General features: G+C 42.7%; 3 protein-coding genes across 12 annotated transcripts; 1 reads left to right on the forward strand and 2 right to left on the reverse strand.

Moving 5' to 3' along the window:
• Nucleotides 1–48021: 48021 nt before the first annotated feature.
• Nucleotides 48022–174317, reverse strand: LOC109902215 (NADP-dependent malic enzyme-like). 2 transcript variants are annotated; one of them, XR_004202448.1, is made up of 14 exons: nucleotides 174094–174317; nucleotides 134855–134988; nucleotides 127734–127883; nucleotides 99240–99315; nucleotides 86400–86561; nucleotides 75915–76018; nucleotides 55574–55683; nucleotides 54634–54731; nucleotides 53810–53923; nucleotides 52567–52672; nucleotides 51652–51794; nucleotides 50673–50846; nucleotides 48899–49011; nucleotides 48022–48397 (listed from the first exon to the last, which is right to left on the reverse strand). XR_004202448.1 is itself a non-coding variant. In XM_020498378.2 (14 exons), exons 1-14 carry the CDS (start codon nucleotides 174220–174222, stop codon nucleotides 48230–48232), a joined length of 1767 nt encoding a protein of 588 aa, XP_020353967.1. In that variant the 5' UTR covers nucleotides 174223–174316; the 3' UTR covers nucleotides 48022–48229. The 2 variants fall into 2 exon arrangements, 1 of the variants encoding a protein (XP_020353967.1); XM_020498378.2 differs by having other exon boundaries at nucleotides 48899–48997; nucleotides 174094–174316.
• Nucleotides 174318–199625: 25308 nt separating this feature from the next.
• LOC109902214 (inactive serine protease 35-like) lies at nucleotides 199626–207628 on the forward strand. Its single transcript, XM_020498377.2, has 2 exons — nucleotides 199626–200026; nucleotides 203270–207628. The coding sequence occupies exon 2, from the start codon at nucleotides 203289–203291 to the stop codon at nucleotides 204573–204575; it is 1287 nt and encodes a 428-aa protein (XP_020353966.1). The 5' UTR covers nucleotides 199626–200026; nucleotides 203270–203288; the 3' UTR covers nucleotides 204576–207628.
• LOC109902923 (clathrin coat assembly protein AP180) lies at nucleotides 207101–276879 on the reverse strand. Of its 9 annotated transcripts, none has more exons than XM_031786520.1 (30): nucleotides 276596–276879; nucleotides 275930–276157; nucleotides 246626–246768; nucleotides 241840–241915; nucleotides 241501–241603; nucleotides 238393–238486; nucleotides 237425–237536; nucleotides 237131–237237; nucleotides 236977–237018; nucleotides 225239–225300; nucleotides 224401–224424; nucleotides 223416–223428; nucleotides 223079–223227; nucleotides 222728–222804; nucleotides 222185–222199; nucleotides 221356–221544; nucleotides 220398–220469; nucleotides 218992–219225; nucleotides 217635–217724; nucleotides 217099–217179; nucleotides 214552–214695; nucleotides 212151–212225; nucleotides 211135–211359; nucleotides 209889–210086; nucleotides 209771–209789; nucleotides 209517–209610; nucleotides 208859–208927; nucleotides 208617–208730; nucleotides 208134–208227; nucleotides 207101–207919 (listed from the first exon to the last, which is right to left on the reverse strand). In XM_031786520.1, exons 2-29 carry the CDS (start codon nucleotides 276057–276059, stop codon nucleotides 208147–208149), a joined length of 2832 nt encoding a protein of 943 aa, XP_031642380.1. In that variant the 5' UTR covers nucleotides 276060–276157; nucleotides 276596–276879; the 3' UTR covers nucleotides 207101–207919; nucleotides 208134–208146. The 9 variants fall into 9 exon arrangements, with proteins under 9 accessions (XP_031642380.1, XP_031642381.1, XP_031642382.1 ...); XM_031786521.1 differs by having other exon boundaries at nucleotides 209889–210071; nucleotides 276596–276817; XM_031786522.1 differs by lacking the exon at nucleotides 224401–224424 and having other exon boundaries at nucleotides 276596–276817.
• Nucleotides 276880–284960: the final 8081 nt, after the last annotated feature.

The following is a 284960-nucleotide window of genomic DNA, read 5'->3' on the forward strand; positions in this document are numbered from 1 at the left end:
GAGAAACAACTCATTGTATGTTCTGAACAGTCAGTCCCCTTTTTTTGTAGCTTTTCTCCTTACATCTTCCTTCCAAATCCTAGGAAATCTGGAAATCATTTATTTACATTTGGCATCTGCATAATGAACTGGGGAACCAATGGCGGCCCTGGCTGGCCCGAGACAGGGTGGCATGCCTTCAGTTTTAATGGGCACGCTGAGGAAACTTCCAATCCTTCTTGACATTTCTCATAGCGAAATAAACGTGCTCTGGGTCAGAGTGTCTATTAGGAAAATAAGAGACGAACAAGTCAATTATACTTCAATGACTGCATTGCCAGGGGACCTCATTATCATGATCAGGGAGGTCCATGCTGCAGCAGCCCGCTCCTGTGTGTAGCTCCTGATTAAGTTGTGGAAGAATGACATGGCCCTTTTCCCCCTCTTTTTTACACAGAGGAAGAGGCAAACACACACACACACACACACACAGAAATTGTTGACACGTTCAAAAAAGTGAGAGGCGCACTCCATCAGGGGAATGCAGGCGGGGAGGTTTTTGAGCTGCTGATAGGGTCACGGAAGTGGATGCAACGGGAAAACAGTTGTGGCAGGGGATGTTGTGAGCTGTCATGCACAGCCTGGATGCATGGCCTTGGGTTGGGATTGGAGGGTTGGGTCGGGGGGGGGGGGGGGGGGGGGGGCGCAGGCTGAGGCGGAGGCGTGGGTTAAAAAAAGCAGAGCCTGGGGTTTGGTGGGCGGAGTGGTGCATGTTTTTTTTCCTTCTCTATATCTGCTGCGCTGTTCTCCACTGCGAGGACACTGCGATCTGTTGACGTTGATGGGATGAGTGCAGACAGGGTACAGGGAGCCTGGCTTGTCTTTCCTAGTGCTTGTATAGTGTGCATCACATAGCCAGTGTTTCAGCTAAGGCTCTAATTAATTCATCTAAGTGCAGATCTGGACCACTGGGAATTGATCAGCAGCCAGTCGCCTTATCTGGGACAATACTGTTCACACTTCTGACTAGAGAAAGGAGACGTAGTAATCTCATATTTACAGTTATATGAATGTTGTATAACCCTCTTTACATTTTCCTTCTCTGTAATGTGGTGTTTTTATTACAGACAATATTGATATTTTGACAAATACAGAAATAGTATGACAGGAAACAAACAGATGAAAGTAAATCCGGAAATAGACTGATGTTGGCTAGGTGAAGAAAAAAACGGACCAAAAATCTGACTATATGAACAACATGGCCATTTTACTGTGCTTTTGATAGCAGGGTTAATCTGGAATGTCCATCCTTCTGGAATTGATGAATTCATCTCACACACCACTGACTTGTAAGAAATGATATGCCTTGTTTCAAATTAAAATAGGAAATAAACCCACCAAACTGTTTCAGATTAATTGTTGAATTTCGGATCAAAACGTAACTTTTTGTTAACGTTCAAAATTCTCCTATGTGAATCACATTTGTTGACCACAATTTACAAATTGCAACAGTAAGTAGGTTGCGTTTGTCCACACGCAGACCAAGCACAAAGGAACCACACAAGGAAGGGTCCCGGCCATATCTGCTTGCCTACCTCAGTTATTGCTCTCTGAAACATGACTGATTTGATTATTTGATGACAGCTTATTTCCAAAATGTGTTTCGGCACCATATGTCTCTAATATGCAATTCCCTTTTATAAAAATGCTTCGCCCTGGGGTCTGTGAAAGGCCACGCACTTCTCATACCTGGAGGGAGATTGGCATGCGAGTTCAGACATGCATACTCCACTGGAAAAAGCTCAACGAACCGCAATCTAGTGCATGTTCAAGAAACCCCTTTTTTTTTATTGCGTCTCACTTTTTTATGATGAATTAATAACACAGTTTGAGGCTACAAGTGCAGTTTTTAAATATCTTGGCCTCAACAAACCTACCAAATCAAGCAGAATAAGGGGATAAAAAGCACTTCTTTCATTATTTCCCAAATCTTCTGACAGTAGCATCCTTATTATAATTGGTTGCCCAGTCTTGTTTTCCTGAGTAATCTTAAAATATGAGCAAGCTCTTCAATTCAAAACAAACTTTAAACCAGCTTTACAACCTGTGTTGATTTGACCGCATGACAGTGATGACCAAATAATAAATCCCGGCAGATTCTGTCCAAAATACAGTGATTGGAAGAATAATAATGGCATTAGACCCAAGAGGGATATTCTTCATTATTCTATTGATATTAAAGATCCATAATCATGATATATAAAAAAACATTCAAAATAAAGTAAAAAAACTATTACATGAATTTAACATGTGCCTTGATTACATTCTGACATGTTCAATAAAATCTATACAAAGAGTTCACTTCCATAGTAAATACTATAATTGAGATGAACATGATTACATTATAATCCTATTTCTTGTCTTATATTAGTAGTCTATGACTGACATCTGTATATAGTAGATAACAATGCAAGTATTATATAGCAATACTACTCATTTCAAAAGGGATTTATAAACCACACCATATGATCCTCCTCTAGTCGAGCGCAAATATTTTCAGATGAATTTCAAAATAATTGTATTTGTTCAGTGGACAAATAATTGCTAATATTTTGCTATTGAAATAATTTCATAATATTCGATTACCTTTATCATTATCATGTGTATTCTTCTGACTTTTATTATTATTATTACATTATAATTTTTTATGAACAAAATCATCCTCGTCCTATTTGGATAATCTAACCAAATACGATATCCTATATACATGTTTAAGCAATATCCTGGGCTGGGCTTCTGGGGTCATGGGTGAGCATCAGTAGACAGTAGGGCATGTTAGGGATTAATGACTGAAGTTTCTCCATGCAGACTGCAGAGCAGGGCATTTGTATTTGTAGTTATTATGGATCCCCAAAAGCTGCTGCCAAGGCAGCTAGGTAAATCAATTAAACCTTTATTAATGCAATTGCAGACAGAAGTTGAAAATGGAAACACAGCTTATATGTTTCTGAGTAAGTTCTGCACACCACCTAAGGGCGCAGTTGATTTTATGTGATCACTCCCTAGTGGTATGATCACCTACGTCAATGTATGTATACAGCAATATGCTGAGGTAACCTAGTACAGTAGCTTCTCTGAATTCATTAGCATTGTCCACTGTCACACAAGATCAAAATGTTAAAACCAGACAGTGGTTACTTCTCTTTATCTAGTTTTGGTCTGACTCAGACCTAGCCTGCAAGCACACTCTTGCAACAGCTAGGGCTTAATCACAAAGACTAATACAGATGGCTTGTGCAATATAGTGGCAGAGTTTTTAGACACACAGCAACAGTATCTATTATAAGGCCTCCAGCAAAACATATGAATCTTAAGGTCCCCTTAATCAATAATGGGGAGGGTCTTTGGGACCCTAACCCCTTCACAGGTATACCATTTTAAAAACATTACAATACATTCACAAATTTCACAACACACTATGGGCCCACAGGCCCCTACTCCACCACCACATATCTACAATACAAAATCCATGTGTATGTGTGTGTATAGTGCGTAATGTTATCGTGTGTGTATGTATGTTTCTGTGCCCTTGTTTGTGTTGCTTCACAGTCCCCGCTGTCCCATAAGGTGTATTTGTATCTGTTTTTTAAATCTAATTTTACTACGTACATCAGTTACTTGAATAGAGTTCCATGTAGTCATGGCTCTATGTAGTACTGTACGCCTTCCATAGTCTGTTCTGGACTTGGGGACTGTGAAGAGACCTCTTGTGGCATGTCTTGTGGGGTATGCATGGGTGTCTGAGCTGTGCGCTAGTAGTTCAAACAGACAGCTCGGTGCATTCAATATGTCAATACCTCTCATAAATACAAGTAGTTATGAAGTCAATCTCTCCTCCACTTTGAGCCAGGAGAGATTGACATGCATATTTAAATGTTAGCTTTCTGTGTACATCCAAGCGCTAACTGTGGTGCTCTGTTCTGAGCCAATTGCAATTTTCCTAAGTCCCTTTTTGTGGAACCTGACCACACGACTGAACAGTAGTCCAGGTGTGACAAAACTAGGGCAGTGATGAGGTCACTAATGAGGGCTAGGAGTGCACTGTGTCTACTAAACAGTCTCCTACACATCTCATTTACACCTAACACATGGAGAAACCTGGCCAGCCAAAGTTCATAATCGTACAAAACATATAGCTATCGATGGCAATCGAACACACAACATTTGGTTCTGGAAGCCGACATTAAGAAATGTCAAACGACGTGTCAAGTAGTGGCAACGTGTCATTCAGGGTAGGTCGGGCAAAAATGGGGGCTCACCTGTTTTGCATTATTTTGTTATTAATACGTGTCACATATCAGTTTGCAAACAATGTAAAGAAAAAATGTATCATTGAGTTGATAAAGCTGCATACAAACATGGTCTCTTTTTAGTTTTCTTGAGTAAGGCAGCAACAAAATGCAGGTGTTTCAGCCTAGCTCAGTGCAAAGGGTAGATCTTGAAAATTCTAGCCTTATCACGTTTCAGGTATGACCCAGATGCAGACAGTGTCGAAGATAAAAGTGTATTTCTCATACAGGGGCAGGCAAACAACAGGTCAAAGGCAGACAGAGGTCAGTAATCCAGAGAGGGTGCAAAGGGTCCAGAACGGCAGGCAGTCTCAGGGTCAGGGCAGGCAGGGGTCAATAATTCAGTGAGGTGGGGCAAGGTATAGAATGGCAGGCAGGCTCAGGGTCATGGCAGGCAGAAGGGTCAAAACAATGAAGGACTACGAGACAGGAGAAAGATACAGACAGGAGCAGGGGAACAAACGCTGGTAAGTTTCACGAACCAAACGAACTGGCAACAGACAAACAGAAAACACAGGTATAAATACACAGGGGATAATTGGGAAGATGGGCAACACCTAGAGGGGGGTGGAGACAAGCACAAAGACAGGTGAAACAGATCAGGGTGTGACAAGCCCTTTGGGTGCTGCCATAGATTTACGTTAAGAAGGCTCATCAAAGAAGGCTCAAGGTCATTGGCCACAGTTACAATGACGTCAAGTCACGTTATATGTACAGTAGCTTTGATTGAACTGATTATGTCAACATCATACTTTCAAAATCTTAGCTAGCAGTCATCATCATGAATCCAGTCGACAATCTACTTTTTAATCCTTGTCATATGAAAATAAATTATAGATCAAATGTATTGGTGCTCATCGGCCATAAACATTACACAACAAGTTGGAAATCGCAAATTCAACAATGAGTGGTGGGAAGGAATCAGTGACAGTGGTTGTTTGCTCCCAAATCTGGGATTAAGGGGCTCTTTTTTTAAAATGATAAACATTCAACATTGGCCATGCTGTCAATGAAGCATGATTTGTGCCGCGCTCAAAACAACTTAACTCGGAACTGCAAAAACTTGAGAATAAACAAGCTTCGACTGGGAAAATACATTTTGAACGGTCATCCAACTCGGAATTGTAAATCCGGCCTCTTTCTAGAGCTACGACCTGAAGATCAATGCCGTAATCATGATTCGATCTTGTTTTTTTCTGAGTTCCCAGTTGTTTTGAAAGCACCATACATCCAGAGAATGCCAGACTTTGATTACAACGTTTGTCCATGAAGGACTGCCGCGCCACCTTCCTGTTCAAGTGAGCACAGCACAACAAGGCGAGTCCAAAAATGTATTGCATGCTGCTTCATAAATGATGTAATATGTGACCTGATTCAGGAAACTAGGCATATGTCGCAAGTCACGACTTCACAGGAGAGCCATTTGAACGTAAAAAATATATTTGAATCAAAATGCGTTTTTAGGCAGAAATGCCATCTCGAAACATGTGAACGTTCATGTGCCTTAATAACAAACCTGCATACCATCTGTAAATACGAATAAAATAGTTCATTTACGAGCCTAGTTGGTTCAGCCACAGAAAAAGCCAGCAACCTTCCCGCTAGCCATGATTGGCTGTGATAATGAGAGGGCTGGACATGCCGAGAGATGAGCTTGGATTAGTCTGCGGTTTAGCATCTTGTGTCTATAAAATTAGCTGCTCATTATGCTTAGATAATCCTTTCTAGTGATTTTTTTTCGTAAGATCTAACGTTAGCCATGGAGAACAGCAAATATGTTGCTACTGCTCTCAATAACATTGCTGCCCTGAATTATCAGGCGCTATCGACAAAGGTCAGTGGGAATAAGTTGAGATGGACTACTTTCTGGAGGACGATCGTTCCATGCTGGTTCTCTCTGACTATGAACATTTAATTAAAGGGGTTGCAGTCTGCCGTGAAGCTTTCATCCATTTACACGGGTAAGGATCTAGCTACAGTTTTAGATATCATACGTTTTAATTTTGTTAGAAAGTTGTTTTCATTGCAAGTTAAAGCTATGACTATCGATTTGTATTGCTAGTAATGCCATTTCGCATCGTGTATTGTATAATAATGCTTAAATATTATGCCACATATGCCAGGGAGATATGTATACTATAGACGTATACTAAGAAAGTAAGTGTGTTAGTAGCCCATGTGCCTCACCCTAATAATTTGGTCTCTTTACCCCTCTTAATTTCACTTACTGCTCTGACTTGGTGGTGCACATGTAGCCTATAACCTGTTTTAGAGAAATGTAATCATTGAATATTGTAAGAGCTTTCATTGTCTGCTTATTTATCCTATGGTTCTGACTTGGTGTACATGGAGAACACTGTAAGAATGGCCCATGTTCTGAATTCGCTAAACAAATAGTTATATTGACTACGCCCATTCTAGCTCGCTCATTAATGTCTTCATCGAAATTACGGTTTGCCTCTTATCCGCTTGTCGTCCCCTTATGCCATAGTTTGTACATCTCAATTGTCATTAGAAACCACATTTGTTTAAACAAGTCAGCCACATATCAGACATGTTCTTTTAAAAAGGCAGTAAATGATGCTGAATTAACTGTTTCGCTGCCAGACAAGGCATGTAGGCCCTAACAGTTTGTGGGCTCCGTGTGTCACCATTATAGTGCAATTCCTGTATTGTTTAATGTTATGTTGTGTAGTGTTACCACATTTACATGCTAAAATCACCACTGGTGTCAAGAGAGAAAAAATGATATGTCTAATGCCTGGCTTTGACCACACTCCCACCAGTGAGAAGGGCCAAGCGGGAGACGGACTATTCATGACCAACCATCACAGGCAGAAAGTGCCTCACTACTGTAGCAAGCACAACACTTGAAAGGAGGGTCGAGGGGAGGCGGGAGGTACTCTACACCACAATACAATAAACTGAAACAGCTTCTTTACTACATGTATGCACTTTTGGACTGAGACATTTCTATACTTTTTTTTGCAGAAATAATTTCCCCTTTGAACCAGTGATCCAGCCGGTGAATGATGATGGCTTTTCTGATTCTTCATTTCAATGAAATCAATTTAGGAGGTGCCTGAAAAATGGGAAAGGGCAGCGGGGACTGCTCCTGGAAGTGTTCCTTTGGTGACCAGAAAATGTTTAATTGAAGTCTAAAAGCACCGAACACCTTCAAGGTCTATAAGGTCTGCACATATTACTCAGTACCTCAAAGAGTTAAAAATGTCACTATTTCAATTAGCTTAATAATGGAACTAGGTTCTGTAGGACATTCCCTACTATATTCTCAAGTTGTCAGAAGACGACTTGACTATATACAGTCTCTTGACTACATTGACTGTGAGTATGTGCGAGTGCGCATGTATACAGTATATGTATGCAGTGCTGGAAAAAGTACCCAAAAGCAATACTTGATTAAAATTACTCAAGTAAAAGTGAATGTCACCGATTGGAATACTACTTGAGTAAGTCTTGAAGCACCTGATATTAAACATACTTAAGTATCAAAAGTAATAGCTGTAAGGTAAATGTACTTAATTTCTTTGGGATAGGGGGTGGTGTTTTGACATCCGGATGAAAAAGCGTGCTCAAAGTAAACTGATAGATTTGGATAGCAAACACTCTAAATTTTCTAAAACTGTTAAAATAATGTCTGTGAGTATAGCAGAACTGAAATGGCAGGCAAAACCCTGAGGACAAACCATCCCCCCCAAAATCATTTTCATCCTACCACAGATTTCAATGGCTGGCACTTTTATAATAGGGCGCAATCATACCTGATTGCAGTTCCTAGGGCTTCCACTAGATGTCAACAATCTTTGAAAATAGTTTCAGGCTGTTTTTTTTAAGTGAGCCAGAAATTGTAGTTTTTCTAGGTGGCTTCCATTTTGGCTGTAGTGTTTCCAAGCGCATGAATGAGAGCACGTTCTTTGGTATTTTTATCCTGTAAAGACAATAACGATTCTCCGACTTAAATTTGATAGTTTATTAGCATATTAGGGTACCTAAGGTTTGATTATAAACGTTGATTGACTTGTTTGGATAAGTTTATTGGTAACGTTTGGGATTCATTTTGTATGCATTTAGAAGGAGGGAAACCGAGTGGATTTTTGACTAAAGTGAGCCAGCTAAACTGAGTTTTTATAGATATAAAGAAGGACTTGATCGAACAAAAGGACAATTTTTAATGTAACTGGGACCTTTTGGAATGCCAACAGAATAAGATCTTCAAAAGGTAAGGCATATATTATTATGCTATTTCTGACTTTCGTGTCGCAACTCCCTGGTTGAAAATGATTTGTTATGCATTTGTGTGCTGGTGCTGTCCTCAGATAATCGCATAGTTTGCTTTCGCCGTAAAGCCTTTTTGAAATCTGACACAGCGGCTGGATTAACAACAAGTTAAGATTTATTTTGATGTATTGCACTTGTGATTTAATGAAAGTTTAATATTTATAGTAATTTAATTTGAATTTGGCGCTCTGCAATTTCACGCGAAGTTGTCGCTAGTGTCCCACTGATCCGCAAGAAGTTTTAAGAGTCATCCATTGGAAAACCCTGAGTTTATCTTATACACAGATTGTTCAAGCGTTGTGGAGGGGGGGGGGGGGTGAGGAATGCAGGCTGGGCAGTTACTACAATGGACAATGTGATAGTGACAGACACGTTACCGGCAGGAACATCAGCACAGGTGGCGGAATTGGTGGCTTTGACAGAAGCATACAAACAGGCTGAAGGAAAAACAGCTAATATCCACACAGACTCAAGGTATGCTTTTGGTGTTACCCATGATTTTGGAAAAATATGGAAAAACAGAGGATTCATGACATCTCTGGGAGCTCCTGTGACGAATGGACCAGAGGTGATGGCTCTACTGAATGCTCTCTAGTTACCTGGACAGGTTGCAATTTTGAAAATGAAAGCACATAAAAAATCTTTACAGGCGAGAGTAAAGGTAATGATTTGGCTGACTTCGCTGCCAAGGCAGCTGCCAAGAGAACACCTCTGTCACCTAAACTGATTAGGAAATACACCTTGTATACATTGCAACACATTAGAGACATGCAAAGCAGTGCACCAAAAGATGAAGTGTGGGAATGGATGGCTGCAGGATGCAAACTCAATCAGGTGTGTGGAAATACAACCTGAGATGTGTAGCGCCAAATGCACTCTTACCCTACTTGGTGACACAGATCCACTCTTTGGGACACATTGGTGTGGACAATATATTTTATCGCTTTTGTGGGCAAATGGTGGAATCCTGGTGTGCGGAAAGAGGCTGAGGCTGTTGTGGCGAATTGCAACATTTGTATGGAAAACAACACCAAGGGACGAGTGAAAGTATAGACATGACGAGCACCTGGCCCACCAGGAACCTTCAGACATCTACAGCTTGATTACCTCACGCTGCCCAAATGTAAAGGACACGAAGATGTGCTGGTCATTCTTGATTGTTTCTCACGATGGGTTGAAGCCTACCCTACAAAGAAAGGAACTGCACAACACACAGCTAAAATTCTGATTTGAGAAATCATTCCCAGATGGGGATTTCTGGAACAATTAGATTCAAACCAAGGCACTCATTTCACAGGAAAGTGTGTCAGGAGGTAGCTTGTCTTCTGAACATAGACTGGCAATTCCACTGCCCTTATCATCCTCAATCGAGTGGACAGGTCGAACACACAAATTGAGTTTTGAAAGAGAGACTTTCAAAGACGCATCAAAAAGGGATGGCATGGCCGGATGCATTGCCTACGGTATTATGTAGTATATGGGCAACGCATAACAAAACCACTGGGTTGAGTCCATTTGAGGTCGTAACAGGTCGACCCATGTCACTACCAGGCACGTTAGATTTGAGAAAAGCAGACGTTCACTTTATGAGTGACACAATGCTTAACTATTGCATGCATCTCTCTAATGCAGTAGGGGAAGCAGACAGACAAGTAAAAGAGGCGTGGGGAATAACTCCCGAGGGGGAACATGACGTAATACCAAGACAGTGGGTGATGGTAAAAAAAATGTAACAGAGACATTAGAGCCTAAATGGGAAGGTCCTTATCATGTTTTTCTCATAACGACGTCAGCAGTAAAAGTCCAGGGAAAATCACGATGGATACATGTCACTATTTGCAAGGTTGTCCATTTTGATAACAAAGTGGAGCCTGGAGAATAAAGAACTGATTGATTAGCAATCAGGAGCCAATCTCGGGTGAAGAAGCATAGTAAGATGATCAGAACCTGATAAGCTTATATGTTGTACACCGCAGTCAACATATTAGGGATATCTAGGTGAAATGACCAACTTTTTCCTTAAAATCCAGACATGCTGACTTAGGGAAATCTGCATGAAATATCAATTTCTCTTGAAATCAGGACATGTTACTTTCACTTTTTTGTTTCCTTCGTTACAGGTTATGAGAATCTACCATCTGAAGCTGAAGCAATATTCCTTGACTCAAGGACTGTACTTGACATGATACAAGATCAACGGTGAAGTGTTCATTAGTGAAGTCCTTATCAACCAGTGGAACAGAAGAATAATTCCTTACTACCGGCAGACTGTCAGAGTATAATTTCTAATAGTTATCTATGTGGGACTGATACCAGTGTGGAAGAGCTGGTCACTTATAAAGGACTTGGTGAATGATTACCTTGCCAATAGGACGACTAAATATTATTGTCCTGTAGACAAAAACATTTTTGGTGAGTTTCCACCTAATAAAGGATGTGGTAGGAATCATAAGGGACATCATTACACCTGTTAATACTTATTTTATTCAACTTTGTTTGAAATCAATTTCTTATTGTAACAGCAAGTAAAATATGCTATTTTTGGTGTTTAATGTGAATGATTTTATGCTTACTGCTAATGTTTTTTATACTGTTTATTTTTTCATGTTTTTTATATATTTTTTTATATTTATGAAGATAAATACATAACACAGAGGACGAGAGGTTAATAGAGTACTAACTCTCAAGAGGACTAAAAGTCAATAAAGTACTTACGATCAATGGAAATAGTGTTTTTTTCTGTAATAGGGGATTAATGATCAATGGGTCAGAGACATGGGAGGAATTTGTCTATATATTGAGCCTGAAATAGGATACAGGTTATTTGGCCATTGGCCCAGGTTTATTGCAAGGAATTCTAATTGGTCAACCACAGGCTAGGGCTGGGTTATTTGTTCTGTGGAGAGAATCACTGAGAACAGGGGAGAATGAACATCTACCGCTCAGAATAACATCTCCTCTTTGAATAAACCTATTTTTCTCCCCTGGATTTGCTTTGGGATCTGTGTTATTGAAGAGTGACGTCAACTGCCAACATATGCACAATGTATTGGATGGAAACTGGACAGATATAGGGGATATACTGTAGTTTCCCAGTATTACCATTTTTAATGACATCACTAAATAAAAACCAACATGACATTTGTTTTCTATAGCTCCCCACTGACCATTCCCCACATTCTTATGTTAGAATTATTGTTCCAGTATCCCATTTTAGTGTTAGAGTTTCGGTGGGAAACAGTCTGTTAACAAATGACATTCCTTTCGCCAATACTGGAGGGGAAAAGAGAATCCTCTTCTACTTAAATTTACGACAGGGCGTGAGGTGTCAAAACCCCCACACCAATTCCCTCCTTCCCGCTCCTGTTGGTGAGAGAAGGTCTGGTTACTGTCAGCCATCGCCAAGCTGATCTGACCCATTCTGATCCTCACAGGACAGTCATGACACCACTGATGGAACTGTATTAGAAATCAGTGTGTCAGGTCATGCCTTTGTAACAAGGACACCTATAACCTGTGAATTTTAAACGTAAATTAACAAAATGAATAAGGCATCTCTGTCCTTGGGCTTGCTAGCATTAAAGTTGAAGAATTTTCAAAGTTTCTGGAATCCAGCCTTGTTCTCCTGGGGGTGAAAACAAGTCCTGCAATGCTGAACAGCCTTTCACAGTCAACTGAGGCAGGTAAGGGTGTGGTTAGCCTCAGAGACAGGGACGGACTTGAGCGACTCCATATGATCAGCTGAACAGGCCAGGTATCCATCCAGCTGTTTGGAGCTTTCTTGTGCTTGAGAAGTCTTCATGGCAGAGAAGAAGTCCACCTCATCTGAAGAACTGGTGCCATCACCTAGCTGCAGCAAGGGTTCTTCCATGTGGTCCTTGATGGAGTCCATTCTTGAAATACAAGGGAGATGACAATAGAAATCACGCAGTTATGTTTTTTTGTGAGCCTACATTAGTCCATCCACACCCCCCATCTATATAAAAAGCAACAGGGCCAAGTAGGCTACCCATTGGACTGAACCACAAAGTCAGGATAGTAGTTTAAATGAGTGGTTATCAAATCTGTCAAAATGTACACTATACACAGTTGTTTATGAATAATAAAATATTGCTAATGTCTTACCCATTCTGATGGTGGCGTCATCCTTTGTCCACGTTGTTGTGAATTTTGGGAGAAGGATTGCAGCTGCGATCTGCTCAGAGTCTTGAAATGTGGCTGAAGCGCTTCTTCAGTCCCAGTTGTAGCTCATCCACCAGAGGCTTACAGTATTTCATCGACAACTTGATTCGGTCAAGTTTAGTGATCAGCAGGTTGATAGTTGGAAGAAGCCAGCCCATCTGGACATTGGTTTCAGCCTGCAGGATGTTGATGGCCTTTGCGACTGGGCTCATGGTGCCAGCATACTCAGTGAGGAAGAAGAGTTCCGCAGGATTGAATGTGTGAAAAAAACTAAACAATAATACTGTGTTTCCTAACCCAATACAAAGGGGACCACTAACTAGTTCACCTGATTTAACTAAAGTAATCAATGGCTGGATAAGTAGTTGACTAAATGGATCAATGATAGTGTATGGCTACAATATGTGAAACAGTTATTAGTCCCCAAACAAAGGGTCAGGAAATACTGCAACAGATTTAGACATTCAAGACCTTAAATTATGATAAAAGAATACATCCTTACTTACATTCAAAGCTAGATGTCTTTGCAGAGAACTCTGACAGCCACCTCTTTTTGTCTTTGACGATCCTCAAGAGTCTTTCTACAGCCATGAACCAGGAGTTTGTAGCATTCGGGCGCAGCAACTGGAGGTCCCAAGCATCTTCAACCGTTTCAACTGCAAGTGTGGATCTTCTTCATTTGTTCCAAAGTGCTTGGCACTTGCCAAAAGTTGAACGGGACACTTTCAGGGCATCGACTGTAAATACTAAGTTGAGTACGTGGCAAGCACAGCGCTTGTGCTTCGGCAGCTGGTACTCAAAACCATCATCTTCATTCAGGATCGTTGCCACATAAACTCCACTTCTTCACTCTTCTCTTGTTCCTCCTCTTCACCATCTTCCTGTTCTTGCTGAGCTGCTTCACCACAACCACCCGCTGCATCGACTGCCTCGTTATTTTCAACTTCTCCAACAACTTGGAAAGCTTTCAAGAAGTTAAAGCCATTGTCTGTTGTTCTCACAATCTTACCCCGGACTTTGAACTCAGAATATATGTAATTTAGGGTGCCTGCCAACAAAGCTGTGTGAGCCTCTCAACCGTTTACAGGCCAGGGCTGCAGAGCATCTGTTGAGACTTTCAGGGTCTATCCAATGGACTGTAACACCAATAAAGCTCCATCTTCTTGCAGATCAGCAGTCGGTGGTGGTGACGATGTGGTAAACTCATCATGGCCTCAGTCACCTTCTTCTCAATTTCCTTGGAGGCTTCATAAATCCTGGAGTGCAGTGATGGCCTTGATATAATCTTTGAGTTAGGCTGCAGATCCTGGACAAACTCTCTGAACGGTTCTTGTTCTAAACAGAGGATGGTTGGAGCCCTTTGACGACATACTTCACCACGACTTCACCACAATACTTAAGGTATAGAATCCTAATTTTAAAGCTATTAATAACATTAGTTACATGAGAGTTTGTGACCACCATTTAATATTACAATGAATAAAAACAATGTTAATTGATCTAGTAGTAGGTTATGTCAATACTTTCAGTCTACTGTAATTAGCTAGGTAAGAAGAACAACTTTATCAACTAACACAAATAATAAAATGACTAGCTAACTAGCTAAGCTAGTGGGTGTTAACTAAAATTTGAATGTTAATATGTTAGCTAGCTAGCTTGACCAGGGGTGTTCAGAAAAAAGGTATTTGGCTAGACTAACGTTAGCTGACTAAAATGTTCCCAGATTCGGAAACTACTACGCTAGCTAGTTAGTTTATTTAGATTGCATTAGCTAACAAAGCTTCCGAATCTGGGCACATTTTAGCCAGCTAAAGTAGGTAGCTACTAGCTAGTGAACTATATAGGTTTAGTATGAACTAACACTGCTTGTTGTGTTAGCAAACGTGGGCTAGCTAGGTTAGCTAGCATGCTAACATCATTCTAGCTAGCTGGAAAGCTAACAGTAGGCTTACCTCAATGTGTTGTTTAAAAAAAAATTGATGGCGAGTTCTTGAACGCTAGTATTTCCTGAACTTTTAGTAAACATAATAGACATTTCATCATGTAGGATGAATCCTTCATCCCGAGAAAATAAAGCATTTATTTTTGATACGGCCAAGGTTGTTCGTCCTCATCAGGAGGTGGTGGTGGTAAAGCGATGTCGGACATGATTGTGCTATTTCGGACATGCTTTGACAAAGTACTTGCTGAGTGGATGACTATTTTACAAGTGACAGGCTCCCGGTGGGTGCATGTCGTCGAGTACTGCCTTGCAAAACAAGTTCACCCATGGGTGCGCCGTTGCTTGCTTCTTTTTTCAAACATGATTCATGTTTTTCTTCCAGCTTCAGGATTGATTAAATTTCGTAGTTAGTAACGAAGGTGTCAGGGGAAATGTATCAGAGTAAAAGTATATAAACTCTGCAAAAACAACAATTTTTCAGGACCCTGTCTTTCAAAGATAATTTGTAAAAATCCAAATAACTTCACAGATCTTCATTGTAAAAGGGTTTAATGTCTTAATGACCGTTCCACAGCTGTATGTTCATGAATTGTTTATGGTTCATTGAACAAGCATGGGAAACCGTGTTTAACAGCTTACAGATGGTAGGCAATTAAGGTCACAGTTAAGAAAACCTTAGGACACTTAAGAGGCCTTTCTACTGACTCTGAAAATCACAAAAAGAAAGATGCCCAGGGTCCCTGCTCATCTGCGTGATCGTGCCTTACGCATGCTGCAAGGAGGCACGAGGACTGCAGATGTGGCCAAGGCAATAAATTGCAATGTTGGTACTGTAAGACGCCTAAGACAGCGCTACAGGGAGACAGGACGGACAGCTGATCGTCCTCACAGTGCAGACCACGTGTAACAACACCTGCACAGGATCGGTACATCCGAACATCACACCTGCAGGACAGGATAGCAACAACAACTGCCCGAGTTACACCAGTAACGCACAATCCCTCTATCAGTGCTCAGACTGTCCGCAATAGGCTGAGAGAGGCTGGACTGAGGGCTTGTAGGCCTGTTGTAAGGCAGGTCCTCACCAGACATCACCGGCAACAACGTTGCCTATGGGCACAAACCCACTGTCGCTGGACCAGACAGGACTGGCAAAAAGTGCTCTTCACTGACGAGTCGCAGTTTAGTCTCACCAGGGGTAATGGTCGGATTTGCGTTTATCGTCGAAGGAATGAGTGTTACACCGAGGCCTGTACTCTGGAGCGGGATCGATTTGGAGGTGGAGGGTCTGTCATGGTCTGGGGCAGTGTGTCACAGCATCATCGGAGTGAGCTTGTTGTCATTGCAGGCAATCTCAACACTGTGCGTTACAAGGAAGACATCCTCCTCCCTCATGTGGTACCCATTCTGCAGGCTCATCCTGAAATGACCCTCAAGCATGACAATGCCACCAGCCATACTGCTCGTTCTGTGCGTGATTTCCTGCAAGACAGAATGTCAGTGTTCTGCCATGTCCAGCGAAGAGCCCGGATCTCAAATCCATTGAGCACATCTGGGACCTGTTGGATCCAAGACCATTCCCCCCAGAAATGTCCGGGAACTTGCAGGTGTCTTGGTGGAAGAGTGCGGTAACATCTCACAGCAAGAACGGGAACATCTGGTGCAGTCCATGAGGAGGAGATGCACTGCAGTACTTAATGCAGCTGGTGGCCACACCAGATACTGACTGTTACTTTTGATTTTGACCCCCCCTTTGTTCAGGGACACAATATTCCATTTTTGTTAGTCACATGTCTATGGAACTTGTTCAGTTTATGTCTCAGTTGTTGAATATTGTTATGTTCATACAAATATTTACACATGTTAAGTTTGCTGAAAATAAACGCAGTTGACAGTGAGAGGACGTTTATATATATATATATATATATTTTGTAGTTAAGTAAAAGTTGACGGGAATATAAATAGTAAAGATAAAGATACCCTAAAACAATACTTAAGTACAGTAACAAAGTATTTCTACTTCCTTACTTTACACAACTGTGTGTATGTGATGTATGTGTGTATGCACATGCATTGGAGTGTGCATACATGTGCATGCTTGCATGAGTGTGTATGCTTGTATGTGTGTGTGTGTGTGTGTGTGTGTGTGTGTGTGTGTGTGTGCATGTATATGTGTTTGGCCAGCCCGGCTCTGTGTGCTACGGTCTACTGGCCCTGTGAGTAAACCTGTCTGGTCCAGATTCTTTCTGGCCATTTAGCTTGGCTAATGGCCACTCTGCCATGGCAAATGGCCCATCTCTCCGCTCTGCCAGTCAGCCGTCACCCTGATAGGCCCTAATGTAAATATTTGGACCAGTACTACCTCCCCCCTAGGGGACAAAACAAGCTCTTTAATTGATATACTGTGCGTCCCCAACATCCTCTCTGTAAGCCCCACCACGCCCCCCTTTGAGTTTTGGGAAGGAACTGGTGTAAGGAGTGGAACAAAAGAACTACAGCAGTGTAGGAGGGATAATGGATTAGTCTTATTCTGTGAAGAAGCTGGTGTCACACTGAGTGTCCCTGGACCTTCAGATCTCAGCGGTGTGCATCTCTGGATCTGTCCTGACAAGAAGTGGAGTTTCGCTTGAGTTAATTCCTTTCAAGTCTTTTCACAAGGGTGAATGTACAGACGTGAAAAAAGTGAACCATTACAAAAATGAACTTTAAACGAAAGATAAAATACACAGCACTTTCAAAGTCTACACAGTTGTTCCTTTTAGTTCAGACAAAGTTGCAGAACAAATCTGTTCATGTGGGAACTGAAAATGAAATCACCAGCAGTGAAATCATTTGCCGCCAATTCTGACACTGAATATCATTTGGATGATCAGATTGTCTGTTGAGTATCTCACAGTGCTTATTACTCTGGGGAAATGAAGCATACAACATTCATCTCTTCGATAACCTCTGAGCCATACACAAGCCGTTATGCCAGAAACAGAACATGGCACTATGGGGCCACTATCCAGGCTCACGGCAGGTCTTTATATCAAGTCCCTCTGAAAACTTCATTAGCTATATAGAGTTTTTTTTTAAATCTCACTTTCTCCTCAAACAAAAAAAGAGGGAGCATTGCATAGCCCAAGGGGCATATGTACAAAATCACAGAGTCCTCCTGAAAGCTTAAGTAGGTCACAGTGTCAGGAGACTCATGTGGGACACGTGGCTTGGGCTGGGATCACTTTACACTTCCCCACGTGCTTGCTAATTGACCGTAATTGCCAAATTTACTGGTCAGTAATCTACTTTTAATTTGTAGCTTTTTTACTCCCCACCTCCTCCTCCTTCCCTCTCTTCACTCCATAGAGTTAAAGAAGAGGGCCAGCCCTGTCCTGAGTGTCATGTTCAATAACGCAGCTCAGGACGGGACCCAATTAGCATTGTGAGCTGAACTCTCAAAAAAGGCAACCTAACGGCGACATATCCTGGGGACATAATTGAACGTGACACCAGCTATAATTTGAATTTCTACTGCCTACGGGCTGGGCTATGAAATAAGTTTGTCTTAAAGGTCATGTAAACTACGGGAGCTCAGATTGCACTGTTTGTCCAATGAGTAGGTAGATTAATGTGAGTAATAATTAGGATCTAATTACTTCGCTGTTGTTTCTGTAAAGAACACTAACAATAAGGTTTACGTTTTTATGTGCTCGCCACAACATTCAATGTTTTAATTATGTCATCTATACACATTTTGAAATTGTATTCTATTGTATTTCTTCTGGTAGGTCCATCAATGTCAGAATGTATCTTTATATAATGTAATGGTCTATTTCGTCCTTACCATTGTCTGATTACAAATATATGTGCTTTTTGTCTGATACGTATACTACCTCAATGCACAGTATACTTTCTCTGTAACTCGGCTGTAATTTAAATGATAAAAGATCTAGTGTTCTCAAGCTACATTAATATTAGACAAAAGTTGACACACAAAATAGAAAACAGTTCAATAATGTTTAAACACTGAAACAATGAATATGCATGTCTGTGGTACAGTTGTGCATCCGTCTTAATCTGTCACGGCCGTTGAAAGAACTGGACCAAGGTGCAGCGTGGTGAGGGTACATATTATTTTTATTAGAAAAGACACCGAACAAAACAATAAACACTACAAAACAAACCGTGAAGCTAAAGGCTATGTGCCATAAACAAAGTCAACTTTCCATAAAGACAGGTGGGAAAAGGGCTACCTAAGTATGGTTCTCAATCAGAGACAACTATAGACAGCTGTCCCTGATTGAGAACCCTACCCGGCCAAAACATAGAAATACAAATAATAGAACATAGAATACCCACCCCAAATCACACCTTGACCAAACCAAATAGAGACATAGAAAGGATGTCTAAGGTCATGGCGTGACATAGTCACAGATCAAAGGGAAATAGACATACAGGTAAAGAGAAGCCTTACTTCTAGAGCCATAAAGTGTCTAAAGAACGTCAAGGTTTATTCCATAAGTAATTATCTCAGACAATGAGGGAAAACACTGGTTTTCAAAGACTGTAATAAAAAAACATTAAACTTGTGGGCATCGAGATGCAACAAGAGGAACTGTATCACCCCAGCTCTTCAAATACACAGAGGATATCACTGAGGGACAGGAGAGAATGAGGAGAGGCCTTGGTGGGTGGGTACTGTTGGGGTAAGGAAGAAAGACTCAAGTCTAGATCGAAGATCATGAAGTGATTCCAGAGATGAGATGAAGGATTGGTGTCGACTCTCGATTAGGTGGTCAGGGCCTGTGGTTAGGGTCTCTCATGACCTGCCACACCAAAGATCTGTCACAGGTCACGCCAATGACCTGTGCTGTATCCGCTCTTGGGAGATGCAGACTGAAGAGTGTCTCCTCTTCGTGTATCTCTCTCTATTTCTCCCTCCGCCTCTTCGTACTCTCCTCTCTCTCTACTAATCGCCTCTGTCTTTAATAGCATCTCTGATGGTAGTGATAGGAAGACTCAGTGCGGACCTTCAGATCGCATTACCCCAGGCCAGTCCAGATTTGAGTGGCTGAACTTGTAACCTTATGATCCTCGAGGCCAAACTTAAATGGGGCACCAGAGTCCCAACCCGCCTCAACCAGCCCATCGCATTAGTACCACTCGGGGCCCTTCAGACGGACTGGCCGCAAATGTGAGGCAGCACCGCGGACCAGAGACCTGCCTGAGTTTACCATGGCCCCAGGTCATGTGTCCGTGACATCACTGGCCAGCCTTGTCGCCCGGGTCACCATCATCAGATAGGGAGGCCGACCCAGAATGGGCATGAGTGGCCGGAAAGTCTGATGATTATGACATCATCCCGCCCATACAACTCCATGATGGAGCTCGCCCTTACAGAACAGCTGCCGGGCATCGCCCTGGACAGAGAGGGGTGGAGTCTCTGGTAGTGGAGCTGCTCAGCTCAGTGGAGAGAGAGACCACTATGAGAGAGATTGTGAGAGAGACAGACGTTTGTTTAGAAAACGCATGTTTTGGTGCCCAAGGAAGCCAACCACCATATTCACTGCCAACTGATTCAACAAGCACTAGGGTCACTGGGATGCACAGAGATAACAAGAAACAGAACTTGCAAGGTTTAATAGACTTTCACCACACTAAACACCCAATCTCAAAGGTACTCTGACTATGTTGATTGGCTACATACAGGTTGGACAACAGAAAAGTATTGTAGGATCACAACACCTCCTGATAGAGGATCATTCACTCTCTCCCCCATCCCAAACAGAGAGCAGGGGCTTGTAGCCTGTGTCTTTATCCTCCGTGAGGGGAAACAGAGGTGTGTCTGTTAGCCTAATCGCTAAGCACACTTATGGAACAGCAGTCAAGTGAATTAGGGACACAACATTACGGTTCAGCATAATGGAAGCCAACAAGTTGATGGGATACTAGTGAATTTATGGTGCTCGCTCAGCAGCTGAAAAAAATGGCAAAACTAATAGGTTGACTAGTCTTTAATCTGATTTGATTACTGTTACTCAGACCATACACAGTCAAGAATTAATAACTCAAACCTCTCTCTCGGTGGGTGGGAGAGGAGATGGACTGGAGATGACCTGACCTAATTGGAGAACATATCCAAACTGATTTATATCTATATGATAAACCTCCTATCTTAAATACTGTATATAGTATGTTTGTGAATGTAGAAGAATAAGCAACTTGCTTCTGTGCCTAAGAGTAGGCCTGGCTGAGACTGGAGCATCATGGACTGGATGACGGACACATCCGAAAGATCACTAAGTATATGTATACTATGCATTAAATAGCATGATTCCTATAAGCACAATACACCAGCAGAGCAAACCCATATCATCGGCCAAAGGACGATTGGAGTTTGAGTGAAAATATACGGGTTGCACTTTTAATAATTAATGATATTGCATTTTAGTTAATAAATGGTTTATAACCACAGAATAGAATCCACCTTGAAAAGCAAACTTTGTCACTAAAAGAAAACAACAACCTGCAAAATCCACCTGTTGAACAAGACACAGAAGAACCAAGCCAGAAGACAGACAACATGGCTAAAGGGATGTTTCATGCTCATGCCAAACCGAATGAGTGTACTCGCATAATCTTCTTGAGAAACTTCACTTGAGAAACAAGAAAAAAGCGGCAATGGTACTGTTTGTCCATTTTGAGACGCCGTAGTCAGTATACACTTCCTCAAAATAGTCAGAATGAATCTAAAATAACTCAAGAAATCTGTCATTAATTTAGACGTTTTTGCCGAGGAGTTCTTAGTTGCACAATTTAACATCTGAATAAGATTTTTTTGTATGAAATGTACATGAAAAAGAGTCGTCTGGGTGTAGCTGGTGCAGAGGAGTCAGGCGTAGGACAGTAGAGATGAGCAACACAAGGAACTTTACTCAAAATACATGAAGTAATACCAAGCCCACAAACATTGGACTGAACTTACAATAAAACAATCACGCACAAAAACCATGGGGAAAACAGAGGGTTAAATAATGAACATGTAATTGGGGAATTGAAACCAGGTGTGGAAAACAAAGACAAAACAAATGGAAAATGAAAAGTGGATCGGCAGTGGCTAGAAGGCCAGTGAGACGTCGACCGCCGAACGCCGCCCGAACAAGAAGAGGGACCGATTTCGGCAGAAGTCGTGACATTGTCTCTCATTGAATGACAACAAAGACTTTATTGAAGAATCCCAATGTTGACCAATTACAGATGAAGGGGCGTAGACTTCGGCTCCGAACTCCGGCTTGCCCCCAGAAAAAAATGTATTGTGCCCGAACAGCCAAAGTCCGAAAGAGCGAAAACGTTGTCATAATATATGCATAAACTCTACCAAACTGTTTCGGTTTAGAAGCATGAGGATAGACTACACTCCCATCATTCATCAAAAAAAGATTTTCTTTAAAACCCATTATCCTATTCATCCCTGTCATTATTGTGATCCTGCTCTGTTTTCAATTAGGCCGCTGGTTGTTTACAAGTATTGTGCTGAGGTTGTTGGACCCATGTAGGCTGCCCTCGAGGCCATTGTGCCTGCCGACAATGGATAATGAGCTTTCTGCCCATGTGCGGCTTGCAGGGCAGAGCGGCAGACAGACAACGTGCTCGTCACCCCCCACCCAAACACACACACGCAAAAACAGGACAGACAATATAAATCTTTTTTTTTTTGTCCCCATAGGAGAACCTTTTTTGGTTCCAGATAGAACCTTTTGGTGGTGAAAGGGTTCTAAGTAGAATCTTGTATCAATGAAAGGGTTCCAATTGGAACCAAAAATAGCTATTTTCAGAGGGTTCTCCTATGGGTACAATTGAAGAACCCGTTATGGTTCTAGGTACTGCAGCACCTTTTTTTCTAAGAGTGTACTGACCCCCGACTCCTACTCAGATACTTCTCAACCAACCAAGTGTCCACTCTGATGTCTAATGAACAGCTATACTTTCCGCTATTTGAGATTCAGTTGGTCAGATATGGACATTGTTGCTGCCTGGACAATTAAACCTGAAGCACAAAATAATAATGTTCTCATGTTCAGACAGTGACACAAAAACCCACAATCGTAGACAACAATCAGCTTTGGAGAAGTTCTAAGAGGTCTGTTGGGTGGGCAAGTCTGTTGAATCACTGTATTGTTCAGCGGGGGGGGGGGGGGGGGGGGGGGGGTCTACGATATCACGTAGACCCTTGAGCAGGTAAGGAGATAAAATCCCAGCCGGATTTACATGCCACAAGTGATGCAGAGAAAGAGACACCTCATCCATTGCAGCCACATCAAAGGAGACCAGGTTATTAACGGGGGATGGAGAGCACTGGAGGCTGCATTACAATCACACGCTCTCCCACGCTCATTTAGAATCAACACACGCAAACACAATTACACACAGCCACACAACCACGTAAACACACAAGTATACCAACTATGTTCTATATCTTTCTCTATTATCGACATGATGACGAAACTACTCTATTGTCGGTGCCTCTCACAATTAGGCAACTTATTGAGCTCAAGATGCAATATGCATGTTAATTTAATGGGTTCTCTGGTTTGGGGGAAAATTTTAAATGCTTTGATGTTCACCAAACTTGGCAGTCAATCGTCAGTGGCAAACAATTGCAGACTTAATGAAGACAGCAAAAACAATGGCCAGGGCTATTGTTTCAAAATCATGCATGTTAATATGCCACAAATACATGCATGTAAATGTGATTTGAATCAATACCTTTTAATTGGCCAGTGTCTGTATTCTTGTCCTTGATATATAGCACTTACTTAATCCTCCTGAACGGAATAACCTTTATGATTTAATTGGTAATGAAATAAGAGCAGTTTTAAATGATGTTACCTTCATCAGCACCTCTCAGTTACAGGAACCAGACAGACTTGGATGGAACCTCGGGTAAGTCTGCAAAGGACAGTGTCAGCAACTGGTAGGCCTGCGGATCAAAATATTATTATGATTTTTTTTAAATGTGGGAACTCAACTTACTGTTGAGATTTAGAATAGTAAAATACACAATGTGTCATTTAGAAATGTGGTTGTGCATCAGCAGTTTTTTGATTGGCAAATGAGTCTAGCCAGCTCTCTAAACTTCTGAGTCCCTCTCACTCAGATATCATATTAAAAACGGCAAACACTTTCTCCACCTTATGGCAAAATGTGTAGAATTGCAGGAAATTAGCTGTAAAACCCAACAACATTTCGTCGCCGGTCAAGGAAGCCACTGAGGCCCCTCATGATGAGTTCAGATTTTTAAAAGTTGCCCATCCCTGGACTAGGCCTACTCTAGACCTACTCACTCACATGCACCATTTTACACTGAACAAAAATATAAACGCATCATGTAAAGTGTTGGTCCATGTTTCATGAGCTGAAATAAATGATCCCAGAAATTTTACACACACACATACTTTCAAATTCTGTGCAAACATTTGTTACATGCCTGTTAGTGAGCATTTCTCCTTTGACAGGATAATCCATTCACCTTTTATTTATTTTTTAAATTGTATTTAACCTTTATTTAACCAGGTAAGCTAGTTGAGAACAAGTTCTCATTTACAACTGCGACCTGGCCAAGATAAAGCAAAGCAGTGCAACAGAAACAACAACACAGAGTTACACATGGAATAAACAAGCCAATAACACAATAGAAAAAAAGAAAGTCTATATACAGTGTGTGCAAATGGCATGAGGTGGTAAGGCAATAAATAGGCCATAGTAGCAAAATCATGACAATTTAGCAGATTAACACTGGAGTGATAGATGAGCAGATGATGATGAGCAGAGGATGGTGTGCAAAACAGCAGCAAAGTAAATAAAAACAATATGAGGATGAGGTACGTAGATTGGGTGGGCTATTTACAGATGGACTTATGTACAGCTGCAGCGATCGGTTAGCTGATCAGATAGCTGATGTTTAAAGTTAGCGAGGGAAATGTAACTCTCCAGCTTCAGCGATTTTTGCAATTCGTTCCAGTCACTGGCAGCAGAGAACTGGAAGGAAAGGCGACCAAAGGAGGTGTTGGCTTTGGGAATGACCAGTGAGATATACCTGCTGGAGCGCGTGCTATGGGTGGGTGTTGTTATCGTGACCAGTGCGCTGAGATAAGGCAGAGCTTTACCTATATATACACCATACCTGACAGGTATGGTATATCAAGTAGTATGAACATTACACAGGTGCACCTTGTACTGAGGACAATAAAAGGCCACTCTAAAATATGCAGTTTTGTTACAACATAATGCCACAGATATCTCAACTTTTGAGGGAGCGTGAAACAAGGCAAGCTGACTGCAGGAATGTCCACTAGAGCGGTTGCCAGATAATTTAATGTTAATTTCTCTACCATAAGTCACCTCCAATGTCATTTTAGGGACTTTGGCAGTACGTCCAACTGGCCTCACAACCGCAGACCATCTGCGTGCTCGTCATCCACACCAGGGTCTTGACCTGATTGTAGTTCGGCATCATAACCGACTTCAGTGGGCAAATGCTCACCTTCAATGACCACTGGCACACTGGAGAAGTTCCCTCTTCACGGATGAATCCCGGGTTTCAACTGTACCGGGCAGATGGCAGGGAGCGTGTATGGCGTTCTGTGGGCGAGTGGTTTCCTGATGTCAACATTGTGAACAGAGTGCCCCATGGTGGCGGTGGGGTTATGGTATGGGCAGGCATAAGCTACGGACAACAAACACAGATACTGACTGGTTTTCTGGTCCACGCCTTAACAGATGCATATCTGTATTCCTAGTCATGTTAAATCCATATAGGGCCTAATTTATTTATTTCCATTGAAATTGTTGCATTTTGCATTTATATATATTTTTCCAGTATACTTGTCTAGCCCTGGATAGCTGAAGCACTTCATCTGGCTACTCCTTATGATTTAAAAATGAACAGTGTCAATGTAGCACATTAGGCCTATGTTAACATTTCTGTTCACATTTGAGGAAATGTCAGGTTGGCATAGTATAGGCGAATGCCTATGCTTCTGTATGCTGTAGCAAAGAAGTTTAATTCAAGGACCAAGGTCACCAAATATGTAAAATGCCTTGTCTGTACAGTGGAGCAGAAGTGAAGGATTGAGGTCAAATGTAAATCTGTATCTTACTTGTCATATGTCCAGCATGTGTTGATCCATCTGGAGCTGTAGCTAGAAGTGAATAATCAGCACAAGCTGCGCGAGCATGTTCCAAAATGGTAAGGGCGGGAAAAATAGCAAGCCTCTCCAAGCATTCATAGTTCACAGAAGCAAAATTATACAAAATAGGTCACTTATTCCTCAGCGTTCATTGCCAGAAAAATTATTTAAAAATGTGTATACAATAAAGACTATTTGGCCAATGTAACAAACTGAAGCTATTAGCCTATTGTGTTAACATGGGCCTGGCCTAGGCTACTCAAGGGCTATCAGGCTAATCATCATCAATCATAGGTTTTCCCTATAGTAGGGTGTCCAATCAAAACACATAATCAAAACACATATTTTGACCAATGGGTGAAATGATATGTTTATTGTGTAGACAATCCAGCAACTTCATTGGAAGTTGTGTGAATGTAAGTTTTTGATTTCCCATTGCTTCTGGGAAAAAAGCCATACGTTTTCTGACCGGTAAAAAAGTTTTGAGAACTGAAGTTAAAAAAAAACTTATTTTCTGGGAACATTAACTTTTAGGTTTTACTATGGTTCCCTGAAAGTTTCCCTGTGAGGTTTTATTAACGTTCTGAGAACATTCTGAGAACATTTCAATATGACTTTTAAAAACTTTGCTAGCTTAGGTTAACTGTTTTGAACCCCAAGCACAGATATTAATTTCCTTAACCATTAATCATGCAAACACATCTATATTATTTTATGGCACAACATCAGTGAGTTTTGAACCTACGATCTTCTGATCTCTATCCATGGAATTAGTCCAATGCCTCAACAGGATGAAGCTAGAATGCCATATTTTTTACCTCATACAATGCTGTTCATTTTAGTCTATTCATAACAGACCACATTTCAAAGAAAACAAGCACTCATTAAGATCAGGTGTGGTGAGTTAGTGGGCGCAGCCAACACACCTGAACACACTTAACAAGGTAGAGGATAGAGTTTTGTTGACGCTGAGAATGGAATGTATATGTTTCAATAACATTCTGTGAATGTTTTGTGGTTTTTAAGGAAAGTGTTATTAATGTTCTGAGAACATGACTTTAAATAGAACCATGTGGAAGCCTGATAAAAACATTATGCTGAAGTACTGAATTTCTTCCCAAAGAACATGGGAATTTTTAGAAAAAGTACATTAAATAGAACCACGCGAAACCCAGGAGGAAATGTTATGCTGAAGTACTGAAATTCCCACCTACGAAACACATCGTTCTCAGAACGTGATGGCTAGCTGGGTATCCTGCACCATTCCCAGAACATTGTGGGAAGGTCGTATGCAAAATATCTATTGGACAACCAAGCTCTAAGAAACATGTTTCTCAAACCGTTATGTACTAGCTGGAAATCTTCTAAAACCAAAGGTCCAAACCTCATGTCTACCATAATCCGTTACAAATGTATTGGAGTTTTTACTCTTGTAGGATGGCCAAAATTAGGGTGACTAAATCAATGGAGGCCAGATTTTAAAAAAGTTATAAAAAAGGAAAATTGCACAGCATCGCCTCAGCTAGGCAGGATGCTGAAGAAGAACGAAGGCTACCTGAGAGGCTCACTTCCCTGTTGAAGTGTTGAATTTTCAAATCGGCAGGATTCTCAATCCGCAGAGGATGCAGCGTTCAATGAATCGCCACTATTGGTTGATCGGTCTTCATATATTGCTTATTTGTTCGTTTTTTGTTTTGTTATGAAGGGCTTTGAGATTTCGGAAAAGTGCTATAGAATTCTAAATTAGGCCTATTATAAAACAGAAGATAAATCTCGATTGAGACATATGTAGTATTTTCATATTTTAGTAGCCTATACGCTTTTCAAATGAATGCGATATGTTTTTGTTTTTTTAAAGTTTCTCCGAAAACCAAACTCTCTATGTAATGTCAACGAAGCACTGAGTTTAACCAAGCGTCTTATTTTAAAATCCATTTACATTTAATTCAGCTCCTATCATGCTAATGTAGCTTTTTGCGACACTGAGCAGGTCGGATGGACACCCTACTAATAGTGTGATGTAGCAGGCTATATTTCGCTACAGTAGCCTAGGTCTAACACTTGCTGAGTTAAACTCAAAGTATGCTGGTCCTACCATGTCGGATAAGGTCAAAACCATCAACAACCATTTTTTTTGTGCCACAAAAAGGACTGGGAGGTTTTCAGTGGGGGCTTCGGGCAAGACTGTCTCCTTTAAATTGAAACACAAATTATTAAACGCGACTTTTAGTCGTGATCACACTTGTCATGTTCAATTCGTGGTAAAGTCACACGGGGGCGAGACGCCTCGTCTAATTATGTAAAAGTTGTCAAGTCTTTAGGATTTGCTTGCTATCTGCGCGTGGTACCCGCCCGAGAAACAACAGGCTGTCGGAAACCTGTGCCCACCATTGCCTCACAGGCGAAAACCTGTGCGAAGCGCGGTACGCATGAGCTATCTGGAGATCCGAGATGTCTTGATATATTATTCACAGAATCAGTCAAGTGAATCGCAAAACAGTCAGGGGTTTTATGCGTGCCATTTTCTCTCTTAAGGACTTGTAGTTTATCACGTGTGTGTCTGGGAGGTGAGGTGGTCCACCAGTTACCCTAATGTGATTAAAAATAAAAGTCGACTACACTTCTTGATTTGGCCAAAGATGATCTATTATATTGACAAGATAGCCGAGTTGACCGCTTTAACGATGGAAATACATGTCTTCAATTATTGAAGGCAGGCGAGATCAGGTGGGGGCATTCTAGCCAATGAGAGGGCAGATACGTGTTTGAACAAAAGAAACAACTAAATCGTTTTTCTCAAAGTTCATCCACTTAAAGCCCTATCAGTACATTTGTAAAAGCTTAAACATTACGAAACGTCAATTAAATGCGCCTCACGTAATTCGACACTTTCCTAGATCTGCATACAAAAAAAGCCTAATCTCATAGGGCATAGTAAATCCTCTCGCTTCTCCTCTTCCTCTCTGATTTGGTTCAGAAATTCTAGTGGCCATGACTGAATTTAGACCTGAGTTGGTTTCTGGGTGTGGTTTAATGTGTGCGTTTGCAGGTGGGAAAAGTTAGCCAAATAATTTAGCCAATCTTTTTTTTTAGCTTCAGCTGACTGGTGTGTGACCATGGAACAATTGGTTAACGTTGGATACCCTATCTCGGGGGATAGTTAGGGACCGTTAATAAATGACACAGTGTTAATAGGGCAATATTTTCAATGTTGTACACATTTTCTACGTCTCATTAAATGCGCTCAATATTTGTATATGAATTTCTACATTTTAAAGTTGGTTTGAGGTTTTTAAGTCATTGAAATTTGTAGCTTTTGACTTTTAAAAATATTGTTCAGTGACCATTGTGTAATTTACTGATGGTCCCTAACTAACCCCATATAGATATCGAATGTCAAACCAAATTGACCATGGACATTATAATTAATGATACATTGGGTGATGACAGCTGTGGGCATGTGGTCAGGATTAAAATAAACCCAACCCATAGAAAGCTGTTATAGTACCCTTCATTCTGTGACATACCATTTTTTCCTAGCATCTCCAGATCTCAGTTTTGGACGAGAGCGACTTTATGACCAAAATGATCCTGTTTTACACTTTGTAGTCAGTAAATGTTTCTGACTAATAAATGTTTCCGACTCATATTGAGGTGGCAGGTAGCCTAGTGGTTAGAGTGTTGGACCTGTAACCGAAAGGTTGCAAGATAAAAACCTCTGAGCTGACAAGGTAAAAATCTGTTGTTCTGAGCAAGACAGTTAACCCACTGTTCCTAGGCTGTCATTGAAAATTATAATTTGTTCTTAACTGACTTGTCAAGGTAAATAATATCAAAACACATATATATTGATGCCACATGCCATTTTAAACAAGAAGTACATTTTTTAGGGGCAGTTGCTCTTTAAAAATGTGTTAAAGCTAATTTCCTGCAATTCTACACATTTTGCCATGACTTATGCTATTGTTAATATGATATGAGTGACTAACACAATCAATGTTGCCCCCCTGGGGGTCAGGGTCCTGGGCAAGTGCCCTGAGTGCTCGTTAAGTATTCGGCCATGATTTCTACAAGTTTAGATAATTGGTTTAACTAACTACCAAACTAAACATTCTTAGCTGGCATGGCTTATTGAGTGACTGACATAAGAAAAAAAACTGCCAAAGGATGCATAACGATCTACTCTAGTGGCCATGACTTCAGCCACATAATTGAAGGGAACATGTATTATACCGTATCTCCACGGCTTCATCTGGAACATTTTCAGGTTACAGTAGCAATGTAAGGCAGTGGTCTTGACATCGGCATCACACCATTCAGGACCATAGGCTAGGGCAGTGGTCAGAGCTTGACAATGCTCCATTGGCATATGTGGCATCAATATATATAGATGTTGTTATTTACCTTGGCAGTTAAGAACAAATTCAAATTTTCACTAGGAACAGTGTTGTTCAGAACAACAGATTGTTTACCTGGTCACGGTACCACTCAGCTGTAGGTCAGGGGGAAGGGACTTCATGTTTTTGATTTAACTGACCTGGAAGACCAGGTGTGTTGAATTTAGGCAATCAATGAACTGATCCAATCAAAATAAAATGTTATTTGTCACATGCTTCGTAAACAACTGGTGTAGACTAACAGTGAAATGTTTACGGGACCCTCCCAATAATGCAGAGAAAAAGAGAAATAACACAAGGAATAAATACACAATGAGTAACGATAACTTGGCTATATAACACATTGGTCAGGTGTGGTACATAGTTGGAACAACATCTGGGTTGCCTATCCATGCTGTAGGTGGTCAATGAGGTGGTCCGTGGCGGCAAAACAAGTGACAACTAACACCACTGTGTTTTATCTATAGAGAACCTTAAAATTCACTTCAACTCAATTTGCTCTATTTCATGTTGTCATTGTACCATTCTCATTTGACTGATTCAAGTCAGTGTCTTCGTTTAATTGTATTACAGGCCTAATCCACTGGTCTTCGTTTAAGATGTGCGGGGAAGAATTAAATAAATAATCAAATTCTGATTAAATGTATGGTTTACTGTACAAAGAAATGTGTACACAAAAAAATATGATGTAACTTACAAGGCATCAAAATGTTAGTGATGCAAGTAGGCAGAACAAGTCAAACCAGTTGTGAGCTCCCAACAGTTGGGAAACACTGCAGTTTTGAGGAACATTGGAAAAGGGTGCCCTCTGCTGTTTATAATAATGCTAAAATCAAATAGTTTTAATAGGGATTCTGTCTTTCTCTTTCTATTTTTCCGTTTCTCTCTCACTAAAATACAAACATCAAGGTCACATGTTATTGATACATTATATATATATATATCTAAAAATAAGACAGCATATTTTCTATTTACAAACTGTAATTACACTTTTTCAAACGTCTTACCAAGAAAACAATAGCAGCTTTAAACAATGAAGTCAGACTCCTACAACATTATGGACTGTCTTGATACATTTTTATTTGTACACATTCTGAACACATTTTATTATCCAGACAACTGCAATACTATTTTTTCCTAAACCAAGTGAAAGAGCTCCAACTCTACATTCAGTTGTGCTGCTCTGTGGCTGACCCTGTTGCCTCTCAATGTGTGTTCTATTCTATTCAGATACATGAATAGTTACATGAATGCATGATTATCTGTGCTACCTTTTGGATGGTGGGGTAGACAGACACTAGACAGGGGCAGGGTGGGATGGGTTAGAGGAGAGGAGAGGGTGTCTGGGTTCCCTACGGCAGACAGTCTTGGGACAGACAGACGCTAGGCTGCAAGGCCTCAGGGATGCCAGTGCTACTGACAAGGTCCTGGTGTCACATGATGCCATGATGGGGAAAACAAGGTCAAACAAAGTCCGGTTACAGCTGTCTGTCTGTCTGTCTCCCCCAGACTGGCAGACTGACTGGAACCAGCAAGGTGACATGTCATTTCCAAAAGAAAGTAGAAAATAAAACAAGACGTAACTTAAATAATTATCTGGAGTGTGTCATCTCTTTTATATGTCGTCATCCACTTTGTGGACTAGCACCCCTTTAAATCACAGATACCCTCAATTCGACCAGCATGGTGCCTAGGCTAAGTGCAGAGAGCAAGGTGTATAGGGAGAGATGGAGAGAAGGTAATGGGGTTGAGGCATAGAGGGGAAAGAAGAGGGTTGAGGTGTACAAAGAGTTGGAGGATTTAAATAGGCAGTAGTATGGGAAGGACATATTTTGAAGTAACAGTTGAAGAGAGTATAGAGAGAGAGTAGGAAGACAATATAATGATATCACATTGGTATATTAGTCGATTTAATCATTTGATGTTATTGGAGGAGGTGTGAGCGGAGAGTTAATGTTAATAAATGAGGCACACTGGTACTGATAACATACAAATGAATCCATGGTCGACCAATAACACAATGGAATTTAATATGTTGAGCACAACCAATCCAATAAGAGACTAATTGGAAACCATGGTGACAACAGGAGTATGTTGACATTGAGACATATTGATCAATATGTCAAAGCACTCTATGCCTGAGGAAATTACGATAGAGAGAGAACAATATAGAAAGAGAGAGAGAGAGGAGGGGTTGCACTTTAGTCTCCCCTTAGCCTTGCCGGGGGTGTGATGCTGAGCCTATCTGTCTGATCTGGTTTGCTATAGGCTTTTTATTGATCACAGGCTGGGTGAGGGTAAGGATGAGTGGTTTGATTAGGTGCCCCTGGTGGTACTGTCCATCTGTGTGTCTGTGGCCAGTGGTCAGTCTGTTGACTGGTAACACCGTTACATCCTGGGGCCAGTTCCCAGTCCAGCCCAGTTAACACCAGACAATACCAAAACACCCTGGACCGATCCCAATGATTCCAGTCTAGTTCTTAGCATTCAGTCTATCTGTAATAAATGTTTATTCACTCAGGAGTCTCAGCACTGTTAGCAGTAGATACAGTTCAGTAGAACAGATGTTTCTGTGTGTTCAAAGTCCCACACGTCACAATCAATGCACCAATTAATGATATAGCAACACTAACTTTAGGTTGAAAACAAATGCCAAACTATGTGCTAATGGAAAACACCTCAAATGTGGGTTTTTTCTATTTTCTTTAGCTATACATTAAAATACACAGTGAAAGTAATATCAGCCACATTCAGGTGAATCCAAAATGATAGTGGATCAATCCTTGCAATATCCCAATCTACCTCTGGATGGAGCCTTGCCACCATGAGAAGTTTTAACCATATTCTGAACACAAGTACAGTATCTTTACAAGATGGCAACACAAAAATATCCTAACAGGCAATAACCCCTAGCGTGTTATGCTAACCACCCATGAGGCTGATCCATTAGCAATATATGTATTTTCTTTAACAGCAGGAACTACTCATGTGAACATAATTACTTTACAATTTAATAACTACAGTATTCTACCGTACAGTCCATTTGAAAACCATTATAGAAAATAAATGATAACACTCTGATCCTGTTGAGGATCAGTCAATCCACAATGTAAATTAAAGTACTCCTTGACCAAAAGGTAATTATCCTGCCATAGGTAATGCCCCAGGCAGTGTGCTGGGGATAGGCTGTAATGGTGGTGGTGTGTGTGTGTATGTGTGTGTGTGTGGGTGCGAGCGCATGTGGGGATGCGCTTGTATGCGTGCATGCATCCATGTGTGTGTGTGTGTATGTGTGTGTGCCTGCTTTGAGGACAGGATTGTCAGAAGCTGGAATGTGGTGTACGGACCTGGGGCCCACAAGGCTCCCTCTCAACATTAGGCCTGCTAGTCGGTAAGTGAGTCGGCGACGGAAGTGTCCGCTGAGCAGGATGTAGATGAAAGGGTTAATGCTGCTGGCGGCGTAGCTGAGGCACACTGACAGGTAGTATCAGGTGTAGTAGGCCAGCGTGGGCCGCCCCAGTGTTAAGTTGACCAAATGGCTCGGTCCCGGGACTGGTTGTTAGCACTGAAGCTGAGGAGGGGAGAGGAACCAGGGTTAGTGACAATAATGACCAGCATAGAAGCATGAATCAAGAAGTTCCCTCCTGCATCAGATAAGTCATACCCACTATCATTTTTTTCTATAATTTTGGTTTACTGAGTGGTTAACCTTGTCTTCAGGCTCAATTTCTACCCACAGAGAAATAGATGGCTAATGACTTGATTACTGAGTGGAGGTCATGGTTCCGTTAGATTTCTCCAGCATAGAACTGTTTTAATGTCTTTTTATTTTATTTTTTAGAACACCCACCAAAACCTGTAATTTCATACTTGTGGGCATCTCTATTTCTAGTGCCTCACATTTACTGTATCTAGTACCTCTGTGTGTGTGTATATAAGTAACTATGAGCCTCTGCCACGGTTGATGACCACGACTCCATTTGACCACGCTCTCTGCCACTAAAGATAACATACGATCTCGCCCTGCCCAGGGTATGACGTTATTCAGGCCTGCTCTATGCACGCCCATGTGTGCCCGCTGGGCAGCTGCCAGCGGGCATGACTCACCGCTGTTCTCTCTTGTTCTTCAGGGACATCCTCCAGGTATAGCACAGGATCAGCATGGAACAGGTGAGGATAAGGGGCAAGAAAATGTGGCAAAAGAAAGATGTGATGGTCTGATAGAGGGTATACCGGGGGGGGGGGGGGGGGGGGGGGGGGGGGGGGAGAGAACAAACATGTGTATCAGCTTGCAGTAGCTACAGTATCATCCCACGAGGCAAAAACTGTTTGAATCAATGTTGCTTCCATATAATTTCAATCGCAAAAATATGTTGAATCAACGTGGAAAACTAATTGGATCACCTTTTTTTCACCCAACTTTTAACCTAAATCCAATGACATGGTTACATTTTTCATTGATTTCACTTTAGTTGACTCAACCAAATGCCAATTAAAACTAGACATTGAACTGATGTCTGTGCCCAGTGGGATGTCCCACTGCTATGAATACGTTTGATCATTAGATAGAATGTAGGAACTGTAGCTAAACACATTTTCACACTGTTAAAAGTGTCCCCAGGATTACAGTAATTACAAATGAAGGGTCTGCGTAGCGAAGCACTCAAGTAGTAGGTGTTCATTTTTCTACCACTGATTAATACTATGCTCGAAAGCAACTCTTCTTCCGAGAACAGGTTTTTCTGCCTGATACCCTAAAAGGCCTCTTTACCAATTTAATTGACATTTGGATTTCTATGAACAGTTTCTGCAGGAGTCCAGTAATTTCCCCAGCCAATAACATGTGTATGGTTAGTCTTCTCATTATTATGGAAAGTGTTGGACTTCAATGGCTGACCTGATGTAGCCCATAGTCTGTGATTGCATTCCTAATTATAAAGCTAGTTGGGGGGAGTGGGGTTGAATATGGCATTGGAGTAGATCATGATATAGAGACCAGCATGACTCATCTGACCCCACCAGACATATATACATTAACTCCAAATTCTATTAACATCAGATTTCTGATTTCTTTCAGCATTGAACATTTATTTCAAGAGCAAACCAACAACATGATTTAATGTTGAAATCATGTTATTCAAGTCAATTCAATATCCACCTAAATTCAATGTTGATTTGATGTTATGTCAGGGTTGTGACCTTACCAGAGCACCTCTTCGGGTGTGACCAGGTTCATGGAGCAGCTCTCCAGTCCGTCAGGGAAGATAATTACTTTGGAGTGGACCCAGGCGGGAAGGACCATGACAAATGACACCACCCACACAAACAGGTTGATCCAGATGGTCTTAGAGAGGGTTCGGAGGTCATCAGACGGAACGGGTGCACCACCGCCAGGTACCTATGAGACAATTGATAGATCAGTGTGAGGAACTGACCAATTAAACCGACTATATGCCACAAACATACATCCCCATTAAATAACCTAATTTATATCCTTGCAGATATAGACTGACAACAGAACAATCTATAGAAGGGTTGGTTGTTTAGCAACAAAACCGATAAGGTTGGTTTTGGAATGTTGACTACATGTAAACAATATTTTGTCTCCAATGTTTGCAAAAAAAAACATAATACATTTGCACAATGAGCACTTGTTTGTCTCTCAAATGCATTGTTAAAGTTGTTGGTTAGCTAGCTAGCAAATTTGAGCCATATTAGGATTGACATTAAATCAATCAAACACCTCAAAACAAGACAGTGTCAAGAACGAGATGAAACTATAGTAGCTGAAACGAGACACTTATGATTTCCCGCATGGCAGTTTCTTGTCATTGTTACTAGCCATTTGGCCATCCAGAATCACAACAATTTACGGACTTCTGCCCCATTGAAGCATGCACATAGTTTTTTAGTGACATTGTCAGCTAACCCATCTACAAAAAGTCAGGTAAGGTCACTATGTTACTGTCTGTAATACAGTGCAGATGAGCCTGTAAAGTGAGCGTGAGAGTGTGTAGAGATTGCGGGCGAGACGATTGAGTTTTCATCTTATGCTGGCTTGGAACGAATGGAAAGGTAACTTGGATCATGAGCAGAACAGTTAGCTAGAGACGATTGTCAATGGGTTCCGCATCAAATCCAATTGATTTATAAAGCCCCTCTAACATCAGCTGATATCTCAAAGTGCTGTACAGAAACACAGCCTAAAACCCCAAACAGCAAGCAATGCAGGTGTAGAATCATCCAACTGTACACTGACATGGAGGCCGCTACGCTCTTCAATTATACAACTGAGATCATGACACCATCTGCATATCACTAGAAAGAGGGCATTCAGGGTAAAGAAAATCCATGAATTATTCAACTTCCACAAATCAGCTAATCTGTTAGTTGTTCCTAATCTGAGCCAGATATCACTTTTAAGAAGTTGAGGGAAATGGATTGTCCCTCCAAATTATGCAACATCCTTTGAAAAATCTTGCATTTTTTTTGTGGGACTCTGGCATTTTGTATGCAATTTGTACAAGAGTGAATTTAACAAAACCAGAGTAGAACATCCAGAAATGACCATGGATTGAATGGTAAATAAAGTATAGACAGTGTAACAGCAATTTGGAAAACTAAAGGACATTATTGATTACGTACTTCAGTTTTCTATGGAAGTATAAATAGAAATGCAATCACAGACATCATGGAATGTAGAGTGTGTGGTGAATGCACAATGTTAACATACAAAAAGTTTGTACCGCAACCCCTGTGAAAGGAAATGTTAGGAACAGTACTGTACTAAATGCACTACAGTCGAGCCTGGCTGATGGGTAAATCCATTTGAATGCAATCACATTTTGAGAGCATCCCTTTTGATTGGAACACAACCTTCCGTACATATTTGGCTATTGTTGAAGCGCTCAGAAAGTGACTTTTTGGACCTGAATGCAAAAACATTCAAGAGATAAAGGTGCTCAAGATACCCTAGATACCCTATTTTGCATACCCCACCATACCATGAGATATCCATGTCTTCATCTCTGGAAAAGATTAACAGTTGAGATTGATATCATTTAAAAGCTTACAAACAAGGTTGTCAAACTATTTTCAAATGTTTAAAAAGATAAAAAAAATACCCTGGAGAAGCCAACCCCCCTAAAAGCCATATTACATGTGTTGTGATAATTTTGTTGTTTTCCCTATGACCTGTTAGTTCATATGCCTTGCGACCGTGATATATAGGCCTATGTTACGTCTGTCGTTGAATGAAGACCAAGGTGCAGCGTGGTAGACGTACATTTTCTTTAATATAAATGTTCCACCAAAAAACAACAAACAACTCAACGAACGCAAAGCTAGGAGTGCAACACATGCAGCACAAAAAGACAAGATCACACAACAGAAGGTGGGAAAAAGGGCTGCCTAAGTATGATCCCCAAAATAGAGACAACGATAGACAGCTGCCTCTGATTGGGAACCATACTCGGCCAACAAAGAAATATAAACATAGATTTCCCACCCTAGTCACACCCTGACCTACCAAATAGAGAATTTAAAGGATCTCTAAGGTCAGGGCGTGACAGCCTAAGGCCGAGACAATAAGAAGACACAGTGGCACACCTTTGTTTCATCACAAAACAAGATAGCAACCTCTGCCCGGTGAAATCCACAAACCATATTGCATGTAACAAACAGCTACATGACCTACAGCATGTTCAAGCAAGTTAATGTTTCCAACATTTTCGGACTACTAAACAACTATTGATTTAGAACCACAGAGAGATACATGACCTACAGCAAGTCGCAATGAAAACAGGAGCTGCCTCCACTATTCCAGTACCATTTCAACATCATCAAATCACCTATGCTTAGTCTAATAACGTAACAACTAAAAGATACCAAAAACAATTTACCAATCAACGTAAGCTAAATATGATTTGGCTGTCCATGGTTCTGATTTCTGTGTGTGTGTGTGTGTGTGTGTGTGTGTGTGTGTGTGTGTGTGTGTGTGTGTGTGTGTGTGTGTGTGTGTGTGTGTGTGTGAGAGCGTGCGTGCGTGCATTCAAGTAGAAAAAACGCTGACTCACCCTACGCCAATGTCATCCTCCTCTCTTTCATGATGACAAACGGTCTATGAATCTGTCATCCAGTACGCTTATAGTTTTTGTTGTCATAGGCTACCTGGCTAAAATGCTTGCTCACTAGCCTAAGTTCCTTTCATGGGCAACAATGAGCCAGATAGTTAACATCAGCCTATTACAACTAGCTACATATTGATCTTCCATCCTCTCAGGCCTTGTATGAATTTAAAGGTTGGATAAGAATCACCGTTATAATCATTGGCCAGTACGGAGAATTAAGTAAAATCCCTATCTCCATCCATGGCTAATTTAGGAAAGGGACAAGTTTAGATAGCTAGCCACCCGAGGACAACAACACAACGAGATGTGCATTTTTTCTGCCAATTACATTTAGCTCTCGATGTGATGTGATTGGTGTGAAGCCAAATTGGCTTCCCTTGACACTTTTTTTTGATGCCCCAGGACCATTAACTGTTGAGCTCACTCAGTTTAGCTCAACGCTGATTGGCTATTATTTTATACTTTTTTTTTATCAAGGGAGGCCAAATGCTCACTGGCTTCCCTTGCATTCAATGCTACAGGGGGCAACAATGTCATATTCTTTTTGACCAGACAGCGTCAGATATATGGGGTACACATACATACAGAGGGACGCTGTTTCGCTGGCTCGGATGCTTTCTCCGGTGAGATACATTCAGCCTCTTGCGAATTGAAGGAAAATTATGAAACACAGAGAGATTAAAGATACTTTTTTAATGTTTTTTTTCTTGGTCAATGTTTTGGGGAAGCCTGACTTCCTTTGGCTCCATGACTACCAAAAAAAATTGTACTTTCAAATGGTACCACAAAGATGGTTGGAAGTCTGCTCATCAGAGAAAGTTAACTTGAATGGGAATATCTCTTGTTTTAAATTATACTTTCAATCTTCCATAGGAAATCTAAAGAAATCATAGAAGTATAGATAATAGAATAGACATGACTATTTCATTTTTTTTATTGCTTTGGTACTATGTGGTAAAATTTCACAACTCTTAGTATAAAAATCTAAACAGGTCATCAAAAGTGTCACGAACCCCGCTTCCTGAGTCTGTGTTTGCCTGTGTTTCTGTCCTGGAGTGTGTTTCCGGTGTCCTGGAACGCACCCTGTCTGGTTGCCGGGCAGATTAGCTTGTTGGGAGATCGATGTTCACCCGCACCTGTATCCCATCAGTAATCTGCACACCTGTCCTGATCATCACCTCTCCCCTTCAAAAGCTCTGACCTGACATCCATTCCCTGTCGGATCGTTAGCCATGAACAGTATGTTGTGCCATAGTATCAGCCTCAAGTTGGATAGAATTTGTTTTGTTGTTTTGTACGTCTTGCTTGCCTTCAACTTACCTCCGTTTGTTCTGTCTTCAGTTACTCACCCGGATCATTTACCCCATTCCCGCCTGGTCATCGGAGGATTCCGCTTCCCCATTGGATCCACCTATTTACTCCCATCAACTCACCACCGCTGCCCGCTACGCCACCTGGATGTATCTACCCACTCACATTCACTTGTAAATAAATACTCACCTTCTTCCTACTCTCCTTGTCCTGGTCTGCTTCTGGGTTCGATTTTGAAGAAACGTGACAAAAAGTTGTTTTTCCTTTTTTTTTTTACTTTAAGAACATTTTCAATTGATTAAGTACAACAATCAAAGTCACACAGTAACTTTTTCAACAAACCTCATCAGTGTTTCATCTAGAAATACCTTTCACAATGCAATGCTCATAATACTTTTCATCTTTCTTGAACTGCATTGTTGGTTAAGGGCTTGTAAGTAAGCATTTCATGGTAAGGTATTTCCTTTTGGGGGGGTGAGCTTTATTATTGCAAATATACTGAACATAAATATAAATGCAATATGCAACAATTTCAAAGATTTTACTGAGTTACAGTTCATATAAGGAAATCAGTCAATTGAAATCAATCAATGAGTTTTTCTCCCCACAATGGCTTATTACAGACAGAAATACGCCTCATGACCGCACATTTTAAAGTGACCTTTTATTGTCCCCAGCTCAAGGTGCATCTGTGCAATGATCATGCTGTTTGTTTAATCAGCTTTTTGATATGCCACACCTGTCAGGTGAATGGATTATCTTGGCAATGGAGAAATGCTCACTAACAGGGATGTAAACAAATGTGTGCACAACCTTTTTGAGAAATATGCTATTTGTGCATATGAAAAATTTCAGGGATTTTTTTATTTCAGCTAATTGAGTTTTATTGAGTTTATTTTTACAGGGACGGTGCACATTAATCAACGTTTCAGTAAAAGTGACGGTTTTAGCCAGCCGGCTAATTTTCAACCACAGTCCCTGGGCAGGTTATTAAAAACAATTACAATATAGACAATCATTGAGCAGTGAGCACACGCAGAGCAACATAGGACAAGCAAGACATAGCATACAGACAGAGCAAAATAGAACAAAAAGCAGCAAGACAAAATTCCTAAAAGCAACAAAGTGTTTCCACACCTCACAAGCTACAGACAACATGGAAAGCGGCAATACACAGCTAGGGATTATGTTCACAAATCTGATTGACCTTTAGCCATATGTTTGGGTTTTCTGTTTAACAAAAATACTGAGTGGAGGGGGAGCCAGGCCATTTAGGATCTTGAATACAAGACATGCGTCGGTGTATTGCACAAGATTTTCCCAACTCAGGAGCTCATGCTTTCTGAGGATGTAACAGTGATGATGGCTATTGGGCTTCCTATCAAGCACTTTGAGAGCCTGTTTGTAGAGACTGAATACGTTTTAATGTTGTACAGCAAGCTTGGGCCCAACTAGTCAAGCAGTATGTTAAGTGGGAGAGTATCATAGATTTGAAGTACAGTTTTGCTGCCTCTGTAGTCAAACCATTTCGTATAAATCGGAAATTAATTAATCTGAATGACCTTTTTCACATGCTTTTTAAAAGAGAGGTTAGAATCAAGTATGATGCCAATGTACTTAAAATCAGATACCACCTGGAGCTTCTCCCCTGACACATAGACATCTGGCTCAGTAGCATCTGTTGCCCTCTTTGTGAAGAACATGCAAACAGTTTTTTTCACATTGAGATGCAAACACGAGTCACTGATCCACTTTGTAACCTGGACCATTACAGTAGTGAGTTCTTGTGCAGCTTGTTGTTTGCATGCACATATATCACTGTATCATCTGCATACATTTGAACTTCAGACCCAGTACAGACAGAAGGCAGATCATTAATGTACAGGCTGAACAGGAGGGGCCCCAGTATTGACCCTTGGGGCACGCCCACATCATAGCTAAGAGTGGGCGACCGCTCATTGCTCACTCTGACACACTGAGTTCTGCCTTCAAGGTATGACTTCATCCATCTCAAGGCATCGAGGGAAAAGTTGAACTTGGACAATTTTGTGATGAGAATCTCATGGTTAACAGTATCAAAAGCCTTCCTTAGGTCCAGAAACACAGCCCCAAAAACGCCCCCTTTGTCCATCTTGGACTTCACATTTTCCAGAAGAAAGCAGTTGGCCGTTTCTGTGGAGTGTTTCGCTCTGAAGCCAAACTGCATGGAGTGTAATGTGAAGGGGCTGTTGTTGAGGTGGGCAATCAGTTGTTCTGCTACACCCTTTTCAACAACCTTTGACACCACAGGTAGTATACTAATGGGCCTGTAGTTACTCACATCAGCAGGGTCGCCTGATTTAAAGATGGCCGTTATTATGGCCGACTTCCATACCTTTGGAAACACCAAGAGACCAATAGATGTGTTGGTGACCTTAGTAATGGGGCCAATGAGTGACTCTTTGTAGTTTTTAAGAAAGGTAGAGTCCAGCCCTAACACATATTTGGCTTTAGAGTTCTTTAGTGAGCTAATCACCTTGTTCACCTTTGACTCAGAAACCTCCCTTATGATGAAAACAGGTTGAGTGTAATTTACTAGCACTGAGCCAAAGAAACCAGTGGAGGGGTTCTGTGTCAGTACCCTGACAGAGTCAATAAAGTAGGAATTGAAGGCTATTGCTATTTCGACTGCATCCTGTGTTAGATTGTTATTCACCATGATTTCTAGTCTTTTTGTTGTGTTACCATGGTCTTTTCCTGTTAACTTTTTTAGATTCTCCCAGATCAATTTAGAATTTCCCTTTGCTTCACCTATTATGTTAATAAAAGAGTTTGCCTTGGCCTGTATGATTTCTTTCATCACCTTATTTCTCAACATGGTAAACCTACTTCTGTCATGCTCTAATTTGGATCTTAGGGCTATTTTTAGAGCATAATCTCCTTCTTTCATCAATTTTCAGATTTCTCCATTTAGCCAAGGAAGAGGGCTCTTTTGGACAGGTTTGGATTTGATTTTCTTTAGGAAACCATTTATTGTAGTCTGGATTGTGGATAGAAAAACCTGACTATCAGCTTCCACGTCTGTATAGGACAAGAAATCATTCCAGTTAATTCCCTTAATTGCGTTTTCAAAATAGTTTAATTCACTCTTAGGTATTCTTAGTTGATCCGGCTTTCTAACAGTAGAGAGGTTAAACCTGCTCTTAGACAGCTTTCTGGCTCTAAGTGTCAGATTATGATCAGATAGCCCAGTACCCATATTGAATGATTTAGTCACTCTCTCTAGTTTATTACCGAACACCAAATCAATCTGTGTTTTAGAGCAACAAGTCACCCTGGTAGGCCTTTTAACTAGCTGTGTAAGGTCAGAGGTATTAGTGATCCGATTGAGGGTTTTCCTACAAGACTTGCCATCATAATTAATATTAAAATCTCCCATTAAGATGACCTCTTTCCCAAAATCACATTCCCTAAGCATGTTATTAAACTGATCAAAAAACACACTTTTGGTGGAAGGTGGCCTATACATTCCAATAAGGGTAAAATACATTTGGGGAGACAGTGTAACGTTCAGGCCAATACATTCTAGTTCATTATCACATGACCACTCAATTGGTTTACACCGGATATGTCCTGTAATGTAAATCATCACACCCCCTCCTCTTCCTTCAATCCGGTCTCTCCTGAAAACATTGTAGCCAATCACAATCAAAGCAGCATGTGGAGAGTTTTTATGGAGCCATGTCTCTGAGAGGCAGAGGAAGTCAAGGTTGGAGTCTGTGAGTAGATGTTGAATTTGATCACTTTTTGGAATGACACTACGAATGTTCAAGTGCCCCCCTAGTAGTCCCTTGGGCTTAGCTCGTGGGTCCCAGATGACTCGAGAGTGATTGACACATTGAAAAAAGTGACATTTTCTGTGTTTTCTGATGGCTGGGTATAGGCTGTTTTGTTTCGTTTAGGGGCAGTTTGGTAGCGCAATTATGAAACATGGATCAACACTTTACATGCTGCTTTTATATTTCTGTGGCTTCTATCAATGTAATTGTCTGCATCTGTCATGTATCAATATGCAGAGGTGAGGACACAGAACTGAGTAAAATAACGTACTTAAATCGAAAAATAATCAACCATAAATTCCACGCAGGGAAAACACACCATAACACTGAAGACTGATAACACTAGACAAGGAACAAACACACACAAAACATCATGGGAACCAGAGGGTTAAATAGGGAATTAATACCTCAAAACCAAATGGTAGGTCCAGGTAGTCACACAAATTGATGGGTGTTGGTTAAATTGTGATTTTAATGAATTAAATACCAAGAGAGTTCTCAACCATAATTATCATGCCTGTCTACATCAATTCTGACATTCAACAAACTGTATGGGGCCATAAACAAACAAGAAACAGCTCACCCAGAGGCAGTGTTTCTGGTGGGAGGCATAAAACCGTCCTACCTCCTCACTTTTACCAATACTAGGGGCGTTAAAACTCTAGACCACTTTTATTCTACCCACAGAAACGCATACAATGCCCCCCTTCTGCAAATCTGACCACAACTCCATTCTCGTGCTTCCTGTTTACAAACAAAGGCTCAAACAGGAAGTACCAGTGATACGCTCAATACGGAAGTGGTCGGATGAAGCAGATGTGAGGCTACAAGACTGTTTTGCTATGTTCCGAGATACATCCGATACCATTGAGGAGTTTACCACATCAGTCACAGGCTTCATCAATAAGTGCATAGACGATTTCGTCCCCACAGTGACTATATGAACATATCCAAACCAAAAACTATGGATTACAGGCAATATCCACCTAGGATAAATTCTAGAGATACCACTGACAAGGAACTGGACATAGATGCATACAAGAAAACCTGCTACGACCTCCAATGAGACATCAAACATGCAAAAGGACAAAATACTCAGATAAAAAGGGTTCCAAAGGGGTTCTTTGCGAAGGGATAAGGTTCTACCAAGAACTGTTTTGATCAGAAGAACCGTTTTTGGAAGAAAGGGTTCTTTGATTCTTTGGAAGGCAAAAATGGTTCTACAAAGAACCTTATATTTCCCAGCATGTTCTATTGCAGTGAGATTTTCAACATTGTTTGTTTTACTGTTATATCAGTTGTTTTTGCATTGATTGTGTAGCATAACATGTATCAACCAAAGAAATCTAACATGTCATTTTCTAAACTAATCTGTTAGCAATTGGTTGTTCCAGTTTTCAATCTTCACTACCCTGGCAGTCATTCTGAATGCAGGTTGTGGGTGATTAACAATTCTTCTTGTTGGATATCCCAACTCTAGCTGGATTCCAATAGGAATTACACATCACTTTGCAATCCAGCATAATGTGACTTGCAGGCCTGATGTGGCCAGGATATTCCTAACACCCCTGTGTGAGGGTATAACTAGGCCCTCAAAGAAATACCTTATATATGCAATGTATTGTCATAAATCACTATGTAAGAATGCTGTACATAGACTACAGCTCAGCGTTCAACACCATAGTCCCCCTCCATAGTCCCCCTCAAAGCTACGGAGCCCGAGATTGAACACCTCCAATTGCAACTGGATCCTGGACTTCCTGATGGGCCGGCCCCAGGTGGTGAGGGTAGGAAACAACACCTCCGCCACGCTGATCCTGAACATGGGGGTCCCTCAGGGGTGTGTACTTAGTCCCCTCCTGTACTCGCTGTTCACCCACGACTGCCTGGGAATGCACGACTCCAACACCATCAAGTTTTCTTATGACACAACAGTTGATCACCGACAGCAATGAGACAGCCTACAGGGAGGAAGTCAGAAGCTTAGCAATGTGGTGCCAGGACATCAACCTCTCCCTCAACGCCAGTAAAACTAAGGACCTGATCGTGGACTATAGGAGAAAGAGGGGAGAGACCCCACCCACAGGGCTGTAGTCCACACACACCCGCACTGTCGTGAAGAGGGCACGGCAACACCTCATCCCTCTCAGGAGGCGAAAAAGATTTGGCATAGGCCCTTGGATCCTCAAAATGTTATATAGTTGCACCATTGAAGGAATCTTGACTGACTGCATCACCTCTTGTTATGGCAAATGCACCGCCTTCGATCACAAAGAGCTACAGAGGGTGGTGCAGACAGCCCAGTATATCACTGGGGTTGAGCTCCCTGCCATCCAGGAACTCTATATCAGGCGGTGTCAGCTCTCGTATCAATAGGCTCCGAGACAGCTTCTACCCCCAAGCCATAAGACTGCTAAATAGCCATAATACTGCTAAATAGTTCAGATAACCATTAATTGGCTATCTTGCACTGACCTTGTGCACACTCACTAGACAATATATACACACATTAATACACACTCACTACATATGCACACACAACCACATAACACACACATGCGTACTGACACAACAAACACACATCATTTGCTGCTGATACTCTGTTCTTACTTTTATTCTTATTATTATCTATTATGATGCCTAGTCATTTTACCCTGCCTTGTACATACACTACATGACCAAAAGTATGTGGACACCTGCTCTTCAAACATCTCATTCCAAAATGATGTGCATTAATATAGAGTTGGTCCCCCATTTTCTGCTATAATAGCTTCCACTCTTCTGGGAAGGCTTTCCACTAGATGTTGGAACATTACTGCGGGGACTTGCTTCCATTCAGCCACAAGAACATTAGTGAGGTCGGGCACCGACTTGGGCGATTAGGTCTGGTTTCTCAGTTGGTGTTCCAATTCATCCTAAAGGTGTTCGACGGGGTTAAGGTCAAGGCCATGTGCAGACCAGTCAAGTTCTTTCACACAGATCGACAAACTATTTCTGTATGGACCTCGCTTTGTGCACGTGGGTATTGTCATGTGAAAACAGGAAAGGGCCTTCCCCAAACTGTTGCCACAAAGTTGGAAGCACAAAATTGTCTAGAATGTCACTGCATGGTGTAGAGTTAAGATTTCCCTTCACTGGAACTAAGGGGCTTAGCCTAAACCATGAAAAACAGTCCCAGACCATTATTACTCACCAAACTTTGCACTATGCATTGGGGCAGGTAGCGTTTTCCTGGCATCCGCCAATTCCAGATGGTGAAGAGTGATTCAGCACTCCAGAGAACGCGTGTTCACTGCTCCAGAGTCCAATGGCGGCGAGCTTTATACCCCTCCTGCAGACATTTGGCATTGCTCATGGCGATCTTGTGTGTGGCTGCTCAGTCTTGGAAACACAATTCATGAAGCTCCCGACGAACAGTTATTGTGCTGACATTTTTTCCAGAGGCAATTTGGAACTAGGTAGTGAGTGTTGCAACCGAGGACAGAGGATTTTTACGCGCTACGTGAGCTTGTGTGGCTTACCACTTCGTGCCTGAGCCATTGTTGCTCCTAGACGTTTCCATTTCACAATAACAGAACTTACAGTTCACTGGGGCAGCTCTAGCAGGGCAGAAATTTGACGAACTGACTTGTTGGAATGGTGTCATCCTACGATGGTCCGATGTTGAAAGTCACAGTTCTTCAGTAAGGCCATTGTACTGCCAATGTTTGTCTATGGAGATTGCATGGCTGTGTGCTCAATTTTATACACCTGTCAGCAACAGGTGTGGATGAAATAGCTGAATCAATCAATTTGAAGGGGTGTTAACATACATGACATATACAAAAGTATCTCCCTCAAATATCTCTGCACATTGATCTGGTACTGCTGCTCCCTGTACATAGCTTCATTCTTGTTTATTTGATTTGTTTTTGTCTTATGTTACTATTTTATTTGTATTATTTTATTATTTTTAAACTCTGTATTGTTGGAAAGGAATTGTAAGAAAGCATTTCACGGTTTTACTCTAATTTACTCTTAAGCCAACATCCGCCGAGTTGACAGTGAATGTGGTGCCCACGAACATTGTGAATATTGCCTTTAATAGGCACATTGTTGACAGAGCAACACGCTTCTCTATAACCGCGGCCTTTGTGTATGGATGACCGACTCTTACCAGTATATCCATGGGAAAAGAGTTAGTCATGCTACTTTGGGATGGCTGAGTGGAGACATCTAACATGTGACATCAAAGACCCACTCTCCTCTCACCCTGTGCATCACAGCGAACAGTCTTTCTCCTAGTTATATGTTTTATACACACATTTTCTGTTAGCTTTGAAGATTGGTTTTTCCCTCTTAGTATGACAGGGTCATGGGAGCAAACAATGGTAATGCCCAAACCTTACCCGAGAAACCCCTAAAAGTACTGTAGACACACAAACAAACACAATGACAGCAGATATGAAGTAAACAATCATTTAAACCATTTTATTTGATCATGTCTATTTCGGCTCGTATCTATCACATTCATTAAGATATTTTCTCTTTCACATTAAAATCACAATCACCATTGTCTTGATGATATTGCACTTTTGTAGTCTCCTTCACTCCCATCCTGGATCACTTCTCCTTTGTGCCCCATGTCCCTCGCCCTCAGTCTCTCCACCACATCACAGTTTGCATGACTGGATGGTCATGGCGTCCTCTGGCCAGCAGTAAGAGTCCACAGCAAACTCGTCATAGTCAGGGCTGTAGATCAGGGAGCGCACAAAAGCCTCCTTATCCTCAGGCTCCGGGTACAGCGTCGCCAACTTGTGCTCATAGGCAAACTCCACGATCTGTAAGTCACGCAAACAAACACACACACACACACACACACACACACACACACACACACACACACACACACACACACACACACACACACACACACACACACACACACACACACACACACACACACACACACACACACACACACACACACACACACACGATAGTTCATAGGTGTACACTGTATAGACTGAGTAGTATACAAAACATGAAGAAAACCTGCTCTTTCCATGACATAGACTGACCAGGTGAATCCTGGGCAAGGCTATGATCCCCGAACTTGTTAACTCCACTTCAAATCAGTGTAGATGAAGGGGATGAGACAGGTTAAAGAAGGATGTTGTATGTGTGCCATTCAGAGGGTGAATGGGCAAGACAACTCGATATTAGGAAGGTGTTCCTAATGTTTGGTATACTCAGTGTAAGTGTGAAGACCGATTGAGGGTGGGGGGGGGGGGGGGGGGGGGGGGGGCGATGTGTGTGTGTGTGTGTGTGTGTGCTCTCACCTTCACGGCCAGCTTGAGAGAGACATCTCTGATGGTGTTCAGGGGAGGGTACAGTCTTCCCTCTGACAGATCCTTCTCTGTCACCAGGTCAGCAATGGTCTGTCAGAGAGCAACTGAATGGATGAATTATGCACACACAGTCACAAGCAGATATTTGGCATACCTTAACAGACACACATTTTAGTAAAGAGTATTGAGACGTTGGAATGCATTTTAAATTTGATTAGATTTCTATATGACATACCGGTAGGGTGGATGGCAATGGGTGGCAATCAGTGTAGATAATGTAACTAAGACTTGACATTCATCCCACCCTCCCCCCCTGCTGTTGCGCAACCATCCTCCATCCTCAGTCTACCTGAGGCTGAGTGTAGGCTGATTGTGGCTCTCATATGCCTGAGGCCCATGATGACAGTATCAAATAAAATATGAAATTGTCATGGAGTAATGCACCTCCACTTATGCATCACCGTGAAGCTTTAATCGTCTCCCATGTCTGCAGAGCCAGGCAGCACAGAGCAAAGCGAGCTGATTGGCTTTCGCACAAGAACAGCCTATGAGAGGTTATCAGTTTGGGCATTTTTTCCCTGATGGTTTATTGACTGGGCTCACAGGGATATTATTATATTTGCCATGCCACTGAGCTGGGGACAGACATGAGGACATTCTTAAGTGATTTCCTTAATGATCTGTAAGCAGACTGAGTTTCACTGTAGTGTTTTTTTGCAGACTTTAGTGTAGTATTCAATGTAGTGTTTTTGTAGACTTCAGTGAATACTGAAGTATTTACAGTAGTATACTGTAGTATTTACAGTTAACTATAGTATAAATACTGTTGTAAAATAACTAGTATATACTATAGTAATTAATGTAGTGTTTTTGTGGACATTACTGTAGTATTTCCTATAGTATTTTATTATATTTGACATAGAAGTGGAGTCTTTCTCCTTCAGGAAACCTACTGGAGAAATGTAGTTTTCTCCAGTAGGTTGTACATAACCTGTAAGGAAATAGGACTGGGGTCTGAAAAGATAGTTCTGTATGTAGGTTTCTCACTCCTGGGTGGCACAAGGTATATGCACATGGGCAAGGTATATGCACATCGGATATTGTAGCATTTACTGTAGTTAAAAAGTGTTTTTGCAGACATTTCTGTAGCATTTACTACAGTGTTTTTTTTTGTGCGGATAATACTGTAGTGTTTACTGTAGTATTCTACAGTATACTACAATTTACTATAGAATGATATAGTAAGTATTGTAGTATTCTATAGTAAACTGTAGTAGTTTTCATGTAGGGTCTCCAGGAAGGAGTGAAGATGAAGAGGGAAGAAAAAAGAGGGTGAGACATGGGGGAAGATTTATAGCGAGATTGGGTTGAAAAAAATAGAGAAAGCAATATGGAAAGTGAAAGAGAGATATTGAGTTGGAGAAATACATGAATAGAGAAGGAGAAGAAGAAATATACAAAAGGAGAGTGATAGAGAGGGAGTTGAATTAGGAAGTGATAGAGAGAATGGAAGAGAGTGTGTTGAAAAAGAGAGGCCAGATATAGGAAGGAAGATACAGAGAGAGAGAGAGTCAGTTGAAGAAGTGAGAGTTGGAGGGTGTGTGTGTGTGTGTGTGTGTGTGTGTGTGTGTGTGTGTGTGTGTGTGTGTGTGTGTGTGTATTAAGATGATATTATAACGAGTGCTCTGTCACAAAGCTATTTGAAAGTAAATTAACTGATAATTGGATGGATGCATGTGTGTGTGTGTGTGTGTGTGTGGTTTACCTCTGCGGTGGTGAGGAAGATCTCATCTGTGATGTGTCGGATTGCACAGGCGGTGACGCCCAGGCCGACTCCAGGGAACACGTACGCATTGTTACCCTGGCCAGGGAAGAACGTCCGCCCATCAGGGAGGGTCACGGGGTCAAATGGACTGCCACTGGCAAAGATGCCCCGCCCCTGGACCAAACAAGTGTCGAGGGTGTCAACACAGGAAAATATATTACTGTGCATATACTGTACATACACACGGACTCAACCTCTCTCCTCTCTAAATTAACTTTCCCCCAGGGTCATTGTAGTAATACAATAGTACAATATGTGCTCTTAATCAATTTACGGAGTGGCTGCAGGGCCGAATTCTCTGGACCCCTCTTCCTGATCTCTAAACAACTGAACCTTCTGTAGCATGTGCGGGATTAGAAGCGACAGTACTCTGGCGAAAACGCAGGACGTTCGGCTGCCCAGAGGTGGAATACTGGCAAATTTAAATTGGCAAATTTTAATTCTGCTGTCAATCATATTGTGTGGTGTTGACCAATGAAAAGTGAAATAACAGTTTTGAGGTTAAAATGCAGACTGTTTTAGACTGTGTCCTGCTTATGTTTATGCTACGGCAATATCTTAAGTTACAACAGACAGAGAGGGTTGTAGCCTCCATCCTAAAACCTACAAAATATATATATTTCTGGAACGTTAGTTTAAATCGCCACAGGGTTTTTATTTCAGCTGTTCTGAAATATGCGGCAGAAGAAACCCAAGTAACACTTGAGCAGAACGTGATTCCTTTGTTTAGCTCTGGGGAAGAGTCGTCCAGGTGGGCGGGACAGGAAGTCAGTGGTTTGAGTCGTTCGCGCAGTCTCAGCCATCAATTTAACTAGTAAACACAATGCATTCACTTCTACTAACTTCAGTATACATACTGTTCAAGCACAGTGCTGTTTGAGTGTTGAAGTACACAGACACTTCAGACCCACTCCGGTACCTCTGTGATGGTGTAGCATTGCTCGGCAGTGCACTCTGCCTTGCTGGTGGGGTTGCTAAGGGCGAAGATGATCGGCCTCTCGTTAAACGAGGCCATGTCCCTGATGATTTCCTCCGTGAAAGCTCCAGAGATGGCTGCCACACCTAGAGAGCAGGATCGTATTCATTAGGCACCAAAAGGAAGAAAACAGACTGAAATAGGGAGGGACTACCTGAACTTAAATCCAATACGAAATGCGCACTTTCGTTTTCCATTGCAAAATGTTTTGCTACGGTGTATCCTAATGAATAAGACCCACGAGAGAACACATTAACCATGCAGACCACTTCAAACTCTAACCCAGGGGTGGTAAAACCTCTATCCACCTGGAGAGATATTGGGTAATTGGAATTTCAATTAATCTCAGTGATTTACTGGATTGTATTGAATTGTAACCTCTATACTGTTTTCTATACTATTCTACGGTCTCTGATTCACTTAATAATGTTTACATATCATTACTCATCTCATATGTATATACTGCTTTCTATACTATTCTAGTGTATCGCATTCACTTAATAATGTTTACATATCTTGCATTACTCATCTCATATGTATATACTGTTTTTTATACTATTCTACTGTATCTTAGTCCGTTCCACTCTGACATCACTCGTCCATATGTATATAGTCTTAATTCATTCCTACTTAGATTTGTGTGTATTGGTATATGTTGTGTAATTTGTTAGATTATTACTTGTTAGACATTACTGCACTGTCGGAGCTAGAAGCACAAGCATTTCGCTACACCCACAATAACATCTGCTAATCACGTGTATGTGACCAATAAAATTAGATTTGATTTATAAATAAAGATTCAATTAAAATCCAACTGACCCCCTCCCTGCCTCCTCAGTGAACTGATTGGTGTATTACCTATGATGGCTGTGGGTTTTAGCTCATGCACCACATCTACCAGGTTCCTCATCTGCTCGTGTTCGTGGGCAAACCTCTCCTTCTCATGGGTCAGGTGGTCTCTTCCCTGAGGGTGGAAGAGAGATAGTTGGAAGACAGATTATGATGGAGCTCGTTTCTACACATGCCAACAAGTGAATGTTCTCTTTGATCATCTCTGATAAATAAATAAATACATAGAGGAATTCAAACACAGACACAAAGACTATCTGCAAGAGCCAAGGATTCTGGACTTCTCCACCCTCACCCACTTAAGGCGAAATAAGCTTGATGGGGTTTCAGTGGAGTCAAGCGCTATGTGTTCTGGTCACTAGAGGGCAGTGTTGACTCAATGCTGGTCTACAGAGTTGGTGACAACCGTACATCCAGCTTGCCAAAGGCTCCATGGAGTTAGTGACTTTACCAGAACCCTATAAAGTGAATATCAACAGGCACCACCACTCTGCCTGCATGTCTGTCTTTCTTCCTGCATGAAAGCCTCATCATTTAGTTGATCAAATAAGGATTACTTCTATAAACAATTCCCTCTTCATCTTTTATTGCGTCAACCCTGTGGTCAGAATGACCTTTTCAAGACAGACAGTTCTGGAAAAGGTCATACAATGACAGAAGCATGGACACAATACCAGCTTCTGGTGTAATTGTGTGCGCACTGTGCAGAGTTATTCTTATCATTGATCAAACAGAATTGACTCCACAAACACGCCTCAGATGACAATCTCTGGGTAGTTCTTCAGTCGCCAACCACATGTGGACCATGACAGGGCTAAGACTGTGGAAGTTCTCTGTTGAAATACATGCAATACAGTAGCCTGTGTCAATACAACAACGGACTCAAAGGACTGGTAGACAACCAGGCTCAAACTCACCCACACCCTGGCAGCATCTGGTGAAACCCTTAATTAAATGCATAACATCTACAGTTGTTCATCCCATGACAGACTCTACCTGTCTTGTTGAACTATGAGAGCTATGACTCTCATTCAGACTCATGTCTATCTTTCAGTTCATGTATAATAAACAAGGGTTGGGATCAATTCAGTCAATTTACGAAGTAAACTGAGATTCGGTCAGTCATGTCATACATCATGAATATATGCATGCCTATAGGTCAGGACAGTGGGGATTCCAGACAGAGGTCTGTCTACTCTACAGGGGATGAGTGACCCTGGACGAGTGGCCAGAGCGGAGGTACTTGTATCACCTTGACGATGAGACCCTTGGAGTCAACCATCCAGATCTTCCTCAGAGCCTTGTCTTTGGAGAGTCCCTCCTTCTCCATCGCCATCGTGATGAGGTCAGCTATCCCCATCGCAGCCTGGGGACAAGAGGGAGAGAAAAGGGAGGGAGAGCGGGAGAGAGAAAGCAGATGTGATAGGAATGCCTCTGTGCCCCACCATTCACTTCCCTGACCAAACATGAAATAAGTCCCTAGCTTTCACCCCTAAACCCGCAAACAATTTACCCAGTTATCATTCGGACATATTAAAATCTTGACTCCAGTTATATTAATGCACACCTTTAAATTGTGTGATTTAATTCATTGTAGGTCTGTGAAATGCTTGAAAAGGCTTGTTTTTCTGTTCTCAGCACAATAACCCTTTACTGTAAATACACTCAAGTTCTACACATTACCATCTGCTTCTCTTTCAATACAAAGTGGTCATCCACCAACATGGAAAACATATGAAACAAGGCATTTTAAGGAAGATGGGGGTACTATGGTTCACAGTTAGGCCAAGAGCCACAGAGGCTGAAAATACATTCTAAATGTCTCCCCATTACAAATGATGTTGTGCTAATCACAGTTTTATTTCCATGTTCTCCTGTTTATTAGAGACATGGTCTGTTGAGCACAGCCTAGTGGTCTACTAGACCTAAATAAAAAGCTCAGTGATTGGGAATGAGAATTTGAAGCATTGGTCTGTGGTTATTTCTGATTATGTCATTAGGGGCAATCAGTCTGCCGCATTTCTGAGCAGAAAAAACAGGAGTGAATTTGCACATTGACAAGAGCTCTGCACCCACCTCCCCTGCACCCTGGAATACAATGGTATGGTCTGACATCTTGCTCTTGGTGACACGAAGGGCAGCGAGTAGGCCGGCCACCGCCACTGCAGCGGTACCTGAGGGGGGTTTGGGGGGACAGAGTGACATCTATGATTTAGACCTGCAAGTATGAGCTTTCCTCAAGTAAGTTACTACTGCAGTGAGAGAGAGTGTCAATTTGCCCTTTATGTTGCCTGCAGTAATAGCAAGCAGATTTACCGAGACACAGAATTAGAGAGAAAATATGGTTTAGATTAGCCTGCAGAAATCACAACGGCTACCAGGGCTAATTTCTGGGGAAAGTAGTTTTATTTGACAGACAAACTAATGGCTCCTCAAACATGGTGTGACTGATACTGTGGTCTCATTAAGGATACAAAAAGTGTGGCTGTGTCCCAAATGGCATTTGGGACACATAGTGCACACAGGGCCCATAAGGCTCTGGTCAAAAGTAGTACACTATAGAAGGAATAGCGGTGCCATTTGGGACACAGCCCTAGTCTGGAGTCTCTGGACTTACTGTTACATTACTGTTGTTTTCCACAGGACTCTATCAAACCCAACCCACTGGAGAGAGAGGGATCAGGGGCTCGGTGTGTGTGTTTGACATTTGAATTAGTGCTCTATGAACAAGCTCTCTGATTTAAACTGAGTGATTGGATGAATGGGTGGTTGGGTGTGTGTGAGGGAGGGAGGGAAGGAGGGAAGGAAGAAGAGAAAGTGGAAATAGAGAGGGAGAGATAAAGGGAAGGAGGATGATTGATCGAGAGGGAGTTTGAGTGCATGTGAAGTGTGGAGTGGTGTGTGTGTGCGCGCGTGTGTGTGTGTGTGTGGTGCATGTGTGTGGGTCTTGTGAGAGCACGTTATCGAGTCTCTGTGCAATTGATATTGGCATTTTGCAATCGAAGGATACTTGTACCTTGGATGTCATCGTTGAACGTGCAGTACTGGTCGCGGTACTTGCTCAGCAGACGGAAGGCATTGCTATTGGCAAAGTCCTCAAACTGGATGAGACAATCCATTCCATACCTGTGGATAAGACAGCCAAGTCAGATAAGACCACATTCACATTCCTACTCTTTTTCTAGTCATTCGCCACAGGGCCAAGAGAGTTCAAACAAAGGAGAGAGTCGAAAATCAGAGTAATCACGTCCAGGACTGTGATAATGTTGTGCATCGACAGTAGAGGAATGTTACACACACACACACACACACACACACACACACACACACACACACACACACACACACACACACACACACACACACACACACACACACACACACACACACACACACACACACACACACACACACACACACACACACACACACACACACTTCTGTGTAGCAAATAGTGCATTGCCTCTGCCTGTACCAAGTCCCTCTTCTACACCATAGGAATAAGAACCATCACAGTTCTGTCCTGGAGAGGGCACTCATTCACTGTTGAGGAGCTCGAGTTACATTTGAAACATGTGGAGTGGGATGCTGTACAAGCTTGGTGTGTTTATGCACACAATTCATTATGAGTGTAAATAAGCATGTTTCCATGTGCAGGCTATACCATCCAGCGATCCACTTTGTCTGTGACTTAGGCCACAAAAACACAGTAAGAAACATGGTGCTCGGGACTGATTCTATGACAGGCTATTTGCCTCTGCTTTAGTGACCAATCCTCAAACAGCTGTCCTCCAGGTTACTAGACAGGTTAAATGGCTGTCAAGAAGGGAGATCTGCTAGCTACCACAAAGGAACGGAAACACTATTAAAACCCAGTGTAATGGCAAGAATAGCAGGACCACCTAGTAAATCACTGAACTGCTTTACAAGCTAATCCCCAGTCCACCTGACACCCTGTTCACCAACATATATGACCTCATCATCCATTAATACAAAACCCTACAAAAACACGATACACAGAAAATAAGAAATGTATTATGAGCTGCTAAAATAGCCTTAGCAGAAAGTGACTCCTGGTTCACATGCGCTCTTCCACAGTGCTGTAAATCTGTGACAACAGAGTAACAGAAGCTCTCTCTATTCGCCAAGCCCAGTGTCACAAAGATACAATAGGGGTAGAGGAAGGGAGAGGGTGGGACATGCACTTCTAATGAAAACTCCAGGGCTCGCATTTCGACCGCATGGCGCGGGAGGAAAATGGGGACAGTTCGAGCAAACAGAGAGCGACAGCAGCCCAGAGTATGGACCTGTCAATCTTGAGGGCAAGGAGAGGGAGAGATGATGTGAGTTTCACCCCCTTGTTCTTTATGGATCTTTCTAGCTACAATATAACTTGGTTCTCTCCCCTCTCTCTCTCTTTCTGTCCCACTCCATTATTTCTCTCTCTACCTCTCTATTTCGCTCCCTCTCTCCATCTTTCTAGTGAGCCCCTCATACCCGGCATATGGAAAAGATTCACCCCGGCATTTCTGCAGCTTATTGTACAAATCACGAAAGCCGTTTCCCAGTTGGCCTTCTGCTGCTAAAATGCTTAAGCCTCCAGGGCAGGAGGAGGAAGAAGTGAGAGGGGGATGAGAATTGGAGAGGAAGGATAAGAGGATGAGAGCTGGGCTTCAGTGATAATAAAACTTGAGCTCCAGATCAGAGGTGGGTTCCGTCCCGGTGTCTGTCTGACCCTGTATTTCATCAGACTCAGCCATCTGTGATGCAGCGCATTCTGTGAGTGACGATTGACGCAGGGAGTCGACTGAACGAGTGCTCAAAACGAGCACAGCAGGACCGCGGAGAGAAAATGTGTTTTCTATCAGGCACAGAGGAAAGCAACGTACCAAAGCAGTGTAGCTATGGCTACGGGGAGGATGCGAGAAGCAGCCAAAAAAGGCACCATAAACTTTTCATTGTCTCAGGGCTGCGGGAGAGGCGCACAGCCAGAGAGGCGAGGATGCTGTCACCGCTACAGCACCACTACCGCCCCCTACCGTGCTTTATTGTGCATCGCTACGAGGTCACCCCAGTTCATCGAGAAAAACAGGCGCCCTCGCAGCTATTCAAAGAGGTGGTTTTGGAGGCAGAGTGTTGTGGCTCTGTAGCTCGGAGACAGACGACAGTCATGTAGCTCTCGTGTTGCGTGTGACAAAATCATATAGTAGGGAGTGGATAGCTTCGAGTTGAAGCACAGACTGATTTATCCTACTGATAGATAGTACATGATCTACGCAGCTCTGTATAGGAGTTCTAATGAGGAGGACTGAATGTCCACAAGCAATCAATCAAAACCAAAATGAGAATATTTGCGATGGAGGGAGAGACTGAAATCAGTCTTGGCTAGGGTCAAACCCCTGGTCATCAGGCCATACCAACAGAGAGAGGGAGAGGGGGAGATGGAGTGAAGGCTAGATGGGTGTACCTCCGACCAGAACGAAAACCCCTGGTATGTATTGACCCCCATTGTATTAACTATTTCCATTCTTCCCTAAAGCCTGTTGTCTTTCTCTGACGCCTGATGTCTGAATGGGCCCCTCACTCCCACAATGCACCTCCCCGCCTACCGTAAAACCCAAGACAAAGAGGCAGGATCTGTTTTAGGTGAGAAGCCTCTAGAAACTACTAATACGCCACACCCAGAGATGAGTAACATGCCTTGTAGAAATTCCTAAGTGAGGTTGAAGTGGAGAGAACACAGTCTCTCAGTGAGGAGGGAACAGAGAGAGAGCAAAAGAGAGAAACAGAGAGAGACGACAAGACCTAAAGGTGTTGAGAGGAGCTCCTCTGCCCAGTGCTAAAATCAGCCCATAACGCGATGATAGCCATGAGATATTGGGGAAGATTATGGAAAAAAGGAACAATCCAAATCAAATCAAATTGTATTGGTCACATACACATGGTTAGCAGTTATTGGGAGTGTATCGAAATGCTTGTGCTTCTAGTTCCGACAGTGCAGCAATATCTAACAACTCCACAACAACTACCTAATACACACAAATCTAAGTAAAGGAATGGAATACGAATATACAGTGTACACTACCGGTCAAAACTTTTAGAACACTTACTCATTCAATGGTTTTTCTTTATTTTCTACTTGAAGAATCACAAATATAAAATGTATTTGGATTTGTTTAACACTTTTTTGGTTTACTACATGATTCCATATGTGTTATTTCATAGTTTTGATGTCTTCACTATTATTCTACAATGTAGAAAATAGTACAAATTAAGAAAAACCCTTGAATAGGTAGGTGTGTCCAAACTTTTGACTGGTAGTGTACATATAAATATATGGATGAGCAATGACAGAGCGGCATCGGCAAGATGCAATAGATGGTATAAAATACAGTATCCATGTATCCAAATCCATGTACTCCGACTGTGATTTGGCATGGGGAATACGTTCTCTCTACCGTTCCCTCCAGCTCCACTCCTCAGCTCCTCAAATCAAAATCAAATCAAATGTATTTATAAAGCCCTTCTTACATCAGCTGATATCTCAAAGTGATGTACAGAAACCCAGCCTAAAACCCCAAACAGCAATCAATGCACGTGTAGAAGCATGGAGGCTATGAAAAACTCCCTATAAAGGCCAAAACCTAGCTTCTCTGCCAACTAGACTGTCCACTCAGACTCCTAGGAGACAGAGTTGCTGCAGAGAAAACTGGAAAACACTACATCACTGTGGATGAGAGGAACATAGTGGAACAATTCTTCCTCCTTGCACCTGCTTATGGAAGTGTTCACAAGACAGTTCATCTAGCCTGGTCCCAGATCTGTAGGTGATGAATAGCCAACTCATATGGTCGTACAACAACCATAAGAGTTGGCTTCAAAGCACAAACAGATCTAGGACCAGGATAACCTGGGTTGCTTACGCATTGGTTAAACTGTACCACATCAGTTGAAGAAACACACCCAGTAACGTAATGCAGATAAACAAATACACTCACGCACATGCTACACATGCTACACATGATGCACATGCTACACATGATGCACATGCTACACATGATGCACATGCTACTTCACAATATCATATTGGAACTTTAAAAATAACTAACCAAAATATATTTTTAGAGGGGGATGGTACTTGATGCTGCTGTGGACCATCACAAGTATATCTTTGTTGATGACGTGGTCTTCAACTTGGCCCTCATCAGCCAATGGGCGACCGTCCAGGTGCTTGGACAACGTGGGGGAAACATCTCCATGTGCGCAGCCCATCTCTGAAGACAGTGTTGTAGGATATAGGTCATTTCTTGGATCCAACAACGCTGCACACTTCATTGTGTTTCTCAATGAAATTGAGCTTGCCGGTCAAGGTGAAGGGATCATCTATGGCATTGTGAAAGACAATGTCAGGGTCCATGCAGAGGTGGTTCTTGCATTGGTTTTGGGCTCATCCCAGATTCGTGACCCTATTCCTGCCCCCATACTCTCTTTTCCTCAAACCTATTGAGGAATTATTTTCACCATGGAGGTGGAAGGTGTACGATCGCCATCCCCATGATTGTGCCAACCACCTTCTGGCCATGGATGACGCATGAAACAACATCAATGCAGACCAATGTCAAGCTTGGATTCGCCATGCCAAAAGGTTTTTCCCACGGTCCATGAACAATGAGGATATTCACTGATGTGGATGAGAATTTATGGCCAAATGCTCAAGACAAGCTTGATGCAAATGAATGCCTGCTAAATGTTACATTATATTTTCATTCATATCATTTGTTCCATTACATTTTATTACAGACAGTACACTTACATTTTTTTTTTTAACCTTTATTTAACTAGGCAAGTCAGTTAAGAACAAACTCATATTTTCAATGACAACCTAGGAACAGTGGGTCAACTGCCTGTTCAGGGGCAGAATGACAGATTTGTACCGTGTCAGCTCGGGGGTTTGAACTTGCAACTTTCCGGTTACTAGTCCAACGCTCTAACCAATAGGTTACCCAGGGCGGCATGTTGCAAATGTATCAGATTTGTTTTGTTGTTGTTGCATGAATGATTGCAGAGGTTGTCTTCTTTGATCACACATTGGATAGATATTATGGAAATTATAGATTTTCGGTCAATTTTGTTGGGTAATGTAAATGTATTGCCGAATGTGAAAAAGGTATAATCTACTGTAATTTACAGTACTGTAGCAAATGACTTTCAGCACTTCTAAGGGCGATTTGAAACGTTGCTATTGTTTGCCATTGGATTAAATGTTAGTTAAAACAACTACATTGAAAATATATCATTATGTTGTGTTTTGGTGATTAAACCAATGTTCTCATTACATTTCATAATAAACTTATATTTTGAATTAATGGTTGTGTGGTGAGAGATGTTTACAGTCCAAATGAATGCAGAATGGCAGGTTTTGAATGAAAAACTGGCTGCATTACAAGTGTGACCAGTTTGGAGTTGTGTACTAAGAGTTGTGAAAATGTACCACATACTTGTGAAAATAGTACCACATACTTGTGAAAATAGTACCACATACTTGTGAAAATAGTACCAAAGCCATTAAAAAAAACTGCAATAGGTGATATTCTAGAAGGTTGAGGTTTGTTTAAGATGCTCTATGCAGAAATCACTCTGCCATTTCCTAGTTGCAAATAATTCAGTTTGTGACAAAACAAACAAGTTTAGTGTAGAAAATCAGTGTACCATCTAAACCGCTGTGAAATATATTTTCCATAACCCAAAATATTGTATTTTCAGCTCTTTGAAGATGGTGTACAAAAACTAAAGGAAAAGAGCAAAAACAAAACTTAACAATGGGACACATAGAAATAACACACAAGAATAGATTTACTACCTCTTCTTAGACTTGTTTTCAATGAGAATGACCGATCTAACAATACTATGTGAATTTGGTCAGGTCACAAAAAGTGACATCTCTCAGCTTTAAGCGTTAGTGAAAGGACATTAAAGAGGCTAGGTGAGAGATATCTTTGGATGTTTCCATTAATATGCTTCATGTAGCTGGATATTTGATTACGTCTACTACTCTTTTTTTCCATCTTCCTATTCATTATATGGGTTAGAATCAAATGCAACTGTTAGAATTTTGTGATTTTTCCTTTGTCTTGTGTTTAGGCCTATGCTGTATGCCTATGTATGTTTTGTCACATTGTTATAGAATTTGCACTCCTTTGGTAGCAACACAGAAGTTTGCGTACAATCAAAACCTCTCCGCCTCTCCCTTAGAGAACATTCGAGAATGGAAAAAGAGGACATTTGCTATGGAGGAGGACGACTGGTGTTTCAGCGAGGAGATGGACCTGCTAGAGCAGCAGGAGCGAAACTTGAAAAGTTGAAGAGGGAGGAAGACATGTACCTAGAGAGGATAATGGTACAATGCACGGGGAAGCGGCCTGAAAAGAGAGCAAGAAGAGACACAGAAAACAACAATAAGACTAGTTAATCAGGAGAGAAAGAGAATGGATGAAAAGAGAGAGAGAGAGCAGAGGAGTACAAAGGGAGTGAAGGAGAAGTTATAGAGGAGGAGGAGAGAACAAGTGTGGAAGAGGTGATAAATGACAGAGAGAATAAACATATGTCAAATGGAAGGAAAGAGAAAGAGGAGAAAAATATAGCCGAGGAAGACATGGAAAGCGAGTGACGACAGGAGTGTGGAAATAAACCAAAAAGATTAAGTAAAAAAAAAAAGATGCCCTCCTGTGTGATTGGGAGACCGACCATGAGAATGGTGAATGGACTGATATTGATGATAAGTGAGAGTTTTTAAACAAATAAGATGAGGTAAGAGAAAGAGGGTGATGTGAGGAAAAGAACGTGGATTTCTAGACAGATGACGGTTGCACCAGGGGAGACAAAATCCACGAGACGACAGAAAGAGTGGGACGAGGAAAAGAAAGGAGACATAGTTTTTGGGAGAAAGAAGAGTGTAATGAAGAATGGACAAACAGTGGGGATAGTGAGACCAAGAAGAGAGCGATGGAAAGAAATGACCATAAAGCAGTGGTTCTCAGAACTCTCCATGGGGACCCTCAGCAGTTCCATGGATTTGAACTATCCCACAGATAGCAAACCTGATTCAACTTGTCAATGGATCATCCATTAGTCAATGAGGTGTGCTCATTCAGGGCTACAATAATATTGTTAAATGTCTGGGGTTCCCCGAGGAGTGGTTTGAGAAGAGAAACGATCAGGACCATCCAGTAATGAGTAAAAGTTTAAAAAAGAGGCTCTCGATGACCATATCACATTTTATTTGTCACATGCGCCGAATACAACAGGCGTCGTAGACCTTACAGTGAAATGCTTACTTACAAGCCCTTAACCAACAATGCTTTAAGAATTTTAAAAAAGTGTTAAGTAAAAAATAAATTTAAAAAAAGTAACAAGTCATCAAACAGCAGCAGTAAAATAACAAGCGAGGCTATATACAGGGGGTACCGGTACCGGTACAATGTGCGTGGGCACCGGTTAGTCGAGGTAATATGTACATGTAGGTAGAGTAAAAGTGACTATGCATAGATTATAAACACAGAGTAGCAGCAACGTAAAAGAGGGGTCTGGGTTGCCATTTGATTAGCTGCTCAGGAGTCTTATGGCTCTGGGGTAGAACCTGTTAGGAAGCCTTTTTGACCTCGAGTTGGCGCTCCGGTACCGCTTGCAGAGAGAACAGTCTATGTCTAGGGTGGCTGGAGTCTGACAATTTTTAGGGCCTTCCTCTGACACCGCCTGATATAGAGGTCCTGAATGGCAGGAAGCTTGGCCCCAGTGATGTACTTGGCTGTACCCACTACCCTCTGTTGTGCCTTAAGGTCAAAGGCCGAGCAGTTGTCATACCAGGCAGTGATGCAACCAGTCAGGATGCTCTCGATGGTGCAGCTGTAGAACCTTTTTAGGATCTGAGGACCCATGCCAAATCTTTTCAGTCTCCTGAGGGGGAATAGGTTTTGTCATGCCCTCTTCATGACTGTCTTAGTGTGTTTGGACCACGATTGTTTGTTGGTGATGTGGACATCAAGGAACTTGAAGCTCTCAGCCTGTTCCACTACAGCCCCGTCAATGAGCATAGGGCGTGCTCGGTCCTCCTTTTCCTGTAGTCATCTCCTTTGTCTTGATCACATTGAGGGAGAGGTTGTTGTCCTGGCACCACACGACCAGGTCTCTGACCTCCTCCCTAAAGGCCGTCTCATCGTTGTCGGTGATCAGGCTTACCACTGTTGTGTCATCTGCAAACTTGATGATGGTGTTGGAGTCGTGCCTGGCCATGCAATCATGAGTGAACAGGGAGTACAGGAGGGGACTGAGCACACACCCCTGAGGGTCCCCCGTGTTGAGGATCAGCGTGGTGGATGTGTTGTTCCCTACCCTTACCATCTGCGGGCGGCCCATCAGGAAGTCCAGGATCCAGTTGCAGAGGGAGGTGTTTAGTCCCAGGGTCCTTAGCTTAGTGATGAGCTTTGAGGGCACTATGGTGTTGAACGCTGAAATGTAGTCAAGGAATAACATTCTCAAATAGGTGTTCCTTTTGTCCAGGTGGGAAAGGGCAGTGTGGAGTGCAATAGCAATTGATTCATCTGTGGATCTGTTGGGGCGGTATGAACATTGGAGTGGGTCTAGGGTTTCTGGGATAGTGGTGTTGATGTGAGCCATGACCAGCCTTTCAAAGCACTTCATGGCTACAGACGTGAGTGCTACGGGTCGGTAGTCATTTAGGCAGGTTACCTTAGTGTTCTTGGACACATCTTTTGTCTTGCTTATTCACCCTGTGAATGGCACACATCCACACCGTATCTTAATTGTCTCAAGGTTTAAAAATCCTTCTTTAACCTGTCTCTTCGACTTCATCTACACTGATTTGAAGTGGATTTAACAAGTGACATCAATAAGGGATCATAGCTTTCACCTGGTCAGTCTATGCCATGGAAAGAGCAGTTCTTAATATTATGTACACTCAGTGTATATTTGCTGATGCTATCTGAACTGACAGAGGCTGCACTCCTCATTGCTCTTTTGGAATCAACGACACGTGGTTCACATTATAGGGGACTGAGGCTTACTGAGTTTTTTCCCCTCTGGTTGCACATTTAACATGCTGATTTAAGTTTCCCTGCATTAAAGTCCCCGTCCACTAGGAGCGCCGCCTCTGGATGAGTGTATTACTGTTTGCTTATGGCTGTATACAGCTCATTAAGTGCGGCCTTAATCTATTTTACTATCAATTGATTGTAAGTTGGCTAATAGAACCGATGGTAAAGGAAGATTACCCTCTCAGCAACAGATCCTTACAAGGCACCCGGACCGTCATCCACGATACCACCATATTTCCCTCTTGGAAATGATGGGGATGAGGGCCTTGTCGGGTGTCTAGGGTAAATCCTTCCCGTCCGACTCATTGAAGAAGAAGAATTCCTCCAGTACGGGGTGAGTAATCTCTGCCCTGATATCAAAAGGCTATTTTCGGTCATTAGACACAGTGGCAGAAATATTATGTACAGATAATGCAAAAAAACATACACAATAGCACAATTGGTTATGGATCGTAAAACGGCAGCCATCTCCATCAGCGCCAAATTCCCTCCTTGATGGTTGCACTGCTGGCTTTGCTCATTGAGATTTGCAGTACCTGCACTTTTTTGTTTTTGTTTGGATACTTGCAATTGTGTAGTGTTAAGCTCTAAGTGTTAAGTAACAATTCTGATGTCGATGTCTCATTATCATCTGCTCAGATTTCTCCTTCTTCTCTGTAGGGAAACAGACAGTGGCCAAGGCCTCTCCAGCCCAGTAGGTCTATAGGACATCACACCACAAAGGTAAGAACAAGGTATGACATGACTGGACACCTCTGCCATAGACCTACAGGTAACTGCAAAAATAAAGGAAACACTTGAGTAAATGAGGGATACAAAGTATATTGAAAGCAGGTGCTTCCACACAAGTGTGGCTTCTGAGTTAATTAAGCACTTAACATCCCATCATATTTAGGATAATGTATTAAAATGTCCAGTTGTACATGATTTTGGCTACTATGTCTAGAAGAAGAGATCTCATTGACTTTGAAAGAAGGGTGTCAAAGGAGCATAGGGGTTTAAAGTGTGTGTGTGTCTCTCAGTCACCAGATCTCAACCCAATTGAACACTTATTGGAGATTCTATAGTGCCGCCTGAGACAGCGTTTTCCACCACCATTAACAAAACACTAAATTAAGGAATTTCTCATGGAAGAATGGTGTCTCATCCAGGGCTCTAACTCAGCAACAAAAAAATATAATTGGTAGCACTGGTGCTCACAACTTTAAAAAACGAGGAGCACGACATAAAATCTAGGAGCACCATAAAAAAGCTTGGTTTTAAAATCGATTGAGATATAACCTATAGGAATTCTAGCTATTTCTGAAGCACATGTGTCCTAGAAACTAATATGTAACCAAGTAAATACATTTGTTTATTATAAATAGCTAAAATGTTGATAAAAATACCTGTCATTCATTCATTGTTATGATCATCTCCTGAAGAAGCTATCCCCGTTCCTTTCTTTCTGTGCACCCAAATGTTTGGATATACTGGTAAAGTTACCCGGTTGTTAGCTAACTAGCTATATAGGTATCAAACGGGACTGAACAAGGTGTAAAACAAATGGTTAGCGGCCTGTGAATAGTTTTAGAATGGTCCGCGACATGGTTTATTAATGTCAAATGCGAGTCCCCAAAGAAAAAAAAAATGCATTGGTAAGGGTAAGATCAAACTGTTTGGACTAGAAACAAGCAGTTTTATTGTAGTAATGGTGCAAGCATGCCGCTAACAAATCTGCGCTTGAGAAACAACGGTACAGCGGAGCCTTATTATTACAACAATTATTCTTTTAAAAAATACGAATATATACATGTTTACTTAGGGTTATTGTCCTGTTGGAAGGTGAACCTTCAGTCTGAGGTGAGCACCCTGGAGCAGGTTTTCAGCAAGGATTTTGCTGTACTTTGCTCCATTCATCTTTCCCTCGATCCTGAATAGTCTCCCAGTCCCTGCCGCTAAAAAACATCTCCACAGCATGATGCTGCCACCACCATGCTTCACTGTAGGGATGGTGACAGGTTTCCTACAGACGTGATACTAGGCATTCAGGACAAATAGTTCAATCTTGGTTTCATCAACCCAAAGAATTTTGCTTCTCATGGTCTGAGAGTCCATTAGGTGCCTTTGGCAAACTCCAAGCGGGCTGTCATGTATCTTTTACCGAGGACTGGCTTCCGTCTGGCCACTCTACCATAAAGGCCTGATTGGTGGAGTGCTACAGAGATGGTTGTCCTTCTGGAAGGTTCTCCCATCTCCACAGAGGAACTCTTAAGCTCTGTCAGAGTGACCAGGGTTATTGGTCACCTCCCTGACCAAGGCCCTTCTCCCCTGATAGCTTAGTTTGGCTGGGCGGCCAGCTCTAGAAAGAGTCTTGGTGGTTCCAAACTTATTCCATTTAAGAATGATGGAGGTCACTGTGTTTTTGGGGGGATCTTCAATGCTGGAGAATTGTTTTGGTACCCTTCCCCAGATTTGTGCCTCGACACAATCCTGTCTCTGAGCTCTATGGACAATTCCTTAGACCTCATGGCTTGGATTTTGCCCTGACATGCACGGTCACCTGTGGGACCTTATATACACAGGTGTGTGCCTTTCTAAATCATGTCCAATCAAATGAATTTATCACAGGTGGACTCCAATAAAGTTGTAGAAACATCTCAAGGATGATCAATGGAAACAGGATGCACCAGAGCTCAATTTAGAATCTCATGGTAAAGGGTTCGAATACTTATGTAAATAAGGTATCGGTTTTTATTTGTAATACATTTACAAACATTTCTAAAAACATGTTTTCGCTTTCTCATTATGGGGTATTGTGTGTAGATAAATTAGGAAATGTTTTTATTTAATAATAAGGCTGTAACGTAACAAAATGTGGAAAAAGTGAAGGAATCTAAATACTTTCCAAATTCACTGTACATACAGTACCAGTCAAACGTCTGGAAACACCTACTCATTCAAGGTTCTCCTTATTTTTACTATTTTCTACATTGTAGAATAATAGTGAGTACATCAACATCATGTAGTAACCAAAAAAGTGTTGAACAAATCAAAATATATTTTAGATTCTTCAAGGTAGCAACGCTTTGCCTTGATGACAGCTTTGCACACTCTTGGCATTCTCTCAACCAGCTTCATGAGGTAGTCACCTGGAATGCATTTCAATTAACAGGTGTGCCTTGTTAACAAGGTTAACAAGGTTTATTTGTGGAATTTCTTTCCTTCTTAATGCATTTGAGCCAATCAGTTGTTTTGTGACAAGGTAGTGGTGGTATACAGAAGATATCCCTATTTGGTAAAAGACCAAGTCCATATTATGGCAAGAACAGCTCAAATAAGCAAAGAGAAACGACAGTCCATCATTACTTTAAGACATGAAGGTCAGTCAATGCGGAAAATTTGAATTACTTTGAAAGCGTCTTCAAGTGCATTCGCAAAAAATATCAAGAGCTATGATTAAACTCGCTCTCATGAGGACCACCACAGGAAAGGAAGACCCAGAGTTACCTCTGCTGCAGAGAATACATTCATTAGAGTTACCAGCCTCAGAAATTGCAGCCCAAATAAATGCTTCAGAGTTCAAGTAACAGGGATATCTCAACATCAACTGTTCAGAGGAATCAGGCGTTCATGGTCGAATTGCTGCAAAGAAACCACTACTATGTGGGAACTCCTTCAAGAATGCAGGAAAAGCATTCCAGGTGAAGCTGGTTGAGAGAATGCCAAGAGTGTGCAAAGATGTCATCAAGGTAAAGGGTGGCTACTTTAAATAATCTCAAATATAAAATATATTTAGATTTTTTAAACACTTTTTTGGTTACTACATGATTCCATATGTGTTATTTCATAGTTTTGATGTCTTCAAAATTATTCTACAATGTAGAAAATAGTAAAAATTAAAAACAACCCTTGAATGAGTAGGTGTGTCCAAACTGTTGACTGGTACTGTATATATTGTATATGGTTGACCTCTCTGTTGACCTCTATGATTATGTTCTTACATTTATTTTGTTTAATCTTTTCTATAGTTATTTCTTAATTCCTCTTATAAATCAAAATGCATTTCTTGCAGTCAAAGGTTTGTGTGTGCGTGCTGTTTGTGTGTCAGACCAAAACTAATGCTGTTTTGAGATAAACATAGATGGTGTATGGTATGGTGTGTGCTACAGGCAATTGTGTTGAGTAATATAATTTTTTGTCGACAGCAAGTGTTGCTTCATGATGTTTATTTCACACACACTTTTCACTGATATCGGCTACTCGTTGGCGGATGGACTAGGGGTGGAGTGAACAGTTGAGGCCTCAATCAATGTGATACTTTCCTAGCACTGCTAAAGCCATCTGGGGGACGTCACCAGCACAACACAACACTCTTTTTGACACTTTCATTCTTCTGGGATTTACGGCTCACGTGGATAATACACATTCTTACTGGAGGAAATAAGTGTTTTCCTCGTTTTCCCGTGTTGGCAAGTTAAGACTATCACCTTTTGATGGGGCGCTGAGGTTTCTCACTAACTGCCAAACTTTCCCTACAGTGAGTGTAAAGCCATTTGACACACTAAAATGTTTGATACTGGTCTGAAAAAAATCCAAGATGGTTATGAGAGATGACAGGAGATTTCCCATGTGGCGGATCGCTCAGACGCGGCGGTGTTACGTCTGGACTGGCGCGTGGGATAAAAGAGGACAAATTAAAGACCCCAGCTCCTTGAGGCAACTTAATCCTCTCTCATCCCAGGCCGGAAGAAACCTAAACTTGTACCTGGAATCTTTCCGGAAGTGTCTTCTACTTCCAGGTTTGAGGGGGCGACAGAAGAGGAGGCATGAAGTGGGTCTTGTTCCTCTGTGTGCATACCAAGGAGCCGCTGGCCTCCATAAAGAATTTCATGGATAAGAGCACTCTGTCCAAACACAGCTGTCCAAGCAGGATAACTCACACACACACACACACACTGTTCTAAACTTTACATATACCTGTACAGTACACACGCAGTACCGTACACACCCTGTACCACACACACACACACACACACACACACACACACACACACACACACACACACACACACACACACACACACACACACACACACACACACACACACACATACACACATACACACACCTGCCAGGGTCAGGCCCTGTTACCTCGGTATTTGTTTCCATCTCCCTGTGTGTGCATCCACATTGGCTGCTTGTTCTTTCTGTGTCCCTGGGGGGCTGAGCCGAGGGGCCTGGGGGGCTGGAAGGCCAGAGAGGCTGAGAACTAAGCCTTCTTAATAAAGCCCCAGCGTCTCGCCTCCCTCTTTCCTTCTCTCCTCCAGAGAGCAAACATCTCTCAGCGACACACATTATTTCCCCAAATCCCCTCTCCATCATTAAAGACGGAAACACAGTCTGCATTCCTTCTCCCCCTACATCCGTCTGTTTGTCCGATATCCCCTAACCCCATCTACCAAAGAGGTCTAACCCAAAGCTGGCCCCATAACCATGACGATGGACAGACAAAGACGGACGACAGAGTTGTTGGGTTCAAAAGAGGGAATCTTTGCTCATTCAATTATTTGACATGGGGACAAAAACGTTGGGGAAATGGTCGAGAGGCACAGAGGGGCAGAAGTCAAACATGTTTCAGGCATTGAAATGCCCTGTGTGCTGCCCCCTGCACCGACCCTCAATTCATGCAAACCTGATGAGAGGCCAACTCTCACAGAACCAATTGGATTGAAAAGGAAAGTTCTCCTGTTTAGCATTTGAAAATGGTCTTGCTAGTTTGAGAGGGCTCTTCATCCAAAAGACTAAAGACTTGAACAGTGTCTAGACTCTTGGTGGGCCTGGGTTCCACTGGATTAAAACATTGTTGACTGATCGGAGTGTTTCTGTATCCTTTTCCAATAGTCTGGCCAGCGACTAAAGGAGAGGGGACACATGTACTGTTTCACAGGAGCCACCTTGGACAAGAACTTGGCCTTAAATCTTATCGGCAGACTCAACAGCCTTGGTTTCTCAAATCACTGCCTCGTCTGGTTCACCAACTACTTCTCAGCCAGAGTTCAGTGTGTCAAATCAGAGGGGCTGTTGTCCGGACCTCTGGCAGTCTCTATGGGGGTGCCACAGGGTTCAATTCTTGGGCCGACTCTTCTCTCTGTATACATCAGTGATGTCGCTCTTGCTGCTGATGATTATCTGATCCACCTCCATTCTGTATACCTCTGGCCCTTCCTTGGACACTCGGTTAACTAACCTCCAGATGAGCTTCAATGCATTACAACTCTCCTTCCGTAGCCTCTAACTGCTCTTAAATGCAAGTAAAACTAAACGCATGCTCTTCAAACCGATCGCTGCCCGCACCTGCCTGCCCGTCCAGCATCACTACTCTGGACGGTTCTGACTTAGAATATGTGGAAAATTACAAATACCTAGGTGTCTGGTTATACTGTAAACTCTCCTTCCAGACTCACATTAAGCATCTCCAATCAAAAATGTAATCTAGAAATCGGCTTCCTATTTCACAACAAAGCATCCTTCACTCATGCTGCCAAACATTCCCTCGTAAAACTGACCATCCTACCGATCCTTGACTTTGGCGATGTCATTTACAAAATAGCCTCCAACACTTTACTCAGCAAATTGGATGCAGTCTATCACAGTGCCATCCGTTTTGTCACCAAAGCCCCATATACTACCCACCACTGCAACCTGTATGCTCTCGTTGGCTGGCCCTCGCTTCATATTCGTCGCCAAACCCATTGGCTCCAGGTCATCTATAAGTCTTTGCTAGGAAAAGCCCCACCTTAGCTCAATGGTCACCATAGCAGCACCCACCCGTAGCACGCGTTCCAGCAGGTATATTTCACTGGTCACCCCCAAAGCCTATTCCTCCTTTGGCCGCCTTTCCTTCCAGTTCTCTGCTGCCAATGACTGGAACGAATTTCAAGAATCACTGAAGCTGGAGACTCATATCTCCCTCACTAACTTTAAACATCAGCTGTCAGAGCAGCTCACAGATCATTGCACATGTACATAGCCCATCTGTAAATAGATGATCCAACAACCTCATCCCCATATTGTTATTTAAAAAAAAATATTTTTGCTCCTTTGCACCCCAGTATCTCACTTTCACATTCATCTTCTGCACACCTATCACTCCAGTGTTTAATTGCTAAATACTTCGCCACTACGGCCTATTTATTGCCCTACCACCCTAATCTTACCTCATTTGCACACACTGTAAATATATTTTTTTCTATGATGTTATTGACTGTACGTTTGTTTATCCACTGTTTTGTTGTGTGTGTCGCACTGCTTTGCTTTATCTTGGCCAGGTTGCAGTTGTAAATGAGAACTTGTTCTCAACTGGCACACCTGGTTAACCAAAGGTGAAATAAATGAAATAAAAATAAAATGACAAATACTTGCATGGCCTTTGATGAGCAAAGATATCAAATGATATGAGGCAGTGTGAGCATGAAAAAAAAAATCTGCTTCAGAATATGAAGCGGCACCAAATAAGTGCCCGGCCCGACTAAGAGCTCTCTCTCTTTCTCTCCCAGACTATAATCATTCATTCTCTCAGTTTCCAACCCAATAATCATTTGTTCTCTACCAATCCGGCTCTTTCGGGGGAAAAGCTCTGCCATTCCCTGGAGCTGTCAAGCCACCCGGTTATTAAGGAGTCATGGCTTTCCCCTGCCAGTTGGATGGGCCCCAGACCCTGGTCTCTGCAGAGCTGAACTGGTCTGACATTAAGCAAGGCCACATGTGACCAGGGGTTGTCAGGGACAACTCTGTGTCACCGAAGCCAAAACATCAGCCACTATAGAGACAGAACTGGACTGGACACACTCCAAGCCCTAGGGGAAAGTATAGGCCTCTCCATCCATCCATCCATCCATCCATCCATCCATCCATCCCCTTATTTATACAGTCATTTACCCATCCCCACAAAGCGACAAAATATCCAATATGAGTGTACAAACCTAATGTAGAAAAATATCAAATACCAAACAGCCCTATATCCAGTTACGCATATAAGTCCAGCGAGTCCATCTCTAACCAATCCTTTCCTGCCATGTCAAGCACTGAAAGGGCTAGATTGGTTACATCACTAGGCTGCAGGATATGATGGGTCTGTGTGTGTGTGTGTGTGTGTGTGTGTGTGTGTGTGTGTGTGTGTGTGTGTGTGTGTGTGTGTGTGTGTGTGTGTGAGAGAGAAAGAGAGTGAAGGGAAATTTATGGAAGGGGGTAGTGTGGTCGAATATCTGACCACTTAAGTCAGCACTCAGAAACGGCCTCTACCCACAAACCAGAGGCACATACACCCTCACATTCCAACCAGTGTAACCTGAAGGCTCAGATATTCTGTATAAGCTCAGTAGACCCACACCACCATGTAACAGCATCAGCACGAGGTGAGCTTGAGAATGAGTCTGTGCTCTTTCGTCTGATGTGTAATATAAACTACAAATATCCATATCGCGATAAATTGACTGAATTGATGCGATAACGATGAATAGAAAGATATGTTTCTAACATTAATGTGCACCAGTTTTTTATTTTTATTATCCTACTACTACTAGTTTGATGGTTGAACCATCAACTGTCCCATTAACAATCACCCATTTTAGCAAACTTATTTCATTTCAAACTTCACATTTTTTCTATTATAGGCTACTTATCGTAAACAATATCAGAAAAGTGCCTGCAATAAGATCCCAATAGACATTCATGGTAAATAATGTATTGTATAATTTTGGAATCACTTTTATAGGAAATAATAATACAATATGTTTCTAAACACTTCTACAATAATGTGGATGTTACCATGATTACAGATAATCATGAATGAATTGTGAATAACGATGAGAGAGAAAGTTAGAGGCATAAATGTCATACCTACCAAAAATGCTAACCTCCCCTTTTTGGTAATGGTGAGAGGTCAGCATGTCTTGGGGGTATGATATTTATGACTACAACTTTCTCACTCATCATTATTCACAATTCATTCATGACTATCCGTATCATATACAATTGAAGTCTGAAGTTTACATACACTTAGGTTGGAGTCATTAAAAACCGTTTTTTAACCACTCCACACATTTCTTGTCAACAAACTGTAGTTTTGGCAAGTCAGTTAGGACATCTACTTTGTGCATGACAAGTCATTTTTCCAACAATTGTTTACAGACAGATTATTTTACTTATAATTCACTGTACCACAATTCCAGTGGGTCAGAAGTTTACATACACTAAGTTGACTGTGCCTTTAAACAGCTTGGAAAATTCCAGAAAATGATGTCATGGCATTAGAAGCTTCTGATTGGCTAATTTCATCATTTGAGTCAATTGGAGGTGTACATGTGGATGTATCTCAAGGCCTACCTTCAAACTCAGTGCCTCTTTGCTTGACATGGGAAAATCAAAAGAAATAAGCCAAGACCTCAGAAAAAAAGGGTAGACCTCCACAAGTCTGGTTCATCCTTGGGAGCAATTTCCAAACGGCTGAAAGTACCACGTTCATCTGTACAAACAATACTATGCAAGTATAAACACCATGGGACCACGCAGCTGTCATACCGCTCAGGAAGGAGACACGTTCTGTCTCCTAGAGATGAATGTACTTTGATGCGAAAAGTGCAAATCAATCCCAGAACAACAGCAAAGGACCTTGTGAAGATGCTGGAGGAAACAGGTACAAAAGTATCTATATCCACAGTAAAACAAGTCCTATATCAACATAACCTGAAAGGCCGCTCAGCAAGGAAGAAACCACTGCTCCAAATCAGCCATAAAAAAGACAGACTACGATTTGCAACTGTACGTGGGGACAAAGATCGTACTTTTTGGAGAAATGTCCTCTGGTCTGATGAAACAAAAATAGAACTGTTTGGCCATAATGACCATTGTTAAGTTTGGAGGAAAAAGGGGGAGGCTTGCAAGTCGAAGAACACCATCCCAACCGTGAAGCACGGGGGTGGCAGCATCATGTTGTGGGGGTGCTTTGCTGCAGGAGGGACTGGTGCACTTCACAAAGTAGATGGCATCATGAGGCATGAAAATTATGTGGATATATTGAAGCAACATCTCAAGACATCAGTTAAAGCTTGGTAGCAAATGGGTCTTCCAAATGGACAATGACCCCAAGCATACTTCCAAAGTTGTGGCAAAATGGCTTAAGGACAACAAAGTCAAGGTATTGGAGTAGCCATCACAAAGCCCAGACCTCCATCCTATAGAAAATCTGTGGGCAGTACTGAAAAAGCATGTGCGAGCATGGAGGCCTACAAACCTGACTCGGTTACACCAGCTCTGTCAGAAGGAATGGGCCAAAATTCACCCAACTTATTGTGTGAAGCTTGTGGAAGGCTACCTGAAACATTTGACCCAAGTTAAACAATTTAAAGGCAATGCTACCAAATACTAATTGTGTGTATTTAAACTTCTGACCCACTGGGAATGTGATGAAAGAAGTAAAAGCTGAAATAAATCATTCTCTACTATTATTCTGACATTTCACATTCTTCAAATAAAGTGGTAATCCTAACTGACCTAAATCAGGGAATTTTTACGAGGATTAAATGCCAGGAATTGTGAAGAACTGAGTTTAAATGTACTTGGCTAAGGTGTATGTACACTTCCGACTTCAACTGTACATGTGACATCAATATATATATATTTTTTTTTTAAATAATTCCAAACACTGATAGGAGATATGTCTGCAAAACATGTGCATTTGACATTTTAGCCATTTAGCAGATGCTTTTATCCAGAGTGATTTACAGTAAGTACACTCATCTTAAGATAGCTAGTGGAGACAACCACATTTCACAGTCAAATATACAGGATACGAACATTCCATTCCAGCTAAACAATGGATATATAGCGTCCAATTTTGTTTTTAATGAAAAAACACAAATCTGAAAAATTGGTGGATAATGCGTTTTGGGAAAAAAACTCTTCATATGCAGTTCCTAGGCTGATAAGGGCATTAGTGCATAAACCCTTTCAGAGTCACTGTCTTGAACCTTAGATAAAATAGAGTACAAGGCAGAAGTTTTGAGGTGTGATTCATGGGCAGTAGTCATATACAGTTCCTCATTTTTACTATAGGGTGAACCTGAACCATACTGTGCTGGCTCAGATATTTTTGCATGCCGTCCTTTCCAGCTTGGTTCCATTGCCTATGGTGGATGTGTAACCAGACTAGCCCAGTACATCTCGGGCTTAGCTCGGCTAAGTAGTGTGAAAATAGTTATACTGTACCTGTCCGACACTGCCTTCATAAACTCCTCCAGCAGGTCATCATAGGCCTGGCCTCGAATCCTCTTGTGTCTCAGCCCAATGTATAGAGGGTCCTTTAGCAGCTCCTAGAAAAGAGGGGGGAGAGGGAGGGAAGGTTAGAGTCAGTTCGTACAGTATATAGTGGTAAAGATTTCACACAGACCCAGGGGTGGAGGAGAACTGCTTTTTCCATCTGCGGCAGCTGGGTATGTCACACATACTGTAGGAGCAGACATCATACTGTGAGGCACGCTATGCAGAGACAGAGAGAGTGTTTGGACTGGTTGGATTCCATTTACTCCTGCATTTTAGACCACTACTTATCCAGAAAAGACTGGGTTAGAGTTCACAAGGCCTCGATCCCTCAGATTCAGCAAAACCCATTCCCCCACAACCACACTGCAAATCCATCACACACTGACTGTCCTAGCCACTGGATGATAATGGATAGAACTGTGTGACATAAGTAAGATTTGCAACTATGATTATGATCTCTTTGGTGTGGAACTAAAAAAAATAACATGGGGGAGAAAGTGAGACATGATTTGGTGTTTGGATTTACATTCAAACGAATTGGGAGAGAGAAAAAGGGAAGTATTTGTGTGTACTGTACATTGTGTGTGTGTGTGTGAGTGAGAGTGAGAGTGAGAGTGAGAGTGAGAGTGAGAGTGAGAGTGAGAGTGAGAGAGGGAGAGAGAGAGAGAGAGAGAGAGTGTCCATGCACATGTGTGTTTGACAAAGAGTGCGTAAGACAGGAAGATAGATGTGTGTGTGTGGTCTAAATGTGGGAGACCCCTGCTCCTACGAGGCCTTTCCTTTGTGCCCTTAAGCACTCAACAACCCCTGCACCCCCTCCAGCTCAAGCAATTTATGGTTTTTAATAACCACTCTCAAATGCTATTTCTGGGCAACGTTGTCCCCTTAAAAGTAAAATCCACAGTAAAATGGACAGATAGCACACACACACATTCTCACACAGGAGGCAGCTTGTGTCCTCTTTTAAAATAAAAAATAAAACAGTGGAAAAACTAAAGTAGTAAGGAAGAATGAAGTGATATTGGCACACACACACACACACACACACACACGCACGCTTATCACTGTAAGCCTCAGCCCCCTATAATGTGAACCACGTGTCGTTGATTCCAAAAGAGCAATGAGGAGTGCAGCCTCTGTCAGTTCAGATAGCATCAGCAAATATACACCGAGTGTACAGAACATTAAGAACGGCTCTTTCCAAGGCATAGACTGACCAGGTGAAAGCCATGATCCCTTATTGATGTCACTTGTTAAATCCACTTCAAATCAGTGTAGATGAAGTGGAGGAGACAGGTTAAAGAAGGATTTTTAAACCTTGAGACAATTGAGATACGGATTGTGTATGTGTGCCATTCAGAGGGTGAATAAGCAAGACAAAAGATTTAAGTGCCTTCGAACGGAGTATGGTAGTAGGTGCCAGGCGCACCGGTTTGTGTCAAGATCTGCAACGCTGCTGGGTTTTACACACTCAAAGGTTTCCTGTGTGTATCAAGAATGATCCACTACCCAAAGGACAGCCAGCCAACGTGACACAACTGTGGAACGCATTGGGAGTCAACATGGGCCAGCATGTAGAACGCTTTCAACAATTGTACAGTCTATGCTCCAAGGAATTGAAGCTGTTGAGGGCAAAAGGAAGGGAGGGGGGGTGATACCACTGACCCTCACCAAACCAAAAGTGTTGGCCTTATCACCCTTGTTGGTTTGAATTCCATTTTTGTTGGCACTTTTCACTCCTCACAAGGGCTATTATGGGGATACAAAGTCAAGACTAACTGGTAATGCTTAGATCCCTAAATTACCTCATTGCCGTAGGTAACAGCTCAAATTAAACTTCTGGACAAAAATGTGGAAGTAGTTTGCTGAAGGTTATTGGTAGAATTAATCCACTCTCCCAAAACTGTTCATAGAAAATTGTTCCTATGGTCAGAAAAGTGCACCGGTTTTCTTTTTTTGTGTGCAAATACCACAGGTCAAACCTTATCGGCCTATCATACTCTTTTACTAGAGTTTCAAATGCCACTGCTGCTGGCCTGATTTTTATCAGGCCTCGTTTTTGGCTAAAAAACACCACACCCTTTCACCAAAGGTTGAATCAACAGAAAGGAGGAACCAGGATGATGGGAAAGGTGAAATAAGGTTTGGTTACCATCCCCAAGTCCAGTTCACATCCCTCCCCATTCCTCATTGTGTTGCTTGGCGCAGCCTCGTAATACACACGGCTTCATTTACTGCCATTCCATCCTTGAAATATTTCGCTATAGTTAGTCCATTTTATTTGCCATCCAAGCTGGCTTGTTATGAAAGTTGTTTCGGTGACGGCCAGATTGAGACAGAGAAAGAGGGATTGAGTAACTACGCTAGCACTGCAGCCCTTTGACTGAGGCCTGGGTTCAGAGGGCCCCTGTATGTGATTTATCAAGCACACACTCTACATCAAAGCTTGGTCTACTCTACAAAGTGTCTCTTCTTCGCTGTGGTCAGCTAGTGTGTTTTATTGTGTGTTTTAATACTGTACTTCTTCTATGTCTTATCTATCTCTGGCATGTGTCTGTACAGAGAGCCACTTGGAGCCAGGTTTCTAAATCCGGGAGTGGGATGTCCTCCCTAGGATCCTGCCAGTCTTCTACGCCAATCCTGGCCCCCCTGTCTGCTCCACTGTCTGCTTCAGGGGACCGTCCTCCTCAGTGAATATTTTTTTAAATATTTTTTTTGTAATTGTCAAACATTTTAAAAGCTATAATTTTTAGGTTTCTCAAATGGTTTCTCAAATGATTGCCTCGCCTGGTTCACCAACTACTTCTCTGATAGAGTTCAGTGTGTCAAATCGGAGGGTCTGCTGTCCGGACCTCTGGCAGTCTCTATGGGGGTGCCACAGGGTTCAATTCTTGGACCGACTCTCTTCTCTGTATACATCAATGAGGTTGCTCTTGCTGCTGGTGAGTCCCTGATCCACCTCTACGCAGACGACACCATTCTGTATACTTCCGGCCCTTCTTTGGACACTGTGTTAACAACCCTCCAGGCAAGCTTCAATGCCATACAACTCTCCTTCCGTGGCCTCCAATTGCTCTTAAATACAAGTAAAACTAAATGCATGCTCTTCAACCGATCGCTACCTGCACCTACCCGCCTGTCCAACATCACTACTCTGGACGGCTCTGACTTAGAATACGTGGACAACTACAAATACTTAGGTGTCTGGTTAGACTGTAAACTCTCCTTCCAGACCCATATCAAACATCTCCAATCCAAAGTTAAATCTAGAATTGGCTTCCTATTTCGCAACAAAGCATCCTTCACTCATGCTGCCAAACATACCCTTGTAAAACTGACCATCCTACCAATCCTCGACTTTGGCGATGTCATTTACAAAATAGCCTCCAATACCCTACTCAACAAATTGGATGCAGTCTATCACAGTGCAATCCGTTTTATCACCAAAGCCCCATATACTACCCACCATTGCGACCTGTACGCTCTCGTTGGCTGGCCCTCGCTTCATACTCGTCGCCAAACCCACTGGCTCCATGTCATCTACAAGACCCTGCTAGGTAAAGTCCCCCCTTATCTCAGCTCGCTGGTCACCATAGCATCTCCCACCTGTAGCACACGCTCCAGCAGGTATATCTCTCTAGTCACCCCCAAAACCAATTCTTTCTTTGGCCGCCTCTCCTTCCAGTTCTCTGCTGCCAATGACTGGAACGAACTACAAAAATCTCTGAAACTGGAAACACTTATCTCCCTCACTAGCTTTAAGCACCAACTGTCAGAGCAGCTCACAGATTACTGCACCTGTACATAGCCCACCTATAATTTAGCCCAAACAACTACCTCTTTCCCAACTGTATTTAATTTTAATTTATTTATTTATTTTGCTCCTTTGCACCCCATTATTTTTTATTTCTACTTTGCACATTCTTCCATTGCAAAACTACCATTCCAGTATTTTACTTGCTATATTGTATTTACTTTGCCATCATGGCCTTTTTTGCCTTTACCTCCCTTCTCACCTCATTTGCTCACATTGTATATAGACTTGTTTATACTGCATTATTGACTGTATGTTTGTTTTTACTCCATGTGTAACTCTGTGTCGTTTTATCTGTCGAACTGCTTTGCTTTATCTTGGCCAGGTCGCAATTGTAAATGAGAACTTGTTCTCAACTTGCCTACCTGGTTAAATAAAGGTAAAATAAATAAATAAATAAATAAATATATCAATTTGTCTACCAAATAATTGCAAAAACGGTCTACAGTAGATGGGGTAGTCGGAGGACATCCTCCTCTGGTTACATTTACTTCAATACAAAATCTACAGTAGGGGGCTCATGGTTCTCACCCCCTTCCATAGACTTACACAGTAATTATGCCAACTTCTGGAGGATGTCCTCCAGCCTATCAGAGCTCTTGTAGCATGAACTGACATGTCCACCCAATCAAAGGATCAGAGAATTAATCTAGTACTGAAAGCATATGCTACAGCAACAGTAGCTAGCACTGCAGTGCACAAAATGTTGTGAGTAGTTGACTCCCTCCCTCCCATCAGCATTCAACACCATAGTACTCTCCAAGCTCATCATTAAGCTTGAAGCCCTGGGTCTCCACCCTGCCCTGTGCGATTGGGTTCTGGACTACCTGACGGGCACAACCCATCACCGGGGGCAAACTACCTGCCCTCCAGTACACCTACAGCACCCCATGTCACAGGAAGGCCAAAAAGATCATTAAGGACATCAACCACCCGAGCCACTGCCTGTTCACCCCGCTACCATCCAGAAGGCGAGGTCAGTACTGGTACAGCAAAGCGTGGACCGAGACACTGGAAAATAGTTTCTATCTCAAGGCCATCAGACTGCTAAACAGACATCACAGACTCACAAATGCCTACATACAGACTTGAAATCATTGGCCACTAACAAATGGATCACTAGTCACTTTAAGGCCACTTTAATAATGATGTTTACATATCTTGCATTACTCATCCCATATGTATATACTGTATTTATCTATCTATTTTATCCATCTATTGCATCTTGCCTATGCTGCGCGGTCATTGCCCATCCATATATTTATATCTACATATTCTTATCCCATCCCTTTACTTAGATTTGTGTGTATTAGGTAGTTGTTGTGGAATTGTTAGATTACTTGTTGATATTGCTGCACTGTCGGAACTAGAAGCACAAGCATTTGCTACACTCAATAACATCTGCTAACCATGTGTATGTGACCAATAAACTTCGATTTGATTGGAGAAAAGACAATAGTTTTGAACAAATTAATTTCTTAAAAGACGAAGGAGAAACAACAGAGGTTGTTGTTTTTTTCACTTACTTAGCTAGGAAATGCAGCTAGCTAGTTTAGCCTATTCAAACACTCTGCTGAAACAGAGGGATGCTGTTAGCTAGGTGGCTATGACTATCCAACACAACACTGGAACTTTTCAAAGTCAAGTTACGCTTCTGGTTTTACTAATTTATTGCCACCGGGGCCTGCCGGTGTTACTGCTAAACTGTTTACTGACTGTACACTGTAAGGTTACCGCATTATTGTAGCTGGTTTACTAACGTGTTCGTTCTATTAGCTATGTTAACTAGCTAATATGGTGACAATGATCTAGGCTGTGTGTAGCAGTTATGATATGGTTTGGCTTGGAAAGTTTTTTTTGCCTGGTCACATACAGCTGATGTGTTGTGCATTGAAGTCCACAAGTGAAGGGAAAAGCAGAGGAGGAGAGCGCATAGATGCGAGAGGGAATACAACGTGGCTGCTATAAAAGTGAACTGTGTTTGTGTGAGATCAGGGGTGTATTCATTCTACCGATTCTGTTGAAAAACATTTCTTAAACGGTAGCAAACAGAGCGAAACAGGGCTAAACATTCCTGAAATTGTCAAATAGAAAGTCATGTTTGCAACTGTTGGACTAATGATTACACCCTAGATCAGCTAGATGCAGGCAAGATTGTGCAAGGCAGTATTGAATGCGTCTGTCCATGTGTCACAGTGTCAAATTTTTTCACTCGACCTGTGTGCACCTACGCTGTAAACTTTCATTTATTGGCTAGGTTTTAGCAACCCCATGATGGGTACAGGGAAAATTAGAGTATGATGTAGTAGCCTACACCTATCAATGCTACATTGAACTAGGTGAATGGAATATGAATGACAGTCATCCAATATGCTGTAATAGAAATAAGGCCATTCTCATGAAAAAAATTAAAAATCTGACTCATCTTAAAAACGGTACCGACTGCCACAGATCTGTTCAACTGAAGACATGACGCAAGGGAATTCTGATCCCCCTGGGAAGAAGTGATCTGGAACACTATCATGCCTCATCAAGACTGGAGTGTTTATATTCCGTGGAGTCTGGGGGTGGGGGGGAGGGATTTAAGGGGGTGGTCTATTTGGACAGAGCTGGGACAGGCTCTGTGTCACAAATGGACAATGACACTGTCAATCAAAACAAGTATACCCATTAACAACTCCCAGAGTAACTTCAAAGCCCCTGACATGTTCAAAACCTTCCACCCCAGGCATTGACACAGGTCTCACCACTCACTAAAACAACATCCTCAACCATGTTCATAAAAGGTCCATGTATGACAACTCAATGATTGACTTTTACAAGACGCTAGATTACTTTCTCGTGTACTTTCTCGTTTCTCGTGTGTATCCGAGGAAGGAGATACCGTATAAACAGCTCTGACAGAGTAATAATGAATGAGTTTAATCTCATGTATTGGCTCAGTTGACACAGCACTGAGGTGTTGAGACATGTCAACTTTCTCCCTGAGATACTCTTCTGTTGATCGCCTGAGCTGTTCTTTCTGCTTTCAGGTGGAACCGAATTGTTCAAAAGCAACAGTCAGGGTCTGTTTAGGACAGAGAGGTAGGAGAGGGAGGGAAGAGTGGGGGATGAGGGAGCAGAGTGGGGGGGCGATAGGGGCCTGTCTGAAGGGACGACCCCCTTTGGGTCCAGGAGAGCGCACCCAACACAAGACAAACAACACATTGTGTGGGATGACATCACCGGGGTCTCATTTCAGTGTGTGTGTTGTGACACAGAGGTTATACCAGGTAATATCAGTGAAAGAGAAAGGGATAGAAAGAGAGTGAGTGGGAGAGAGAAAGAGCGAGATGAGGGCCAACTTTCCCATAACACTCACTGTTTAGTTTATTTCCCACAAGCCACATTTATATTAATGGTCATTTAGAGAAAAAAAATGCATGTGTTGTATACTCACTCCACAGAACTTTTTACTGGGAGGGAAAACAACGTGCAGACACAGAGACATGTCTTACTGATGAGTGTGAGTGTATATGTCTGTGTGTGGGAAATAGACAAAGGAGAGAGGAAAGAGAGAGAGATGTGCATCTATTTTTGTGAGTACGTGCTTGTGCATGTGATGGGGTGTTAGAGAGCTGAATGATGCATCAGAAACAGTATGTGTGTTTGCGTGTGCGTTTGTGTGTGAGAGGGAGGAGAGAGCGAGAAGTCCACAGGTAGCAGGGCTGTGTAGGATTAGCGATGGTTTACACAAGAGATGATCCACTTCCCGCATTCCAGTGCACCTAGAGAAGGGCACGCCTCCAAAGCGCCTTACACAGCACAGCACAGCCCATCCCATGCTTCAGTCACATCCTATACAGGAGCTCTGCCACATCCCATCTGTTTACTGTTCCCAAAACATTACCCCTTGCTTCATCACGCTCTGGAATTACAGTGCAACACTACCACAGGGAGATCCAGGCTGAGTCTCACATAGCACCCTACAGTATTTCCTAATTCCTATATACTTTTGACCAGGTCCCATAGAGAACAGGGTGCCGTTTTGGACACAACCCTAGTCAAGGTCGTCTTGACCAGGTCGCATGCCTGACCTCAGTGCAGGAGTCCTCATACCTACCCAAGGTCAGAAATAAGCCTCATATTTTCAATTATTTACTGCCTACTTCCACCACTGTGTAGGGACTTGGGGCACGGCATCAGGCATCAGACCAGCGTGTCTGAGATAATATATTATGAGTCAAGCCAGAGGAACTCCATATGGCTTAAGACACACAGGCACTCCATTTATCCTATTACAACTCATTTGGCCTGTCATCTCTTTAGAATAATGGAAAAATGGAAAAGATTGTGATGGCCAACTAGAGACTACAGTGCAAGGTCTTAGTTCTCGTGAGGTTGTGTAACACGTGCACGTGCACACGCATGCACACACAGAGACCTGTGTCTATGCATACATGGGTGCGCCCGTGCCTGAATGAGTGTTTGTGTGCCTGTAGTGATCCTGATGGAGTGCTTGGTGATGAGTGATCTGTGGTAATGGCTGGCACATGCTGCTTCCCGGGTGGCGAGGTGATTTTTAAGGTAAATGTGCTTGGCCTGTTGTAAACTCTGACAGATACTGAGCTGCTGGGCTGCTGCTGTGTGAAATTATTTTGCAGTCCTACATCTGCAAACACTCTACAGGTTTGGAAAACAACAGGCAGAAACCTGGAACTTCTCTGAGTGTGAGGAAGAACACCTTTTTCACACATGAAGGTTACGGCCCATTCCAGCACTGTGTGTGACTTGAAGATAGTTGATTTTAATTTAGTTGATTAATGTTCCAATTCAGTCCCTGCCACAGACACACATCACACAAAGGGAGAGTAGCATGAAATATGAGCACACATATAATAAAATAAATACTCCATACACACACGTCCATACATACAGGGATGAATAGAGGAACATAGAAAGTAGACAGACCAAGCCAAATCCAGGCATAGCAGAGAAAGACATCTCAAACATGCACGCACACAGATAATACAGACACATACTCTTAGAAAAAAGGGTTCCAAAAGAGTTCTTCAGCTGTCCCCATAGGAAAACCCTTTTTGGTTCTGAAAAGGGTTCTTCAAAGGTATTCCCTATGGGGACAGCCAAAGAACCCTTTTAGGTTCACTTTTTTTCCTAAGAGTGCAAACACACACACACAAATATATGGTTATAAACCCCTATTTGCTTCCATCCTCGGGCAGCAGCTACAGAGTGCATTGAGGACACAGACATAGTCTCTGAGGCAGCTAGTTAAAGTGGTGTTTTGATGCCTATAAATGTCCGGGAATAGTTGACAATCCCCCAAGCATTCCTAAACTGGACCTGTGACAGTCTCTTTCAAAATCGTTCAATAGAACAATAGAGTTCATGCATAGAAGTGTGTATGGAGATGCAGAAGGGCATGGTATTTACCTCTGCTATGAGGTAGAACAGAGTGGGAGACACTGGCAGAGAGAGAAAACATAAAACCTATACACCAAGATCCAATGCCACCTACAGTATTCATGCTGTAGTGTATGATCTCATAGGCCTTTTGTGTGTGTTTTATGAATAAGGGGAATTTCTTCTGGGTCTCCGTGTGGTTTGATGAAGTGTGAATTGGCCAGCCGACATAAGAGAACATGGAGAGAGTTTGTGGAGACCAACCACACAGCGAATGCTACATCTGACAGAGATCGGGCTAGTCCCTCTGTTCAACTCTGCTTCCCGTCTCCTTATCTTTCCCTACCCCTTCCTTTTCTTATCCCTCTTTTATACTGGTGTCCTCGTTTTGATGCCCATGGAGTGCCTCTCGTTATTTTTCTCTATCTCCAGTGATTATTGTCAGTCGTTTACATCTTTGACCAGTCCTATACCCAGCCAACCGCAAATCCATCTCCCTATTCTTTCCTCCCACCCATCTATCCTTCTTTCACAGGGATGTCTTCTTTTATGTCTCATTCTCAGCATCATGTCTATCCTTGACCAGACCTACCCAACTAATCCCAAATCACCCTTTATCCTCTCCCCAACTCTTATACTGAAACTAAGAGGCTTGGAGAGCAGGTCCTGGCTCAGCCAGGCAGCAGGCATATGGTGGCAGTGGCACACCCGTGGCCCAGCTCTGGATGACATGGAGAAAATATACAGAGTTTAAATATAGCCGTGTACACAACACAGACTATTCTTAGTTTGCTCCTCTTTAACAGTGTGGCCACAGCACACGTGCCGCCCGGCCCAGAGTGAGGCTCCTCTTTCAGCTATAAAGAGGAGGGCCAGGCCATACATAGGACCAGTGGGACCAGCAGGAAAAACCAAACCAGAGGGCCTCTTTGAATACTGTTGACTGGCAGTGCTGGCGGGCTGGCAGGATGGATAGGTGCTTCTCTGTCTTGCATGGGTGAACAGTGGGGCTTTCCTCAGTTGTTTGGAAAATGGAGTTTGGAGACTGAGGGGCTTACCTGAATATAACGTATTGACTGGAGGATGTTTTCTTAGCTGGCATATTACGTCTAGCATATAATATGTTACGAAGTTGACAGTTTTCTTTGTGTATCATCTTGTTTGCATGTAGCTATGCATGTACTCCCTTGGTTGTTAGGTGTGTCTCTTCTTACCTCATTGTCTGTGCCCACATCCAGCATGACTGGCAGACACTGCTGGGGTGGCATGCCTCCACAGGCCGTGTAGAGTGCCAGCTTTCCCACAGGGATGCCCATGCCGTAGCAGCCCAGGTCCCCCAGGCCCAGGATCCTCTCTCCGTCTGTCACACACACCGCCTGTCAATCACATCACATCACACCTGTCAATCATACCTGTGAGTCTATGTCAATCAAATACATTATCAGTCAGAGCAGACTGTCTATGGCTCTAGATAACAGTCATTTTCTTTCGGCTTCCTGTTTGAAATGAACCAAATAAGATCTCAGATTAGCCAAAAAATGTTATCATAATATCAGGCAGTGAAAATACATTAACCTGCAAATAAAGCAAGCATATTCATTAGTCAGTTTCAGTGAGTGTACATGATTAAACAGGAAATATTCACACTATGTTTCACCACTGACACGTCCTGTGTCTGTAAAATACATAAGTCAAACACGTTATCAGTCAGAGCAGAATATTAGTAACTCTAGACAAGGGTAGTCCCTAACCTCAAAGACTATCGTCAAGCAGTCAGTGAAAATACAGACAGTAACTTGCCAATACATCGATGTTCAGTAACAAATGATGGACATGATTTAACAGGATATATTCAAACTAGCTACTGTAACAGCATTGCTTCCATCCCCATACTACCCTTCCAAGCAAACCCCCCACCAATCCTGCTTCTCTACTCTCCATCTGCCCTGCAGGTCTGACCCGGTCCTGCTTCACACAACCTAACCATGCACTCGTATTAAAACAGAAAACAACAAACGAATAGCCTGACGTTCTCAATGTGGAATTTACAAACTAACGATTGTGTAACACAACCTGATCACCAGGGGTGTTTTGGAAGAAAAATTAATTATTGTCCAGGAAATGTGTCTTTGGCTTCACAATAACTTGACATTAAAAACATCATCATGCTTAATAAGTGACCAACAACAAATATATAAAGACAATTATGAACTGGGTGGTTCGAGCGCTGACTGATGATTGTCTGAAAGACGTGTTATATCAGACCGTATACCACGGGTCCATTATCTTTTTGTTTTACTGCTCCAATTAATTACATTGGTATTTAAGTGATAATGCCAGAGAAGCCGGTGTTTGGATGATATGGCATGGCTGTTATTAGGCCGAAGACGAGTGGCGGCAAACCATGCCAATATATCCTCCAAACACCTGCTTTGGGGGCATTATCACTTTTATACAACGGGTTAGCAACATATTCAAATAATGATTGACATATTTTCATTAAAAACATTATTTTGATGGATTTATATCTATGGCAACATTCTTATCCCTTGCTTGATAGCTAGTCAACTACGGCTAACTTACAGTCACGTCAAACAGTGCAGCCAGAATAACAGAAAACAGCTGCGTTTGCATGTGTTTAAGTTGTTTTCTAGTGACATTTATTTGGATACATCCATACAATGAGCTAATGATGCGCAATTTCACCTGGCATAGAAAATGTGCTCTCTCTCGTCAGGAAACTGTTGTTCAAAGGAGCTAGGCAACAACACAGGTAATACAATCACTTCAAACTGAAGTTGGAAAGACTGCAAATTAGCTGCATTTCGTTTCATTCAGTCCTCAACTGGCAGGTTCATTAAATAGTATCCGCAAAACACCAGTCTGAATGTCAACAGTGAAGAGGCGACTCCGGGATGTTGGCCTTCTGTGTTATTTTGCCCATCTTAATCTTTTCTTTTTATTGGCCAGTCTGAGATATGGCTTTTTCTTTGCAACTCTGCCTAGAAGGCCAGCATCCCGGAGTCACCTCTTCACTGTTGATGCTTAGACTGGTGTTTTGCGGGTACTATTTAATGAAGCTGCCAGTTGAGGACTTGTGAGGTGTCTGTTTCTCAAACTAGACACTAATGTACTTGTCCTCTTGCTCAGTTGTGCATTCTGGTTAGGGCCAGTTTGCGCTGTCCTGTGAAGGGAGTAGTACACAGCGTTGTACGAGATCTTCAGTTTCTTGTCAATTTCTCACATGGGAATAGCCTTCATTCCTCAGAACAAGAATATACTGACAAGTTTCAGACGAAAGTTCTTTGTTTCTGGCCATTTTGAGCCTGTAATTGAAACCACAACTGCTGATGCTCCAGATACTCAACTAGTCTAAAGAAGGCCAGTTTTATTGCTTCTTTAAATCAGGACATCAGTTTTCAGCTGTGCTAACATAATTGCAAAAGGGTTTTTCTAATGCTCAATTAGCCTTTTAAAATTATAAACTTGGATTAGCTAACACAATGTGCCATTGGAACACAGGAGTGATGGTTGCTGATAATGGGCTTATGTACGCCTATGTAGATATTCCATAAAATAAAAAAAGCAGTTTCCAGCTACAATAGTCATTTACAACATTAACAATGTCTACAATGTATTTCTGATGAATTTGATGTTATTTTGAATGGACAAAAAAGGTTTTCTTTCAAAAACAAGGACATTTCTAAGTGACCCCAAACTTTTGAACGGTAGTGTATATACCCATAAAAATGATGCTGATTCATGATTTCAACTGGCTGAGAAAAGCTGCCTGCCTGTCTCTCTCATCCCAACTCCTGACCCCTACACATTCATTATTATGGGATAGCTGGAGATCGAATTTCAATATTGAAACACTGTTGCAAATGTCAGAGAGACAAATACCATGATATTGTTAGAGGAGAGTGCACAACAAAACACGGCAACTGGTTTGATAAATTCACCTCTGAAGGTAAATACTCTACTTAATAATGTACTTATTCAGTCATTTTGCTTTGATTTGTCCCCCCCCTCCACATCTAGATGTGTGAAGGTTAGTGTCTTTCTGTAGTGAAGCTAATTGTCCATCATTTATGACATTCCTGGGAGTGTGTAAACTTACATTTTGTATTACCACATCATTTTTGTATGTTCTCTATAGTTATGTACTTGAAAATGTATTAATTGACCAATTCGGCACATTGGGGCAGACGTGATACAACATTTTGAACAGTAATGCAATGGTTCATTGAATCAGTCTAAAATGTTGTACATACACTGCTACCATCTAGTGGCCAAAATCTAAATTGCCCCTGGCCTCCTAAGTGATATAATGGCCTTTCTTTTGCATTTCAAAGATGGATGGGAAAAATAGAAAACTCATGTTTTTTTTCTTTGTATTTTCTTTGACCAGATATGTGTTATATACTCCTACATTAATTTTCCACAAAGTTCAAAGTGTTTCCTTTCAAATGGTATCAATAATATGCATATTCTTGCTTCAGGTCCTGAGCTACAGGCAGTTAGATTTGGGTATGTCATTTGATTTCCAGATTTTAAGAAAAACATTTTTCTAAATGATTGTTGAGAAAAGTATGGTGCAACCCATTGGGTATCTCATCGCACCCTCATATGCCATGTCTTGAAATATGCAGATATACGGACTAAAAGTACATTTGCATTGTAAAACAGCCAACTTTCTATCTCCGCTCATAACTTTTGGACTTTATAACACTCACAGAAGGCATGAATTATTGAGTCATTGTTAATTTTACACTTAAGGCATGACTGCCATTGTGCTGTCGAATTTGTGAATTTTGTCTATTGTATAATACTGCTATACATTAGTTTATACTGGATTAAGCATTCATTTTCATGAACTGTAATTTCGTTAGTTATGTTCGAACGCTCCCTCCATTTTGTGCCAATTTCAGTTACTTTCATGTCTTTGTTCCAATAGTTTATATTTATAAGAGATTGTTTGTTGGATAGACTGTGCAAGGTTTTGTATATTTTACCTATCATATGTTTTTCCTTTTCTGACTCAAGTAAGATTCCCTCAACATTACTCTTGTGTCTAAAAGATTTCAGATCGTTTTTGAAAATGTTTACCGTCGTGGCCAAAAGTTGAGAATGACACAAATATTAATTTTCACAAAGTGTGCTGCCTCAGTTTGTATGATGGCAATTTGCATATACTCCAGAATGTTAATTGCAAAGTCCCTCTTTGCCATGCAAATGAACTGAATCCCCCCAAAACATTCCCACTGCATTTCAGCCCTGCCACAAAAGGACCAGCTGACATCATGTCAGTGATTCTCTCGTTAACACAGGCGTGAGTGTTGACGTAGACATGGATGGAGATCACTTTCTCAATCATGCTGATTGAGTTCGAATAACAGACTGGAAGCTTCAAAGGGAGGGTGGTTACCTCAAAAGGAAACATGTGTCGTCATCATTGCTTTGCACAAAAAGGGCTTCACGGGCAAGGATATTGCTGCCAGTAAGATTGCACCTACATCAACCATTTATCGGATCATCAAGAACTTCAAGGAGAGTGGTTCAATTATTATGAAGAAGGCAAGGGCGCCCAAGAAAGTCCAGCAAGCGTCAGGACCATTTCCTAAAGTTGATTCAGCTGCAGGATCGGGGCACCACCAGTACAGAGCTTGCTCAGGAATGGCAGCAGGCAGGTGTGAGTGCATCTGCACGCACAGTGAGGTGAAGACTTTTGGAGGATGGCCTGGTGTCAAGGGCAGCAAAGAAGCCACTTCTCTCCAGGAAAAACTTCAAGGACAGACTGATATTCTGCAAAAGGTACAGGGATTGGACTGCTGAGGACTGGGGTAAAGTCATTTTCTCTGATGAATCCCCTTTCCAACTGTTTGGGGCACCTGGAAAAAAGCTTGTCCGGAGAAGACAAGGTGAGCGCTACCATCAGTCCTGTGTCATGCCAACAGTAAAGCATCTTGAGACCATTCATGTGTGGGGTTGCTTCTCATCCAAGGCAGTGGGCTCACTCACAATTTTGCCTAAGAAGACATCCATGAATAAAGAATGGTACCAACACATCCTCCGAGAGCAACTACTCCCAACCATCCAGGAACAGTTTGGTGATGAACAATGCCTTTTCCAGCATGATGGAGCACCTTGCCATAAGGCAAAAGTGATAACAAAGTGGCTCTGGGAACAAAATATAGATATTTTGTGTCCATGGCCAGGAAACTCCCCAGAACTTAATCCCATTGAGAACTTGTGGTCAATCCTCAAGAGGCTGGTGGAAAAACAAAACCCCACAAATTCTGACAAACTCCAAGCATTGATTATGCAAGAATGGGCTGCCATGAGTCAGGAAGTGGCCCAGAAGTTAATTGACAGCAGGCCAGGGCGGATTGCAGAGGTCTTGAAAAAGAAGGGTCAACACTGCAAATATTGACTCTTTGCATCAACTTCATGTAATTGTCAATAAAAGCCTTTGGCACTTATGAAATGTACATTGGTCAGTCCAAAATGGCTTTTTAATTCTGTCATGAAAATAATTGTATTTCCTATTACCAAGTAATTTATGATTTCTATGCCTTTAGTTTTCCATGTGGGACAATTTATCGGTGAATTCTGAAAAGCTATCCAAGGAGTGTTCCATAGGGGTGTGTTTTTTAATGGAGGGATTTTAATTATTGTAGAATCCATTTAATTTTCTTTCATATAGATGAGGAAAATGTTTGTATTTAATCCATTTTAGAATATGGCTGTAACATAACAAAATGTGGAAAAAGTCAAGGGGTCTGAATACTTTCTGAATGCTCTGTATGTCGCAGGTAAACGCCTTGATATATGATATAATTCCAGGTCTTGAAGGTTAAACCACCTTCAGACTTAGGGAGATGTAAAACTTTTGATTTTATTCTATGAGCTTTATTTGCCCATATAAAGTCGTTTGACTGGATACTTTAAAAAAAAATGTCTTCGCTGGGGTAATTGGTATTAAAGCGATAAGCTATAAGGCCAGAGGAGTTGTGGTATATGGCCAATCTACCACAGCCAAGTGCTGTTCTTAAGCACGACGCAATGCTGAGTGCCTGCACAAGCCCTTAGCTGCGGTATATTGGCCATATACCTCAAACCCCAGAGGTGTCTTATTGCTATTTTATACAACAGATGGGTCTAATCCTGGATGCTGATTGGTTAAAACCACATTCCAGCCTGTGTCTATTCCACAAGTTACCACTGGCTAAAGCTATGACCTTGAAATGCCTATTTATTCTGTCCCATCTCGTTGCACAATCCACTGTCTAATCAGCCCAGCCAGCCAATTTATAAACTTGATCTCCACTGTAAAAAGCATCTAGACATTATCTCCAATTTCTTTTAGCAATTGGTTTCAATAGTGGACATTTGTATGTAGCTACTGTAAATTGGACAGTGCAGTTAGATTAACAAGAAGTTAAGCTTTCTGCCCTTATAAGACATGTCTATGTTCTGAGAAATGTTCTTGTAAGTAACAACGTCATGCTAATCACATTAGCAGATGTTAACTCACCGTCCCTACCATTGTCCTCAATGGAAGAGGACAATGGTAGAGGTTTTATGACAATGGAAAAATCTAAACCATTTATATTTAAATATTGAAAAGGTGTGGGTGACAGGGAAAAACAGATTAGTGCAATTTGAGGCAATATTTATTTTATTGAACCTGTATTTAACTAGGCAAGTCAGTTTTACAATGACGGCCTACCAAAAGGCAAAAGGCTTCCTGCGGGGACAGGGGCTGGGATAAAGAAAAAATATAAATAAATATAGGACAAAACACACATCACAACAAGAGAGACAACACAATACTACACAAAGAGAGACCTAAAGATGACATAGAAAGGCAGCAACATGACAACATCATGGTAGCAACAATATGGTAGCAGAAAAATCCATGGTACAAACATTACTGGGCACAGACAACAGCACAAAGGCCAAGGTAGAGACAACAATACATCACGCAAAGCAGCCACAACTGTCAGTAAGAGTGCCCATGATTGAGTCGTGAATGAAGAGAAAAAAAACTGCGACACATTGGTGCGGCTGGCTTCCGGGTTGGATGCGCGCTGTGGTAAGAAGCAGTTGGGTTGGGTTGTGTTTCGAAGGACGCATGGCTTTCGACCTTAGGTCTCTCCCGAGCCCGTACCGGAGTTGTAGCGATGAGACAAGACTGTAATTACTAACAATTGGATACCACGAAATTGGGGAGAAAAGGGGGTAAAAAAGAAGAAAAAAACGAAAAATGAATGTGACTGGCAGAACAGGTGTTGTATGTGGAGGATGAGGGCTGCAGTACTGTAGATATCTCAGAGGGGAGTGATGCCTAAGAGGGTTTTATAAATAAGCATCAACCAGTGGGTCCTGCGACAGGTATATAATCTGACAAGCACTGGAGAGAGATGCGGTGGGAATATGTGGGTCTGGGCAGGTGTGATGACATTAATGTTTGGGTGCGTCTGTCTGTTGTATTTTGTCTGTATATGTTTATAATGTTTGAAAAAAATGTAATCTTGCAAAAAAATGTAATACATTTTAAAAAATCATCATCATCATGAACTTCACAATATGTTCGATCCCAAAACCCAACAAGCATGTGTGTATTTCCATGATTAGTCTATGACGCAGGCAATCTGGCACTATACTTTTACAACCTTGTTCCACACTGGTTCCACAGCACTCTGACACCACTTCAGGGGATGATGTCATCCACCTAATCACATTTTTAATGCCTAATGAACACATGATCAGGGGTTTATGACATTCTAACAGCAAAACCACTTGTTATTTTTTGGGATAAACGTCATTAATAGTCCCATACATTTGGGGCTTACTGATTTATTTCTGGATTTGTAGCTTTTATTATTGGAACTATGTGAGTAGGGCATCGGATCGTGATGAATAGTTTTATATGAGGTCCTGTGAGCTCAGGGATTCAGAAGGAAATGCCATTGTGTTGACAGCTGTGAGCAGGTGGTAGAGCGGCTAGAGTCTGCAGCAGGCATATCTTTACATGCCAGGAATACCTGGACGACTTGTCATACTGAATCTACAGTTGAAGTCAAAAGTTTACATACACTTAGGTTGGAATCATTAAAACTCGTTTTTCAACCACTCCACAAATTTCTAAATTGGTTAGAACATCTACTTTGTGCATTATACACAAGTAAATTTTCCAACAATTGTTTACAGACAGATTATTTCACTTATAATTCACTGTATCACAATTCCAATGGGCCAAAAGTTTACACACACTAAGTTGACTGTGCCTTTAAACAGATTGGAAAATGCCATAAAATGATGTCATGGCTTTAGAAGCTTCTGATAGGGTAATTGACATCATTTGAGTCAATTGGAGGTGTACCTGTGGATGTAACTCAGTGCCTCTTTGCTTGACATCATGGGAAAATCAAAAGAAATAGGCCAAGACCTCAGAAAAAGTCTGGTTCATCCTTGGGAGCAATTTCCAAACGCTTGAAGGTACCACATTCATCTGTACAAACAACAGTATGCAAGTATAAACACCATGGGACCAAGTAGCCGTCATACCGCTCAGGAAGGATACACGTTCTGTCTCCTAGAGATCAACGTACTTTGGTGCGGAAAGTGTAAATCAATCCCAGAACAACAGCAGAGGACCTTGTGAAGATGCTGGAGGAAACGGGTACAAAAGTATCTATATCCACAGTAAAACGAGTCCTATTTCAACATAACCTGAAAGGCCGCTCAGCACGGAAGAAGCCACTGCTCCAAAACCGCAATAAGAAAGCCAGACTATGGTTTGAAACTGCACATGGGGACAAAGATCGTACTTTTTGGAGAAATGTCCTCTGGTCTGATGAAACAAAAATAGAACGGACCATCGTTATGTTTGGAGGAAAAAGGGGGAGGCTTGCAAGCTGAAGAACACCATCCCAACCGTGAAGCACAGGGGTGGCAGCATCATGTTGTGGGGGTGCTTTGCTGCAGGAGACCCTGGTGCACATCACAAAATAGACGGCATCATGAGGACAGAAAATGATGTGGATATATTGAAGCAACATCTCAAGACAGATCAGTCAGGAAGTTAAAGCTTGGTCACAAATGGGTCTTCCAAATGGACAATGACCTCAAGCATACTTCCAAAGTTGTGGCAAAATGGCTTAAGGACAACAAAGTCAAGGTATTGGAGTGGCCATCACAAAGCCCTGACCTCAATCCTATAGAAAATGTGTGGGGAGAACTGAAAAAGCATGTGCGAGCAAAGCCTACAAACCTGACTCAGTTACACCAGCTTTGTCAGGAGGAATGGGACAAAATTCACCCAACTTATTGTGGGAAGCTTGTGGAAGGCTACCTGAAACGTTTGACCCAAGTTAAACAATTTAAAGGCAATGCTACCAAATACTAAATGAGAGTATGTAAACTTCTGACCCACTGGAAATGTGATGAATGAAATTAAAGCTGAAATAAAACATTCTCTACTATTATTCTGACATTTCACATTCTTAAAATAAAGTGGTGATCCTAACTGACCTAAGACAGGGAATGTTTTACTTGGATTAAATGTCAGGAATTGTGAAAATTCTGAGTTTACATGTATTTGGCTAAGGTGTATGTAAACGTCCAACTTCAACTGTACATGACAAGAGCATGACTTGATATGCCTGAAGCCTGATGAAGACCTAAAGGTCCAAATGTTGTTGTAAATAAATATCTGGGAGCGTGAGCAGCAGTGCGAGGCGTTTTCCTTTCTGTTTTCCATGAGTTAGCCTGCAACTCCAGCACCTGCGGAAAGTACCTGGTTGTGTGTATGTTCTTCAGCTTTTGTACAAGATCGTGACTAATCAGAGGATATTAGAGCTCAGTTGGTTGTAATGGCCTCAAACAGGCCAGAACCCATTGACATCAATGCCTGATTTACGAGAACGTAGGAGTTACACTATACAGTGCCTTCGGAAAGTACTCAGACCCCTGGACTTTCCACATTTTGCTACGTTATTCTAAAATTGATTACAAAATCATGTTTTTATTAAAAATAATAAACAGGAATAATTATTTACATAATTATTCAGACCCTTTACTCAGTACTTTGTTGAAGCACCTTTGGCAGCGATTGCAGCATCGAGTCTTCTTGGGTACGATGCTTCAAGCTTGGCACACCTGTATTTGGGGAGTTTCTCCCATTCTTCTTTGCAGATACTCAAGCTCTGTTGGATGGGGAGTGTGGCTGCACAGCTTTTTTCATGTCTCTCCAAAGATGTTTGATGTTCAAGTCTGGGCTTTGGCTGAGTCACTCAAGGACATTCAGAGACTGTCCCGAAGCCACTCCTGCGTTGTCTTGGCTGTGTGTTTAGGGTTGTTGTTCCCTAGATCCTGACTAGTCTCCCAGTCCCTGCTGCTGAAAAAACATCCCCACAGCATGATAATGTCACCACCATGCTTCAATGTAGGGTTGGTGCCAGTTTCTTCCAGACGTGACGCTTGGCATTCAGGCCAAAGAGTTCAATCTTGGTATCATCAGACCAAAGAGTTTCTCATGGTCTGAGAGTCCATTAGGTGGCTTTTGGCAAACTCCAAGCGGACTATCATTTGCCTTTTACTGAGAAGTGGCTTCTGTCTAGCACTCTACCATAAAGGCCTGATTGGTGGAGTGCTGCAGAGATGCTTGTCATTTTGGAAGGTTCCCCCATCTCCACAGAGGAACTCTACAGCTCTGTCAGAGTGACCATCAGGTTCTTGGTCACCCCTCTGACCAAGGCCCTTCTCCCCTGATTGCTCAGTTCGGCCGGGCGGCCAGCTCTAGGAAGAGTCTTGTTGGTACCAAAAATCTTCCATTTAAGAATGGAGGCCACTGTGTTCTTGGGGAAATTCCTTCCTGTAGATCTGTACCTCGACACAATCCTGTCTCGGAGCTCTACGGACAATTTCTTCGACCTCATGGCTTTTCTTTCTCTGACATGCACCGTCAACTGTGGGACCTTATATAGACAGGTGTGTGTATTTCCAAATCATGTCCAATCAATTGAATTTACCACGGGTGGACAATCAAGTTGTAGAAACATCAAGGATTTCAATGGAAACAGGATGCACCTGAGCTCATTTTCAAGTCTCATAGTAAAGGGGCTGAATACTTATGTAAAGAAGGTATATTTTTATACATTGGCAAACATTTCAAAACCTGTTCTTGCTTGGTCATTATGGGTATTGTGTGTAGATTGTTGAGAATTTTTATTTATTTATTTATTTATTTTATCCATTTTAGAATAAGGCTGTAACGTAATTTTTTGGGAAAAAAGTCAAGGGGGCTGAATACTTTCCGAAGGCACAGTAGACACCCCTTAAAATGTGTGGATTCTGCTATTTCAGCCACACCCGTTGCTGACAGGTGTGTAAAATCAATCACACAGCCATGCAATCTTGATAGACAAAACACTGGCAGTAGAATGGGCTTACTGAAGAGCTACGACTTTCAATGTGGCACCGTCATATGATGCCATCTTTCCAACAAGTCAGTTCGTCAAATACATGCCCTCCTAGAGCTACCCCGGTCAAATTAAGTGCTGTTATTGTGAAGTGGAAATATCTAGGGGCAACAACGGCTCAGCCAAGAAGTGGTAGGCCACATAAGCTCACAGAATGGGACCGCTGAGTGCTGAAGCGCGTAGAACGTACAAATCGTCTGTCCTTGGTTGCACCACTCACTACCGAGTTCCAAACTGCCTCTGGAAGCAACGTCAGCACAAGAACTGTTCATCGGGAGATTCACAAAATGGGTTTCCATGGCCAATCAGTCGCACACAAGCCTAAATCACCATGTGCAATGCCAAGCGTTGGCTGGAGTGGTGTAAAGCTCGATGCCATTGGACTCTGGAGCAGTGGAAACGAGTTCTCTGGAGTGATGAATCAGGCTTCGCCATCTGGCAGTCTGACAGATGAATCTGGGTTTGGCGGATGTCAGGAGAACACTACCTGCCTCAATGCATAGTGGCAACTGTAAAGTTTGGTGGAAGAGGAATAATGGTCTGGGGCTGTTTTTCCATGGTTCGGGCTAGGCCCCTTAATTCCAGTGAAGGGAAATCTTAACGTTACAGCATATAATGACATTCTAGGCGATTCTGTGCTTCCAGCTTTGTGGCAACAGTTTGGGGAAGGCCCTTTCCTGTTTCAGCATGACAATGCGCCATGCACAAAGCGAGGTCCATACAGAAATGGTTTGTCAAGATTAGTGTGGAATAACTTGACTGGCCTGCACACAGCCCTGACCTCAACCCCATCGAACACATTTGTGATGAATTGGAAATCGGACTGCGAGCCAGGCCTGATCGCCCAACATCAGTGCCCGACATCGCGAATGCTCTTGTGGCTGAATGGAAGCAAGTCCCCACAGCAATGTTCCAACATGTAGTGGAAAGCCTTCCCAGAAGAGTGGAGGTTGTTATAGCAGCAAAAGGGGGACCAACTCCATATTAATGGCCATGATTTTTGGAATGAGATGTTCGATGAGCAGGTGTCCACATACTTTTAGTCATGTAGTGTACGTGTGCTTTTCAGTTGCGGCTGGTGGGAGAACCTATAGGAGGATGGGCTATTGGAATGGCATCAAACATATGGAAACCATGTGTCCTCCTATAGCTCCTCCCACCAGCCTCCACTGGTGCCTATCTCCAGTTATCCCACTGTCCATACAGAGGCCCCTTAGTTCCAGGAATGCTAACCCATGACTTCTAAGCCAGGGCTGCCCAACATCCTCCTGAAGAACTTGCAGAGCAGAATTTCACTCCAACCCTGATCTAACACACCTGATTCTACTAATTAGCAGTTCACCAGGACCTTGCTTCGCTGGATCAGGCATGTAATTTACAACAGGCCTGGAGCAAAACTCTGCATACCCAGTAGCAATACCTGCCTTATTCCATCAGACTGAAGAACTAGGCCTAACAGTATAAAGGGCATAGCACTCCTAGTAGAGCGATATGGTGCCATTTTAGATACAACCTATTTCCGCATTATATAGGGAAAGGCCATTTCAGGTTTGACCATAGACTTACGCGTATGTCCTTCTCTGGCCAGCTCTGGAGCACGGTGGAGATGTGAGTGAGGTCATGGATGGTGATAAAAAGCCCCCTGGAACAGATCAGAGATCATATGAGTTATAATGAGTGAGACTAGATGAACTGTTTACAGTACCTTTCACATTGCATATCGATTACCAGCATAAGGAAATACTGTAATTTTGCTCAGTACGGAGAAAAAACATTGTCTTTGCATTCAGTTTCAAATGGTTCTTTGATACCTGAATGGAAGCTTGAAATTAACTTTAAGCACCATTTGAGTAGCTTTTTGAAGTTTCAATCCAATTTTTCTGCCCTTTTCCCCCCTACTTATGTTGTAATATCCCAGAGCAGATGCCACCTGGAAAATGGATAGCTGGGCCAGGGACCCCTCTAGTACTCCTCTGTTCCAGGAAAAGCTAGATAGATACGCTTAGTCTGTGTGCGTGTGTGTACGCCCACAGGGTGGGAGGTCCAGCCCAGAAGGGTTTCAGCTCGGCCCAACAAAGCCATCTGCCCATGATGTGGAGGCACTATCCTCTCCATATGTGCCAGCAACAACAATAAATATCTATATTGTAAAATCTGCTCATAAACTAAAAACACAGGTCGAAGCTGGAAAGCGAGAAGGAAAATGTGAAGCAGCAAACAGCCCAAAGCCTGTTAAAAAAGAACCAGAACACAAAAAGGGTTGGAAAGAAGAAGAGAGAGACATAAACGTGTCACATAAAAATACCCTGATAACTTTAAAGTTTCAGCTGAGGTTGACCCCAATGTCATGGCTGGGTATTAACTTTCCTGCCAGACTTCGGCAACTACAGGCAATAACAGTACAGGGACAGTACAACAAGTCTATTAATGACAAACCTGTCACAGCCGGTCATGTTTCACCTGTCTTTGTGCTCGTCTCCAACCCCCTCCAGGCGTCGCCCATCTTCCCCATTATACCTTGTGTATTTACACTTGTGTTCTCTGTTTGTCTGTTTGGTTTCGTGATACCTACCAGTGTTTGTTCCCCTGCTCCTGTCTCTTCTTGCTCCTGTTTCTAGTCCTTCCCGGTTTTGACCGTTCTGCCTGCCCTGACCCTGAGCCTGCCTGCCATTCTATACCTTGCCCCACCTCACTGGATTATTGACCCCTGCCTGCCCTGACCCTGAGACTGCCTACCGTTCTGGACCCTTTGCACCCTCTCTGAATTATTGACCCCTGCCTGCCCTGACCCTGAGACTGCCTACCGTTCTGGACCCTTTGCACCCTCTCTGAATTATTGACCCCTGCCTGCCCTGACCCTGAGCCTGCCTGCCGTTCTATACCTTGCCCCACCTCACTGGATTATTGATCCCTGCCTGCCCTGACCCTGAGACTGCCTACCGTTCTGGACCTTTTACATCCTCTCTGGATTACTGACCTCTGCCTGCCTTTGACCTGTTGTTTGCCTGCCCCTGTACTAGAAATAAATGTTTGTTTCTTTGACACTGTCTGCATCTGGGTCATACCCGAAACCTGATAAAACCTGATGACACAAGCCTTGTATGAAGGCCCTCTAGATTTTTTTTATTTCACCTTTATTTCACCAGGTAGGCTAGTTGAGAACAAGTTCTCATTTACAACTGCGACCTGGCCAAGATAAAGCATAGCAGTGTGAACAGACAACAACAGAGTTACACATGGAGTAAACAATTAACAAGTCAATAACACAGTAGAAAAAAAGGGGGAAAAAAAGAGTCTATACACATTGTGTGCAAAAGGCATGAGTAGGTAGGCAAATAATTACAATTTAGCAGATTAACACTGGGTGATAAATTATCAGATGGTCATGTGCAGGTAGAGATACTGGTGTGCAAAAGAGCAGAAAAGTAAATCAATATAAACAATATGGGGATGAGGTAGGTAAATTGGGTGGGCTATTTACTGATGGACTATGTACAGCTGCAGCGATCGGTTAGCGGTGTCAGATAGGAGATGTTTAAAGTTGGTGAGGGAGATAAGTCTCCAACTTCAGCGATTTTTGCAATTCGTTCCAGTCACAGGCAGCAGAGAACTGGAAGGAAAGGCGGCCAAATGAAGTGTTGGCTTTAGGGATGATCAGTGAGATACACCTGCTGGAGCGCGTGCTACGGGTGGGTGTTGCCATCGTGACCAGTGAACTGAGATAAGGCGGAGCTTTACCTAGCAGGGACTTGTAGATGACCTGGAGCCAGTGGGTCTGGCGACGAATATGCAGCGAGGGCCAGCCGACTAGAGCATATTAGAGCATTGGATTCTGTTGTGAGATTCGGATAGTCATGAATACTCTGATAAAATGATGGGTCACATTTCATCTCCCTGAGAAACTGGAAACTTTCCTACTACATCATATCATTTGGAAATGGAAACCTCTGGAGTTGAATCTTGGGTTTGGGGTTAGTTTCTGTGGTGTGTGTGTGTGTGTGTGTGTGTGTGTGTGTGTGTGTGTGTGTGTGTGTGTGTGTGTGTGTGTGTGTGTGTGTGTGTGTGTGTGTGTGTATGTATGTATGTATGTATGTGTATATATATATATATATATATATATATATATATATATATATGTCTGTTTGCATGTGTGTGTCTGTGCATGTATACATCTATATGCATGTGTGTACGAGGCTGATAAAGGACCAGTCAATATGAGGGCCACATTACTTGAGTTAAAGGTAGAGAGAGAGAGCCTCTCACACATGGTGACCCACGTCACTCACCGCGGGGCTCTACATATTTGGCCTCCATAGGTAAACACTGTGTCCTCCTGCCACATTTCTGATGAATTTGAGTCGACATTTCCAAAATAAGAAAAGAGAGAATGAAACACACAATGAGGAAATTAAGAGCAGGAAGTAAGAGATGGAAATTCGATTTTACAGCAAAAGATTGAAAGGATGAGAGACGAGAGATGGAGAGAGAGAGACCGTGAGGGCGAGAAAGAAGAAGAGGGAGAGAGGGTTTGGAAGGAAAACCTTGAGTTGAGACCTGTTAGGGAGGTCAAAGAGGGGACCAAAACAAGAGCAAATGGGACATAAAATCAAAAACATCCACGGTCAGTCACACTCTTTAAAATGTTTAAACTGGACCAGAAATTGCTGCCAGAGGTCACGCATGTAACGAGAAAGCTAACGATCAGTAAAAACTCACAACTCATATGTGTGTGACCCTCAGTGATCAAACACATGCACACAAACACACTCACATCCTGTTTGACACGCTTCGTTGTTGGAACATTTGATTAGTCTGTCTGTGTGGCGTTTAAACAGCTGCGAAGAGCGGGATTTGCTTGCAGTGTGTGTGGGCAGTGTTTTTGTGTGTGTGTGTGTGAGCAGCGTGTGTGTGTAACCTGTGAGAGTTGCGTGTGTGAGAAGCCTGTGAGAGCACTGGGTCAGTGGAGTGTGTGAGGCCTGCTGGGTTTGTTTGCCTGCAGCGACCGTGGGGCAGAGAGCTGAGCTGCTGCCAATTCCAGAGCTAAGATATCCAGGTCAGGGAGAGGAGCATGTTGATGGTGGTGGTAGGGGATGGTCCTCATTGGCTGGACTGACCCCATTTACTGGTGTTGGTCAAAATGACTCATCTGATATGTGATAGACATGGACATGGTTCTTTACACATTATGACTATAGATGTTCCTTATTACAGCATAAAGGGAAGGGAACTGGTGGGGTTTGACAGCTCACACCCCGTTGTAAATCAAGGACAGAACACTCAGCATCTCTCTCTAAATTCACCCAAGGAATGCGCCTTTGTCTTAAGATTTTTTTCCACCAAAACTCTAACACGTTCAAAAGCAAATATTGGAACAATATTTCTAACATAGAAAGTGGGGAATGGGCTTTGTGTTTTCTTGATTTGCTTACCTATTTAAGCTTGTGAAGCCCGCCCTTGTTTGTTCGGGATAATATTTTGTTCACGTCTTGTATCGGAGGTGTTGTTGTGCTCCGGACCGTTGTTACCCTGTGTTTTGGGTTGGTCAGTGTTTTCGCCCTGTGTTTTGGCTTGGTCAGTGTTTTCGCCCTGTGTTTTGGGTTGGTCAGTGTTTTCGCCCTGTGTTTTGGGTTGGTCAGTGTTTTCGCCCTGTGTTTTGGGTTGGTCAGTGTTTTCGCTCTGTGTTTTGGGTTGGTCAGTGTTTTCGCCCTGTGTTTTGGGCTGGTCAGTGTTTTCGCCCTGTGTTTTGGCTTGGTCAGTGTTTTCGCCCTGTGTTTTGGGTTGGTCAGTGTTTTCGCCCTGTGTTTTGGGTTGGTCAGTGTTTTCGCCCTGTGTTTTGGGTTGGTCAGTGTTTTCGCTCTGTGTTTTGGGTTGGTCAGTGTTTTCGCCCTGTGTTTTGGGCTGGTCAGTGTTTTCGCCCTGTGTTTTGGGCTGGTCAGTGTTTTCGCCCTGTGTTTTGGGCTGGTCAGTGTTTTCGCTCTGTGTTTTGGGTTGGTCAGTGTTTTCACCCTGTGTTTTGGGTTGGTCAGTGTTTTCGCTCTGTGTTTTGGGTTGGTCAGTGTTTTCGCCCTGTGTTTTGGGTTGGTCAGTGTTTTCGCCCTGTGTTTTGGGCTGGTCAGTGTTTTGGCCTGTGTTTTGGGCATGACCATTTTCTCCGTGAACCCTCTGCTCTATGCGCCTGATTCTTACCTTCCCCTCCTAGTCATCTGTGACATGACCCGAAAAGAACACTAATGTCATATGTCATTAAAAATGTCACTAAGGAAATACTGTACCTTGAAAAGTATACCCACAATATGTGTGAGGTGTCCATCAAATCTGTTGTGCATGAAATATGAAAAATGCGTGAGTGTTTTTGTTAAGAGAGGGACATGATTTTAGGAGCCATAAGGGAAAATTGTTTTACAAAACTTTGTACAAGTGACAAGTCACGCCCCCGAGTGAGGTCAGAGAGCGTGCCAACCTGACGGAACCGTCCCTTTTGAACAAACTGTATAAAATAATGGGTTAAGAATTAACATATCAGACCAGAGAGATGTTGAGATGCAGCTCACGTTTAAAGTGGTTTAAACTTTGAATCTCAACACGGCGGTAGAGACGATAGTCACCTCCCGGACAATCACTGGTACGGCTGATTAACGGTCCTAAGTATCTAGGAAAGCACATTTAAGTGGGACCATTCCATTACTCAGTTCAAATCATCGTATTACGCTACTCTCATCACCCCACTGGGAACCATCGACACGGCTGGCTAGCCTATCTTCAACGAAACATCTTCCAGAGCGAATAGAAGGAGAATAAACTCTGTGGTTCTGTTCAGGACTTACACGTCAAGTCACCGGATACCGGGACGACTGCAGAGGAGAACAACAGTAGAAGGCAGGTGGGGACCTCTTTGGACAATCAGAGCCTTACAAGCGTACCGCGAAAAAGGCACAGTCATCAGATTAATGAAAGTAAAGTCACAACAACGGCATAGTCTTCGATAACAGAAAGGTCAAGTTTTAAGCTAGCCTGTGTAGAACTTTCTTGGAGTAGTGAGTGAGTGAGTGAGTGAGTGAGTGAGTGAGTGAGTGAGTGAGTGAGTGAACAAGAGACCAGCGGAAAGAAGGAAGAGAGAGAGGAAAGAAAAAGCACTGGGCTGAAATCGGCAAAACCGCTGACCCACAACCCAGCAGAAAACACAACCCAGCAGAAAACACAACCCAGCAGAAAACACAACCCAGGGGAGTGTGTGCCAAGAGTGGGACTGCAGCAACAATATGGACCCAGCAGGAGCTGCTCTCTACACTTGACCCACAACATGGCCAGAGCCCCAGAGAGACACCAACTTCTGACAGACTACCGACCCGTGTCCTCAACAAACACAGAGCGCCAGCCACTCACCCAGAATATATCAACCCCCTTAGCATCACCGCTCACCCCATTCAAGACTCTCTCTGCTGCTCGTTAGCCATAACCTCTGAACGGCTAAACTGTCACTAAGCAGTGTGAGCTGTATGTGTGCGTGTGAGCACAGTGAGAATGCAATGGGAGGTGAAACATTTTTTTTTGTCAAAGTCTAATAAGTCAATCTTAATAGGATATTGAATGCATTCTAAAATGTCACTCAGAGAGATTTCTAAAGTGCTTTTACCAGCCAAAAGGCCAAGGCCCAAACAGTGGATTACATAAAACATCTGGGACAGTTTCCCTACCTACAATACCATTAATACTAGCCTTCCTTTAATGTGCATCTGTGATTGGAGTGGACAGAGAGTGGAAAGATATAGGCCTGAAACATGAAGTCACAAATAACAAAATATCAAAACTCTCAGATGTTCATTAGTAATGGTCTAATTCACCACATCACTATGAGACAATGGTGTAGAATAGTAATGAGGACAATGCAGTGAAGGCAATAACTTTGCAAAGTTACTCTGCAAAGAAATTAACTGTTTGGACTGGAGATATTTTTCATTTGGGAGAGAGAGGGGGAGGAGGGAGTTTGTGACACAGCAAATATCTCTGGTCTTGACTCTTTCCAAACCCAACAGAGAACACTGTGGAATACCCTTGTGTCACCTTTGGGGGTCATTAGAGAAATCAAGTATTTTGTCTCCTACCAAAACATATCAATCGCGCATTTGCTTCTGTCAATAGACTGAAAAGACAGGAGTGTGGGGTCGAGCACATGCTGACCATCCAGCTTCTCTGTCATCCCTCTTAAGAATAATGTGTTGGGCAGCTCCTCTAAAGACCACTATATAAATATGAGAGAGAGAGAGAGAGAGAGAGAGAGAGAGAGAGAGAGAGAGAGAGAGAGAGAGAGAGAGAATTTCATTGACTGGATGTGGTAAGTGACCGCAAGCTGAAGAATAGGACTGACAGTACAATATTTGAGCCATGAGGTCGCTGGTTTCAGCTTTCTGCTTCTTCCTTCTCCTAGTGGTATTTAAATACATGTCCCAGAACTTTTTGCGACTACTAAGTATTGTTTATACCTCCATCTTTGAGCTGGATGTGACAATGTGTAGTTCATACATGCAGAATTACTGTCTTACCTCAATTAGCCACAAAATCCCTAGTTTGAAAGTGACTGTTTTTCTGGAAGTTGTGCAGCGCCATTTGTCCTACATGTTCCCCCACCTGGCCCAGCCCCCTAGCAATTTGAGTTCAACCAATGAACTTCAGCCCCTCGACATTTGAGTGACAGATGAGGCACATCATGCACACACAGCAGAGAGAGAGAGAGAAAGAGATAAAATGACACTAGATGGCTTAATGAACTGGAGATTGAGGCAAGGGTCAAACTGTACTCACTCACAGCAGCAGACGCAACAGACTCAATATCAATAAAAATTGCTTTTTTCATTAATTGTGTTTGTTTATCTTGAAACTAAAAGTTAAAACTAACTCAAATAAGGTTTCACATGACATGCAAAAGAATGACATTGCACTAAGGAAGCCGTGATAGCCTATACGGACACACCTGATGCCCAAATTGATGACTTATGTCACACAGCTGAGAGTCGAGTGGAGAAGAATGCATTCGGTTCAGTCAGTTGTCCTGGTGAGCCCTTCCCAGCTAGCTAGTTTATGCTTGTGGCTAAAAAAACGTCATCAAGAATTTGAAACTTGTCTGCTGAAGTTGGGACTTGGGAGAGTGTTCAGAATCATACCGTTTTTATCGGAGTAATTGTTATGTATATAAAAAAATATATATAGGCATTAATGCCGTAGTTGTACATTTTCTGTGAAAATCACGTTTTAACCGTAACCCTGGTCTCATATTGGTAATGGCTACACTATCTAGCTACATCACTCTCCTTACTGCCAGTATGGAGAGGGAATTACTGAGGATCAACTGTACTATTTGTACAGGCTTTGATCTTGTCCCATCTTGATTACTGGTCTGGTAAAATGGTCAGGTGCAGCAAAGACGACCTAGCAAAGTTGCAGCTGTGTTTAAACAAAGCAGCGCGCCTTGCCCTTAACTGCACACACAGAACTAACATCAAAAACATGCATGATAGTCTTTCATGGTTGAGGGTTGAGGTGAAATTGACTACTTATCTTCTAGTCTTTTTAAGAAACATTTTTGTGTTGAAAATGCCTAACCACTTGTATAATCTACAGTGGGTTGTCTTTTAAAAGTTGCAGCATACTGCAGCACAGCCATGCGTGGTGCCACAGAATTCTATGGCATGTTATTTAAGTGCCCACCACTGGTACCATTAATGCTACTTAGTGCTAGTTTGACCACCAGATGACATCTTTGAGAAGCATTTGATAGCCTTCAATAGTATCTGTTACTAGAGAATTTAAAACCTTTTTTGTAAGAACATAGTATATGGGACTGATTTTAAGAAATGTTGCTTAATTCATTTGCTTAATATTATGTTGTTTCTATTCCAATATAAACTAAAAACCCTCTGGGTTTCCGTTAGAATGGAACGGAAAATACAGCGCTGTACAAAGTGATGGTCGGGAGTAGGCCACAGTACTGGGCTATTTAGCTAAACAATTCCTGTGTCGTGCGAGCATGTGGGAGACCAGGAGTAGGCTGTCTTTGTAAATAAGAATTTGTTCCTTAACTGACTTGCCTAGTTAAATAAAAGGTTACACTAAGAGCATAACATTTCTACACCATAATTGTAGTCTAAGCAATACCCAAACGGAGATTGTCAAAATAAAAATTTAATTGATTTTTCAAGACCAGTCCCTATACATATCTCAGAGCAGCGGGAAATGCCAATAATTACATATAGAAGATTGTAGGATTCAGAATTTAAACCAAAAGCCGCCTCATGAGTCTCCCGGGGGCAGCCGGCACAAGGAATCTGTAGCAAATAATTTTGCATTGCGGTGACTTAGTATCAAAATACAGAGAGGTGTTGGTAAAGGTATATTGTCCTGCTAATAGCCCATAATGGGCTATTATAATACTGTACATGGGGTTCAGGATAACCCAAAAAAGTATTTATTAAAGACTATCAGAAAGAATGTTTGTACTTATTTATTTTGATCCAAAGCCATGAATGAGTGAGTCACTCAGCTTTATGTAGGTGCCGCTATATGACTGTGCCATCAACTTGATAATATAGAACGAGGTTATTATAAAATTTTTTTATCGAAGGTGAGCGATTGTAATCTTAATAAAGGCCTAAATAATATTTGTAAAGGCCAAAACATTTATTTCTGGTTTTAGAGGGAGAGAAACGCTGGGCCAATTGTGCGCTGCCCTATGGGACTCCCAATCACGGTCGGATGTGATACAGAATAGTGGATACAGCTAGAGAACTGCAAGGTAATCCCATTGTGCGCCACTCGGGAGCCATGACCAATATATATTGTCCTGCTAATAACAGGTTTAATAATATATCTGTGAGAATATCCAAGGGTATTTTATATAATTCTAAATTAATAATCATTTTAAAAATCGCTTTGTTTAAAGAAATAGCAGTATTCTGGAGATTAATTTGTTTTCAAATAATGTAAAATGAGCCTAGAAAAAGGCCATTCTTGAACATGAGGTGAGACATTGAAACTAATTTGTAAATAAAGCCAGTTTGTAATTTAGAATGATGTATTTCTGTTTTTAGAGGGAGAGAAACCAAAAACCTACAGTCATCTCATGGGTCTGTCTCCCAGTCGAACCAGCATCTGTAACAACACAGCTTGCACTGCTATGCGGTGTCTTAGACCGTTGCACCACTCAGGCGCTATACAAAGTGATCGGTCGGGAGTGGGCTACTCTACTACAGTAAGAGCAAAATAATCCTAACAAAATAAAATAAAAATCTTAGTGTAACAGTTTTAGTAAGTAATACTGAAGTCGTGTTCAATTATCAGTTTCTATTTAGGTTCATGTCTCCCATTCATTGTCAGTTAGAGACACAGTAGGACTCAAAAACATAATCAGTGCTCTAACTCCCCCCTTGTGCTGGTCTGGAGCAAAGAAGTGGTGACGCAGGGTACTGTACTAAACCACAAATTACCTCTAAGTACCACAGCATAATCACAAAACTTTTGGTGGAGCAACCACTGTGTGTACATAACCCACCAAACATGCCACTATGGATTTCTTCACGGTACCCAAACCAAAAACAGATTTAATGCATCCCTCAGTTACTGCATGCATAAAATGCTGTCATCATGGAATGCTCTGCCACCAAAGGTCACTGTACACAGGCAAAAAGCAAGTATAGCTTAAAAAACTAAAATATTCTATCACAGTGTATCAAGAATGTAACTGAACTGTATATAACAATAGGAATATATGAATATTGTGTAAATATTATATATATTTTTTGTCTCTTGGTGTCTTTACTATACAAAGTACAACTCTTGTTTTATTTGGAATTGAATGTAATATATTATGTTGTTCTTGTCTATTACTGTTCTGTACTTTTATGTATTTGTATATTTTATGCAGACCCTAGGAAGAGTAGCTGCTGCGTGTCCAGTAGCTAATGGGGATCCTAATAAACTAAACTGCCGGACAGTAGTGCTCCCCGAGCGAGAGCGAAGGACACTGTACCCCGTGGTTTTGTGTTTTTCCCGCTTGCAGCGCAAACTCTTCTCATTAAGCAGCAACGTTAGACTGTTTTACAGTGACATCCAGATGGCTACTACCAAATGATTTAATGTGTAGGCCGCTATCCTACTCTAAATAAAATCAAGTGGGACAGAACACATTGGCCACGTTAACTACCACCAGCGACATGTGATACAGCTGCCTAGCCTGCCTGATCGGCACCAACTACATAGCGCCTCGATACAACATCGTTGCAATGGTCATTTGCACCAGCTTGTCGTTACGTTAACTAATTGCATGTCACGGTGACATCCAGAAGGTGAACAATACTACAAGTTATTTCTTCCTTTCCCATCAAGATAAACATCACATTCTTTAACAAGTTTTAAATAGCGCCATGCTGCGGTGGGTGCCAGCTAGACAGAATAAACTAGCTAGCTGGGAAGGGCTCATCCGGACAAATTACTGCTGCTACGTTTGACCCCCACTGCGAGCTCATTGCGTTGCACGTATCAAGTAAAGGGACTTTTAGTGGCCAGTTATCAGAGTGAGTTATGGTGAAGGCCAAAGAGTGAAGAGGAGTCATGTGTAGAGTAGAGGTCAGGTAACAGCATTAGGTAGACAGGAAGTTTTAGATAACTCTTAAGGTAGAAATTCCCCCTTAAGATGTTTTGTGCAACTGTCTAAAAAGTTAAGGGACCTATTGGGGAAAAGGGCTAAATTAACTGTTTTGTGCAACTGTTGTCTGTAGGGCTCTGGAATAATACACCCCTGTTTCAGTGAGTGAACCAGGGCCAACCAATGGACAAAATCCATAGCAGCAGCATCTGGAGGAGGAAAAAGAGCCAATAGTAGGCAGGCCGCTGGCACTGCCCGTCAATAACCCAACCAATGCCAGTGCCTGTACTGACGGTCGCTCTGTTTGCCCAGTTTTATAAATAACGAATTAAAACAGAACGGAGCAGCATCAAAGAGACTAAATACTGTACACAGCAGAGCTCTGGGAGAAAATAGCTCAGTTAAAACTCGAGACGGCCGGGGGAATTTGGAACGGTGACAAAAGAATAAAGCATCAGCTGGACAAACAGTCCCTTTGCCTCCCTCCCCGATCTCCCCCTTTCTCCCTCTCCTGTATGCAGACATGAGAAGCATTCCCGCTGCCTGAACCGCCAGCGACATAGGAAAATTATAACCCATTACCCTTCCTCCCTCCCCCTACACCCCCTTCCTCCTGAGTCACTTGTCTTTCTACTGCAGCCCGTTGAATATAGGCAAGGCCTCCAGGAGCCAGAGCATCTTCCCATATGGAGCCATCCAGGTCTGCAGCCATTGACGCTGTGGTGGATGTCATTGCCAAACACATTGCATGACAATAGCAAACAGGATTTATGCCGCCAAGCAGACATACAGCCAACCTGAATGTGAGATAAATAACACACACACACACAGAGAGACTGGTATCCATTCCAGAATGCTCATTGTAAGACTGCATTTCTCTCAGGCCTTACCTACATTACAACCGGAGGAAAAGTCTCTCTTCCCAAAGAAAGACATCCTGCTAAATGAATCAGAGCCACAGACCTGCAGAAACTGACAAGCCCTCCGATATCGTTCAGCCATATGCCGCTACACTTTCCATTAATTAGCCCCTTCTGCAGAGATCATTACTTTTCTGGCGCGCAAATAATGGTTTGTGTGGGTTGAAATGTGCCTCCTATTTGTGCCGAAATGTATCAGACGTGATACTTGACTCTAACTGTGTGCAATGATCATTTACAATGTGTTTCTGCAAAAGGCTACTTTCTGTTAGCAACAGAGGTCAAGATTGGATCATACCACATGAGAAAAATGCATTAGTCTTTCCACTAAGTTCAGATGGGATCAGATTGTTTCTCTGGGAAAATAACCTAAAAGTGGCATGGTGGAGATGGGAGACAGGTCAAAACGAATTGTATAGCACCAGTAAATACTGTATGTGAGACTGATTTATGGAGTATTATATACTTACATTTACAGACAAATATGGATGGAATTTTAGTAGATGTATGGGGGGTAATAGGATGGCACGCCTTTGAACCCATCTTCAAGAGTTACTTTACTATAGCAGACCTAGAAGGTGATGAATGTGTGCGATTAGTGAACCCAACCCCACTCTAACACACATGTGGTCTTCTGTGGATTACATTGCAGGAGTATCTCCTAAATGCTGAGATGCTGAGACATAAATCAAAGGGATTGTTGAAAGACCAAGTCATGGGTCAGGTCAATTACAGTAGATCAAAGGAGTTTAGAAACTAAGGTTGAACATGGTCAGTGTATGGTCAAAGTTACGTTAACAATGTGTGGCATCTGTTGACAAAAACACTGTCATATCCAGTAGGCAACCATGGAGTTGTCGATGTGACGTCATGTGAATGTGCCATATTTTTCTCTGGATGGTGTTTCCAACATGACATCAACAACATATAAAAATACAGTCCACAGGCAGAGCAAATCTCCCAGGAAATGTGAATTCGCTTAGCAATTAAATGACACACAGGTTAAAAGGACAGGTTTAAAGGACAGATTTAAAGGACAGGTTTAAAGGACTGGCTTGGAAACCTGCCAACTGGTCATGTAACATAAATTGCATTGATCATAATGATATTTACTTAATCTTATCATAGGCTATTGTGCAGTATCACTAGCTCATAGTTCATTTAAGGACAGTTTATGAAGAATGGCCTAAACTGGACTGTTTATACATACTTCAAGTGTCATTATTGTTGCGTAATTAATATTTGTGTGTGTGTGTGTGTGTGTGTGTGTGTGTGTGTGTGTGTGTGTGTGTGTGTGTGTGTGTGTGTGTGTGTGTGTGTGTGTGTGGGCTTGAAGTAGAATACTCGTGGATACCGGAAATCCTTAGGGGTTAGGTTTAGAGTTAAGGTTAGAATTAGGGTCAGGAGTTAATGTTAAGGGTTAAGGTTAGAGGTTATGAAAATAGGATTTTAAATGGAAATAAATGTTAAGTCCCCACAAGGATAGTAAAACATATACACTACCGGTCAAAAGTTTTAGAACACTTACTCATTCAAGGGTTTTTCTTTATTTTGACAATTTTTTACATTGTAGAATAATAAATAACACATATGGAATCATGGTTGTAAACAAAAAAATGTTAAGCAAATCAAAATATATTTTATATTTGAGATTTTTCAAATAGCCACCCTTTGCCTTGATGACAGCTTTGCACACTCTTGGCATTCTCTCAACCAGCTTCATGAGGTTGTCTCTTGGAATTATTTTCAATTAACAGGCGTGTCTTCTTAAAAGTTAATTTGTGGAATTTCTTTCCTTCTTGATGCGTTTGAGCCAATCAGTTGTGTTGTGACAAGGTATAATGAAGATAGCCCTATTTGGCAAAAGACCAAGCCCATATTCTGGCAAGAACAGCTAAAATAACCAAAGAGAAACGACAGTCCATCATTACTTTAAGCAGGGCTGGGTAGCTTACTTTCTAAATGTAATCTGTTACAAATTACCTGTCAAAAAGTGTAATCAGTAACGTAAATTTTAGATTAGCCAAACTCAGTAACGTACTCTGATTACATTCCATTACCTTTAAGAGGTATTAGAAGACAAAAAAGTTTACATAGCTGGCCATGTATGGATGTTATATTTTACTTTATGGGTTGGTTATGTGGGCTTCTTCTAACCTCTCGCTTTCTACTACATAATAATGCGACAATTATGTCTTTACATTAAAAACCAAAGTCATTCAGAATTCCAGTCATTCCAATAAATGCAATACCCCTTGATTTTCAAGAATAGGACTTGGAAATATGGAAGTATAGATTAGCCTAATTGTTTTACCTGAGCATAACCTCAAAACTAAGGACTTATTAGCCAGCCCTACTCTGTTGTTTATGATTTTGTTGTCATGGAGGACTGATTGAGCTCATTGATTCGAGTTAAAAAATAAATGCTGCGCTCATGGAATGGCATGCTTTGCCAAGAATGTACAAAGCTGTCATCAAGGCAAAGGGTGGCTATTTGAATATAAATATACATAATAAATATATAAATTATATTTTGATTTGTTTAACACTTTTTTGCTTACGACATGAGTCCATATGTGTTATTTCATAGTTTTGATGTCTTCACTATTAATCTACAATGTAGTAAATAGTACAAATTACAAAAAAAACCTTTAATGAGTAAGTGTTCTAAAACTTTTGACCGGTAGTGTACTTTCTGTGTGTGTTCGTGTTTGGGAGTTCAAATAAAAAGGGTTGGCAAATAAAAATTAGAGGCACTATAAACCTAACTTCTATTTTAATCATGTTTTCCCACAGCTTAAGAAATGGTGGGAACTGAGATCAAACTGCCCACAAACCAAGTTATTGAAACGGACTTTTTACTAAATAAGAGACACACAGGACACACAGGAATTATTGCTGATGATAGTATAATCCCAGTCTAAAATGTCCAAAAGAACCAATATGAATGGTCAGGTCATCAGGGAGAGTAAACTCAGATAAATGTGTCACCTCTTAGAGGTCAATGTAACTGTGACACCATGGGGAGTAGGGTAAAGTAGATATATGGACTGCCGTTGAGAACCAAATGTAAAAACATTTAAGTATGGATTTTACAGGCAGTTAGTGAACTAACTCTGGCATCGTTAATCTATTCCCAAACAAATAAATTGGATTTGAATCAGTGTCCAAACACTGCATGTTCTGATCGCCTATATTGCCAAACAAACATACTGCCAGCAAAACTTGTGGTGGTGGAGAAGTACGGTGGCAAGTGATACAGTAAATACATGTGATCCCCTACACTTCTCTCATTATAAAACTGAGACTGGGAATAGAGGAACTGGCAGGGTTTATAACTAAACACAAAAATACATTTGATGTACAATAGACTTTTGGTGTGGCTGTGTATGAGCAAGACAATGAACCTGTGTGTGCATGGGAGCCAAATAGTATGTGACTTATCAGTGTTACTAATGTTTACATCTTATGGTTGATTCCTCCCTTTAAATAGAGCGTGCAATAGAAGATATAAGGTTCAAGGCATATGTCCACAAATCACATCAGGGAGTTTCATTTCCAGTTCTGACAATTATACAAGAGGTTTTCTAGCAGGGAATGGAACAGAAATTATTTGCCAATCATTATGTTCTGAACAGAACCACTATTTTTCTATTTATTCTAGGGTTGAGGAGGAGGCTTGAAGCGTGGGCATCTTATGACATGCATTATCTGAATTACATCCACAGAATTATACCTATAGGAGGAGCGGCTTCTATGGAGGAACCTTGAATGTCCTTTGAGCTAGCTAGCTAACTAGCAAGCTTGGGTGTGTAGAGCAGCACCAGAATTAAAAACATGTTTTACCCTTTTGTAGTTAATAAATCCAATGCGAAACGTGATAACTAGGGCAAGTAGCCTATAGTATCCTTGACTAGCATTGAAAAAGTTTATCCATTCTTTTCCAGCAAATTAAAAATATCCCTCCCTATCTTCTCAATCAAACCTGTAATGTCAGTACAGTAGCCTATGCTTCGGAAGGGGGTGGGGCAAGTAGCCTAAACACAGCCAGACACTGGTGAGAGTGAGAGTGAGGGCTTTGCATAGGCGCTTTGTTGCGTTGTGGGACTAGAAAAAAATGCCTGGAATGTAAAATAACTTTATTAACCGGTTCTCATGATTTAAAAATAATGGAACAGTATGGATCACTTTCGTTCCAGGTTCTGTTTCTGTTCCTTGAAAAAGGAGAACATGGTTTTGGGTTCACACGGTTTTGGGTTCTGTTCCCTGAACCGGTTCCAGCCACTGGTTTCTACTGTTTATAGGCAAACCATAACTGTGAGCTGATGGGGTTTGTCATATCAAAACACAAAATAGTTTTAGGGGCTCTTTTTAGAATGAATTAGTCGATGCAGCTCTTCAGCCATCAAATATGAAGTTTTGTGGATCTGAGAATCATCATAATCATCAATGTCATCAGAGTCAAGTGCATCTGTAAGCTGCTGTCTTGACCAGATCTCCCTTAAACTGATAATTATTGGTTAAATAAACATAACTTTATTATAAACATAACTTTATATAAACATAACTTTATTTAACTTCCTAGTTAAATAAAAGTATCCCTCCCTATCTTCTGAATCAAACCTGTAATGTAAGTACAGTAGCCTAGGCTTCGGAGGGGGGTGGGGTAAGTAGCCTAAACACAGGCAGACACTGGAATAAGTTTCTGAGTGAGAGTGAGGGCTTTGCATAGGCGCTTTGTTGCGTTGTGGGACTAGAAAGAAATGCCTGGAATGTAAAATAACGTTATTAACCAGTTCTCATGATTTTAAAATAATGGAACAGTATGGATCACTTTCGTTCCAGGTTCCGTTTCTGTTCCTTGAAAAAGGAAAACATGGTTTTGGGTTCACACGGTTTTGGGTTCTGTTCCCTGAACCGGTTCCAGCCACTGGTTTCTACTGTTTATAGGCAAAACATAACTGTGAGCTGATGGGGTTTGTCATATCAAAACACAAAATAGTTTTAGGGGCTCCTTTTAGAATTAATTTGTTTATGCAGCTCTTCAGCCATCAAATAGAACGTTTTGTGGATCTGGGAATCATCATAATCAATGTCATCAGAGTCAAGTGCATCTGTAAGCTGCTGTCTTGACCAGATCTCCCCTAAACTGATAATTCTTGGTTAAATAAACGTAACTTTATTTAACTTCCTAGTTAAATAAAAGTTAATTATGCCTCTCTAACATACCTGCCATTCTTGTCACAGAGAACAAGTGCTCCTCTGGGGCATAGCAGTCATTTTCTCTCATATCTGTTGACTTGCCTCAACCACAATGATTGTCATTCATTAGTTGTCCCCCATGATGTTTGTCACATGCGATATCTCAGACAGCACCGGCCCAATTTTGACGAAACTTGGGTGAATGATGCGTCTTGCCATAGAGATCCTCCATTTAAGGTTGGCCAGATGGTGGCGCTATAACAAACAATCGAAAATGCTAATTTTGAAAGGTCACGCCCCTCATCCTGTTTGTCAAAGGTCTCTCAAAGCAATACTTTCCAGACCAGTACCTAAAACATGGCCACTATTGACCAATAAACATTCACGTGAGTGTGGTCTAGCACATAAATGCATATATAGAAATCAGTCAAGAATATTCGTATTGTAACATAATTTGGTACACATGTTGCAAACACTCAAGACTCAACATAGGCAAGAACATTCATATGCTAAATGACTGCGTAAAATATTGATAACACAATGGTTCTGTAATGGCCACACGTTTAGATCTCTTGATCTGTTTGACCCAGAGTGATGAAATTTGGTACACATGCTCAGGGATATGAGTCTAGCTATCTCAGACACCACTGGCCTGATTTACTAAACTTGGGTGAATAATGCGTCTTGCCATAGAGATCCATCATTTACATTGATTGGCCCAAAGGGGGCGCTGCATCATTTGTGTGTGACAACATGTTTACTGTTGCCTTGTCTGACCATGGTACAATCAGACTTGGCTTAACCTTGAAACCATTAAACCCTTGGACATTAGCTGTATGAGATTATTATTTTGTGAATTGGCCAGAAATGCAACATCAGAAGAGAGAACATCGACTAATTCTAAATTGAATACCATATGCCTACTGGACCTACTAAACTCAACTTCTTTGTTTGGGGAAAAAGTGTGCATCTTGAGCTGCAGCCTGAAGTGCCACAGCTGGAAAAACAGTGTTTAAAGTTAACCATGGGGGCTGTAGACTACGTGGCCAGACTGCCATGGAGTGTCAGGTTCAGCAAAGCACACGGCCCAAACAACCAATCCCTCAGCATGGATTTTATTAATCATCACGGAATGGATAGTTTGGGAAAGTAACTCAAAAGCGATGTACTGTAGCTAGGGATATCCATACAACACTACAGTTGTATTGAGACTGAAATGCATTGAATCCTGCTACTGTCGCTTGCAGCAGGCTCATTTGGTGTCACAGCTCTTTATACACAGTAAATTGTGTTGCACATGACATTTCATGCTCCTGATATATAGATTAATTCCTCAGATTGGCAACATGGGTTTTTAGCCCGGCTCGGAGAGAAAGGAGAAAGAGAGACAGAGACTGCAGATGATGCTGGGCCAATAAGATTGGGAGTTGGAACGCGAGTGGGGCTTTTTGTTTTGGGTTTTTCCATACACCCTGGGGGAAACAAAGCTGGATTCAACAAACCGGCAGTGAACCCTTTCCGTGAAGAGACAAATGCTTTGTGGAAAGATGTTTCTGCTCGCTTGCAGTGGTCCCGAATCCCTGGTCATACGTGTAACATGCGTGTGGTCGTGTGTTTAATCCCACACACACACACACACAGCTGGCCTTTAAAAAGCCACAGAAGAACGGTGCCGGACATCACTGACTCCCCTCCTTTCTAAACACTCCGCCAACATCTGCTCTGGCATCACTGCAACACACATGCAAACACACACATATGCATGTACGCATGCATGCACACAAGAGATAAACACTATATTTTCTTTAATTCTCAATCTTGCTCTAAATCGTATTTTCTCATGCCCTTCCACAGTCAAAATTATTTGGCCAAAAAATATCATTAAAAACGTACACACAATAAAGTTAGTGGAAGTAGCCGAGACGTGCCAACACAGGGTATTTCATAAAGCACTATTTAACTCTGCAACTTCTCCCTACTTGATGCTTTATGGTTCCACTTCTTTCCTCAAGAAAATAAGTGAAATTTTTTCATCTCTGCCAGCTCCAGTTAGAATTGTGGAGGGAGGAAGCATCGTCTGGGGTGTTGAACTGATTGTGTTTAGGGAGAGGCAGAGTGTGTGGTGTTCAGCTTTGATGAACTGTGAAGGGTTCTCTTGGACATCACATGCCATTTTCCATATATTTTCTCATGTTACAACACACCTGCTACTAATGTGTACTTAAAATAAAGAGGTACAGTAAATCTGAATCCCCCAAAATATAAAAAATACTATTTAGAATTGATATATAGAATGATGACGCTGAACTAACCTGGGAGCTAGTTTTCAGTAAATCAATGCATTGTTGAAGGTTTGCTAAGCATTGACATGTTTAGACCACATTGAGTGTAGAGTTAAAGTGTGCATGAAAATGTCATTTGATTATTGAATTGAGTGTAAACAGTGAAGCAGTCAATCAACAAATCACTTTAGTTCTCCCCTGTAGCCTGTGCGTGCAGCATTCCTGTGAGCCAAAGTCTCTCTCTCGTAGACAGACATACAGACACAGACAGACAGACACAGACACACAGACAGAAGTGTGAGTCAGATCCTAACTAATCCTCCCCCCGAGGAGAGAGAAATGGGGAGGGGGATGGAGATGGCTGGAGCAGAGCGGAGGTGATTGTTCAGCATAGCTCCGTTCCAGGACTGTTAGATAAAGCTTGGCCAGAGGAGGTGAGAGGGGAGTTTCAGTCTGATGACCTGACGCTGTGTGTGAGCACACTGACCCTAATAGAATCCAGAACGCTGGATAGGCGAGTCCTGCTTATCCAAACATCTACAAGGTGTCTTCTATTAGGCCAAGTAGCATGGCTAAACCCACAAGGTCCTATAGTGACTAGGAGATCTCACATACAATACTGTAAGAGTTCATCCTCCCTTAGCACCAAATCCTGTCATAAGTGCTCCAATACACATACAGCGAGAGAGATGCAGGTTCAAATTGAAAACCTGTAATGAAATAGGAAAGGATATTCCAGTTGACCACAGTGCATGTCTCCTGAATAAACTGAGAGGGACTATGGTTTCAAGTCAGGTAATACCTGCAGCGGGAATTCATTTATTATCACAAAGGTTAGTGTAGAGAAAAAGGAGAGGTAATATTCAAGTTTTTTTGTGCTTATTTTGGCTCCAAACATTTTACCAAGCAGACCCAAAGACAAACTCTAAATTGTTTTACAAGGTCCTCAAAGCCTGAGGTAATTCATCCCAAATGTTTTGCCACGTTCCCCGTGAGGTTAGTGCAATTCCAAACCTATCCTCTCTAATTTCGCCCCCCCCAATTCCCTCTCTCTTTCTATATAATGTCTGATTGTATAATTTACAATGCAACAATTATGTTTCCTTCATGATGTGTGATGGAACAAAGTTATGGCATGGTCATAAAATAGGTCACATGATTAACTTCTCAAAACACATGCATATAATGATTTATGTAATGTGGCAGTTACTCATTCCAGCTATCAAAGACTTGTCCCAGTCGAATGATCTTGTGGATTAAACATCCAAGAGGGCAATTTTCTACTAAGCTACTTAGACTACATGCTCATCGATTCAAACGACAATCTCCTCTTCCACGCTTACACCAGCACTGTGTGTGGGCCTGAATGTTGGATCACAACACTTAAGCCTCTACCCGGGGCGGGGGCTGAGGCGCTTCATCAAGCACATGTTTCCCGCACAGTGGCAACTTCATCTCATGTCTGTCATTAAGACAGCATAGCCAATTATACTGTATGTTAATTAATGGCCTTTTATATCTCGCCTTTTGGTTTAATCATAGACTCTCCTCTCGACTATGTAAGTCTAATTATGCTACAGCTTGTCAATCGTTGGCATTATTGTAAAGCTCGCCGCCATTGGACTCTGGTGCAGTGGAAACGTGTTCTCTGGAGTGATGAATCGCACTTCAAATCAAATCAATATACACATGATTAGCAGATGTTAATGCGAGTATAGCGAAATGCTTGTGCTTCTAGTTCCGACAATGCAGTAATATCCAACGAGTAATCTAACCTACCAATTTCACAACAACTACCTTATACACACAAGTGTAAAGGAATGAATAAGAATATGTACATAAAAAAATATATGAATGGGTGATGGTATAGAACGGAAGTCCATGATCATCTCCTTTGTTTTGTTGACGTTGAGTGTGAGGTTATTTTCCTGACACCACACTCCGAGGGCCCTCACCTCCTCCCTGTAGGCCGTCTCGTCGTTATTGGTAATCAAGCCTACCACTGTAGTTTCGTCTGCTTCACCATCTGGCAGTCCGTCAAACGAATCTGGGTTTGGCGGATGCCAGGAGATCGCGACCTGTCCCAATGCATAGTGCCAACTGTAAAGTTTGGTGGATGAGGAATAATGGTCTGGAGCTGTTTTTCATGGTTCGGGCTAGGCCCCTTAGTTCCAGTGAAGGGAAATCTTAATGTTACAGCATATAATGACATTCTAGACAATTATATGCAGTTTGGGGAAGGCCCTTCTCCATTTCAGCATGATATGCCCCTGTGCAAAAAGCGAGATCCATACAGAAATGGTTTGTCGAGATCTGTGTGGAAGAACTTGACTGGCCTGCATAGAGACCTGACCTCAACCATCGAACACCTTTAGGATGAATTGGAACGCCGACTGCCAGCCAGGCCTAATAGCCCAACATCAGTGCCCGACCTCACTAATAGTCTTGTGGCTGAATGGAAGCAAGTCCAAGCAGCAATGTTCCAACATCTAGTGGAAAGCTTTCCCAGAAGAGTGGAGGCTGTTATAGCAGAAAAGTGGGGACCAACTCCATATTAACGGCCATGATTTTGGAATGAGATGTTCGACGAGCAAATGTATACATACTTTATTTATCTTCAAGGCCTCTCATTTCCAAAAGCTTTGACAGAGTATTGCAGTGGTCCATAGTCATCGACAATCCATAGTCATCGACCGAGTCCACTAAGGGGTTTTAACCAAGATAATTAATCTTTATTAACAAGATGGATTGGTTATCAGCGCTCATCTTAGGAGGTTCTTTGTTGGTATTATTTAGTGTCTGTGAAATGAACATTTGTGGTGGTAGTTGTAAGCAATACTAGTGGCAGTTGTGCTAGCAATAGTGATAATATTAGTTCTAACTTCAGTCACCATTGATCACATATCACACAAACAGCCCCTGCATTTTGTGAGTGAGTGACTAGCCACAAAGTCATTAGTTTAACTGAAGCAGAGACAAAAAACGCCCTGTGTATCCTACACTTATGAACTTATAGGTCCCAAAACTTAATGGATCCAGTGATCTCACGGTGTTGTGAATGCGCTCCTTTCGTTATCTTCTCTGCCTGCCATTAGCCCACCCAGAGATCAGTGAATCAGCTCTGTTTTGACACGTCATAGGACTTGACCTTTGCCTCCTGCAATGGAGCCTAGTATTGACACCTTTAGTCTGCGTGAAGCGGATTACAGAGAGTAAGCCTGGGTAGGAACAAAAGGACGCCTTTCCCACACAGTGCGCTTTATACCTGAGAGGGAGGCAGTGATTAGAGAGCTAATATCAGTCTGTTCAGCCACTACAGACACACACACATCCAGGCATAAGCACACATATAAGCACGCACGTGAACTCACATCAGGAATTCATTACTGATCTATCTAAACGGTGCTACTTTGTGTGTGTGTAAATCTGCTAGATGAGTTAGAGAGAGAATCTCAGAGACAGATATGTAGACAAAGACAGTGATAATAGAGACAGCCAAGTTGTCCCTATAAGACCAGTTGACCATAGAAAAGGCACTCTGAGAGGCTGTGATCTATATACAGTACATGCATGCTCGAGCTCCCCGAATGTGAAGTCCCTGTGAAGCTAGGGTGTGAGTTCAACCAATCAGAGGTAGATGTAACATAGTCAATGTAAATCCGGGGACATTCCAATTCGTATGATATGTTACGTTTCGTATGGTATGTATGGTACAGTCATCCATTTTGTATGATTTACAATTTATATGATATATGTTACGAATTGTAATTCGTAAAATATGTTAAACATTTACAAAATGTATGACATGTAACGAATTCCAATCTGTTGTGGCTAACCTTAGCTAGATGGCTAATGCTAACATTAGCTAGGTGGTTAACGTTAGCTAGGCTAGGGGTTAGGGTTTAAGGTTAAAGGGTTATGGTTAGGGTTGGGGGAAGGGTTAGCTAACATGCTAAGTAGTTACAAAGTAGCTAAAAAGTTGATAATTAGCTGACATTGGGAAGAGATTTTCAATGTACCAATTATATGGGACATGGTTTACGAACTGATACACAAAACAATGCCATATTCAAATCTTAGAATTTTTCTATTGAAATTATTCAAAATTCTTGCAACCAGTAGAATATACAGTTGAAGTCTGTTGAAGTTTACATACATTTAGGTTGGAGTCATTAAAACTCATTTTTCAACCACAATTTCTAGTTAACAAACCTTAATTTCGGCAAGTCGTTTAAGACATCTACTTTGTGCATGATACAAGTACTTTTTCCAATAATTGTTTACAGAGATTATTTCACCTATAATTCGCTGTATCACAATTCCAGTGGGTCAGAAGTTTACATACACTAAGTTGACTGTGCCTTTAAACAGCTTGGAAAATTCCAGAAAAGTATGTCCTGGCTTTAGAAGCTTCTGATAGGCAATGACATAATTTGAGTCAATTGGAGGTTTACCTGTGGATGTATTTCAAGGCCGACCTTCAAACTCAGTGCCTCTTTGCTTGACATCATGGGAAAATCAAAAGAAATCAGCCAAGACCTCCACAAGTTTGGATCCTCATTGGGAGCCGTTTCAAAATGCCTGAAAGTATCACGTTCATCTGAACAAGCAATAGCACGCAAGTATAAACAGCATGGGACCACGCAGCCGTCATACCGCTCAGAAAGGAGACGCCTTCTGTCTCCTAGAGATGAATGTACTTATGTGCGAAAAGTGCAAATCAATCACAGAACAACAGCAAAGGACATTGTGAAGATGCTGGAGGAAACAGGTACAAAAGTATCTAAATCCACAGTAAAACGAGTCCTATATCGACATAACCTGAAAGGCTGATTGCCAAGACAGAAGCCACTGCTCCAAAACTGCCATAAAAAAGCCATACTGCAGTCTGCAACTGCACATGGGGACAAAGATCGTACTTTATGGAGAAATGTCCTCTGGTCTGATATAACATAAATAGAACAGTTTGGCCACAATGACCATCGTTATGTTTGGAGGAATAAGGGGCAGGCTTGCAAGCCGAAGAACACAATCCCAAACGTGAAGCACAGGGGTGGCAGCATCATGTTGTGGAGGTGCTTTAATGCAAGAGGGACTGGTGCACTTCACAAAATATATGGCATCATGAGGACAGAAAATTACGTGGATATATTGAAGCAACATCTCAAGACATCAGTCAGGAAGTTAAAGCTTGGTCGCAAATGGGTCTTCCAAATGGACAATGACCCCAAAAAATTGCAAATCAATCCCAGAACAACTGCAAAGGACCTTGTGAAGATGCTGGAGGAAACAGGTACAAAAGTATCTATATGGACAATGACCTCAAGCATTCTTCCATACTTGTGGCAAAATGGCTTTAGGACAACAAATTCAAGGTATTGGAGTGGCCATCACAAAGCCCTGACCTCAATCCTATAGAAAATGTGTGGGCAGAACTGAAAAAGCGTGTGCGAGCAAGGAGGCCTACAAACCTGACTCAGTTACACCAGCTATCTGGAGGAATGGGCCAGAATTCACCCAACTTATTGTGAGAAGCTTGTGGAAGGCTACCTGAAATGTTTTACCCAAGTTAAACAATTTACAGGTCATTCTACCAAATACTAATTGAGTGTATGTAAACATCTGACCCACTGGGAATGTGATGAAATAAATAATTCTCTCTACTGTTATTCTGACATTCTTAAAATACAGTGGTGATCCTAACTGACCTAAAACAGGGAATTTTTACTAGGATTAAATGTCAGGAAATGTGAAAAACTGAGTTTAAATGTATTTGGCTAAGGTGTATGTAAACTTCTGACTTCAACTGTATGGGTGGGATACAACCATCCCAGCTCTGCAGATTTAGCTGTGAAGAGACAGAATCATAAGATCATTTGTTTTGGTACTCTCCATATGTAGCTTGTTTTTGGTCGCAGGTTTGGGAATAGCTGAAGAATTGCAGAATTTACCTGGAGCTAACGCTGGAATTAGCACCGCTGGGTGATTTGTGACTTGTTTCTGGAAACTAGGCATATGTCGCATGTCACTACTTCACAGAAACGGCATTTGAACATAAGCTGTAAAAAAAATATCAAAATGCATTTTTTTGTCAGAAATGCCTCCTGGAACATGTGAACAATATAACGTTCATGATGTCACTGCGACAACTGTCGATAAACACAATATAAATCAGGCTTAATCTTTGTGTGTTTAGTACATGGCCTCACAGGTGAATCCTTAAAGAGATGGGTGGGGTTTTAAGAGGGTGTGAACATTGCTGAATGGGTGTAGACAAAGAAGAGCTCTCCAGTAGGTCTACCAAAACATTTTCTCAAAAGTGAGTTTACAAGTTTATAAACTTTCAAATCAGAATTACTTTCTCATTGTTCCGCAACTGTAGTGTATGATATATCATTTCCTAGCTCCGAGTCTCTACTTTTATCCAATGTAAAAAAAAACACAATTTCAAATTTTGCTACATAAGACAAAATCGAGCCGGTCGGTCACATTTGATAAGTCATAGTCAATCGATCAATAATATAATAACACTTTTAGCAAAAATGCTCATCTTTAATTTACAATCTGTAGAAACTATGAGAATAGAAAGGTTGAGAACTTTCGTGATTCCTCCTAGCACAGTTGAAAAACATAAGGCAAATAGAAATCAAAACTGTATGGTGTTAAGAGATAGAGAGGAGGGGTTGAGTGGAGCTGAAGGGTGGGATTAAAATAAACAAGATAATTCATGTCAAATATACTGTCTGTGAAATGTATATAGGTTCAGAACCTTTGCAGCACAGATAGAGGGAAGGGGTTGATGGTAGTTGAAGGATGGGATTAAAAACAAACAAAAGTTAACTATTGTAAAATACATTGTGTCCGTAAAATGTATATAGTATGTATAAACTGGAAGTAGAAGCCATTAGTTTACACCAATTAGGGGAGGGGTGCTAAGATTAGGGGAAAATAATAAACAAAAATATTTTTACACAAAATAAATATGGGGGGATTGGAAATTATGCAGACAATTACATTGATGGAAGCTACAATCTATCTGCAATATTAAATCTGATCTACCCCCCATTATAATAAACCATAAATACAAAATAAATGTAAAAAACATTCCAAACATCACATATCATACTGATTTGGCTGTTCCAGATTTAGTTCCAGTCTAGTCTATGAGACCAAGCGGATGAGTTCTCTATCAGTTTCCGCAATAATGCTTTACAACCCTAGGCTCTCCACAACTCCACCCACCACCTCCACCCCCTTCCCTGGGCTAGGTTTTTATTTATTTAAATGTAACCCTTATTTTACCAGATAAGTTGACGGAGAACACATTCTCATTTACAGAAACAACCTGGGGAATAGTTACAGGGGAGAGGAGGAGGGGGGGGGGGGGGGTGTGAATGAGCCAATTGTAAGCTGGGGATGATTAGGTGACCGTGATGGTATGAGGGACAGATTGGGAATTTAGCCAGGACCCTGGGGTTAACACCCTTACGATAATTGTCATGGTATCTTTAGTGACCATAGAGTCAGGACACCCGTTTAATGTCCCATCTGAAAGATGGCACCCTACACAGGGGATATTTTAGACCAGAGGAAAAGGTGCCTTTTACTGGCCCTCCAACACCACTTCCAGCATCTGGTCACCCATTCAGGGACAGACCAGGACTAACCCTGCTTAGCTTCAGAAGCAAGCCATCAGTGGGATGCAGGGGAGAGGCCTGGGTCTGGGACTGGCTGAGGACCAAGTTTGTGGAGTCTACAGAGCCTGCTGCTAACTGACCCACTGTCACGTCTACCAGTCCCAAATTCCCCACCCCCGGCCTCTGCAGCTCGCAGTGCTTCTTGGACAACTGCATTGTGGGTCTGCAGGGAGATATAAGATCACTCCTCCAGCCCAGTATCAGAGGTAGGGGAGCTAGGAGCATGCTAGACATCATTTCCACATACTTGCTCTGGGGAAATTGTGGAAAAGGGGGTTGTATAACTCCAAGTATGTGGGAGTGTGCTTAGGTTTACGAACACATTTTAAATGTGCCCAAGGTAAGCATTTCAAATAAAACAGCTTTGAATTTAGCATTCGCTACTAATCAAAAGCATCCCTGGTTATGATCAGTTTATTTGGGGTTTTAGACTTTGAGACCCGCAAGGAAAAGTTCACTGAGGATATGAGTGAGAGTTCCAAATGGCACCCTATAGGGAATAGGGTGCCATTTGGAATGCGCACAGTGTGTCAGTGTGTGACTGACTGACAGAGTGACTGACGAGGAGAGAGTGAAAGAGTCCATAAAGAGTGTTTATAACTGAGAGGTACTAATCAAGACAATATAACTTCAACATCCGTCTCCATCAGTAGTTGACTACAGAACAATACTCTCAGTGGTGTTTCTTGGACCATGTTAGCTCTAATGTCTAAGACTCAAAACAAACCCAACACCTGACATCTTCACAACACAGTCTAGACACAGTCTAGATATGTTAAAGCCAAGTCAAGCATGATCAGCTCCTAGACGTCTGAATGTGTGTTATATTAATTTGATCTGCATTATGACTCTAATGAGGGAGTTTAGTGGTGACAGAGAGACTTGGACATAATTGTTTGAGGAGAAACAGACAAGAGATAACTGAGCAGACCGAAGAGGCAAGTCCTGCTTTATGCAATGCCAAGTCCATTCAAGGTGAACTGCACACTGTAACTGCTTATACTGGCCTAAGCTGCCCAAGGACTCGCAGAACCTAACTCGGCACAGACCCTGTCCCAGCCTCTGATTTTGATTGAGAGTTTGTTGCAACAGGCGCCAAGACCTACATACACAGATGTTTGAAGATTCAAAATGATTTGGGTTTCATAAGAATGCATCTAAATTATTTGACAATTGATGGTAAAATCTTAAAACAATGTTAAGGCTGGCCACGAGCAGCAAGTGTGTGTGTGTGTGTGACAGTATATCCATTCGGCCTATTCAGTGTGTGTGTGCATGCATGTGGTGTGTGTTAGTGCTCCCATGTGTGTGTCTTTCTCTCTCACCTGGGTCTCCTGAAGGCAAGGCCATACATCTGGCAGGCCAGGCCCACGGTGGGGGTGTAAACAATAGGCATGAACCTCTCCGTGTCGGACGTCAGCACACGGTAGAACAGCTTCTCATTCCTGTCCTGGAGCCCCATCAGAAACACATATCTGGGAATGGCAGAGGAGGAGGGGGTGAGGGAAAAGGTGAAAATCTTTCACACTGATTCCTAAACTGTGCATGTAAAACAGACTTCAGAGGGACTTTATGAAATACAAATCTCAGAGCGTGACAGAGAGAAGTGTGTGTGAAGAGGAGAGAGAGAGAGACATCTGGGGTGACTCAAACAGATTGCACCATGTAAGAGCAATACCATACTCTGTCGGGCCCCACTTTCCCTTTCCCTCTGGACTTAAGGACCCAATTGAAAATAAATTACCCATAGAAAGTGGTGGTGGTGGGGGGGGGGAGAATGCCATGCCGACTCCCTCGTTGCCTTGTTGAATACAAGCACTGCTCATCATGTGCTGATAGTAGTACAATAATTGCTGGATAAAGTTACTGTTGCTTACATTACAAATGCTTAGAAAAATACACAGTGCACAGAAACACCCATTAGATATCCTACACAAGCTCCTTGTTATGATCAAACATGGACAGTGGGACCCAAATGAACTACTATCCCACTCCACAGGCAGAAAGCTTGTAAGAAAGCTTCCCATAAAATCTGGAGTATAATGTCCCTCTTGTTGGGATGACAGAAAGTATGCATGGTCTTCTCACACATGGTCATTGGATACACGGTGTTAACAATCTCTTTTCAAAAAAGATCAGATCAAGTCACGGCTTACATCATACCACAGGGACCATCCACTAGATTCAGACACGGGATGATTTTCTCTTGAGTGGATGGTCAGGGGGCCGAAACATAATTTACAAATCATTTGAAGACCGCAAATTGACCGCAAGAAGCCCAAACCGATGTAATATTTGGCTAAAACATGATAATTTCAAACCTTGCTTATATTTGTCTATTACGCATGGGAATAGGTGGGAACAGTTTCCAAAATTAAAATCACTTGGAGCTGATTCCCTGGTGTTTTTACAGTATTTTATGTCCAACAATAAAAAAATTAATAAAAAATAAAATAAAATAAAATTTGCTCCGGGGGGCCAAACAAAACCACCCACAGGCCAAATTTTGTCACAAACTAGGGACACAGAAAGAGGCCAACTTATTGGTGCCCAACATTGTGTGATTGGTGATGTGAGGCCATGTCAAGACAGTGTCAAGCTAGGGTTGTACCACATGACACTAGGAAACGGGGTGGCACAAAATATTGTCAGTCAAATTTGGTATTTCAGTCTAGGTGGCCTAGACCCATATGATTATTTTGATTTCACTTTTTGTCTTTTCCACGAGCGACTACAGCTTGAGCCTGTTGTGGCTCTCTCTCGGCCTGAAAGCATATCAGTCACACACTTTTTGTCAGATAAAGTGTTTGGGCTGTGTTAACAAGCGTGTGAAACTCTGCTTAAAACTTGGCATGGGAAAATAACTTTTCCCTCTTTCAACCCCTTCTTCCTCCATCCAAATTCATGATTCTTTACAGACACTGTTGAACGGTTGGTTTTTATGATGTTTCTTTAAAAACTGCTAGATAGCATATCACATGCATCAGGTTAAAAATCACAAATGGACATTAAGAGTTGACCTCTTTGACATTTTAATATTTTGTGAGTCCTTCTCTTTCTCTCTCCCACTGTGTCTTTGTGCATAGAAGAGGATTTCCACAGTAAATCCAGCCTAGGCCGACATCTCTGTTATCATAGACATGCTTGGGCTTAAAAGCCAGTGATGTCCAGAATCCAGCCTGCTTTACCAATGTCCAGACACCAGAATGAAGCCCTGCTTTGGGGAGAAGTACAAACAGTAAATAGCTGCTGCTTGGAATAGAATGGCATGTATCGTTTTGTGGGCGTTTTGAGCAACGGTCATGCAACAAAAAGTAGTGATATGGTCGGGTCCAGTAAATACCACAGAAAGCTTGAGAAAAAAAGTAAGGCCCAGACTGCAATGGAAATACTATGGCCAGAGGCATGAGGACAGGCAGGGCGAATACCAGCTCTAATAAAGTGTTCTGATGCCATGAGACAAATTGTTGATGACATTGAAAGGGCATGGGAAAGGGAATAAAACACGCCTAATTGCTGTTTTGGAGGATTGGTGTGGTACAGTATAGCAACCGTCATCATACCACCACGCTGGAAAATCAAGTGGGCTAAAAGTAGTGGTAGAAAAAGTACCCAACTGTCATACTTGAGTAAAAGTAAAGATGCCTTAATAGAAAATGACTCAAGTATAAGTAAAAGTCACCTGGTTAAATTCTACTTGAGGAAAAGTCTAAAAGTATTTGGTTTAAAAAAATAATACTTAAGTATCAAAAGTGAAAGTAATAAATCATTTTAAATTCCTTATATTAAGCAAGCCAGATGGCAACATTTTCTTGATTTTTTAAATTTTTTACAGAAAGCCATGGGCACAATCCAACATTCAGACATAATTTACAAACGAAGTATGTGTGTTTAGTGAGTTAGCCAGATCAGAGGCAATAGGGATGACCAGGGATGTTCGGTTGATAAGTGCGTAATTTGACTATTTTCTTGTCCTGCTAAGCATTCAGTGTGTAAAGAGTACTTTTGGGTGTCAAGGAAATGTATGGAGTAAAAAGTACATTATTTTCTTTAGGAATGTAGTGAAGTAAAATTTAAAAAGTAGTCAAAAAAATAAATAGTATAGTAAAGTACAGATACCCCAAAAACGACTTTAGTAGTACATTATGGTATTTTTACTTAACTACTTTACACCATTGGCTAAAAGGTCTTCCTGGCCACAAATCCTGTCTCTCTCTGTCCCATTAATAAACCCAACCAGTCCTCGCACTACACATTCACAAGCCACATATGAAGACTGCAGATACCATGGTTATTGAGGCAGACCTGCTGTCCTGCCACTATGGAAAATCATCAAACCTTGGGATTACAATTACTTGACGCCTCGTAGTGCCTGACGGAGAGATGTACTGCTTGCCAGCAAACAAGATTTCAAGATACACTCCATGCTCAAAAGTATTTGGACACACCTTCAAATTAGTGGATTCGGCTATTTCAGCCACACCCGTTGCTGACAGGTGTATCAAATCTAACACACAGCCATGCAATTTCCATAGACAAATATCGGCAGTAAAATGGCCTGTACTGATGAGCTCAGTGACATTCAGCGTGGCACCAACTCAACAAAAAAAGAAACGTCCTCTCACTGCCAACTGCATCTATTGTCTGCAAACTTAACATGTGTAAATATTTGTATGAACATAAGATTCAACTACTGAGACAAACTGAACAAGCTCCGCAGACATGTGACTAACAGAAATGGAAAAATGTGTCCCTGAACAAAGGGGGGGTCAAAATCAAAACAGTCAGTATCTGGTGTGGCCACCAGCTGCATTAAGTGCGGCAGTGCATTTCCTCCTCATGGATTTGCCAGTTCTTGCTGTGTCATGTTACCCCACTCTTCCACCAAGGCACCTGCAAGTTCCCAGACATTTCTGGTGGGAATAGCCCTAGCCCTCACCCTCCGATCCAACAACCGACCCTGGGCATCTTTCTTTTGGTGTTTTTCAGAGTCAGTAGAAAGGCCTCTTTAAGTGCCCTAAGTTTTGATAACTGTGACCTTAATTGCCTACCGTCTATAAGCTGTTAGTGTCTTAACAACCATTCCACAGGTACATGTTCATTAATTGTTTATGGTTCATTGAACAAGCATGGGAAACAGTGTTTAAACCCTTTACAATGAAGATCTGTGAAGTTATTTGGATTTTTACAAATTATCTTTGAAAGACAGGGTCCTGAAAAATGGACGTTTATTTTTTTTGCTAAATTTAGGATGCCACCTTTTCAACAAGTCAGTTTGTAAAATGTCTTCCCTGATAGAGATGTCCCAGTCAACTGTAAGTGCTATTATTGTGAAGTGGAAAAGTCTAGGAGCAACAATGACTCAGCCGCGAAGTGGTAGGCCAAACAAGCTCACAGAACACAACCGCAGAGAGCTAAAGCGCACAGCTTCACCATGCGCAATGCCAAGCGTCGGCTGAAATGGTGTATAGCTCACCACCATTGGACTCTGGAGCAGTGGAAATTAGTTCTCTGGAGTGATGAATCACGCTTCACCATCTGGCAGTCCGGTGGACGAATCTGGGTTTGGCGGATACCAGGAGAACGCTACCTGCCCGAATACATAACACCAATTGTAAAGTTTGGTAAAGGAGGAATAATGGCCTGGGGGGCGTTTTTCATGGTTCGGGCTAAGCCCCTAAGTTCCAATGAAGGGAAATCTTAATGCTACAGCATACAACAGCATTCTAGATGGTTCTGTGTTTCCAACTATGTGGCAACAGTTTGGGGAAGGCTCTTTCCAATCTTTTAAAATTTATTTATTTATTTATTTCACCTTTATTTAACCAGGTAGGCTAGTTGAGAACAAGTTCTCATTTGCAACCTGGCCAAGATAAAGCATAGCAATTCGACACATACAGTCAATAATACAGTAGAAAAAAGAAAAGAAAAAAGAGTCTATATACAGTGAGTGCAAATGAGGTAAGATAAGTGAGTTAAGGCAATAAATAGGCCATGGTGGTGAAGTAATTACAATATGGCAATTAAACACTGGCATGGTAGATGTGCAGAAGATGAATGCGCAAGTAGAGATACTGGGGTGCAAAGGAGCAAGACAAATAAATAAATACTGTATGGGGACGAGGTAGATAGATGGGCTGTTTACAGATGGGCTATGTACAGGTGCAGTGATCTGCTCTGACAGCTGGTGCTTAAAGCTAGTGAGGGAGATATGAGTCTCCAGCTTCAGTGATTTTTGCAGTTCGTTCCAGTCATTGGCAGCAGAGAACTGGAAGGAAAGGCAACCAAAGGAGGAATTGGTTTTGGGGGTGACCAGTGAGATATACCTGCTGGAGTGCGTGCTACGAGTGGGTGCTGCTATGGTGACCAGTGAGCTGAGATAAGGTGGGGCTTTACCTAGCAGAGACTTGTAGATAACCTGTAGGCAGTGGGTTTGGTGACGAGTATGAAGCGAGGGCCAACCAACGAGAGGATACAGGTCGCAGTCGTGGGTAGTGTATGGGGCTTTGGTGACAAATGGATGGCACTGTGATAGACTGCATCCAATTTATTGAGTAGAGTGTTGGAGGCTATTTTGTAAATGACATCGCTGAAGTCGAGGATCGATAGGATGGTCAGTTTTACGAGGGTATGTTTGGCAGCATGAGTGAAGGATGCTTTGTTGCGATATAAGAAGCCGATTCTAGATATAATTTTGGATTGGAGATGCTTAATGTGAGTCTGGAAGGAGAGTTTACAGTCTAACCAGACACCTAGGTATTTGTAGTTGTCCTAGTATTCTAAGTCAGAGCCGTCCAGAGTAGTGATGCTGGACGGGTGGGCAGGTGAGGGCAGCGATCGATTGCATAGCATGCATTTAGTTTTACTTGCAATTAAGAGCAGTTGGAGGCCACGGAAGGAGAGTTGTATGGCATTGAAGCTCTTCTGCAGGTTATTTAACACAGTGTCCAAAGAGAGGCCAGAAGAATACAGAATTGTGTAGAGGTGGATCAGAGAATCACCAGCAGCAAGAGCGACATCATTGATGTATACAGAGAAGAGAGTCGGCCCAAGAATTTAACCCTGTGTCACCCCTATAGAGACTGCCAGAGGTCTGGACAACAGGTCCTCAAATTTGACACACTGAACTCTATCAGAGAAGTAGTTGGTAAACCAGGCAAGGCAATAATTTGAGAAACCAAGGCTGTCGAGTCTGCCAATAAGAATGTGGTGATTGACAGAGTCGAAAGCCTTGGCCAGGTCGATGAATATGGCTGCACAGTAATGTCTCTTATCGATGGCAGTTATATCGTTTAGGACCTTGAGCGTGGCTGAGGTGCACCCATGACCAGCTCTGAAACCAGATTGGATAGCGGAGTTTCAGCATGACAATGCCCCCAAGGACAAAGCAAGGTCCATACAGAAAAATGGTTCGTCGAGATCGGTGTTGAAGGACTTGACTGGCCTGCACAGAGCCCTGACCTCAACCCCATCAAACAGCTTTGGGATGAATTGGAACGCCAACTGCGAGCCAGGCCTAATAGTCCAACATCTGTACCCGACCTCACTTATGCTATTGTGGCTGAATGGAAGCAAGTCCCCGCAGCAATGTTCCAACATCTAGAGGAAAACCTTCCCAGAAGAGTAGAGTATATTATAGCAGCAAAGGGGGGGACCCACTCCATATTAATGCCCCTGATCTTTGGAATGGGATATTTGACAAGCAGGTGTCCACACACATACACTACCATGTCAAATGTTACTTTCAAAATAAAGAAATCATCCCTGTATGATGCATTGTCCATTATATGAAGCTGTGTTTTGTGTCATAGGATTCAAAATGCATCATATATGGGGATGATTTCTGTATTTTGAAAGTAACAAATCTTGAAATCTTGATTGCTGACAAGCAAAACATTTTGGGACTATGTCAACAATGGACTGATGAAAGAAATACCAAAATATAGTTTTTCGGTGGAATTTTCCGTTAAAACAGAGGAATCAACACAGAGAATATGGTACACCCATCCCCATGATTCAAAATGTTAAATTCACTCTGCGTGACTAACTATGGGCATGTGGTATCAATGACCGAGTTGCCAATGATCAAAAAAAATTGCCTGGGACATAAGCAATGCAGCATTACATAATGCTAAACCTTTATGACCCTAATCAGCTGCAGTAGAGACTGAAATCAGCATTTTATTTTATGTCTTAAAGAAGACATGTAAAATGTGGTGAAGACGTAAGAGGAGGACAAGGAAGAATGAAGCCATAGAAATTGAGAAAAAAGTAGTAGCGGTTTGTTCAGTAACCAGTAGGGTGCTAGGATGGGTTGAATAAAGAGCTCAGAGGACCAATCCGTAATCCTTCCCTTAAATCTCAGTCTCTTTGAAGGCTTCCAGGTGTGTGATCTTTCTCTCCCTGCGCGGACAGGCCAGACGAGACAGACGGATCTCAGTCTCACCTGTCCAGGTCGTCCCTCTTCATCTCGTAGTTCTTGAGGACCCGGAGGAGCTGAACGTCCTGGCTGAGGAAGCAGGGAGGCAGTAGGCCGTGGATACCCAGCTGGAGACGTTCCTCCAGGGAGAAGGCCATGCCCTAAAACACACAGAAACGTAGGAGGGACATCTGTTAGACCATTAAACCACAGACCACTATTTAAGGCCACTGTGGGCCAGCATCTGTAGGACTACTGGATGAGAAAGACTGTCTGACCTTACTGTATACGGTAAGCCCTCTGGTCCCAACTACTCAACATTATCGTGCTGCTGTATGTCTTGACTATGAACTGTGTATTGAGTGTATGTATTTTGTCTTTGATTGTTCTTTAATTGATAAACTTCACATTACAAATGAGCTTTGTGTAAAAAGAATAGCTATAATAGTCATTCTAAGTGTACAAGTCTATGGTCTGTGGAATGCTAGGCCTACATTCCAAATAGTTCAAAGTCCAGTTCAAGTCTAAAGTCAGCAGTAACTGGAGGAAGAATGGTTTAAACCACAGATCTCATTACCTACTTAAAATGTATCATCTACAACCCTGCTATCAACATGACTGGCTGAGACTGCCCTGGTGAAACTTCCTTTGAACTTTTAGCCTAAGTTTGTATAAGCAGGGACATTTCCAATCCATCCCTCTTCAGAATGCCTGGAGTGATGATACTCAGGCGATGATACTCACTGCGTTATCTGTCCTATCCCAGAACCCCCCCCCCCCCCCCCAGTGGTTCTCCTCAATGAACCCTATTGGCTGATCTGATGTTCTGACTGTCTGCTCACGTTTGTCCCCATGAAGATACACACTGCAGCCATGAGATTGGGCTCTGTCTGACGACCACAACCTTTGACCTTTACCACAACCCTGACCTCCAGACGGGCATCTCGATAAACACACATGTTTAACATCTGGGTAGTGACCTTGAACACTACTGGATCTGTGAATCGGCTGTTGCCCCTCCTCTCTCACGGAGTCTGGTGGAGGGATAAATAAGGGGATAGGCTCATTGTTATGGCTGAAATAGAATAAATGGAAAGGTATCTGAACAAAAACATGGTTTCCATTCCATTCCAGCCATTACAATGAGCCCAACCTCCGATTTCAAGTGACACCAGTCTCCACTAATCCATAGAAGTGCTGCCACCGCCCCATAGAGGGATCAGCGTGAGTGTGTGTAGCTGTGTGTTTTAGACACTCTGGCTGTATTTTTACATCTATGCATAATAAAATACAAGTCTGCTGAACACATCAGATCCTGTCGCTGCTGGGATGGAATTGAAGTTGTGGTGCAACGTCTGTGTTTTGGAACGCACCCCACGAGGGCTTGGCCGAAATGTACAGCTTTTTCAAGGAATTGGCACTTTTACATCTGGTTGAGGGGTTTGATTACATGGACGCAGAGAGAGTGAAGTAGAAAAGCATACAGTGCAATAAAATGTAGTGTTCTTGACATTGTAATAACCGCAGGCACATTTTCAAACCCTCCCAGATTTTCTTAAAAAATATATATATTATAACATTATTGGGTTCGGTCTCAACTGAACTTGGGGCTAATGAGTCTGGGACAACACAGTTTACAGTGCATGCATACGCAGTGCACAACATCACAGAGAGGAAAACAAACACACAAACACACAGATTCCTCTTGGCAGAACATCTGAGGAACAGGATAAGTATTTGCCCGAACACTTCTCAAATTAGCAATGTTTTTTTGTAAAATTTCTATCGAGGAGCCTTCACACAGATTCTGTTATAAATACCAGGGGACGTTTGGGCTGAGAGGTTGAGAGCTTGGATGTCATCTATTGTACCTGTGACTTTCAGTGAACCCGTGGTCTGATGTCAATGCACTCAATTTCTGTCAGCAGGCCAACAATAGTCACAGCCCAAAGCCTACACTAGTCATGGATTTCTGGTTTTCCATACTGCCACATAACAGCACATTATAATACAGTAAAGCCTAAAGTACATCAACCACTTTTGGTCAGATGTAACCACTGTAGCAGTTCCTATTGACATCGACACTTGTCCCTTGTGCTAGAGCTAAAAACACATACAAAAACACACCCTGCACTGAATGCCACTTCAATGATGATTAGGTACAATTCTCGATTGTTCTGCTGTTTAAGAACAATGTTTGTTATTTCAGTAAAGTGAACGTTCCCTCTTTGTGCCTGTCCTTTCTCCAGGCTTGACTGAGTACATACTTAAATGACCTGAAGAGCAGACACTCAATACTGCCAGCTCGGGAATTACTACCTTCCTCATAATCAAAAGATACATTCTATTTTGCTAAGAGCCAGTGGTTGACATCATAAAGGGTGTCTCTTTAGAGGCTTTGGACTGTACTGGGCCATTATACAGCTGTTTAAGTGGCTCATACAACTGACCATGAGACATATTGGAGACTAGACTAGAAGCTCTGGAAATGAAGCAAGGTTTTTAAAATACATGAATTCGAGCTTCAAATAGTGTGGTGACATTATTATATGAGATCAAGCCTCAGATGTGTGACCGCACATGCCACATGTGTCAAACCAGAGAGGAAGAGGCGATGGAAAGGGATAACTGGGCCAAAAATTCTGTCTTCTTCCAGCAGGTGGCATTTTTTATATTTTTTGCTCCAAGCGTAGAGTTTTTAAAAACGTCCCTTTTTCAGGACCCTGTCTTTCAAAGAGAATTCGTAAAAATCCAAATAACATCACAGATCTTCATTGTAAAAGGCTTAAACACTGTTTCCCATGCTTTTTCAATGAACCATCAACAATGAATGAACATGCACCTGTTGAACGGATGTTAAGACACTAACAGTTTACAGACGGAAGGCAATTAAGGTCACAGTTATCAAAACAGGACACTAAAGAGGCCTTTCTACTGACTCTGAAAAACACCAAAAGAAAGATGCCCAGGGTCCCTGCTCATCTACGTTAACATGCCTTAGGAATGCTGCAAAGAGGCATGAGGACTGCAGATGTGGCCAGGGCAACAAATTGCAATGTCCGTACTGCGAGACGCCTAATACAGAAGCTATAGGGAGAGAGGACGGACAGATGATCGTCCTCGCAGTGGCAGACCACGTGTAACAACACCTGCACAGGATCGCTATATACGAACATCACACCTGCGGGACAGGTACGGAATGTCAACAACAACTGCCCGAGTTACACCAGGAACGCACAATCCCTCCATCAGTGCTCAGACTGTACGCAATAGGCTGAGAAAGGCTGGACTGAGGGCTTGTAGGCCTGTTGTAAGGCAGGTCCTCACCAGACATCACCAGCAACAATGGGCATGTGGAACTTGTTCAGTTTATGTCTCAGTTGTTGAGTCTTGCTATGTTCATACAAATATTTACACATGTTAAATTTGCTGAAAATATTGACAGTGCGAGGACGTTTAGTTTTACTGAGTTTATATGGAGGTCAATGAGAGAGCATGTGGCTTATTTGATCAAATAGAAGTTTCATAATGCTTAGGTTGTGTAATGAGTGTAATGATATACAGTTGAAGTCGGAAGTTTAAATACACTTAGGTTGGAGTTATTAAAACTCGTTTTTCAACCACTCCACAAATTTATTGTTAACAAACTATAGTTTTGGCAAGTCAGTTAGGACATCTACTTCGCACATGACAAGTAACTTTTCCAACAATTGTTTACAAACAGATTATTTCACTGTATCACAAATCTAGAGGGTAAGAAGTTTACATACACTAAGTAGACTGTGCCTTTAAATAGCTTGGAAAATTCCAGAAAATGATGTCATGGCTTTAGAAGCTTCTGATAGGCTAATTGACATCATTTGAGTCAATTGGAGGTGTACCTGTGGATGTATTTCATGGCCTACCTTCAAACTCAGTGCCTCTTTGCTTGACATCATGGGAAAATCAAAAGAAATCAGCCAAGATCTCAGAAAACAAATTGTAGACCTCCACAAGTCTGGTTCACCCTTGGGAACATTTTCCAAACGCTTGAAGGTACCACGTTCATCTGTACAAGCAATAGCACGCAAGTACAAACACCATGGGACCACGCAGCCGTCACACCGCTCAGGAAGGAGACACGTTCTGTCTCCTAGAGATGAACGTACTTTGTTGCATAAAGCGCAAATCAATCCCAGAACAACAGCAAAGGACCTTGTGAAGATGGAGGAAACGGGTACAAAAGTATCTATATCCAATGTGAGAAACGAGTCCTATATTGACATAACCTGAAAGGCCTCTCAGCAAGGAAGAAGCCACTGCTCCAAAACCACCATAAAAAAAGCCAGACTACAGTTTGTAACTGCACATGGGGACAAAGATGGTCTGATAAAAGAAAAATACAACTGTTTGGCCATAATGAAGCACGGGGGTGGCAGCATCATGTTGTGGGTGTGCTTTGCTGCAGGAGGGACTGGTGCACTTCACAAAATAGATGGCATCATGAGAAAGGAAAAGTATGTGGATATATTGAAGTAACATCTCAAGACAGATCAGTCAGGAAGTTAAAGCTTGGTCACAAATGGGTCTTCCAAATGGACAATGACCCCAAGCATACTTCCAAAGTTTTGGCAAAACGGCAACAAAGTCAAGGTATTGGAGTGGCCTTCACAAAGCCATGACCTCAATCCTATAGAAAATATGTGGGCAGAACTGAAAAAGTATGTGTGAGCAAAGAGGCCTACAAAACCGGACTCTTAAACCAGCTCTGTCAGGAGGAATGGGCCAAAATTCACCCAACTTCTTGTGGGAAGCTTGTGGAAGGCTACCCGAAACATTTGACCCAAGTTAAACAATTTAAAGACAATCCTACCAAATACTAATTGTGTGTATGTAAACATCTGACCCACTGGGAATGTGATGAAAGAAATAAAAGCTGAAATAAATCACTACCATTATTCTGAAATGTCACATTCTTAAAATAAAGTGGTGATACTAACTGACCTAAGACTGGAATTTTTTACCAGGATTAAGTGTCAGGAATTGTGAAAAACTGCATTTAAATGAATTTGGCTAAGGTGTATGTAAACTTCCAACTTCAACTGTTAGTAGGACACGTTAGGCAGTAGGTACATCCAGCAGGTAGCCTAGTGGTTAGAGCGTTGGGCCAGTAACTGAAAGAATGCTAAATCAAATCCCTGAGCTGACAAGGTAAAAATCTGTCATTCTGCCCCTGAACAAGGCAGATAGCCTAGAAACAGTGGGTTGTCATTGAAAATAAGAATTTGTTCTTAACTGACTTGCATAGTTAAATAAAGGTTCAAATAAAAAACATCCCAGGCAACTGAGAAAAGAAAACGTTGCTTGTTGTTCACGCGCATATCTGCCCTCTCATTAGCTAGAATGCTCCCACATCCTGCCTCCTCTCGGCTGCCATCTATTTCTGAAGACATTTTGTTTCATTCTCAGCGCAGCCACTTGAGTATCTGGTCAATATAAGTCCATGGAGGGCCAAGTGTCTGCGGGTTTTTCGCTCCTCCCTTGTACTTGATTAATGAATTAAGATCACTAAATTAGTAAGGAACTTCCCTCACTTGGTTGTCTAGGTCTTAATTGAAAGGTAAAAACTAAAACCAGCAGACACTAGGCCCTCCTCGGAATGAGTTTGACACCCCTGGCATACGCACACAAGCGCACGCAAACAGCCACACTTGCCTGAACCCGCACACGTACCCACCCATGCACGCACACACAAACTTCTCTTGAATAATTGTGTGCATTTGGACAAGCATTAAAACATAACAGTGGCCCACAGAGTAGCAGCACTGACACAGTTAGTCTGTGTCAGAGCTAAATGTCAAGGCATGTCAGAGAGTGAGATGACCCATGGACTCAGTCTCATTAAGAATAATTACTCGCACAATTCCGTGGTCGCTCAAAGGCTCCTAGTGTAATATGTGAAATGGAGATCCTCCATGGAACCCAGCCCAAATGAGCAATTAAATTCCCCGACAATGGATCAGGAAGCCTGGGCCGACAGGGCAAGCCACTGAGTACGGAACTATGGAACCACCTTCCGATTGGGGACATAGATGGCTGGATTGGTGATGTGGAAGGGGGGAGGAGAGATGGAGCAGGAGGAGAGGTTAGGGGTAGGGCACTGCTTTTCTGCTTATCCACTGTATGCTTGGATGTCAAGAAATATTATATCGACATGGTCTGCAGCTCCTGGCAGGGTTAACGTGGTTAATCGAGCAGCATCAACCCTTAACTTAGTCCGTAAATAGAACTGACTATCCTCTCAATCAACCACCACAGACCCTGTCAGTCACTACAGCCTGGTGAGGCCCTCCGATAGCTACTGAGGAAAGCCATTCTCCAAAACGAATCAGATAACAGCTAGAGAGTGATGAGATAAGATGGCGTGAAGGGAAGAGGTGGTGAAGGAGGATTGTGTTCCTAATATGGGTGCCATATTTTAAACTGTTCAACTCACAAACATTTCCACTTGTTGTTAAGGTGGTGGAGCAGGTATTAGTTTCTTGAGAAACAATGGAACAATGTGTTGTCAAACACCTTTTGCTGTTTCATTCAGTAACTGGGGTTGAGTTCTGGTAAGCCCAGGCTCTCGAAAGGAAAATATACAATTGGAACATCGTGAGAGAAAATAGAAAACGGATTAATAATGATGCTGTTTCCACTTTCCATTAATCATCAATGGAATAGATTCCTTCGTTATTCGTTGGTGAATGTTTGCACTCACTCAACCACGAAAAAATATGCATTCTTGACCAAACAGACACACATGCACTACATGACCAAAAGCATGTGAACACCTGCTCGTTGAACATCTTAATCCAAAATCATGGGAATTAATATGGAGTTGGTCCCCCTTTGCTGCTATAACAGCCTCCACTCTTCTGGGAAGGCTTTCCACTAGATGTTGGAACATTTCTGCAGGGACTTGCTTCCATTCAGCCACAAGAGCATTCGTGAGGTCGGGCACTGTTGTTAAGCGATTAAGGCCTGGCTCGCAGTCGGCGTTCCAATTCATCCCAAAGGTGTTCAATGGGGTTGAGGTCAGGGCTCTGTGCAGGACAGTCAAGTTCTTCCACACCGATCTCAACAAACCATTTCTATATGGACCTTGCTTTGTGCACGGGGTATTGTCATGCTGAAACAGGAAAGGGCCTTCCACAAATTGTTGCCAAAAAGTTGGAAGCCCGGAATCATTTAGAATGTCATTGTATGCCTCACAGGTGGCGCAGCAGTCTAGGGCACTGCATCGCAGCGCTAGCTGTGCCACCTGAGACTCTGAGTTCGAGCTCAGGCTCTGTCGCAGCCGGCCGCGACTGGGAGGTCCGTGGGGCAACGCACAATTGGCCTAGCGTCGTCCGGGTTAGGGAGGGTTTGGCCGGTAGGTATATCCTTGTCTCATCGGGCACCAGCGACTCCTGTGGCGGGCCAGGCGCAGTGCGCGCTAACCAAGGTCGCCAGGTGCACGGTGTTTCCTCCGACACATTGGTGTGGCTGGCTTCCGGGTTGGATGCGCGCTGTGTTAAGAAGCAGTGTTAAGACTTGGATGCGTTTCGGAGGACACATGACTTTCAACCTTAGACTCTCCCGAGCCCGTACGGGAATTGTAGCGATGAGACAAGATAGTAACTACTAATAATTGGATACTATGAAATTGGGGAGAAAAAGGGGGTCTTTTTTTTAACACAAAAAAAAAAGAATGTCATTGTATGCTGTAGCGTTAAAACCAGTTTAAGCCTAGGGCTGAATACTGCCCCCTTTGGAGGAAGTGCGTGCCCATAGTAAACTGAAAATATTTTTTCACAAAATTGCTAATATATGCATATAATAATTATTATTGAATAGAAAACACTCAAAAGTTTCTAAAACCGTTTAAATTATGTCTGTATGTAAAGCAGAACTCCTAGGGCAGCCTTTCTTCCAAACACCCTGTTGGCAACAGAAAAGTTGGGACAACTTTGACGTCATCGCCCCCACCCTTCCCAACCAGCTACGGATCCAAGAACAGTTTCTATGTGTTCAGCGCGATGTCTGCTTTCAAATGATGCGTTCTTTGTGAGAATCTCGTGCGCCCTCGTCCTTTGGCGGGCTAAAACATTCACATTCGGGTCACGCGAAAATACATGCACTCTATTGCGCGCGTCGGTCTCTTTTTCCATGAAACACCAATTGATGTCGGTTTGTCTGTTCGTGCTGATCTTTGTTTTACATGATTAAAACATCCTAAAGCTCGATTCTGCACTTAGTTTGACCAGTTTAGTCAACATATAATATGTAATTTTGAAGTTTTGATGCGCAAGAGTGCGGGACCAGAAGTCATTTTGGGTGCATTTCAGCTGAAGCTGTTGGCATATGCTAATACAGAGACACACAACTTGAAACCAAACGATGTATTGGGTAAGTATAACTCCTTCCACGTCTTCTCATCGAAGAACATCAAAGGTAAGGGAATATTTATGTGGTTAATTTTGGGTTTCTGTGCTCTCCAAACGTAGAGGAGACATACTGCTAATATCTGAGCGCTGCCTCATATTATAGCCTAGTGAACGAATTCTGTAACGTTAAAAATAAATGTAACACAGCGGTTGCATTAAGAAGAAGTGTATCTTTGTAACTATATGTAGAACATGTATATTTAGTCATGTGTATTGCTTGTTATCTGACGTTATCTGTTGGAGCTATCATCATTTCTCCGGACATTTGAGTAGCATTTTGTGAACATGCCGTCATTGTAAACAGAGATTTATGGATATAAATAGCATATTATTGAGAGAAAAAAAATGTACTGTGTAACATGTCCTATTACTGTCATCTGATGAAGATTTTCAAAAGGTTAGTGAATTATTAATTTTTTAATCCTGCTTTTATAATTTTATATTTTCTGGGACAAAATGGCCGCCTCTTGTCTTTTGTTTCGGTGGTGGTCTAATATAAATGTGTGGTGTGTTTTCGCCGTAAAACATTTTAGAAATCTGACTTGCTGGGTAGATGAACAAGGTGTTTATCTTTCATTTGAGCTATTGGACTTGTATAGGTGTGGAGGTTAAATATTTCTAAGAATATTTTTTCGCATTTTGCGTTATGGTAATGAGCTGAGCCTGTAGTCACGATCCCGGATCCGGGATGTGTAGATCAAGAGGTTTCCCATCACTGGAACTAAGGGGCCTGGCCCGAACCATGAAAAACAGCCGCAGACCATTAATACTCATCCACAAAACTTTACAATTGGCACTATCCATTTCGGGCAGGTAGAATTCTCCTGGCTTCCGCAAAACCCGGATTCCTTTGTTGGACTGCCAGATGGTGAAGCATGATTCATCACTCCAGAGATAGCTTTTCCACTGCTCCAGAGTCCAATGGCGACGAACTTTACACCACTCCAACCGACGCTTGGCATTGCACATGGTGATCTTAGGTTTGTGTGCGGCCATTGAAACCCATTTCATGAAGCTCATAACGAACAGTTCTTGTACTGACGTTGCTTCCAGAGGCAGAAAAGAACTAGGTAATGAGTGTTGCAACAGAAGACAGACAATTTTTAGCACTCGGCGCTCCCGTTCTGTGGGCTTGTGTGGCCATTGTAGTTCCTAGATGTTTCCTAGATGTTTACACTTCACAATAACAGCACATATTCAATCGCTCCCTATCCCAGTCTGCTGTCCCCACATGCTTCAAGACAGCCACCATTGTTCCTGTACCCAAGAAGGCAAAGATGAACTAAATGACTACTGCCCCGTATCACTCACTTCTGTCATCATGAAGTGCTTTGAGAGACTAGTCAAGGATCATATCACCTCCACCTTACCAGCCACCCATAGACCCACTTCAGTTTGCATACCGCCCCAACAGGTCCACAGACGATGCAATTGCCATCACACTGCCCTATCCCATCTGGACAAGAGGAATACCTATGGAAGAATGCTGTTCATTGACTACAGCTCAGCATTCAACACCATAATACCCTCCAAACTCATCATCAAGCTGGAGGCCCTGGGTCTCAACCACGCCCTGTGCAATTGGATCCTGGGCTTTCTGAAGGGCCGCCTCCAGGTGGTGAAGGCAGGAAACAGCATCTCCATTTCGCTGACCCTCAACACTGGGGCCCCACAAGGGTGCGTGCTCAGCCCCCTACTGTACTCCGTTCACCCACGACTGCGTGGCCATGCACGCCTCAAACTCAATCATCAAGTTTGCAGACGACACAACAGTAGTGGGCTTGATTACATACAATGATGAGACAGCCTACAGTGAGGAGGTGAGGGCACTCTGAGTGTGGTGTCAGGAAAACCTCTCACTCAACATCAACAAAACAAAGGAGATGATTGTGGACTTCAGGAAACAACAGAGGGAGCACCCCCCTATCTACATCGAAGGGACAGCAGTGGAGAAGGTGGAAAGTTTAAAGTTCCTCGGCATACACATCACAGACAAACTGAAATGGCCCAACCCTCTTCAACCTCAGGAGGCTGAAGAAATTTGGCTTCACCCAAAACCCTGACAAACTTTTACAGATGTCCAATCGAGAGCATCCTGTCGGGCTGTATCACAGCCTGGTAAGGCAACTGCACCGCCCTCAACCACAAGGCTCTCCGGAGGGTGGTGCGGTCTGCACAACGCATCATCGGGGGCAAACTACCTGCCCTCCATGTCACCTAACATCACCCAATGTCACAGGAAGGCTAATAAAATCATCAAGGACCTCAGCCTCTCGAGCCACTTCCTGTTCACAACGCTACCATCCAGAAGGCGAGGTCAGTACAGGTGCATCAAAGCTGGGACCGAGAGACTGAAAAATAGCTTATATCGCAACGCCATCAGACTGCTAAACAACAATCACTAACTCAGAGGCTGCTGCCTACATTGAGACCCAATCACTGGTCACTTCAATAAAAATGGATTGCCAAGAGTGTGCAAAGGTGTCATCAAGGCAAAGGGTGGCTACTTTGAAGAATCCATTACTACATGGTTAACAAACGGATCACTAGTCTCTTTAAACAATTCCACTTTAAACAATGCCACTTTAATCATGTTTACATATCTTACATTACTCATATCAAATGTATTGTATTTTATACCATCTATTGCAACATGCCTATGCCGCTCAGCCATCACTCATCCATATACTCTATTTATATGTACATATTCTCAATCACCCCTCTAGATTTGTGTATTAGGTAGTCGCTGGGAAATTGTTAGATTACTTGTTAGATATTACGGCACTGTCAGAACTATAAGCACAAGCAAGCATTTTGCTACACTCGCATTAACATCTGCTAACCATGTGCATGTGAACAATAACATGCTGGTTTGCTTTGGAAGCTAAGCAGGGTTGGTACTGGTCAGTCCCTGGATGGGAGACCAGATGCTGCTGGAAGTGGTGTTGGAGGGCCAGTAGGAGGCACTCTTTCCTCTGGTCAAAAAAAAAGAAATATTCCAATGCCCCAGGACACTACACTGTGTAGGGTGCTGTCTTTCAGATCGGGTGTGCTGACTCCCTGAGGTCATTAAAGATCCCATGGCACTTATTGTAAGAGTAGGGGTGTCAACCCCGGTGTCCTGGCTAAATTCCCAATCTGGCCCTCAAACCATCACGGTCACCTAATAATCCCCAGTTTACAATTGGCTCTATCATCCCCCTCCTCTCCCCTGTAACTATTCCCCAGGTCGTTGCTGCAAATGAGAACGTGTTCTCAGTCAACTTACCTGGAAAAATTTAAAAAATACTTTTTACTTGACTTACAGTTAACTGGGGCAATACTAGCTGTGCAGAAATTTGACAAACTGACTTGTTGAAAAGGTGGCATCCTATGATGGTGCCACGTTGAAAGTCACTGAGCTCTTCAGTAAGGCCATTCTACTGCCAATGTTTGTCTATGGAGATTGAATGGCTGTGTGCTCGAATGTATATACCTGTCAACAAGAGGTGGCTGAAATAGTCACATCCACTAATTTGAAGGAGTGTCCACATACTTTTGTATATATAGTTTACACACTCAATTGGACACGCGTACACACAGCTTTTGTCTTTTTGATTGCTTGCCATAATAGTTTTAAAGTTTGATTGCTGCAAAGCTTTCCTCTTTTGCTTAGAGAGTCGAGGGTTGGGCAGGGTGGGATGGAATGCTTCTACGTGTTGCATACCACATCTAAGGTGACCGCACCCTGTGCCAACACGTGTCGCCCGCAGATCCATGTTCCAGGAGCTAGTGGTAACTAAGCAGACCTGTAATCTGCCCATGGGGCAATGCCACCCTCCAGCTCAGGCCACACTGCCACGGCCAAGCCTACCCCAAGAACACACAGTACACAAGGAAACTGGTAATTAGTAGACCAGATGGTATAAGCATAGAATATAAAAGTATGTTATTTTCAAACTGATAAAAATCCTTCCGTGTATTCCAGAAAGTTCCAGAGTTCAAAAGCAGCGTTGTTTAGGTTATTCATTCTGGAGGGATAGTTTCAGAAGTTTGACTAGCCCTTCTCATACCCCACCATGTAATCTCACATCTCCCACAAACCAAAATACAGAGAGATGTTCAGGGGCCTGCCTAGTTTAACTTCTTTGGGATAGGGGGCAGCATTTTCACTTTTGGATGAATAGCGTGCCCAGAGTAAACTACCCCCTACTCAGTCCCAGATGCTAATATATGCATATTATTAGTATTGTATAGAAAACAATTTGAAGTTTCTAAAACTGTTTGAATGATGTCTGAGTATAACAGAACTCATATGGCAGGCAAAAACCTGAGAAAAAATCCAAACAGGAAGTGGGAAATCTGAGATTTGTAGTTTTTGAAATCAGCCCCTATCGAATTCACAGTGGGATATGGGTTATGTTGCACTTCCTAAGGCTTCCACTAGATGTCAACCATCTTTAGAATGTTGTTTGAGGCTTCTCCTGTGAAGGGGGGCCAATGGGAGCTGTTTGACTAAGGGGTCTGCCAGCAGCCTCGTTCTCAGTCATTTCACATGGGAAGTATCTCTCGTTCCATTGCTTTTCTACAGACAATGGAATTCTCTAGTTGGAACATTATTGTTCATTTATGATAAAAACATCCTAAAGATTGATTCTATACTTAGTTTGACAAGTTTCTTTGACCTGTAATATAACTTTTTGAACTTTTCGTCCGACTGGACCTGAACAGATTTGTTAACCAAACACCCTAACAAAAGAAGCTATTTGGACAAATGGACATAAATGGACATTATCAAACAAAACAAACATGTATTGTGGAACTGCGATTCCTGGGAGTGCATTCTGATGAAGATCATCAAAGGTAAGTGAATATTTATAATGCGATGTATGACTAATGTTGACTGCGCAACATGGTGGATATTTCTTTTGGCTGGTTTGGGCTCTGAGCGCAGTACTCAGATGATGCTTTTTCCGTAAAGTATTTTTGAAATCTGACACAGCGGTTGCATTAAGGAGAATTTTATCTAAAATTCCATGCATAACACTTGAATTTTCATCAACATTTATAATGAGCATTTCTGTGAATTCATGTGGCTCTCTGCAATATCCCTGCATGTTTTGGAACTACTGAACATAACACGCCAATGTAAAATAAGATTTTTGGATAAAAATCTGAACTTTACCGAACATGTATTGTGTAACATGAAGTCCTATGAGTGTCATCTGATGAGGATCATCAAAGGTAAGTGATTAATTCTATCTCTATTTGTGCTTTTTGTGACTCCTCACTTTGGCTGGAAAAATGGCTGGATTTGTCTGAGTTGGTGACCTAACAATCGTTTGTGGAGCTTTCGCTGTAAAGCACTTTTGAAATCAGACACTGTGGCTGGATTAAAGAGAATTTTATCTTTAAAATGGTGCCTAATACTTGTATGTTTGAGAAATTTGATTGATGAGAATTGTTGATTTGTATTTGGCGCCCTGCAATTTCATTGGCTAGTCCTAGACAGGTTAACCTCAAATACACTAAAAGTTTAAAATGTCCAACACTGCAGGAAAGTTCTCCTGCAACAGGGTGATCAAATTAAAATCTTACATCTATAACACTGCTCATAATTTGTCTCTTCCAACCTGAAGTACAATTTGCCCTCCCGCTGTTGACATTTCCTGAATTGCCCCCCTCTTTTCTGTGTGTGCCCTGAGCACTCTGTTTTAGTGGAAGCGAAGCCCCCTCTTCTTGAAGAGAAAAGACCATTGAGCGAGACCTAGACCAGACACCCCACTCCCCCCAGTCTGAGATTAGATACAGAAACATAAGCCCTTCATGGAAGACAGATGGATAATGTTTGGCAGAAAAGATTCACTGGCACAAACATGTGATCAGAGAGGTTTGGAAGGGGGACTGGAGCGCTCTCTGTTCATCCCAGAGAGACGGAGAGCGCTAAGCTGAGCTGACCCACTGCACCTCCACTGATGCTTTCCCCACTGTAGGGTGTATAGGGCACAAGGGAAGTGCACACAATCGAAAGGACGAAGTGTGGATAAAGATCTGGCTGGTATTCAGATAGAAATGTCCTCCATAGAGCTGACATGATTCTCTATTCTACATGACAGTGAAGCATTTCTGTTCTACATACAATATTTATATCTGAACACTATGTAACGTTGCAGCCCACTGGAGGTGGCCTTGGAGTTTCTGCTGGGTCTGAAGTAGGCTAAGTTCCAGGGCAGTACTCCGTCTAAAACCCCTCAGCTGACGAAACAGGGAATGAATTCTATTCCCGTAAAACATGGCCAGCCATCAGCCTAACCACACTATTACTACAACAGGTTCTTCAGACCACACATCAACTGGGTTAAGGTGTTGCATGTGATTGGGGTCCATTGGGTCTTCATTGGTGGACACTGAGAGAAGGGGTGTATTTGCTTTTCTACTGAAATGACAAGGAGTCATTGTCTGGAAACCTGCCCATATGGACACCATTATACTGTACTAGAATAAATATGTTTGAGAAATGCAAATTAAGACCATTTGGAAGAGCTGAGACGATTCCAGAACGGCTAATATTGTAAAGTCAGAAAATTGTAAGTTAAAGCATACTCTCATTAGAAGTATGATTAGTTTGGTTGTCTGTGACCTGACTGGGCTTACCACAATCAAACAGCTTGGGTAGAGTCTGACTCACACACCTCATTCCAATATGCTTTCAACAATGTGACACACACATACAAACTCAGGAAAGAAATCAAGATTGTGCAATGCTACAGAAGCTGTTGTGAAGAATAGTGCTGTTTAGCGCCGACTAAGAGAGGACAAACACACTACAGTACAGCCGTGACCAAAAGTTTTGAGAATGACACAAATATTCATTTCCAAAGTTTGCTGCTTCTGTGTCTTTAGATATTTTTGTCAGATGTTACTATGGAATACTGACGTATAATTCCAAGCATTTCAGAAGTGTCAAAGGCTTTTATTGACAATTACATGAAGTTGATGCAAAAAGTCAATATTTGCAGTGTTGACCCTTCTTTTTCAAGACCTCTGCAATCTGCCCTGGCCTGCTGTTAATTATTAACTTCTGGGCCACATCCTGACTGATGGCAGCCCATTCTTGCATAATCAATGCTTGGGGTTTGTCAGAATTTGTGGGTTCTTGTTTGTCCACCCGCTTCTTGAGGATTGACCACATGTTCTCAATGGGATTAAGGTCTGGGGAGTTTCCTGGCCATCGACACAAAATATCTATGTTTTGTTCCCCGAGCCACTTAGTTATCACTTTTGCCTTATGGCAAGGTGCTCCATCATGCTGGAAAATGGTTGGGAGAAGTTGCTCTCGGAGGATAGGTTGGTACCATTCTTTATTCATGGCTGTGCAAAATTGTGAGTGAGCCCACTCCCTTGGCTGAGAAGCAACCCCACACATGAATGGTCTCAGGATGCTTTACTGTTGGCATGACACAGGACTGATGGTAGCGCTCACCTTGTCTTTTCCGGACAAGCTTTATTCTGTATGCCCCAAACAATCGGAAAGGGAATTCATCAGAGAAAATGACTTGACCCCAGTCCTCAGCAGTCCAATCCCCGTACCTTTTGCAGAATATCAGTCTGTCCCTGATGTTCTTCCTGGAGAGAAGTGGCTTCTTTGCTGCCCTCCTTGACACCAGGCCATCCTCCAAAAGTCTTTGCCTCACTGTGCGTGCAGATGCACTCACAACTGCCTGCTGTAATTCCTGAGCAAGCTCTGTACTGGTGGTGCCCCGATCCCGCAGCTTAATTAACTTTAGGAGATGGTCCTGGAGCTTGCTGGACTTTCTTGGGCGCCCTAAAGCTTTCTTCACAACAATTGAACCGCTCTCCTTGATGTTCTTGATGATCCGATGAATGGTTGATTTAGGTGCATTCTTACTGGCAGCAATATCCTTGCCTGTGAAGCCCTTTTTGTGCAAAGCAATGATGACGGCACGTGTTTCCTTGCAGGTAACCATGGTTGACAGAGGAAAAACAATGATTCCAAGCACCACCCTCCTTTTGAAGCTTCCAGTCTGTTATTCAAACTTAATCAGCATGACAGAGTGATCTCCAGCCTTATCCACGTCAACACTCACACCTGTGTTAACGAGAGAATCACTTACATGTCAGCTGGTCCTTTTGTTGCAGGGCTGATATGCAGTGGAATTGTTTTTGGGGGATTCAGTTCATTTGCATGGCAAAGAGGGACTTGCAAGTAATTGCAGTTCATCTGATAACTGTTTATAACATTCTGGAGTATATGTAAATTGCCATCATACAAACTGAGGCAGCAGACTTTGTGAAAATGTATATTTGTGTAATTTTCTAAACTTTTGGCCACGACTGTACATTACTTCCATATTGTACAGCAGCGTAACACATCATCCTTTTGTTTGATCAATTGTGGCATGTGTGTCTAGACGCTGTGAAAACAGTGGGGCTGGAGCAGGGTTTGGGGAGGGGTCATCCTGTGTGTGTGTGTGTGTGTGTGTGTGTGTGTATGTCCAATAGAAGGGGCTCCCAGTTATCAGGGAGTCCAGAGAGAGGTTCTGTTATTCTGCAGCTCAAAGACAAACTGGCACCAGAAGCAATCAGGCAAGCCACTGCTGGCTTACTGCATGAGACAATACGTGCCAAGACTGGACTCAGACATTCACGGTCCACTTGCCTCCCCGGCTTGGCCCGGCCTGTCTAGCTCAGCCAGTATGTCTGTTATATAAACCCTCACCACCTCCCTTTCTCACTGTCTCTGGTGCTGCCACGTAGCCAAACAAGCAAGAGAAAGAGAGTGAGTAAGCGAGAGAGAGAGAGAGAGACAGAGAGAGAGAGAGGGAGCAAAGGAGAGAGGGAGGAGGAGAGAGAGAGAGAGATGGCGAGAAAGACTGGCACTTTGAGGCTTACTGGGTGATCTGAAAGGACTCAATGAGTTAGTAGCAGATCTACAATACAGGCCGCTCTCCCTCGTGAATATAACTTTACCTCTTTCTTTCTCTCTCTCTTGCTCTCACACTCACACACACTTGCATTTTAGACACACATGCCACACTTACACTCACCATCTCACACACAGGTGTGGAAAATAAGTTGGCTGCCTGGAGAGCCCCTCACACTCTCACACACACCCACGCACGCACACCATCCAATCCAGCCCCAGTTCTTCTCTCAACACCAGCCTCTCCACTGGGGTGTTAATGAGTCTGACGTGTTAGTGTCAGAGTGTAACAATTCCGTAACTACATGCTGGGAGACGGGAAGCAAGTACAGGGTGAAGATTTAATAATAAATAGACATGTAACTAAACAAGAACAGCATCTGAACAAGAGAAACAATACAACATCAATGCAGACACAGGAATGAAACTGAGGAAGTGACAGATATAGGGGAGGCAATCAGTGACGTGATGGGAGTCCAGGTGAGTCCGATGCAGCACTGGTGCGCGTAATGATGGTGAAAGGTGTGCGAAATGATGAGCAGCTTGGCAAACTCAGACGCCAGAGAGGGGAAGCGGGAGCAGATGTGACACAGAGAACCCAGGGAGGGAGCAGGGGGCAGTGTTAGCTAGTTGGTGCACTGGCCTAGCACCCTGACTGAGCCAAGGCATACAGGGCTGATCTCTGATGGACAGCATGGGGAGAGACATATGGAGAGAGTGACAGCACTGCACCACAGATTTTTGTACAGGCTGGGTCACACGTGTTGAGTGAGAAGCAGAGCATTTCCTGTACATGCATACGCTGGGGGCATGGACAAAAAGAATGCATGAACAGAGACAGGAGGAAGACAAGGAGCAGAATCACTGGATTACCTGTCAGGTCAAAATTCTGGAAAATTGCATCGTGTCAGTTAGGCTGGGTTCTGTACAAGAATTAAGGCTACTGGCTACCTGACAGGCTCACTTTCCCATTGAACTAGTCATCTTTCTTCTCAAATCCGTAGAACTTAAAACAGAGGTAAGATAGATATCGATTTTGATACATGACGTAGTATTTTCATATTTTAGTATTTCATATTCATTCGAAATTCAGTTCTTTCTTGAAGTTTTCTCACAAAAACAAGCTTGTCTCTGAAATGTCAACTCAGCACCGCTATGTCAACAGAGCTCGGTGCTTATTATCAGATGTATTAGGTTATGAAATCCGACTTTTTGTATATAATGTTAATGATATGTTAGAGAAAGACCCCACTGAACGATTCAGAACTTGCGTAATTATATTTATCTTGGTAAAATGTATTTAATAACATAAGGAAGTTAAATTTCATCACAAAAGCGCCTGGAGAAGATGGCTGACGTTTTACGTGTTCCTATCCAATTGTGTTTTCTTTTCTTTGCATTGTTTGTAACTTATTTTGTACATAATGTTGCTGCTACCGTCTCTTATGACCGAAAATAACTTCTGAACATCAGACCTGTGATTACTCACCACGAATTGGCAGAATCCTTTTTTTTGAGTCCGATGAGCCCGATGTGAATGACATACTGCTTTCACGGGAACAGGCCCAGATCCCCGTCATTTGTGTGGCAAGAAGGCGGTGAAAAAGGGGCCGAGGGCATGCTGCCTTCTGAGAATTTGTAGGCGATCGAATAAACCTCCACTGCCTTCGATTCTGCTAGCCAACGTGCAGTCTATGGAAAATAAAATTGATGACCTACGCGGAAGATTAAGCTACCAACAGGACATTCAAAATTGTAATATCTAATGCGTCACGGAGTCGTGGCTGAACGACGACATTATCAACATATAGCTGGCTGGTTATACGAAAGCATTTCTTGAGAAATGTATTATTCCAGTTTAGGCAACATTTTGAATTTGGCTACTAGATGGCAGCAGTGTATGTTTACAGTTTTAGACAGATCCAATAATCCATTGCAATTTTTTTCTAAATATTGTATCAAGTCTGCCAAAATCTGCCTAATTGGTTTATTGATAAATGTTCAAGTTCATAACTGCGCACTCTCCTCAGACAATCACATTTCACTGTAATAGCTACTGTAAATTGGACAGTGCAGTTAGCTTAAATTCTTGTTAATCTTGTTAATCTTTCTGCCCATATCAGATATGTCTATGTCCTGGGAAATGTTCTTGTTACTTACAATCTCATGCTAATCACATTAGCACACGTTAGCTCAACCGTCCCGAGGGGGACACACCGATCCTGTAGAGGTTTTAATAATGGAACTCTAGTCACTTTAAAAATGTTTAAATAATGTTTACATACTGCTTTACCCATCTCATATGTATATACTGTATTCTATTCTACTGTATTTTAGTCAATGCCACTCCGATATTGCTTAATCTAATATTTATTTATTTCTTAATTCCATTATTTTACTTTTAGATTTCTGTGTATTGTGAACTGTTAGATACTACTGCACTGTTGGAGCTAGGAAATCAAGCATTTCGCTATACCCGCAATAACTAAATATGTGTATGTGACCAATTCAATTTGATTTACAGGCATTGGTTCCCCTATATGCATTTGTCAGCAGCGCACCGCCACTGCTAAATTGTGGCCCCTACTGATTTTTTTTCTCTCCGAGAAAAGCTCTTTAAAATGGTCAAATGTTCTCTCTGCCCCATGGCAAAATTGTCTCTGCGGCCTAGAAGAGGGCCTTGGCACTGGCCACCACCCTCCCGCTAACTTGCCACTGCAAGGGGAAACACTGACATGTTACATATCAGGAAGTAACAGATCATGGTTTGTACAGACATCCGAAATCATCACTGGACCTTTTGTTCCAAAGGTCTTTAGGCCATTCTACACCACATAAATTCTGTGCACAGATGAAGAAATGCTACTGGAATTTGCACTCTTTTCCCATTGGAAAAGCTCTATCGCTCATACAGCACATTTAATTAAGTCTGGTCTTGGTCTGTCCCCGAGACGTTTACAACTGTCTGCCTCTGGGATCGTCTCTTTTTCGGACCCAATAACAGCCCATTAATCAAGCATGAACAGGTAGAGACAAACATAAAAAATAATGTATGTTTTTCAACCTAGGGTACTACTAGTTCCCCTGGAGATACTTGACCTACAGTGGGGCAAAAAAGTATTTAGTCAGCCACCAATTGTGCAAGTTCTCCCACTTAAAAAGATGAGAGGCCTGTAATTTTCATAATAGGTACACTTCAACTATGACAGACAAAATGAGAGAGAAAAAATCCAGAAAATCACATTGTAGGATTTTTTATGAATTTATTTGCAAATTATGGTGGAAAATAAGTATTTGGTCAATAACAAAAGTTTATCTCAACACTTTGTTATATACCCTTTGTTGGCAATGACAGAGGTCAAATGTTTTCTGTAAGTCACACACTGTTGCTGGTATTTTGGCCCATTCCTCCACGCAGATCTCCTCTAGAGCAGTGATGTTTTGGGGCTGTTGCTGGGCAACACAGACTTTCAACTCCCTACAAAGATTTTCTATGGGGTTGAGATCTGGAGACTGGCTAGGCCACTCCAGGACCTTGAAATGCTTCTTACGAAGCCACTCCTTCATTGCCCGGGCGGTGTGTTTGGGATCATTGTCATGCTGAAAGACCCAGCCACGTTTTACCTTCAATGCCCTTGCTGATGGAAGGAGGTTTTCACTCAAAATCTCACTATACATGGCCCCATTCATTCTTTCCTTTACACGGATCAGTCGTCCATGATGTTTCCACCCCCATGCTTCACAGTAGGTATGGTGTTCTTTGGATGCAACTCAGCATTCTTTGTCCTCCAAACACGACGAGTTGAGTTTTTACCAAAAAGTTATATTTTTATTATATTTTTTTATTTGACCTTTTTTTAACCAGGCAAGTCAGTTAAGAACAAATTCTTATTTTCAATGACGGCCTAGGAACAGTGGGTTATCTGCCTGTTCAGGGGCAGAACGACAGATTTGTGCCTTGTCAGCTCGGGGGTTTGAACTTGCAACCTTCCGGTTACTAGTCCAACGCTCTAACCACTATTTTGGTTTCATCTGACCATATGACATTCTCTCAATCTTCTTCTGGATCATCCATATGCTCTCTAGCAAACTTCAGACGGGCCTGGACATGTACTGGCTAAAGCAGGGGGACACGTCTGGCACTGCAGGATTTGAGTCCCTGGCGGCGTAGTGTGTTACTGATGGTTGGCTTTGTTACTTTGGTCCCAGCTCTCTGCAGGTCCCCCTGTGTGGTTCTGGGATTTTCACCGTTCTTGTGATCATTTTGACCTCACGGGGGGAGATCTTGCGCAGAGCCCCAGATCGAGGGAGATTATCAATGGTCTTGTATGTCTTCCATTTCCTAATAATTGCTCCCACAGTTGATTTCTTCAAACCAAGCTGCTTACCTATTGCAGATTCAGTCTTCCCAGCCTGGTGCAGGTATACAATTTTGTTTCTGGTGTCCTTTGACAGCTCCTTGGTCTTGGCCATAGTGGAGTTTGGAGTGTGACTGTTTGAGGTTGTGGACAGGTGTCTTTTATACTGATAACAAGTTCAAACAGGTGCCATTAATATAGGTAACGAGTGGAGGACAGAGGAGCCTCTTAAAGAAGAAGTTACAGGTCTGTGAGTGCCCGAAATCTTGCTTGTTTGTAGGTGACCAAATACACATTTTCATAATTTGCAAATAAATTCATTTTAAAAAATTAAATTCATTAAAAATCCTACAATGTGATTTTCTGGATGTTTTTTCTCATTTTGTCTGTCATAGTTGAAGTGTACCTATGATGAAAATTACAGGCCTCTCATCTTTTTAAGTGGGAGAACTTGCACAATTGGTGGCTGACTAAATACTTTTTTGCCCCACTGTATCCACAGGGGGTACTTAAGAAAACTCATAAAGCTATGACCAGTTGCACATGAGGGGGACAGGTAATTTGGGCACAGTTAAATGTGACTGGGAGTTCAGTAACCAAAGATGGTTGAGAACCACTGTTTTAGTGGATAGTATCGCCTTTCCAGCAGCCTTTTCTCCTTGCTTTTATGGTCACTCAGTACAAAGACTTGGATGAATCAAATGACTGGTTAGATTTAGGAACAAGACACGCATGAGAAATGGAAGCATCTGTCCCATGTTTAAAATAGCTAAATCAGGAGATTCCTCTGAAAGTGAGGCCAGGAAACCACATCTGATTACTAAGAGAGACTTCAGGCAGACAGACACTCTGCCAGCACATGTTCACAGCAAACAAACTATATCCGTCTGTGTGTCAGTCATTCAGTCATTATGTTTCCAATTAAACAAATCCAAATGGTGCCAAATACTTCTAAATTAGGCTATAACACCTACATAACATATTAACAATGTTTCAAACATATGCTCTCATAACCTAGGACTAGGCTATGATTAACGTTGATGACAGAATTATCACATTTTGTTATGGAGAGCCACACCTCCATACACAAAACAGGAGCCTGAACAGCTTCTACCCCCAAGCCATAAGTCTGCTAAATAGTTAGTTAAATAGCTACCCGAATAATCTGCATTGACCCTTTTTGCACTCACCTTTTTGACTAATCACATACACTGCTGCTACTGTTTATTATCCATCCTGTTGCCTAGTCACTTTATCCCGATCTATATGTACATATCTACCTCAATTACCATGTACCCCTGCTCATCGACTTGGTACAGGTACCCCGTGTATATAGCCAAGTTATCATTACTTATTGTGTATTTATTATTACTTTTCTATTATTTCTCTTTTCTTTCTTTCTGCATTGTTGGGAAGGTCCCGTAAGTAAGTATTTCATTGTTAGTCTACACCCGTTGTTTGGGGAGCATGTGACAAATAACATTTTATTTGTAAAAGGCTAGTAAACATTTACAAGGGACCGTAAAATATGTAAGAAATAGTCCTATAGCCTAGAGTTAGGCTATTGTAAGAAGCACAAAAGTCAAATGAAGTCCGCTTTCTAGATTATGCCGGTTCTAATTACAACAGAGGACAACATTGACTGTAGTGCCACCTTCATCGTAAGTCGATCCTATAGTTTAAAATGCAGGAAGAAAGGAGTAGTCCTAACACTCAATAGTTTCTCTGAAAGACATGCAGCCAAGGTCTTATAAAGCAGTGCAATGCACATCCCACCCACTTAACCCACTAATGTACACAGACACTATTGATGGAAGCTCCTCCTCCACCACTCATAACTCTACACACTTTTCTAGTTTGGGGTGACAAATAGTGTCAGATTGACCTCTGCCATCTGACACTACGTTGAAAACACAAGTGGCTGCTATGGTTTCCAGTTACCAACACCCCTGGCTGCCCTCACTCCTCCGTTCTGACACTTCCCTCCTTTTCAATTTGTCACCCCAAACTAGAAAAGTTTGTGGTCATACACATCCTTAAAGATGTCGGTGCTGGGCTGATAAAATAACACTTGTAAAGAACGGGAAGGCCGGCACACTGTTTATGCTCCCAATTCACCGCTTTATTGACAGTGTTTCGATCTGAAACCTGTCTCTCTCTGTCTCTCTCATATATATAAGCGGCTTTATTGGCATGGGAAACATATTGTAATGAAACAGGTCCGGCGCGCTATCGACTGTGCCACAAAAGCAGACCCCAGTGGCTTGTCATTGTTGATAGACCAAAAAAAATGTCACCTCTTCCTCACTGACTTTACGAAATTCAAAAGTACAATTCTTGTCTTTCATAATTTGGTCAGATATACTTGGATGTGTAGTGTCAGTGTTTGGTGCTGGCAGGTCATCCCTACGTTTGCTTATCTTGCCAATGAAAAAAATAGTAGTAGGCAATATCAGTGGGTTTTGTGGTGAATGAGCCATCTGATTCAATGAATTATGGAGCCGAGTTGGCTTTCCCCCCCCCAAAAAATGTCCTTTAAGGTGCTCCAAAGCTTTTTACTATCATTCATCTTTGTTCCATAGTATAGTTTATTTTTATTTAGCTTAGTCATTTCTTAATTTGCAGTACGTTTGCCAATAAGTTGGGCTGCCAGACTTATTTGCCATACCTTTTGCCTCATCCCTCTCAACCACACAATTTTTCAATTCCTCGTCCATCCAAGGGGATTCAACAGTTTTTACAGTAATTGTCTTGAAGGGTGTGTGCTTATTAGTAACTGGAATAAGCAATTTCATAAATGTGTCAAGTGCAGCATCTGGTTGCTCCTCATTACACATCACAGACCAACAAATATTCTTTACATCATCAACATATGAATCACTACAAAACTTATTGTATGACCTCTTATACACCATATTAGGCCCAGCCTTTGGAACTTTGGTTTCCCTAGATATGGCTACTATATTTTGATCACTACATCCTATGGATTTGGATACTTCTTTCAAGCTAATTTCTGCAGCATTAGTAAAGATATGATCAATACATGTTGATGATTTCATTCCTGTGCTTTTTGTAAATACCCTGGTAGGTTGACTGACAACATGAACCAGGTTGCAGGCACTGGTTACAGTTTGAAGTCTTTTCTTGAATGAGAGACAGTCAAGATTTAAAATCACCCAGAAAATATATATCTCTGTTGATATCACATACATTATCAAGCATTTCACACATATTATCCAGATACTGGACTGTTCACACTTGGTGGACTATAGCAGCTTCCCACAAGAATGGACTTTACTTCAACAGTATTTAACATTTAATAGATCGTCTCTAAGCTTTACAGGAATGTGGTTCTGATTATAAACCGCAACACTGCACCAGTGTCTTTCCGGTAGATGCTATAACCATGTATTGCTACCACTGTATCAAAGGTATTATCTAAGTGAGTTTCAGAGATCATAAGAACATGAATGTTATCTGTTACAATCAAGATATTGACTTCATGGACCTAGTTTCTCAGGCTGCATCTGTTAATATGGGTTATTTTAGCACTTTTCTGGGTTGCTTGATTGTTTTTAATGCTACTGGGAAGCATATCAGAAGTAGACTTGCTCATCTCATTTATATTGGAGCTGATAGTGCAGGGTGTGCTGCACAAAGTGGTCTTCCTACTAGGGCACACCTAGCACACATATGGGAGTTTATCAAAATTTGATTTATTTTCAAATTCTTTGTGGGTCTGTAATCTGAGGGAAATATGGGTCTCAATTTGGTCATACATTTGACAGGAGGTCAGGAAGTGCAGCTCAGTATCCACCTCAATTTGTGGGCAGCGTGAACATAGCCTGTCTTGTCTTGAGAGCCAGGTCTGCCTTTGGCGGCCTTTCTCAATAACAAGGCTATACTTACTGAGTCTGTACATAGTCAAAGATTCCCTTAATTTTGGGTCAGTCACAGTGGTCAGGTATTCTGCCACTGTGTACTCTCTGTTTAGGGCCAAATAGCATTCTAGTTTGCTCTGTTTTTTGTAAATTCTTTCCAATGTGTCAAGTAATTATCCTTTTGTTTTCTTGTGATTTGATTGTGTCTGTTTGTGAACAAAGCCCCAGGACCAGCTTGCTTAGGGGCTCTTCTTCAGGTTAATTTCTTTGTAGGTGATGGCTTTGTTATGGAAGGTTTGGGAATTGCTTCCTTTTAGCAGGTTGAATAATTTAACGGCTCTTTTCTGGATTTTGATCATTAGCGGGTATCAGCCTAACTCTGCTCTGCATGCATTAATTGGTGTTTTACTTTGTACATGGAGGATATTTTTGCATGCAGAATTCTGCATTCAGACATCGCAACCATAAAAGGGAAATGGGTTCTATAACTGATTCAAGGATTTTTGCCAGATCCTAATTGGTATGTTGAACTTTATGATCCTTTAGATGGCATAGAAGGCCCTTCTTGCCTTGTCTCTCAGGTCGTTCACAGCTTTGTGGAAGTTACCTGTGGCGCTGACGTTTAGGCCAAGTATGCATAGTTTTTTGTGTGCTCTAGGGCAACGGTGTCTAGATGGAATTTGTATTCATGGTCCTGGCAACTGGACCTTTTTTGGAACACCGTTATTTTTGTCTTACTAAGATTTACTGTCAGGGCTCAGATCTGACAGACTGTGCAAAAATCTAGGTGCTGTTGTAGGCTCTCCTTATTTGGGGACAGAAGCACCAGATCATCAGCAAAACAGTAGACATTTGACTTCAGATTCTAGTAAGGTTGTCCCATCCACATCGAAGGGACAGTAGTGGAGAAGATAGAAAGTTAAGTTACTCGGCGTACACATCATGGACAAACTGAAATGGTCCACCCACAGGCAGCATGGTAAGAAGGTTACAACAGCGCCTCTTCAATCTCAGGAGGCTGAAGAAATGTGGCTTGTCACCAAAAACACACAAACTTTTACAGATGCACAATCGAGAGCATCCTGTCGGGCTGTATCACTGCCTGGTATCGGCAACTGCTCCCCCACAACCGTAAGGCTCTTCTGAGGGTAGTGAGGTCTGCACAACGCTTCACTGGGGGCAAACTACCTGCTCTCCAGGACACCTACAGCACCCGATGTCCAGGAAGGCCAAAAATATCAAAGGACAACAACCACCCGAGCCACTGCCTGTTCACCCCGCTATCATCCAGAAGGCGAGGTCAGTACAGGTGCATTAAAGCTGGGACCGAGAGACTGAAAAACAGCTTCTATCTCAAGGCCATCAGACTGTTAAACAACCATAACTAACATGGAGTGGCTGCTGCCAACATACTGACTCAAATCTCTAGCCACTTTAATAAAATAAAAAATGGATGTAATAAATGTATCACTAGTCACTTTAAACAATGACACGTTCTGGTGCCCTCACAAATTCGTTGGTATATATGTTGAGGGTGGCCCTGGCCCTGTGGAATGAAATGTGTGTTTTTTGCTAATGTTAACTGCACACTTGCTTGTATACATGGATTTTATAATGTCGTAGGTTTTCCCCCCACCCCACTTTCCATTAATATGTATAGCAGACCCTCATGCCAAATTGAGTAGAATATTTTTTTTTAAATCAACAAAGCATGAGAAGACTGCCTTTGTTTTGGTTTGTTTGCTTGTCAATTAGGGTGTGCAGGGTGAATACGTGGTCAGTGGCACGGTAATTCGGTAAAAAGCCCCATTTGGCAATTGCTCAGTACATAGTTTTCACTGAGAAAATATACGAGTCTGCTGTTAATGATAGTGTAGACGATTTTCCCAAGGTTGAGGGTGACCTACTATACAGGCTAATATAGGGGAGACATGTCATTCAGTGCAACACATAAAACTATGGGGCTGAAACTGTTACAGCTCAAGAGAAATACTAGGACATGGTGGAGTAATCTAACCATTGTGAGTAGAGGTGAAAGCGACTTAGTCCGACAAATCAAGTAAGACAAAGCGTTGTCCAGTGATTTGTTTCTAACCTTGTGTTCGGCTAAGAAGGCTCAATATCCATGTTGCTAAATAAAATAAATACACATAACTCACACACAAGTGCACACACACCTTTCCCTACCACCACACACTTACTGTATAAGGCCTAGCCCTCCTTAATTTGAATTTGACATGTAGGTTACATTCCGCCTTCAGAACAATTACTTATTATTTGAACAGCAATAATATTTCATTCTTTCAAATATTATTTCATTAATCAAACAAAGCCTGATTTGCCATTTGTTTCCCTATTGTACACACATATATCACCAGAAGTTAATTTACTGTTAATCCCAGTCATTTCATAGTCTGTTACTTCATTCTATTAGTTCATTATAAAAAGTCTAACTTAAACACAGCAAAAAAGAAAAGTCCCTTTTTCAGGACCCTGTCTTTCAAAGATAATTCGTAAAAATCCAAATAACTTCACAGATCGTCATTCTAAAGGGTTTAAACACTGTTTCCCATGCTTGTTCAATGAACGATAAACAATTAATGAACATGCACCTGTGGAAAGGTCATTAAGACACTAACAGTTTACAGACGGTAGGCAATTAAGGTCACAGTAAGGAAAATTTTGGACACTAAAGAGGCCTTTCTACTGACTCTGAAAAACACCAAAAGAAAGATGCCCAGGGTCCCTGCTCATCTGCGTGAACGTGCCTTAAGCATGCTGCAAGGAGGCATGAGGACTGCAGATGTGGCCAGGGAAATACATTGCAATGTTTGTACTGTGACACGCCTAAGACAGCGCTACAGGGAGACAGGAAGGACAGCAGAACGTCCTCGCAGTGGCAGACCACGTGTAACCATACCTGCACAGGATCAGTACATCCGAACAGCATACCTGTGGGACAGGTACAAGATGGCAACAACAACTGCCCGAGTTACACCAGGAACACACAATCCCTCCATCAGTGCTCAGACTGTCCGCAATAGGCTGAGAGAGGCTGGACTGAGGGCTTGTAGGCCTGTTGTAAGGCAGGTCCTCACCAGACATCACTGGCAACAACGTCGCCTATGGGCACAAACCCACCGTTGCTGGACCAGACAGGACTGGCAAAAAGTGCTCTTCACTGACGAGTCACGGTTTTGTCTCACCAGAGGTGATGGTCGGATTCGTGTTTATTGTCAAAGTAATGAGTGTTACACCGAGGCCTGTACTCTGGAGCGGGATCAATTTGGAGGTGGTCGGTCCGTCATGGTCTGGGGCGGTGTGTCACAGCATCATCGGACTAAGCTTGTTGCCATTGCAGGCAATATCAATGCTGTGCGTTATAGGGAAGACATCCTCCTCCCTCATGTGGTACCCTTCCTGCAGGCTCATCCTGACATGACTCTCCAGCATGACAATGCCACCAGCTATACTGCTCGTTCTGTGCGTGATTTCCTGCAAGACAGTAATGTCAGTGTTCTGCCATGGCCAGCGAAGAGCCCGGATCTCAATCCCATTGAGCACGTCTGGGACCTGTGGGATGAAGGGTAGGGCTAGGGAACTTGCAGGTGCCTTGGTGGAAGAGTGGGGTAACATCTCACAGCACACAGCAAGAACTAGCAAATCTGGTGCAGTCCATGAGGAGATGCACTGCAGTAATTAATGCAACTGGTGGCCACACCAAATGCTGACTGTTACTTTTAATTTTGACCCCCCCCCCACACATTATTCCATTTCCGTTAGGCACATGTCTGTGGAACATGTTTAGCTTATATCGCAGTTGTTGAATCTTGTCATGTTCATATTTACACATATTAAGTTTGCTGAAAATGAACCCAGTTGATCGTGAGACGTTTCTTTTTTTTGCTGAGTTTAGAATAATTTACCAATGTGAGAATGGATATGGAAATTGCGTTTTACATTGTAGGACCAGTTCATTGGTCATTTCCAATTGGGTAATTGTATGTACCTGGTAGGGGCCAAGTGCATATACACATACAAATTTGATTTCTCAAGGGGAGGCTGTGTAGTCTTGCCCTGTGTCTGTTCAGATAGGACAGGTTAAGCCTGATACAGAGGCTATTTCTTTAGGGTTGTTGCCCGTGTATATTTTCTAAATCTACTCGTTTGACATATGGCACCTTCACTGTTGGATCAGCAAGACTTGTAAATAGATCTACATTTTGAGAACTTCAACCTGCCTTCCTTCCACTGATTACTGCACTCATGACTGCTACAACATTTGTAAACACTTGCATACCAAGACATCATTTGGGTCATTAGTTGGAATCACAGGCAGAAAACGTGTTAATATGCCAACTTTGTTTAGAGAGTGGTTGTCATCAGGACCTAAACATGTGTAGCTAGTAATAATAACTTAGCAGGAGAGAGAATAAGGAATAAGTAGGATAAGTGGAGAGAGATAGCATGGAGGCATTTCTACCGAAGCTGAGAAAAGCAACGGAAAGCATGTGATGATGTGATATAGTACAGTAGTCTATGAGAGGTGTGCTATTGGAAGTAGAGAGACAAGGACACCAGGGGGCCAGTAGATAGACCCACAAGGTCTTCTGGAAAGGCTTTTTATGAAACTTTCCCAATGTACATGTCATACCTGACTCATGTCTAAATTAAACAGGCATTTGGCAAATTTGACTGAACACACAATTTTGCTCTCAGGAGTAAAGGCCAGCCTTAGTTTAGTTTCGATCACTAAGCTGTCAGTCTTCAAACAGCACAATGCTGTAGACTTCAGCCTCCACATTATCCAGAACCTCAGTTGACAGTCTGATGAGTACATTTCCCTTCTAAATTGGCTTCATAGTCAGTTGCTTATTGCCATTGTGTTTAAGCCTGCTTGGACGTGGCGTCACCTTGGATGACAGGCGTTCTTGAAACTGGATGACAGAGTGACCGTGACCAGTGGTCAGCCCCACAGGACTCAAACAAGATAACATGCAGAGTAAACAACCATCACAGACACGTCCATATGACATACCACAGCCCAGCACTGTTCCAAAACCACCATTAGTAAGCACAACATTAAAGCCTATTTAGGTTATCTCCACTTCCATTAAGTCATCCTCATCCTGAAATCTATGCTCCCATTCTCTTTTGACTGAGAGGAGCTTCTAAAAGTCTTCCTTCTGAGCAAATATGTGAACCCACTGGGCTCTGTAAATCAGTGAGGTGTCAACTTGTGAATTTATGGACACTCTTGCTGGTTAAACAGCCTTATAAAACGGAGGTGGGGGATGTAAGACTTAAAATGCAGCCTTCTGCCATGGTCTTCTCATGCTCTGTGTACGGGGGTCAATAGGGAGCTACAGTATTGCCGGGCAAGAGTCCAAGTCTCTAAACAAATCATCAACTCTGTGAAGCCTTGGGCTAAACATTCGCATACTTCAGGCCAGTCCCTACTCAGCACTCATTAGTCTAGTTCCAAAAACAGTCTGGGCTGACATAGCACATCTGATGGACAGTATTTATGCAAACAGGCAGCACTGTCAGAAGCCATTAAAACCCCTCTGTAACTCTCACAGCTGTCCTGTAGGTGGCAGTCACTATGCTATTCAACATGTTGTTCCCTTGTGACAGCTAAACCAAGCCCACACCCAGAATGCAGCTAAATCCATTTTAAAGAAGCTGTACATCAAGGGTCATGAGGTCATTTCTGAGCAATATGTCCGTCCATTTTAGTGGACACCTTTTGGCTCAGGAGCACCCCCAGAGGCAATATTTCTGTATAGCCACAAAGTCTAAAGTATGTTACAGAAATGTTTTAAGTTAGGCTACATTTAAGGGAGAAACTTACAAATCTAATAGCTAAAGTCTGTTAGCTACTGAATTACTCTTCTCAGTCTAAATTCCTAATCAATTTGGCTTCTGTTCTGTTCTCAGAAATAAGTAAATCATTGTTGACCTGCCATCGCAGAATAACAACACAACACTGAACTCACTACAGAGTGAGTGAAAGAGAGTCCTGTGAAGTCACAGCCTTATTGGCTCCACATATTTTCTGTCATTTTATTATCAAAGTAGGTAGGCTGATTGATTCCAGTTCTACAATTGTCAGAACTGAAATGCTTTGGCTGTGTTTTTAGGTGGGCTGATCTATTTACAGTTGTAAATAGTCTGCAAGAGCAGAAAGAGTCTCTTAACAACAAGGAACTTTGGTCCCAAATGAGGACCCAGCCGAGAAGAGATCAACATCCGACGAGCTTCTCCTTCACGTCTCTATGGATTAAAATGAATTTATCTATTTAATCAGAATTTAAATGCTTTGGCCATGTCTGAAATGACAGCCATCTCTAAGCCTACACGATGCTGGAGTATAGCCTTGAGATAGCCAGTGTGAATGGGATTCCAGTTAGAATAGGATGCATGACATTGGTTTACCATCAATGGACATTGTGTGTTGTGAACATGAAACCTAATGAAAGGGAGACACAAATGGTTGTCCCTTGTCCCCACTGCCTTTTATGATATCTTCCATCCACTGCCTTTTATGATATCTTCCATCCACTAAAGGCCCACCTACATCACAACCGGTGCTCTGAATTAATCTTCCCAAAAAACACAAAGGCGAAAAAGAATGAAGCATTGGAACTTGCTTCGAGCTATGCAAACACCTTCACCATTACAATGAGCAACGGTTTTAACTCTGCAACCCCATAACATAACTCCATTGCCAGTGGCTCAGGGGGATAGAGTGCTGGTCTTCAACAATCCCATAACTTTCCTTGTGACAGCATTCCATTTCACAGTGATGTTGTGCTTGGACCCGAGCTTGTACTGCTGCTTGTGCAGGCCAGATTGTGTTTCTCCACTGTTTCCTAGAAAGTGGATATGGAGGCCCATTGACCAGGTTGACTTTCAGTCGTTGACGTTTGGTCATATTCAAAGTCCTTTGGGAATCGTGTCAAATCTGATAAGCCGAAACCAGATCTTCAACCTGTTTATCAGACAATTTCCTCACACAACCTCCTTTATGATACAATAGGCAATCGGTCATTCCAAATTCCAAATCCACTGACTAGCCTCACTGGGATAGGCCTAGTCCTCATCTCAATAGCATTAGATCTGTTCTTTTGGTTATTCCCTTGGTTCTCCATCTCTAGATCCATATTTATGTCAGAACTTTGTAAGACTTTCCCTTTCAAACAACAAACAAAAGCTGTACTGAGTAAACAAGGGAGTGACAAGAGCAACAGATAGGTGGGGAGGGGAGGACTGTGCCATGCTTCATAGGCAGGCGATGAGTCCATCACTGTCTCTCTCTATGTTTCTGGGACCAGTCTAATGGCTTCTCCATGGTCCAGATCTGAAAAAGACTGTCTTAGAGAAAACACAAAGTCTCAACGAACCAGCAGGTTAGGGAATTTAGACGTGTCTGTCCCAGAGAAACAAAACAGGCCAGAATGAACAGGCAGATTGAGATCTTGTGTGTGTGTGTGACAGGGTAAAATCAGGCTGCTTGGCAGGTGCCACTGAGGTTGAGTTATTGAGGGGGCACATTCCCCGTCTGGCCGATCCACTCCAGGCCATCAGTGGAATGTCTGGCGGCCGGCGATGCGTGGGGTCGCACTGTCACACCTGGAGACACCTGGGATACCTGTGACATCACACACACAGTCCTGGGAGTTCAAGAGTTCTAGTTCCTAGTGAGGGATATTGACAGGATCATCTGACCTGTGATAGAGCAAGAACAGAGCACTCTTTGTCACATAGCCACTCATCGGTTTAACAGTGTCATGAAAGCTTATTGCCAGCTAACACCCGCCTGCATCTCAAGTTGTCCCTAAAAAAAAACAAGTTTCTGTACTACTCATAACTCATAATAGAATGGCCTATGTCTTTATAAGACAGTGTACATATTATATACATCAGCGATGGCTACACAGGGACTCCCAAATAGAGTTGTGAACTTGTGACAATAACAAGTTTTCCAACATTCCAAAATATTTGGAGAGACATGCTCATTCTGTAGGTGAACAAGTCAGGGCTAGGCCCCACACTCTCACAAGCATCCAATGGCACCTTTTCCCAATTAGGACAGCATTGGGTCATACCTTGGTCCAAGTATTAAAGCCCAGACTGAAGAACAATAGGATTCACACAAAACCAGTCCCTCTCAATCACTGGCTGGTCTTCCAACCAACCAACCAACCCATAAAGAGTGCTGGCTAATGATTACTTCTATTTGTTAAAGACAGAGGATTATGATAACCCAGCTCCATTCCCAGGGTCAGCCAGTTGGCATTCCAGCACATCCTCGTTGTCCAATCAGATACAGTGTTGTTCCACAGAATTTTCACTACACCATGAACACAGATTAATGGACGTCTGTTGTCAGATGGGCCATTGCGATGTGGACAAAGAGTTACTTGTCTAACAGAACAGGGGTGTTCTTTAATGGGTGTTCAGAACATGGTATTCTTTACTGGAAGCCTCTCATACATAAACCAGGTAGAAGGAATTCCCCAGGGTAGCTGTTTAGGCCCCTTGCTTTTTAAATTTTTTACTAATGACATGCCACTGACTTTGAGTAAAGCCAGAGTGTCTATGTATACGGATGACTCAAAACTATACATGTCAGCTACTACAGCAGCTGAAATGACTGCAACACTTAACAAAGAGCTGCAGTTAGTTTCAGAGTGGGTGGCAATGAATAAGTTAGCCCTAAATATTTCTAAAACTAAAAAAGTATTGTATTTGGTACAAAACATTCATTAAACCCTAAACCTCAACTAAATCTTGTAATAAATCATATGGAAATTGAGCAAGTTGAGATTACTAAACTGCTTGGAGTAATCCTGGATTGTGAAACTGTCATGGTCAAAACATATTGATATAATGGTAGCTAAGATTGGGAGAAGTATGTCCATAATAAAGCGTTGCTCTGCCTTTTTAATAACACTATCAAAAAGGAAGGTACTACAGGCCCTAGTTGTCACACCTTGACTAAATCAAATCAAATTTAGTTTGTCACATGTGCCGAATACAACAGGTGTAGACCTTACAGTGAAATGCTTTCTTACAAGCCCTTAACCAACAATGCATTAAAAAGTTAAAATAAAAATAAGTGTTAAGTAAAAAATAAAAATAAAAAATAAAAGTAACAAATAATTAAAACAGCAGCAGTAAAATAACAAACGAGGCTATATCAAATCAAATCAAATCAAATCAAATGTATTTATATAGCCCTTCGTACATCAGCTGATATCTCAAAGTGCTGTACAGAAACCCAGCCTAAAACCCCAAACAGCAAGCAATGCAGGTGTAGAAGCACGGTGGCTAGGAAAAGGGGGTACCGGTACAGAGTCAATGTGTGGGGGCACCGGTTAGTCGAGGTAATATGTACACGTAGGTAGAGTAAAAGTGACTATGCATAGATTATAAACAGAGAGTGGCAGCAGCGTAAAAGAGGGGTCTGGGTAGCCCTTTGATTAGCTGTTCAGGAGTCTTGTGTCTTGGGGGTAGAAGCTGTAAAGAAACCTTTTGGAGCTAGACTTGATGCTCCGGTACCGTTTGCCGTGCGGTAGCAGAGAGAATAGTCTATGACTAGGGTGGCTGGAGTCTTTGACAATTTTTAGGGACTTCCTCTGACACCGCCTGGTATAGAGGTCCTGGGTGGCAGGAAGTTTGGCCCCAGTGATGTACTGGGCCGTACGCACTACCCCCTGTAGTGCCTTGCGGTCAGAGGCCGAGCAGTTGCCATACCAGGCAGTGATGCAACCCAGTTCTAGGTCTTCATTGATGCCACCCTGACCCTCTAATGAGCTAAAGGCAAAGTGTCCATCCATACCGTGACCAAACTCAACACAGGGTTAGCCTAGTTAGCACACAAAGTGGGCATCTGTTGGATCACCTGCGCTCCACTACCTCGGTGTTTGAGGTGAAACACAATCCCTGATAGGGCGCTCAGCGAGAGTGTTTCACTCCTTGTTGTTCTTCATGCCAGCGTTTCGTGGCAGTCCAGCAAGCATCAAAGGGCTGCAGTGTGGCTTGGGAGCCTGGGATTCACACAGGCTGCTCATTAATACCTGATCAACCCAGAGAGACAGAGGACGTCTGTGGAGTCTGGCCAGCTCGCTCTTCCTCCCCACAGAGACCCCTTTCTTTGCCTCGCTCCCCACTTTAGTTCTTTATTGCGTGGTGTGCACACAGAAAACACACCTATAATATCCTGTTCCACCTTTTCAAAGGGGCGGAGTGAGTGTTGAGCGAGAAAGGAGGGGTACAAGGTGAATGGAGAGTGAGTGGAGGGGGATGAAAACAAAATGGACTCTTGCAGATGTGAGGACACATCGCTTTTAGCAACCTCCGTCCCTCAGCATCAATTAGTGTGTTGTCCTTCTCACTGGCCCCTGTCGGAGGCTGAAGTGGATCAGGTGAGGGAGGTAAACGCATATCCCCAGGGTGTGCTGAACCCAGGAGAGGGCAACAATGTCCCACTGCTGGGCCCACAGAAGGCTGCCTGTTGTTGAGAAGCAGAACAGGCATTTCCTACTTTCTCCTCTAATTTCCTCCTGCTGGTTCATGGACAAGGTTGAGAGTGAATGGTTCACCCCGCTGCATAAAAAGCCTTTTTTCTCCTCTGATCAGTCTTACCTGGGCACTTGTGTGTTTAAGTGTGTGCCAACGTCAGTTTCGACTTGACTTATGAGGGTATCAAGTAGATCATACCAAACCAAAGCTGGAGCATTCAAGAATGCAATCTCAGTGACTTTGCACTTAGTGCTTATACTTCATTGACTGCTGGCATTCAAAAAATAATTGTGGTTTAGCCCTACTTATATAAAAAGAAACGTTCTTTAAAAGAATAGCCTATCTCTTGTAAAGGACAATCTCGGTTATTATCAATTGACAAAGAGAGAAACCCATTGTAGCCTTCTTTGCCCCTTCTTTGACTGATGCAAATAGACCTGGTATATTTTTTTACTCACACTGACTATTAAGCCTGTACTTTGGTCCTCACAGTCTTATGGTGTATTAGGCCTAACTTAACGTTTTCCAGATGAAGCACGTTTACTATAGAAGGAGAGTTAAATAAATAGGTTGCTGCACTCCATCTCCAATGACTCCTAATTTAAAGCAGTTTCTCTTAATTAATCTCATTAAACCCCCAGTGTTCTCCAAAACAAAGCAATAACACATGCTCTAGCTAGCTCATTACGACATGAGACATAGAAGTAACATGAAAAACTCAAGACACAGAGAGGGATGAGCATAGAAATAATAGATAGACCAGCCAGGGTCTCTAGGTCTATAACTCATAGCCTAGTTCATGTGACCAAATCCAAAATGGCCACCCAAATAAAATATTGTTGTGCTGACACGTGTCTTTGTGGTTTGCACCTAGTGAAGCATGCCTGAGAAGTTGTGCAACTCAAATCAAATATCCTAGCCATTCCTTCTGGAATTTCAACATTCAATGCCATACCAGAATCAAATTCACTGTGTTTGTCTGACCAATCAACTTGTCAAATTCACTGTCCAATTGCAATTTCAAATTCAAGCTTGCACTGAAGGGCTAATAGCTCTCTTGTACAGACAGTCCATTAAACCACTTGGGTGCAAACTGGGATGTGCGGCAGGTAGCCTAGCTGGTAAGAGCATTGGGCCAGTAACTGAAAGGTTGCTGGCTCGAATCCCTGAGCCGACTAGATGAAAGATCTATCGATGTGCCCTTGAGCAAGGCACTTAACCCCTAATTGCTCCTGTAAGTCACTCTGGTTAAGAGTGTCTGTTATCTGACATTTTTATTTATTTAATATAAACAACCAGTTTACTAGATGTAAACAAACAATTTAGACAGGGTTCAGAGCTGATATGACCAACTTGAGTTAAAACAGCAGAAGCAAGAACCTGGGTCAAGCTTTTAGTCTATCGATGATTGGGGATTAGAATCAGATTCAAGGCAGATTCAGTGCTCCCAGTGACCAATATCACATAGGCTACCCTTGACAAAACCCCTTTCTTTTGGATTAACAATACATGTAGGTATGGAACGGTACAACACAAAGCAAAGTCTAATCATACTCCACCATGCAGCTAGCCACATTCACTGTGTAAAAAAAGACTCCACTCAAAACCATCATGCGGTAGGGCATATTACACATTAATAAAAAAAATAGTGACCTAATTTTATCATATTGCACACACACATGTATGCACGCACACAAACACCTGTGTGTGAGAGCTGGTCTTAGAGGAGTGGACTCATTAACCTTCCTGACAAACTGGGCTCTGTGTAAGCAGTGGGGCCTTTGAAACCAAAGGTGGGGAATATAGCAGGGATCATTCCATTTTTCCATGGTTACTTAAGGCAAAAAATAAAGTAGGGTGGTTGGTCAGCGATATAACGCCAACGTCTAGCAACCTAAAGGTTGCGAGTTTGAATCCCATCACGGACAGCTTTAGCATTTTAGCTAATTAGAACTGTTCAACTGCATAGTACTTTTTAGCTACTTTACAACTACTTAGCATGTTAGCTAACCCTTCCCCTAACCTTAACCCTTTGAGCTAACCCTTCCCCTAACCCTTTAACCTAACTCCTAAACCTAAACCTAACCCGTTAACGTTAGCCAGCTAGAATTTGTAAGTTTTGCAAATGTGTAATATATAATACAAATTGTAATTCATAACATATCATATGAAATGGGTTATGGACATCCACAAATGAATATATACCATACGAAATGTAACATATAATAAATGGAGTGTCTCGGGTTTACCCACAGAATATTATGAAATGCTCTGAGAGCAGGTTGCCCCAATCGGTCCCAATTAATGGACAACGGCAATACAACAATAATGGAGAGTTCAACATGCAATTCGTTTTTCTGACTTTAGTACACTACAAATATCCAATTAAACAGTTTTGTTTTTTCTGTTAACAGATGACCCACAATTCGCACTCATCGTGATGACCTGATCAGAACCATGGACAGTGATAGTAAGCTGTCACTCTCCCACACGTTGACGAACAACATGTAGCCTCACCAGCCCGTGACCGCAAATCTGTAGGGGAGACGTGGCTCGTTCGACCAAGAAAAACACTAGAAAGCTCCCTCGGTTACCACAATCAAACTCTGACACAATGACTATGCGTTGCAGCCTAGCAAAGCTATTTCCTGATATTTTGGCTAATTTCGTTAACCGTTGTGACAGACTCTCTGAGCTATTTTGAAAACATATTCCTAAAGTGGCAGCCTTTGACAAAAACTGTAAGAGTTTTTCGACTTTAGTTCTTCCTCTCGCCAAATGAAAATATATTGTTAGCTCGTTAATCTTAAATGCACACGTCTCAATCATCCACAGTGGGCTGGCTGTCATTTAATATTTGAAAAGCTGAACTTGTGTAATGGGTATTACGCGGGGAGGATGGGCTTTCGCGTCATTTCTTGTATCTAGGAGCTACTAGAAAAAAAAACGCAAAGGCGAGAGTGGAACAACTCCATATAAACTGCTTCGAGGGGCATTGTGCTCCTTTAAATCTAAATATAGCCTGCTTTGAAGCTGATACTCCTAAACATGTAGGCTAAAGCTAACACTTCGTTTAGAAAATAAACGTACAAAGTAAACACAAAAATCACTTGTTTTTGGTTACCTTGTTCAGGTAGGGGTTACGTGTAACGTCATACCCCCTCTTCTTCGTATAAACAAAGATCTTACTTTGGTCTTCGGGTTTATGCATCTCACTCTCGACTGATTCCCGTTTGACTAAACCGTGTGCCATGTTGCCTCCCTCTTTAAATAGCGTACAGTAACCCTGAACTCTGTTGTGAACACAGGTCAACAAGTGGATGCGCCGGTGAATGCTCTCCCAGTGACAACCCAGAACGATGAGCACGAGCGCAACGGATCAGTCTACCTACCGTGAGGAATGAGGTTAGTCTACATTCATTAACAACAATAGTATTTTATTGCTAGGATAAGACTCCTTCTTACCTTAATGCAACTATTTACTTGTATTTAATACATTTCAAATGCATGTGATAATTTATGATTAATTCATGTTCTATTCCATCCAGAAAAGAGCTAGGGGCTATGTTATTAGTAATTCAATTTGAGTGAATATTGGCTTTTATCCCTTACAGTAGGAGCACTTACAGTGGGGCAAAAAAGTATTTAGTCAGCCACTAATTGTGCAAGTTCTCCCACTTAAAAAGATGAGAGGCCTGTAATTTTCATCATAGGTACACTTCAACTATGACAGACAAAATGAGGGGAAAAAATCCAGAAAATCACATTGTAGGATTTTTTATGAATTTATTTGCAAATTATGGTGGAAAATAAGTGTTATTGTGTTATTGTCCATTCGTTTCCTTCAATTAGGGAGGAGTAATAGGGTTAGGGGAAAATAATGAAGGAAAATATATACACTACCGTTCAAAAGTTTGGTCACTTAGAAATGTCCTTGATTTTTTAAAGAAAAAATGTTGGTCTATTACAATAACATCAAATTGATTAGAAATACAGTGTAGATGTTGTAAATTACTATTATAGCTGGAAATGGCGGATAAAAAAAATAAATGAATATCTGCATAGGCGAACAGAGGCCCATTATCAGTAACCATCACTCCTGTGTTCCAAAGGCACATTGTGTTAGCTAATCCAAGTTTATGATTCTAAAAGGCTAATTGATCATTAGAAAACCCTTTTGCAATTATGTTAGCATAGCTGAAAACTGTTGTGCTGATTAAAGAAGCAATCACACTGGCCTTCTTTAGACTAGTTGAGTATCTGGAGCATCAGCATTTGTGGGTTCGATTGCAGGCTCAAAATGGCCAGAAACAAAGGCCTTTCCTCTGAAACTCGTCAGTCTATTCTTGTTCTTTGAAATGAAGGCTATTCCATGCGAGAAATTGCCAAGAAACTTGGAAAATGTGCTTTTCAAAAACAATACATTTTCTAAGTGACCCCAAACGTTTGAACAGTAGTGTGTGTATATATATATACATATATACACACTACTGTTCAAACATTTATATTCATATATATACAGTACCAGTCAAAAGGACAAAGTTCCACCGATCTAATGTCTATTGCTTGTGTTTCTTGGCTCAAGAAAGTCTATTCTTATTATTGTTGTCCTTTTAGTAGTGGTTTCTTTGCAGCAATTCGACCTGATTCACGCAGTCTCCTTTGAACATTTGATGTTGAGATGTGTCTGTTACTTGAACTCTGTGAAGCAATTATTTGGGCTTTAATTTCTGAGGCTGGTAACTCTAATGAACTTATCCTCTGCAGCTGAGGTAACTCTGGGTCTTCCTTTCCTGTCGCGGTCGTCATGAGAGCCAGTTTCGTCATAGCGCTTGATGGTTTTTGCAACTGCACATGACGATACTGTAAAGGTCTTGAAATTGTCCGCATTGACTGACCTTCATGTCTTAAAGTAATGATGGACTGTCGTTTCTCTTGTTTTTTATCTGTTCTTGCCATAATATGGACTTTGTCTTTTACCAAATATGGTTATCTTCTGTTTATCACCCCTGTCTTTTCATAACACAACTGATTGGCTCAAACCCCTTAAGAAGGAAAGAAATTCCATAAGTTAACTTTTAACAAGGCACACCTGTTAATTGAAATGCATTCCAGGTGACTACCTCATGGAGCTGGTTGAGAGAATGCCAAGAGTGTGCAAAGCTGTCATCAAAGCAATGGGTAGCTACTTTGAAGAATCTCTAAATATATTTTTATTTGTTTAACACTTTTTTGGTTACTACATGATTCCATGTGTTATTTCATAGTGTTGTGTACATTATATTCTACAATGTAGAAAATAGTAACAAATAAAGAAAAACCCTTGAATGAGTAGGTGTGTCCAAATTTTGAATGGTACTGTATGTACACTTTGAATGCAGTTTAGAGATTTTTTTTTCCTTGGTTTCTTACCAGGGTTAGGGTTAATTCCAGTTAAAGACCTGGAGACAAGAAGCAAGTACAGGGAGTAAACAATGAATGGAAAATGTATATCAAACAAAACAAGAACATGCGTCTGGACAGGGAAACAAAACAACATTATGACAATAATGCTGACACGGTGAACAAATCTGAGGAACAGACAGATATAGAGGGGGCAATCAACAACGTGCAGGAGTCCAGGTGAGTCCAATGAGAGCTGATGAATGTAATGATGGTGACAGGTGTGCGTAATGAAGGGCAGCCTGGCACCCTCGAGCACCAGATAGGGGGAGTGGGAGCATGAAACACTGTTTATTTTCAGCCACATTCCCAGACCTCTTTCCATGGTTAAATGCGGTGATTCGCGCTTTCAGAAACCACTGTTTCTGGTTAGGGTAGGTTTTAATAGTCACAGTGGGTAAAACATCTCCAATGCACTTCTTTATAAACTCATTCACCGAGTCAGCATATAGATTGATATTGTTATCGGAGGCTGACCGGAACATATGCCAGTCCGCCAGATCAAAACAATCTTGAAAGCAAGGATTCCGATTTGTCAGACCAGCGTTGAATGGTTCTAGTCACTGGTACATCCTGTTTGAGTTTCTGCCTATAAGACGGTAGGAGCAAGATGGCGTCGTGGTCGGATTTGCCGAAGGGATGGCGGGGGAGGACTTTTTATGCTTTGAGGAAGTTAGAGTAGCAGTGATCGAGTGTATTTCCCCCCGTGCGTAGTGCAATCAATATGCTGATATAATTTAGGTAGCCTTGTTCTCAAATGTGCTTTGTTAAAATCCCCAGCTACAATAAAGGCATCCTCAAGATATATGGTTTCCAGATGGCATAGAGTCCAGTGAAGTACCGTGAGGGCCGTCTTGGTATCTGCTTGAAGGTGAATGTACACAGCTGTGATGATAACTGAATAGAGTTCTCTTGGTAGGTAATATGGCCGGAATTTGATTGTTAGGAATTCTAGGTCAGGTGAGCAGAAGGACTTGAATTCCTGTATGTTGTTATGATTACACCATGAGTAATTAATCATGAAGCGTACACCTCAGCCCTTCCTCTTCCCAGAGAGGTGTTTATCTCTGTCGGCACCATGTATGGAGAAGCCCGGTGGCTGAACCGATTACGACAACATATCCCAAGAGAACCATGTTTCTGTGAAACAGAGAATTTTACAATCTTTTCTGTCTCTCTGGAAGGCAACCCTTGCTTGAATTTCATCTACCTTGTTGTCAAGAGACTGGACATTGGCGAGTAGTATACTCGCCAACTGAGGAACAGACATATATAGAGGGGGCAATCAACAACGTGAAGGAGTCCAGGTGAGTTCAATGAACATTGATGCGTATAATGATGGTGACAGTTGTGCGTAATGAAGGGCAGCCTGGCGCCCTCGAGCACCAGAGAGGGGGAGCGGGAGCAGGCGTGACAATTCCAGTCAATTTAGGAAATACTGGAATTTAAATGGAATTCATACCAACCCTGTTTCTTAAAAAAAAAATGCTTCCTGAATTGACTGGAATTTAAATGGAATTAACCCTAACCCTGGTAAGAAACCAAGGTTAAAAAACGAAAAACTACATTCACAGTGTTATACAGGATTAGGCAATGTGGCACATAGGCTACATGTGGTGTTAATGGCCATTACCCGTTAACTAACTGTGGTGTTGCAGTAGTCTCGGAAACCCACACCTGAAACTGGAACAATGGTAGATCGTAGTCGATCGAGGCAACCCGTCTGTCTAGAGAGACTAGTGTTGCAGGATTAGGGAAGTGGTCAGTTCCACTTTGCACACTGAATCACTCCTGCACCATTTACATGTTCCTAAATAATTTCATAGCTTTATTATCTGATTTAATAGCATAGCCCTATTCCATACTGTACATCTTTTTATGTTCATAGTGCTTGCCTCTAGAGTAAGTCTTTACTCTCCCCTATTAGTCCAATTAGTTTTACAATCACATTTGAGAAGACATCAAGAGTGGTTCAAAATGTGCAAGAATGAAACCAGATAAGTCCTTTGTATCAGCACTCATATTGTCTCTGCAATGATGACAGGCTGTCGTCCTTCTGTTTCTACTTGCTTGTGCCTGTTCAATTGTAACATATTGCTGTCCATAAAATTGAGATAAGGAAAGATTATGTGGGCTGTGGATGTGCATGTGAAGCTGTTCTATCTGGACCTTGATCCGTGCTGGTGCGTGTGTGTGCGTGCTTATGTGTATGAAGACATGGAGAGACACAGAGACATACTGACAGAGTGAGAGAAAGAGGTCAGCTAGAGTAATTGAAGGCCAGCTGAACAACAGTGTGGCTGGCTGGCACTTAACTTTGTGCTGACTCACAGATCAAACAGTCAGGTAGAGTCTGCTGCTGATTCACTGTGACTGACTGCAGGCCTGGCTGGCAGTTTGTCCTCCTTGGCCCTGAGTCAGCGTTACAGAGCTCTGCTGCCTGCCTACTGGAAGAGGAGGGCCGAACACGCCCCCATTCACATCGACAGGGTTCCTTGGTGTCCACATCACCAACAAACTATCAAGGAGCCAAACACACCAAGAAAGTCGTGAAGAGGGCACGACAATGCCTTTTCCCCCTCAAGAGACTGAAAAGATTTGTCATTGTCACGACTTCTACCGAAGGTAGTTCCTCTCCCCGTTCAGGCGGCACTCGGCGGTCGGCGTCGCCGGTCTACTAGCCATCGCTGATCCCTTTTTCCTTTTCTGCTTGTTTTGTCTTTGGTTCTTTTTCACACCTGGTTTCATTTGTGTTAATTTCTATGTGTATATATTTACCCTGTTGCCTGCCTAGGTTTGTGTGGGATTTTTCTTTCATTGTGATGTGCTCGGTGAGGTTATGCCATTCTTTGTTTTCACGGATTCATAAGAGTGTTATTGTCGGAACTTTGTTTGTTCCTCCGTGCGTTTGTACGGGTTCTCTGTTGTTGAGGGCGTTGTACTTTTTTGATTGTGCCATACCTGTGTTGGTGGACTTACCAATTAAAGTACGCTTCTCAAACATCTCTGCTCTCCTGCGCCTGACTCCTTCACCAACCTCCTAAACGCAACATTATCACAGTCATGGGTCCCCAGGTCCTCAATAAGTTCTACAGCTGCACCATCGGGAGCATCCTGACCGGTTGCTTCACCGCCTGGTATGGCAACTGCTCGGTGTCAAGGATTTCCTCCTCTTCTTCCGAAGAGGAGAGGCGAAAAGGATCAGAGGACCAATATGCGTCGTGGTAAGCGTCCATGGTTCTTTTAATACGTAAACGTACACATGAACAACTGATTACAAAAACAAGAAACGTGTTAAACCCTAAATAGTCCTATCTGGTGCAAAACACAGAGACAGGAACAATCACCCACAAACACACAGTGAAACCCAGGCTACCTAAGTATGATTCTCAATCAGAGACAACTAATGACACCTGCCTCTGATTGAGAACCATACTAGGCCGAAACATAGAAATACCCAAATCATAGAAAAACAAACATAGACTGCCCACCCAACTCACGCCCTGACCATACTAAATAATGACAAAACAAAGGAAATAAAGGTCAGAACGTGACACTCGGCCTCCGACCGCAAGGCGCTACAGATGGTAGTGCGTACATCCCAGTACATCACTGGGGCCAAGCTTCCTGACATCTAGGACCTATATACTAGGCGGTGTCAGAGGAAGGCCAAAACATTTTTCAAAGACTTCGGTCACCCAAGTCATAGACCAGGGCTGCCCAACACTCTTCCTGGAGATCTACCATCCTGTGGGTTTTCAGTCCTATACTGTCACGAGAATTTTCAATTTTCAGGAACCACTTCCACCGACCAAATCAACATGTTGGTTAGAGAGGGGGGGGAAGGATATGTACTGGATAGTGCTGGATATGACCTACAGGAAGTTGTACACATCTGGTGATGAAGCACTGGTGGCAGGGATCCCTTGTTGTGTGTGGTTTGAAGAAAGAGAGAGAGGGAGCTAAAAAAATAGAGGAAAACTTGGAGTTTTAGAGGGGTGGTGCATGTACAGCATAGGTCTTGGGGGCATGGGGTCGGGCAGAGGCTGGGTTGGTGTGTACCGATATAAAAAGAAACAAAAAACAACAACCAAGCTAAGGCCAAAGGTCACCTTTTAAGCATCAATATGTTATCAGGCTCTCCGACCTTGTGATCTTCGGGTAAATGGATGTTCCCGGTCGAATAACATACTGTACATGACATGGTCACTCACTCTACATTACACTGCACAGGCCTCATACCTGAGTAAATACCCTTGTAAAAGCTAGTACATTCACCTATCAATAACTTTAATTGTTTTTCCTCACTCATTTGTATTTTCCAGGAAAACTGAGTTGAATTGAGAGGTAAATACTGTGTATCTGTCTCGAAACCGGTTCAAGCTTTCCATATAATTACCTGTGAATAATGATTATGTAATGGCCACAATCCTGGTTTAGATTAATCCACGCCTTAAGCCTTTGTTGACAGATAATTTCCTGCAATAACAAAAAAGTAGTTTAAACTTAAGTTGTCAGGTTTTTGATAACGGTCTGTTTGTCCCATCATGGCGTTATAATGACAGACTCTCTGATTTAAATACACTTGCCATACGTAGCCTGTATTTGAGTGAAAAATATGAACTCCATTCACATACAACAAGTAGCTCAGTTTCTTCTGTGTGCCCCTTTAGGGCACTACTAACAGGAGAGGGAGGGGAAGGATGAACCGAGACAAGTGAAATTACAGAGGATCAGAATGTCTGCTCAAACAGGATTACCGCACTTCCTCCACACACTGTATCACAACAGCAACATCTGGTCACACTTCCATAGCTGGGGCTGATGCTAAAGGATTTATTCACAGACACGCTGATTATGTATGATTACAGCCAGACTGTCAGGAATGAGGAAACCTACCAGGCCTGGATTTACACCTGCCAATGCAAACGATGCATACAGTAAGAGTTCATAGCATGAAAAAAAAAAGACCACCAGAAATGCATGGATTGGCTCGGTTTCAGATCCGCCAGATCCCCTGGCGGAAATTACTTTGGTCCGTTTTAACAGGCTGACATCCACATTGTGAAGTTCACTGGTGTGAGTGAGAAAGGTACAAAGGAGGAGAAATATGAAAACAGCTCTGGTGGTTTGGGGTGTAGGATGAGGGCTGAGTGGGCTGTGGGTGTGTCTGGACCGGGAGTGACTGTTGGAGAGATTTGGATAGGGGAAATATGGCTGTTGGGGTATGGTGTTGGATGTCAAAAGGGCTTCAAAAGTTCAGTGAAAATTCCCAAGGTCAGGGAGTAGGATGAGCAATAGCTATAGACTAACTCTCTCAGGTGTGTTAACCGGCTTTAGTCCTCTAAGGTGTAGCACTCCCCCCCCCCCCCCCCCCTTTCTCATTGACCACAGCTGTAGGACATATAGTAATGTCAGTTTATGTGTGTGTATTCGGCCTCATATGCCTAGCTCCATGTACTACACCTGTTCAGTATCCTGTAATGGGCCCACAGATACGCACATACTACGTAACATAACTTCCTTCTCTTAGTTAAATCCATCCCTAAAAATACCTGAGATCTATAATGTACTTCCAGCAATCTGAACTTTTACCCCAAAATTCTGATCGATGCCAGAATAAGAAACACATTTCTTCCCTCTGGGTGTGTGTATTAAAACCTAATTGTTGTTTGCTTCCAGATCCGAACACACACAACGGTACTTCTGGGTTTGGTAGGTTGAGAGCCTCCCTATGGAGGAAATGGGTGGATGTTTTTGAGAGTGTCCTGTGGGACAGTGCCCTTCCGGATTCTGTAGCCATGCAGCTCTTACCACCAGCACTTTGGCTCTGGCTAAGATATCATACAACTGGCCCTGTGTGGCCTATGGGCCCACTTAACACCACCAGCCTCCTATTCAATGGGGCCTTTCACTGATCATGGGAATTAATGACCCAGTGTTTGAGCCCAGGGATATTTGAGGGATGTTGAAACTAAGAATAACATACAGTGCCTTGCGAAAGTATTCAGCCCCCTTGAACTTTGCAACCTTTTGCCACATTTCAGGCTTCAAACATAAAGATATAAAACTGTATTTTTTTGTGAAGAATCAACAACAAGTGGGACACAATCATGAAGTGGAACGACATTTATTGGATATTTCAAACTTTTTTAACAACTCAAAAACTGAAAAATTGTGCATGCAAAATTATTCTGCCCCTTTACTTTCAGTGCAGCAAACTCTCTCCAGAAGTTCAGTGAGGATCTCTGAATGATCCAATGTTGACCTAAATGACTAATGATGATAAATACAATCCACCTGTGTGAAATCAAGTCTCTGTATAAATGCACCTGCACTGTGATAGTCTCAGAGGTCCGTTAAAAGCGCAGAGAGCATCATGAAGAACAAGGAACACACCAGGCAGGCCCGAGATACTGTTGTGAAGAAGTTTAAAGCCGGATTTGGATACAAAAAGATTTCCCAAGCTTTAAACATCCCAAGGAGCACTGTGCAAGCGATAATATTGAAATGGAAGGAGTATCAGACCACTGCAAATCTACCAAGACCTGGCCGTCCCTCTAAACTTTCAGCTCATACAAGGAGAAGACTGATCAGAGATGCAGCCAAGAGGCCCATGATCACTCTGGATGAACTGCAGAGATCTACAGCTGAGGTGGGAGACTCTGTCCATAGGACAACAATCAGTCGTATATTGCACAAATCTGGCCTTTATGGAAGAGTGGCAAGAAGAAAGCCATTTCTTAAAGATATCCATAAAAAGTGTCGTTTAAAGTTTGCCACAAGCCACCTGGGAGACACACCAAACATGTGGAAGAAGGTGCTCTGGTCAGATGAAACCAAAATGGAACTTTTTGGCAACAATGCAAAACGTTATGTTTGGCGTAAAAGCAACACAGCTCATCACCCTGACCACACCATCCCCACTGTCAAACATGGTGGTGGCAGCATCATGGTTGGGCCTGCTTTTCTTCAGCAGGGACAGGGAAGATGGTTAAAATTGATGGGAAGATGGATGGAGCCAAATACAGGACCATCCTGGAAGAAAACCTGATGGAGTCTGCAAAAGACCTGAGACTGGGACGGAGATTTGTCTTCCAACAAGACAATGATCCAAAACATAAAGCAAAATCTACAATGGAATGGTTCAAAAATAAACATATCCAGGTGTTAGAATGGCCAAGTCAAAGTCCAGACCTGAATCCAATCGAGAATCTGTGGAAAGAACTGAAAACTGCTGTTCACAAATGCTCTCCATCCAACCTCACTGAGCTCGAGCTGTTTTGCAAGGAGGAATGGGAAAAAATGTCAGTCTCTCGATGTGCAAAACTGATAGAGACATACCCCAAGCGACTTACAGCTGTAATCGCAGCAAAAGGTGGCGCTACAAAGTATTAACTTAAGGGGGCTGAATAATTTTGCACGCCCAATTTTTCAGTTTTTGATTTGTTAAAAAAGTTTGAAATATCCAATAAATGTCGTTCCACTTCATGATTGTGTCCCACTTGTTGTTGATTCTTCACAAAAAAATACAGTTTTATATCTTTATGTTTGAAGCCTGAAATGTGGCAAAAGGTCGCAAAGTTCAAGGGGGCCGAATACTTTCGCAAGGCACTGTAACTATAAGAAATCTTGAAACTGCAGAGTTACTTTCTTGCTTTCTTGCAATGAGTTGGGTTGCAATGTAGGTATAGAGCAAAGAGGAGTCTGATCATATAAAGGCTAGTTTGTTTTAAGGTCCGGTTCAACATTTCCACAGAAAAGCATTCCCGAGCCTATGATTTAATGAACTATTTGAACAGGTTTATCAACTGGTTTCTTTCTTTTAGCAGTTTGTGTGTGTGTGTGTGTGTGTGTGTGTGTGTGTGTGTGTGTGCACGTGCGTGTGTGTGTGTACGTGCGTGTTTATGTGTGTCTCTGTGTGTGTGTGTGCGTGTCTCTGTGTGTGTGTGTGTGCGTGCGCGTTTGCTTCAACAAAAAAACCTTTCTTCTACAAGGCAAAGGACATTGATTTACATAGTGGGGTGGTGTTTGTATAACCTTTTTGACCTCAAGGAATAGGTATGTTAATGTGTGTGTGTCTGTGTGTGTTTTCAGTGTGAGTGCATGTGTGAGTGTGTTCATGTACTGTATGTGTGAGTGTGTGTGCACACACTTGTCTGCTTAATTGACTGAAATGTAAATATAAAATGTGTGTGACAGGGCTGCTTGTTATTGAGTTGGATACTCTCACTAAGCATGTAAATAATGTCCGGGCTTCAGAGAGCAACTATGCACAACTTCTGAGATCATCAAATAACTTTTTTTTATTTTGTAGCCCTTTTTTTTTACCCCTTTTTTCTCCCCAATTTCATCGTATCCAATTGGTAGTAGTTATAGTCTTGTCTCATCGCTGCAACTCCCGCACGGACTCGGGAGAGGCGAAGGTTGAGAGCCATGCGTCCTCCGAAACACAACCCAACCTAGCCGCACTGCTTCTTGACACAATGCACATCCAACCTGGAAGCCAGCCGCACCAATGTGTCGGAGGAAACACCGTACACCTGGCGACCTGGTTAGCGTGCACTGCGCCCGGCCCGACACAGGAGTCGCTAGTGCGCGATGAAACAAGGATATCCCTGCTGGCCAAACCCTCCCTAACCTGGACAACGCTGGGCCAATTGTGCGCCGCCCCGTGGGCCTCCCGGTCGCGACAGAACCCAGATGCGATGCAGTGCCTTAGACCACTGCGCCACCCGGGAGGCCCCTCTCATCAAAATAACTTAATCCACCGACTCCCCTCTTCTCCCTTCAACTGTCTCGAGTGCTGGCTGGCTGCACTAATCTCTAAAGAAAACACCTCTGTCCAAGTCTTCACTATAAACAAGAGGCCTGTCAGCCTGACTAGATGTCCCACGGCAGCTTGTTTGTCTCAGCGTATATAAATTGATTCATGGATTGTTGTTTGCACAGTCCTTGAGTGTGTGATAAGGCTTGATTGTAGAATAACAATATACGGAAGTTACAGTATTTGACTAAACTAGTGTGTGTGTGTGTGTGTGTGTGTGTGTGTGTGTGTGTGTGTGTGTGTGTGTGTGTGTACCTTGTTGTGTGTGAATCTTATTGGCTTGCCATGATAAGACATAAGGTTTTGTATTTACTGCAAAAATGCTGCATTGGATTTGGGAGGTTTGTGTGTAGCACGCACCGAGATCATGTTGGGTTCGTGTTGCCTCTTTTCACGCTTGAACCGTTCAACTGCACTGTGTATGTTGGCACTGGGACCAGAGATGATGGGGGAGGACATTTCTGCACTGTAACAGGGCTGATTGCACCAAAACACTTTGATGGCGAGAGCGATTTCAGTGCCTTGCTCAGTAGGACACAGCCAAAGCATGTTCTGTATGCAGTATAATGAGGCTTCTGTGTGAGAAATCATTGAAACAACAAAGTCAGGGCCCTTAAATGGCTCAGCAGCAGAGGACCAAAGACATCCTGTTTCTAGGCCGCCCATTTCTGTGGGCTGAAACTCTTAGCTGCTTTTCCTGTGAAACGTCAGAAGTTATGATTACTGTACACAAGTTACAATCTCAATCAAGGAGGCTTTATACTTTAGACGTCCAAAGTTTAGAACAGTGTCTTACTCATGAGCAGGGGAATTTGCTCTCCTCCTTACTCTTTTTTTTCTCTCAATGGTGATATTCATTAGGGATGACCTTGGTTGTAGCCAGGTTGTTTCAGGTGGAGATATGGTATGTGGAATGTGCATGTGTGGTGTGAGAGATTTGAGTGATCAATTTACAGTGAGCTCCAAAGAAGTATTGGGACAGTGACATTTTTTGTTGTTTTAGCTCTGTACTCCAGCACTTTGGATTTGAAATGATACAACGACTATGAAGTTAAAGCGCAGACACACAAATATCATGACCCCCCCCCCCCTCAAAAAATGCTAAACTCCCCTGTTATTGTAATGGCGATAGGTTAGCAGGTCTTGGGGATATGATATTTGTGCGTCTAACTTTGTCACTCATCATTATTCACGATTATCAGTAATCATACTAGCATTCACGTTAATGTAGAAGTGTTTAGAAAACATATTCTATTCTTATTTACTAAAAAAGTGACTCCAAAATGACACAGTACATTATTTACCATTCATTTCTATTGGGCATAAAATAATATGAAACACAACAAAAACCAACAGCAAATGCATCCAACAAATGTATAGATTCACAAGCATGATGTAATCCTTGCGTGCTATGAGTATGGGACCAAATACTTAAATTTTTAATAGTGAATTTGTCCCAATACTTTTGGTCCCCTAAAATGGGGGGGGGGGGGATTATGTACACATAATTACTAAACGGTTCACCCAATATGGATGAAAATACCCTCAAATTAAAGCTGACAGTCTTCACTTTCACCTCAGTCATTGTATAATTTCAAATCCAAAGTGATGGAGTACTGAGCCAAAACAACAAAACGTGTCACTGTCCCAGTACTTTTGGAGCTCGCTGTACATGTGCATGTAAAAGTAGGGACATACAGCGCATTTGGGAAAGCATTCAGACTCCTTGACTTTTCCCACATTTTGTTACAGGCTTGTTCTAAAATGAATTAATATTTTTTTTTCCTCATCAATCTACACACAATACCCCATAATGACCAAACAAAAACAGGTTTAGAATTTTATGTTGTTGTTCAGACCCTTCACTCAGTACTTTGTTGAAGCACCTTTGGCAGCGATTACAGCCTCAATTCTTCTTGGGTATGACGCTACAAGCTTGGCACCCTTGTATTTGAGAAATGTCTCCCATTCTTCTTTGTATCAAGGCACAAGGCGAGACCCAAATGCAGACACAGGAGGCAGATGTTTGGAGTCTTACAATGTTTATTAATCCAAAGGGGTAGGCAAGAGAATGGTTGTGGACAGGCAAAAAGGTCAAAACCAGATCAGAGGCCAGGAGATACAGAGTGACAGACAGGCTCATGGTCAAGGCAGGCAGAATAGTCAGGCAGGTGGGTACAGAGTCCAGAAACAGGCAAGGGTCAAAACCGGGAAGACTAGAAAAAAGAGAATAGCAAAAAGCAGGAGAAGCAGCAGAATGGGAAAAACGCTTGTTGACTTGGAAATATACAAGACCAACTGGCACAGAGAGACAGGAATCACAGGGATGAATACACTGGAGAAAACAAGCGACACCTGGAGGGGGTGGAGACAATAACGAGGACAGGTGAAACAGATCAGGGTGTGACACTGAAGATCCTTTCAAGCTCTCAGCATGGATGGGGAGCGTCGCTGCACAGCTATTTTAAGGTCTCTCCAGAGATATTCGATCGGGTTCTAGTCCGGGCTCTGGCTGGGCCACATCAGGACATTCAGAGACTTGTCCCGAAGCCACTCATGTGTTGTCTTTGCTGTGTGCTTAGGGTCGTTGTCCTGTTGGAAGGTGAACCTTCGACCCCACTGAACCTTCGTCCCGAGCGCTCTGGAGCAGGTATATATCAAGGATCTCTCTGTACTTTGCTCCATTCATCTTTCCCTCGATCCTGACTAGTCTCCCAGTCCCTGCCGCTGAAAAAAAACATCCCCACAGCATGATGCTGCTACCACCAGGCTACACCGTATGAATGGTGCCAGGTTTCCTCCAGACACTTGGCATTCAGGCCAAAGAAAACAGAAAATCTTGTTTATCATGGTCTGAGAGTCCTTTAGGTGTCTTTTGGAAAACTCCAAGTGGGTCACATCCCTGATCAAGGCCCTTCTCCCCCGATTACTCAGTTTGGCTGGGCGGCTAGCTCTAGAAAGAGTCTTGGTTGTTCCAAACTTCTTCCATTTAAGAATGATGGAGGTCACTGTGTTCTTGGGGACCTTTAATACTGCAGAAATGATTTCCCCAGATCTGTGTCTCGACACAATCCCGTCTCGGAGCTCTACAAAAAATTCCTTCGACCTCATGGTTGTTGTTTTTTTCTCTGACATGCTCTGTCAACTGTGGGACCTTTACATAGACTGGCCTTTCCAAATGAAGTCCAATCAATTGAATTTACCACAGGTGGACTCCAATCAATTTCAAGTCTCATAATAAAGTGTACTTATGTAAATATGGTATTCAGTTTTTTATTTGTAAGAAATTTGCAAAAATGTCTGAAAACCTGTTTTTGCTTTCACATTATGGGATATTGGGTATAGATTGATGAGGAACATTTTTTATTGAATCCATTTTATAATAAGGCTGTAATGTAACAAAATGTGGAAAGAGGGAAGGGGTTAGAATACTTTCCGAATGCACTGTACAAACACACAAACTCACAAATTCACAAACAGACACAAACACTCCACTGACACTCACACTTGAATGAATTACAGTAAACTTTATGACTTGTTGAAATATCAGGGGGTGGTCTCATTCACCAGCATACTGCCTGCCCTCCAGGACATCTACAGCACCCGATGTCACCGGAAGTCCAAGAAGATCATCAGGGACCTCAGCCTCCTGAGCAACAGCCTGTTCACTCCGCTACCGCTAGCTGGCCTCTGCCCAGTACCCTGCCCTGAACTTTAGTCACTGTCACTAGCCAGCTACCGTCTGGTTACTCAATCAACCCTGAACCTTAGAGACTGCTGTCTATATACATAGACATGGAACACTGGTAACTTTAATAATGGAACTCTGGCCACTTTGATAATGTTTGCATACTGTTTTACCCACTTCATATACATATACACTTCATATGAATATACTGTATTCTAGGCAAGGCCTATCCTATTCAACTATTGCTGTACAGTATACTATTCTATCCATATACTGTCCCTAATATCCCATCATAATTATATTTATATTTATACTCCGGACTCCGACATTGCTCGTCCTAATATTTATATATTTCTTAATTCCATTATTTTAGGTTTTAGATTTGTGTGTATTGTTGTGTATTGTTAGATATTACTGCACTGTTGGAGCTAGGAACACAAGCATTTCACTACACCTGCAATAACATCTGCAAAATATTTGTATGCGACCAATGACATTTTATTTAGTTTGAAGTGAAGCACAAACAATTATTTATATATACACTAGATCGATGGTTCCCAAACTTTTTATAGTCCCGTACCCCTTCAAACATTCAACCTCCAGTTGCTAACCCCCTCAAGCACCAGGGTCAGCTGTACCCCCTCTAGCACCAGGGTCAGCTGTACCCCCTCTAGCACCAGGGTCAGCTGTACCCCCTCTAGCACCAGGGTCAGCGCACTCTCAAATGTAGTTTCTTGCCATCATTGTACACCTGCCACACACACACTATACGATACATTTATCAAACATAAGAATGAGTGTGAGTTTTTGTCACAAACCGGCTCGTGGTAAGGCCATAAAAAGACTCCAGCCATCCAAGTCATAGACTGTTCTCTCTGTTACCACACGGCAAGCGGTACCGGAGCGCCAAGTCTAGGTACAAGAGTCTTCTAAACAGCTTCTACCCCCAAGCCATAACACTTCTATGCTGCTGCTACTGTCTGTTATTATCTATGCAGAGTCACTTTAAGAACTCTACCTACATGTACATATTACCTCAATTACCTCAACAACGGTGCCCCCGCAAATGGACTCTGTACCCCGTTACACACTGTATATAGCTCCGCTATTGTTATTTACTGCTGCTCTTTGATTATTTGTTATTCTTATCTCTTACTTTTCTGTGGGCATTTTCTTAAAGATGAATTGTTGGTTAAGGGCTTGTTAGCACCTGTTGTATTCGGCGCATGTGACAAGTAACATTTGATATGAAAGACTATATCAGGGGATGACCTATGCAGCCCCAGTGGTCAACAGAGGTACAAGAGGTGTGGACGGTAGTTGGACAGGATATAATTTCTTCAGCTCTCAGGTCTAGAATGATAATTAACTATTTTTGAATTGCTTTCCAGTGGCTGTGGTTTTTTGCACCATTTAAGGTGTCTCATAGGGTGTTCGGTAGAGAGGTAACATTGAGTTCAAGATCAGTCCTATGGTCCATGTGTGCATAAGTTCATAAGCACGTGTGAATCTGTGTTCTGTCAGCCTTTCATCAATATGGCTACAATATGGTAAAACTTGGCATACTAAACTTTTACTCAAATATTTACAATTACAGTTTTTTTCTCGATTGCTAAGACACTTTTAATGAAACTGGGGTCCACTCCATCATAACCTTATCAGCACAACACTGTTATCTTTCACACACAATGCAAATGCTAAGCACATTTTTACAAAACAGCAAACACAACTCTCTACAAAAGATGCAAAACAGTTGAGTAAAATTAAAACATTTGGTCACAGCTGATTTAAATTACTCTCATGAATGTGCACATGAATTCTGCACATGTACAAAACTTATTAGCACAATGGTTCAATCAGCAATCAGTCCTTATTCATGCATAAAAGAGGTCACCTCTGAGTTGCTGTTTGTAAGAATGGACCGAGTAAGAGGCCGAGGGCAAGGACAAAGGAGAGGCAGAGGCAGAGGCAGAGGGCAAGGACAAGGACAAAGGAGAGGCAGAGGCAGAGGCAGAGGCAGAGGGCAAGGACAAGGACAAAGGAGAGGCAGAGGCAGAGGCCGAGGGCAAGGACAAAGGAGAGGCAGAGGCAGAGGCAGAGCGGCCCATAGAGGAATGGGATAGATAGTTCATCTCTGAGTTCAAATGGAAAAAGGTCAAATAAAGCCTTTGTTTCTGGATTTTCATATTCAGTGAAATTGTTTCTGCATTGGTCATCTTTGGTCAAATCATTTTAGGACAAAAGAGGACAGCCCATGCTGTGATAATATGTTTACTTGCCTTTTATGGTGCATACTATAATTATAGTATCAACAAATGGCACAGACATATAACAGACTGTTAACCATGTTAGGTTTAGGGTCTTTTGTAAATTAAATTATTTTTGCCAACATGTTTCAGTTTGGGGCTGCGGGTTAATTGTTTTGAAAAAGTGAATTCTGTTTGATCTAAGTGGGACCTTTCACCTTTGGGACCTTTGTCCCATAAGTGTGCGCGCGTGTGTGTGTGTATGTGTGTGTCTGTGAGCACTCATGACATATGTTCATGTATACAAGCACATAGGTAATCCAAATGAGTGTAACCATACTAAACAGATCAGGTGGATGGAATGGGCCTGCTTTTCAGGCTCTCAGGTTCACTGGTCAGGGCCATAGGTGTCCCTATAGGACTGAATGTGTAACAAGAAGTCCGAATATTACCCCACCCATACACTATAACAACCTATGACTGTCATGGCAACCATTTCAATGTGAGATAAGAAACATACTAACTTTTCTGTTTTCAGTCCAAAGTCCAAGGTCAAGAATGTGGTGTGAGAGAGGCTCTAAATGGAAAAAGAGTGAGTGATATTTCTGGTTATGTTTAGGGTCTGCAGGGTGCATAGACAGGCTTTTGTGCCTCGGAACACCCTTGCAGGAAGTCCTCCTTCTGCATTCAGAAGATCCAGGGCGTTCTAGGGAGTTTAGACAGCACAACGTTTAGGTGATATCTGATGGTGTATGTTTTAGACGAAGGAGCCAGTGTCCAGTTTCAACATAATAAATCACTAAGACCTAAGACACTAACATCCAACTGTCCTCTTTCTGTACAGGGGGTATAGAGATGAACTGCAGGGGACATGGAGGCATATTTAGTTGTTTTCAGTTTAGAGGTGAAGTACAGGGTACTGATTTACTGCTTTGATTCAAACAATAATATCCTCACCAACTATGACTTCGGTCTATTACATAGGCAGACCACACCAATAAACCATCTCAGTAGGCATAAATGACCCAGCCTTCGCTGCCACACGCTTTATTTGGCCATTTAGCCACACTCGACAATTCACACCGAACACAGACTGCCATTGATCAGCAGGGCCTCTAAAGTTGAACCTCTCTCGCTATCGCTTTCTCCATATAACTCTCTCTTCCAGCCTCTCGCTCACGCAATCTTTCTCTCTCGCTCTCTCCCTCTCTATTGCACTCTCTCTCAACGTTGTCCCCTATCAACCTCTCTCTCTCTCTCACACACACACGGAGGAGGGGCTGACGTGCTCTGCAATGTTTGTCAGAGCATCAGTGAGTGTAAGCCTACTCAAGGTGAATGACAATGTGACTACATGTGGATCAGTTTCCAAGTGACATCCTGTTATCCACTCAGTCAGCATGGACCGAATATGTATCGTTGTACCTCCCTTTTCTCTCCATTGAACATATTCTTTCCATTTCTCTTTTCTTGGCTCCTTGGGGCTTTGCCAATCGCCACTGCGTTCCCATCGGCCTCTGGCCCTGACCTGACCTCGCAGGTCCATAGACAAAGTGCTGACATGCTTAGCTATTCCAACACTCAACTTTGAACACATACTCTCTCAATCTGGAATTAGTTGCTAGCTCATCATCACAATGTCCAAGTCCACTATGATACACACATTCTGTAAAAGAATATACAGGACATTTTATTTCCATCAACACATTTTCTTCCAAAGGCTATTGAACTATTGGTTTAGGGAATACTATTGTAAGGCTATTGAACTAAAACTGGAAATACTGCTATAAGCTAAAACGAATCATGTTGATTAAATGTGTAATTGTAAGGCAACCAGATGCAATAGGATTATGAGTTTGCTCAACATTTAGGCATATACAGTTGAAGTCGGAAGTTTACATACACCTTTACCAAATACATTTAATCTCAGTTTTTCACAATTCCTGACATTTAATCCTAGTAAAAATGTACTGTTTTAGGTCAGTTAGGATTACCGATTTATTTTAAGATTTGTGAAATGTCAGAATAATAGTAGAGAGAATGATTTATTTCAGCTTTTATTTCTTTCATCACATTCCCAGTGGGTCAGAAGTTTACAAACACTCAATTAGTATTTGGTAGCATTGCCTTTAAATTGTTTAACTTGGGTCAAACGTTTCAAGTAGCCTTCCACAAGCTTCCCACAATAAGTTCCTCCTGACGGAACTGGTGAAACTGAGTCAGGTTTGTATGCCTCCTTGCTCGCACACGCTCTTTCAGTTCTGCCCACAAATTTTCTATAGGATTGAGGTCAGGGCTTTGTGATTGGCACTCCAATACCTTGACTTTGTTGTCTTTAAGCCGTTTTGCCACAACTTTGGAAGTATGCTTGAGGTCATTGTCCATTTGGAAGACCCATATGTGACGAAGCTTTAACTGAGGTCCATGGGGCGACGTACAACTGGCCTAGCGTCTTCTGGGTTAGGGAGGGCTTGGCCAGTAGGGATATCTTTGTCTCATCGCACACCAGTGACTCCTGTGGCGGGCTGGGCGCAGTGCACGCTAACCAAGGTTGCCAGGTGCACAGTGTTTCCTCCGACACATTGGTGCGGCTGGCTTCCGGGTTGGATGCGTGCTGTGTTAAGAAGCAGTGCGGCTTGGTTGGGTTGTGTATTGGAGGACGCATGACTTTCAACCTTCGTCTTTCCCGAGCCCGTACGGGAGTTGTAGCGATGAGACAAGATAGTAGCTACTAAAAACAATTGGATACCACGAAATTGGGGAGAAAAGTACATTTTTTTAAAAGCACGATCTTTGTCCCCATGTGCAGTTGCAAACTGTAGTCTGGCTTTTTTATGGCGGTTTTGGAGCTGTGGCTTCTTATATGCTGAGCGGTCTTTCAGGTTATGTCGATATAGGACTCGTTTTACTGTGGATATAGATATTTTTGTACTTGTTTCCTCCAGCATCTTCACAAGGTCCTTTGCTGTTGTTCTGAGATTGATTTGCACTTTTCGCACCAAAGTACGTTCATCTCTAGGAGACAGAACGCATCTCCTTCCTGAGCAGTATGACAGTTGCGTGGTCCCAATGTGTTTATACTTGCGTACTATTGTTTGTACAGATGAACGTGTTACCTTAAGGCATTTGGAAATTTCTCCCAAGGATGAACTAGACTTGTGGAGGTCTACAGTTCTTTTTGAATTATAAGTGAACTAATCTGTCTGTAAACAATTGTTGGAAAAATTACTTGTGTCATGCACAAAGTAGATGTCCTAACCGACTTGCCAAAACTATAGTTTGTTAACAAGAAATTTGTGGAGTGGTTGAAAAATTAGGTTTAATGACTCCAACCTAAGTGTATGTAAACTTCCGACTTCAACTGTAGCTGAACCATCAACATTCTCAAGTTCAATTGTATGTTCACTTTGAATTTGCTTGAGTGAACATACAATTCAACTTGAGAATGTATTCTACCTTATTTGCATATTTCCCAGTGTAAGATTACTCTTTATGATGGTTGATGGTAAGTTGGTGGTTGAAGATATCCCTCTAGTGGTGTGGGGGCTGTGCTTTGGCAAAGTGGGTGGGGTTATATCCGTCCTGTTTGGCCCTGTCCGGGGGTGTCCTCAGATGGGGCCACAGTGTCTCCTGACCCCTCCTGTCTCAGCCTCCAGTATTTATGCTGCAGTATTTTATGTGTCGGGGGGCTAGGGTCAGTTTGTTATGTCTGGAGTACTTCTCCTGTCCTATTCGGTGTCCTGTGTGAATCTAAGTGTGCATTCTCTAATTCTCTCCTTCTCTCTTTCTTTCTCTCTCTCGGAGGACCTGAGCCCTAGGACCATGCCCCAGGACTACCTGACATGATGACTCCTTGCTGTCTCCAGTCCACCTGGCCGTGCTGCTGCTCCAGTTTTAACTGACCTGAGCCCTAGGACCATGCCCCAGGACTACCTGACATGATGACTCCTTGCTGTCCCCAGTCCATCTGACCGTGCTGCTGCTCCAGTTTCAACTGTTCTGCCTTATTATTATACGACCATGCTGGTCATTTATGAACATTTGAACATCTTGGCCATGTTATAATCTCCACCCGGCACAGCCAGAAGAGGACTGGCCACCCCACATAGCCTGGTTCCTCTCTAGGTTTCTTCCTAGGTTTTGGCCTTTCTAGGGAGTTTTTCTAGCCACCGTGCTTCTACACCTGCATTGCTTGCTGTTTGGGGTTTTAGGCTGGGTTTCTGTACAGCACTTTGAGATATTGGCTGATGTACGAAGGGCTATATACATACATTTGATTTGATTTGATTTGATGACAATACAGTACATATATCACAAGGCCTTTCTTTGAGGGCCCAGTTACACCCTAACGCAGTGGTCTGAAACTCCTGATTTACTGGCCAAATCAAGCTTGCAAGTCACATTGTGATGGCTTATAAACTCAGCAAAAAAAGAAACGTCCCTTTTTCAGGATTGAAAAAGGACTGTTGGTCAAAGATAATTCGTAAAAATCCAAATAACTTTACAGATCTTCATTGTAAAGAGTTTAAACACTGTTTCCCATGCTTGTTCAATGAACCACAAACAATTAATGAACATGCACCTGTGGAATGATCGTTAAGATACTAACAGTTTACAGATGGTAGGCAATTAAGGTCACAGTTATGAAAACTTAGGACACTAAAGAGGCCTTTCAGCTAACTTTGAAAAACACCAAAAGAAAGATGCCAGGGTCCCTGCTCATCTGTGTGAATGTGCCTTAGGCATGCTGCAAGGAGGCATGAGGACTGCAGATGTGGCCAGGGCAATAGATTGCAATGTCTGTACTATGAGATGCCTAAGACAGCGCTACAGGGAGACTGGCCATACAGCTGAATATTCTTCGCAGTGGCAGACCACGAGTAACCATACCTGCACAGGATCGGTACATCTGAACATCACACCTGCGGAACAGGTACAGGATGGCAACAACAACTGCCCGAGTTACACCAGGAATGCACAATCCCTCCATCAATGCTCAAACTGTCCACAATAGGTTGAGAGAGGCTGGACTGAGGGCTTGTAAGCCTGTTGTAAGTCAGACATCACCAGCAACAACGTTGCCTATGGGTACACCCACCGTCGCTGGACCAGACAGGACTGGCAAAAGTGCTCTTCACTGACGATTCGCGGTTTTGTCTCACCAGGGGTGATGGTCGGATTCGCGTTTATCGTCGAAGGAATGAGCGTTACACGGAGGCTTATAATCTGGAGCGGGACCGATTTGGAGGTGGAGGGTCCATCATGGTCTGGGGCGGTGTGTTACAGCATCCTTGGAATTAGCTAGTTGTCTTTGCAGTCGATCTCAACGCTGTGCGTTACAGGGAAGACATCCTCCTCCCTCATGTGGTACCCTTCCTGTGGTACATCATCCTGACATGACCCTCCAGCATGACCATGCCACCAGCCATACTGCTCGTTCTGTGCATGATTTCCTGCAAGACAGGAATGTCAGTGTCCTGCCATGACCAGCGAAGAGCCTGGATCTCAATCCCATTGAGCACGTCTGGAACCTGTTGGATCGGAGGGTGAGGGCTAGGGCCATTCCCCCCAGAAATGTATGGGAACTTGCAGGTGCCTTGTTGGAAGAGTGGGGTAACATCTCACAGCAAGAATTGGCAAATCTATTGCAGTCCATGAGGAGGAGATGCACTGCAGTACTTAATGCAGCTGGTGGCCACACCAGATACTACCTGTTACCTTTGTTCAGGGATACATTGTTCCATTTCTGTTAGTCACATGTCTGTGGAACTTGTTCAGTTTATGTCTCAGTTGTTGAATCTTGTTATGTTCATACAAATATTTACACATGTTAAGTTTGCTGAAAATAAATGAAGTTGACAGTGAGAGGACATTTCTTTTAGGGTTTATTTGATCATTTAATAAGCAATACAACCACACATGGATAATACATTTAAAATCATTGAGGACGACACAATAAAGTTTGAAAACATATTTCCATTGTGGTCCTATGTAAATAAATTGCTTAAAATGTACCAACATAACATAGTAGGCCTAGGCTACATACTGTAATAGACTAGGCATACTTGGGTTACAGATATAATAATAATTACTCAATTTTTAAACTTATATTGTGCTTTTCAAAGAATCTCAAAATGCCTCAAATGTAAAACAACAATTTTTTTTTATTTATTTAACTAGGCAAGTCAGTTAAGAACAAATTCTTACTTACAAGGGCGGCCTACCCCGGCCAAACTTGGACAACGCTGGGTCAATTGTGCACCGCCCTATGGGACTCCCAATCACGGCTGGATGTGACACCCCTTGCCTGAGACCACTAAGGGAGCCCATTTTAAATGATGGAGATTGAATGTCTCAGTCGGCTTCAGGATGAAGTTGAAACAGTTTGAGCTGGAAAGGTAGTAGAGGTTCAGTGGAGTTTCAGTGGAGGGGCCATCGATGGGACAGCCGAGGAGAAACAAAGACAGTCTAAAAATAGACGGGCCCGGAGCTCTTCAACAATGCACCACACCTGCTTCTCTGAATGGTCAGTCACTTCATTGGAGCCCCTCCTCGGGTACTGGTCCTCTATAGCCAAGATTATATCACCCACCTGGGTGATGCCATGGCTGCTGAAAAGTGCATGAAAAGCCACCACATCTTGTCAGTGGTTAGGAGCATTCCCTGAACAGTCTCTGAACTTCCTCTGCTACCTCTGGACACAGCATGCAGTCCTTTGTGTTATACACATGAAATAACAAACCGCATTATTTGAATCTATCAGATTCTAGAGCAGTGACTTATGTAGCATTATATTCTACTGTTATTAGCAGGCTGCCATTGCATAGTTTCTGGAACTTTCCAGCCCTATCCAGCTTGCTCTCGCATGCTCAGTAGCCATGCCTCCAGGTAGCATCTAGCCCTTGATCATGACTCTTAGTTCCATTACATTATACATAAGAGTAATTGGACGAAGGCGTTTTCTGTAGGGGGAGAATTGTTAGGATCCTGACGCTCGGTCTGAACATTAACATGCATCGCTTGCAGTACAGTTTTGGAAGCATAAGAACCCTATCTTTTATATCAGCGTGAAGTCATTTTCAAAAAACAAAAGGTTAAATTGATACACAACTTGATAGGGTTAGTGTTACCACATGGCAATATCTCTGTTACATCGCTTGTTACCGGAAAACCGACTGAAGACAAGAGGCAACCCCCTGTGCTAATTAACTATCTAACATGCTCTGAACACCTGTGTGTAAGCATAACTCAGGAAGTGTAGCGGAAGTGTAGTTTCGTCAGATGGAGGCACCCATAGCCTTGTGGATCTGTGCAAAACTGCCACAGTAAGTGTATCTTTTTTCTTCTTTCTCGCTGATGAAAAGATAAGGGACATACGCTTTGAAAGCCGTATCACAAGCGATGATTATTGAAGTTTCTAAACATTAAAACATAGTGTCGAGTTTGTATTTCACAAGGCAGTCGTGGGCAAAGGTTTGTGACTTTGTGAAAATCTGTATTTTTTGGGAGCTAACTTGCTTGCCACTTGCTTGCCACTTGTGTTTTCTTCCTTCACAGACTCCATATTTGGTCATATGATTCATTTTGTGTGTTGTTTCCTGGAAACAAGTGGTGGCTGAACTAACACTTTGGCTCAGCTTACCCCACTCTCCCCTACAGTGTTCTCTTCCAAACATTAATTTGTAATTCCACTCAACAAGTTTTTATACATTCAGATTACTGTGAGCAAAGTTTGTTGAGTGAACAAATGTTCACACTTTAGCTCAATTTCTTGTCCTTCTTGAAGTCCACCCAACTCACAGAATAATGCTGATTAAGCAATTGGTTAAGTTGGCTTTTTTTTTCTTTTTTTTTTACAGTACATGGACAGTCAATTGTGGCAGAGGAGGCTGGTGGGAGGAGTTAGAGGAGGACGGCTCATTGTAGTGACTGGAATGGAATTAATGGAATGGAGTCAAACATGTGGTTTCCATATGTTTGATGTTTCCATTTATTCCATTCCAGTCTTTACAATGAGCCTATCTTCACATAGCTCCTCCAACCAGCCTCCTCTGATTAGTGTGGGTAGTTCCCTTTATCTTTACACATGATGCATGTGTGGACAGGCAGATCCAAGTGAAGCACATCCTCCCTATAAAACTGGAAATGAGCACCGATTAATTTGCTCTTACATCCCGTTGGACAGTTAGCTTCACTATTCTAGGCATGTTTTCCTGAATAGTGCTCTCTGTCACCGCATGGGTGCATACAGGGCAGAGACCCCCTGCCAGTGTGTTTATCACTTCATCGAGCACAGAGACAAGTGCAGCAGATGTGTGAGTTCAGACGGGCGACAATGAAAACAGTCTGCGAGGGCCATTCTGGGCTCCCTGGAACTAATTCCAGTCCCCGGTCGAATGAAAGCTCCATTGAATAAAGTGTACAAAATGACACTGAAATGTAATATGTATTTCATAGGGCGCAACAGCATCTCATGAACGCACCATCCCATTGACGACCACATAGGACTGTTGCGTTGCATAGACTGAAAAATACTCACTCATTCAATCATTCCAGCCTTTTTAGCTGAACCGGCTGGTCACTCCCATGTAGGCCTATGTAAACAGATTTGTCGCAAGTGAAAAAATATTTTTCAGATCTTTCTTCCCTCCTCCCTCTCTCAGCATCAAGCGCAGCCCGCACGGAGGGCTCTGGCTGCTGCGACTTTCTCTCAGCCTCTTTGGTGCAAATGCGATGAGGAGAAGGGGACTTTCGTCCACTGATAAGAAGACGTCTTAGATGCTATGGCAGTTTCTTTCTTGAAATAAAAAACTGATTTGCGGAATTGTCATATCAATCAATCGAATGAAAGCAGGTATGGAGTTCCAGAGCCTTTTGTTTATTTTGTTGATGGAGCCTCTTGGACAATGGGGCTCTCACTTCCTTCTTTTCATAATACGGTTTTTGATCTATTTTCTTGATTTCTGGTGGTCTGGTTTGGTAATGGTGATATTTGCAAAATGATATATTGATGGGAATTTTCATTTTATTCTATTCATTACAGGGCTAATATTGTTTTGGATGACGATTTGTATCTGTTTGTCATTCGTTAAAGTATTTTTTTACTATCTAATTAGTCATTGAGACAACAATATGGATGGAATACGTGACAGTTTGTGTTTTTTTACATGAAAATGTGTTAGGTTAATTCATTAACTAATTTTATTTTATTCTTGTTTCGTTTATAGGCTACAATCTTATATATATATATTTTTTTTCCCATGGAGTTCTTACAAATAAAATATTTATATATAGTAACATAAAACAATTATTTATAATGCACATCATTTATTTAACCTTGAGATTAGAAACCTATTTTGCGAGGTTATTATGGATTTTATATTATTCGACAACTCATGGCTTTTTGAAAACCAATAGTTAATCTCATGTTCCCTTTGCAAGATAGGTTGTGCGAGTCTAAAGTTATTAGCAAAAACATATTTGCATCACAATTACTGAAGTTAGTGCTACTTTAGGACCCAGAGGACACCCTTGCTTGCAGTGATTTTTATTGTATCGACATTTTTCCACTTTGATTTTAGATTATATTTTCCCATAAAAATCCGAATTATGAAAAAAAAAATGAAATTAGCGCGCGAGAGAGATTGCATTCTAGCACCATCTTTTGGTGGCCGTGCGCGGGATTCTTTCGACCACGGGCTGGAGTGGAAAATGGTGTATGGGATGGAGTTTTAGAGATTATACTGTAATGGAAAATCACTCAGTTAAATGCAGGCCTTCTTTAACAGAAAATTATACTGGCAACGTATCAGTTTCCACTCTATCCTCAGTAATTTCACTTTTCTGTTGAATTTGTCTTATTTCTTGGTCTGGGAAAACGTGTCTTGTTGGCCAGAAACCTTGGTCAAATTCCTGACATCCCATTTCTAATGCATTGAGTCATTCTAATGTCATGTTTTATATTCTACTTTGTTTTATTTCGGGATAAGGTTGGTTTGAAGCTGTATGGTGTTGTGTACATGGCTATCCCATCCACAGTTGACCGATTTGATTTGTAGACAAAAACTGAGGCCAATAAATCAGAATACTCAGGTGTCAAGACCTACCATTGACAGAACTGCGTTAAGATTACATAACATGGCATTATACATGCTATTCTGGGATGGGTCATGTGTGACCTTTGCCCTTACAGTAGTCATACCATTTGTCTGAAACAGGCAGGGCATATGGTTTGCTACATGAGGTGGAAGAAGGATAACTCCCCTGTGAGAGGTGTGGTTGGATAATGCCAAACTGGCCTGGTCCCCTGTAACCTACGGTTGGTGATGCAACAGCACATCCTTTGATGGGATTATTTCTTCATCCATCCACCGTGCAACGCCTGGCGGCTTTTCACTTTCACACTGCCTGGCATCTGATTGAATGGGAATGCAAGGAAGACACCTGGCCACCAACGCTCGCCCCTCCCTAACAGGCTCGGCCTCCAGCTGGAAGGTCAGATGTTAGCCAGTATGCCAAAGGCTATTAAGGCTCTTCAAACATGCTGGATGAATGTGGGGCGGGGCGGGGCGGGGCGGCAGAGTAGCCTAGTGGTCAGAGTGTTGGACTTGGAACCGAAAGGTTGCAAGTTCAAATCCCCGAGCTGACAAGGTACAAATCTGTCGTTCTGCCCCTGAACAAGAAAGTGAACTCACTGTTCCTAGGCCATCATTGAAAATAAGAATTTGTTCTTAACTGACTTGCCTAGTTAAATAAAGGTAACATTTAAAAAATGTACTCCAATCAGTTTGTTTTTTTCTCACTTTACCTCTATCCCACCCCAACATTGCTTGCAATGGTTGTTGGATTTGTACTACTGCACTACTTCACTACTGCTTAGGCCCCTTCATGAAATGCACTGTAGCTCAAATGACTTCCCCTGTTCTATTCTCTGTATAGAATTGCGGTTGAGCTACGTCTACGCAACTGCTGACAAAGGGCTATTTCTCTGCTCAGTTGTGAAGTGATGGTCTGTTGAATGAATAAAATTCTCTGAATAAAAATTTCCTCCACAGCTATCATCCCAGTTTGGCCACAGTCTAACTCTCATCTTGTGTGATGTCATGTTGGCCTACGTCTTCAAACTGTGGGTGGAATGAAGCAGAGAGCAGCATAGACTCAGAGAGAAACCAGATATGGTCATTACTGACAGCTAAAAGCTAATCATGTGGCTAAGCTCCAAGCCACCATCTCAGTACAGTCAGAGCCCCCAGGATGGTCCTCTCCTCCTCTTCTCTTCCTCACTGGCCACAGCCTCCACTCAGCCTCAGGCTCTCAAATCTCCTCTCAACCACACAGCTTCTATGTTAACTCAATGAAATGCTATGATTTCTTGAGAGACCTTTGGTTATTCTGTTGGTTATATTTTAATCGTTTCCATATTAAGATGCTGCTACCCCTTCTTTTTGTTGATATGAGCATTTTAAAGATGGTTGTGTCCGTGAAAAAAAAAACTGTGCTAGTAAACAAGGAGTGCTCTTGTGTCTTTTGTTAGCCACAGACACAGCCCACTTTTTTGACAGCTTTTTATCTCAGTGCTCTGAATTTGGCAACTGTGAGACTTTCATTTTCTGGGTTACATTGCCCTCCTGTGGATGTGGCACGCTGGTGCTGGATGTATTTTGGGGAAGGGGGGGATTTGAAGTCATTTATCTTTGTCTGATTATGTTTCTATTCAGAGTTAGACTTGTAAAAAAATACCCTCCAAATGAAATTCCATCCCATCCCAGCTGAAAAGTTTGACCAACAACAGATGGATGCCTCAAACTGTAAATTGCCAACAGGGGTTTCTGTAACAACCACATGAAAATGTGTTTTAGTAGAACGTTTTTACTAACCCACAGATTTGGTTGCCTATACTGCTTGTGTCTGTATGTTGTGGGAGTAGAGTAAGCAAGCAAATTTTTTTATTTTTTATTTTTTCTATTCAATAGAGACATATGAAGCCATTTAAAAAGCCCTTCATGCATGTTGACAAAGCATTGACAGCACACTGTATTTACACCACAGCGTTCTCTACCATCGCTTATAATGTGTCTTTCTCTCCTCTCCCCTCCAGAGCCAGGCCCATCTGTGCAATGGTCCCCATACGCCTGTGTCTCTTGCTCTCAGTGACGTTGCTGGCCGTGGTGGTGGCTGTGGAAGCCCATGAGGCCACAGGAGGAGATGATGAGTATACCTGGCCACAGTGGAAGGTGCCACTGGTGAGGAACAGGAGGACGGTGGCCCTTAGCAGCCCCGGCTTCACAGCCAAACCTCAGGGAGAGCTGAATGGAACCTGTGGGATTGAGTGCCAGCGTCGCCTCCCCGAACCCTCTCTGGCTGACCTGGAGGAGTTCCTGTCCTATGAGACGGTGTACGAGAACGGAACGCGCACCCTGACCTCTGTGTCTGTGCAGGGCCTCAACGAGGTCAACACTTGGCCTGCTGGGAACTCCTCCTCTTCCTCCAAGTCACGCCGCAGACGGGAGGTCTACGGCACAGACACCCGCTTCAGCATCGCTGACAAGCAGTTCTCCACTAAGTACCCCTTCTCCACCTCCGTCAAGATCTCCACGGGCTGCTCTGGTGTCCTGTTATCCCCCAAACATGTCCTAACGGCCGCCCACTGCATCCACGACGGACAGGACTACGTGAGCGGAGCGCAGAAGCTACGCGTGGGCGTCCTCAAGGAGAAATCCCGGCGTGGGAAAGGAGGGAAGGGGAAGAGAGGACAGGGTAAAGGCAAGAGGAGGAAAGAAGAAGACAAGGAAGAAAAAGAGAAAGAAGAGAAAGATGGAGGGAATGAGAGGAAAGGAAGGAAAGGGAAAGACAGAAAGAGCCGCAGTCGTCGCAGCGTAGAGGTCGAGAAGCCATCCTTCCGGTGGACCAGAGTGAAGCAGACCCAGGTCCCTAAAGGCTGGTTCAAAGGCGGGGCATCGGACGGTGTGGCGGCTGACTACGACTATGCCGTGCTGGAGCTGAAGAAGGCCCAGAAGGTCAAGCACATGGACCTGGGCGTCATCCCTTCGGTCAAGAAGCTGCCCGCCGGCAGAATCCACTTCTCAGGCTTTGACGACGACCGGCCCGGCAACTTGGTGTATCGCTTCTGCTCGGTGTCGGAGGAGTCCAAAGACCTGCTGTATCAGTACTGTGATGCCAAGCCCGGCTCCAGCGGCTCCGGGGTCTACATCCGCCTCAAAGAGCCCGGCAAGAAGAAATGGAAGAGGAAGATCATCGGGGTGTTCTCGGGCCACCAGTGGGTGGATGTCAACGGCAATGGGGCGCAGCAGGATTACAATGTGGCGGTGAGGATTACGCCCCTCAAGTATGCCCAGATCTGTTACTGGGTCCATGGGGACTCCAGCGAGTGCCGGGACGCCTGAGGGACACACAACATGCCACAACACCCCTCCACCCTCCATCACCAACGAACCAGGGACCTGCCCGACTGCCTCTCCTCTGTCTTCTTCTATATTACCTCCTGTGCTTCCCACTGGCAACTGGCACAGATTGCCTCATCACAGCATTCATCACACACAAGCGGCCATACAGACTCACTGTTGTTGATTACAGGAACTCGTCAACAGATCAAAGAGAACTATGGCTGTTCTGCCTTGTCTAATTTATTTAATTATTAAAAAGCAAAATTTCTAGAAATGTATGAATATCATGATTATATATTGACAGGTCCTACTAGGTCTGTGTTTATGCTAATGGGAATATTTTGACAGATTTTTAGGTTTGACCAATTTCGATAAAATGTTGTATATTCAGCTGTTTCAGGGGAGCGATGCTTGTTATTTCATATATTCCAGGCAGGTTAATGAACGCGGAGACGTTAACATTTTCAAATGTGTTGCCTTTTCTACCAAAAGGAACAAGAACGTTTGCATTGGCTTTGGTGAACGACCCAGAAAAAAGCTACATTTTTTCGGAGAAATTAACATTTGAGTATATTAAAGAGGTTATAACTGTCTTTTTTCCTAAATATTTTCTAAATCAACATACTGGTGTTTAAAAGAGTGTATATCTAGCTCTTTGAGTTTTCTGTACTGTCCCTTTTTGTAAAACTACCTTTTCTTATATGAGTATGTTTCTATGACTAAATAGTGAAAGGTTCCAGAGGGATCCTGGATAAAACATGATTGTTTTCAGTCCTACCGTTCGTTCTTTTTTTACTCTAGCAGTGCATTCAAATGTGGTTTCATTGCCATGCACATAAAAATGATGGTGCTTATTCAGAGACTTGGTGCTAATTTAATTCATATGAAATTGTACACTTTGGGGAGACCTATCGGAATATATTTTTGATAGCCTAGTACTGTAACTATGTATTTAATATGAGGCTACACAGTGGGTTTGATGTAACAGAGCTTTCAGATTAAAAACATTATTTCAATATTCCCATTAGATTCATGTAATTTGAAGGGTAGTGGTGATGCCATAACGTTATTTGATGAAAACAATCATCATTCTAAAGGGTTCATGTTGATGAATCTTGTTTATTATGTGCCACAATTTATACGAGTTTGCCATTGATGACAAAATACATTTAAATGAATAACATTTCACCATGATTGAAAAAACAACAATTAAACCAAGATTACAACCTGTATGTGTGTTTACTTTACCGTGAGGAGAAGTGATGTATGTATGTATGTATGTATGTATGTATGTATGTATGTATGTATGTATGTATGTATGTATGTATGTATGTATGTATGTATGTATGTATCTATGACACATCTATGCCTGTAGCCAGGGTCATGATCATTAGGCACCAAATGGAAAAAAACAGACTGAAACATGGAGGGACTACTTGGACCTGTCCAATAAGAAACAGTCATTTACATTTTAAAATGTTTTCAGTAGTGCGCCCTAATGAACACAACCCAAGTTAGGCCTATTGATGTCATTACAATTAGTGCACCAGATTAAAAATGCAATGCGTCCATGATCTGGTCTATCAACATGAGAAAAGGATTGGCGATCATTAATGGGCGATTCTTTCCATCATTGAGTTTATTGCATCTCAAAGGGCTTACATGCACTGGGGAGGGGCATAGTAAATAATAATAATAATAATAAGATATTTAAAAAAAAATGTAACTCAATAATGAAAAAAAGCATGTTTTCCCATTTTTCAATCCATATTTTTTCCCACAACAATTGTCGAAACAGTCTTGCAATGACAAAACAAATGATCTGTTATATCTGGGGCTGTACAGCACAGGACTGGTTTCACTGGTTCTAAACAGCTGCCTAGATATACATGGAAGCCACACTGTTCAACAGTGTCCTCTTTTGACTGGGTATACACAGGCTCTCCTCTCCGCCCATGCTACAATGTACAATATTACTGATTCATTAACAATGGGGGAGGAAACGGAACAGAAATATGTAACAAATTCTGGGGTGGATGAATAGGGAGACAAGGATGTTTGTTTCTTCTCAAATACAAAAATAACACTACATATCCAGTACCTAACCGTGGCCTAGTTATAGTAATAATGATAATAATAAAGTACGAGCAATTATGAAAATCAAACAACAGACCACTGATGAGGAGGACAGTGATAGGTCCATAGGGAGAGTGCCGCTGATACCAGGAAGTAGACTAACTATACACAACTTGTTTTAGTGGTTTAACAAAAGACTGTTCTCCTCTTTATTGAGATATGAGGTACTGGCAACATCTGGCTCCTGATATGCACTCTTTGACCTTTATCTTGAATAGGATTAGGAAAACACATTTTCTCTGGAAATAAGCGATAAAGATACGATCTGTTGGTAAAAAATATCCGACAATGTTTTATAGCAGATTCGCAAACAATGTCAACAGAGAGAGCAAATACAAATAAAGCTGGACACGATGCGCAAAATAAAATAAAAACTAATAAATAGGAAAATAAGCGCTGATAAAAAAACGAATAAATATACTGAACATCATTAAAAAAAAATCACTGGATGGTCATTTAGGATTCAGGAGCCCGTACATGTTGCTTATTCATATTAATCATATATTCATATTTGTTTCTAAATATGTTCAAAAGAAGACGGGAAATAAGATAATGGTCACATGACTTCTTTACAATTTGATATCAGATTCACATCAATATGCTCTTCCACAGACATACAGAGTAGAGACAGAATCGTTAAAGATTTGCCAGTGTAATGTATATACAACAACGAAGAAGAACTTCTGCAAACGACACATTGCACATTTCATCCAAAAATGACAGGGCTGCTTTGCTTACCCCTCTTATCCAATCAGGGTGAGGCAGGGTGGAACTCCCTCCCCTCTTGAGTGATCAGAAGGCCAGTGCAGGGCCGAAGGTGGAGTTGAGGGCATCAAACAAACACGCATCCATCATTCAACTCAACACGCCAACACTACTGGAAAAAAGGATCTAAATACAAACAGCACATACGCCTTCAGCTTCCGCTCGGGTTTCTGGCTTGCTTTGATAGACATTTTTTTTAAATATGTTTTGTGTGGTTTTGTTTAGACAAAAGGTTACATCTAGTTAAGCACACACTTGTTTTTTCCTCACTAAGGTGTCACTTTCACAGTTTGTGCTACAACATTACACAGGGGGCTGGGATGGGGTGGAGGAAGGGGGTCTCCTAAGGGTGAGTAGCTGAGGAGGGTCTCTGGTGTCCCAGGTTGTAGAGAACGCCGAAATAAGACAGGCGGCCAGAGGGCCCAGCTCCAGAAAAACAAGAGCTGGAAGACAATAAGGAGAAAAACATACCCTAAGTTTGACCACTGACACATGGCTAGCATTAGCCTGGTCCCAGATCTCTTTGTGCTGCATAACCAACTCCTATAGTCATTGGCATGACAAGGATCATAAGTTGTCAAAACCACACACATAGATCTGAGACCAGGCAAGACAAGCATTACACCAAGATGACAGAGGAAAGTGCTGAACACACACCTGGCCTGGGGGATTACATTAAGTCCTTGAGGTTGAGGTCTGCCAGTGGGTCCTTGGGCTTTTTGCTCTGGTTGGCAGCAGGTCCTGAAGACAGCTGGAAAACAGAAAAAACTAATTGAGTACCACTTCAAAAACATTGCCTTTAAAATATTTTTATTTTGCTCATATAAGCCTCATAGCTTTCCTAATAGCAAGCCTGTGTTTACTTTGTAGAAAAGTCTTATGATGTTGTTTCACACTTTGATTTTGGCCATCAGGAGACCACATGAAAACATGAATGTTGACATGCATCATTTTATGGGACTGTATCAAAAGTGGACTAATGAAGAATATATGAGTATATTTCCCCCTTAAATACGTTTATTACTGAAGGAGTAACAGGTGATTCTGTATACTTATGTGCACTCTACTGTGTGTGTGTGTGTGTGTGTGTGTGTGTGTGTGTGTGTGTGTGTGTGTGTGTGTGTATGCATGTGTGTTTACCAGTGCCCCTGGTGCTGCAGCTCCTGGCAGGGGTGGTCTCATGGGTTGACCCATCATTGGCTGTCCCATCATCATGGGAGGCATCATGGGAACTCCAGATCCAGCTGCTGAGGCCTGGACAGAGATATAAGGGGTTAATGGAATTGACCAATAACTACGTACTGTCTTGAATAAGAACACTGAGCTCATTTATACGTTTAGCTGTCCATGTTGGTTTCTGGGCATCCAGTCCAGTATCTCACCATGCCAAAGCCAGGATGTGCTCCCATGGGCGGAGGGATGGCTCCAGGGGCTCCAGGGGCGGGGCCACCCTAGAAACAGGAAGTCAAGACATAAACAGTTCACAGCTCTATGACATAGAACATAATTTCCATTCCTGAACAATCCTTTTCCAATTTACAATGCTTTTCCAATATACAAAAATGCTACACTCTCCAGGCTCTACAGAGTGTGGTGAAGACTGCCCAGTCCATCACTGGAGACTGACTCTCTTCACAGCTGCACCTAAGAGACTTTCACTCACTCATCCACCCTTACACACACACCTCACACGTACGTACGCACGCACACATACACCTCATACACACACACACACACATGTACCATTGCCGCTACTATTTATCTAAGCTGCTCAACCATATCACTACTCACTCTAGCACATTTCATAGTCTACACTGTATATTCTTATTGTGTATATTTCCAAACATTACTATTTTTATAACTTTTTTTTTGTATAAATGTGTATTGTACTGTTGAGGAGAGCTTGCAAGTAAGCATTTCACTGTACAATTTACAACCTGTATCCTGTGCACATGACCAATAAACGTTGATTTGATTTCAATAATAAATGTCCCAATAACGGTTCTTTGCTAATATTGGGAGGCTTCTGGAGGCTTTTACCATCATAGGTCCAGGAGCGCCCCAGCTGGGAGGGGCTACCTGGGGGGTCCAGTTAGATCCTCCTGTCAGCTTCTTCTCATTCCACTGGTGGTCCCTATATGAGACACACATGACACCAAAGTTGTCATCAGCTAGCTGGAAGGTTTGGGAATACACACCAGATACCGCATGACTTTGATTGTTATTTAGGAAACACACAAAGAAAAGGAGAACACGCACGCGCAAGCACGAACACAAAGAAACTCCATACATACTTTTTCTGAATCCCCAGATCTGCAAGAGAAGAAAACATCATTTCAGAACTCATTATTAAACTGACAAAAAAACAGTAATCAGAACCGTCAAGACTGTCCAGGTGTGATCAATACATGCCTCCAACCAGGTTTGCCAGGGAGGAGTCCAAGTCGCCCCCGATGGATGGCCGCTTAATAGCTGTGGCGCCTGTCATGCCAACCCCGACCGCGGGTGTAAACTTGGTACTGACCCCACCACTGCCAGTGCTGCCCACACTACCCCCAGTGGACTGGGGTGTTATGGCTGGCATCAGTATGTCCCCTAATCCGCCAAACACTTAGAGGGAAAGGGTAGAAACAAGGTTGAGTAAGATGTTAGTGACATGCAGCATGGATGAAAACCTATATAATCCCTAATCTTCACAAAGAGGGGCAGATGTGAAATCATCACCATACAATTCATCACCACAACAATAGCCATTCAGTGCAGTACTCTGGTGTGCAATGCATATACCGAACAGGGCAGAAACAATATACACCTAATCTCGGTTAACGCAGAACAAAAATCTTGCGGAATTTGGTACCTTTTATGTCTACGTAGTCTGTCCACGAGAGATCAATATATACCCACTGTAAGGCCTTCACTACCACAGAATCTGAACATTCAAGTCTATAACTGTGTTTCAATGTGGTTTTAGACCACCACAGTGCCAGCAGCGCAGCTTCAAAGAGCACTATGTTGAATTGAGGGTAGAATCTGGCAAATGTTACAAATGGGAGTAATACATACATGACATTGTCTCATATGTGAGACAAACATATTGAAACATGCAAAAAGGGATTTTTTTTAATTAAATGGGGAACGTCTCAAAACAGCACATACTGCAAAGTACTAGCAGGAGAAAGTCTTGTGAACTCACCAATTACGCAGTAGCAGCAAGCAATGACCCAGCAGTGACAGAGAGAGGGGGGGGGGGCAGAAAGAGACAAGGGCAGAGTGGGCAAGAAGAGGGGAATGAAGGGGTGGACAAAGAAAGGATGTGAGGAGAGAAATGTGGAAAGGCAGTATGTGACAGGGAGAGAGAACACAGAGAACGCGAGGACGGAGGGAGGTAGAGGGAGACCAACATATAGAGAAAGAAGGAGTTGAAATAGGATGGGGAGCACAGTAGTAAGCATTGGCATGTGCGCATGTGAGACGAGAGAGAGAGAGTGAGAGGCACTGTTAAGGAATTAAACCGTCAGCAGTGGTGACCGTTGAGCCCTCAGCGTTACATAATAAGGACAGCGGCGGTGGAGCGTGGCAGCGTCAGTCATGCATGCAGAACACACACACACACACACTTCCCTCAGGATATATTCATGGAGCAGACTGTGTCCCCTACCTGATGCATCAAAGCCACCAGAGGGTGCTGCTGCGGCCGGCACTGTGTCTGCAGCTGCTGGTGTGGCGGGCATTAGTGGGGGTAGGGAGCCGAGGGTGTCGAAGCCACACTCCAGCAAGTCATTCTGGGCTGAGACAGGAGCCAGCGTAGGGGCGAGGGCCGGGGCCAAAGCGGGGGCCAAAGGAGCAGGGGCTGCCGTGGGAGCCAGGCTAGGAGACATCAGTCCTGGAAGTGGGGAACCATTTGAATGAGTATTATAGACGGTGATAATGATTTTCGTTTCCATTGATTTAAGTTAACATTGTGTCATGGTATTCAATATTAACATACTGTACATGCAGTATGAATCACAAACGGCAGATGGATGTCTTAGAGCAGGGGCTCCCAACCCTTCTCCTGGAGAACCACAGTCCTGCAAGCTTTTACTACAACCCTTCTCCTGGAGAACCACAGTCCTGCAAGCTTTTACTACAACCCTTCTCCTGGAGAACCACAGTCCTGCAAGCTTTTACTACAACCCTTCTCCTGGAGAACCACAGTCCTGCAAGCTTTTACTACAACCCTTCTCCTGGAGAACCACAGTCCTGCAAGCTTTTACTACAACCCTTCTCCTGGAGAACCACAGTCCTGCAAGCTTTTACTACAACGCTTCTCCTGGAGAACCACAGTCCTGCAAGCTTTTACTACATACAACCCTTCTCCTGGAGAACCACAGTCCTGCAAGCTTTTACTACATACAACCCTTCTCCTGGAGAACCACAGTCCTGCAAGCTTTTACTACAACCCTTCTCCTGGAGAACCACAGTCCTGCAAGCTTTTACTACAACCCTTCTCCTGGAGAACCACAGTCCTGCAAGCTTTTACTACAACCCTTCTCCTGGAGAACCACAGTCCTGCAAGCTTTTACTACAACCCTAATCCAGCTCACTTTATTTGACTAATTAGCTGCTCACCGGGACATTGATTATGGTGTGTTACAACTGGGTTAAAGCTAAAGTGTGTGTGTGTGTGCGTACCACCCAACAGATCCTCTCCTGGTCCCCCGGGGGCAGCGGGCGTAGCGTCCAACAGAGCAGGACAACTGAATGTGTCTATAGAGTGACAGCCAGCCAGCCATCGGGAACGCAGCATGAGGGTAAAGAACAGTTAGTTAGCCATGAGCCAGGAAGGGGGGAGGATACAAACAGGCAGTGAGACAAGTCTCACTGTACAGTAAACCAGGGTTGGGTAGGTTACTTTCTAAATGTAATCTGTTTCTAGTTACCTGTCCAAAATTGTAATGAGTAACGCAACTTTTGGATTACCCAAACTCAGTAATGTAATCTGATTACATTCCGTTACTTTTAGATTACTTTCCCCTTAAGAGGCATTACATAGCTGGCCATATATGGGATGTTACAATATATGGATGTTTTACTTTATGGTTTGGTTATGTGGGCTTCTTCTTACCCATTGTGTTCTACTACATATAATAATACAATTAAATTATATCTTTACATTAAAAACCAAAGTCTATCAGAATTCCAGTCATTCCAATAAATGTTATACCCCTTGATCTTCAAGAATAGGACTTGGAAATATGGAAGTATAGATGAATTGTTTTACCAGAGCATAAGCTCAAAACTAAGGACTTATTAGCCAGCCCTATTCTTTTCTTTATGATTTTGTTGTCATGGAGGAATGATTGGGTTCATTGATTCGAGTTAAATAGAAATGCTGCGCTCATGGAATGGCATGCTTTGCCAAGAATGTACAAAGCTGTCATCGCAAAGGGTGGCTCCTTCTTTTTGGTTACTACATGATTCCTTATGTGTTATTTCATAGTTTTGATGTCTTCGCTATTATTCTACAATGTAGAAAATAGTACAAATAAAGAAAAACCCTTGAATGAGTAGGTGTGTCCAAACTCTTGACTGGTACTGTTTATATAAGTTACAGGTCCAAAAATAGATGTAGAAACTACAGATCGCCCCTTTAAGTCTATTCAAAAGTGTGTGAGTTTGAGCATGTGTCCATTAGGCCTATGGATTTTTCTTCATCAGCATGAATTAGATTGAACAATAAAAGCCCCACTTTTATTCAATAGGCTGGGATCTGCACTATGCAGCTAGTTGAAGATCGCATTTTTCACTGGCTGTCCACTGGTTTCAAACACAATGATTGATAAATGATTGATAGGCAGCTTAAACTTCTTGAATTCAACCATTATTGGGTTCAAATACACATTAAGATTTAGGAACAGCCATCCACAATCTGTAACGCGCAAATAGCTAAATGAGAGAGCAGCAGTGTGAGTCACAACGTTATGTAGACATCAATAATAAGTGATATCCGTATCCCCGTAGAATACACCACTGCTGTCATCCTTACCTCCAAGCGTTGATTCAAATTGGATAATCTTTGGATGCTGACAGCAGTCGCACCATTGGAATATTTAGCTTGGACAGTATCCTACAAAAGCCTATTCCTGCTCTTTTCCCGCAATCCATCGAACACATTTTCTATGTCATCATAGGGTTCTCTGACTTGTGGTCAGACTCAGGTGGAACAAATTTAAATTTGAGCCTTTTTTTCAATGCTGATTTGAATGTCATTGAGCAAACAGAGAAGTGTCAAAGATTTTTTTCCCGCAAACATCCTTTCTGAATTTAAATGTCATCCTCGAAGTAATCATTTAGTTTTTCAAAAGTATTGGTAATCTGATTACAATATTTTAGCTGGTAACGTAACGGATTACAGGTATAAAAAAAAATGTAATCCCTTACATTTAATCCGTTACTCCCCAACCCTGCAGTAAACACACGCACGTGCAAGCATGTGCGCAAGCACACACACAAACCTCTAAGTACCATGCAACTGCAAGAGGGTAGAATTTCCGTCCCAACCTGTGTATGAACTCAAAACACTCTGCACATCAAAACATCGCAACTCAAGAAACCATAATACCACTGACCCAGAAAATCCAAAGGTGTTTCTTGGTGCGGGCGACAGTATTTGTAGGTTTCAGGGCGGGTGACGTCTCTACACGATGGCTGCTACTAACGCATTCACAGCTAACTAACAAGCAATGCTACGTTGGCTACATAATCCAAAAGCAGTTGCAGAAGAAAACTTCCGGGATATACTGCTACACCAAACATTTGACACTACCTCTCTCCTAGATCAAGACTTATCAGGGGTCTATTATCCTGGCTACGAAGATACTTACACGTGAACAGCTCTCCACATACAAATATCCTTCACACCTAATAGCTATATTTAACAATGGAGAAATGGCAATAAAAAAATCACTGTAAACAAAGTACACAAGACGAATAGATGAACAGAGTATGGAAATGGTCAGAGGTTACTCAGCATGAGTCAAATCAACCCATGAAGGTGTACAGGAAGTGGTGGATTTCGTGGTACAGTACGCACCCAGCAGATCAATGACAGGTGCAGGAGCAGAGGGCTCAGGTTTGGGAGGAGAGACCGTTGCAGGGGCAGGAGCTGGAGCTGGTGCCGGGGCTTGAGCTGGAGTTGGAGCCACTGCTGGTGCTGGAGCCATAGCAGAGAATGCATCTACAAAATGTGAGAGGAGAGTATTGCACCACAATTTGAAAAAAATGCATTATATAGAGTAGCAGTCAAAAGTATGGACACACCTACTCATTCAAGTTTTTTTTATTTTAAATTTAAACTATTTTCTACATTGTAGAATAATAGTGAAGACATCAAAACTAGGAAATAACACATATGGAATCATGATGGACTGTCATTTCTCTTTGCTTATTTGAGCTATTATTGAAATAATATGGACTTTTGATTATAGATTTTGTTGTCACCGAGGACTGAATGGGCTCATTGATTTGAGTTAAAAAAACACTTTTTTGGTTACTACATGATTCCATATGTGTTATTTCATAGTTTAATGTCTTCACTATTATTCTACAATGTTGAAAATAGTCAAAATAAAACTAAAACTTGAATGAGTAGGTGTGTCCATACTTTTGAGTGGTACTATATATACAGTTGAAGTTGGTTGAAGTCTTGTTAACAAACTATAGTTTTGGCAAGTCAGTTAGGACATCTACTTTGTGCATGACACAAGTAATTTTTCCAACAATTGTTTACAGACAGATTATTTCACTTATAATTCACTGTATCACAATTCCAGTGGGTCAGAAGTTTACATACACTAAGTTGACTGTGCCTTTAAACAGCTTGGAAACTTCCATAAAATGATGTCATGGCTTTAGAAGCTTCTGATAGGCTAATTGACATCATTTGAATCAATTGGAGGTGGACCTGTGGATGTATTTCAAGGCCTACCTTCAAACTCAGTGCCTCTTTGCTTGACATCATGGGAAAATCAAAAGAAATCAGCCAAGACCTCAGAAAAATAATTGTAGACGTCCACAAGTCTGGTTCATCCTTGGGAGCAATTTCCAAATGCCTTAAGGTACCACGTTCATCTGTACAAACAATAGTAGGCAAGTATAAACACCATGGGACCATGCAGCCGTCATACCGCTCAGGAAGGAGACGTGTCTCCTAGAGATGAACGTACTTTGGTGTGAAAAGTGCAAATCAATCCCAGAACAACAGCAAAGGACCTTATGAAGATGCTGGAGAAAACAGGTACAAAAGTGTCGATATCCACAACAAAACGAGTCCTATATCGACATAACCTGAAAGGCCGCTCAGCAAGGAAGAAGCCAGTGCTCCAAAACCGCCATAAAAAAAGCCAGACTACGGTTTACAACTGCACATGTGTTACACATGTGGTACTTTTTGAAGAAATGTCCTCTGGTCTGATGAAACAAAAATAGAACTGTTTGGCCATAATGACCATCATTATGTTTGGAGGAAAAAGGGGGAGGATTGCAAGCTGAAGAACACCATCCTAACTGTGAAGCACAGAGCTGGCAGCATCATGTTGTGGGGGTGCTTTGCTACTTCACAAAATAGATGGCATCATGAGGTAGGAAAATGATCTGGATATATTGAAGGAACATCTCAAGACATCAGTCAGGAAGTTAAAGCTTGGCTGCAAATGGGTCTTCCAAATGGACAATCACCCCAAGCAAACTTCCAAAGTTGTGGCAAAATGGCTTAAGGACAACAAAATCAAGGTATTGGAGTGGCCATCACAAAGACCTGACCCCGTCTTATAGAAAATGTGTGGGCAGAACTGAAAAAGCTTGTGCGAGCAAGGAGGCATACAAACCTGACTCAGTTACACCAGCTCTGTCTGGAGGAATGGGCCAAAATTCACCCAACTTATTGTGGGAAGCTTGTGGAAGGCTACCTGAAACTTTTGACCCGAGTTAAACAATTTAAAGGCAATGCTACCAAATTCGAATTGAGTGTATGTAAACTTCTGACCCACTGGGAATGTGATGAAAGAAATAAAAGCTGAAATAAATCATTCTCTCTACTATTATTCTGACATTTCACATTTTTTAAATAAAGTGGTGATCCTAACTGAACTAAGACAGGCAATTTTTACTAGGATTAAATGTCAGGAATAGTGAAAAACTGAGATGAAATGTTTTTGGATAAAATGTATGTAAACTTCCAACTTCAACTGTATCATCTACAGTAAATATGTTTATGCATCCTTACTACGCATAATTGTTTGGTTTGTGCTGTTTACACTGTACATAATGGTATGTGGATTTGTGTCAATTCTTTGTCTATATATTCTGTCTGTATATTCTGTTTATTGTGGCAGCACCATTTCACCACGTCAAATTCCTGGCAATTTTATTTATTCTGTTTCATCTGATAACAAAAAAAGACAAAGTTCCGGTCACTTCCTGAAGAGATACATTGATTGACAGGCTGACAGGGAAGTGCTTGTACTTCCAGAAAATAACTTGTACCACTGTATGCTGTAGTCATGCAGGCAGAGTTGGAGATACAGGAAGTAGATGATCATGAATTGAGGTCAGCTAAGAGTGAGCAGATAGTGCAACTCACCAGTCACACCAGACAAGAGGTCTTCATCAGCATTGGCCTCGGGAGGCAAAGGAGAGGGCCCGCGAGAGATAGTAGGGAGATCTTCCAGGGAAACACCCGAGGAAGAAGGTAGAGGAAGAGTGAAGTAGAAGAGCACAGAGGAGCATTAGCATAACAGAGAGAGTGAAAGCAGTGGTAGGAGTTACTGTTATTAAGCTAGTGGGTCCAGGGTTGGGATCAATTCGAAGTCAGTCAATACAGGAAGTAAAATGAAATGACGATTTAATTGAAAATACATTTTATTACTTCTCAATAATCAGAAAATAAGAAGCTACTTGTTTTAAACAATTGACCAATTTTGAATGTTAAATTCAAATCGCTTCCTGAATTGACTGAGTACAAATTCAAATTGACCCAACCTTGGATTGGGTGCATGCACAAGTCGCATACCACTATGGGGACAAACCAAGACGTGTGGTAAAACAGATGGCTGAGGAGGAAGGACAGAAGAGATGAAGAAGAGGTTCCAAAAAAAGAAAGCAATCCACATCCTGTACCTGCCCCAAATAGGTCTACGCTAGGAGTAACAGCAGCATCAGCTTTTTCTGCGGTAGGGCTTTTCTCAGGAATAGAATCAAACATAGAATCTATAAACAAGGACACACAGTTACATTCAGTTTACAATCTATGCAGCATGAGTTAAGAGGGAAAGGGAGAAAAGCAACAACAACAACAACACATTTTTTAAAGGACATTAAAGTAGCGTAACACTTTATAATTGCTTATTCATGAAAGTTGTTACAAAGTGTTACTGATTACTCTTTATTAAAAAAAAAAAAATGCAAACTCTTTATTGTAAACAAAGGAAAATATGAACTAAAATCAGGTGAAAGATCAAAAATGAAGATTGGCTCAAATGAAGGGTGTTGATATCTACAACCTTGGTCAGAAGTTGGAGGTGAAGAAAGCAAAGGTTGTCATGCAGGCACACTGCAGTTAGAGTGACCATAACAACTAGGTCGAGTTCAGTAAGGCACACATTATCAAACACTTTTGCAGCGGAAAATGAAAGTGTGTTTTTTTAAATTTAACACGTTCAGGTAATACCTCCGCGTTTCACTCCTTTTCAAATCATTTTCTCCCTCCTCATCACAACTCTGCTCACTCCCCTCTAGCTTTGACTGACTATAATAGTTGATGATAGAGGTTGGGTTGAAATCACAACATGTTGAGCCACCCCTATGAATGCAAACAGTTGACAGGCCAATATCTGGTGCTGACAGGTTACTTAATCAATGCCTCTGGAAACCAATACAACAAAGATTTACTGACAACTGAAAAGGTTTGTTTTGTAACAGCCTGCAAGTATAATGCTTCAAAACCTGTTATAAGCATGTCTGAGGCTTTATAATGTGTAATAATAAGCCCTATGTCAAGCTATGTTTTGTCTCATATTTCAAGTGACTCAAACTGACTGCTCATTATGAAATGAAGACATTATGAGTGGCTCATAGTCATACATGCTCATGACATCTGACATCGTAAAGTGGTGCAGTTAGTTTCAATAGTTGTAGTATACCATTAGAAGGCATCCGGTTTTGAGATCTGTGTATTTACTCCTAGTCTGCACAGGAATGATGCAGAGAATAACCATCATTTGATAGATCCTTATAATGTACCCATCATCATATCCATTTCTTTTCTCATTTGCAGGGGTGGTCAAAATGTGTGATTCACTCAATGCCTGTGACTTAAATCAAACGAATCAAACGAATAATAACAGACAACAAAAAAAACATAGCCACAATTCCAAAAATGTAGGGAAGTTACTGTGTCATCGTCATTATCATCACCATCATCCTCATTGTCATAGTGCAGAGCAATGCAGTGTGCAAAGTAGAATGTGCCCTTTACCACCAAAGAGGTCGAGAGTTGGGACGGCAGGGGCGGGGGCGGCTGCAGACTCAGTGGTGGTAGTGGAGGGAGCGGGGGCGGCAGCAGGGGGCTCGATGGGGGCGACAATGATCGGCACTGCGCTAGAGGTGGGGCTGGCTGCTTCTGGGGCAGCCAGCATGTTATCGAACTTCATAGCAAAGAGGTCCATCTCTGGAGCCAAGTTTGCACTCCCCTCCGATGGAGCGAAGGGGTCTTCAGGAGGGGTTGAGGAAGGGGGATGGGGATTAGGGGGTTTAAGGGATATGACCAGAAAAGGGAGGATGGGAAGAGAGTAGGGGGAGTTGAGAGTTTGTTAAAACAACAAACACTGTAAAATACATATTATTGTGAGTCTAGAGGAGCTTCCATAATGAGGGTTAGTGGGAAGTAAAGAAAAGACACCATTAACTTTATACTACAGTCCCAGGTTAGAATACTCACTGTCTCACACTCAGACTCATTAAAGGGAATGGGCTACAGCTGGTTTTGGTAAATACTGTAGTTACATAGACAGGCCACAGAGGACGATGTCTCGTGGTTATATTAGAACTAGTACATACACATGGAAGCAGAATCACACTAAAACAAACACAATTAATACAATTTTGGCATGAATCTGCTTCCACACTGATAAGCTCTGTCTACATAGAATCCAAATACATGATAAAGGCGCAGAATAAAGATAATGTAGGAAAATGTGCCTAATTCAACATAAAACTGTCCTACTATTCGTTGCCATAAGCCCAACGCTCCCTACACACACGGTAATGGAGCCGTGTGAATTATACACACTGTACTTTTGGACTTCTACAGTCACAGCGGTCGATTAATACTTACACATTCAGGCCAAAGAGAGAAACAAAACAGGGTAAATAAAGATGGTCAGTTAGTATGATTATTAAGTGGCATCATTTATATGACATATAAACAATTGTAGGATTTGGGCGAAAATTATACAACTGTATTTTACTCGAGTATTCATCACCAGGTGAATATTACGAGCTGAGAGAAGCAGGGCTGAGTGGCGGAGGGGTAGAGAGGGGGGCCGATGCTTGAGCCCCCAATAGTGGGGTTAGGGTCAGGACGGTAGGCCACAATGCAATGTTTCAGATGATTTACTACTGTCCCATATGGTAGCGGAAGCAGCTTGGAGTTACCCAAGCTTCAGGATCTCACACACACACACACACACACACACACACACACACACACACACACACACACACACACACACACACACACACACACACACACACACACACACACACACACACACACGCACGCACACACACACACACTCTTGCACAAACACACACACGTGTGTTGGAAGAGTGCACACACACACACACACACACACACACACACTGAGCAGTGTTATCACCCACCAGATCCGGCACATGCATCAGCAGCAGGCGCCCTGCTGGATGGGCCGTCACCTGGGGAGGGTGCAAACGCGTCTGGGGTACCGGACATGAGAGGAGGGGACAGTGGACACAAACCACAATGCAACACCCAGAGAAAAACAGGGGGAGGCAGGAGAAACAGAGATGAGGAGGTAAATAAAGAGCAGGAGAATAGAGAGAATGAGAGAAACAGAAAGATGAGCGATCAGCATTAGAAGAAAACAGAGAATACAAGATGTATTGCTGAAATTGCTGATCTTATTAGTATCATATGAATGGGGCCTGTACTTTCCCGGCTGCATAAAGCTGCATTCAGTGTGCACAATGTTTGTACACGCTGGGAAAGTGAAGAGATAACATGATGCTATCATAACTTTGTGCTGTGTGACATGAATGCCATGCTCAGCGATGGGCAAAGCAACATCTCTCTTTGACAGAGGCTGTTTTCCATTGAAAAGAGGGCCAAACTTTGCTATACATTTTTTTAGGGGATTCAATTCTGTATATCTACTATTAGATATGTGAGCGAAAAGAGGAGATATGCCGAGTATGGGCTACAATTTCTACTGTTCTCCAGATAGTGCAGAGCAAAAACTTCCTCACCTGCTTGCTGTCTTAGATAAATAATTGATTGACTGATGTAGTGCCCAAATAATGAATAATCTGTCAAGCTAATCATTATTTAGCAAGATGGAACATTTGGAAATTAGTGTCCTTATTAGATGTCAATAACTAGAATTTTTCACAAATACAGAATTTCATGAACAGAGTATTTTTGTTAAGGTGTATGTAGAGTGTATACTGAAACTCGTAAATGTGAGAGTGTGAAAACCAGGTGGTGTAACTACATGTGAGCATGTCAGAGATTGCTCCAAACAAGCAGACAGCTGCTGTGTAGTCTGCCATGATGATTCCTCCCATGAGGCTGACCCCCACTGACCTCCGAACAGATCCATGTCTGAGGCGGTAGTGGCGGGCACGGGCAGCACCACCACGGGGGCCACAGAGGGCGCGGCGGGGCCATCCGTATGGGCCACCATGGGCGTGGAAGCTGGACCAGCTGCAGCATCAGCAGCAGCAACAGCGGCTGGCTCAGAGGTGCTAGTGGGATCAGGGGGCGTATCTAAACCTACAACCCCCCCATCCATCCCCACCCAAGCCCATCCACAATCACGACAGGATAGAGGGACAGGGGAATATAACAGGGAGAGATAAGTAGAGAGATTGTGTTGAGAAAAAGACGATAAGTGTAAGATATGTCAAAGAGAACAGTGGTAATAGAGAAGTGTTTGGAGAGGAGTGTGTTGCACCTTGAGAGGCATTGTTAGAGATCACAGAGCAAGAATACGAAGAAGGCTGCTACCTATATATGCTGATCCTCTCAGATCCTAGGTCTACCGCTGGAGTCATGCACTGAAAGCCCAGTGAGCCACAGGTACAATGGTCACGTTCCAGGCCGACTGCATTGCAGTACATCATTGCATCAACTTATGGTTGTGTCAAACGTCATTGACTGCGCAGTCGGTATCAGATTGCTAAATCGTATGATATGGTTAGCTGATGATGTGGTTAGTTGATATGTTAAACACCTATCCAGATGTTGTGAGATCTAGTAGGCGTCGGCAATGCAGTCAGCCTGGAATGTGGCTAAAGCCTCCAGATAGATAGTTAATCATAACTTCAGGTGTAAATCCTAGCAGTTCTCATGCTCTGCGGTGGATGGGAGCTGTGTAAAGAATGTAAAGAACAGTATGTTCCTCAGTACTCACCGCCACCAAGCAGATCTGTACAAGATAATGAGAGAGAGAGAGAGAGAGCGAGGGAGCGAGCGAGAGAGAGAGAGAGAGAGAGAGAGAGAGAGCAAAGAGGAGACGTGAGTGAGGGATTACATACAGAGAATATAAACAGAAATGCCAATCAGGGTCAATAACTGACTACCATACCACGTGAACACTGTACTTCTGATTTTCCAACTGCCAAGAAAACACAAAATGTTATATGAGTAAGAGGCCCTTAAAGCGATTTCAATCTGCAGAGGGGCCAGGTTTGAATATCTGCTAATATTAGTCCTTCCCTTGAGAAAGGGTGGAGAGGAGGATGTAGGTAGAAAGCATGAAAGAGAGCAGGGTGAAATTGATTAGGCACCAAACGGAAGAAAACTAACTGAAACAGGGAGGGAAGTCCTGGGCCTGCAATGAGAAACGCTCAAGTACATGTACACATACATGTACACATACACACACATATATATATATATATATTGTGTGCCATAAAGGATGCAAACCAGATATTAAATGTATTAAAGGACTTACCTCCCCATGACGAGATAGAGGCTGCTGCTCCACCTGCTGATGGGGAGGCTGACAATGGATCCAAGTCTAGCAGAGCACTGCAGATAGAGTGTGAGAAAGAGAGGGGGAGATAGAAAGAGAGTAACAGAGAGAGAGAGAGAGTGAGGAAGAGACAAGAGACAAAATGAAGATGAAGGGAGAGACGAAGGAGAGACAGGAAGAAGGAAAAACAGAAACGACAAAAAGGTTTAATGCAAACTGGAGATTGGAGACTGTAGATTGTACAACATAGCACATTGTTAAAGCTAGAGTGGCACCTGAAGTGGCACTTGAAGTGGCCAATCTAAGAGCCCACAGCAGATGAGCACCTACTTGTTGGAGCCCTTGAAGGTGGGTGCCGCCGTGGGTCTGGCAGGTGGTCCAGGGCGGGCAGGAGCAACAGGAGCAGCAGCAGCTGCAGGGGCCACTTGAGCTTTTGTAGGCGTGGTGGCTGCGGCCGGGGAGCCATTTGCTTCACACTCCTGTCAGATGGAGGGTTAGCCTCGTTAGTCGGTTACCATGGCGACGCACCACAGTTACAGAGACAGACATGGCTATGCTGTTTTACGCATTAATGAACACACTTCAAATGATTGTCAAATTGTCGGCAGTTGTCAAAAGGATTTGTTGAGGTGCAGAGACAGAGTAAAATAAGGGGTAGCTGACTCACCTTGGTTGGTGACCTGCAAAATGATACAATAAGAACGAGTTAAAGCCATCATAGCATCACCAGATGATATGCATGGTGAAGCACAAGGGCTGTTATTGAGCTGTGTCAAAGTGACAGCTAAATCAGCGCTGTTGTTTGGGTGGCAGAGAGCAGGCATTTCCAGGCAATTCCAATGTGAAAACATACACTCTTAGAAATAAATAGCTATCTAGAATCAATAACGGTTATTTGGTTGTCCCCATCGGAGAACCCTTTGAAGAACCCTTTTGGATCCAGGTAGAAGCCTTTTGGGTTCCATGTAGAACCCTTATCACAGAGTGTTAGACATGGAAGCAAAAAAGAGTTCTACCAGGAAGCAAAAAGGGTTCTCCTATGGGGACAGCCGAAGTACCCTTATGGAAGCCTTTTTTCTAAGAGTGTACTGCATCTGTAGAGTTTAGATTTGCAACACTGAATAAAACAGAATTAAATCACTTCCTTGCACAAAGCTTTTCATTCTTATTTTCCAGACATAACAAACCCATGTTTAGCAATGACATGCATCAAAAGGGTTGAGGAGTTGAGTGGATCCCAATAACATGACAATGAAGTTAATATGAACAATTAAGAGCTAAGACACCAGATTCACGTCATATTAAAAAAACTATGCAAAGTGAATCTTGGGTAAGTCCCGAGTCAGCTGTCAAAGTTCATATTAATATTGAGAGAGAGGCAAAGCTCAGGAGAGACACTGAAAAATCACAAATATGCCAAATTCACATCAATTCTATAGAATCCCATTTGAACTTCACAACACTGCGAAACATGACTTTAAACTGGAGGTTCAAATGTCAATGCCATAGAATCCTCATGTGAATGTCACGAAACAATTGGGGATTATTATTTTTTTTTTACAGTTTCATTCACTTCAATACAAAACAACAGCAAATAATGACCCGGCCCTCCACTTCAACTCATTCTGTAGGAGATCCAGCAGAATACTCACACATCGTCTCTGTGAACATCCTCTCTGTAACACACATTGACAATCACTGGCATTTGCTAAGACTTCATCTGCTAAGTTTCTTTCCATACATCCGATCTGATGATGCCCCCCCCCCCCACACACACCCCACACACACAAATACTATCTTGTATCGTTGTCCTAGTAAGGTCCTGTCGAGAACACAGACAGACAGTCTGGTGATGACAGCTTCAGTCCAATCACTGCCCATAAAAATCACACAATCTTAGAGGGCATACACTGGAGGTCCTAATGATGTTAATTGAGAGAGGTTGCGCATAATTAAAGCCTATGGGACATCAGGGTCAAGCACAGTTCTAATTTGGGTTCACTGGATGGTCACAGACTATTTTCACACACTGACGGAGGCTCTTCAGCCGAAGTGTTGGTCAAATAAATCCACAGCAAGAGGAGGCAGAAGGTTTCCATTTCAGGCATTTAACAGATGCACTCATCCAGAGCTACTTACAGGAGCAATTAGGGTTAAGATTTCTCCTCTAGTCAGCTCAGGGATTTGAACCAGAGACCTTTCGGTTACTGGCTCAATGCTCTTAACCGCTCTTAACCGTTAGGCTACCTGCCACCCCCAGTATGACTTTCTGTTTCACCTTTAGGGTGTGTGTTCTTTATTTATTTACCCCACAGACTTTTTAAAACCCAACGTGTGTGCATGCATATGTACTGTACTGAGATTGCTGAATTCTCAAATGTGAAGTAAATAGGAAGTAAAGTAGTCCCACTCCCAAGTAGCCCTGGTTACAAAGACGCCCATGGGGTAAGGATTCAAGTGTGGTTGGTGGAGAGTGTGGTTGGTACTTACGGCTTCTTCCCCTCCAGAGTGTTCAGGTGAGTCTCCAGGGACTGCAGGAGACTCTCAGGGGCCTGGAGAACGAGAAGAGATGGGCAACATATTACTACAGGCGCCACAGGGCTATGGTATACCGTACAGTACATGGATCAGACACACAGGTTATGAGCAGGAGTCTCCAACTTTGAACCAAGAGAGCTACTGGTGGTGCCGGCTTTTATTCCAGTCCAGTAGGCTTAGATTGAAAAATACCATAATTAGTTGATTATTTGTACTACTGGTGTGATGGTGCTGGGCTGGAACAAAAGCCTGCACACCCAGTAACTTTCCAGGTCTCTGGAGGACCCTGGGGAAATGTTCAACGGTAAAACATGAAGACACAAGGGAAGATTTATGTCAGGGCACACAGAGTATCAGGGGAGCTCTTGACAGGTGATGACACTTGACTTGATAAAGGGTCTGGAGGGAAACATAGAGGGATGAGAAGAAGAGCCAGAGGAGGTCTGACACAAAGAATGGTCACATTGGGCCCAACAGGGGACAGAGAATGGTCACATTGAGCCCAACAGGGGACAGAGAATGGTCACATTGGGCCCAACAGGGGACAGAGAATGGTCACATTGGGCCCAACAGGGGACAGAGAATGGTCACATTGGGCCCAACAGGGGACAGAGAATGGTCACATTGGGCCCAACAGGGGACAGAGAATGGTCACATTGGGCCCAACAGGGGACAGAGAATAGTCATATTGGGCCCAACAGGGGACAGAGAATGGTCATATTGGGCCCAACAGGGAACAGAGAATGGTCACATTGGGCCCAACAGGGGACAGAGAATGGTCACATTGGGCCCAACAGGGGACAGAGAATGGTCACATTGGGCCCAACAGGGGACAGAGAATGGTCACATTGGGGCTAACAGGGAATATAGAGAATGGTCACATTAGATCTAATAGGGAACACAGAGAATGGTCACATTGGGGCTAATATGGAATAAAGAGAATGGTCACATTGGGGCTAACAGGGAATAAAGAGAATGGTCACATTGGGGCTAACAGGGAATAAAGAGAATGGTCACATTGGGGCTAACAGGAAATAAAGAGAATGGTCACATTGGGGCTAACAGGAAATAAAGAGAATGGTCACATTGGGGCTAACAGGGAATAAAGAGAATGGTCACATTGGGGCTAACAGGGAATAAAGAGAATGGTCACATTGGGGCTAACAGGAAATAAAGAGAATGGTCACTTCGGGTCTAACAGGAAATAAAGAGAATGGTCACATTGGGGCTAACAGGGAATAAAGAGAATGGTCACATTGGGGCTAACAGGAAATAAAGAGAATGGTCACATTGGGGCTGACAGGGAATAAAGAGAATGGTCACATTGGGGCTAACAGGAAATAAAGAGAATGGTCACATTGGGGCTAACAGGGAATAAAGAGAATGGTCACATTGGGGCTAACAGGGAATATAGAGAATGGTCACATTAGATCTAATAGGGAACACAGAGAATGGTCACATTGGGGCTAATATGGAATAAAGAGAATGGTCACATTGGGGCTAACAGGGAATAAAGAGAATGGTCACATTGGGGCTAACAGGGAATAAAGAGAATGGTCACATTGGGGCTAACAGGGAACAAAGAGAATGGTCACATTAGATCTAATAGGGAACACAGAGAATGGTCACATTAGATATAATAGGGAATAAAGAGAATGGTCACATTGGGGCTAACAGGGAACAAAGAGAATGGACACATTGGGACTAATAGGGAACACAGAGAATGGTCACATTTGGGGCTAATAGGGAACACAGAGAATGGTCACATTGGGGCTAACAGGGAATAAAGAGAATGGTCACATTGGGGCTAACAGGGAATAAAGAGAATGGTCACATTGGGGCTAACAGGGAATAGAGAGAATGGTCACATTGGGGCTAATAGGGAACACAGAGAATGGTCACATTGGGGCTAATAGGGAACACAGAGAATGGTCACATTGGGGCTAACAGGGTACACACAAAGAATTATCACATTGGGGCTATCAGGGGATATACAAATAATTTATGTCAGGGCACACAGAGTATCAGGGGAGCTCTTGACAGGTGATGACACTTGACTTGATAAAGGGTCTGGAGGGAAACATAGAGGGATGAGAAGAAGAGCCAGAGGAGGTCTGACACAAAGAATGGTCACATTGGGCCCAACAGGGGACAGAGAATGGTCACATTGAGCCCAACAGGGGACAGAGAATGGTCACATTGGGCCCAACACGGGACAGAGAATGGTCACATTGGGCCCAACAGGGAACAGAGAATGGTCACATTGGGCCCAACAGGGGACAGAGAATGGTCACATTGGGCCCAACAGGGGACAGAGAATGGTCACATTGGGCCCAACAGGGGACAGAGAATGGTCACATTGGGCCCAACAGGGGACAGAGAATGGTCACATTGGGCCCAACAGGGGACAGAGAATAGTCATATTGGGCCCAACAGGGGACAGAGAATGGTCATATTGGGCCCAACAGGGGACAGAGAATGGTCACATTGGGCCCAACAGGGGACAGAGAATGGTCACATTGGGCCCAACAGGGGACAGAGAATGGTCACATTGGGCCCAACAGGGGACAGAGAATGGTCACATTGGGGCTAACAGGGAATATAGAGAATGGTCACATTAGATCTAATAGGGAACACAGAGAATGGTCACATTGGGGCTAATATGGAATAAAGAGAATGGTCACATTGGGGCTAACAGGGAATAAAGAGAATGGTCACATTGGGGCTAACAGGGAATAAAGAGAATGGTCACATTGGGGCTAACAGGAAATAAAGAGAATGGTCACATTGGGGCTAACAGGAAATAAAGAGAATGGTCACATTGGGGCTAACAGGGAATAAAGAGAATGGTCACATTGGGGCTAACAGGGAATAAAGAGAATGGTCACATTGGGGCTAACAGGAAATAAAGAGAATGGTCACATTGGGGCTAACAGGAAATAAAGAGAATGGTCACATTGGGGCTAACAGGGAATAAAGAGAATGGTCACATTGGGGCTAACAGGAAATAAAGAGAATGGTCACATTGGGGCTAACAGGGAATAAAGAGAATGGTCACATTGGGGCTAACAGGAAATAAAGAGAAAGGTCACATTGGGGCTAACAGGGAATAAAGAGAATGGTCACATTGGGGCTAACAGGGAATATAGAGAATGGTCACATTAGATCTAATAGGGAACACAGAGAATGGTCACATTGGGGCTAATATGGAATAAAGAGAATGGTCACATTGGGGCTAACAGGGAATAAAGAGAATGGTCACATTGGGGCTAACATGGAATAAAGAGAATGGTCACATTGGGGCTAACAGGGAACAAAGAGAATGGTCACATTAGATCTAATAGGGAACACAGAGAATGGTCACATTAGATATAATAGGGAATAAAGAGAATGGTCACATTGGGGCTAACAGGGAACAAAGAGAATGGTCACATTGGGGCTAACAGGGAACAAAGAGAATGGACACATTGGGACTAATAGGGAACACAGAGAATGGTCACATTTGGGGCTAATAGGGAACACAGAGAATGGTCACATTGGGGCTAACAGGGAATAAAGAGAATGGTCACATTGGGGCTAACAGGGAATAAAGAGAATGGTCACATTGGGGCTAACAGGGAATAGAGAGAATGGTCACATTGGGGCTAATAGGGAACACAGAGAATGGTCACATTGGGGCTAATAGGGAACACAGAGAATGGTCACATTGGTGCTAACAGGGTACACACAAAGAATTATCACATTGGGGCTATCAGGGGATATACAAAGAATTATCACATTGGAGCTAACAGGGTACACTGGGTCTAACAGTGGACACAGAATTATCACATTGGAGCTATCAGGGGATATACAAACAATTATCACATTGGAGCTAACAGGGTACACTGGGCCTAACAATTATCACATCGGGACATATAGAATGATCACATTGGGGCAATTCCAATTCCTACAATAGGAAAACAATGCTAATTGTGTGCCACTTCAAAATGTCTTTCACAAAGCAGTTCAGTCCATTCATAACTTAAATGTAGTAAACTAGTCATGAGTATGTTAAAGAACAACGCTTCCATCAATGCAGTTATACTGCATTCTCAAACTTACAGACAGACTGTAAACACATCATAGCAAAACATGCTGCACAGCCACAGATGGCAGTACACCTGATAGGCTAAGCAGTTAGCATCTAGCAAGCCACGTGTACGCTGTCACAGCTAAATGGGCCAGCCAAATCTCACACACTTCCCTCTTAAATCACTATTGTTTTCCTGCCCATTTACCTTGGTCTACTTCCTCTGATAACCCAATAAATGTCTTGGTATTCTAGGTAATTGTGCCTGAAATGTAAAGAGGCCTCGGAGGCCTTTTCAATATGAAAGAGGAACGGCCCATTTCAGAACTAAGTACCAGTAGTAGTGTACTGACCTCTCTATTTTTATTAGGTCACACCGTAGCAAAACAACGAAAAACCAGCGTTTCTCATCAGACACATTCAGATAACACCTCCCAATTTAACTTAGTTTTGGACAGATTTTTCCATTTCGTGCCTATTGAAAACAACCCAGGTGTGTGATTGACTGTCACAGAGCTTCCAGAGGGAGGAGTGACAGTTCCATCACTTCCAGAGCCCAATTGGGCCACGTACGGACCCACAGGGGTCTTTGTATTAAACAGGTGTCTCAAGCTGTTCAGGGAACATTTAGGTACATTTAGGGAGGGTCTGCTCTACACTGTTGGCAGTGATATCGCTGTAATGACTTTCTAAGCATCTTCACTGAGCAATCAAAGGAAAATAACGACTATATGAATTGGAACAGTTTTCTCCTAGAATGTCCTAGATTCTGTTCAGCCTACAGTACGCGTATAATGTGCATGTATATATGTCATGAATGCATTATGACGATGGCCGTAATGTAAATCGTTACTCAGCATTTGCCTCTGCCAAACGATGCACTCCAAAGAGGGGTTAAGAGATCTGATGATTAGACGCTAATAAAATCTATTTAGATGCTATTACAGACAATGCACAGCCACAAACATCGTAGACGGGTGCAAATATGTTATTTCCCTGCTTCATGCCGTTCCAATGCTTTTGTATTCCCTACAGCACTGTGGGATCATCAAGATCCACCTGGAATTGACATATCGGTCTATCTGTCATAGATAAGAGGCTGCTGTTTCCTTACAACAGAGAATAATACAATACACACGCTTATGGATTTCAGGTAAATCCAAGTAATAAGAGAAATATATAACATCCGGTGAAATGGCATGATTTGTTTTCATTTCGCTCAACTAATTCTATGGCTTTCTTATTCGATCTCGAATAGCTACCGCTAAATCACCAGGTCGCTTAGCTGCCCAAATGGTGACTCATGGGACAGAGAATTCAGCAGAACTTATTGTGGAGCGTCCCTTGTCTCAGCTGCCTAAGCACTGGCACTTGGAGTCTAATCGATCACACCTCTAGGCCAGGACAGCATCCCTAAAACGATACTGCATAAGAAAGAGCCTTAAAGGTTACTGCCTAAGAAGGAACCAAGTCTAGACACAGTCTATGTAGGCTTTCTAGTTTGCCTCTCCACCACATGCATACAAACATACATGGAGACACATATATTGTTCTATGAGCCAGTCATTTCATTTGACAGTTTATAAACAACTAGTAATAGTAATAGTGCAAGGAATATGACAGGAATCTCTCTACACAATAAGGAGCAACCAGAATGTCCAAACTGTGACATAATGCTAACCAGTCAATCTGCCAGTTAGCCAATGGACTTAAAATCCAACCACACACACAGGGCTTTCAACCCTAATCCATGCTCAACAACTCCCCCAAACTCACAGTCATGATTCAATGTATCATTACCATGCTTTAACCAGCTCCTCTTTAGAGTAATACCATGACATGATAGTAAGCCCAACCCCCCATTTCACATCCCACCACCCTCTCGGTTGGCTAGTAGTCCAACCAATCATGCATGTTAGTGTGGTCAAACCCCCTGCAGATCTGCATCTGCCCAAGGCTGTGATTTTACATTACATAATGTTGATGAGTGAGAGTGTACCCCTTCCCCTTGGCCTCAACCCATTCGATGTTTGGAAAGCTGACGGGTCTGAAAAGGTAAAAGCAGTGTGGGGGTTGAGCTTCAGATATGCAAACATTAAAGCTTTATAGGGCCAAAAGGAAGGGTTATAGGGAGTGGTTGGGACACATAGTGAGCTACGAATCAAATCAAATTTGATTGGTCACATAAACGTGATTAGCAGATGTTATTGCGGGTGTAGCGAAATGCTTGTTCTTCTAGCTCCGACAGTGCAGTAATATCTAACAAGAAATATCAATCAAATTACGCAACATATACCAATACACACAAATCTAAGTAGGAATGAATTAAGACTATATACATATGGACCAGTGATGTCAGAGCGGAACGGACTAAGATACAGTAGAATAGCATAGAAAACAGTACATACATATGAGATGAGTAATGCAAGATATGTAAACATTAATAAGTGAATGAGATACCGTAGAATAGTATAGAAAACAGTATATACATATGAGATGAGTAATGCCAGATATGTAAACATTAAGTGACTAAGATACTGTAGAATAGTATAGAAAACAGTATATACATATGAGATGAGTAATGCCAGATATGTAAATATTATCAAAGTGACAAGCGTTCCATTCCTTAAAGTGGCCAGTGATTCCTAGTCTATGCCTATAGGCAGCAGCCTCTAATGTGCTAGTGATGGCTGTTTAACAGTCTGATGGCCTTGAGATAGAAGCTGTTTTTCAGTCTCTCGGTCCCAGCTTTGATGCACCTGTACTGACCACGCCTTCTGGATGATAGCAGGGTGAACAGGCAGTGGCTTGGGTGGTTGATGTTTTTGATGATCTTTTTGGCCTTCCTGTGACATCAGGTGCTGTAGGTGTCCTGGAGGGTGGGTAGTTTGCCCCCGGTAATGCATTGGGCAGACTGAACTACCCTCTGGAGAGCCTTGCGGTTGCGGGCGGTGCAGTTGCCGCACCAGGCGGTGATACAGCCTGACAGGATGCTTTAAATTGTGCATCTGTAAAAAAGTGTGAGGGTTTTAGGTGTCAAGCCAAATTTCTTTAGCCGCCTGAGATTGAAGATGCTCCGTTGCGCCTTCATCACCACACTGTCTGTTTGGGTGGTCCATCACTTGTCAGTGATGTGTACCCCAAGGAACTTTTAAGCTTTCCACCTTCTCCACTGCAGTCCCGTTGATGTAGATAGGGGGGTGCACCCTCTGCTGTTGCCTGACGTCTACGATCATCTCCTTTGTTTTGTTGACATTGAGTGAGAGGTTGTTTTCTAGCCACCACACTCCCAGAGCCTTCACCTCCTCCCCGTAGGCTGTCTCGTCATCACTGGCAATCAAGCCTACTACTGTTGTGTCGTCTGCAAACTTGATGATTGAGTTGGAGGTGTGCTTGGGCACGCAGTCATGGGTGAACAGGGAGTACAGGAGGGGGCTGAGCATGCACCCTTGTGGGGACCCAGTGTTGAGGATCAGCAGAGTGGAGGCGATGTTTCCTATCTTCACCACCTGAGGGCGGCTCGTCAGGAAGTCCAGGACACAGTTGCACGGGGCGGGGTTCAGACCGAGGGCCTCGAGCTTAATGATAAGCTTGGAGGGTACTATGGTGATGAATGCTGAGCTATAGTCAATAAACAGTATTCTTCAATAGGTATTCCTCTTGTCCAGATGGGATAGGGCAGTGTGCAGAGTGATGGCGATTGCATCATCTGTGGATCTATTGGGGCGGTAAGCAGATTGAAGTGGGTCTACGGTGGCAGGTAAGGTAGAGGTGATATGATCCTTGACTAGTCTCTCAAAGCACTTCATGATGACAGAGGTGAGTGCTACGGGGCGATAGTCATTAAGTTCAGTTACCTTTGCCTTCTTGGGTACAGGAACAATGGTGGCCATCTTGAAGCATGTGTGCACAGATAGGGAGATAGGGAGAGATTGAATATGCCCGTAAACACACCAGTCAGCTGTTCTGTGCACGCTCTGAGAACACAGCTAGGGATGCCGTCTGGGCCTTCAGCCTTGCGAGGGTTAACACGTTTAAACGCTTTACTCACGTCAGCCACGGAGAAGGAGAGCCCACAGTCCTTGGTAGTGGGCCGCGTCGGTGGCACTGTGTTATCCTCAAAGCGTGTGAAGAATGTGTTTAGCCTGTCCAGAAGCAAGACGTCGCTCTCAGCGACGTGGCTGGTTTTCCTTTTGTAGTCCGTGATTGTCTGTAGTCCCTGCCACATCATACGTCTCGTGTCTGAGCTGTTGAATTTTGTCTCCACTTTATTTCTATACTGACGTTTAGCTTGTTTGATTGTCTTGGGGAGTAAATAACTACACTGTTTATATTCTGACATATTACCAGTCGTCTTTCCATGGTTTCAGTTTCACGTGAATGCTACCATCTATCCATGGTTTCTGGTTAGGGTAAGTTTTAATAGTCACAGTGGGTACTACATCTCCTATACACTTCCTTATGAACTCAGTCACCGTGTCTGTGTATGCATCTAGATTATTTTCGCAAACTACCTGGAACATATCCCAGTCCACATTATCAAAAGGCATGGGTTCCGATTAGTCAGACCAGCGTTGAATAGTACGAAGCATGGGCACTTTCTGTTTGAGTTTCTGCCTATAGGACGGGAGGAGCAAGATAGAGTCGTGGTCAGATTTGCCAAAAGGGCAGCGGGGGTGGGCCTTGTAAGCATTCCGGAAGTTTGAATAGCAATGGTCGAGAGTCTTAGTAGCACGAGCAGGACAGTCAATATGTTGATAGAACTTTGGCAGCCTACTCCTCAGATTTGCTTTGTTAAAATCCCCAGCTACAATAAATGCAGCCTCAGGATATGTGGCTTCCAGTTTGCCTAAAGTCCAGTGAAGTTTTTTGAGGGCTGTCGAGATTTCGGCATGATGTGGGATGTAAATGGGCGTGGCGATGTCGGAGGAGATTTCCCTTGGGAGATATAAGGTATTCTAGGTCGGGTGAACAAAATGACTTGAGTTCTGTATGTTTCTAGAATTACACCATGAGTCGTTAATCATGAAACAAACCCCTCCGCCCTTCTGCTTTCAGGAGAGATATTTATTTCTGTCTGCGCGATGTACTGAGAATCCTGCTGGCTTTACCGACTCTGACAGAGAATCCCGAGAGAGCCATGTTTCCGTGAAACAAAGTATGTTACAGGCCCTGACGTCTCTCTGGAAAGAAATCCTTGCTCTAAGCTCATCAACTTTGCTATCCAAAGACGGAAAATTATCAAGTAATATACTCAAAAGCGGTGGGTGGTGTGCGAGCCTCCTATGTCGAACCAGCAGGTCGCCTCGAGTGCCTCTCCTCCGCCGGTGATGTTTTGGGTCGGCCTCTGGAATAAGTTCAATTGCTCTGGGAAGAGTGAACAAAAGATCTGCTCCAGGGAAGTCATATTCCTTGATAGTTCTGGTACCACTGCTGGCTTGCTTCTGAAGCTAAGCAGGGTTGGTCCTGGTCATTCCTTGGATGGGAGACCAGATGCTGCTGGAAGTGGTGTTGGAGGGCCAGTAGGAGGCACTCTTTCCACTGGTCTAAAGAATATCCCAATGCCCCAGGGCAGTGATTGGGGACACTGCCCTGTGTAGGGTGCCGTCTCTCGGATGGGACGTTAAACAGGTGTCCTGACAGTCTGAGGTCATTAAAGATCCCATGGCACTTATCGTAAGAGTAGGGGTGTTAACCCCGGTGTCCTGGCTAAATTCCCAATCTGACCCTCAAACCATCACGGTCACCTAATAATCCCCAGTTTACAATTGGCTCATTCATCCCCCTCCTCTCCCCTGTAACTATTCCCCAGGTCATTGCTGCAAATGAGAATGTGTTCTCAGTCAACTTACCTGGTAAAATAATGGATAAAATAAAATTTAAAAAATGTATATCCAATAGTTGTTCCTGGCTGTATGTCATGACACAAAACATTTCCTGTGCTAATAATGTAAAAAATAGTACATAAAAAAACTAAATACTGCAAAGTTTTCTAAGAGCTAGTCGCGATGCTGCCATCTTCTCCTTACTTCAGGGATTTATACTGCCCATGGGATTTCAAATACCATCTCAGGTAATTTTGACATTATGGAAACTCTAAAGTGACATTCTGGTGAATTACGATACAATTGTTGAGCTAAAACCAATGTTAGCTCAGATTTTAGCTATCAGCGAAATAGCTAAGTATTGCGACTTCTCCAATCTGTTTCCTCAATCACATCAACCTGGACTCATAGGTAGACGTAACATAGTAAATGTAAATCTGGGACACTCCAATTAGTATGGTATGTTACGTTTCATATGGTATGTATGGATGTCTGTCATCCATTTCATATATGATATGTTACAAATTACAATTTGTATATGTTACGAATTTAAATGTGTAGAATATGTTACGAATTGCAATTCGTACAATATGTCACAAATTTGCAAAATGGATGATATGTTACGAACTCCAATTAGTTGTGGCTAATGTTAGCTAGGTGGCTAGTGGCTAATGCTAACTTTAGCTAGGTTACTAATGTTAGTTAGGCTAGAAGTTAGGGGTTAGGGTTAAAAGTTATGTTAAAGCGGAAGGGTTAGCTAACATGCTATGTAGTTGCAAAGTAGCTCAAACGTAGTAATTAGTTGCAAAGTTGCTAATTAGCTAACATTATAAAGTTGTCCGTGATGAGATTCAAATGCGAAACCTTTGGGTTGCTACACATTCACATTATACATCCACCCATCCATCCACCCACCCACCCGACCGACGTACCCGACCGACCAACCACTGTATTTTCATTTTTGCCTTGTTTAATCATACGAAACGTAACATATGATACATATTTTGGGTGTCCTGGATTTACATTTACTATGTTATGCCTAGTCTATGAGATCAGGCTGTTGACATCCAACTTCATCCAAGAGTATCTGCTGTATTTGCAGTTCAATGGATTCAAGAGAGTTCCGTGTTGTTATTCAATTTCCTATAGGCTGCTTTGCTCCCCAAAAGCGAGGTTTTGACTAGACGGCATTCAGCTTTTGTCAGATTTGACTCTTTGTAGAAGGTGAGGAGAACTTACGCAGCAGGCTAGGATAATTAGGTTAAGGTTAGGAAAAGGGTTAGGGTTAGGTTTAGCAACAACAACAAAAATCTACTTTTGACGTCAATTTGACAAAAGCTGCATCCCTTCTAGCCATGACCCAAAGGCAAGCTGTATGTACGACACACTACTCACACTCTCAGCCTGTAAGATCAAGCTGCACCTCTGGAAGTAAGAAGAGAGGGGGGCAGAGTGGATCAAAGGGATACGCCCCAATTCTATGAAAAGCTCACCATTGGTCAGGTAGACAATGACCTGTCAACTCTGTACATGACTGTGATTGGCCAGGGCTGCTTGTCCAAAAAAAGGACCAATATATATATTCTGATTGGTCAATGCTGATAGAGAAGAGATTTCTAAGTTGTGGGCTATGTCCAAAACGCATGCTACCCCAGGTTAAAGAAAACCATAACACTGAGATGCAATGCTGGTACAATGTAAGTACAATGTGAATACAATGTTAGTAGATTAGGAGAAAGTGTATCATCCCAGTGAAAATTTGGGAAATTAGGCTTAAAAGGTCAAACAGGACTTACCTGAGTGAGCTCCGGGATATCATTTTTGTCAATTCCTATGGTCTGTAAAAAAAGATGTCGACATTTCAGCTGAGCCTCCATATACCATGCTTGTCATACTGGCTGTGGATTGAACTTTTAAACAGTAAAGTGTATTGCTGGGTTTGTCTTTTACCTCAGCAATTTTGAAGACCTCAGAAACCCTGGTCATCCGTGTCAAGAATCTCTTGTAGATCTCCAGCCCGTCTTTGCACTGTCCTCTCTTCATCTGGAAAAATTTCTCTGTGAGGAAAAAGGGGATGAACATGTTTATTGTTACACAAGAACCATTGAGACATTACTATTACATCAAATGAACAGGACCACATCTATTTCCATGTCTTGAATACAATTAAACCTGTAATATTCATCAAATATAAAAAGACATGATTATTGTCCCAGGAAGTAGAAGAAAACGGTCGAGCCTTGCCTAATACATTGATGATCCCGTCATTGTAGCAGGCATATAACTTGATCAGGTCTTTGAACATCAGGAGGAAGCACGCGTTGATCACAGCATTGGTCAGTTCATTGGGATGGACCTATAGATAAACAAGGTGAGAGTAGATCACACTGAGGATGGGAGATTTGAGTTCATATGTGGATAAAGTACCCAATTGTCAAACTTGAGGAAAAGCAAAGAAACCTTAATAGGAAATGACTCTAGTAAAAGTGAAAGTCCCCCAGTAAAAAAGATTTGAGTAATAGTTTTAAAGTATTTGGTTTTAAATATACCATTGTCTTGTTTTTTAAATGTATGGATAGCCAGGACTACACTCCAACATCATTTAAAAACTAAGCATGTGTGTTTAATGAGTCTGCCAGATCAGAGACAGTAGGGATGAGCAGGGATGTTCTCCTGATAAGTGCATGAATTGGACCATTTTCCTGTGCTGCTAAGCATTCGAAATGTACTTTTGGGTGTCAGGGAAAACGTATGGAGTAAAAAGTATATTATTTTCTTTAGAAAATAAGAAGAGTAAATGTAAAAGTACTACTAAAGTAGTATTTAGAAGTATTTTTATTTAAGTACTTTACACCACTACTATTTGGGTTGAGTTGCCAAGTAGTTTAGGTCAGCGCTCCCCAACCCTGTTCCTGGAGAGCTATCGTTCTGTAGGTTTTCGCTCAAACCCTAATCTAGCACACCTGACTCTAATAATTAGCTGGTTGATAAGCTGAACCAGGTTAGTTACAACTGGGGTCGGAGCCTAAACCTACAGGAGGGCAGCTCTCCAGGAACAGGGTTGGAGAGCTCTGGTTTAGGATTATGTTTAGGCATGGGAAATAACAGAAGGTGGCCCAACAATCACAATAAATATAATGTGACAAAAAAAAGGCAAAAACAAAAATGCCCTTACTAACAGATGCAAAAATCTTTCTCATCATCATACTCACATCAAACTCCAGCAGGGCGTCTATCTGGCTCTGCAGAGTGGGCATTCCTTTCAACAGCTTCTCTACGGGCATCGTCCTCATCACCCCCTCAGCTCTGAGACAGACAGACAGACAGACAGAGGACACAGGAGCAACGACAACGGTATGAGTATGAGAAAAGCCTGAATGTTGGTTTGAGGTCCATTAAAAAAATATTGTGGAGAGTTTTTAATCCAGTTGTTTGTGTTGATGATGTGATTTTTTTTTTACGTTGTCTATATTTTCATTGTTGTTTCTGTGCCGGGTGTATTGGTACTTGTTTGTATTATCTGGTGTAGTCAAATTTCCCATTAGCAGATCAATACAAAAAATCTTTCTTGATACAGTATGATGAGTTAAACCCTAATGAAGGTCTATTGACGAACACATAGGTGTAAGATCCATTACAAACATTGTGGAGCATACAATAATGTGCCGCCATTTCTTTTCCCAGCAATATGAGATGAGAGGAAACAACTTAATACTCTCTACATTGGGATAAATAACATATAGACCTCTGGGACATTGAATCTATAAGGAAGTACTGTAGACAGGTGCTAGCAAAACAAAGGGAGTGTCCTGTGGTCCTGAATGGCTCAGTTGGTAGAGCATGGTGCGTGCAACACCAGGATTATGGGTTTGATTCCCAGGACCACCCATATGTATGGATGCATGAATATACTGTAAATTGCCTTGGCTAAAATGACATATATTATTCAATTCTTGCAGGGATCACATGCACATACTAAAGACTTATACACTCACTGTATTGTTAGTGGCTTTGAAGGCTTCTGCTAAGTGGCATTTGTAATTATATTATCACTAGAGATCTGCCAAGGCCAAGGCCTTGTGACGCAACACTAAGACAGCAACAGCTTTAGACGGATCCAGCTTCTTAGCTCCTTTAGGTAAGACACATGACATGAGACACTAGGTCAGAGCTCTATCTGCACACCTGACTGTTCTGTCTGTTTGTCGCATTGCTGGCACAGACTGTGCTGTGGGACCTTGTTTCTGCCAGCAAAACGCAACAGTCTGGACAGGAGCCTAAGTAATAGCTCACTGTCTGTATTCAGACTGTGTAGTCTATATTCATCTGTCTGTTTCTGTACAGGCACAGGCATGGACAGCCCACTCACTCTGCCCTCACCCACAGAGCAATCACAGAGTTTCTAAACCCAGAGGCACAGCATCGCGATACTTCCGGGAACGCTTGTGAAACAGACCAAACAGACTGGCTTTAAGATTAATCACTCCCACCTACTGACCCCTGAGACTGACAGACAGGTCAGGTGGCTGTGATTCTGCCAAGTGTTGTCTCTATGAGAAATAGAATATAAATATATTTCTATGTTTTTATACTGAACAAAAATATAAATGCAACATTTGCAACTATTTTACTGAGTTACAGTTCACCCAAACTAAAATTCCTTACAATGAAATGCTAATGCATTATCTTCCAAGAGAATTATCTTTGATTATAGCCACAGCCGTGTAGAAACTAAAACAGGAAACGCCCGTGCTCAGGTCAATACAACATTAGTCTGACCAATCGGATTCCACGCTTCAAGATTGCTTCGATCACGTGGACTGGGATATGTTCCGGATAGCCTCAGACAATAACATTGACATATACGCTGAGTCGGTGAGCGAGTTTATTAGCAAGTGCATTGGAGATGTCGTTCCCTCTGTGACCATTAAAACCTTCCCTAACCAGAAACCGTGGATTGATGGCAGCATTCGCGCGAATCTGAAAGCGCGAACCAACGCTTTTAGTCATGACAAGGCAACTGGAAACACGACCGAATACAAACAGTGCAGCTATTCCCTCCGCAAGGCAATCAAACAAGCAAAGCATCAGTACAGAGACAAAGTAGAGTCGCAATTCAACGGCTCAAACATGAGGCGTATGTGGCAGGGTCTACAGTCAATCACGGATTATAAAAAGAAAACATCGTTCATCCATATATTTACATGTACATATTATTTTTCATCCCTTTACATTTGTGTGTATTTGTGTGTATAAGGTAGTTGTTGTGAATTTGTAAGATTACTTGTTAGATTTTACTGCATGGTCGGAACTAGAAGCACAAGCATTTCGCTACACTCGCATTAACATCTGCTATTCATGTGTATGTGACCAATAAAATTTGATTTGATTTGATTTAAGGAAATCACTCAATTGAAATAAATTCATTAGGCCCTAATCTATGGATTTCATGTGACTGGGCAGGAGCGCAGCCATGAGTGGGCCTAGGAGGGCACTTTGGAGCGAGGCCCACCCACTGTGGAGCCAGGCCCAGCCAGTCAGAATGAGTTTTCCCCCAAAAAAGGGTTTTATTACAGACAGAACTACTCCTCAGTTTCATCCTGTCTGGGTGGCTGGCCTCAGACAATCCTGCAGGTGAAGAAGCCAGATGTGGAGGTCCTGGACTGGCCAGGTTACACGTGGTTTGTGGTTGTGAGGCGGGTTTGACGTACTGTCGAATTCTCTAAAACGACGTTGGAGGCGGCTTATGGTAGAGGAATTAACATTCAGTTCTGGCGATAGCTCTGTTGGACATTCCTGCAGTCAGCATGCCAATTGCACACTCCCTCAAAACTTGAGACATATGTGGCATTGTGTTGTGTGACAAAACTGCACATTTTAGAGTGGCCTTTTATTGTCCCCAGCACATGGTGCACCTGTGTAAGGATCATCCTGTTTAATCAGCTTCTTGATATGCCACAACTGTCAGGTGGATGTATTATTTGGCAAAGGAGAAAAGCTGACTAACAGGCATGTAAACAAATTTGTGAACAAAATTTGAGAGAAATATGTTTTTTATGCATATGGAACATTTCTTGGAATATTTTATTTCACCTCATGAAACAGGGGACCAACACTTTACATCTTGCGTTTTTACATTTTTGTTCGGTATATATGATTCTGAGGGGGTGGGAGGGTGAGGGGTCAAAATATATCTTGTATATTGCAGCTAGACTGTGTGTTTTGCTCTATTTGAAGCTTGATTGTCCTTTTAAAAAAGCCATAAAGAGAAGAGCAGCACTGATGGAGAGGATAGACAGAGTTATTGAGAGACAACACACCCCTTCTTCACTCTGCCAAAGTCGAAGGACATCTGTCTGTAGGCGAACGCCTTCTCGTTGAGGTACCGGCTGTAGCGTCTGATAAACGTGGACATGTCGTAGCCTGGGGGAGGAACAACAGGCCAATGTCACCTCCACGTCTCCATAGAAACAACACCTCACAGAGTACCATTTCCATCACCCGAGAAACCAGTTTACATGGCCATGGGAGCCCATATTAATCACCATGGACACAGTTTTTACACTGATCACACTGGGTGACAGCTTGACTCGACATCAGAGCTGGTTGTTTGGTAAACCCATCGAGGGAAGGGGCTGCCGGAGCAAGTGTTAACTCACCATGGGAGCCAGTTTTGTCCAGAAAGTTACTGAGGTTGAAGAGGGTGTTCCTGGAGGCAAGGAACTGGAGGAACCTCTGAGGAAGAGAGAGAGAGAGAGAGAGAGAGCGAGAGATGGAGAGAGAGAGAGAGAGAGAGAGAGAGAGAGAGAGAGAGAGAGAGAGAGAGAGAGAGAGAGAGAGAGAATACACACCAGTCAGAGGAGACATGATCAATACACTAAAACAACAAACCAGCTCAACAAATGATTGAGTCTGTTATGCTAAAGAACCAGACATTTTGGCAGGTATTAAAACACATACACATATTAAAACACACACAAACACTCGCACACAAACACACAACTGCCTTCAAAAGATAATTACCTTCAAAGGATTGAATGAGTCACAAAAGGAAATGGATTCGATGTAAATTTCAGAGGAGCTGTTTCATATTATAAACACATAATTGTGTTGAGGAAGAACTGGAATTCATGTGAAAAGCGTGATATGATCGTGCTGCAGCTTAATTGATTACAGAGAGCCAACATCAGAGAAAACAGCGCCTGAGTGGGAGGGTGAGAATGAGAATGCTTCAGCTCAAATACAGAATGTATCACCCACTAAACAATAATACCTTAATGGCAAATAGGCTTCTATGGAGGAATTGTGAAACATGACAAGAATATCATACTCTGCACACACACACACACACACACACACACACACACCTATACACATGATATGTGCACGCACACACACATACACACCTGGGTTTTCATTTACACTCTTAATTTACACTCTTAAGCCCAGTTTAATGAGGTGAAATAAATGAGAGGTCCTCTCTGGGAGCGGCAGGTAGCCTAGCGATTAGAGTGTTGGACCAGTAACTGAAAGGTTGCTGGTTCAAATACCCAAGCTGACTATGTGAAAAATCGGCTGAATTGCCCTTGATCAAGGCACTTAACCCTCATTTGCTCTGGGGGTGCTGTACTACTATGTCTGACCCTATAAAGCAACACATTTCACTGCACCTATCTGGTGTAAAACATACTGTAGTACACGCCTTCTCCTCCTCCCTCTTTCAGACAGTGTACAGTCTCATAACAACAGACACACTCCAGACGTTGAGCTAAACCCCACACATCTGTCTCTACACATACGGCTCTGGGAAAATGTATGCTGAGGGGCTGTAAATTCACTGGCCAGTCAAATACACACCCACACACACAAACATGCACACAGATGCACGCACATACATATACACACACACACACACACACACTGTGATGAGATTAATAATGGTGGGGGGAAGGGCATATGAATGAAGAGACCTATTCAAAAAGCCAGTAACCCTGTGTCACCAATGGCAACAGAAGTGCACATGTCCTCTTCCTCATTGATTTCTGATCCACAGACACTGAGTTTAATTTCATTATCACAGTGTGTCTGCTCGACATGATACAGCTCTTTGTGATCGCCCTGCACCTGCCTCTCTCTCTCTCTCTCAATTAAATTAAATTCAAGGGGCTTTATTGGCATGGGAAACGTGTTAACATTGTCAAAGCAAGTGAGGTAGATAATATACAAAAGTGAAATTAACAATAAAAATGAACAGTAAACATTACACATAAAGAAGTTTCAAAAGAATAAAGACATTACAAATGTCATATTATGTACACTGCTCAAAAAAATAAAGGGAAGACTAAAATAACACATCCTAGATCTGAATTAATGAAATATTCTGATTAAAGAAAAAAACGTTTTTCTTTACATAGTTGAATGTGCTGACAACAAAATCACACAAAAATTATCAATGGAAATCAAATTTATCAACCCATGGTGGTCTGGATTTGGAGTCACACTCAAAATTAAAGTGGAAAACCACACTACAGGCTGTTCCAACATTGATGTAATGTCCTTTAAACAAGTCAAAATGAGGCTCAGTAGTGTGTGTGGCCTCCACATGCCTGTATGACCTCCCTACAATGCCTGGGCATGCTCCTGATGAGGTGGCGGATGGTCTCCTGAGGGATCTCCTCCCAGACCTGGACTAAAGCATCCGCCAACTCCTGGACAGTCTGTGGTGCAACGTGGCGTTGGTGGATGGAGCGAGACATGATGTCCCAGATGTGCTCAATTGGATTCAGGTCTGGGGAACGGGCGGGCCAGTCCATAGCATCAATGCCTTCCTCTTGCAGGAACTGCTGACACACTCCAGCCACATGAGGTCTAGCATTGTCTTGCATTAGGAGTAACCCAGGGCCAACCGCACCAGCATATGGTCTCACAAGGGGTCTGAGGATCTCATCTCGGTACCTACTGGCAGTCAGGCTACCTCTGGCGAGCACATGGAGGGCTGTGCGGCCCCCCAAAGAAATGCCACCCCACACCATGACTGACCCACCGCCAAACCGGTCATGCTGGAGGATGTTGCAGGCAGCAGAACGTTCTCCACGGTGTCTCCAGACTGTCACGTCTGTCAAATGTGTGAACCTGCTTTCATCTGTGAAGAGCACAGGGCGCCAGTGGCGAATTTGACAATCTTGGTGTTCTCTGGCAAATGCCAAACGTCCTGCACGGTGTTGGGCTGTAAGCACAACCCCCACCTGTGGACGTCGGGCCCTCATACCACCCTCATGGAGTCTGTTTCTGACCGTTTGAGCAGACACATGTACATTTGTGGCCTGCTGGAGGTCATTTTGCAAGGCTCTGGCAGTGCTCTTCCTGCTCCTCCTTGCACAAAGGCGGAGGTAGCGGTCCTGCTGCTGGGTTGTTGCCCTCCTACGGCCTCCTCCACGTCTTCTGATGTACTGGCCTGTCTCCTGGTATCGCCTCCATGCTCTGGACACTACGCTGACAGACACAGCAAACCTTCTTGCCACATCTCGCATTGATGTGCCATCCTGGATGAGCTGGACTACCTGAGCCACTTGTGTGGGTTGTAGACTCCGTCTCATGCTACCACTAGAGTGAAAGCACCGCCAGCATTCAAAAGTGACCAAAACATCAGCCAGGAAGCATAGGAACTTGAGAAGTGGTCTGTGGTCCCCACCTGCAGAACCACTCTTTTATTGGGGGTGTCTTGCTAAATGCCTATAATTTCCACCTGTTGTCTATTCCATTTGCACAACAGCATGTGACATTTATTGTCAATCAGCGTTGCTTCCTAAGTGGACAGTTTGATTTCACAGAAGTGTGATTGACTTGGAGTTACATTGTGTTGTTTAAGTGTTCCCTTTATTTTTTTGAGCAGTGTATATATACAGTGTTGTAACAATGTACAAATGGTTCTGTGGGGTGTGTTTGTGTTTGTGAACAGAGCCCCAGGACCAGCTTGCTTAGGGGACTCTTCTCCAGGTTCATCTCTCTGTAGGTGATGGCTTTGTTATGGAAGGTTTGGGAATCACTTCATTTTAGGTGGTTGTAGAATTTAACGTCTCTTTTCTGGATTTGGATAATTAGTGGCTATCGGCCTAATTCTGCTCTGCATACATTATTTGGCATTCTACGTTGTACTTGGAGGATATTTTTGCAGAATTCTGCATGCAGAGTCTCAATTTGGTGTCCCATTTTGTGAAATCTTGGTTGGTGAGCAGACCCCAGACCTCACAACCATAAAGGGCAATGGGCTCTATGACTGATTCAAGTATTTTTTAGCCAGATCCTAATTGGTATGTTGAATTTGATGTTCCTTTTGATTTACCTTACCTTGTCTCTCAGATCGTTCACAGCTTTGTGGAAGTTGGCTATGGAGCTGATGTTTAGTCTCTCTCTCTCTCTCTCTCTCTCTCTCTCTCTCTCTCTCTCTCTCTCTCTCTCTCTCTCCTATTCTCTCTCTCTCTCTTTCTCTCTCCCTCCCCTCCATCCATTATCTCAGTGTGGCCATAGACAGACTAGACAGGCTAAACAGGCAGTAAACAGAACATCTGCTTATCTGACTGTGTTACCCCTGATTGACCCCAGTGACATAACAATGGAGGTCAGGATGAAGGATGGAATTACTGAATACCTAAATGGCTGACTGAACACCTGCTCTTTCCATGACATAGATTGACCAGGTAAAAGCTATGATCCCTTATTGATGTCACCTGTTAAATCCACTTCAATTAGAGATTTTTGAGATCTGCAAATGACATTTTTCAGCTGGATAATTCACGCCCAAGGCCACAAGGCTAGGAGTATCCAGGAGTGGTTCCACGACCGAGACAGTGAATTCAGCTTACTGCATTGGCCTGCCCCCGTCACCAGATCTCATTCCAATTGAGCATCTGTGAGATGAGATGGAATGAGCTATTTGGACTAGAGATCGACTATCAGCCAACTTGACACAACTGTGAGAATCATTGGAGTCAACATGGGCCAGCATCCCTGTGGAATGCTTTAGAGACCTTGTAAAGTCCATGCCCCAATGAATTGAGGCTGTTCTGAGGGCAAAATGGGAGCAACTCAATATTAGGAAGTGTATCCAGACAAACAGGCTTATCATCTAACCTTAAACCCGCCAGAGCAGAACAAGCTACTGGGTATGCAGGTTTGTGCTCCAGCCCTTCTTTAACACACCCGATTCAGCTAATCAAGGTCTTGATGGGTAGCTGATTACTAGAATATGACATGTTAAAGAAGGGAAAGAGCTAAAGCCTACACACCCAGTACCTCTCCAGGAGGAGGGTTGGCCAACTAAAAACTCAGCATGTCCAATTAACCAAAGTATATATATATATAAAAAAAAGAGCCAATCACATCTCAGCCTTTTTAAATACAGTCCCTCCCATAGGAACAGTAGTGGTGATGCTGGCTTTCACTCACCTCATTGCCAGCGACCATCATGTGATGCGTAGTGATCAGGGCCTTGAACACCACCACCCAGCTGGCATTGGTGGCCCTCTCAAACAACGTGTCCGCCATCTGTGGGATGTTCACATTAGACTCCTTGGTGGCCTCAATCAGGTCTGAGGGAGAATAATGAAGAGAAATACAGTGCTTAATTACATTTTTCCCATACATGTAATGTACAATCCCCATACATAATCAGGCTTGGTCAATTCGTACCTCGATCCGGTCTGAGCGAACAGCAACAATGAGAGGTTACACACTACAAAACAGGTTACAAAGGCTACAAATAGGTTACAAACTCTCCCAAGTACTTTACATGGAGTGTAATCTCTGTCATTTTGACTACGTATTTCCCCTCCGGCTGTATTGCTTTAGTCCAGATCTTCTGCTTCCTGGAAATACTTACATTGGTCCTGAACTGACAGACAGACAGAGCATCCTTTTGTCAATAGTTTCCTTTAATCACCCGGGTCACACTGACACAGGCACAGAGTGAGGAGAAGAGAGAGGAATTTCCCTACAAGTGTGAGAGAAAGGCATCACTCAGGGCAGAGCTAGAGAGACAGAGAGCCAGAGAGAGTGGTGGTGCCATCTGAGCAGACAGACAGGGTGGGAAATTTCAAGCTGTTCTGCCTCCCCCTCACCAACACAAATCAGCCAACATGTGCTCAGAGAAAATCTATTTACTGTGGCGGGATAGTAAGGATTCGTCAGTCGCGCTTGGTAGTTTTCGGTTACATTCCTCATGTAAATGACTGATATAAACACCTGATATATGAGATATTGCAGATGAGTTTGCGGCTCAGACAGAGGGAGGAACTCGCTCTGAGAACAGAAAATAGGTCATAGCTATCAAGTCCTGCATGGGAGAAGAAGTGAGGCACACACAGTACAAAATATCTCTGTCACTCTGCCAACAGACAGATCAAGCTGAGAGACTGGTACTGCATTTCCCCTTTCTGACTTTACACACCCGAAATTACCAATGCAGCCCACCCACGTCCAAAACACTTCTGTCATTTTGATTTGTTGTAACAAGATCTTCCTGCACTCAATAAAGATTTAGAGGCACAATTGAGATGGACAGGAAGGTTGGATATATTTATATAGTGCACAATGAGGCAGGGACGGAGGGCGTGGTAGAGAGAAGGGGGGAGGCAGTGATAGAGAGATGAATAAAGAGGAGAGGGATGCTCTGAAGGCCAGGGTTCTGTCACAGACATGTTACAGTGATGTCTCCCTTCAGCCTTTTAGCGTCATGGTATCATCATGAATGGTGTGGACGTCCCCTCCAAGTGAGGTAGGGTGCCTCTTGCGTGTGTATACCAACATACGTTAACCCACACACATACGAATATGTAGGTATTACACATACTGAAGCACGCAGGCACACACACGCGTGTGCACCTACACACACACACACACACACATAAAACACACACACATAGAGTGAGAAAGATCATCCCTGAGGGATTGATGAGTCAGCAGCCTGTTTCCCACCTCCTCTGTTTCTCTCTCTTTATATGCCTCTCTCTTTCACTCTTTCCTTCTCTCTCAACATACACACACTGAGCCGCACACAAACAGACATAGAAAACACATGGGCAAACACACAATGACCAAGTTAAAACACCGACTCAGATCATCTATACACCAACAAACAGACACATACACACAAACAGAAACCCATGGATACCTCTGGGCCAAAGGCTACGCATAACGTCGGGGGCAATTCTTAGGGGCTAACCAATGGTGACTTCACCTCGATTCCTCACAGAGACCCAAACCAAGCCAGTGACCGATTGTGGTTCAAAGCTGAGTCACCCGGGTTCCTCAAATCTGTGTTTGAGCAAGAGAGCCTTGGCATTCACCAAACCACCACAAATGAAGACTCACAACCGTGCAGGTTGGATAGGATGAAGTTGAATGACAAACAAAGAGGGTCCCCCAGGCATCATTACACTGATAATAAATCCAGCATCGTTAATTACCTGACCTTGCTCTAATCATTGTGGCTAATCCCATTGCCTTGTTAGACCAATCCTGCTGCTTCCTCTGGATTATCTGGGCACAGGAAGTAACAAGTGCTGTTCCCAGAGCAACATATCAGAGCACAACAAGTCCAGAGATAGACTATGACGAAGTCTGTTTTTTTCTCACATAGACATCAACTATGGTCAGCAGGATCCACATAACGGCCAGAGTGGCCACAATAATACATTACCAGAGATCTACAGATATGAGAGGAGAGACAGGAAGGTAGAGAGAGATCATTTCAATTAATTTTAGAGAGAGAGAGAACGGAGAGAGAGAAACAAAAGAGAGGGAGCAGAGAGAGAAAGCAGCGAGATAGAGAGCGAATGGAGAGAGTAGATGGAGAGAGTGAGAAAGAGGAGGAAGAGAGCATAGAGAGAGAGAAAGGGCGGGTTAGAGATGAGGAGAAATGTGACTCAGGGCTGAGCTATTCTGATTGAGATGCTGAGCAGCAGGAACCTCAGCCGGGCAAACAGCAGCCCTGACTCACTGTCTCAGCACAGCTCTCCCTCCCGCTCTCTCAATAATTCATACTGAGAGATGAGAAAGAGAGAGATATAGAGTGTGTGTGTGAGTGTGTGAGTGTGTGTGTATGTGTGTATGTAATTATGCACACAGCAATTTCACAAATATCCCCTACTCACAAAGTCCCATACGTGTTGCATAGACCCACAAGGGATGTACAGTAGCTACTCAAACTATGCAAATACAAACACATGAGTATGCACACACAGTCATGCATTCACTTAGACAATGTTGTCATAGCAGCAGTAACACTGCCCTAGTTATTAGGGACTACTTCCATGTAGTGTACCTGCATGAGACAGACAGGGTGAATCACTACTGTGACACTACTGGAGCCAACACAGGAAGGAGGAGGGATCATAAAGATTCCTGTCATGGATCAAATATAATTGCCTATTTGAAAAAGCCTAGTCATATTGGAATAAGGAGGAGCAGTCAATGTGACAAGGGTGTTAGTGAAAACTTGAATCTTGTATTTTCTTGAAATCCTACTAATGCCACATTATGGGACCATTTCACTGCCTAAGATTTAAAACATAATCTATTCACTGGGTGGGCACTGAGCTCTTGAGATAACATCATAAAAAGCCACAAATTAGATTATTCGCCTTGGAAGAAGCAACCAGAGCAGTATGTTTTCCGTAGGGAGCCATAGAGGAAGAGCAGTGGCAGCAGTAATTGCAGTGCCAGTTGGGAAAGTGGTGGCAGTAATAGCAGCAGCCTTGGCAGTGATTACGGTAATAGTCACATCCCCATCTCCCCACTGCACCAGACACTACTCAATGGCCCCATCATTCTGCAGCAGAGAGACAACACATACTCAGATACACACATTTAGTTCAGTTAGTATGTACCTCGCACGCACACACACACACACACACACACAAATATACACGCTCACACAAAGATATACACACCCCACACGCGCACACACATTATCACACACACACAGACATGTATAACTAGCTGACTAGCGCAGACAGGGTGTCTGCACAGTAAGGCAATGTTAGCCTGCTGAGCTAAGATGTATACGCTTTCAGGATTTAGGCAAGGTTATTCATTCACACAAGCGTAGGGAAATGCATCTCTACTACTAAACATACTACACACAGCCCTTCTGCCATATTCATAAAGCCCCACCCCCTGAGGCGTCATCGTGCAGTAGAGCGAGCAGAAGAGGAACATCATGGGTCTGACATAATCTCATCCTCGTGCTGTACGTGAACAAAGGCAATGAGGGGGAGGAGTAGGCAGAGAAACCTATCAGCGTCAAAGATACTACTACTCTACCTCAAATGCATCCATCATCCATCATCCATCCTCCATCATCCATTCTCCATCGCTTACACCAGGGCTCAGTGTGTCAGTCGAATAGCCGCAATGCTGACTGGAAAATTGCAATCACACAACGCACTCTGCTGCTATTATGCATGACAAGACAGAGAACATCCATGCCCACACTGACAGCAGCATCATCACACTGCCATACTGCCGCTCACACTGACAGCATCATCATCACACTGCCATACTGCCGCTCACACTGTGCTTTCATCACTTCTTCATCTTTGATGCAAGTGTAGTGTTACAATGTGACTGGAACTTAACATTGAGGTTGCTTACTCTAAGCACGGGTTCAGACAAAGGCTAAACACAGACATGGCGCTTGCTACTCATCCTATGAGCTCTCATTGACACAGCTTTTATTGTAGAGCTATGTACAGTACATACGTATGTACGTACGTATGTATGTATGTATGTACTGTATGTGTGTGTGTGTGTGTGTGTGCGTGCATGTGTGTGTGTTCTATTGACCGATATCGTGTCGGGTCACTTGCCAGTGAAAACGATACCACAACACCCTGCCATATGTCCTTGTGCCAAACTCTGAATCGAACAGACCCATTTCATTCATCAATAGCTGAAAGTGATACTGGTGCCACAGGACACAAAAGGGACACACAAAGTCACACACATAAGCACATGCACACACACCAATATACCATACATGCATGTGCACACTAACTCACACAGGAAATGTATTGAGTCTTTATTTATAAATGGGTTTAGAGTGCAAATGGGGATGACTGTTTCCTTGGCAACTAGAAATCTCTCATAAGGTTGCAGTAAAATACTTTTGCAGAACATGTTACAGGTATATTTTCACTGCAACAGTTATAGACATAACATAGTAGTGCCAGACTACACAGAATCACACGTTTACCTGATATCTCACGTCCCAATTTACCCCATTCCACATACAGTGTATCACCAAGCGTATAACATGCAATCAATTGGGCGATACAAATAGATTCGAAAATAAGGATTTCAATATATGCCGTACACTCTCTTCAGTATGTCCATATTGACTGGTGTCAGATACACCAGCAAATCAAACCATTAAAGCAAACCATTTAAAAGGTCCTGTTTCTATGAGTGCTCTAGTATCTGGCATGGACCCTAAAGATCATGTTTCACTGCACATGAACGGACCATGAAAGGCCCATGTTATTTATAGACCTCGTCCCCAAGCAGAACAGGTCAAATTATCCAGAAACCCCACTGACCAGCTGATTGCAAGCATATCAGCCAAGAGAGAACCAGCATAATCCAGAGCAGACAGCGAGAGGAGAGGGACATTGGGGAAAGAGAGACACATTTGAGGAATAAATATGTTACTGTCACTTCCAGAGAACTCTGATTTTAATCCCTTGTGTGTACGTACCACTGTGAATCACGTACTTTATCTCATTCGCAATTTCCATTCTTTCGCTCCCTGTACATCCTACTATCCGACACTTACCCTACCCTCACTCCCTAAGCACCATAGTGACCATACATTCAGCCTAACACCTCTCCCTAAGCACCCTACATTCATCCTATCCCCATTCCTTTAGCATTCTACACTCAGCCACCCTCTCCCTAAGCACCCTACACTCAGTCTACTCTCTCTCCCTAAGCACCCTACACTCAGTCTACTCTCTCTCCCTAAGCACCCTACACTCAGCCTACTCTCTCTCCCTAAGCACCCTACACTCAGCCTACTCTCTCTCCCTAAGCACCCTACACTCAGCCTACTCTCTCTCCCTAAGCACCCTGCACTCAGCCTACTCTCTCTCCCTAAGCATCCAACACTCTGTCTACTCCCACTTCCTACATGCCCTACTATCCCTTCACTCCCGGGGGGAGTCAGTCCTGTCTCTTCCTCCCCCTTCTCCATCCCCATGGGGCTGCCCTGTCCCGGGTTCCCTCCTGGGTGCTTGTAGCTGTGCCCCAGGGAGCAAAGTGGTGAGGCTGCAGGGTGAATAAACAGGAAACACAAGCGTCCCTGCATTATTGAAGCCCTGCTTGTGTCGAGACAGACAGTGAGACACAGCCCACCCATCACTGCTGTGTGCAGGTTAGGAAAGGGAGGCCCACCTGGATGTTGGCTAGGAGCTGTGCCCTCATACAGGAGAGAAAATTGTAACGTCTTTTAGCTTAGCGGGCTAACACAGTTCTTTAGCAGGCTAACACAGTCTTTAGCTCAGCAGGCTGACACAGTCTTTAGCTCAGCTCAGTGGCCTAACAATTTTTAGCGGAGCAAGCTAACACAGTCTTTAGCTCAGTGGGCAAACATAGTATTTAGCTCAGCAGACTAATACAGTTTTTAGCTCAGCAGGCTAATACAGTTTTTAGCTCAGCAGGCTAATACAGTTTTTAGCTCAGCAGGCTAATACAATTTTTAGCTCAGCAAGCTAATACAGTTTTTAGCTCAGCAGGCTAACACAGTCTTGTGGCATGGAGACATCCTGGGTTTGAGCGCTGATCAGTCACAGAAGCAGCAAAACAACTATTTGTCATAGGCCTACTGGTCTATATGTGTGGTAGAGCAGTAGATCATGTTTCAATGGGATTTCAGAATGACTGAGAATACGTACAGTGGCTTGTGAAAGTATTCACCCCCGTTGGAATTTTTCCTATTTTGTTGCCTTACATCCTGGAATTAAAATGTATTTTTTTGGGGGGGGGGGTTGTATCATTTGATTTACACAACATGCCTGCCACTTTGATTATGCAAAAAACTGAAAACTTGAGCGTGCATGACTATTCACCCACCCTAACTCAATACTTTGTCGAGCCACCTTTTGCAGCAATTACAGCTGCAAGTCTCTAGGGGTATGTCTCAATAAGCTTGGCATATCTAGCCACTGGGATTTTTGACCATTCTTCAAGGCAAAACTGCTCCAGCTCCTTCAAGTTGGATGTGTTCCATTGATGTACAGCAATCTTTAAGTAATACCACAGGTTCTCAATTGGATTGAGGTCTGGGCTTTGACTAGGCCATTCCAAGATATTTAAATGTTTCTCCTTAAACCACTCAAGTGTTGCTTTAGCAGTATAATTATGGTCATTGTTCTGCTGGAAAGTGAATCTCCGTCCCAGTCTCAAATCTCTGGAAGACTGAAACAGGCTTCCCTCAAGAATTTCCCAGTATTTAGCGCCATTAACCTCTAGCCTCGAGCAATCCCGTATCCGGGAGCGTAATCATAGCCTGAAGCTCATTACCATAACGCAACATTTCCTGTTCATGAAAATAGCAAATGAAATTAAATAAATATATTGAAACACAAGCTTAGCCTTTTGTTAACAACACTGTCATCTCAGATTTTCAAAATATGCTTTAACCAAAGCTACACAAGCATTTGTGTAAGAGTATTGATAGCCTAGCATAGCATTAAGTCTAGCATTCAGCCGGCAACATTTTCACAAAAACAAGAAAAGCATTCAAATAAAATCATTTACCTTTGAAGAACTTCGGATGTTTTCAATGACGAGACTCTCAGTTAGATAGCAAATGTTAATTTTTTCCAAAAAGATTATTTGTGTAAGAGAAATACCTCCATTTTGTTCATCACATTTGGCTAAGAAAATGCAGTCAACACAACGCCAAACTTTTTTCCAAATTAGCTCCATAATATCGACAGAAACATTGGCAAACGTTGTTTAGAATCAATCCTCAAGGTGTTTTTCACAATTCTATTCGATGAAAAATCATTCCTGGCAGTCGGTTTCTCATCAAAGGCAAACGGAAAAATACTGCAGCTGGAGATTACGCAATAATTGCGACGGAGGACACCAAGCGACCACCTGGTAGATGTAGTCTCTTATGGTCAATCTTCCAATGATATGCCTACAAATACGTCACAATGCTGCAGACACCTTGGGGAAAACGTGGAAAACGTAAGCTGACTCCTAGCTCCTCCACAGCCATATAAGGAGTCATTGGAATGAGGCAGTTTTAAAAAATGCGGCACTTCCTGATTGGATTTTTATCTGGGTTTTGCCTGTAACATCAGTTCTGTGGCACTCACAGATATTGTCTGTGAGTGCCACAGATAGTGTTTTCTTTCCAATGCTGTCAATTATATGCATAGTCGAGCATCTTTTCGTGACAAAATATCTTGTTTAAAACGGGAATGTTTATCATCCAAAAATTAAAAGAGCGCCCCCTATATTGAAGAAGTTAATCATTCCTTCAATTCTGGCCTGTTTCCCAGTCCCTGCGGATGAAAAACATCCCCACAGCATGATGCTGTCACCATCATGTTTCACTGTGGGGATGGTGTTCTCGGGGTGATGAGAGGTATTGATTTTGCGCCAGACATAGTGTTTTCCTTGATGCCCAAAAAGCTCAATTTTAGTCTCATCTGACCAGAGTACCTTCTTCCATATGTTTTGGGAGTAGAGGTATTGAGTTTGCGCCAGACATAGCGTTTTCCTTGATGGCCAAAAAGCTAAATTTTTGTCTCATCTGACTAAAATTATGTTTGGGAGTCACCCAAAACATATGCAGCTCATTCAGGGTTATCTTTGGTCTCTTTGTTGCCTCTCTGATTAATGCCCTCCTTGCCTAGTTCATTAGTTTCGGTGGGCGGCTCTCTCTTGGCAGGTTTGTTGTGGTGCCATATTCTTTCAATTTTTTAACAATGGATTTAATGGTGTCCGTTGGATGTTCAAAGTTCCAGATATTTTATTATAACCCAACCCTGATATGTACTTCTCCACAACTTTGTCCCTGACCTGTTTGGAGAGCTCTTTGGTCCTCATGGTGCCACTTGCCTGGCAGTTCCCCTTGCTTAGTGGTGTTGCAGACTCTGGGGCCTTTCGGAACAGGTGTATTTATACTGAGATCATGTGACACGTAGACTGCAAACAAGTGGACTTTATTTAACTAATTGTGTGACTTCTGAAGATAATTGGTTGCACCAGATCTTATTTAGGGGCTTCATAGCAAAGGGGGTGAATACATACGGACGCACCACTTTTCCGTTTATTATTTTGGGGACATTTTTTTGGTGTCTTTTTTTTCATTTCACTTCACCAATTTGGACTATTTTGTGTATGTCCATTACATGAAATCCAAATTGAAATCCATTTAAATTACAGGTTGTAATACAACAAAATAGGAAAAATACCAATGGGGATTGTCACGCCCTGACCGTAGAGATCCTTTTATTCTCTATGTTTGTTTGATCAGTGTGTGACTCGGGTGGGAAAGTCTATGCTTTCTGGTTCTTTGTTTTTGGCCGGGTATGAATCTCAATCAGAGACAGCTGTCTATCTTTGTCTCTGATTGGGAATCATATTCATCTAGCCTTTTTTCCTTTTCTCATTTGTGGGTTGTTGTCTTTGTTAGTGGCATGTATAGCCTTACAGAGCTTCACCTTCGTTTTGTTGTTTATTGTTTTGTTGGCGACATTTAAAATAAAAGAATGTACACTTACCACGCTGCACCTTGGTCAGGTAATTTCCTTGACCTTCCTTGATCGTGACAGAACGACCCACCACAAACGGACCAAGCGACGTGACCGGGAGGAGCAGACAGAGTGTACATAGGAAGACATTCTGGAAGGAAAGGGATCCTGGACGTGGAAGCAGCTAGTGGAAGCAGGTGGAAGCAGCGAGGAAGGCGGAAGCAGCCAGTAAAGGGGCCCAGCGTTATACAGGGTCACGGCTGGCAAGGAAGACCGGGAGGCCACTCCAAAAACAAAATTGGGGGGTCACACGGGGAGGTTGGCTGAGCTAACTCCCCGTGCTCATGGTAGGGAGCGTGGTACTGGTCGGGCACTGTGTTATGCGGTGAAGCGCACAGTGTCTCCAGTGCGCGTTCACAGCCTGGTGCGCTCTGAACAAGTTCTCCGCATGTGTCGTGCTAGAGTGGGCATCCAGACAGGATGGATTGTGCCTGCACAGCGCTCCTGGTCTCCGGTGCGCCTCTTCGGCCCAGGGTATCCTGCGCCGGCTCTGCGCACAGTTTCTCCAGTGCACTATCACAGCCCAATGCGTCCTGTGCCTGTGCTCCGCACATGCCGGGCCAAAGTGGGCATTCAGCCAGGATGAGTGGTGCCAGCTTTAAGCACCAGATCTCCAGTGCTCCCCCACAGCCCGGTTCGACCTGTGCCTGCTCCACGGACCAGGCCTCCAGTATGTATCCACAGCCTGGTAAGTACTGTGCATGCCCCAAGAACCAGGCCTCCAGTATGTCTCCCCAGCCTGGTGAGTCCTGTGCCTGCTGCAAGAACCAGACCTCCAGTATGTCTCCCTAGCCTGGTGAGTCCTGTGCCTGCTCCAAGAACCAGGCCTCCAGTATGTCTCCCCAGCCTGGTGAGTCCTGTGCTTGCTCCACGGGCCAGTCCGGGGTCTGTTCCACGGGCCAGTCCGGGGCCTGCAGCGAGGGTCCCCAGTCTGGGGCCTGTGGCGAGGGTCCCCAGTCCGGGGCCTGCTACGAGGGAACCCAGTCCAGGACCTGCGGCGAGGGTCCCCATCCGGGGTCAGCAACGAGGGAACCCAGTCCAGGACCTGCGGCGAGGGTCCCCATCCGGGGTCAGCAACGAGGGTCCCCGCACCAGAGGCGCCACCAAAGTGGGGGGAGCCAGAGGTGGAGCGGGGTCTGCGTCGCGCACCGGAGCCGTCACCAAGATAGATGCCCCCTGACCAAACAAACATAGAGAATAAAAGGATCTCTACGGTCAGGGCGTGACAGTACCCCCCCCCCCCCAAGGTGCGGACTCCAGCCACAAACCTGACACTATAGGGGGGCATCTATCTTGGTGACGGCTCCGGTGCGTGACGCAGACCCCGCTCCACCTCTGGCTCCCCCCACTTTGGTGTGACTCGGGTGGGAAAGTCTATGCTTTCTGGTTCTTTGTTTTTGGCCGGGTATGATTCTCAATCAGGGACAGCTGTCTATCGTTGTCTCGGATTGGTAATCATACGCCTTTTTTCCTTTTCTTATTTGTGGGTTGTTGTCTTTGTTAGTGGCATGTATAGCCTTACAGAGCTTCACGTTCGTTTTGTTGTTTATTGTTTTGTTGGCGACATTTCAAATAAAATAATGTACGCTTACCACACTGCACCTTGGTCAGGTCATTTCCTTGATGACGATCGTGACAGGGATGAATACTTTTGCAAGGCACTGAATATGTGACTAGTCTGAGCATAAACTAACCACAGAGCTCCTAGAGCATCGCTATGAGCTACACCCCAGACATAACCGAAAGGTTGCTGGATCGAATCCCCGAAATGACAAGGTAAAAATCTGTCATTCTCCCCCTGAGCAAAAGGCAGTTAACCCACTGTTCCCCTTCAATAAGAGGACTTAATATCCATAAAACCAGGTCAATAGCGTGACCAGTGTTAGTATTTTTTATTTGACTAGGCAAGTCAGTTAAGTCTTATTTACAATGATGGCCTAACCCAGCCAACCAATGGGCCAATTGTACATTTCCCTATGGGACTCCCAATCATGACCTGTTGTGATGCAGCCTGGAATCTAACCAGGGTCTGTAGCGACACCTCTAGTGCCTTAGACCGTTGCGCCACTCGGGAGCACGAGTGGTGCAGCTGTAGATACAGCACAATAGTTTGACTAGAGGGGGCATGTCCTTTTATCACAGTATTAAAGGAAGATCTCAATTGTATATTCCTCTTTCTCTCTCTATGCCTCTTCTATCCCCTTTTTACTGCAGCACACTAATTTCCCGGGTCTCTACTGGGAGAGAATGAATAGGGGTGGGGTAAGGATGGGGTGGGAGCGCCTAACAAAGCAGCAAGGAGAAGATGGAGAAAAATGGAAAGAGCACAAGGAAGTTGGGGGGCGTAGCTGCACCACTTAGCCCTACCACTCCCTCTTATTTCTTCTCACTATACTAACACTCTATACATCTCACAAAGTGAGCTTGCTCAATCTATCCTCTCGTTGCTCCACCTTGTCTCTTTTTAACTCTACCTCTGCCGCTACAGATGCATGTTTTCTCTCAATCTATTCTGAAGGAGATCTTCACTCTGCATGAATGAATTGATAGGACTTACAATGCAGGAGCAACGTACTACATAAATACTGTCACACCCTGACCATAGTTTGCTTTGTATGTTTCTATGTTTTGTTTGGTCAGGGTGTGATCTGAGTGGGCATTCTATGTTGTGTGTCTAGTTTGTCTGTTTCTGTGTTTGGCCTGATATGGTTCTCAATCAGAGGCAGGTGTTAGTCATTGTCTCTGATTGGGAACCATATTTAGGTAGCCTGTTTGGTGTTGGGGTTTGTGGGTGATTGTTCCTGTCTTTGTGTTTGTTACACCAGATAGGGCTGTTTTCAGTTTTTCTTGTTTTATATATTGTTCATTTATCATCTTCATTAAAGTTGTATCACAATAACCACGCTACGTTTTGGTCCACCTCTCCTTCAACAGAAGAAAGCCGTGACAAATACAGCACCTTACACATACAGAGGCAAGAACAAGTACGTGAACCATTTGGAATTACCTGGAATTCTGCATAAATTGGTTATACAATTTGATCTGATCTTCATCTAAGTCACAACAATAGACCAACACAGTGTGCTTAAACTAATTTCACACAAAGTATTGTATTTTTCTTGTCTATATGGAATACAGCATTTAAACATTTGTAGTGTAGGTTGGAAAAAAGTATGTGAACCCCTAGGCTATTGATTTCTCCAAAAGCTCATTAGAGTCAGGAGTCAGCTAACTTGGAGTCCAATCAATGAGATGAGATTGGAGATGTTGGTTCGAACTGCCCTGCCCTATAAAAAATACAGACAAAATTTGAGTTTGCGATTTACAAGAAGCATTGCCTGATGTGAACCATGCCTCGAACAAAAGAGATCTCAGAAGACCTAAGATTAAGAATTGTTGACTTGCCTAAAGCTGGAAAAGGTTACAAAAGTATCTCTAAAAGCCTTGATGTTCATCAGTCCACGGTAAGACAAATTGTCTATCAATGGAGAAAGTTCAGCACTGTTGCTACTCTCCCTATGAGTGGCCGTCTTGCAAAGATGACTGCAAGAGCACAGCGCAGAATGCCCATTGAGGTTAAAAAGAATCCTAGAATGTCAGCTAAAGACTTACAGAAATCTCTGACACATAACATCTCTGTTGCCAAGTCTACGATACGTAAAACACTGAAACAAAAATGGTGGTCATGGGAGGACACCGCGGAAGAAGCCACTGCTGTCTAAAAAAAACATTGATGCACGTCTGAAAAGAGCACCTGGATGTTCCACAGCGCTACTGGCAAAATATTCTGTGGACAGATTAAACTACAGTTGAGTTGTTTGGAAGTAACACACAACACCATGTATGGAGAAAAAGAGGCACAGCACACATCAAAACCTCATCCCAACTGTAAAGTATGGTGGAGGGAACATTATGTTTTGGTGATGCTTTGCTGCATGCTATTATCGACGTAAATAATGAATTCCCAAGTTTATCAAGAGATTTAGCAGGAGAATGTAAGGCTATCTATTGAAGCTCAACAGAAGTTGGGTAATGCAACAGGACAACGACCTAAAACACAGATGTAAATCAACAACAGAATGGCTTCAACAGAAGAAAATCCGCCTTCTGGAGTGGCCCAGTCAGAGTCCTGACCTCAACCCGATTGAGATGCTGTGGCATGACCTCAAGAGAGCGGTTCACACCAGACATCCCAAGAATATTGCTGAGCTGAAACAGCTTTGTAATGAGGAATGGATTGCATTGTTGACTGTATGTTTGTTTTTACTCCATGTGTAACTCTGTGTCGTTTTATCTGTCGAACTGCTTTGCTTTATCTTGGCCAGGTCGCAATTGTAAATGAGAACTTGTTCTCAACTTGCCTACCTGGTTAAATAAAGGTAAATAAATAAATAAATAAATAAATAAATATCCTGGGTCAACCAGTTATTAAATCGAAGGGTTCACATACTTTCTCCAACCTGCACTGTGAATGTTTATATGGTGTGTTCAATAAAGACATGAAAACGCATATATTTGTTTGTGTGCTATTTGTTAAGCACACTGTGTTTGTCTATTGTTGGAACTTAGAAGATCAAATCACATTTTATGACCAATTTATGCAGAAATACAGGTAATTCCAAAGGGTTCACATATTTTTTTCTTGACACTGTAACTACAGTCAAGGGACTTTTTCCTGGTTGGATCACATGGTCAGGAAAAACTCAGGGCCCTACACAGGACCTAGATTGTACTGAATAAGGGACAGGGAGGAACACATTGTTTATACGGTATGTGGCCCGTTTCAAGAAGATAGGCGTATGTCGCACATCATTATTTCACAGGAGAGATATTTGAGGATAAAACATTTTTATCAATATGGAACATTGCCTTAATATCAAACTTGTATGCCATCTTGTATGCCAAAATAGTTAAATAACGAGCCTAGTTGGTTTAGAGACGGACAAATAAAGGAACCTTCCAGCTGGACATTATTGGCTGAGGTAATGGATGGGCTGGACATGCCGAGAGTTTGGATTGGTCTGCCATGTAGCATGCTTCTGTCTATAACATGAGCTGCTCAGGATGTGTAGATAACACTTTTTTTTATCAAGGCTTTATTTGAAAGATATCATGAAGAACTGCCAAAGTGCTGCTACTGCTTTCAACATAGCTGCCCTGATGTTAAGACTAATCTGAAGATGGTGCTGGCTCAGGCTAACACTGGCGAGTGTAGAGACTGCAGAGTTATTGTTATCCACGTCGGCACCAACGATGTTAGGATGAAATATTCAGAGATCACCAAGTGCAACATAGTGTAAGCCTGTAAATCAGCTAGAAAGATGTGTCGGCATCGAGTAATTGTCTCTGGCCCCCTCCCACTTAGAGGGAGTGATGAGCTCTACAGCAGAGTCTCACAACTCAATCGCTGGTTTTCTGCCCCTCCCAAAAGATAGAATTTGGAGATAACTGGCCCTCTTCTAGGACTCACCCACAAACAGGACCAAGCTTGGCCTGCTGAGGAGTGAAGGACTCCATCTTAGCTGGAGGGGTCTCTCATCTTATCTATGAACATAGACAGGGCTCTAACTCCTCTAGCTCCACAATGAGCTAAACATGGAGCTGTTCGCTCTAGCAATCTCACTGGAATAAAGACCTCCTCTATTCCTGTCATTATTGAAAGAGATTGTGATATCTCACATCTCAAAATAGGGCTACTTAATGTTAGATCCCTCACTTCCAAGGCAGTTATAGTCAATGAACAAATCACTGATCATAATCTTGATGTGATTGGCCTGACTGAAACATGGCTTAAGCCTGATGAATTTACTGTGTTAAATGAGGCCTCTCCTCTTGGTTTCACTAGTGACCATGTCCCCCACGCATCCCGCAAAGGTGGTGTTGCTAACATTTACAATAGCAAATTTCAATAAAAAAAACGACTGTATTTTCTTCGTTTGACCTTCTAGTCATGAAATCTATGTAGCTTACTCAATCACTTTTTATAGCTACTGTTTACTGGCCTCCTGGGCCGTATACAGCGTTCCTCACTGAGATCCCTGAATTCCTATCGGACCTTGTAGTCATGGCAGATAATATAAAACATGTTGGTGACTTTAATATTCACATGGAAAAGTCCACATATCTACTCCAAAAGGCTTTCGGAGCCATCATCGACTCAGTGGGTTTTGTCCAACAAGTCTACGGACCTACTCACTGCCACAGTCATACCCTGGATCTAGTTTTGTCCCATGGAATAAGTATTATGGATCTTAATGTTTTTCCTCATAATCCTGTACAATCAAACCACCATTTTATTACATCTGCAATCGAAAAACAAATAATCTGCTCAGACCCCAACCAAGGATCATCAAAAGCTGTGCTATAAATTCACGGACACCCCAAATATTCCTAGATACCCTTCCAGACTCCCTCCAAGCTACCCAAGAATGTCAAGAGTACAAAAATCGGTTAACCACCTAACTGAGGATCTAAATGTAACCTTGCGTAATACCCTAGATGCAGTCTCACCCCTAAAAATGAAAAACATTTGTCATAAGAAACTAGCTCCCTGGAAAACAGAAAATACCTGAGCCCTGAAACGGAAATTGGAACGGAAATGGTGCTACACCAAACTGGAAGTCTTACGATTAGTTTGGAAAGACAGTACCATGCAGTATCGAAGAGCCCTCACTGCTGCTCGATCATCCTATTTTTCCAACTTAATTGAGGAGAATAAGAACAACGTTTTTATCCAAAGCTCAGTTGTCTTGACACTGCACAACGCTGCCAGGACCTAGGATCAAGGAAGACTCTGAAGTTTTTAAATATTATATCTCTTGACACATTAATGAAAATAGTCATGGCCTCTAAACCTTCAAGCTGCATACTGGACCTATTCCAACTAAACTACTGAAAGAGCTGTAACCTGTGCTTGGCCCTCCTATCCACCAGATGGGTGTGTTCCAAACTTACTAAAAGTGGCAGTAATAAAGCATCTCTTGAAAAAGCCATACCTTGACCCATAAAATATTTTTTTAACTATCGGCCTATATCGAATCTCCCATTCCTCTCAAAAATTTTAGAAAAAGCTGTTGCGCAGCAACTCACTGCCTTCCTGAAGACAAACAATCTATAGAAAACGTTTCAGTCTGGTTTTAGACCCCATCATAGCACTGAGACTGCACTTATGAAGGTTGTAAATTACCTTTTAATGGCATCAGACCGAGGCTCTGCATCTGTCCTTGTGCTCCTAGACCTTAGTGCTGCTTTTGATACCATCGATCACCTCATTCTTTTGGAGAGATTGGAAACCCAAATTGGTCTACACGGACAAGTTCTGGCCTGGTTTAGATCTTATCTGTCGGAAAGATATCAGTTTGTCTCTGTGAATGGGTTGTCCTCTGACAAATGAACTGTACATTTCGGTGTTCCTCAAGGTTCTGTTTTAGGACCACTATTGTTTTCACTATATATTTTACCTCTTGGGGATATCATTCGAAAACATAATGTTAACTTTGACACACAGCTGTACATTTCAATGAAACATGGTGAAGCCCCAAAATGGCCCTCTCTGGATGCCTGTGTTTCAGACATAAGGAAGTGGATGGCTGCGGACTTTCTGCTTTTAAAATCGGACAAAACAGAGATGCTTGTTCTAGGTCCCAAGAAACAAAGAGATCTTCTGTTGAATCTGACAATTAATCTTAATGGTTGTACAGTCGTCTCAAATAAAACTGTGAAGGACCTCGGCGTTACTCTGGACCCTGATCTCTCTTTTGACGAACATATCAAGTCTGTTTCAAGGGCAGCTTTTTTCCATCTACGTAACATTGCAAAAATCTGAAACTTTCTGTCCAAAAATGATGCAGAAAAATGAATCCATGCTTTTGTTACTTCTAGGTTAGACTACTGCAATGCCCTACTTTCCGGCTACCCGGATAATGCACGAAATAAACTTCAGTTAGTGCTAAATACGGCTGCTAGAATCCTGAATAGAACCAAAGAATTTGATCATATTACTCCAGTGCTAGCCTCCCTACACTGGCTTCCTGTCAAGGCAAGGGCTGATTTCAAGGTTTTACTGCTAACCTACAAAGCATTACATGGGCTTGCTCCTACCTATCTCTCTGATTTCGTCCCGCCGTACATACCTACACGTACGCTACAGTCACAAGACGCAGGCCTCCTAATTGTCCCTAGAATTTCTAAGCAAACAGCTGGAGGCAGGGCTTTCTCCTATAGAGCTCCATTTTTATGGAATGGTCTGCCTACCCATGTGAGAGACGCAAACTTGGTCTCAACCTTTAAGTCTTTACTGAAGACTCATCTCTTCAGTGGGTCATATGATTGAGTGTAGTCTGGCCCAGGAGTGTGAAGGTGAACGGAAAGGCTCTGGAGCAACGAACCGCCCTTGCTGTCTCTGCCTGGCCAGTTCCCCTCTTTCCACTGGGATTCTCTGCCTCTAACCCTATTACAGGGGCTGAGTCAATGGCTTACTGGTGCTCTTTCATGCCATCCCTAGGAGGGGTGCGTCACTTTAGTGGGTTGAGTCACTGATGTGATCTTCCTGTCTGGGTTGGCGCCCCCCCTTTGGGTTGTGCCGTGGCAGAGATGTTTGTGGGCTATACTCGGCCTTGTCTCAGGATGGTAAGTTGGTGGTTGAAGATATCCCTCTAGTGGTGTGGGGGCTGTGCTTTGGCAAAGTGGGTGGGGTTATATCCGTCCTGTTTGGCCCTGTCCGGGGGTATCATCGGATAGGGCCACAGTGTCTCCTGACCCCTCCTGTCTCAGCCTCCAGTATTTATGCTGCAGTAGTTTGTGTCGGGGGGCTAGGGTCAGTTTGTTATATCTGGAGTACTTCTCCTGTCCTATCCGGTGTCCTGTGTGAATTTAAGTATGCTCTCTCTAATTCTCTCTTTCTCTCTTTCTTTCTCTCTCTTGGAGGACCTGAGCCCTAGGACCATGCCTCAGGACTACCTGGCATGATGACTCCTTGCTGTCCCCAGTCCACCTGGCCGTGCTGCTGCTCCAGTTTCAACTGTTCTGCCTGTGATTATTATTATTTGACCATACTGGTCATTTATGAACATCTTGGCCATGTTCTGTTATAATCTCCACCCGGCACAGCCAGAAGAGGACTGAACATCCCCACATAGCCTGGTTCCTCTCTAGGTTTCTTCCTAGGTTTTGGCCTTTCTAGGGAGTTTTTCCTAGCCACCGTGCTTCTACACCTGCATTGCTTGCTGTTTGGGGTTTTCGGCTGAGTTTCTGTACAGCACTTTGAGATTTGATTTGATTTGATGACCTGCACCAAAGTTAGATTAGGATATAGGCCAAGGACTAGATTAAATGTATTTGTACTACTACTTTTTTGCTACTACTTTTAGTCTTCAAATATCTGGTTGTTTAGTACACTACCTTAGTACACTACTCTCCAGTAGGTGTACCAAAACAGTAGGTGTACCACAATATTTAAGGGCATTTTCTCAATAGTGGCATTACAAGTTTATTAACTTTCAAAGCAGAATAACTTTCCCATTGTTCCTCAACTGCAGTGTACGATATGCTATTTTCTATCTCTGACTAATTTTATCCAATGTAATAAACACAATTTCCAATTTTGCTAAATGGGACCAAATCCAGGTGGTGGGATACATATCTGCTGCCACCTCTCACCTCCTCCCCTGTGCCCTCCAACCCCTACTACTACATAAAACCTGTTAATTGGAATGACTGTTGATTTAGATTTAGGCAGTGCAGGTGATAATTAACAGTGCTGGTGATAATTAACACCCCCCCCCCCCCCCCCCCCCACACACACACACACACACACACACACAGAGCACAGAGATGGGTATTCTGCTGCAAATGCCTGTCGGATGTCATGATAGAATATATATGTGTTGTTATGTATGTGTTTTGGTGTGTGTACGTGCATGCGTGTGTGTGTGTCCACAGCCCTGATCATGACTCATTTACACTCAAACAGCTGTTGTAGCAGGGCAAGAGGATGGAAGGCATATTGTTTAAATTGCATTGGATAATGATGGTGGTCCTTATGAGCAGCAGGGTAGCAGGTCTCTTCCTTCTGAACCATCTAATTTGGCTATTATCCAAATCCTGCCAGTGCACTACCTCCCTCTGGGCTGAGGCTAAGGCTGTTCTTCTCATCTTACTGGGGTCTTAACCTTTGAAGTCAGTATGAAAACGATCCGTTTTTCTGACCATAGGGACCAAAAAGCACGGTAGAAGCCAGAATCCCAACATGGCCACAATAATAAGTTGATGTGAGAGTCATGAAGAGGTTAAACGTTTCCCAAGACTGGGGGCCATGAGTGGCATAGACACACAAAGCTGGGCTTCTTAATCCATAGCGTCCCTATACAGTTGTGTTCTCTATCCCCTTCCACACAACGAGAACTTGGCAGGAGAACGTACTTAGCATTCACACATAAGCAGTGTAACAGCTATAAGATTGCTGGAGCCTGCACTGAAGACACAAGCGGGCCCTGTCGAGCCCCCATCAAGAGTGTTGAAAGATGTTAAAGCACCTCCTTGCTGTTCAGCTGTAATGATCACAATTCTAAAATAATTAACGCATGGATCTTTCACACAGGTGTCTCCAATCCCCTGCTAAGATGAGAGCTGACCTGACATCTTACTCTTTTCAGGGCTTTCGATGTAAACTGTGGTGTGAAGCTACACCATCTTCTAGGTGTGAAGGTGTAGTCTGGGGAATCCTGACTGACAAACGGACCATTACAGTCTACTGTGTTGTCTGGCAGGAGGAAGACCCATTTCTGATCTGAGTCATGTTCTCAAGAGAGAAACATTTTTGAAATAGGGAGATTTTAAATGCAAAATATTGCTTTACAAAATGTTTTGCTACAGAGTGCCATACTGAACATGACCCAAGTGATCTAGTTCAGCTACTACACTGGTGTCCTATTACACTACTGCTGTATTATGTCTAGTGAAATCCCTTGTCCAGTGAGGGTTGGACACCTGAGAGAGGTTGGAGGCTCTCTCTCTCTCTCTCTCTCTCCTCACTGCAGCACACTACTAGCACTGCATAATTTCACTCTCTACTGGGTGAGGTAAGGATGATTCCCGCTTATGGGTCAGCATGGAAAGCTTACAGGCCTGGTGTTTGACGATATCACACTCACGAAATCACCATGGAAACATACCGGGGACACAGAGTCTTCAAATGAAAAAGACACGAGAGACCTTTCAGCTTTTTAGATGGCACCATTCTTATATCCAGACAAACTATTCCTTACCACAAGTTAACACATGGATAACAACATTAAGTGTGCTTCGGTGTACCTCAATCAGGCAAGAACATGTTCTGAATGAATAACAATTTCCAGTCCTCCTCTAGCCGATGGGGAAGCCTTGATGAACAAGACTTGGAAGGACAGCATCACAACTAGTTAGAAATGAATAATAAAACAGTAGGATCCCCATTTTGCTCAAAAATCATACTTCTTGTATATTTCCTTTTTTTCTCTCAATTATTGAAGTCTGAGAGGAAAATGTGCTGGATGCAAAAGTAATTAAATTCATAATGTTGTTAGATCTAATAATGTTTTTGTGAGGGGTTCAGATCACAGACCTGCAATAATATTAAAAAAATTACATATAAAAAAAATGAAAAATAATTTAAGAAAGATCTATATTATTTGTCTTGTCTATTCCACCTCCCCCGCCCCTCCCCCTTCATTGTAGGTGCCACCATTTTCTATTCCACCTCCCTCTCTCTTCCCCATGAGCTCATATTGTGGACATATCTATGCATAAAACAAAACATAATGGGTAGCTCATCTTATGTTTGAAAAATTGTTTGTGGGACCAAGGCACACATGAATAGAATCAGCCTGTATCCATCAATATTCTATACTGACATTCCAAATACAAATGATAAATTCAAACAATTCTACATTTTTGACTACTCTATTGAATGTATCTAATGTTGTTTCCTTGGCGCTGTTCACACGAGCTATGGAGAGCTGCAGTGAAAGATCATCAAGGAAGTTTTGTAGCCATTGCGTTATGCTGAGGTTATGTGAAGGCTTGCATCTGGTCAATAACATTATTTTTGCTGCAGTCAGTCCAGACAACCATACTCGTTTCTGGGGTACTGTGAAAGTCAGTGAAGAGTCATCTTCAACAATAAAATACTGGGGAGATGGGAAATGGCAGCACCAACTGTGCTCGACACAGACTTGGCGACCTGGGACCAAAAGGTCTTCATACTGGGGCAGTCCCACATCATGTGCATGTAGGTTCCAAAACTCAGTGAGTGGATAGAATGGTGTTCATAAGTGCACATAGCAGTTCTTAACTGCAAATGTAAAAAATATATATTTTAGGTCACGAAAGGATAATAAACCTTCATCATTCATTATGTCTGAAAATGTATGAGTTGTTTGTTCAGACCGTTGTTTAAAAATAATAGGTTTCCCTCCTAAAGGTAGGGAGCTATTTCTAAATATTGGTGTTTGGGTATGCCATTGCACTTTCCAATTACCCAGTTCTTCGATTTGTTGCCAGGTCTATATTGTGTGGGAGATTATTGGTCCTAACTGAGTACGGCACAATTTAGGAGATGAGGAAGAGAATAGTATCTCTCAGTCTGACTGGTGACACTATATTTTCCTCAATTTCCAACCAAGAAAGACATTTATCTTGATCAAATGTGTCAAGAGGGATTCTTAAAGAAAAACTAACAGGTCTGTGAGAGCCATAATTCTTACTGGTTGGTAGTTGATCAAATACTTATGTCATGCAATAAAATGCAAATGAATTACTTAAAAATCATACAATGTGATTTTCTGGATTTTTGTTTTAGATTCCGTCTCTCACAGTTGAAGTGTACCTATGATAAAAATTACAGACCTCTACATGCTTTGTAAGTAGGAAAACCTGCAAAATCGGCAGTGTGTCACATACTTGTTCTCCCCACTGTAGTTACTCTGTAGAGATGAGAGAACCTTCCAGAAAAACAACCATCTCTGCAGCACTCCACCAATCAGGTATTTATGGTAGAGTGGCCAGACAAAGCCACTCCTCAGTAAAAAAGCACATGACAGCCCACTTGGAGATTACCAAAAGGCACCTAAAGGACTCTCAGACCATGAGAAATAAGATTATCTGGTCTGATGAAACCAAGATTGAACTATTTGGCCTGAATGCCAAGCGTCACGTCTGGAGGAAACCTGGCACCATTCCTACGGTGAAGTATGGTGGTGGCACCATCATGCTGTGAGGATGTTTTTCAGTGGCACGGACTGGAAGACTAGTCAGGATCGAGGGAAAGATGAACAGAGCAAAGTACAGAGAGATCCTTGATGAAAACCTGCTCCAGAGGGCTCAGGACGGGCAAAGGTTCACCTTCCAACAGGACAATGACCCTAAGCACACAGCCAAGACTTCTGGATAAGCTTCTGAATGTCCTTGAGTGGCCCAGCCAGAGCCCGGACTTGAACCCGATCTAACATCTCTGGATAGACCTGACAATAGATGTGCAGCGAAGCTCCCCATCCAACCTGACAGAGCTTGAGAGGATCTTCAGAGAAGAATGGGAGAAACTCCCCAAATACTGGTGTGCCAAGCTTGTAGCGTCATATGCAAGAAGACTCAAGGCTGTAATCACATCCAAAGGTGCTTCAACAAAGTACTGAGTAAAGGGTTTAAATGCTTATGTAAATGTGATGTTTAAAAAAAAATGTAAACCCTGTTTTTGCTTTGTCATTATTGTCACGTCTGCTCCTCTCCTCCCCTCCGGTGTACGACGTAGCCAGAGTACTAACCACCGGTCCTGGGATTCATCATTACGCACAGCTGGCACTCATCATTAAGCGCAACTGTGAATCATTATGATTCACACCTGGACTCCATTATCTTCATAATTTCCTCCCCTTTATATGTCACTCTCCCAGGTTCACTCACCAGTTGGTATTGTTCTTGTGTATGTTAGTGTCATGTTCTTGGTTTTGTTGTTTTATAAAAACGTTTCACCTGCACCTGCTTCCGACTCACCGCCCCATCATTACAATTATGGGGTATTGTGTGTAGATTGATGAGGAAAAAATACAATTTAATCCATTTTAGAATAAGGCTGTAATGTAACAAAGTGTTGAAAAAGTCAAAGGGTCTGAATACTTTCCGAATGCACTGTATGTCATCTGCATATAATGAGATTTGGTGGTCCGTGTCCTCAACTGATATTTGCTCTAAATCTTGGGAATGATCTATTGTTTTAGCTAAAGGCTCCAGTGATAGGGAAAATAGGTGACTAGACGCTGGACAGCCTTGATAAGTTCCCCGTTTGATGTCGAACTGTGAGGAGCATTGGTTGCACAACAAGACCATCGCAATGGGGTTACGATACATATTTATAAATATTTAGCCAAATACCATTCTTTCCATAGAATACCAGAGACGGACAAAGGCCTGACTGCACAGGGGGATGGTATATTAGGAGTAATGTGCATTATACATATGAGACGTCTCAGACTGGCGTCAGACAATCTATGTTTGATAAAAACCTGTTTGATCAGGATTAACTAGTTTGGGTAAATGGTTTCAAGACGTTTGGCTAGAACCTTTTCGTACAATTTCACGTCACTGTTAATGAGGGAGAGAGGCCTATGACTTGAATAGAGAGTTGGGTCTTTACCTTTTTTATGTAACAGAGAGATAATTGCACTATTAACCTCTCCATTGAAAAAGTCCATTTGAATAGATGTTTGTATCATTTCTAATCATATCAAGCCAAGTTCAGACCAAAAGGTTAAATAGAATTCCGGTGGGATGCCATCCCATCCAGGGGATTTACCTCAGTTCATGTCTTTCAATGCATCATGCAGTTCAATGAGCATTATACTGTAGGTGCATTTAGAGTGTGAATCATCGGATGAGAGTTGTGCTAGATTCAAGCCCTCGAAAAAGGGTGTCTTGCTCTCTTCTGTATTTTGTACTTCAGAAGTGTATACTTTTTCATATACATTTTTAAATTGTAAATTGATTGATGGTGAAAAAGAGAACACGTCAGACTGAATGGGAACAACGTCATCAAGACTATTATTATTGCGTAATTTACTAGCTAAGAGGAAGCTAGGTCTATTACCGGCCACATAATCAGTTTGTCTGACTTTATGAATGAGAAATTCTGCTCTTAATCTGAGTAAGGAATTTAACTCTAATTTAACGATTTGATGATGAATAATTCTCTCTCCTTCTCGGCTGGAAAAATGTTCTGCTGTGGACGAGTTAGCAAGGATAAATTGAGACTGTTGAGACTTTTTCAAACCAGAAGCAAATGCTATTGTATTGTTTCTAATGAACCCTTTAATTGCATCCCACTGGAATTCATTATCATTCACCAATTCTTTGTTGAGGAGGATAAATTAATGTAAATCAGACCTGAATTGATTACAGAAATCCAATTTGTTTAAGAGAGTGAGATTAATTGTGGCACAATTTGGAACATTGGTTATGGTTTGCATAAGTTTCTGTCATGATCAGACATAGACATACAGTGTGTACAATTTCCACCTTTTGTACTAGATGCAATAACTGTGATGAAAGTAATATGGAATCAATCTATCCTTGAAAATGATCTGTGCCTAGCAGAGTAAAAAGTATATTCTTTCAGGTGTGGATTATGCACTCTCCATATTGTATATTTACCAGTGTAACATCAGAAACCATATTTTGCTACGCTATAGTGGCTAGTGGTTGAGTACCCGATTTGTTAAGATTTACACATTGTCGGGTTTATGGTTGTATTCATGTCACCACCTAAGACCATATGGAAATCCGATGTTAGAATTTTGGATAGAGAAACAAAAAAACGAATAATCGTAAGTATTGGGGGCATGTGCAGAAACAAAAATATATACAGTACCAGTCAAAAGTTTGGACACACCTACTCATTCAAGGGTTTTTCTTTATTTCTTATTATTTTCTACATGGAAGAATAATAGTGAAGACATCAAAACTATGAAATAACACGTATGTTGTAACCAAAAAAGTGTTGAAAAATGTAAAATATATTTTACATTCTTCAAAGTAGCACCCCTTTGCCTTCATGACAGCTTTGAACACTCTTGGCATTCTATCAACCAGCTTCATGAGGAATGCTTTTCCAACAGTCTTGAAGGAGTTCCCACATATGCTGAGCAATTTTTGGCTGCTTTTCTGTCACTCTGCGGTCCAACTCATCCCAAACCATTTCAATTGGGTTGAGGTCGGGTGATTGTGGAGGCCAGGTCATCTGATGCAGCACTCCATCACCCTCTAAACAAGTCACTTCTTCTTATTTGTGTCCTTTAGTAGTGGTTTCTTTGCAGCAATTCGACCATGAAGGCCTGGTTCACACAGCCTCCTCTGAACAGTTGATGTTGAGATGTGCCCATTGCTTGAACTCTGTGAAGCATTTATTTGGGCTGCAATCTGAGGTGCAGTTAACTCTAATGAACTTATCCGTCGCAGTGGAGGTAACTGTGGATCTTCCTTTCCTGTGGCCATCCTCATGAGTGCTTGATAGTTTTTGCGACAGCACTTGAAGAAACATTCAACGTTCTTGAAATATTCCACATTGACTGACCTTCATGTCTTAAAGTAATGAAGGACTGTAATTGCTCTTTGCTTTTTTGAGCTGTTCTTGCCATAACATGGACTTGGTCTTTTACCAAATAGGGATATCTTTTGTATACCTACATTGTCACAACACAACTGATTTGCTCAAACGCATTACAAAGGAAAGAAATTCCACAAATTAACTTTTAACAAGGCACACCTGTTAATTGAAATGCATTCCAGGTGACTACCTCATGAAGCTGGTTGAGAGAATGCCAAGAGTATGCAAAGCTGTCATCAAGGCAAAGGGGTGCTACTTTGAAGAATCTCAAATTTAAAATATTTTTAGGTTTGTTTATCACTTTTTGGGTTACTACATGATTCCATATGGGTTATTTCATAGTGTTGATGTCTTCACTATTATTCTACAATGTAAAAATAGTTAAAAAATTTATAAAAACCCTTGAATGAGTAGGTGTGTCCAAATTTCTTTCACATAGGCAATCCTCCCTTCTTCATCATTGAAACTTGAGATTACGGCGAAACACAACAATTACCACTTTTGTTTTATTATTAACAGAAGAAAAGGCAGCCAACTTCAAGTTGTTGTTTTCTATTTTGCATATATCATCATCCTTCATTATATGAGAATCCTGGAGTATGGCAATATCTACTCCTTTCCTATTCATAACATCAAAACAACTAGTATGCTTTTTTTCTCCTTTTATGCCCTGTAAATTCCAAGAAAGCACAGTTAGCTTAACCATTAAAAAATCTGGAAGAGACTTTGTTGCAAAAGTAATAATGAGTACAATCCCATTTTAAAGTAAATACAAAGTAAATAGATGAGTAATCAATAATCAGTATAGAATACAGTACGTAAATCTTTTTTTTAAACAACATTTTCCAAGAGCCCTCCCAGATTGCAACTCATATAAACATCCCCCTTTCCCTCCCCTACCCTCCCATTAAAAAGGGAATACTTGTGATTATATTGCAATTGTATTAGACGTGTAATATCTACAGCAATGTTTGATTTAATTATGAGACTATTTGCCATATGTACTATTTTGTGTGTGTGTGTGTGTGTGTGTATGTATGTGTGTGTGTGTGTGTGTGTGTGTGTGTGTGTGTGTGTGTGTGTGTGTGTGTGTGTGTGTGTGTGTGTGTGTGTGTGTGTGTGTGTGTGTGTGTGTGTGTGCATGCATATATATGTGTGTGAACCTGTTGTGTATTCAGTGGAGAGCATTGTCTCTTAGAGCTAGTCAATGGGCGACATCACATATACTCAGAGCACTAAACGAGAGTGACTGGCTATGAGGAGCAGAGGACACTGAGTCTGCACTTTCCAAGATGTCAAAAGATTGCTGACACATGATTGGCCAGGGGGTGGGCTTTCCAATCCCCCAATCCCATGATTAAGGGGAGAACATAAATATGCTTTAGTCCCAGACTCAAGGAGGGTGGATTGGGTGGATAGATTTTTCCCTGTGAGGTTTTGCCAAGGTCACTCGTGGTTTTCATATTGATGATGTACAGAAGGAGAAACTATAGCCTTAGGTTACCTAGCTGGCGCAGTATTGGACTATCATCCTGGCAAGCAGACTCTCTTGGTCTAAATGCCACAGACTGATCACCAATGGTTCTTAGGGAGAAAGTGAGGCAAACAAGCCACCTGCCATCAGTGATAATGTAGGCCTGATGCAAATCAGAGGCCTTTAGATTAAATTGATCTGGTGCCTGACATGGGCACCCATGACAAAGATTCTCTCAGGTAGAAGTGTATAATCTTTCAAATGCTTACACATAATCGCATACAGGGGTATACACTTAGTATACAAAACATTAAGAATACCTGCTCGTTCCATGACATAGACTGACCACATGAATCCAGGTGAAAGCTATATGATCCCTATATGATCCCAATCAGTGTAGATGAAGGGGAGGAGACAGGTTAAATAATTATTTTTATAAGCCTCGCGACAATTGAAGCATGGATCGTGCACCATTGAGAGGGTGAATGGGCAAGACAAAAGATTTAAACGCCTTTGAACGGGATATGGTAGTAGGATCCTGGCGCACTGGTTTGTGTCAAAAACTGCAATGCTGACGGATGCTTCACACTCAACATTTTCCTGTGTGTATCAAGAATGGTCCACCACCCAAAGGACATCCAGCCAACTGACACAACTTGACACAAAAGTAATTGGAGTCAACATGGGCCAGTATCCCTGTGCAACGCTTTGTAGAGTCCATGCCCTGACAAATTGAAGCTGTTCTGAGGGCAAAAGGTTGGAGGTGCAACTCAGTATTAGGAAGATGTTCCTAGTGTTTGGTATACTCATTGTATATTGGGTGTTTCAGACATTTAGTAAAATACAACTCTGAAACTAAGAAGTAAATTCAGCACATCGGGTTTCCTATGTCGTTGTAAGGCAAAACCTGAAGAAAAAAAACTTGTATCTGCTCACCATCTAACAAAGTGGGGCTTTGATACCAGACACAGCTGCCAGACAGTGTCACTCCACCTCCTATACCTCCTCAAACTGGCCAGGTCCTAAGGTACAAGCCTGTGTTAGTAGTAGTGACAACAGGACCTTTGACCTTTTGCATTTAGCAACATTGGTGCAGGAATCTATTATTCAGACAGATAGAGGCCCTGATCCAATGCTTTAAAAACATAGCCTGCCTTCCTTCCTTCATTCATTCCTTCCTTCCTTTCTTCTTTGTGGTAATCCCTGATCTAACAAAAATGGCTAGGTATAATTCATGGTTCTATCCCATAGCTTCCACCATTTCAACCATATCAGATCGCTTATTTCTCAAATGAGGGTGGAAGGAAGGATGCAGGAGGTAGGAGGCTGATGGCTCTGTTCTGTTCAATGTCCTGGCTCGGAGTTGACTACTTCAGTCTAACTGCCCCTTTTATGAGCACAGCAGGCATCACTATTGATCGGTGATGCCTGGCAAGGGGCCTGGATAGTCTGGCTAAAGCAAAACATCATTTGTTTTAGGTCTACATGATGAAAAAATTTATTTCACACAAGCAAATGAAGATGGTGAACCATTACTATTGATGTAATAATATTGATATAATATAGGTTGATGGCACCTTAATTGAGGAGGATGGGATCGTGGTAATGGCTGGAGCGGAATGAGTAGACTAGTATCAAATACATGAAACGCATAGTTTGATGACATTCCATTTGCTCCATTATGAGCGTCCTCCCCTTAACAGCCTCCACTGATAGGTATAATACTATTAAATCACAGAAACACACACACACACAAACACAGGCAGGGAACCAGTACTTGTTAGGTGTGTGTAGAAATGGGGAGGGGAGGCCATACTTACATTCCAGGTGCTTTTTCTTGGGTGCTGTCTGCTCATGAGTGGTGGCTTTGCAAACAGCTCGAGCAACCTCCGATCCCGTTAAGCTGTATTGCGCCGCGGCAATGCGGTCCGTCAGCGTCTGCCCCGACATCTTCTCTCCGTGGCGTCAAACCTCACGAATCAAACGTCAAAAATGGTCCCCCCAAAGCACAACCAGTCGTGGTATTCCAGACTGCCCTTAAAAATCCACTGGGGAGGTGGATATAGGAAAACAATACTCTCAGCCTAGATATGGGGAAATGTTCTGAGATCGGAAATGAAACGACAAATTGAAAAGGATGCTTGACATGGATAATGGCAAATGCGTCGTGCTTTCCTCTCGAGTCCAATTTACCGATAGCCTATGCCTTACTCAGCCCTGGCCCATGCTATATAAACTCGATTTGATAAACTCGATTTGCCAATAGGCTAACAGCGGTGCAATTTATCATCAATACGCAATACAAAAAGGCAAAGGGAGAGATGAGGTCGATTTATTTTCTATGATACCTTCTCGTTGTAATTGTCTATAAACGGGTATTTATTTTTTGCAATGTTTGATTTGTATAATTCTACATTAGTAATAAATGTTTTACATTTAAATATCCGTTCAATTACTTGTAGGTTATTCTATTCTAAAGTCCTTACTGTAACGGTTTGGATGGTCTCCTCCTTATAAAATGCTGGTTCGCTGTGGATGATGCTCGACCAACAACGCGTCCTTCTCTCTTCCAGCGAAGGACTATATTCCTCGCTAAGGACCCCAGTTTTTCAGCCAACTATTTCGCCTCTCAATTTATGGGCCATTAAATAACAGTGTCGTTCTTCCTCCCAGTGATCCACCGTTCACCAACGACGATGCTTGAAACTGAGGAGGTGGATGGTGGCGTTTCGGTGGATTTGCCTTGTTTGTTAATTTATTTATTTGTTATCTCACTCCTCCCCTTGGTCTGAATCAGATGGAACGTCATTTAAGAACCCAGTAGGCTAGTAGCAGCATCGATATAATCAGCGGGCTGCATCCCAATGGCGAGCCGATTTCTTAAAGGGTTAAAGGGGACTACAGAAGCCAACGATGCAACTGATAGGCAGATATACAGAGTAACCAACAGCTGATCTATCCAGTGCTGGAGAAGGGTATGGAAAGCTCCCTGACTCAACTGTATTGTGTTGTATTACGCTGCTTATTATGCTTTCATATGTAATCCCCGTTGGAAGTCTTTTTGTCTTTTCCTCTGGATTCCCTGAGAAGAATGGCTTGTTCACAATTATATGTTTGCGCATCTATTGGTGATGATAGAGAAACCTTCAAATATTTATATTAGAACCATTTTAGCACCATGGCACTGTCCACAAGTGCTGCCCAGTCTATGGATCTCGAACCATTTCAGCATCATGGCGCTGTCCTCAATTGGTTTCCACCAAAAACACCTTCCACCAAGAAGACCAGCATCTTCACTGTTGGCATTGAGACTGGTGTTTTGCGGGTACTATTTAATGAAGCTGCCAGTTGAGGACTTGTGAGGCTTCTGTTTCTCAAACTAGACACTCTAATGTACTTGTCCTCTTGTTCAGTTGTGCACCGGGGCCTCTCACTCCTCCTTCTATTCTGGTTAGAGCCTGTTTGCGCTGTTCTGTGAAGGGAGTAGTACACAGTGTTGCACGAGATCTTCAGTTTCTTGCCAATTTCTTGCATGGAATAGCCGTCATTTCTCAGAACAAGAATAGACTGACGAGTTTCAGAAGTTCTTTATTTCTTGCCATTTTGAGCCTATAATCAAATCCACAAATGCTGAAGCTCCAGATAATCAACTAGTCTAAAGAAGGCCAGTTTTATTGCTTCTTTAATCAGAACAACAGTTTTCAGCTGTGCTAACATAATTGCATTTTTTTTTTTAATGATCAATTAGCCTTTTAAAATTATAAACTTGGATTAGCTAACACAACGTGCCATTGGAACACAGGAGTGATGGTTGCTGATAATGGGCCTCTGTACGCCTATGTAGATATTCCATAAATAATCTGCCGTTTCAAGCTACAATAGTCATTTACAACAATAACAATGTCTACACTGTATTTCTGATCAATTTGATGTTATTTTGATGGACAAAAAAAGCATTCTCTTTCAAAAACAAAGATATTTCTAAGTGACCCAAAACCTTTGAACGGTAGTGTATATATTTTTATTGTAGCCTATAAGGACTAATAATACTAATAATAGCCTAGTTATAATTGTTTTTAGCTTAAATGTCTAGGCCTAGTCTTCTCTGGTTGCTTGTAAGATCAGGTGCAGGCCTATTATGAGATCATCTTTATGACACCACCAGGTGTCGAATTTATTCACTTGTCCATATTTTGCTTATAAGAAGTTTGTAGTCTACTGTGAACGAATGTGTTTTAACAAGTGGAGCGAGATTTTGAAAAGAATGTACATTCCATGCTTCCGGAGTAGGTGGAAAGCAGGTAAAGCATGAAACCTACAGTATACAATGAGTTCCAAAGTATTGGGACAGTGAAATATTTTTTGTTGTTTTCGCTAAGTACTCCAGCACTTTGGATTTTAAATGATACAAAGACTATTAGGTTTAAGTGCAGACTGTCAGCTTTAATTTGAGGGTATTTTCATCCATATCGGGGAACAATTAAGAAGTTACAGCCCTTTTTAAACATATTCCCTCAATTTTAGAGGACCTGTAACGGTTCTCTTGTGGTGAAGGAGAAGCGGACCAAAATGTGGCGTGTAGATTGCGATCCATGTTTAATAAACAAACGTAAAACACGAATCAATACAAACACTACAAAACAAAGAACGTAATGAACGTAACGAAAACCGAAACAGCCCTATCTGGTGCAAACACAGAGACAGGAACAATCACCCACAAACACACAGTGAAACCCAGGCTACCTAAATATGGTTCCCAATCAGAGACAATGACTAACACCTGCCTCTGATTGAGAACCATATCAGGCCAGACATAGAAATAGACAAACTAGACATGAAACATAGAATGCCCACTCAGCTCACACCCTGACCAACCAAAACATAGAAATATACAAAGTAAACTATGGTGCGGACTCCGGCCGCAAAACCTGAACCTATAGGGGAGGGTCTGGGTGGGCATCCGTCCGCGGTGGCGGCTCTGGTGCTGGACGTGGCCCCCACTTCACCGTAGTCTTCCCCCACCTTGTCCGCTTCCGTGACCTCCTAGCCACGGCAACCCTACTTAATAACACGGGACAGAGGGGCAGCTCGGGACAGAGGGGCAGCTCGGGACAAAGGGGCTCTTCAGACTCCGACAGCACAGGAGAGGAGGAAGGCTCTGGCAGATCCTGGCTGACTGGCGGATCTGGAAGAGTCTGGCGGATCTGGAAGAGTCTGGCTGACTGGCAGATCTGGAAGTGTCTGGCTGACTGGCGGATCTGGAAGAGTCTGGCTGACTGGCAGATCTGGAAGAGTCTGGCGGATCTGGAAGAATCTGGCTGACTGGCGGATCTGGAAGAGTCTGGCTGACTGGCGGATCCTGGCAGACTGACGGCTCTGACTGCTCCATGCTGACTGGCGGCTCTGGCTGCTCCATGCTGACTGGCGACTCTGGCTGCTCCATGCTGACTGGCGGCTCTGGCGGCTTCTTGCAGACTGGCAGCTCTGGCTGCTCCATGCAGACTGGCAGCTCTGGCAGCTCCTTGCAGACTGGCAACTCCTTGCAGACTGGCAGCTCCTTGCAGACTGGCAGCTCCTTGCAGATTGGCATCTCTGGCTGTTCCATGCAGAATGACAGCTCCGGCTGCTCCATGCAGACAGAGCTCTGGCTGCTCCATGAAGACTGACAGCTCTGGCTGCTCCATGCAGATTGGCATCTCTGGCTGCTCCATGCAGACTGGCAGCTCTGGCTGCTCCATGCAGACTGGCAGCTCTGGCTGCTCCATGCAGACTGGCAGCTCTGGCTGCTCCATGCAGACTGGCAGCTCTGGCTGCTCCATGCAGACTGGCATCTCTGGCTGCTCCATGCACACTGGCAGCTCTGGCTGCTCCATCCAGACTGGCAGCTCTGGCTGCTCCATGCAGGCTGGCAGCTCTGGCTGCGCTAAACAGGCAGGAGACTCTGGCAACGCTGTAGAGGCGGAAGGCTCTGGCAGCGCTATACAGGCGGGAGACTCCGGCAGCGCAGGAGAGGCTAGGCACACTGTAGGCCCGATTCGTGGTGCTGGCACTGGTGGTACTGGACCGAGAACACGCACAGGAAGCCTGGTGCGGGGAGCTGCTACCGGAGGGCTGGGGTGTGGAGGTGGTACTGGATAGACCGGACCGTGCAGGCGCACTGGAGCTCTTGAGCACCGAGCCTGCCCAACCTTACCTGGTTGAATGCTCTCGGTCGCCCTGCCAGTGCGGCGAGGTGGAATAGCCCGCACTGGGCTATGCAGGCGAACCGGAGACACCGAGCGCAAGGCTGGTGCCATGTAAGCCGGCCCAAGGAGACGCACTGGGGACCAGATGCGTAGAGCCGGCTTCATGGCATTTGGCTCGACGCTCAATCTAGCCCGGCCGATACGCGGAGCTGGAATATACCGCACCGGGCTATGCACCCGCACTGGGGACACCGTGCGCACCACTGCATAACACGGTGCCTGCCCGGTCTCTCTAGCCCCCCGGTAAGCACAGGGAGTTTGCACAGGTCTCTTACCTGGCGTAGCCATACTCCCTGTGAGCCCCCCCCCCAATACATTTTTGGGGCTGACTCTCAGGCTTCCATCCGCGTCGCTGTGCTGCCTCCTCATACCAGCGCCTCATCGCTTTCTCCGCCTCCAGTTCTTCCTTGGGACGGCGATATTCTCCAGGCTGAGCCCAGGGTCCTTCACCGTCCAGTTCGTCCTCCCATGTCAAGTCCTTCTCTCGCTGCACCTTGGGGCGGCTACACTCCCCTGGTTTAGCCCAGGGTCCTCTCCCGTCGAGGATTTCCTCCCAAGTCCAGAAATTCTTGTCACGCTGCTCCTGCTGCTGCCTGTTACCACGCCACTTGGTCCTGTTGTAAATAAATATGTACTTTGCATTTCTAAATCCGAATGAGCGGTTGTTAGGTTGCTAAATATCCACATTTACGATGAGCGTATTATTCAACTGTATGCACGATAGTTGAATTCCTTTGTCTCTCCTCCTCCCAATCTTTTGTTCCCCACCCCTTTTCATTGTGTACTAAGCCATCATATCGGGTTAGTCCACTAGGGGCTTTTCATTGCATCATGTTAGTAACCAATGTATAATCTATCCTGTGTGTGTGTTTATTTAATTCTGTGTGATTATTTAGTTATTTAGTAAATAAATAAGCCAATTTGTGTATCGCTGATTCATCATGGAGACTAGGGTTCGTGCAGATTTGAAGTCAACGACATTCAGAATAAGACTGATGAGGTAATAATGATAATTCATGGATAATTGGTATAACGATACATTTATATATTTAGAGTTCATTCAGGAAACGGTAACTCATTAAATAACTTTTTCCGTGGTGCCCCAAGATTGCTAATGAGTTCATTTGTTACATGATTAATTTAATCATCATAATAGTTCATTGATTTGATAAAATAATCGTCATCATTATTAATTATTTTTTTTAGCCCTTTTTTCTCCCCAATTTCATGGTATCCAATTGGTAGTAGTTATAGTATTGTCTCATCTCTGCAACTCCCGTACGGACTAGGGAGAGGCGAAGGTCGAGAGCCATGCGTCCTCCGAAACACAACCCAACCAAGCCGCACTGCTTCTTGACATAATGCCCATCCAACCCGGAAGCCAGCCGCACCAATGTGTCGGAGGAAACACCGTACACCTGGCGACCGTGTCAGCGTGCACTGCACCCGGCCCGCCACAGGAGTCGCTAGTGCGCGATGAGACAAGGATATCCCTGCCGGCCAAACCCTCCCTAACCCAGACGACGCTGTGCGCCACCCCATGGGCCTCCCGTTCACGGCCGGCTGCGACAGAGTCTGGACTCAAACACAGAATCTCTAGTGGCACATCTAGCACTGCGATGCAGTGCCTCAGATCACTGCGCCACTGGGGAGGCCCTAATCGTCAGCAACGATACAAACCCTAACTATGCCATTAGTGGAATAACAGCAGAAATGGCAAAAAAGCTTGCAAAATCAACCGTCGGATGCAGGCATTGTAAAGGTTCTCTCCACTTTAGCGCTTATGTATCGGCATCAGAGATTGGCATCGATCCAGCAGTGCTCAGCAGAAGCATGAGCAAGAAATGGCTGATATGAAGGGACAGGTGGAGAGAACCAAGCAACTAATGACAAAAGCAGGAAGTGAAAATGTTCTGCTAGCTGAGGAACTGCGTTTGAAAACTGAACAATTAAAAGTAATTGCAAATACTTATGACGGTGAACGAGCACAAACTCTTCCACAAAATCATTTTCTACAGGAAAATTTAGACAAAACTAAAAGCGATGACGTCTACGCTAAACTAGTTAAATCTGTCAAGTTATCTATAAACAGGAGCGCGCAATTTGATAACATGCATGCAGTTTTGATGAACGTTACTCGAAGCTGTCCTGGGAAGGAGAGGCGGACCAAAACGCAGCGTGGTTATTTATTAACATCTTTAATGAAAGATGAAAACGTGAAAACTCTACAAAATAAGAAACCGTGGAAAAACTGAAACAGTCCTAACTGGTGCAAAACACAGAGACAGGAACAATCACCCACCAAAATATGGCTGCCTAAATATGGTTCCCAATCAGAGATAACGATAAACACCTGCCTCTGATTGAGAACCACTCCAGGCAACCATAGACTTACCTAGAAAACTCAACTGAACACAACCCCATAGACTACAAAACCCCTAGACAAAACAAGACACATAAACCACCCATGTCACACCCTGGCCTAACCAACATAATAAAGAAAACACAGAATACTAAGGCCAGGGCGTGACAGAAGCAATAATGTTCTAGTCCAAATGCTGCAAACCTAAGACGATCTGTTAATGAACACAATGACTAAGTTGGATGACAAATCAGCAGAACTAATTGAAGTCACTCTGACCAAATGAATGATGAGAGAACTCAGGTGATGAAGATGGAAATATGGATTTTTAAGCAAGCGGAGGAGATCTCATCACTGAATCTCTCGCTGCGTTCTCAAGACCTCTACCTGCAAACTCGTCAAAACCTTCTGAAACTTTGACCCATTCCAGGTCAGCCAAACGACACTGAGACATTCCTAGCAGACATAGAGGACGATTTGGATGAGAGGCTTTGCCTAGGATGATAGGCGTTATCTGTTGAAGCGAACGTCGAATAGACACGTGACGAGGTTCAGTCGTTTACAACAGCAACACGTGCAAAACAACTATGCTAAACTTGCCACAGCTTTGAAATTGAAATTCTGTGGTTCCGCATCTCGCAAACACGACAGCTCACTGGCTAACACTGTCAAACAAGCTCAGAATGAACACCCACAAGCTCACTTTGGCCTACTCACTGAAACAGGAATGGAAGAGCTGTTACCATTCAAACAAATGTTTCTGTCGAACATGTTTCCAACCTTCATTACCTACTTGGGCCCTACAGTCCACGTTGGCATGCCTATCTTACAACTCAGAGAGCTTGCCAGGACAGCTTTTGAGGCATCATCAATAGCACGCAACCCTAAGAGCCTTGACATCTTGGTTTTGAAGTTTGACCAGGGGCACTCACTCGAGTTAGAGGGTGCATTATGAGGTATTGGAGCATTGAGAGATGACCCACAACAACAGTATCTACCACAAAACTACGATACCAATACCCACAGTTCGAAATAACTGCAAAGTACGTCGTCATCGAAATGACTACAGCTACAATCGACCTGATCGCTATGTTTCTGCACCCCAACTCACACAGTGTCAGAGCACAAGAGTAACAAAGAGTTCAAGGATGATCAAAACGTAGACCAATGTTCTCTAGAAGTTCTACTACGTGAATAACTAAAGCGAGAACAAATAGAGAAAAGGGAAAAAATGAAGTCACTAGGACTAGACGTGGAATTGACGGACACCAGGTCTGCAGGAATTAACACCCTTAGCAAGGACGTTAAAAATCTAATTTCTCCCGTTCTCACTCGAGAACCTATCGAGGGTCCGCTCGACCAAGAAACAAGCCCACAGGCTTTGTCTATAGACTCTGATACAAAAGTTGTGAAGAAAAAGGTCAAAAGCTTCACAAAAGCCAAGTCAACTCAAACCCGAAAAGTCGATTTGCTTTCCCCTTGAACAGAAATGACACATCACGTCGTTGCGAACAACCACTCCACTTTGTGGGGAATATGTCCACTAAACGCACCTCCAAACAGGCCATACCTGGAAACAGTCCTGGAGGACTGCTTAACCTCTCATGTGGTAATTGATTCGGGCTCAACAATATCGCTCATCTCTCAAACTATGTTCAGTGATCTCAAAAGGGCTTTGAAGCCAACTAAATGTTGGTTAAAAAGGGAACAATCCGACACTATACTTTGAGGTTTCACTCAGACTACCTCACCTCTCACATTGAGACTCATGCTGAAACTACACTTCCAGGAAGTATCGCCTGTTCACCTTCTGTATGTTACCAGCCTCAAATCTGAACCCCTGCTCCTCGGAGCAGACTTGGTGGATCGCTTACTCCCACTAATGGATTGGATAACCATTCACGTATGGTCACAGGTCACAGTGCTTTCTCCACTGACCACACTGTCTTCCACTAAAGCTAGCTGTAATGCAATCATCCACAAGGGGTATCTGTCGACAGCACACCAGGAGATTTGGTTGAAAGGTTACAGCCAATCTAATAACAATGCGGCCGCTGACAACACGTGCATAGGGTTCGATCTTTTTGCTAGTGCCAAAACCAACCGCTGGCGGGGAGGTCCCGAGACACAAAGGGGGAAATACTAGCCCAGATCCATGATGATCCTCATCGAGGCCGGTGAGGGGGTTGAGACTACGTGCAACACTGTACGAGGCCGCCAAAGCAGGAAACAAATATAGTTGTA

Source organism: Oncorhynchus kisutch, linkage group LG13 (assembly GCF_002021735.2).
Source record: "Oncorhynchus kisutch isolate 150728-3 linkage group LG13, Okis_V2, whole genome shotgun sequence".
NCBI classification, from domain to species: Eukaryota; Metazoa; Chordata; class Actinopteri; order Salmoniformes; family Salmonidae; genus Oncorhynchus; species Oncorhynchus kisutch.

Coding starts and splice junctions, on each gene's coding strand:
- LOC109902215 (XM_020498378.2), bottom strand. CDS start 174,222: ATGGCACACGGTTTAGTCAAACGGGAATCAGTCGAGAGTGAGATGCAT. Junction 127,884..134,854: donor AAGAGGGACGACCTGGACAG/GTGAGACTGAGA, acceptor TGCCATTCCCAG/ATATGTGTTTCTGATGGGGC. Junction 48,998..50,672: donor TCTTCCTCACCACCGCAGAG/GTAAACCACACA, acceptor GCTCTCTGACAG/ACCATTGCTGACCTGGTGAC.
- LOC109902214 (XM_020498377.2), top strand. CDS start 203,289: ATGGTCCCCATACGCCTGTGTCTCTTGCTCTCAGTGACGTTGCTGGCC.
- LOC109902923 (XM_031786520.1), bottom strand. CDS start 276,059: ATGTCGGGGCAGACGCTGACGGACCGCATTGCCGCGGCGCAATACAGC. Junction 246,769..275,929: donor CAAGAAAAAGCACCTGGAAT/GTAAGTATGGCC, acceptor ATTCTCCCTCAG/ACCTGATTGAGGCCACCAAG. Junction 237,537..238,392: donor ACGCCCTGCTGGAGTTTGAT/GTGAGTATGATG, acceptor GTTTATCTATAG/GTCCATCCCAATGAACTGAC.